Source organism: Pseudopodoces humilis, chromosome 8, assembly GCF_049639895.1.
Source record: "Pseudopodoces humilis isolate 2021_Gansu_Grassland_sample_001 chromosome 8, ASM4963989v1, whole genome shotgun sequence".
Classification (NCBI taxonomy): domain Eukaryota; kingdom Metazoa; phylum Chordata; class Aves; order Passeriformes; family Paridae; genus Pseudopodoces; species Pseudopodoces humilis.
The window spans coordinates 18,903,059-19,112,500 of NC_142207.1; the positions used below are offsets into that span (position 1 = coordinate 18,903,059).

General features: G+C 38.6%; 6 protein-coding genes across 14 annotated transcripts in view; 3 read left to right on the top strand and 3 right to left on the bottom strand.

Moving 5' to 3' along the window:
- Positions 1-256: 256 nt before the first annotated feature.
- On the top strand, positions 257-100,074 carry CERS6 (ceramide synthase 6). 3 transcript variants are annotated; one of them, XM_088059045.1, is made up of 11 exons: positions 257-552; positions 32,426-32,531; positions 34,746-34,876; positions 50,814-50,871; positions 64,951-65,001; positions 67,551-67,643; positions 73,891-74,019; positions 76,901-77,007; positions 90,820-90,976; positions 91,976-91,999; positions 94,262-100,074. In XM_088059045.1, the coding sequence occupies exons 1-11, from the start codon at positions 383-385 to the stop codon at positions 94,421-94,423; spliced, it is 1,188 nt and encodes a 395-aa protein (XP_087915171.1). In that variant the 5' UTR covers positions 257-382; the 3' UTR covers positions 94,424-100,074. The 3 variants fall into 3 exon arrangements, with proteins under 3 accessions (XP_087915171.1, XP_005519825.1, XP_087915172.1); XM_005519768.3 differs by lacking the exon at positions 91,976-91,999; XM_088059046.1 differs by lacking the exon at positions 94,262-100,074 and having other exon boundaries at positions 91,905-91,984.
- Positions 100,075-105,353: 5,279 nt separating this feature from the next.
- Positions 105,354-109,339, bottom strand: SPC25 (SPC25 component of NDC80 kinetochore complex). 3 transcript variants are annotated; one of them, XM_005519769.3, is made up of 7 exons: positions 109,286-109,339; positions 108,747-108,916; positions 108,593-108,658; positions 107,702-107,848; positions 107,452-107,556; positions 107,057-107,155; positions 105,354-106,112 (listed from the first exon to the last, which is right to left on the bottom strand). In XM_005519769.3, the coding sequence occupies exons 2-7, from the start codon at positions 108,898-108,900 to the stop codon at positions 105,979-105,981; spliced, it is 705 nt and encodes a 234-aa protein (XP_005519826.1). In that variant the 5' UTR covers positions 108,901-108,916; positions 109,286-109,339; the 3' UTR covers positions 105,354-105,978. The 3 variants fall into 3 exon arrangements, with proteins under 3 accessions (XP_005519826.1, XP_087915039.1, XP_087915040.1); XM_088058913.1 differs by lacking the exon at positions 109,286-109,339 and adding an exon at positions 109,242-109,261; XM_088058914.1 differs by lacking the exon at positions 107,452-107,556.
- A 6,899-nt stretch (positions 109,340-116,238) lies between these two features.
- Positions 116,239-123,794, top strand: G6PC2 (glucose-6-phosphatase catalytic subunit 2). Its single transcript, XM_014249272.2, has 5 exons — positions 116,239-116,456; positions 116,788-116,897; positions 119,955-120,066; positions 120,878-120,993; positions 122,185-123,794. Exons 1-5 carry the CDS (start codon positions 116,239-116,241, stop codon positions 122,694-122,696), a joined length of 1,068 nt encoding a protein of 355 aa, XP_014104747.1. The 3' UTR covers positions 122,697-123,794.
- A 2,712-nt stretch (positions 123,795-126,506) lies between these two features.
- Positions 126,507-176,479, bottom strand: ABCB11 (ATP binding cassette subfamily B member 11). Of its 4 annotated transcripts, none has more exons than XM_088058627.1 (29): positions 176,429-176,479; positions 161,428-161,545; positions 159,861-159,882; positions 158,621-158,668; positions 158,462-158,510; positions 156,430-156,671; positions 153,450-153,537; positions 152,428-152,561; positions 151,621-151,792; positions 149,728-149,852; positions 148,849-149,023; positions 146,392-146,505; positions 144,345-144,455; positions 143,262-143,387; positions 142,268-142,471; positions 140,993-141,163; positions 140,427-140,628; positions 139,630-139,708; positions 138,531-138,666; positions 136,801-136,959; positions 135,741-135,845; positions 135,478-135,639; positions 133,528-133,731; positions 131,441-131,682; positions 131,176-131,332; positions 130,225-130,422; positions 129,246-129,452; positions 128,402-128,548; positions 126,507-127,859 (listed from the first exon to the last, which is right to left on the bottom strand). In XM_088058627.1, the coding sequence occupies exons 2-29, from the start codon at positions 161,501-161,503 to the stop codon at positions 127,659-127,661; spliced, it is 4,056 nt and encodes a 1,351-aa protein (XP_087914753.1). In that variant the 5' UTR covers positions 161,504-161,545; positions 176,429-176,479; the 3' UTR covers positions 126,507-127,658. The 4 variants fall into 4 exon arrangements, with proteins under 4 accessions (XP_087914753.1, XP_087914754.1, XP_014104945.2 ...); XM_088058628.1 differs by lacking the exon at positions 176,429-176,479 and adding an exon at positions 163,610-163,719 and having other exon boundaries at positions 161,428-161,530; XM_014249470.2 differs by lacking the exon at positions 176,429-176,479 and adding an exon at positions 163,610-163,719 and having other exon boundaries at positions 139,630-139,705.
- On the top strand, positions 171,027-179,850 carry DHRS9 (dehydrogenase/reductase 9). Its single transcript, XM_088058630.1, has 5 exons — positions 171,027-171,140; positions 175,192-175,522; positions 177,062-177,320; positions 178,556-178,719; positions 179,551-179,850. Exons 1-5 carry the CDS (start codon positions 171,093-171,095, stop codon positions 179,799-179,801), a joined length of 1,053 nt encoding a protein of 350 aa, XP_087914756.1. The 5' UTR covers positions 171,027-171,092; the 3' UTR covers positions 179,802-179,850.
- A 2,100-nt stretch (positions 179,851-181,950) lies between these two features.
- The window catches only part of LRP2 (LDL receptor related protein 2), a 115,649-nt gene continuing 88,157 nt past the window's right edge, over positions 181,951-209,442 (bottom strand). Inside the window, exons 56-79 of one of the 2 annotated variants that reach the window (XM_088058931.1) lie at positions 208,423-208,668; positions 207,614-207,742; positions 207,337-207,456; positions 206,625-206,741; positions 206,237-206,353; positions 204,704-204,841; positions 203,906-204,028; positions 202,837-202,965; positions 200,554-200,685; positions 199,057-199,188; positions 197,322-197,465; positions 196,379-196,544; positions 194,299-194,427; positions 193,422-193,642; positions 192,813-192,989; positions 192,188-192,307; positions 190,221-190,311; positions 189,600-189,667; positions 189,318-189,438; positions 186,681-186,810; positions 184,622-184,741; positions 184,419-184,526; positions 183,917-183,988; positions 181,951-183,460 (exon numbers count right to left, since the gene is read on the bottom strand). In XM_088058931.1, coding sequence (XP_087915057.1) covers positions 183,299-183,460; positions 183,917-183,988; positions 184,419-184,526; positions 184,622-184,741; positions 186,681-186,810; positions 189,318-189,438; positions 189,600-189,667; positions 190,221-190,311; positions 192,188-192,307; positions 192,813-192,989; positions 193,422-193,642; positions 194,299-194,427; positions 196,379-196,544; positions 197,322-197,465; positions 199,057-199,188; positions 200,554-200,685; positions 202,837-202,965; positions 203,906-204,028; positions 204,704-204,841; positions 206,237-206,353; positions 206,625-206,741; positions 207,337-207,456; positions 207,614-207,742; positions 208,423-208,668 — 3,212 coding nt within the window. In that variant the 3' untranslated portion in view covers positions 181,951-183,298. Of the gene's footprint in view, positions 183,461-183,916; positions 183,989-184,418; positions 184,527-184,621; positions 184,742-186,680; positions 186,811-189,317; positions 189,439-189,599; positions 189,668-190,220; positions 190,312-192,187; positions 192,308-192,812; positions 192,993-193,421; positions 193,643-194,298; positions 194,428-196,378; positions 196,545-197,321; positions 197,466-199,056; positions 199,189-200,553; positions 200,686-202,836; positions 202,966-203,905; positions 204,029-204,703; positions 204,842-206,236; positions 206,354-206,624; positions 206,742-207,336; positions 207,457-207,613; positions 207,743-208,422; positions 208,669-209,442 lie in introns of both variants that reach the window. The other variant, XM_014249186.2, reaches the window with a different exon arrangement.

Consider the following 209,442-nt stretch of genomic DNA (forward strand, 5'->3'; position numbering starts at 1 on the left):
GCACTGCCGCCGGCAGCCTCGGCCGCGGGCAGAGCCCCTGGGACGGGGTCCCTCTTGCTCGGGCCGTGTCACTTCGGTTTCGGGCCGCGGTGCAGTCTTTCGGCACGGGAAAGGGGCGGGGGAAGGCGACTCCGGACCGCCCGGCGGGGCCCCGAGCAGCGGCGGGCGCGGGCGGGAGCCAATGGGTGCCGGCGCCGCCGTGTGACAGGCGGGGCGGCCGCTGCCCCCGCCGGGCGGGGGACCTGCACGGCGGCGCTCGGCAGCATCATCCGCGGCTGCGGGGCTGACACACGCCTCCATCCTCCTCTCTCCCGGCAGCCGCTCACACGCGCCTCGCCGCGGGCGGAGCGGAGCGAGGGGCGCCGCGGCAGACAAAGCAAAGATGGCAGGGATCCTCGCCTGGTTCTGGAACGAGCGGTTCTGGCTGCCGCACAACGTCACCTGGGCGGACCTGCAGAGCACGGAGGAAGCCGCCTTCCCGCAGGCGGAGGACCTCTACCTCGCCTTCCCCCTGGCCTTCTGCATCTTCATGATCCGGCTGCTCTTCGAAAGGTAACGCCGAGCCCCTCACACCGCCCCGGACTTGGCTGGGCGGGCCCAAGGGCAGCGGAGGAGCCTCATCAGCCCAGCGTCTTCCCCTGCCGCTGCTTCTCTGCCGGCCTTACCGGGCCCTTGCGTTATCCCTGCCCCCTCGGTCGGTCACGTAGCGAGCCCGATGCAGGAAGGTGGAGGGCTTCGAGAGGCAGCCGGCGCGGCGTTCCCGCTGCCTGCAGCGCGGCCCGGCGCGGGCGCTAGGAGGCGAGGTCTGCCCGGGAATGGGCGCAGCCCTCCCGCCACCTGCGCCGGCCGCGGCGGGCGGGGGAGAAGGGCCCTCCGGCACCTGTGCCCTTCGGGGCCCTTGCCCGCGACCCACGGGCTGCGGAGGGGTCCTGTCCGCCCCCCTCGCAGAAGCTCCGCAAAGAAGAGCAGTGACGACGGGCCGCGGCGGGAAGTGGTCCCGGCAGGAGAGTTTGTCCGTGCCCCCGCCGCAGGGCCGCTCTCCGCAGCGGTCGGGAGCGACGGCGGGGAGCTGGGGGCCGGCGGCGGCTGTCAGCCTGGGGCCGCAGGTGGGAAGGGAAGTTCTTGGCGAGGGCAGCCCGGGGCAGCGGGGCTGAGCAGAGTTGCGCGTTGCCAATGCAGATGGTATCAGTGAGCGGTCCGTGCCGGGTATCGGGACGCTCCAGGGGCTGTCAGGATGGGGAAACTCAGTGATGAAACGCGCCAGACACTGGTCATCTCTGAACCAAACTCACCGTTCTTCGAGGCTGCTGAACTCATAAATTACGTTTCACAAATACATAAGTACGTATACGTGTACTTAAACACAAGGCATCAGATTAGCCATCGGTCAGCAGTGACTATTTTCTGTGAGTGTTTCCTTGCGGGTGCTGAGCAGGGCCGCCTGTCACGGGGAAGCAGCTGAAGCCAAGTGGGTGCTCACTTGCGCACGCTGCTGCGCCGCCTGACAAAGGTGGTGTTCCCTCAACAGCACAGAACAAAAGAACGATTCCTTATGCCAACACCTACGTGTTTTCAGTGTTGTCTTCTTAGTTATGCTGTTAGGGTAGTCAAGGAAGATAAAGGAAGACTGGTAGTTACTACATGCCAGAGAAGGGCTGTAAAGATTCTTTAAAAATGATAAAACAGATAATCTGCCAGGTACCACTTCAAATTTACTAAGCATTCCCTCTCCCTGGCTAGAACTTGGTTGCATTGCTAGCTTGTTTGACAGGACCATATTTGTTTTGAAAAATAAGCTGTCACGGTCTGTTATCTTCTGTGTTGCTTCATAGATTTACTGAACAAGACAGCAAAAGTTGTCATCTGCCTGAAAATCTGAGGCTGTGAAAAGTTAATTGAAACAATTGAGTTAAGTACTGCAGTATAGTTACAACTGGAGTAATGAGTACAATTACAAGTATTTAGATGTCTGATAATTGATTTTTTTTTTCAATCTGTATGATGTGTACTTATAATTGTTGAAAGTGAGTGCATGATATTGCATCTCTTGTCATCTGAACTGCAATATGCATCACAATAGGACTGTGCTGTGATGGAGGAACAGTTAGAGAGATAGTTTCAGCCTCAAGTTTAACTCACATTTCTGCTACTCCTGATGTGGCTGTTGTTAGTATTGTAGAAGCTACTCTGATTATATAGTAGTTTGTATCTACTTACTCTGGTTATTTTCCTTCATTCATTTAAAGTAATGTTTAATTTTGCAATGCATTATGTTTTTAATTGTTAGTTATACATACAGATGAGAAAACCAGTATTTTTAAAATTCTCTTTTATTCATTAGACTGATTTTGAAGTTTATATCTAGAAATGTGTTCTGCTAACCTGATTGTAGGTGAGAGACCTCCAAAGATGTTTTATTAACAATTACTTAGACGAGTATTTTTTCCTTTTAAAATTAAAATCAGTTTCAAAACTGCTGTGAGACTAGGATCAGGCTGTTTTGTGTGGGATTAACCCGCACAGCATGGCACAACAGTGATTTTTCGTGTAGATCATTTTATTAAAGCAGGCTGAGCAAAAGCAACTGGACCTGTTTCCAGTGATGAAAGCAGGAGGATTGTATATGACTTTGAGTAGGGGAATGATCAAGCTTTATTATTGCTTATTGTTAATTGTTTTTTTCAGATTTCTGTGCTTTGGTTGTTGGGAGCTACAGAAATCCTTCATGCACATCATCATCCTGCAACATGCTCTTGCAGACGTTTAGCAGTTGCAATGGTAGCAGCTGAAGAAAAAATAAAAATAGATTCTGTAACACATTTTAAAAACCTTCAGGTTTATTTTAGATCTATGACTGTACTGTAATATTTGTAACATCAGTGTATTCTCTATTTTGTTTTGCAAGGTACCCTAACTCTAGTACAGGTGCTCTCATAATTCTGTACACTGGCAGGTAAGCAGACACAAGGTGTTAAGAATCTGATTATGTGTTTTATATCATTATTTTCAGACTGCTTCATAGCAGCTGACTGCTAGGCTGCTGGAGTAGTATGGTTTATTCCTCTGCTTCATAGGAAGGGTTCCTGACTTCATGAATCTTCACAATAGTAAGAAATACAGTTTGGGGGAGTTGGACATTATGTGTCTTTGATTACAAAGTTCTTGACATATTTGGGGGCTACAACTTGCAATGCTGAAAGTTGATATATATGTTTATATTCTATATACATATGTTTTTGTGTGTACGTATTTGCAGGTGGAATTGAAATGATAGAACTTGGAAATTTTGTTCTTTGCGTATTATTTACAGAGTTAATCGTATGGGGATTTTTTTTGTTGTTGCTTTTTGTTACTGGTCTGGTGAATCACCTAACCAAACCAAGAAAATAATCTAGACACTTCTTAATTTTTTTTTCTCCTTTGAAATGAATTACTTTTTATTGATTTCCTTGTCTTGCTATCCCTGACCAGCCCTCTTGAATGAAAGGAAAAGGTAGATTAGAACATTAATTGGATGTTTAGTCATCTCAGCAAGTGGATCTGATGATAATGAGTGCTCCTGAAATGAGCTTTGGTCTGAGGTATAATCTCATAGCCATGATATTTAGTATACCCCCTGTACTGTACAATGCCTTCAGGTGATGTAAGTGCTCAACAATAAGTCTGTCTCCCTAGACCCTTTCCAGTTCCAGTGTGAGACAGATTAAAGCTGAATTGAAACTGGTTTTACTAATACCAGGGTGTTGTAGTTTTGATTGGCCTAGAAAAGATAAAGAAACAACTGTTATTCTGGGCAAATACAATTTTCTTCTTTTTTTATGGGATAACATGGCTCTTCTCCCTCTGTGCTATACCTCACAGCACAGAAGCAGCATCCTTTCCTAAACTCCTAAGCATGTCTTCTGTGAGGAGCGTGTGCTTTTACAAAAACAGTATTCACTCAGCAATCAGTGTGCTTGTTGGACATGAAGACATGTTTGTTTTAGAGACTTCTTTCAAGAAAGAAGTTGACTGAGTCCTCCAAAAGGATTCCTGACTAAACAGATTTCTGATGTGGTCCAGCAATCTTCTGAGTCAAGTAGTCTGATTTTACTGCTTCCTTTACACTTGGCTCATCTACTGAAGTTACTCGTGTTTAATCTTTGCACTGTAGTTACACTGTATTTTATTTCCCTCATCTTGTAAGCAGCAGTTTGGGCTCAGATCTAATGAAATCACTCCATGAATCAGCAAACTAAGATTATACTGCTTTTATTGTAATCTGGCCTTGGTGGGGAGCAGTTCTCAAAGGTGGTGCTGATATTCTGCAGTTGATGGAATGGCTCATAAGGTCAGAGATAGCTTGATTATATATAGCAACAGCCCTCCAGCTGCACTGACTTGAACTGCCAGCCACATCATTTAGTATTGCCCCGATCAAGATACTCTAGACATTGAGCATATGGAAATTCATGACTTTTATATGAAACTTTGCTTTTGCAATGATTATTCAGTCTCAAAGGTAACCTCAGCTGATTTTCATTTAGTATGACACAGCAGAAGTCCTAGTGGATCTGGGTGACATGATACAATGACTTTATGGGCATGTATATATATTTTTTGCTAACTCTAAAAATTCATTTGGGTGTCAGTACATACAGTCTTACAAGTGTTTTTGGTGTGTAAACACAAATTTAATTTTTGTACTCCCTAGGACATCTAGTATCAGTGTTTTTTTAAACAAAAAAGAGGCTAGACAGGATACCAATATTGGAAGAGTGTACAAACTTGCTATACTTCCAGCAGCCCAAAACCTCATCTGGAGAGGTTGGGTTAACCACTGATTGTTATTTCTGTCGAAACCTTTTTCTATAAATATATAAATATTCTGTAATATTTATAGATTTTTTGCTTACTTCCCTGTGTGTTAGGCAAAATCTGATCATTCAGGTGTAATTCATTTGTATCTAAGTGGATGCATGTGTTCTGACAATAACTTTCTCAGTTCTTTATTTATTTTTTTTATAATTTATTTTTTTCATAAGATGACATATAGGGCCTTTTTTTTTCTTGATTGCTATTTACTAAAGGCTTAATTCTGTTGAAATTGAATAGGACATTGAAATTGCTAATTTGTATAAAAAGACAGGCACTGAAAAGAAAATAACTAAAAAACCTGTTTCTTTTCAACTTTAAACCAGTTTCATTTAAAAAAGTAACAACAGAGCCTTAGCAGTAAATAGCTTTAAAATACATTTATATCTTGCTGACTGTTCTATCCTTTTCTGTATATTTCTTTAAGTTACTTATTTTCTGTCATTTATCTTTATATAACCAGATTTTGTTCCCTAGGGTTGCAGGGTTGAGCTTCAGCCACTGACACTTGCAGACTAACACTTCCCAACAAAATGATTGTTTTACCTGGAGAGCTGTTGTCTATCTTGGCCTGTCTGTCTTAGCAGCTCAGACCAGTGCAGTGTACCCTCACCCACGCTGGTCCTGCCAGTGCTGGCTGATGCATATGTCTCTTGTGTCGTGCATCACACATAGGCTTAGAGTGTTCCTTTAAAAGAAGGTGGAGTGGATAAAATGCACACTATTTGCATGTCCTTCATATAGGGCCATCTACACATGTGCATTAGTGTTGATCTTAAAATTAGGAGTTAAATGGGAAATGCATGCTGAGCTCCAGAAGAGAATGCCATTAAAAGTGATTCCTAAAGTATCCATGTGAGAGAAGTATGACAGCTAAACCACAGCTCTGCCACTGGAAAGGTTTCAGTGACAGGTCACTAGTGGGTGCTGGGAGCCTATTACTGAGGCAGAGCCACTGTTAGCGGGGTTTTTTCTGAGTGCAGGTTCCAGTTACTGGTAGCAACTCCAGTTTGGTTCCTGCCTGCATTGTAACCATGCAATTGGATCCAAATTACCTGTGTCTCTTTCTGCTGCTCCTACTTCTGCCTCTCTCACTGATTAACAGGTGTTTGCCAAGGATTTGTTCTTGGAAAAAGAAGAGCTTCTGGTATGCTGTTCCTTTCTACACATCTGCAGACCAGATAAGACCAGGTCTTATTAGTCCAGGCAAAATATTTAGTAAATTAACATTTGGGATAACCTGTTCCCTTAAATCTATCTCTATTCCTGTCAACAGGGTTGAGGCCTGAGCTGAACAGTGTTTATTTGACCGTATTTTTGCGGGGGGAGGTTTGTTCTTTTTTCTCAAGTTGTTAAATATCCCATGCTTGCAGTAGGTTGACAGTTTATTAGCATTTGGTGTTTCTGTGCCTGTCTCAATATGGTCTTGGAATTTTGAGAAGTTAAAATTACAGCGTAAAACTAGATAGCTTTTATAAGTGATGAAACCTTATATAATATCCAGTAGAATGCTTAAGACTGTAGTTGATGCCTTATGGAAAATCAGATGCATATTATGTGTATCAACAATCCCTTGGAGGTGTTGATCTAACACCTGGATTGCTTTGTCTCCCACCAGAGTGACTTCACTCACTGGGCACTTAGAGATTTTGGGGGACATCCAGGTCAAGGGAAAGGAATGGTCTCTGATCATGAAACATGTGGGTCTCTGATCATTTGAAACAGGAGGAATAACTAATGCCTTTCTTTAAGGTGAGCAGAGTTTCTGACAATCAGATGGGCTGAGAACTTCTGTGCTCTGGGAGGAAGTGTTTATAGCACACAGTCCTTACAGAAGACTAACTCTACACTATATGGCATCCATCAGTTTCTGGAGATGCCTTTCTGGTTATTTTGAAGTAGTCAAGTTGCAGCTAGGGTGAGAGAACTGGAGTATTTAGCACGGTCAGTTGTAATTTTAGAGATGATTTTCAGGTGGACCTGTAACACAAAGTTGTGTCTTCTGCACAAAAACCAGAGCAAACTATTTTTTTTTGCCCTATGTAGTTAATACTTCTCTTAATAGCAAATTCTGCTGTTGTTAAGCTTTAATATTTCTGAGCAATTGTAAAGCCTCATGTACATTACTGATGTAGCACAATCAAATTTTAACTCTCAAGATAATTGTACAATTACTAAGTAAATTTAAGAATTGTGAAGGAGTGTAACATCCAGTTAACCATGTTATGTATATCGGCTATTTATTCAGGTTATGTTTTGCACAGGGAGGAATGAAATGCTAAGGGTCTCCAGACTACCTTGTATTAATGAAGTATCTTTCAGGTTCACTAACCTAAAATTTGTTTTAATATTATAAATGATGTGCATTAAAGTTTGGTCTGAAGTGATGAAAAACTTTCTTTGCGCTCACAGGCCACACTAGGATAGGTAAAGCAGAATACCTAAATCACTTGCATTTTTTCTCAGTGCAAGTGCAGAAGAATCTTCCTTTTAATAATATCTTCACTGTATTGATTTCTCCTGTATGCATGAGGGCAATAACCTATATATAGTACTATATTACAAAAAATAAATCTAGCTGACATAGTGCACACTGGGGCACAAACAGAGGTTAGAGCTTGGAATGCGTTCATTGGCATAAAATCTTACATTCTGGCGGCTACGTATTTATGCTTGCAGTAGTGTTTATCATTTGCAAAAGCTAGCAGCTGCATTTTTATCAGTAGTGAAACAACAACATGGTGTCATCGAAATCTACTCACTACCCATTTGCCATCCTCTGACATAAACTTAGTATTTTTTAGTTCCACAAGCAGAAAGAGAAAAAGGCTTAATAGAAATGATGCTGAAATCCTCACCTCAGCATTGGGATCTCTTCATTCCTGTTCCACCTCTGTTCCTGACTGAATTCAGTTCTATATGACATTGAGAAAGTTCAGATACCTGAACTTTCACTGGTACTGTTGTTTATTATATCTGTGGGTCTCCTGTCTTTTCAGTGAGAAGAGAGTGGAAGCAAAGACTGCTCTCAGTTTACAATTTCCTATGTTGTTTGACAGAACTTTAAACTATGAAAACTGCTTTTGTACCAATACTGTATTCCTTGAAATGGTACAAACAAGCTAAACTGCCTAGGCTAATGAGAGATTCTTTCCTGCAGTGGCAGGGAATTGCTTGTTTGGAAATAAGACTGTCCTCTATAGCTCAAAGTAAAGAGCTTACTCGAAAGCAGTTCCTGATCACAGAAGGTATATGAAAGGAAGATTAGAGTGGTGCATTGTAATATCCCTTGCGCTTGCTTTTCCTTATGTCTATTGTGACTGCGTGATGTATGTACTGCTGAGAAGCAGTTGCCTCCAAACTTGGAGATAGACTGGTGTGCTTTTATTAAGGGGACTGCTTGAACAAGGTATATTCCTTAAGATGCACAGAAAACAGCCTTGATATGGCAACTGCTGAAACTGCTGGGCAGTGTAAATGTGGAATGCTAGCCTAAACCAGTGGGCATTACAGTATGACAAAGCAGACAAAATTAAATCTAGATGAAATGAAAGTGAGCTTAGAAATTTTGGGGTGGTGGGTGAGCTCAGGTAGCGCTTCTCAACCAAGAGGAGATCTGTGCAGCTGTGGAGCTGAAGGGCTCCAGCCTCTCATCCATCAGTTGACTATCAGGGCTGCAGCTCTCCTGAGCTCTGCTATACCAGATGAGACCAGTTCTTTGTCAAGACCAGAATCCCTCTTGCAACTGGTAAGACCAATTGTTTCTGTTGAAAACAAAGTTCTAGGAAATGAGTGGGTCATGAATATGTGCTTGTTGGCAAGCTTTTCTGCATTTGTCCATTAGCTTTTCTCAAACTTCATGCTTCAGTACTTGTGGTTGTCCGAAGCATGCTGCTGGATGAGATGATCAGGTCCAGTTGGGTATAATTAATTCCTGTTATAGGCATCATGTTGGAAAGAAACTGTTGAGAAAAAGAAAAGTAGGTGGTTAGACAACAAGCAGAAACATGTTGTGTATATATTGAAGCAGCAATTGAGTGGTAATTTAGTGGTTGATTCTTATCTGTCAAGTTTTCCCACACAGTAGTATGAAAGAAGGGTGAGAACTGATATGATAAGAGAATAGCCTGAAAATATGAACTTTTCCAGTATTACAACACTTGTAATAAATTAACAGTGATTGCATTGTTATGATGATGACAAACTGAACCATAGATGGAGTCCTGGGAGTGCTGGTGGACAAAGATTCTTCTTAGAGGTGTACGGTGAAAGGACAAGAGACAACAAGCATTTGATATGCAGGAAATTCTGTCTAAACAAGCTTCTCCTTGGGATGGTAGAGAAACACTGCGACAGGTTACCCAGAGGCTGTGGAGTCTCAAGTTGCGGATGTACTTGAAAAACTTGGGCATAGTCCTGGACTGATTGACCATCCAGCGGACTTCATGATCTCCAGACATCTCTTCCAACCTTGGCAATTGTGTGAAATCATAAACCTCACTGAATGGCATTAATCCAGGGCTCCAGGGTGCTCCTGAGATTTATGTTTGGATGAAGTTTGTAAACTGTATTGGAAAACTGAACAGGAGAGGATTAAGTTGAAGTTCATTGGAAGGCTGCAGAAGAAAATTTGGGCAGAGCATGTAACATTTGATTGAATGGACATCTGGATTTTCCATTTTCTGTAGGATGGATCTTTTGATTTTATTGTAGCCTGGTGTGTGAGCAGATGGGATGTAAATTGAGGAATAGAGCTGGATCTCCTCTGCCTAAGACAGGAATTGCCTTGTGGGTACCCAGAATGAAGTCTGAGTTGCTTTGAAATAAACACATTCTCTTCTCATCTAGGATCAATGCTTTGAGTCTCCTACAACATTGAATTTGATTATAACAGGCCATTTTGAGGATAATTTTAGTTTTTTTCCGCTTAAGTTGTTTCTTCTCAACACTGCAATATCCTTAAGATAATATTGGGTTTGAAAAAATTAATGGAAAGAGGTGCTTAGACAACAAAAAGCAGGTATCACATACCTTACTGGAAAGGCTTTTATTCCATTTGTGTTCAGGACAATAAGAGTAAATCAGACTTAGGGGAAAAAAAGAGAGAAGACAGTCTTTAGTTTCACATTCACTAATTCTTTATGTTGGTAATAAAATGCATAGTTAAAAATATCTTTGTATATGTGTGTGACAGAGAGTAATTTATATACCACAGTGGCATCATATCACTCTGATGCAATGTGCTTTTTTCTATTTTTTAAAAAATATCATTACATCAAAAAATAGTGCTAAGAAGTAAAATATTGACTGCTCTAGAAAATGAGATATTTCAAAATGTCACTTTTTGGGGTTATAATGAAACAGTTTGATTTTTGACACAAGGAATATCTCTTTTGTCCTAATTAGAGGTAGTCATGTGTGCTAATCTGGAATTGTTACTTTCTAGAGCATTTAAAGGAAACATGAAAAATACTTGGTTTTCTTCCAGTTTGGAATGAAATGGAAAGTTAGAAATGTCAAAATTTCATCAGGAACAGATGTCCTGACTTTCAGCCAACACTGATAAATGGGTTTGGTTACAAGACAAGGATGTAGAGATAAAAATGAGATCTCTATAGCATTGCCAGGCTCCAGAATCACACATTCTTCACCAGACTTAAGCAGTTTGTATCATGCATGATACATAGAAAGTTTCATTGTGTTTTTCTGTTTGTTTGTTTGTTTTGGGTTTTATTGGAGGAAAAAAATTACCTCTTAACAGGTTGATTTTCTTGAAAATAGGCTGATGGTTTGTTAGAGTCATGGCAAGAGTCTGAATCTCTAGCCTGACATTTACCTTCAGCTGTCAAGTTGAAAAGTGTGCTATCAGAAATAGAATACTACTTCATCTTGCTTACTCTTCCATCGAGAGCTGACTCCAAGGTTTGAAGAGAACCCATCTGCTTGTATCCATCACATAAGTATCCCTTGTGTTTTGCCTAGTTTCCCAACAGGAATAATTCAGGTGTAACACCAGAGTGGTTTAGAGCTTTATATACTAATAACAAATCTCTTCAGTGAGTTGCCTCAAAGGAAAGAAAACTTCAAATTTACCTTGAAGCATCTGCTTTTACACTTATTTTTAAGGGTTCTCTAGGGTTTCAAGCTAATTCTACCAAGAATCTTTGTTCGGTGAAAAAACAATGTGGTGGTCATCCTCATCTCAAAACATGTTTATCAGGAACAAACCATAACTTTCTTCACATTTTCTTTCTGTACTCTTGTATCTATACCAGGAAATGTTTTTTAAAATGGTTTTAAAATAACCCTAGTGCATTGACTAAGAAAATGACATCTGCTAAATAATCTGCTATCCTCTTCCATCTCTCAGACTAGAGCACAGCACACTGAGAAGCTATATACAGAGAGGAGGTATCTGTCAGAGCAAGGATGTTGTCAGCTATGTGGTCCATAAAGTGATTCTTTGATTTCAGTCCTCCATATCCAGTGTTTTCTGCACAATATGCAAAGGACCTCTGCTTCCCTTGAATACCTGTGGCGGACTTGAGACCTTGACCACAATAGGAAGGATTTTTATGGAATTTGTTTGAATTTTTTGTTTACTTTTGGTGGTGGGTTTCTGTCATGGGGAAGGCTTGTTGGAATGAAGAGCCAAGGCAGTAGTATCCAACATCTTACCTTTGCTTCCTGTTCACATGTAGAAATTTCAAATAAAAAGTGAGATTAGCTAATCTTCTTCTATTAAAACAGTCCTCGGAATCCAGATATTAGCACTTGCATCTTGTCTTCTTTTTCATACTTGTGTTAATTTCACCTGGGGCTCCTTTGAATCTCTTGCAAAGCTTTAGGCCTGCCTGGTACACATGGACTAGTAAATCCTAAGTCATACATTTAAAAAGAATGGTCAGGGGTTTTCATGCTCCCATCCCAGTGTCTTCATAGAGTTTCCTGTGAAACATCCTAGACTTCATACATCAGGCTGGTTGTCTTCCAACATTAGCATTTGTTTTCCTACATGAATTTTAACGTAAAAAGAACATTAATTTTATGAAACTGTATTACAGGCATAAAGAGTTTCGTCAGAGTCTTACCAAATTACTTGCATACAGTAAGGTCTGCAGGAGGTATAAATTACAATTTCTTTGAGGGTGCTTGAACTGATTTGAGGATCTGTACTACACTTAAATATAATTTATTTACTCAGATGTCCTGAGTCTGATCTTCTGCCAATATAAATTAGAAATCAACTTTTGCTGAGTTTTGGTGTTTTATCAGCATATAACTTCTGTGGAAGACCAGAAGTTTTATGACATTATGCATGGTCATGTGTAGCCAAGGAGTTTTAGTGATACAGTAATCTAATGTAGTAATTAGGTTGCTGTTTTAGTAATTAGGAAGCAGAAACAATTCTAGCTGTATACCTATATATACACATGTGTGTATATATAAATATATTTTAAAAGAATTTTTTTTGCATTGCATTTTTCTTTCCTTGACTAAGTGCCACATTTTCCCCCCTCTGTCATTTTTTCAGGACTGGTAGTATGTGTGCAGCCAAAAAGTACCAATTTTGTCTGAAAATCCTCACACATAGAAGGTTACTTAACATTTGATGTCAAATAGAATGACTTGCTCTTTCTGCACAGAGTAAGAAGTGTCTCCTGCGTGCTGTAGGGTGATGGAGCAGTGAAAGGGACCACATGCTAGCCTGAGCTTCCCTCAGTCCCTTAACAAGAACGTCTCTAATAGTGACTGAAGACTGAGCCTGAGCCTGCTGGTAGGCACCTTGTGGACGGCTTTCCTGTGTCCTGCCTCAGTTCTGCCCTTGCACAAAGCTGCTTTATGGAGGAAAAGAAGGTCTGATACATCTGTGCAGTGGCTGGAACTCCTCTCCACATGTAGGGTGGCCTGGAAGCAGTATTAAGCTGTTGCCCAAGCAGGCAGTGTGCTGCAACTGCATTGCTGTCAGTCCATGTGACAGGTAGCTGAATGTGAACCCAGGCATTCTATGTAAACTGTAGTCACTGCCAGAGTAACAGTATAAGCAGCTATTAAGGGCTCTCAGTACAAGCAAACAGAAAAAGAAAAGTGTGATCCTTATGATGATGATGTTTGTTCCACATGGTATGATTCTGTGATTTAGAGAGTACAACAGGGTGTGTGTACATGTTGATATTAAAATAGATTGTAATGATGTCTTCCATGACTGTCTCAACAAGTCTGCCACTCTGCTTCACAACAAGGCTTTTTTTGCCTTGCCTGGTAGTGCTGCAGGTATTTGTTTACACTGAATGACATAAAGAGGTCTCTTAATGAGTACACTTGCATAATAAACAGCACTTTCATTGGATCCACCCTGTATTTTCTTCCAGCTTCCATTCACCAGGCTTTCTTCAATTGAAGGCTTGGCAAATGTTCCCTCTCAGCTTTGCCTACAGAAGAGCAGTTACCAACCATAAATCACAGGAATGGGCCTTGCATCCTCCTGGCCTTCCATACTTCTGGCCTGTTGGAGAGTAATGAAAAGTATAATGGTCTGGTTTTGCTGGTGACATTGAAAGAGTGAGGCTCCTGATCTCAGGAGGTCTAAATTTGAATATTACAGTCAAGTAGGGGACTAAAACTCAGTGTGCTTGCGTTATCTGCTGATTATTTTGAGTAATTTATTATGGGGCCTGAGATTCTTTTTTTATGTTATGAGCGTAACTACAGTAACTTCTTACTGCTTCTAAAAAGTTTTCATATTTTTTAGTGAGGACTATCACAGATAGCAAGAAGTTTTTGGAACTTAATGCAGAGTGAGCAATCTTGCTGAACTCCTAAGCTTCTTTCCCCCTTGGACAGTATACTCTAGTCTTATAGGTGCAGTTGCTTCTGTCCTCACAGAATTTCACAATGTGTCTGGGATATGTGAGGATAAATCAGAAGCAGGAAGATGGAAGATTTCACCTTCACACTGCAGTTTTATGGGATAATTTTCTCCTCCTCTCTTAAATAAGACTTACAGTGATTGCCAATGGCTCTCAACTGGATGAAGCATCCGCTTCTAAAGGAGCACCATTAATCAGTCCCATTCCTGGCTTGACAAGGGCAGATCTGGAAGAAGATGAAATTAACTACAAAACATGCAGGGCTTGTGGGAATCCTTACCAGAAATCTGTTTTGGAGAACTCAAATATTGAAAAAAGGCACTTGCAGTTCTAAGCTCTAACAGCCACTGAAGACTTAACTTTTTTTACTTCTTAACACTTTCTTGAATATTGTCTTGCCTGGAAACTTTATAGCTTATTACTTAAAAGAAACTCTTTATGGTGGCAAAATGCAAGCTGTGAGACTATCTTAATTTTAATGGTATCACCTTGCTTTACTGCCCATTTACAGTGTGCTAAGAAGAGTCATACACATTTTTCTTTCCCATTTCTTACCTCAGAAATTGTATTGAAAGCATAGTAATAACAATAGTGATAGCAGAGTTGATTATTTGCCTGTTTTGAAAGGGTGTTTTCCGATGAAGGTCTATAAAGTGAACTTAATGCACATGAACAGTTGAGAAAGGTCTGAACAATAATATGATGTCTGCTTCACTGCCTGTGTCTAGTAAGGCTGTGTAAAAGTGAAAAACCAGCAGAAGGAAATGCAGATGCTGTTCTACATTAAGCATGGGATTATGCTTGTTATGAGGACCTGTGAGTAGAGGAGAGCTGTTGTGGCAGTGTTCTCTATACCAAAGGGATGTGTCCTCTTTATTTGGCTAAAAAGAAATAAATTTTGGAGCTCATTAAAAATATGGATTTTAATAATGATTTTGGACACCTGGATGGTATCTAGGACACAAAATAAAAAGTACTTAAAAAGTTATTCTCTTGCAATTGTTGTAATTTTAATGAAGGACTTTTTACTCTTAGGCTTTATTTTTGACAATAGCACACTAGTGGAGTGTGCTTCAGCTCTCAGTTTGTAGTTACGGGTTTAGATCTTTGCTGTGCAGCTGGATTATTTATTGTGTAAACAAAATAATGATAAAATGTAACTTCTTTTGGTCCTACTGCAGAGCAAGCTGAGTGAATTTGGCATTCCAAAGCCTGCCTCTTAACAGCGTTAAAAGAATGAGTAATAAAAGTAGAAGTTGGAATACTTCTGTGCCATCAATAAATATTTGCATCTCAGATGACAGATCACGACAAGTCAACCCCCTCATGAGTGTGAGTAATGTAGATAATTTTTGTGGAGATGCAGTGCAGCAGCCACATGACTTGTGGTGTGACAATCTGCTGCTCTTCAATATCTTGACACTTCTGCTGCTTACTTGGAATTTAAAGTTTAGAGAACTAATTACCAAACTCTTCCTGTACTTGCTAGGTAAAAATCGTTAATGGAGAGGTTGAGAACCAGAAGTGGGAATGGGGCAGAGAAGTAGAATTGTAGAATTCCTACAGTGAAGGAGTACACAGGTGTATTTTGGAGTGGGAGAGGGGAGTGGGACTAGAAGATACATTGTATGTGGGGAAAACATGACTGTGATGTAAGTCTGTTCACTTGGGTGGAATGTGGTGTAACCAGGCGCACCCGTTTGTTTGTGTCACCAGAAACAATGTGTTTGCAACTATTCCCTTCAGATATACTTCTAAATTCAAATGAATATGAGAACACTTATATTCTAGGCAAGGAAGAGGCTTGATGTATGTATGTCTTGTCTTTCTCAAGTTTTCATAAAAGTGACCTGAAAATTCTTCAAAAGATTTCAAATTTTGCCTTTTTTTTTTTTTTTTTTTTTTGGCAGTAAGAAACCCACAGTGTTTGTATCATTGCAGTCCTGTCCTATGTGGAAGGGTGTAGCATGCTCAGGTACCACCCCCACCTTCTTGCAGAATCTTTAATGAAGACAGATGACAACTAAGAGATGCCAGCCGTGTAATGTGACCCAAAATTTCTATTTATATCTTCTGATACCATCTAGAAATCTGTTATTTGGGAAGGACAGCACCCTTTCTTCTCTTTCCAAATTAAGTCAATAACATCCTTCCAGGTTTGGTTGGAAAGTGAAGGTTCTATTATTTCTGGAAGATCTTAGTGATAGATTGGATCATTTTCATTCACCAGAACCCTGGATGTTCAGTGAGACCAGGAACTGGTCTGAAAGGCAACTGAAAGGAAATAAAGGAGACTTATGTTAAGTGTCATTGGGGAAAGTGATTTGTATCTGTAGAGGTTAAAAACAATATTAAAATGAGCCAATTTCTGATTGGGGAGCTGAGAGTTCCAAGAACAGAGGAGTTAGAGCTGAGGTGACAAACCTCAGTATCACCAAGAACAATGGGAGACCTTGAGCATGGAGCAAGTTGGTGAAATTTGAGTCTGTTGGGCCTTTTGCAAGAAAGATATTGGTATTTGCAATGAATTGTCTAAAGTGGACTTTTCTTTGCCCATTGCAACTGCCTGACAAACTCTGCTGTTGGCAAAGGATTCTGGGATTTCATCAGGACCGATAAAAGGATTCTTGATTTTAAGATCAAGAACATTTCCAATCGGCCAGGCAAGGCATCCTTCATGTTCTTAAGTTATCACAGTACAAAATCTGCTTAAATCATCTTGGAAACCTAATAGTGTGCTACTCTTACAACCTGATTAGCACTAAAAGTTGCTTTTATGACATTAAGGATAATGCCAAATAATTGCTCTTGTTTTATGGTGTGCTGTAAGGGAGGATGTGTGTCTGTGTGTGTGAGAAAAATGGTAATGTTCTCTAGTAACCCAGAACAATTATGTTTGCCTGGATCATCTAGAAGCACAAGATGTTTTGAGCAATTAATTTATAGAGTGAGCAGATGTTCATTATGGCAAGAAACCCAATAAAGGACAAGAGCTATTCTCTGAAACATAGACTCATAGATATTTTCCCAATAACTGAGGCTTAAGGAAAAAAATCTGCAAATTCTGTTTCCTTACTGAGAAAAACTGATTTCATAAAGGAGATCTTCTGTTGTCATTAGACTGTCAGTCATAAGATACATTAATGATCTAACAGAAGGTATTTAAACAATTGAAAAAATCACTTTCTTTACTTGAAACAGTTTGAATGTTCTTGAGAGCTACTGTTAAATTGTATAAAACATTAGTTTGAGTAGCTTTTTAATAAATTAAGGAAAAAATAATTTCCAGCTTAATATTTGTAATTTCAGCCATTATTTTAGAAGTAAAAACAAACTTGGCATCATATAGGAAGCAAACCTAGCTGACAGTGTTGGTCTGCTAGACATCGTTGAAGAATAGCACCAGTTTCTGATTGATTTGCGGAACAAAAAGCCCTACTAATGCAAATGAAGTTTCTCAAGTTATTGTACAATTTATCTATTGAACAGGATAGTGAAAAAAACACCTTTCTGAATCTCAGACAGTGTTTCTCATTGTGGGGCAGTATTTAAAATGAAAGACGAAGGAAGTATCATTTAGATAAATGCATATATACTGTCTCACCACTCTTCAAAGGATTAACACAAAATGAGCTTTGCATTTTTGTAGAAGCAGATCTGGTTTAGACCATCATGCACAAGCAGAGCTCAAGAAGAAATACTGAGTATTAGTACAGGCTTCAAAGCTAAGTAAGCTAAATGTTGCTACCTGACAATGTAATGGTTCCAGAATGTTTGTAGTTTGGCAATTCTATTATAAAAGCTTGTTTTTTCCTACCTTACTTTGTCAGCTCCTTGTATCTACCTCAAGAATTCCATAACTGCCATTTCTTTGCTTACCTTCTGATCCAGTGTACATTCTACAGAGGGTTCAAATTCCTAATATCTTTCTGGGTTCAGGTCCCCCTCTAAATGTGTCACTGTCAAAAAACCTAATGAAACAAGCATGAACAAATCAGCCCAAAAGTTTTCTTCAGGATAGTTTTCTTCCATGGTTGTTTATCTAAAGCACTGAAGCAATAATTGTTTATGGCTTGCTGAATTAAGAGTGAAAAATTATTCAAGACAATGAAAGTTCAGCTGTAACTGCTATAGATAAGATACTACACAGAAGCAAAGGCTAAATGGGGCTGGTTAAATGAGTTATGTGTATGTAGCATAGCCTACCTTCAAAGGAATTTAGCCAAGGCCAGGAATGATAAAAGTAAAAAATAAATAAATAAATGAAAAAAATCAAAGACAAAGGCTCCCTGTGCACATGCTAGAATTTAGGATGCAGTCTGTGTAGTCTGCTACTCAGCTGTATACTGTGATCCAAATGGCTTTTCTGGGTGGTCTGTGATAGTCCTGGGTTTGCTGGTGAGAGAAAAAGGCTTTAGCAGCACAATAAAAACTCTGCATAGCACCTGTGTGGAGAGTGAAATTCATAATTTCATTCATGATTTCCATTGATTTGAACTAAAATGGCTCAAGACTGGTTGTGAATTTTGCCAGCAGGATCTGCACGTCACATTCCACAGTGGTCATTCATTTCCATCAAAGAAAATGAACGAGGCATTCCTGTCTAACAGCAGCACCCTCCCTCTGCCCCTAGCACTCGCTTTCCCACCACTGGAGTCCCTTGGCTGCTGTCCCAGCCCTCCTCACACGGAAGGCAGTAAGAGCAGCAGCAGCAGCACATAAGGCTGCTGTTACCACATTGGTTAGAGGAGATGCTTGCCAGTAAGAGTTGGGACCGGTCCACCCCAGCCTTCAGCTGTCAGTCAACGTCCTGTGACCCTGTGGCATTCAACCGTATGGAGGCTGTGGTATGTGGCTTGCCAAACCAGTTGGTTGGCCATCGCTGCAGTAAGTCAGGAAGTTGATTTGTTCACTTTCTTGCAAGAACTTGTCAGGTAGCATATTGCATGTAGTGGAAATAGGGTTCAAGAGTGATTTGTTCTAGTATTTGCCTGATACAAAATGGCATCTTTTTTTTTTTTATGATAATGAAATAGAATCCCTTCTGTCTCTGCAAGAGGAGAGAAATTAATAAAAATGAGTAAGCGGCAATTGGACTGACTTGGTCCCTACATTTTGTGAAGATTAAAAAACCCACTTAATGCCTTTGTGACAGTGAGTGTATGAATTCCAGTGTATGAGTCCTTTTTTACAGACAAGAATTGCTTAAACATAGAGAGGGTGATGAGTAGACATAAACCTAGTATTATAGTTTCTCTTTGAAATTTAGTGTCGAAATGGAGATATTTATGAGATTTCTAAAACTGTTCACCATGAAGCTGTAAAAAATACACAAGCAAGATGTCATTAAAAGCAGCAGATGCTATTATGGTTTTGCTGCAAGCATAGAAAAAGTGAAAGCACAGCAATTCCTCTATTTTTGTCTCTTTCTAGCCTATATTTGTCTGTCTCTTGCCCCTTTCCTTCTACATCTATTTTCATCATTTCCTACATCTATGCATCATTTGTTTGATTGCTAATGGACCCTAGTAGCATTGAGTACATGTGCTCTAGGATTAGCATTTGTGAATAGGAAAGACTATAATGATTTAATTTTTCCCCCTTCCAACTGTAGATGCACAGATAACCCCCCTGATATTTACCAAGTAGAAGCAATTTGAGACCTGCATGACAGGTCTGTTAATTGATTCCTTCAATAACTGTTGAAATCTAAAGGGGAGGAGGGCTGGGGAGGACTGGCAGTGAGGTTGACTAGCAGATTTGACCTAGTTTTTTTCAATCTGCATGGCTGTGCAGACAGACTCAATTGTAAATCTGCTGCTTTAGAAGAGCTTTTATTTTTTTTCCCTGTGTGAACAGCTGCATTAGTTTTGAATGTTCAAATTTTGTGTGTTAAAATGTAAAATTTTGTTATCGTTGTCATGAAATGTGCATGTGTGGTGAGGAAGTAAGGGAAGGCAACTACTTCTGAAGGTGAATTGCTGTGATGTTTGCTGCTTTCTGCCCTGCTGCTCCATCTTCTCCCGCATGACGTTACATGCTTGCTCCTGCCTGCAGTATTACTGCATATGTGAAATACGCTCACTCTGTACTTTGCATAGGAGTTATATGGTACACAAAGCTAAAGGAGGTTGAAAAACTTTTGTTTTAAAGTTTTTGATAGCATCGCTAATAATTTGGCCTTCTTCTATCTATTTATACCACTTGACCTGGACTTTTCTTGGTTTGCTTGTTTGTTTATTTTTCTTCCCTTATTTAGCAGTGAAGCACCAGGGATTAATACTCAGTTCTGCAGCAGCATGGGGATTCATGACAGGCTTTGACCAGAGTTTTTATCCTCCAGATGCTCTGAATAAACATTACAACAGACATTTGAGGGGGATATTCAGTTGCTGAATAGGTTTACGTAAAGTGTTTTTCTTCCTTTCGATCACAGATTCCTTCTAGAGGGCTTGGTTAATTGAACACATGGCTCTGGTGTTGACCAGCTAGAGATTTCTTTCTTGTTCTGCGTTTCTTAATAACTGGCTTGGTTCTTGAGCCACTTGCATCTGCTACAGGAAAACCATAACAAAAACCTTGAAAACCCGGAAGCTAACTTCTGTTCTTGAAGCTGTTGTGAGATACAGCTGAAACTGTATCAGGAGATTGCATAAACCCATCCCTGCTGTTTACAGCCTGGTTTCCTATCTCTCTGCCCTGAGGCTCTCTTTCTTTGTGCTGTAGGCAATGCCCTGGAATATGGCTCTTCGCTGCTTTGCAGTTTCTCACTGTTTGCTTGTGATCTCTGCTCCCTTACTGCACTGGCTGTGGCTATAGTGTTGGATTGTTTGGACAGGCCCTTAAAAAGGGCAAGAGTTTGCAGCTCTCAGTTGGTAAGGAGGGGACTGCAGTGATGGGGAAAGAGCAAAGCAAAGGTGGTGCTCCCAAAAAAGGGAGGTTCTGTAGGCTTCATGGGAACTCCTCCCTTAGCCAGACTGTATATGTCTGTCAACAATATTGCCCTGCATTAGGCTTGGAAATGGGTACATGCTGCTGTGACCTTGGTGTAACACTATTCATCAGCCCTCCTCCCCCCTTTTGTTTGCAAGTGCTTTTCTCTGAAGCTGGAAGGATATCCCTATACGTAGCAGCTGATCTTGCAATGGAATAATTTTATCACTGTTTCCCATTCTAAAGGAAAATTTGGAATTATGCCATAATCCTGGGTATATTCTGAAGACTTTTGCTTTTCTTTGTGTGCCTGGCTGTAGCTGGTGGAGCCAGCAGTCATGCTTTTTGGGAGCCAGGTTGTGTCAGTAACATTTCTCTAGGGGATGGTGGCTGATATGGATGTCAAGAAAGTGACTTCCAGCCCAGGAGCTGAAAGGAGGTGCCTGCTCACTGGAGCTTCGCTGAGTGTCTTTCTTTGGCATTGCATCTGCTGGACTGACATTCCCAGTCCCGTTCTGAGCTATGGTCTTGGGTTGAGGTACTTGGTTGTATATCTTGGATGTAGACATCATGTCTGATTCGTTCTCAAGGGAAGACAGAGTTTGGTCTGTAATTCTCTGTGAAGTTGGTAATTACCATGTGCTCAGTGCTTGCAGAGCCTTGCTGCAGTTCAGGCACTGTGCAGATGTGCATGCGGAGTGCTTTGGAGTGTATGTAACAGGGAAGTGTGAAGGTCTTGGCAGCACACTGGCCAAGTGCATATGGTGGCCTATACATTTATAATATCTGCATCTGCCTGGGTAAATAGACTGTTATGGGCAGGCCTTCAAAATGAGTCTTGCAGTAATTCCTGCCTTGGTATTTCTCCTCCCTATTCCATCTCCTCCTTTCTTTGTCCTCTTGCCAAGTGTACAGCACTCCAAAGTTCAAGTGCAGCAATATTACACATGGCTAATCTCTAACTCAGCTGGGTGAGAGACTGGCTGTCACTTCCATTTGAGTTGTCAGATGAACAACCTAGATAACATTCTGGATAGACTTTGTGCTTTTTTGGCCGAGCTGCCTCATAATTGTCCATGTGCATCAGAATGTTCAGTTTACTGCAATAGCCAGAGCAGTGGGAAGAACTCTGGAGATCTGTGGAAGAGCTGATCCCAAAGACAGCAGTGTGTTCGTGTCTTGTGTTCTGCTGGGAGGGTTTTGGAGGTTGGACAAGCTTTGTCTGTGCCTTCAGAAGCATGTTCACTGCTGCTTTGCTCAAACTGCACCCAGACATTGCTGTCAGAGCTTGTTAGAAGGGAATTTTTTTTTCCTTTTTAGTTATACTCTTAAACAAGAATTATTTGATGACTAACCCTAGAAATTATGTTTCTTGCCATTAAAAAAATACAACTAACAATCTACAATTGTGTAAAAATCTTCTATTATGATATAACTCATATGGGTTCTCAGTTTTGGTTTTCATTCCAAGCAACATGCACTGTGGTGTGTTTAAAAACAAATAAATAAACAAGACGGCCCTAATGATCCAAAAGAGATGAAAAGGCTTATGACACCCTAAACAGGAATACAAAGAGTAATAAATACTTGCCACTTGAAGCTTTTGAGTAACTATTATCTTACACGTAGTTTGTGTCCAGCCAGGGCAGATAGGTGCTCTGTCTAGTTTTCAGCATGGGGCACCTTTCTTCTCCTTTTTTCCAAACTCTTAATAGTAAAATGCCGCCTTTTCTGTTGCTGTCTTAGCACCACTTATTTGTGGCACCTAATAGCAACCACTGGGGGACAACGTTGTAGTGTCAGGTCAGGCTTCCTCAAGAACCCATCTGGCCAATTTTATTTTTTTTTCATTCAACTTCTGCTGGTAGAGGTGAGCGTTTATGTTGCAATACTATTAGGGAACCATGTTTTAGTCAGGATCCTGTAGTCAGGTGTCATTTGAAATTATAGTGTGCAAAGCTGCTGACAAAATTCTTGTAATGAGCTAAAAGAAAATATGATTGCAACAGTTTCTTGTGTGTTTTGATGTATAAAATATACTTGCTTATGGATCCAAAGTAAATAATGCACTAATACCGAAGATATGAGATTACTTCTTTTCATTCATTTGACACATGCTGTAACGTGTTCAGATGCTTTGAAAACCAGTCGGCCAGCATTGTTGTCACACGGTGAGCTCCTCTGATGACTGGTAGCTGTTCAGCTTATCAGTGCATCCCATGGCATGGCTCCCTTCCCTGGCTGAGGTTTCTGGCTGCAGCTGCCCAGGGAGTCGTTTCCAAAGTGTCATTTGGATGATCTGCTAACAAATCCTATTATTTGTTAATAGGATTTGCTCTTGCACTGTTTTGTCCGGTCACTAATTGTTTTATCATGCATTAGGAGTACAATGAGATGCTGTCAGCTGTGTTTTGAGCTTTTTGCATGCAAGACTCATTGTTTGTCTGTGATGGCAAGTTTTGCTTTGGGACAGCCTTAGTGTGGAAGGCAGAAAACATAAGGCTCTGCATTTCAAACTGCAGTGTAGTATTTCCTGTGCTCTGGTGGGCATTAGTTTCCCCAGCTCCCCAAGTTAGGGTCAGAGGGTCAGTAAACTCATTTGGAGGGCTGGGTGTACTGCACTTCTATATACAGAGCTGCAGCTGCCTTCCAAAGCCTTCCAGATTGCTTCCCTGCCTTTCTGAAAAAGTGTCCTGCTGAGCTGGCAATCAAACAAGAAAGTTTTAAGAATATTTGGTGATAGAATAAAAACGTGAAAATGTACCGGAGAACTTGGAAGCTAGTGAGGCCTAGTTGCTTTTTGTCTTTGTTGAATGTTTTGATCACTCCATGTGGTATTGAATGATCATACAATGCAGGAAGAAACTACTTCTTGAAAGAGGTCCATCTGAGCTGGTTTTTGAGATTTTCCAAGCACTACAAGAGTGTGTACCTATCAAGAGGCCAGTGGATGGCATGCCTTCGCTGTTCCCTTACTGTAGACGTGGGGAATGTTCACGATTTTTTAATTTTTTTTTGCTCACATGTTAAAGATGTGACCAGAGTAAAAGATAAAGTAATGCTGCAGGGCCTGGAGGATTAGAACAGTGTCATTGTATTAGGGTAACCTACTGCAATTTAACAATTAATTTGTCCGTCTTTCATTTCTTTCTGCGCTGTCTTCCTGCCCTTTTCCCTGTCCAGCGTCAAATTCCGTTTAGACCATGTGTCTTTTCCTATGTAGATGTTTTAATGTTGGTTCTTTTCTTTGGTTGTCCCACACTTGCTGAAATGAAGTGACATAACAGCTCTGTATTTTGGAAGGTGGCAGAGGGTAGTACGAAATCTATAGTGTCAGGAGTGACAAAGGATGCTTTGGGATTGACTGATCATTTTTATCCAGTGCAAGAAATAAAAGAGCAAAACAAAAACTTGCCAGCAGTGAGTTCAAAATGAAGTGGGATGGTTATCTTCACAGAGTCTGAATTTACACTGGGGAGCTCTGCCACAGACTGTGGAAAGTTTTCACAGGCTCAGTGAGCTACTAGTGCAGCCTGGGGAGGAAGGGTCAGCTCTTTGGGGACTGCTATGTGCAAAGATGCCTTTTTTGGTCTAAAAAGTCCCTAAGCCACAACTTTCTAGAAGTTGGGAGAATATTTTTGTCTTCACTGACCTTTAGCAATGGGCTACAATTTTGGAGACTGAATTTTACCACTGACCCTGACTCGTGTGTCCTGATTTTAGTGCAAAAAGGGTGAGAGTGATACCTTCAGAATTGTATCGCCCATACCTTCTACAGCCTTGGTGATGCTGGTGGAGGGCAGCATGTGTGAGAGGTGGGAGGACTGGAGTCTATCTCCCCTTCCGTCCCTTCTCCCTCTCCCTGATCTATGCTTGGAAAGTTACAGAGTGACTAAACTTTATTTTTAGAGATTACAAAGAAAGAAAGAATTAGACAGCTGGCTGCAAAAATATTTATTTGTGACCTTTGTCTACATATGTGCAGTGCTTGTTGCTATTCTGGAGCATGTAGTTCCCTCTGGCTTCAGTCTTAGAGTTTAAGAAGAAAACTGAAATACTAATAACTTTATGCATATGTATTACAAAAAATTGCCTCCATATTTGGAAAACAGGACTACTTCTGTTTGTAAAGTGCTGGCCTTATTTGTTTCCCATTTTTGTAGTAACATTGACTGGAAAAGCAGTTGGAGCACTGGTAGTAGAGGCTGGGCTGGGGTGGTCCCATACTGGTGGCCAAACACCCCCTGCATAAGTCAGACCCATTATGAACTAACCCGGAGAAAGGTTTAAATAGATTTTCCATCTCTGTGGGGCGCAAAGGTTTAGCAGGGTGTGTGAGCAGGATCTGGAATTGGGTCAGTGATCAGTGGGGTCTGGCCTGCAGCTTGTCATGGGAGCTAGCATGTTTGCAAAGGTAGTTCAAGCCAAATGGTTGTGGTTTTTGTTATTGGATCAAAATCTCCAGAAAACTGGAGTATTTTTAACTTTGCATCGTGAGGAAATGTGTCCTTTAGATGTGTATGTTCAGTCAAGAAGGCAGGACAATATAAATGAGAAATCCACTGCAAAGATGAAATAGTTTTACAGTAATTGAAAGAAAGACATGGGTCAGTCATATCAGTTGTGTTTCTTAAGAATAACTGTTAGGACAAAGCATTTCCTAATACTGCTGTTGAGTGATAAGTATAATTTGTTTTATTTGCTTAAAAATTCTGTGGGTTTGCTCTGTACTAACCAGTAAGTCTGAAAGCTGAAATACAGATACCAGATCTGTTTTTTTACACAACTACCTTTTACCTTAGCTTTTGTTTTTTTGGAAACACATGTAGAATGCACCATATAGTGTTTAGTTTGTATAATTTAATGTGAGGTATTGGGATGATGATGCCAGTGTGGGAATAACAGCCAATGGATCTCTTTGAGAGGAGAAAAGAGAAGAGAAGGAAAAGCATTGAACATCTCAGATGAAAGGCAGGTACATATGTGTGCTTTTCTGAAAAAAAGTAATTTCAGCAGGGTTTGGAATAGGTCCCCCTGGAAGGGTTGGCTCTGTGCTGTCCTTTGCACTGCCCTCTGAGACAGTGATTGGGATGCTCTGTGTGAGAAGGCTCTTGCTGACATACAGAGTTGTGTGCTTGGCTTTTTGCTTGGGCAGACAGATTCCTTTGAAAAGGTTTCATTGTGGGAATTCTGGCCCATTTCTCAGCACATCCCAAAAATTTCAGTGAAGTTAACTTTCCTGTGTACATACATTTTGGATGAGATTTTCTCCATTAAGACCTCTGCCTGTGCTTCGGACATTGTATCATATTGGACTTTCTGTAACATAAGTTGTTGTGAAACATAAAGCCAAAACCGCTTCTGGGATAGGTATACTGAAGGGACAATCCTCTATATCTACTGGATTTGTTCTAGGACTATTAAGATTTTTCTGGGGTTTGTGGGGGGTTTTGTTAATTTTATTTTAATTATTGTTAATACACGTAACTTCTGAGTTAAGTAGGTCAGCTATACCAAAATAACAAAATGGATTCAGCAATTGTTTTTGAGTGTTGTGGCAGTAAATGGGTTGAGCATCTGCTCAGAAACAAGCCTCTTCTGCGTTTATCCAGTCTTAGAGAAAATTTAGATTGTTTCTGTTTAAAACCAGCAAGCAATGTCCAACAAGTTAGACAATTGTAATCATAAATCCCTGGAATAATCTGTGTTTAGTGAGCATAAAGTAGATGAGCTGGGAAAATTTGCTTTGCATCACTCTTTCAAAAAAGGAGCCAGATTCCTCAAAACAGATTTGTGTACATCTTTATCACAGAGACTAATTTTTTTCTGGTTTAACTGTCTTCCCTGATATCTGTAAGTATACTGATAGGAAATCATGAGATTTTATGGACATGTTTGATTGGCAAGGAATAGTTTGTTTTTTTGGGTTTTTTGGAGCTCACAGCTGGCTAGTGTTAGCAACATGAGCAGCCTTTTATGCAAGCACCACTTGAACTATGCCAGTGTCTGAGAGTTTTTACCTGTTTCACATATACTGTATGTATGTAATCAGAGCAGACCACTTAACTAGAGTTTGTTATTGCAGTGTGGTTGCGATGGGAAGGGACCTCTGGAGATCCTCTAGTTATTCTTGGGATGACTCAGATGTGCTGCACACCTTAACATTCGCCACAGTTTTTTTCTAATTATTCTACGTAGATGCATCCTCAGCACAGGACAAGGAGACTCAACCCTTATTGTGCATTGATAGGTAATTAACTCAAATGTTTTTGTCGACATGAAAGGCTAAAAACCCCTGCATATTCTTAGGGTAAATGGGGACTTCATAGCCAAGGTCCTGCCTGTTTGGTTCATGATATTTTTTATCTGTTAGTAGAGGTCATGTAGGAGCAGTCTCCAGAGTGATTTTGTGTGGATCCTTTGTGCCATGCTGAGTTATCTTCTCAGAAAATAGATTGTTAGGGGATGGATGGTATGTAATAACAGGCCATTAGTTGTGTCTGTTGGTCCATAATGTGACCTACTTTTGATAAAAAGGAATGACAAAAGGGACTGTGTTTTAATTTATTTAATAATTCAACAACAATTATATATTAATATATCATGTATAATAATAAATATTAATTAATAATGTAATAATATTTAATAAATTATTTAAGCTGTGACTAGCCAAGATTTTTTAGGAAAGTGTGAAATAAGCACTGGCATAGCTTTTCTCACTTGCACTAATGAAAATTTCTGAGTGGTCTTCTGTATTGAAATTGGCCACAAAGTAAAGCTGCTTAAGTCAGGGAAAAAATGTTCTGTGCTTAAAATACTGCAAGGAGAAAAAAAAAAAAGGTTTACTAATTTGTGGGATGAAATGTGCCTAAATAAAAAAAATTAAAAACAAACAAAAAACACATTAAAAAAACAACAACAAAAAACCACAAAAAAACCGCACCCCTAAACTTACTTTGTCAGTTATTGCTGGATTTGGACCCTGGTAAGATGCTTGCAGATCCTTCCCTCTGATGCTGGCTTTATTTTAGATATGCCAATTTTAAGTGCAGAAGTGTAAAACACCCTTTTTTCTCTATCAACCACCCTTGTTTTGATTTTGGTTCTGTTGAATGGGTAATCTTATCCTTTTGCAAAAATAATTGGTTAATGTGTATCACTTACGTGGTCAATTATTTTACCACGAGTATTTCTTAAATTGATGGTTTAGAAGAAGCCATTATTTTCTTTCCCTGCATTAAAAGGAGTGTGAGTTATATGAATCTACTGTTCATTAGTGCTGTTAGCTTAATTTTTGTTTGGTTGATTGGCTTTTCTGGGGTTTTTGGCCCTCTTTGGAAAGCCTTGTTAATTCTTGCAGACCTTTAAGGCTGTTTAAAAATTCCCAAAGCTGTTTACCTGCTGTGGGCTCTGTGGTGGTTTAAATATCTTCAGAGCTGCTGAGAAACTCAGACATGAATTTGATAAAAGGCTGCTACTCTGGTCAGCTCGGAAATGGCAGGTGACCTGCTGGTGTGAAAACATTGCATTCACATCCTGTCAGAGGGCCCTACAAGCACATTCCCAGTGCCCCAGATGACTAAAGATTTATATATCTGTGTCTGGCCAGATTCAGGGCAAAGATTACATGTTACAAGTAAGGCTGTTTGTTTTATAGTAAGAAAAATTAAAAAATAAATTTTACTTTTCTTCCTATCCTTCATGTGATACTTAAAAAATCTAATTTATTTAACACAGACTTTGCAATTGCAAATGCACATCGTCCTCCCAGAATTGTGAGGAGTAACATTTCGAATTAATTCTTGCAGGTTTTGTTTTCCCCAGCATTGGTGGTCAGGTGGGATGGTTGCTCCCTCATGAAGTAATTGCGCCTGCTTGAGGAAACCCAAAACGGTACTTGATTAAATTGACACACTTGTGGTGAGACTGCCGTTTCTCTTTATAGCCTGGGATCATTGGGTTTTCAACCCCTTTCTAGAGAAAAGCTGATCTCTTAAGTTTGGGCGAATGAACAAATGAGTGAGTGGAGAAGGACAGGCTGGAAATCGCTGGGCAGCGCCTGCCCGGGGCCGCTGGGGCTGCTCAGGGCCCTGCAGAGGCTCAGTGCCTTCCGCGCCCGTGCTCTGCACTCACCCAGCTGCGGCTTCTGCCTTGGCTTGGGCTGGTTCTTACACGGCGCTTCCAACTGTGAAGGAGGAACCTGCCTTTAAAAACGTTTTTGAATTCTGATTTTCATTCCGTTGTTTATTTTAGACTTTCCTTTCTAGATCCAGAATAGATGGAATAGAATTGCTATATTCAGCAAAATGTGTTTGTCCTTTAATTTCTGCGTAATTCAGCTTTCAGTTCCTCTGTACTGAAATCCATTAAAGAAGAGATACCAGTGTGGTGTTTGTTCAGATTTCCATGTTTTAAAGAGAAAAGCTGGCAATATACTCAATTCCATTCTCTTTACTCTTTCACAATAGTTACTCCCTCTTAATTGCAATACCTTATGCAATAAATAGTCCCATGGGTTTCACTAAGACAGTTTAGGGAATTGAATACCACAGTGTTAGCAGAAATGGAAAAAATGAACAGTGCTTTTAAGAAGTGCAGCATTTGGCAAAACACTCATAGTTTGTACATGTATCAAACATTATTTATTTATTTTTTTTACTTACAAATCAAATTATTACAGAAGAGTAAAATATTAATGGTGCTTTTTATGACACCTGTGAAGTTTGGGACCCTAATAAATGAACTACTTTAAACTACTTTGAACTCTACGATTGTAGTCTCGAAAAACAACTTTTATACTCTAAAGTATAGCTTGATTTGGTTAATTTTTGTATGAAAAAAAAAAAAATCATATTTTACAAGTTCCACCAAAAATAATCACATGGACAAAGCTTGGCTTATGCATACTTGAATTAGTGGTCAAATCTGTTCAGTATTGCAGGTGTATAAAATGTTTCAGTTAAAATTGTTTTCTCTTGAGTGTCCTTGCAGGACTTTCATGGGTTTTTTGTAGCTTTCCCTGTCCCTTCATCACTGACATAGCTGATCAAGATAATCCTGTGTTTTCCAGCTGTGTACTGTGGACAGGCTCTCCTTTAAGTCATGTGCCCATTCCTCCCATGCATGTGAAAAACATAAGCAACAAAGGCAGAAAAGCTCATGTTTGTGTTTAGAAAATGTGTTTTGTTTTAGGTAATGGGTATAACACATATATTATGATTTAAAGGTTAAAAAAAACCCCACTGGGTCTGTGATTTGTCCTGGATTTACCTAGGCTATTCATTAATATGACATGTAATTTCAAGAATGTCATTTAAGCAAACCCAGCTGGTTTGCTTAGATTTAAATGAAGATCAGCTCATCGTGAAACTTGTTGGAATTACTTCTTGTTGAATTTTTTTCTAACTGGGACTTTTTATCTGCTTTTTTCCTTTTAAATTATCATGTTTAGGGAACTGTCTTTCTACTGGAGTTATATCATGGCTCTCACATTCCTTCGCTCAGGAGGAGAAAAGCAAGGCAGAAGTTGAAAGATGTATTTTATTAAAAGAACAGCAAACAAAACATCAAAAACACAAAGCAAACAAAACCCCCCGCCCAACCAAACAAAAGTACCCCATACCCTCCAAATAAGCAAAAAACTCCCAAATCCTGTCTTATTTTCAGAGGAGACTTAACAAGTGCACAGAAAATCCATATGAAACAATTTTTATTTTTGTGTTTTTTTAATGACTCTTTCTTATCTTGCTGTTAATGGTGGAGGCTGAGCTTGGATTCCTCTGTGAATGCGTAAAGCTGCTGCAGTTGTCTTACTTATTTTATTTGTTTTTACTCTCCTGCCCCTCTACTTTTAAATGTTTCCTTTTATGGCTTTGTAAAATTAGCTTTAACACTGATTGACATTGCCTTTATTGTTTTTTTAAGGATTGACGTGTCTGGCTCTATGGCTTACTCTTCAGGAAATTGTTTTTATTGTCTTTAGTAATGAAGACTTGATTTTCTGTCTGTTTTTCAGCTTTCTGATACAAAACATAGATGCTAAATTCTGAGCCCTTTTGTTATGTGATGATGAAGTGTTTTAGAATTAAGAATAGAGAATAGAATAGAATTTAGAAACAAAGTAAGCTTCTGAAATCAAATTCCATTGGCTTCTTCAGCTATCTTACTGGTTATCAGCTCACAGCAATGGCCAGCACTGATTTGGTTATTGTCTGTATTCAACTTTAGAATACATTTCTCATTTCTTTTATCAGCTTTAACTAACATACAAGTTTCCAATGTGTCTTGATTAAATTGTGTTTACATCTAACATGTGCGGAGCTTACATGCTTCTCTTTCATGAACAGAAAGCTGGATTGCCTTCTTGATCTTAGTAGTAAAACTGGATTCATCAAAGCTCTTAACTCTGAAGCAGGAAATTTACATCTGATGCAATGTCTTTAATTTGGTTGATGCTGTAGAGCTAGCATGATGGTTGTAATCTGAAATAATTTAGATTTGAAAAGTTTTACATAGTATAACTGTTTTTTTCTTCTGTAACACACTAGTAAGAAATAGTAAGATCACTAATGCATTGTGTGTGCTTTTGAATATTTGTCTTCCCACTCTCAGTCACCAACTTTATTTCAGGCTGTATAATTGCCTTTCATATGGAAATAGTGTCAATATATCAAGAATTTTCCTCCAGGAAAACAGGATGATCTGGCCATCCCATCTTTCTTTACCAAACGCTATTGCTGTAACCACTGTAACATTGCCTAGGAATTAATTCCCCTTAATCAGCTGTGCTGTCTTAAACATGGCAGAAACAGCAGTTGTAGCTCCTAACAGTGCTTAAAATGGGGCTTGTGTGTGGGTAAGAATTCTTGGATTTTTTATAACTTGTGGTCATTCAGCTGGATGAATCTGAAACTGCTTAAGTACCAAGTGTTGTTTTGGTCCATGTTGGTAAATGAAGTTTTGGGAAACAGAAGCCTTTTAAGTGAAGTAATGTGTTATATTGTTCAAATGTGGCAGAAGTTCATAGTGTTCAGATATGAATGTGATTCCTATACAGTTTTTAGCTTGGAATGGGAATTCCAGATTTAGACTCATAGTTACAAATAATTTAATTTTTTGCGAGTAGAGTGGCGGTCTTTGAGTATATGTAATATAAACTATGCAATTCAACTCTTAAGATTTCTCAGAGAACTTAGGGATTGGTGTTACGATTTTGGACAGCCTCATACTTTAGCAGAAGAGTATTGCTTGTGTCTCTGTACCATGCAAATTTTATGCTTTTAGAAAATAGTATTGGCTGGGCAGCTTAAGTGCTTGCTGCCTTTCATGATTCTGAAATTCCATTGTGCTAAAGGAGTCCTGAGGCAGTAGCTGCTTTGGAAACTGATTTTTAAAAAGGCTTTGTTTGGAGGATAATATTATATGTTCCCCATGTCTACAAGCTGCCCTGCTCTTTTCATGAGTTGGTGCTTCTCTAGGAGGCATTCCTCTCACGCTTTTGTTCCAATCTCTTTCTTCACAACATGAAAGAAAATCCTCTGTTTCATGTGTTACACAGAGTTCCTTTCATCCTTCAAAGCGCTGTTCCTTACTTTGCTATGTAATTGCCTATATGAGCTTGCTTTTGAGCTGTAAAACTGAGTACTGTTTCTGCTGGCAGGGTTATAATGCTTGCCCGTTTACCACATGCCATTGATTGATGACAGTAATGAAGTAAGTAACTGAAGGATTTCACCTGTTTTCTTCTCTCATTTTTCTGTTTCTCACAGGTTCATTGCTAAACCATGTGCCTTAGGCCTCAAAGTCCAAGCCAATGGACCACAGAAAGCTCAACCTAATGCTATCCTGGAAAAGGTTTTCACAGCTATTACAAAGGTAGTGTGTCTACCTAAAATATTTATCTTATGAAGTAGGATGTGGCACTGTAAACTATGTCTGAACAAAGCAAAGCTAACAGATAAATGCAGTGCTGCATTTTTACACCTGAAATCAGAAATCAAATATTGGGGATATCATTAATATGCCAGCTGGAGAGGTTGTGTATCCTTTGGTGATGTTTCCTTTAAGCTTTCAATCAAAAAAAATTGTCACAGAAATACTTTGTAGATGCCATATGGCCACCTACTTTTTTTTTTTGCTAACTGTTTTTGCTTCTTATCTATTTTGTATCAATTTGTGCAAAATAGTCGGGGTTTTGAGAAAAAAAAAAGGGCTCATTGCAAGCCAGTAATACTGATACTGAATTTTCCATGAAAGTTCTAAGCTACTCCTTCTAAGGGAAGACCTATCTTGCTGGTGTCCCAGCTACAGGAGAAAAACATAGAAAAGTGGGAGAAACTGACTAAATAATGTTTTGTTTACAGTTTGCATATCTTTTTTGTACAAGATTTTCCCCTACAACTTACATATCTGCCTCTACATCTCTCACCATATGACATCTTGACTTAACCTGTTTGTTGTTCTGCCCATGCTTTTCAAGCATCCCAAATTCTTCTGCAGGAGCTTTCCAATCCCACCTTGGCTCCAGGCTGTAGCTGGGCACCATTGTAAACTTCAGAGAGTATTTAAGTCAAAAAGGGCAAAATTTGGTTCAGTGTCACAGGCAGTGAAATATGGTATGGATCTGTCTTGCTTGTGTGTCCTACACTATCCAGAGATCACCATGGCACTTGCTATGACTTTTGTTCTGTTTTCAGGGAGGGAATTGCATGTGCCTTGTTTCTGAAAGCTGCAGGATATACTCTCACACAGACTCAGCTGAAGGAAGAATGGTTAGGTTTTGTTTGTTGTGGGGTTGTTTGTTTGTTTTTAATATTTCCTTGTAGAATCTGTGAATGTGAAGAGCTCCAAACGAAAGTATCTGCTTTCATGCAAGAATCTGGTTACTGCTCTCAGAGAAACTGTCTCAGTTTAGCTACCTGCCGTTTTTGAATCTTGTACAGAAGTTCACTCTAGTTAAACTCCAAAGAGCTGCATCAAACATTTCATTTTTCTAAGGTTACAGAAATCGCTTTTCTTAATCTTCCATTGAAAAACTAGTAGATGCCTTGGTTGACTTAAGATGAATTGCAAATACGTCAACCTTCTCTTGTCTCATCCTTTCATTTCCCTCTCCTTCCTGTGTTTTCTTGGAGGCTGATGGACACAACTTCAGCCCAAAAGTAGTTCTGCTGGTTTATGTCTTGCAACAATTAAAAATTTAAAGCTCTTTGTTGTAAGAGCTCTTGTACTTCATTCAATATATATATCTGGCTTGCAGAAATAAAGCTAAAGTTCCAGAAAACAGATTGTCCATTTTTCTGTTTATTTAAAAAACTGTGTGATCAGGAGAAATATATAAGAAGTACATATGCTTTACTGAACATGTAGAATTGCTGTATGACTGGAGAATTGTCCTGTACTGCTCTTCAAATTAAGGGCAGACTCATTTTCTTTTGCCTTACCTCTGCACAGGTTTGCAGCCACGGTAATGGTATGAGACTTCTACATTTCCTGCTTTGGAGAATATTTGTGTGTATTTAGTTTTATAGAAAATGATTCTCCCTGTTGTCAAGGTGATTTTCCTTTTGAAGTTGTCACTTCGTTTAACGACCTCATTTTTAACATTATCATGCACAAATATGGGATTTATCTTCTTAATTGTGTAAGTCAGACCATCTTTCCTAGTGCAACAGTTGGTAGGATAAAGATCCTGATGTAGTATTAGTGGAACAGGAACAGGTATTAGTGTGTGGCAGGCAGTGGGGTGCTTTTAAGAGCCACTGCTCCAGAAATGCAAGGCATTTTATGGCTGCTGAACTTCACTTCCAAGTTTTCAAGCAAGCTTCAATACCATTGTCCCTTTAAAGTTTTTTATTAGTAATGGACCTGCATGTCGTATTACAGTGTCTGTCCTTCTAGATTAATAATTGTCATTGTAAATATATTCTGGAAGGAATCTGTCAGTAGAGATTTCTGTGAACATTTTTCTGTGTGTCCATGTGTCAGACAGCCTTGGTAAGAAGACAAGAGTAAATTACAGCAGCTCTGAATTTAAAGTGTTAATGCAGTTGGGCAAGAAAATCATATTTGTACTTCTCTGTTTTGTAGCATCCAGATGAGAAAAGGCTGGAAGGCCTCTCCAAGCAGCTGGACTGGGATGTACGCAGCATTCAACGTTGGTTTCGACAAAGACGCAACCAGGAAAAACCCAGCACCCTTAGGAAGTTCTGTGAGAGCATGTAAGGATGCATGTTCTCTTCTTGAGTCTTGTTGAGCCTATGTTCTCAAAAATTTTCCCCTTTGTTTTTCACAAGTACTTTTGTAGAGAATTAGAAAATTATACTAATTGGTAGTATATAATTAATGATAAAAATAATCTTCATTCTCTTGAAGGAGTCAGATTGTACTTTTCAGGTACTTTTAGTGGTCAAAAGCTCTCAGAAATAATGTCATTGTGATTCTATACTATTGGGCCACCAGCCTGATCCTTTAAAACAAGTCACCCGGTGTTAGTGTGCTGACCTTACAGCACTACATTTAGCTATACAATCTGATGGCGATCTGAGATGGAGTAAAGATGAAAGGCAGTTGGGTTGTTAAATAAAAAGAAGACAAAAGATAAATTGTCTAGAAATGGTTGGCCCTTTACTAAATAGAAGAATTTAAGTGTCAGAATGCTTAAGTATTTTCTTTGGTATTTACAGCTAAAATCCTTGTTCCTTAATGTTAAATAAATCAAGGCATGATGAGATTATGGATAGATCTAGTCATTTTCTTGCCAGCAGCTGCTGGCCTTAGAGTTATTCATTTTTGAGATCAGTGAAGAACAGCCTTTTTTTCTGCAAGGGTTGTAGTTATTAACTTGTCAGCTGTGGCGTCTTGGGAAAAATTATTGCTGTATTTGCCTTAGAGCTGGCATATTTGGGTGGTATATTTTGCTTCCTCTGTAACTCAGCTGAAAGATCTTGCTGTCTTTGCACTGGTGCCAGCGCATTTGGGTGAACTTAATAGGTAGAAAAACTGAAGCATGCCATGAAATACTGGCATGGATAGGATAATAATGGGTGCTGAATTGCTCCTTTGTGGCATAAATTATCAAAATATGATGCAAATGACAGCTATGAATACAGACTGGAAAGTAAGGTTAAGCTATAGTGAAGTGCTGACAGAATATAGTGCCAGCTTTGTTTAGAGAGAGCCATTGGCATTTCTGCAATATGTGTACTTAACAGTAATGATAAAACTTATCCAGAAAGAAGCAAGATGGCATAAGTAATAGGTGGATACTTAAGGTTCTGTCTGTTCATGGTTTGCAAGAAGTGCATTGGGAGCTGCCTCTCCATTTCTACATGTGTGCAGTGCTGTGGGAATGAGGTGTTGCTTTGCCCTGGGAGCATTTCCAGTGAATGTGTACCACCAGCTTGACACATCTTGGACAAAGTTGTTGGCTTGTAGTCAGACTACCCCTGGGAACACAGAGTTACCCTTTTATCCCTTCAGTATGGGTGTTAAAGTTTGTTTAGTTAAATGTGTCCATCAGAACACTAACTTCAGAAACTTTTGACCAAAGAAATCCTTTGGTATGAGGTCTGTAACCTTTTCATAGCTATTGAGCTAATGGGGTGGCTTTTCAGATATAGTGACTGTGTGTGGCAAATGCTTTGAAGCTCTAAACTGCTTAAAGTATGTGTTCCCACAACAGTTATGGGAAGGACTTGAGTCTTCAGTAATTTGGGTGCCAGTGGAGAGTTTAGACAGAACGAAATGTGCCCTAAAATAAGCAAGAACAGAGCAAACAAAATGACAGTGATCTCTGCCTACACCTTCATACTGCTGAGCTGCTGTTGTGCCTCCAGAGAAGGCTTTAGTTTTGCTGGCAACAGCACTGATTGACTGTGTCTGGGGAAGAAAAGTTAAAGAACCCACAGCAAATATGGATCTATTTAAAAAGAACTCCAACTCTTTTTACATGGAGACGATTCAATTTACTGCTAGACAAAGTGTTCTTGAGCCCAGAGTGGCTTTTCCATGATGAAAGGGAAAAGGAGCTGTGCCAGAAGGGCTCTAGGCCATTTTTGACTGCCTTATCTTTCTTGCAAATGAATAGCGTGGGCACTATCTAAGGTAGAGTAGCTTCAGTGTGACAAAAACTGAGAGTGAAATTTAATGATAAACACACTTGCCCAAGATGAATGACGCCAAAGATCCAGCCCCAAACACACTCTGCCAGTAACTTCATTATTGGATTCTTATTGTCACAGATTTCTCACTTTCTCTAACCTTTCCCTTCTTTTCAAGCAATTACAATTATTTGTAATGCAATATTTATTTTTTTTTTAACTTTGTAATTTGTTGGTCATAATCAGAGTGCAGAGAAACCCCAAAACCTACACTACTTCTTGAGGGGGGAGGGGGGATGTTTGTTTTGTTTTTTTTTGGTTTGGTTTGGTTTTTTTGTTTTGTGGTTGGTTTTTTATTTTTGTTTTGTGGGGTTTGTTTGTTTGTTTGTTTGTTTTTTGGTTTTTTGGTTTTTTTCCAAATGGAATAACTCCTTTGCTGGCAGTCTTTGTAAAATATTCAGGCTATGGACAGATGATGGTTATGTGAAGAAAATGGTAGTAATAAAATCTTCTGCTTATAGATCCTGTTTGTGTCACAGCATTATAGTGAAAATAAATTACTTTTTCAGGAACCTTAATCAGTATTCATGCCATAGAGTTCTGTCTGTCAATCTGAAAGAGGGTGTAATTTGATTATTAGAACCATAGGGACCCTAATGGTGAGACTTGAGTGGTATTATGTACCTGCTTAAGCTTTCAGATGTTATGGTGTAAGTATTTATATGAAATAGATAATGTCACTAGGTGGTGATTAATGTATGTAATCACCAGGTGGTGATTAATGATCCAGTCAGAAAGTAATAAATGCAGCACTGTGTATTATTTTACTAGCAAGTCAGTCGTTGTATCCCAAGGACTTGGTGATTCTGGCATGAAACCTGGAGTTAAAGTCACAGTTTGTAGTGGGTAGGAAAGGTATCCACCTAGTATAACCTCAGACTGCAAAGCTCAGGCCTTCAGCCTACTATATTAGCTGCTGGGGATAGTCTGTCCGTAGCTTTTCTTTCTATTTTGTAAATTTGTGCTCCCTTCTTCAGCTTGAAAGATCCAAGATGCATAATAAAGGAGGAAACAAAGTGGTCAACTGAGTGTGCAAAATGGACTTTTCTACTTCCATGTATTTCTGTTGGGTTTTTATTATTCTTTTCTCTTTGTCCCCATGGCACAGCCTGACAGCAAGAATATTACTTTGCTTACTGCCAGACAGAATACAGGATCCAATAATGCCTTTGTCAGTGTTTGATGCGTCAGAAAGCCTATGCAGTGGCGATTCCCAAACCAATTCCAGTGTCTTCCCAGTTCCAGTGTGTTGTTTCTGCTCATACTACCATTGTGTAGGTGTATCTGATTTTCTCAAAGACCTAGTAGTGTAGAAAGAGACAGCTTTCTGTCCTCTCCCCTTGTCCAGAGCAAAGGGGAAGAACCTGTGATGCCATAAGTTATTAGCCTGGGATTTTGGAATGTCATCAGGCCAACAACTTGTCTGTCCTACAGCTATGTATACTTAAGCAAGCTGTTTATTGGAGGCATTTATATGGTTTCTAAGGAGTGGCTGGAAGAAACATATGGCCAAGAGATGTTTTGAGTTTATGCAACATTCTGCATGTGAAAACATGAAAATGTGCAGACTGAAGAGCCAAAGATCTAGTTTTTCCCCTTCTTTATTCTCTAGAAGCTTGGATACTAAAGTGTCTGTAAGTAGTGTGTCTTTTAGTTTTGATGTAGGGGAGAGAAGAGCCTCTGTCTTGTATCCTAGCTAGACATTCCTTTTCCTAAGGAATTGAAATTTTGTTTATGCGTGTTTCTTTGGAGGAAGATTTTATCCATCTATGACTGTATATATGTGTGTGTGTGCACATGTATGTGTATAGATATAGAGAAATACAGATTGGGGTTTTTTTCACTTGTTGTACACATTTATGTGAAAATTTTATGGGCTGTTAGCAACTTTTTGGGCATACTGCTTTTCTCAACTAGCAAAGTTGTACTGGAAAAATAACTGTGCAAGGGAAAGAAATGAAGACACCTGTTTGGTTGTTGAAATTCTGAACTGTCCTGATACAAATCTTAACAAAAAGAATTCATCAGTCTGGGCTTTGTTTTGAACAGTAAAGTGCTAGAAAATAGGCTTTTGGCTCTCAATTTTTAACAGCATTAGGCTCTCCTAAACCAGCTTCTAAGACACTTCTGATCTGAGTGAAAATATGGTAGATGGTACTTTGGGTCTATTTAATTCTGATTTGTCAGCTGCTCCAGTGGTACATGGAATGAGGGACTAACCAGTATTTCATGACCAGAGAAGAGAAGGGGGGATTAGTCTGTGAAGTCACACTACATGCTCTGCAACAGGTGTGGTAGTTACTCTTCAGTGGCCACAGAATTTCACTATCTCCCTTGTTTTCCGTTGCTGTTTTCTATGGAACAGGAATTGCTGTTACCTGGGCAATCAGATATTTGGTATTGTGTTGATAAGTGGATTGTGACAAGTAGGGAGTAGGGGCTCAGGTGTTGGCAGAGTCAGATTTGTGAGGCAGCTTGTGTATGGAGCTCATAGGTGTTCAATGAAATATGAAGGGAGTTGGAGTCTGTGAAATTGTTCCAGAACAGGGAAGATGTGACTTTGCTGAGTGCAAGAGGTGTTTATTATAGCTTTAGGTGGTAGGGGAGTTGAGAAAGGAGACTCTTAATTGCTGGCAAGTGGTAACTGAAGTGCAGAGTAACAAAGATGATCTGGTAGTTGTTATCTATAGTAAGCATGTAAAATACTGCAGTTTTACAGTGGTACTGTAAGAGTTGCATTTAGACTCTGGAGATGACACATTCAAGGACCTATTACTCTTTTAAGAGAATTGCGTCTAGTAACATCACTGAAGAGTGATGTGCTTAAATGCAAGGCCTCTATAGAAGGTAAAAGTGAATGAGGTATTTCTACTGAGACTCATGTCAGGGAAACTAGAGCTGTGCTAAAGGGCCTGGAGTCATGTTTGACTATGTAAAAACCAAGACAGAAATCCTAATCTGTTTTACATCGGGGTGAAATATTACTCCATAAGAGTAGCACTCCATAGTTCTGCATGTTACTGATTCCTTTGTCTACTACTCTCTAAGCCATATATGAAGTCAGTGCAGAAAAGTATTGATGGAGCCTTTTATTTTGTGTAAATGCATATTTTTTTATGATGTCATTCAGCAGTGGTTCACTGATGGCCTCCTGCTCCAAGGGAAAGAGGGTAAGACTGTACTGGTTGCCTTGAGTTACATAATATGTAGTGATTTGGAGCTTGAGTCCCTGGACACACAATAAAGTCATTGGCTGGCAAGTTGTCGTAATGTTAAAGTTGTGAGAACACAGTGCAGCCACTGACAGCAATTTTAATTATTTTAAATTTTAATTCTTCTCTAACACTTGTTCTCTGATAGATCAATAGTTAACACCTTCCATGTACCTCCTCTCCAGCACATGGTTTCCCCAGAACTCACACTTCCAAAGGCAGACTCTGGGCAACCAAGCCCAGCTGCTACAGCCTGGTTTGCTGTGGGTTTATGCTTTCAGCTTTGCCTCTTGGAACATCTGTATTAGGCATACTTGCACAGGCTGGCTCAAGCTGTAGTTCAGCAGCACTGTCTACCACTGTAGGTCCAATAAGCAGTAAAGGTCGCCTCCCTGAGCTCTGCATCCTTGCCCTCTGATTTTGCCTGCCAGACAGCTGGCTGTACAGCTGTTTTATAGGGTGAAACACCATACACTCTGGGGATAAATGTTATCCTGCATGCACACATAGGTTGCTCATCACTCAGATTTCCCTGTTGTGGGTCATAAGCTTGCTGGAGTTCTGTTTCTTGTGGTAGGAGGAGTGTGTATGCAGTCAAGTAACAGAAGGGAAACCAGGGAAGCATGGGCAGTTCTTGTATCCATGGTGAAAGCTCAGCTTTTGATGTGACGGAGGAGAGAAGCAGGGGAAGCAGCTTCAGCCACCTGGACCCTCCTGATGTGAGAGAGTGGGAAGACATGGTGTGCTGGAGAAGAGCATGTGGTCCTCTGAGTGGATCTCTTCCTTCTGCCAGCTGTAATACAAGGGCTTAGGTTAACACAGGCTGAGTGAATGAATGTTTTTCTACTGAAGAGATGCAGCTGTGGCTCTGTTTATACCCTTTATCTCATTATTCCTGTCATTTTAAAATTTGGAATAGTAAAATACTGGGTCTACTCTTGTTGCTCTCCTGTCCTGCTACATTAAAAAGCTGAATCATCTGGAGAAGGAGAAGGTGGAAGCAGACTTCTCAGAACTCCATAGTATGCTGCTCAAAAGGCTCCAGTTAGCTCAGGGCTCATCTGAAACAGACCCAGCACTGGGCAAGGTTGGCAGTTTCCCTCATGATTCCTCTCCTACTGTGTCTGCCATACCCACATACGAATCTGGTCTGTGATCACCATTCTGTCTTTTTAAGCTGGGCCTCAGGACTTCTCACTACCCAAACATGGTATTGGGAAATTACAATATTGGTTAAGTGTCAGGAGTTGTCTGCCCTCTTTCCCTGCTATTCTGCTGGAGCAGACAGGCAAATATGTCTGTGCCATGTCCTCATAATATGCTCACTGTATTTTTAGACTTTGGTGCTTTAAGCACTTACTATTTTGCATCTTATGAAATTCCCTCTTCCCTCAAATTGGATTACTTAAAACTCTGAATTCCCTGCCCTTACTGCCTTCTGTGACACGGTTTTTAACACAATTAATACATTTAAATTAACTCATGTGCTCATCCTGCTAAGACACAATCACTTAACATTATCATTCTTCATTAAGCAAGGTTATAATTAACTAGGTTTCCATTCTCTCATGGGTTGTATGCGCTCACAATTATCTTACATTATGGAAATTAAATAATTCTTCCTTAAGTTCTAGTTAATGTGAACACAAACCCAAAATTGCAATCACAGTATCACAAATTAAGATAACTAAGGGAAAACTGAAAAGACGTCAGGAGCTACTGCTTTCTTGTGTTCTATGCACCTTAAATTGTGTAGTTCTTCAGCCTCAGCCTTAAATGAAGTTGGCAAACACTGGAGACAAGTGGCTTGAGATACTGAAGAGTTAAGTGGAAGCAAGATGTTGTTTTATACAGAGCAATGAATGAATTTTATTTTATACACTGCAAATCCTTACTCCTCTCTTCTTCCTTGTACTTATGTTGTTACACAGTTTTGTCTCATATTTGATTGCCTTCCATTTTATAGATACATAGACTATGCCTCTTCACAGAGTTAAGAGAATTAGCTTCCACATTGTTTAGCATTTTTCACTTGCATATAACTAGGCATGTAACTACACTGTTTCCTGTGTTAGTAAATTGTCAGCCAGTGCAAAGGGGCTTGCAGTGGCCTGTAGCTGAATATATGTAGTGGTAGTGATCTCTGTGAGAACATGTACACGATGCTGATGGAGATGAGAAACTTGCTAGTTCATGTAATGCTTTTTGGGATGATGCTGTGGTAGGTAATGTAGCTACAGGCATATGATAACCCAGTGTTTGATACAGCTTCTGTCTTCTACTTTGGTGTCTCAGCATATACCTGCTGTGACAGCTCACAGAGCCCAGGCTACAATGGGGACCTTTCTGGTAACTTCATCTCTATGCTTTTGTTTTGCATTTTATGTAAATCCACAAACTCATTACATTTTACTGCTACTATCAGTGTGACAGGCTCTTCTGCTTGTATTGACTGCTGACCAGGATTTGGTCATACAGGCACGTTTATTTTTCACTTCCCTGAAGTTCAAGAAACTAGCAGGTTAAAAAAATGGGTATGTTAGAGTTAAATTTTTCAGTAATCTTTTCAGAGGATTCAAGTAATACATCAGCTCATGTAGTTCTGGTTACTGGGAGGTTAAATCTTCTAAGATCAGGCCCTGAAACAGCCTGAAATTGACTATCGGACAGGAAGTATTCAGTATAAGGTGATGTAGAAAGTGTGCGTTGAAATTCTTAATGCTATCCCTTATAGTTATTTAAATACTTTAAGACTAACAAATATAGTTTAGTTAAATGGTGCTACTTGGTAAATTTGGGTTTCTGTCTTCTTTAGTTTCATTGCTGCTGCTCTGATAAAAGCACTTTTGCAGGAAAAATAGTACAAAAATTTCCTGTCCCTGTTTCTTTGTACAGTGCTTGGAATACTGAGGGATAATAAATCTTTAAAAATGAAAAATGGACCCAAAAAAGCCTTCACTGTAATAAGCAACTTGTAGAGGTTTTTCTAAAGTTTTCAGCAATCCAACAAGCAATGAATGGGAGACACGGAAAGGGAAGGAACATAAATGACACAGTAAATATACTTCTTCTGCATGTAAAAGGGCAAACAAAATTGACAATTGAATACACTGTTAAAAACGTTGCTTATCCTCATATTTTAGCTATGATAGCCCTGCAACTCCCACTTAGAAGTTGGGGAAGTTTATCTTGTGAAATGGAAGTACAGAATGTGAAGAGGCAGCAGACCTTCCCCAGCAGACTGATCTCTACCCATGCAATCAGAGGGTGAGTGGTTGCCGTGCACAGATTTGATATGTGATGCATGGATGGAAGCACAGCTGGGTGGCTTCCTCAGGGAAATGGAGATACAGTACTGACACCTAGCCTACCTCCTCAAAGATAATACTGCTAAGGGTTCAGTATCTGCTTTAGCAAGCTAAAAACCACTCTGGGGCACACATAATGCTACAGGAAAGTAACACTCAGCATGGGAACAAAAGAAAACAGGTGATGCATGTTGGTCTAAGAAGGCAGTTACCTGTCACAAAGATACCTTTTGCATACAAATATGTTGGCTGTCATGGCTAGGAAAACATCACTAGGTGAAATTCAAATGCAGTCTGGAAGATTCAAGATTTCATTCCTCTAGAACTGTAAAAGAGTGGGACAATGATGGGCTGTTGTGTCTGAAAACAGATGACTTGTGAGATAGTGAGAACGGAGAGTAAAGTCCCTGTTACAAAGGTTTTTGAGTTGATTTCTCTCTCCAAGACACATCAGCTGTTTGCATTGAACATCACTGATGAGAAAACAGGTCTGCTGATCAGACCACAAGGAACAGTGCATGGCAGCTACATCTGTTTTTGATGTGTGTGCTTCCCATGAACTTTCCAGATAGTATCTCTTTGTATGGCAGGATTTGGCAATGATCATAGATCTCTGAGGTCTTATCTCCTTTATTTTATGTAGCCCTCAAAGTACTCAGAAGAGAACAGTTGCATAACCATTAAACAGAAACTATGTAACCTAGAATGAGTTACCAAAACACCTTTTGTATTATGCATGTTTTCTGGCCTAATTATATAAACACACTTTATTATTTATAAAACTGCATCACTTCAAAATTTAGTACTGTATTTCCTTTCCCCTTTTCTGCACTACTAAATTCTGCTCTTAGGACTTCCAGAGCTACATTTTGAGCATACAGATTTAGGACAGGACTGGTCTCAAATGGAACTGTAATACTAAATATTAAATAACTGATTCAAACTGCAACCAAGAGGAAAATCAGACAACAGTCAAATCTTAATCCAGAAGATTGAAGGGGAAAGCAATACAGTGTTCTCAATTTATCATACTTGCTATTTTGCACATCTTAGTGAGTTGTGCATAACTGTCTTCTTCCTCATATAACATCTGCTTAATCACAGTGCACGAACTATTTACCATTTGCATGGTCCAGAGTGACTCAACGGCAATGCCATGCCAGAAGAGGCAAGAATGTTTTATTCATTCATTTATTTTCCTATGTATTATTTTTAATTAACATTTTTTACATCTGCTTGCACCTGCATTTGTGGAAATGCACAAAATTATAATCACAGAAATCTGGGAGAAGGAAATTGGAACAGTGGAGCTACTTCCATCAACCATACAGTCATACTTGCAGCTTTGAATGAGACTAGGTACCAGGATTGAATATAAGTAAAGATTTAGTGGAGTGTACTGTTTGAGCTGCTATTTATTGGATGGATTAAGCATTATTTTTCAGTGCTCTGTCTTGTATTTTTACATGATTTATTGCCTAAAAATAGTACCTTTAGGGGAATCTTTTGTTGGTTTAGGGGAGAAGGCTTGCTGTTTTGGTTTTAACTTAAAGTATAATAGGTCCGTTGACAATGTCACAAATATTAAGAAGTTGATTCAGAAGTTTAGAGTCCATTGTTTTTTTAGGATCATCCTCTAAATATTTGTCTTTAGAGGTAATCATCTAGAAAGAATGTATACCTCTGGCTATGTCAGAAGCAACATTAATTTGATTAAGTCCTCTTGAGTGAATCAGAAAATTGAAGGCTGTCATACTGTATTTGGTTGAGAAGAAAAACACAATTTGAAGATAAAACATAGGCTGCTTTAAGTCACAGTGAGCATGTCTGGAACTTAATGATGCTTCCTATTTAAAAGAAATAAACCTTGAATACTGTTTAAACTCAGCCTCAGAAATGTTTCTTTGGACTTTCTCACAGTGCATATACTTTTCACAGCCAAAGGAAATCATTGCAGCAAAAAGTAGTTTTCAGTCCCAACTAATGATTCCATCTAAATGTTTGTGCAGTTCATTGAGACTGTGGGGATTAAAATAGGAGAGCAAGCTATGTCATGGTAGTTCAAGTCTTCTCCAGAACCAAGACCTGCAACTGTGTAGTTTGCATGAGGCTCAGTTTGACTTTCAGCCCAAAGTCTGAGCCCAGAGGTCTGTCAGCCACTGCCAGAAGTTGAGCAGTGAATGATGGAGAACAGCAAATCTGACACTTCACTGAAGTCTGTTTTCATGGGAAAACTTTAGGCATCTGCAGTTTCTCTGGAAGTAGTTTTCAGAGCCAGAGAGACAGTTTCTTCAGGCAATGTGGTGAGCCTATGACTAGTTGCTAAATATGATGAGTTTTTTTTAATGTTAACTGATTTGAACTGTGGCGTTCTTACACTGCTCTTTCTGGCCCTGACTGTAGCAAACCAATAGCAAAGGCATCTCTGTAAATAACACTTAATATTCTGGAAGCATAATGACTTTTATGTTTTTAACATTCTGCATTTACTGTGTTTGATGTTTTGTTGTCAGCAATTGGGTAGCTTTGGATCCTTGCACACCATTGCTGAGCAGCAGCACTGGTTTGGCATCAGAGCCATAAGCACTGTGCACTGTGAGGTGGGTGCTGCAAAGTTCTGCTGGAGTGCCAGTGTTCACAGCCTGGCCATTCAGTCTTCCCGCAAAAGAAGTGGAAAAAAGGGAAAATTGCAGGAGCAGAGAGGCCTTGTGCCTCCTCACCCTTGTCATAGGTAGAAGTGTCCATTTTTCCTAGGAGGGCACCCATGCTGAGCTCACTCAGCTGGCCAGCAGGTCTGTGGGGAGGATGGCATCTTCCTGACAGAGCATGAACCCCATGTGGTGAGTTCTGCAAAAAGTATGGAGTAGGGGGTGCTTTGCTTGAGCACTGCTTGATAAATTGTTTTGGGTTTTTTTTTGTTAGCTGAAGTTTAATTTCACATTTCAGAGCAAAAATTCAGAGGAAAATTTGAAAGACAAAATTTCGCTAGTGTGATGAAGGGAACCTGACAAGACACATGCATGAAAAACACTTGCTCAAGTGGGCACTTAAATAGTTTTTGCTGAATTGAGCATACTGTGAGGTATATCAGGTTAGTTGGTGGAGGCTCTCCAACTTTTCCATCTTTTTAGATGATGTGTCATGCTGAAGCATCTTTAAAATTTCATTAGCAACTCAAAGTTAAAAAGGGTTGAGAGGTTAAGAAACTGACTGTGCTCTGGATTGGGAATGCATTCAAATTCAGAACAAGAGCAGTCAGATCTGCTGCTTTGAGGGACTCTACAGCATTCTTTTTAAGACTACATTAGAAAATAATTTATTTTTCTGTTACAGAAGAGTCACTTTTTAGATTGACTTTTTTGCTGCAGTGTGTCACATCAGCACTGGCCTGCTAAGCAACAGCACAACCTGAAGAATTTGCCAGAAGGTCCATATGTAAACCATTTGATCTCATTCAGAGTTTGAGCAGACCAGATGCAAGCCTGATTCAGTTTGGAAGTCTTTTAGTGGAGGACTAAAGTGAACCCCATAAACCTTATTGTGAGCAGACAGATCAGGTCATTCAGAGCACTTGTGCCTTGAGTGTTTTTGTCCAGGTTTGCTGGATTTAAACTAAATTAAGTCCTTAAAGCAGCAAACTTTGTGTGTACATGGGTAATTCAGATTTTTGTCTCTATGCAGCTGACCAAAGGAATGTTTGAAGTCTGAGGGACAGAGTAAATTCTCGCAAAACAGAGAAACTTCAGTTGTTTTCATCTTTCAGTTAAGCGTGAATTGATGTGGCAGTTGCCCACGATGGAGTGCCTCACCTTGTGGCCTTCTTTGAATGTCTTTAATAGGGCAGAGAATATAGCTGGGGGAAAAGGGGAAGAAGAGCTATTCTAGTATATATGCATATATATATATAGGTATAAGCATTTTCCTAGTCTCTTGGACTCTGCTACTGCTGCTTTAGAAGTTGCTTTGCCTGTTGAAGACCAGCTGTGACCAAACAACAGTACCCAGTGATATGTGGACACTCAGCAGGAGCTGCTGATGCTTAAGGAGGACCTTAAGCAGCATATTAGAAAGGATACTAGGACGTTTTATACCACTGGCTAGGCATCTTCCCTTTCCTGGGGTCTATTACTGTTCAGATTGTGCTTAGGCTAGGGGAACATTAGATTTGGGATTATTACCTAGGACAAATTCAGGACAGCACTTCATCAACTCCTGTTCACTTTGTGAATTCAGTTGGAATAAGACTCAATAACCTTACACTAAAGAGAGATGTCCTTCTCTTCTATGATGTCCTGTGCAGACAGAAGGAGTGTTTTTCCCAAGTTCCCAAAGTGCAGTGATGTTTTGGACGCTGGACCATGCCGTGAATAGGTGTGATTACTGCTCATAACTTCTTCCCTTTATTTGCATTTCCTCATCAGTGGTCTTCAGTGAGACCCAAATAGAGGCATAAAGAAGTATGTACTGTAGATTGAAATCCATCATTCATATTAGAGTACTTGTTGTAAGAGAACTGATTTGAGAATTCATCTTTGGAGGAATCTTGCTTGGACATATCTGCACTGTATGAAAGGTATTTCTCACATACATTCTGTCCTTGTCTGTACGATTTTGAGTGAATAATGCAGCTTTATAACTTTGTTCCTCAACCTTTTCTCCCTGGACTTAATCCCAAATTACTGAGTATGCATTTATCTATTTTACCTTGGCGTATGGATGTTTTACTGTTAAGTGCAGCAAGAAACCATCTACAAGTACTGGTAAAAGAATCTGGGTAACTCCTTGGACTTTCTTGTATGAGATTGTGATTCCATTTTGGGTATTAAGATGGGAAAATTGCCCTTTAAAGTCTGAAGAAAAAGCAGCTAGCTGCCAGCTACAGAGCAATAAAAGTCCTTTGTTGATTTGCTGCCACCGGAGTTAGCTTGTTAATAATGATAAACATGTCAGGGGCCAATGGCAGCTTTGCTTACTTTGGAATTTTTATTTATTGGAGTTTGACCAAGCCAGAAGTTTGTAGAATAGCTTTCATGCTTGTTGTTCAGTAGGAATGAGCTTTTTTTTTTTTCAATATTTTTTTTCTTTAGGAAGTTAGCACTTTGACCAGCTTGGTCTATCACTCAATTCTTAGCCTGGCTTCATCTTCTGGTGCTAAATCCAAGTCCAGTTGTTTAACAAATTAGGGAAGAACATATCATATCCTTGTGTGCATCTATCACCTTTGTAGCAGTTGAATGGTTGAAGCAAGTTGACTGTTTTCTGTAGGCCCAAATAATAATAATAAGAGCACCCAGTCGCTCTTGGCTCTGAGGGTTTTCTGAAGCTCTAGAAACTCTCCTCCAGGGCAATCCATGGCTTTAGTACAAATCTATAGCAGTGTCAGTGCTTTGGGAGATGGGTAGAGAGTTAGATGAGAATATCGGTGTTTCTTAATTTGCCTGTTTTGAGAAAGGGTCTTATTATTTTTTGAGGGGTGATAACTGCAGGAAGTTCTGCATAGTTTTCCAAATGTCCATGCAGACTGAAAAATCCCTGATACCCACCAGCTAAAACTCAGCTATTAACATACTTCAGATACGTCAGACTGCCTTTGAACTCCTCTGTGGAATATTGCATCTCCCAACAGCAAGCTAGAAAAGCCCTTAAGCACGTTATGAATTTTTCTTGGAGAAATGTGGAAGGTGATAAAACTTTTTGCAAGGAATTTATCATAGCTGCTCACACTTAGGAGTGAAAGAAGCGCACTGAAAGTGCTCATCAGTGAATAGGTTAGACAGGGTTTTCCTCCTCATATTTATATTTTCAGTGACAGCCTTCAAATTTTTACTAGATGATATATATAACCTTGAAACTAAATGTCAAGTTTACTGGCTGTAGACTGGCCTAACCAGAAACTTCCCACCCAAATAAATCCTTCCTTCATAATACTATCCTTCCTGTTTCTTTCACGTGCATGATCTGAAGGTTTCTGCTAGCACAACTAACATTTTGTCTCCAAGTACTCTGTTTTCACAGTGTCTTGGAAGTGCCAGCATGAAAACAGTGTGCCATGTTACTACAGTGATCAAACCCTTGAAGGGTTTGCTCTTTCTATCATATGGGTTTAATAAATTAATTTCTGCCATGCTGTGGGGACCACAGTGTAAAACAGTTTCTGTTCAACTGAAGTATCACACTTTAAATCTCATTGATGTTCTTACACTCTCCTCAAATTGTCAGAGGGTTATTTATGTATGACACGTCTATCTTTCTTAATACTTGTAAAAGTAACTTTGAAGGGAAAGGTTTGGATTCACAAACAAATTTCATTGTTTTACATAGGAACATTTTCAGTTTTGTAACCGTTCCAGTAATGTTTGAAAGTGCTCCAGTGCCAATTAACTGGAAGCTAATAGTTTTGCCAGTGGAGAGAAAGTTTTAAGTGCTATGAAATATGTCATTGAAGATGATTCATGTTGCAGCATTGCTTCACACTAAGGTAGCTAAATCTCATCCTGCTATAAACGTTATGAGTATTACTTCTCTGGTTTTTATGTTAAGCATGTGTGTGTAGTCGGTCCAACCCTTGGGGGAAAAAAAAACCAACAGGAATTCCTCAAAGAATTTATACTGCACAAGGTTATGATTTTATTTCCTTAGACTTCCAGTAGCTCTTTCATAAGTGAGTAATGGGTCCAAAAGATAGGAAATTACTGTATCTGTCTTCTTTTCTTGAAGACTGGAGAAAGACAGAGGAGAGGATGATTTTGTATTAAGTCTCGTGGTGGTTTCCTTTATTTTCCATGGCATCCTGTTCTTAGCTTCTAGTTTGCCTCTATCTGAAAAGAAAAACCAGAAGCTCAGCAATTACTTTGAGTGCATTTGGGAAAATGTAGATCATTTTTATCAAAGGATGCAGGGGAAGTGGATGTAAATTATGGATATATATCTGTATCCAGCACATCTATCTGATGCAAATGCACTCCCTAAAACCAAGCATGAAGTGCTGGAATCTGTCAAGTGAATTTCCAGCTGATGGTGAATGACACTTTTCGTTACTAAAGGGTCTATTTGACACACAGTACTCCCACATCACCTGTTGAAGTCTAATAGAATTTCTTTTTGTCTTTTTCCTGGTGTCTAATAAGAGATGAACTTCACTGCAACAGATGGGTAAATTGTCCTGTCTCCTCCACTGTCCTGCTAGTTTTTATTAAACTTTTTAAAACTTAATTATGTTTGAAAATACGTGAGGATTTTTTCTCCTGTTTAGATAAAATTAGCAAGTATTTTCAGAGAGCTAATGAGAGGCCAGGAAAAGCAGATAAATGAGCACAATGCTTAATAACAAAAGTAGAAAACCAGACTAACTTTTGCTTCAACTTCTGGTAATGTAACCAGGGTGTGGTGGTTTGGTGGTGAAATAAGAAATCATGTGTTGAACTGTAAAATATGTAAACCTGGTATCCTAGAGTTAATCTCTTGTACCTTTTGCAGGTGGAGATTTACATTTTACCTTTATATATTTACCTATGGAGTACGGTTCCTGAAAAAGGTAGGCGCTTATATTATTATGCTTTCATAACAAATCACACACTTGAAGTTTTGTGTAGGTATAATATAGAGCACAGGCATAAAGTTTAATGTTCATGAGGAGTGAAAATTAAAATTTAATTTGCATTCATAAAATGCTTTGCTACTAGCATTGGTAAGGAACATAAATTCTTAATCAATATTTAATGGGGTTTTAAAAGAAAATGGCGTAGCAACATGCCTAGTTCACTTGATCATGTTTCATTATAGGCATTAAGCTGGCAGTAAGGCGTACCAAAGTATTAATCCAAATTTTACCATCATCCTTGCTTAAATGCCTCTGACGAAGGTTACATTTTTACTGACAAACAAAATGGATTAGTTTTTAGAAAAAAAAAGAAACAAACCTTTTTTGCCTATTCTTTGTCTAATGTACTGTGGGAGGAAGTTTCTGCGGAGTTTCCCATCAGTGCTATGTTTCAGGTGATTTAAAAAGAGAAGAGTATTGAAAGCACTCTGACATAGTTCTGTTAACCCTGCAGTAGAGAATAATATGGATTTATGGTGCAACCTGTTTTACAGTGTGTCTAGTTCTCAGAGCTTCTTGAAAGTCAGGCCGTATTTCTGTAATTCTAGGACGTGAAATTAGGGGAACATGTGCACTCAGTGTGTTCACATGATCTTTGTTTTGGTCAAAAATTTGACACAAGAAAATGTATCCTGAATGTCTCTAGTACTTTTTAAGTAAAAGAGGTTGTACTAATCTTTTTTATGTCTGTGGTTCTTGAGGCTATTGCAGGTGCAAGACAACTTGTTGAGAGCAGGAATAATGATATGCCTGTGTAGGGAGGGCACATCAGAGCTGTTCACAGCTATTTAGCTATAGTCAGTCCCAGGGGAAGTGTGGGCCAGAGCAGCATGCAATTGCATTCTCCCTCTGCCTCCTTGAGCACTTACATTTTATGTGTACTTCATCCATTAACATGCGGTATGGTGGCTTGATCCCGTAGCACTGTGTGTTTCAGAGCATGCCCTGCCGTGTGATGGCTAATGCACTGAGGGGATGAAATAGGTCATCATAATCAGGATTTGAAATTACCTGTGTCATTTCTGATACTTTATGAGAAGAGAGAATCAGTGTAATTGTAGGTTAAGAGTTCAAGTTGTCCACCTTCTACCTCAAATAATATTTTCTGGAGCAGATTCGGTAATGAGTGTTCTGTGTGAGGAAATGGACCAAGGTACCAACTTTGAAAGAGAAGATGAAGTTTTCTTTGTTACTAGCTGCCAGCTCCAGTCTTCACTGTTTTCTAGAGCAGTTTTAAATTATTTGTGACTGCAGAGTGGGTGGGTGGCCCACAAAATCATTTAATGTGAAGCATTCACCTTCCCACCTAATCCTCATTGCCTCCATTCTTAGTAAAATGGCAAATGCTAGATGTGACCATCCCATCTTAGTTTTCAGACTTCTGAATGAGATTTTTTTGCACTGAAGGACTGAAGCCAGCATTCACTACAGCATTATTTGTTTTTTATAAATCACTAATATTTGAAGCATAAAAGATAAGTAACCAATTATATTTCCACCTTGAACATGTATATGCAAATTCTTCCCTTTCTGAGTGAAACTGAGATTTTTTAGCTTTACCATTTGTTTTATTTGCATGTCTACAAAAACACTTCTTTGCAGAGCACCACACCAGTAGTGACACCAACAAGACATTAAGTTCCAGTGGCATTAAACTGACTGCTTTGCTTATCATTAACATAGAATGAGATAGTGTTTTTGTTTTTCTCGGTAATATTTGTAGTTAAATAAATGGTGGCTTTGCTCATTAAGAGTTAATGGTCTGGCTGTGCTCCAATTAAATAGAAAAAATATCATTATCTTTGGTGGTAAAGAAACAGTGCAACAAGTTCAGGACTGGCATGTTTCTTGCTTACTCATCCTTGGTGCTAAGCAGTGCCTGTACAATGCTGTAAAATGAAAAATCTTTAGAAGCATATGGAAGTAAAGCTTCCAGGTGACATATATAGACTTTTCACATTTAATTTCCTTCCTTTAATTGCCCGTGAGAATTACAAACTCACAGAAAAGGATGAATTTTCTGTGAGTCTTCTGAAGTCTGTACTGAGACTTGGAAACCTGAAGTTGCATGTAGGTATTCTACTGGGAAAAGAATCATCTGCTTGGATAAACAAATCTTGCTATTTTTCAGATTTAGTGCTGAAGTAACACAGATGATACAAGTATGCTGTGGCTATATTTAAAAAATGCTGGGTGCAACAAGCTTCTGTATGTATGCAGCTGATTGAATGTCCTTCCTAATGAGTCATCCCCTACTGAAGAACTGAGAACTGTCTGGTGGGTAGTTACAATTTCTAGTGGTACATGTGGCTTGCAAAAGAACATGCTGAAGTGTAAATTTGACTCCAAAAGCCTACTCAAGGGACATAAATGTATGGAAGGCCAATAGAAAATACCAGGGTAGTATGAAGGGAAAAAAGCCCTGACAGGTAGAGCTGCACTTCTGTTATGAAAGTTCCTCTTTCTTGAAACTGTAGAATGTTTCAAATGAAGAAATTAAGGTGCTTATCCTCATGCGTGCACTAACCACTGAGCCAGCGAGTTTCTGAGTGACAGCAGGAGATGTTCTGTTAGTGGCCCACAGTTTCTGTGTGCACGTAGAGAGAAACTGGCTTCATGCTTTTTTGTGAGAGAGAATGTTGCATTCTGCTGCTTAGCTGAGTTGGCTTATTCTTTGCCTCTTTTTGGAATAAAATAGCAGCAGCAATACATGCACCTGTTACAGCCCAGAGAGAGTAGTGTAGGTTTGTAAATGCCATTTCAGATTGCTTGTACTCCAGAATTTTAGAGCCTAAAGTCAGACCACCTTAATTTGAAATACAAAAAATGAACTTGTCAATAAAGTGGTGGCTGGTTATTGACATTGTTTCTGTATTACAGTTCACCAATTATTGAGACTGTTAACTTTAGACAGAGAAACTGTTATGCACAGCCACTTCATAAAATTAAATTGCTGAATTCAAAATATTCAGTGCTCTAGACAGTTTTCAGTCTTTGTAGCAATAGGACAGACTTGATTTTGTCATAAATGTTCCTCAGCTATTGGAAAGCTATTTGTAGAACACATTGCAGGTTACATCATTTGGAGCTGAAAAAATTACCGCCATCAGAATAGTCAGTATTTCAGTTATTGTTTCCATCTTCTCCTGCCATACCTGCTGCATCTACTTTTTCATTAAACTAATGCTGCTGGATATTTTGTGGAACAGAACAATAGAAAAAATGCAGCATCTTGGAAAAATTTGTATTGCTGTTTGGATTATGTCTGATCGTCTGATTCGCAGAATAATACTCCTTAAAGCTGGCTAATTTTTTTCTGGTTTTAATGCTGAGATACCAAAGCATGAGTTAGGAAAATATCTACCACCTTGGTTTCAGTCAGAACTGACTCTAGAAAACAACACCATGGCAAAAGCTGGGAAGCAGCTTCAGAGCCCTTGGTGTTCTCCTTTACTCTTGAATCAATTGAAGCAAGCATTCTGTTGGGCACTTTTTCTGCTCTAGTCTGCATCTGTTGTGATGTTTTCTTCCCACATTCTTCCTGAAAGGTTTTTATATTATCTGTTACTGAAGCCTTGTAATTCCTTTTGTTCAGAGAGCTTATTTGCCCAATGCTGGATAAATATTCCCATTTAAATGAAGAATGCCAGAGGCCACTGTGAAGCCCTTTTAACACTATGCTGATATTTGATATTTTACTGTGCTATTAACAGAGGGATAATGTGATACATAAGCCACTAAGGGAGGAAATGAAGCCCGCCTTTGGCAGATTGTGCTTGCTTTAAAATTGATTTGGATTCTCCGGGGAGTTTTATTACCTTTTTTATTTTTTACTCGCAAAAACAAATGCTGAGTTTCTGTACGTGATAAAAATTTTTAAGTTAAAATAATTTTGGATATTAAAATCAAATTATAATATTTTTCCTTTCTGTGAAAGCAGGGCTGAACATTAGGTGATAAATAAAACAATTTCTAATTCACTGAGTGAACAAAAAAGAATACCCATATTCCAGGGTCTTTTGAAGAATGCTATTGTGAGAAAAGGGAAATGCCATGTTACATTTTTAAATAAGCATCATGAGTGGAAAAGGTTTCCAGGAAGACCAGAGTTAGATGCCATCTCATGGAAAAGGAATTTGTTTCAGATATATCTTCAAAAGGGCATAAACATTGTTAAGGGCATTTAGGAGAGATTAATAGAGTGTTTTGGATGCTTGAGATGTAGATCATGAGTCATGCTGTGAGAAAGATCAAAGCCACTGGAGAAACTTAGTTTTAAATGACCACAGCACCTCTGTGTACATCAACAAGGAAAATTAATGCATTTTGGACAATGAGGCTTTGTAAGAGAAGGCGAGTCAGCATAGGAAGTAATTCACTGTGTAAGCTGTTGGAAGTTAAGATAATAACTGGATCAGGCAAAAGAGGACAAAGCTGAGCAAGCTGGCAGAATTTATTTGTAGCTGAAAGGAAGCTGAAGGTTTTTGAAAGAAAAAGCAAAATGAGAATATCAATGGTATCCAATTCAGTAATAGGACACTGATGGCAACAGGACTTTCAAATGTAGACAATGGTGACAAATTTTACATAATCATGGGAAGGAAAAGCAACTTACTAAATTAAAAAATACATCTAGAATTGAATTTCACTTTATCTGTTTTGAATCCAGCTGGGGGTATTTAATAACATCAGGGTAGTAAGTAAATGCTATGTAATTTGGCTGTTAATGCTATGTAAATTTGGCAAGTTAAGCTGGTACTGAGCCATATACAGCATCTCTGCTGTGTGTGCATTACGCTGTCGTTCAGGGCAGTGAAGGAGGGAGGGAGGAGCTGCCACACCTCATGTTCCCCTGTGGATTGGTTGCTAATTTTGCCTCCAGCACAGTATTCATTTTCTTGGCAGCTCAGCTTTCTGAAACACTGAAATTTTTTCAGGGTCACATCATAAAAATGGCAGAGCTAGAGGAAATACTTCACAAAGTGTTATATTTGGGCAATTTTATGATAAAAATAGTTTTAATTCATCTATAAACTCAGGTGGCTTATTCATACCTGTAGCAAAGCATTAGCTCAGCACTCTATTGCCATGAGCTTTTCATGTTTTTCTATTCAAATTAATGAAGCGGTCCTATTTTTCACAGCTAATTAAACCTGAGCAAAGACTACATGTTTGGATATAAAACCAGGTTATTACTAAAGTAACTAGTGCTTTGCATTGGCCATGTTCAGTTGAACTCACTACTGAGGGAATGAATTGGAGGAGGATAACTATATTCTCAGTTAAATTAGTAAAACCTGTAGAACAATATGTATTTTTATACCATAAATAATTCAAGTCATTAAACTGCTTCATTTTAAGTAGTAGAGGAAAAAATCTTGGCAATATATAAATACGTTATCGATGATCTCTTGGGGTTTTTCCTGTTATATTCGTTTCTAAGGTTACCCTGTCAAACCTCTCAGAGCTTTCTCATTTCTTCTGCCTACTGATGCTTTTGGCCACTGGCTGTTAAACAATGCCAGGTTAGCATGGGGAAGTACTGCTGTAAATTTAAATCTAATTCAGAATTTTGCTTCTATTTTTTAACTGCTGTTACTCACAGGTAACTTAAGGAGTTTCAACAGGGATTTTTGTCCTGTCCCCAAGAATTGTAGGCTCAAGAAGGTGAGGAAGAGAGATTTTTTTTCTCTTGCCCAGTTACTTTAGGTTTTTTGCTGTGGCACAAATTTATTGTTTATGGTTTTATACTAGAACTTAGTACAAATTTGCAATTTATGAAACAAAATCATATGCAGTTTATGATAGTTCCCCAGTTCTCATCCCTACCAGCCAGCCTTATTGCTAGTTGTTTTAATAGATCAATTGCAGAAAACTGCAAGTTATGTCAGAATAGATTCACCAGCAGATGACAAATGGAAGCAACAGAAGACTTGTGTCTGCACTTCCTCAGCAGGAGGGGAAAGTGAAAAACAGAGGGAACTTGAATGTAACATTTTATGTAGGTTTAGACATTTTGGGAAATGATTTTGGCTGTCTTCGACTGCTTTAGAGAAGGAAATGTTATTATGGTCACTGACTCAGAACTGAGCAGGAAAAAATTCCTTGCAAACTGTGTTTTTATATTCAAATTAACATTTCCTCCTTCTGTCTTTCTGTTGGAGGAAAATGCAGTATGAGAGAGGTTCTCTCACTGGGATTTTTTCATTTAGTACTTGTGGCATTATTACATACACCAAGAAGTGTGATTCTTGGGGTGTTCTCTGCAGGGCCAGGAGTTGGACTTGATGATCCTTGATGGGTTCCTTCCAACTCAACATTTTCTTTGATTCTGTCAGTTATAATGGCATCTGCAGCCCCATGGGTGAATTGCCCTGATGCAGTATATATGCACCTGAAAAAAATGCAGTGGTTGCAGCAGTGGAAGGGAAAGAAGCTACTTCAGTCTCTCCTTACTCGTTGTTGCTTAGGGTTATGCTTCCTTCTAGGTGTTCTCAGTGACCAAAGTGCTTAGAAATGGGTTCCTGCCTAGTGACCACACACTGGTGTGGCTTTCGGCCTGCCTGTTCCAGCAACCTGTCTGGAGGAGTTCTGCTCTCTCAGTCATCAGGTGGGACTTGGTGGCGTCTGTGCTGAGAAGTACAACCCTTCTGCTGGGGTTTTAGTGGCAGTACTCGAGAGTGGGGAGTTCACTAATGAAAGGTCTTCTTTGCCACCTGCCCATAATGACACCAGGTGATTCAAACATATTCTTGCCTCTCTAGGGGTAACTATTTGCCCTGAGAAAACCTGTATTTTCTATTAAGAATTCTGCAGTTGCAGTAACTTTCTGATTTTCAGACTGTTGGGGATGATTTTGAGATCTTGCTACGATGTGCCTATATGGAAATACAGCAAAACACATCAATCGGGGGTTTTCTTTGGCTTTTCTCTATACAGTGTTTTTCCAGTAGGCAGTGTAGGGTTCATAAATACCACAATCTTAACATCTGGGTTTTGGCATGAAATTTTATCTTGGTGCTTACCTCAGTATAGAGTTGCTCTCATTATTAAAAATTGACTCTGTCCCCCTTTGTGGACTGTATGCAGTGGTGGAGTGGCTGTATGTCAGTGAAGCAAACCACGGTGAATCCTGCAAAGGAAAGCAGCTGCCTAAGGATTTAAAAAATGCAGCATCAGGAGTACAGTGAATCTGGCAAACACCACCAACATATGGTATTGGAAGGCAGTGGCTGGCAGAATCAGACACATGCACTGTTCCGGCAGAGCAGCCACAGATTGGACCATAATTATAGAAAGTAGATATGTAATGATGAGTTTAATTATTAACCACTTTCCTGTATGCCTTTGAGTAACCATAGTATCAGAGCACTGGAAACCCTGGAACTTCATCCTGCTGCATCCTGTAGCAGTAATCTGAAATCATGCTACTCTGCAATGATCAATAAGGGTTGAAGTGACCTATTTTATTTTTTTTAACGATTTGCTCTTGGGATTTTTCCTGGTCTCTTAAAGGTATCATTTTATGCAGGTCTCCTTCCTACCAAGGTAAGGTTATCTAAGTGTAAACTTCAGTAGTCTCTCTTAACAAATTAATTCCAGGCATGCAGTTATATGTTGTCTTTTTAAATAAAGTAAATCCATAAATATCCTCTTAGATGCAAATGCTAGGCTAATTCATGTGGTCTGGCATTGTGATCAAAAATAGAAGGCAGCTGTAAAGCTAATGGGTGTACAGCTGCTTTGCTCCATCAAAGGGATATCAGGCATCTGGAGCGCTTGGGTGAATGTGTCCACTACATTTGATGCAAAATTCTTACAGTGTAGATTGAGAAACTACAAAATACATTGAATAGTTCTCCTGGGAACTTTAGTCTAGCTCCTGTAATATTTATGTAGACCTCCAGCTGCTCTAAAATGTTCTAGCACCACTGGCCACTCAGCTTGCTCATGACCAAACAGTCCTTGAAACTGTTGCTATTGCACATGAAGGCAAAAGTTTATACCAGTTTGTTTACTACAAAGCAACTAGCAGAGCAAGTGTCAGAGGAAGAAGGTACACAAGAGAGCAAATATTTTGATGTGTGGGCTTCATAAGGGGACTGGTAGCTGTCTGGGAGAGGAGGAGGAGGAGGAGATGCTACAGTCACCAATTTCTCCAGTGTTTTCCTCAGTTCTGTTCAGTGCATTGCCTTAAATCAATATTAGGACCCTTCCAGATTCTGTTTACCGGTTCCTTTAGCCAGCTTCGTTTTCCACATAAGCTGTAAGTTGAAAGTAAACTTTTATCAACACAAGACATAAGCTCCAGATCTCTCTAAATAGTGTTTTTAAAGAGAAAAGTGAATGTGTATGTGGAGTTTACTCTGCCTTTCCAAATATCACTTTATGTAAATACATCACAACTTGAATTTGTATTTTTTTCTAAAACCTTTTTTTGGGCACACATATATTTACATTTGAATGTCAAGTGCATCTTCCAGTGATTATTATTAATCTTGGCTTTTATAAGTTCTTCCATATTTGATGGTTTCCCATTAGCAGTAGTATAATTTTTAATTGTATTTGGAAGTTAACAATGCAGATTTGAGAGGAAAGATTGAGCACTCTTCATTGCAGAAACATTTTTTCCCCTAAAACCATTTTTCTTACAGACACAAAGCACTAAACTCTAGAGAAAAAAAACCCCAGCTCTGCAGAAACTTAAAACAGCTTGCTTAGTCACAATATATGAGAAGAGAACCTCAGGAGGTTCATTGACAATGTGTCATATTGTCTTCACTTCTGTAGCTAGCTATGCCAGGAAATGCCAATGACTACTTGGATATGTGAAGGATTTATGAAAATTCTATTCCTGGTGTTAGAAGCAACTGCATCCTAAACCAAATTAGCAGTCACTGGAAGGAGGAACATGCACAAATTGATGCAAAATAGTAGCCATGGATTTTGTTGTTTTGCTCAGTTGTCCTTGTTCCCAGCATGGTAAAGTCACCCCAGGACATTTGTCAGAACTGGGTGATTTTGTGGATGGAGAGAAGCATACATAATTTTGATGTGTAGGTGACTTGCAATGGTGCTTGCAATGTGTCAGTTTATTGCACAGTTCAGCCTGTGTTCTTGGCATCGTTGGCTGCTAAGGTTGTGCCCTCAGAGCCTGCTGTGCATGGCCAGTAGAGACTGGAAACTGTCTGATGTGTTTTTTAAATTAGTGAAACTTCAGTATGAGAAATTCTTTAGTAGCAAAACTAAAACAATGGTAGCACGGATGTTACTATATTCCAGGCAGTTTTTCAGAGGGTAGTAGGAAAAAGCAAATGTTTTTAGAAAATCAGAGTTTCCAAGACTGGAATCATAAGTCTGAAGTCCTTGGAGGCCAGGCAGACTTAGTGGACAATGACAGGAACTTTGAAAAGCTGAGTCAGAAAGTTCTGGTTGTTGCTTTATGAATTTTCTGAAAATCAATAATAATGAGGAAGAATTTAATTGTTTTTCTGCTAGAGAGAAAGAAGCTGCAAAATATTGTGGAAAAGAAAAAGGTCACTTTCTGTAACTTTTAAAATGGTGGCTTGTTTTACAACAATTAATACCAAGGAGTTTTTCTGTAGTTAAGAGGAAAAATAATGTATTTGTTTGTACATTATATGCAGAAGCAAACATTTTCATGGAAATACATGCTCCTTAAGAGTGAAAGGCTGCAGTAGTCTACAGTTATGCTGATCTTCACTGAGCCAAGTGAGAAGATGGGGAAGGAGGCCCAGGATCATTGCGGAATTTGTATCTGAGAGACTAAGTTAATGAAAATCTCTTGGGTTTGCCATAATTTTGATAGTAGAATATAGAGCCCCTGGCAGAGGAAATTAAGGAAGGATGCTTTTTGTGTTGCCTGGTAATCTAACTTTCTTTCTAATGTCAGCAGGCATCCAGCATACCATGTCAAGAGGATGCAGGCATTGCAGGAAAAAAAAATAAATTGAGCAATGCAATTTACCTCTAAGAAAGTGCTTATTCAACCAAGTGATGTGCAAGAGAAATGTTTATTAATACACTGAAAAAGAAAAAAAATTGCTATAATCCCTAGCCATAACTGGAGAAAAGTGAGCATTGAGATACTATTTAATTCAAGCAAGTAGAAATGCACAAAACCAACCAATAAAACAAAACCTCACCAAAAAAACTACTACCCAATACTTCAAAAACCTGTTAATTATGAATAATTCTCCTTCTGCTAATGTTATGGAAGGTGCTGTTGACTAAAAGGCTATCAGTTTCAGTTCCTGGATAATAAAAAATGCCTGAAAAGTGCTAAAATGTTACTGTATTTTGCAGTGAACAGAAAGCTGGGGTGCTCTCCTCCTCTGCTGTTGCAGTTGCACTCCTGAGTAGATGAGGTGTGAAGCTCAGGATACACCAAGGGGTCTGTCCATGTGAGCAGGAGCTGCTGTTCTGCCTGCACTGGGAGAAGGCAGCTGCTGTTGAGGAAAAGGCTATGGCTGTGTCATGCACTGTACACGTGTATCAGACAGTCAGTGTTTGCTCCTGGGGCAAGAGCAAATTGCACACAGTGTTTTTGGGGCTAAGTGAATGGTAATGAAGAGGAAATCTTCCAGCCTTACTTTGTACCACTTGTTTCTGTGAAGAGCAAGGACCTGCTGTAACTTGATGAATGTAGGTACAAATGCTGAATGAGACATCTTTGGCATCTTTGCCTGTATCAGCCCCAAAAAAATGACATCAGTAGAGCTGTGCAAGAAGTATATATTATCTTGACTGTAATTAATAGGGCTAATTTCCATTCCACTTAATATTGCTTGTAACTGTCAGAGACAAATGATACAAAATTGTATTCAAACACATTAACCAAGCCAGATAAAAATCTTGGCAGTGTAGTGAACATGTACACAGTGAATGCTCTGTATTGTGCTGGTTTTGTTCTGCAGGTTCAAAAGCTGCCTAATTTCAAAAGCAACTTTAAATCTCTTTTTTTAGACAAAGGAGATCTTATTTTGGTTTGAAGTGTGTTTTTAACATAAACTTGCTCTAGTGAAATGTGGAGATTTTGTCATGATGTTCCTGAATTTTTACATGCTGGATTCTGGTAAAAACAGCAGTCAGATTTCTTTATTTGATGGAAAACTCGGAAGATTTTTCTTACCTAAGAATTTTGGAAGAACCTCTTTAGGAAGCTACACCATGGTCATGAATAAATCAGGTGCATAACAACTTTCTGTGATACTTAAAAATGTGAAGGTTTTTATTGTACTGCTTCCCCCCCCCCATTTACTATCAAAACTGACCTTCCACATACTAGATACTAGCAGCATTTTGAGCAAGACCTGGAGATTTTCACTTCTTAGTGCTTTCTGGAAGCCAGGAGCCTAATTAGATGATTCCTCTAGAAATAAGTGAATGAGGCAATGGACACAAAACATCCCAAGGCTTCTGGCTAAGCATGTAAACATCAGAGATAATTTTGGAAGGGGTTTTTTTTGTTTTCTATTTATTTTTTTTACAAAATCCTCAGTTATTCCCTTGTCTCAAGAGAAGTTTTATTTCTGATAGAATTCTTTAAAATTACTCTATTTAATCACAGAGTTGGAGAGAGATTTGATGGCATTTTTAACATATATTCCTGTAAGGGAATTATGGTGCTTTTTTCCTTAATTCTGTAATCTCAACAGATTGAACAGCTGTTTACATCCTCTGCCACTGATATTGCATTCATTTGGCACTGCACCTAAGTGTGGTAAAGCTTCAGTTTTCATGTGAACTCTTTTATGTTCTGTAAGACAGGATGTTAGCATTGTAGGGCTGGTACTCTGTGTCTCGCATATTTGGTACTGGAGGTTTTAATATTCTGTTTCCAGCTTAAGGGGGGAGGGCCTTTTTGTTATCACGATCTTTGCATTTCCTCTCTTTTCCAATCCCCTTGTGTACCTCTCTTCCTTAGACATATACCAAGAATAAGGAGTAAAATGAAAACTGGGTATTCAGCAGGCAGCAAAAACAGAAGGCATGCTTTTATGTTCATCAAAAATGGATCTGTTGTGGAGCCAAGTCACTGACCTTTTCATCCGTCATGGGGCTTTCTGGCAGAGCTGTGCTCTGCTTCATGGTGAACTTGCCTGTTGTGAGGAAGTTTGCAGATGTGTCCTATGAGCATACTCAGGCCTCACTTGAGCCCTGGAATGTCGATCTTAGGTCCCTTATGATTTATCCGCCTTTCACTAATGAGTCTAGGTTTCACACTGCAGACTGTGTGAACTTCTTTAATTAAGATTGTTGCTTCCTACTGAAGCCTCTACAGAGTATTCCACAGTTGTGAGGTTCACAGAGGAGTAAATAAGATGGTTCTTGGTCCAGCTATGACCGTGTTTTACATGTAGATATTGATTGCTTTTTTGTGGAGGTCAGAGAGGAAGGCTGTGCTTAAACCAAGCTCTTCCTCGACCTCTTCACATAACCAAAGTGGCCTGCTGCTAAAGCTGTAAAGAGCAACTCAGAGATGCCAAGGCAAGTCAAGGGGATAGGAGACTGGGGAGGAAAGAAGGGTAAGAAGGTGGTGTAGGACCCCTGCTATTTTAAGTGCTCTTGCCCACGGAGGATCCATTAGGTTTCCAAACAGCTACTCAGAAGCATTTTTTCTGAGATGGCAGCATGGCTTTCTGAGTCCTGTGTGGCTCAGAAGGGGCATATGTTCTGCTGCATTGGTCTTTGAGGCTTAATGCATACATTACATTATTTGTCAGTAATGATACCCTTCAGGGCTTTTTGATAGGCTCATCAAGTGAGGCCCATTTTATTTAGCAATCAGCATTTTAATGGCACATAAACCTCTGTATGTGTAGCTTCTGCAGCAAGCATCTCTATGAAGAAATGTTAAGATGTCATAATATTTGAAAGAGAAAAATACGCATTTTTTGGCTAGGACCTGTAATTTAGGCAGCAAAATAATTGGGTAGGAAGCATCTCTTATCTTTTGTTGAATATGATATGAAAGACAGTTACAGCTTTTCAAACCTGGCTAAAACGATGAATTATCCTAGAATATTTGTGTGGATCTAATTTAGGCAGCTGTCAGACAGAAATATTTTAGATTCTTTATATTGTCTGGTGGTGTGGCTGTTTCCAAAGACTTTTTTATTGCATGAAATGAGGGGAACTCATTTAATTTACTTGTATAGCACAATAAATACTGTGGAGATGTTTGAACCAATTAATTGGTTCCATAAAGAGGTTATTTCTAATGGTGGAAAGGATAAGCTTGGATGGACTTTAATCATTCTTACAGCATCCTTGAGAGGTCTATCGGAAGCTCTAGGAGGTGTTACTTCAAATGTTGGTATACCTTTCAGGTTGCTCTAGGAATTACTCTTTGCCATTTCAGGAGCACTGAGGGTATGGGTGTGAAAATTTTATTTTTTCTGCTTTTTCATTAAAGGGCATATTCAAAAATCCTTCCTACCTAGCCTGATTCTCAGCCTGGGGCTTTAACATTCTGCCTAGCGCCCGTTTTCTTGCTTTGAAGCTCACTCATTGTATTTTGGATGAGTTTGGTGTTGTGGTCTGCCTGCACTGAGCTGCTCCACCTGATGGTGAAAACAAGACCATGACTTCTCTCAGGCTGTGAGGATTTATTTGAAAAACTGTGATCTCGAGGAAGCATTTAATGCTGTGTGTGCTGTGTACTGCCTTAATCCAGGAGACTTGCTAATGATGATCTGTCTCCGTTATGCTCAAATGTACAGCAGATAAGTCTATGTAAAGATGAAGGATGGATCCTGTAAGGAAGACTGCCTATATATAATGACACATGCAAGGAATCTTCTTTAAAGTATTCATGCTGTGAAACTATGTGAAGTCTCTTTGTTCTATTCAGTTTTCAGAGCCTACATCAGAAAATGCAAATTCTAAGTTGTTCTTATATTTTTGTCCATAGTTAGTATTAAATATATACACTTAACATAGCACAAAGTGGTTTGTACAGACCTTTGTTTTGCTTTTTCTTTCTTTCAGACACCCTGGCTCTGGAACACCAGGCAGTGCTGGAGCGGGTATCCATATCAGGTAAAAGAGTGCTGTCTAAAAACAAGCATGACACTTCTGCAGAGCTCTGTTTTTATTATGGTGGAGCTTTGTGACAGTATGTTTGTGTGAATTGGCTACTCAGCATTTCAGAGCATTGCTAAATTCTTCCCATCTTGCTTGAGTTCAAGATGGGAAAGATGAACATAGCTGTCACACCTGAATTCCACATGTTAAATACCAAAAGCTCCAGAGAAGAGTTTGCAGTTTAAGGAATTTAACCTGTGTAGGGTATATTTTCCTTTTTTTTCCCTTTTCTTTTTCTTTTTTTTTTTTCTTCCCTAAAGTGCAGGGAAGAGGAAAAAAAACAATTGCCTGACTAGAAAGTGTGAAGAAGAGTACTGTCCAAAGGACACAGGAATCAACAGCCCTTGACAGACTGAACAGAACTGTGTTTGGATGTTACTGTTCTTGAAGGTCTTGTCTCTGTTGGAAATAGTTCAGTGGAGACAGTTCAGCAGAAATCTTGATCCAAGAAAGGTTGAAGGAATTTGGTCATGTAGCATCAGAAGAAATAATGACTTGAATTCCACCCAGAGACTGGAGGGTGAACTGAACAACATTAGGGAAGCAGCAGCAGAAATTGAATGGGGGAAGTGCTGAAACTTAATCCCTCAGAAACTGTAGGTACAATTGTTTCTTAGATTGATATAGTTACAGTCACAGGTGCCTCTCAGCCCCATTTCCTACTTTCTTTGTGTTATTACATGCAGTAAGAGGTTGACTGAAAACAAAAGACCACAAAGCATACTGATTGAAGAATATACATTTACCAGACTTACCAGAAGAACACGGTCATTTAGAACATTGGATACAACTTTTAGACTATGGGAGCTACAATTACTATATCTAATATCATTCTTGTAGTGGTGAGGGTCCAACATAAAACAAATTGTCAAAGTTATTATGAAAATCATTGTCTTGAAGATAAAAATGTCTACTGTGTGCTAATCAGGGCTAAGTACTGGGTTTTCAATTTGTTCTGTTGTTTTTTTTCCATAACTATATAAAATTTCTAGTATTTTGTTTGCTACAACTCCTTTGTAAATTACTCAATGCATTGAAATGCATTGCAGAAACCCAGCTGGACTTTACTGTAGATACAGTCAAATGGATCATTTGGGTGACAACACAGCCGTACGCACTACTGAGGTTAAGTCAATGGAGAACTGGAGCTTAACATTTGAACTAAGTTAAACACACTATTGATCCAAGAAAGAATCTGTGACATCTTTAGAATTGCCCTACACTATCACTATGTATGGCTTTAGAAATACTAATGCTGTTGTTCATAAAGCAGCTGACAATCTTCATTTTTTTAGTAAAAATTTTCCCCAGTGAGTTCCCTTGCAATAACGGGTATAATAGTTGCAGTTCATTGCAAGCTCTTATTTTCTTTCCCTTTTTTAATTACATGTAATTAAAAATCTGTTGGCAATCTCTCTAACCCAGAAAAAGGTTATATTGGCCAAAGAAATGGCTTTAAAGGATGAATTTTGAGTTACATTTTTCATAAAGCCTAAGCATATGTCTGTATTAAACACCCATAGAGCATTTCCTGGGAGTCCAAGGACTGGCTTTCAGATGCAGAGAACTTCTTTGTGAAAAGGAATGGGAATAAAAGGTGCAGCCAAAATACCTCTTGCCAATGGAAACAGCTCATACCCTGCTTGGGTACATAGTTGTGGCAGTGCAAACTGCTCTAGAGATGATTTGTCTAATCCCTTGGTAGATGCCCTCAGGAGCTTCTCCTTTGCCAGTGTCCCTGTCTATCACTGCCATGGAAGATGTGACTATTGTGGAGCATAAAGGCACATTTGCATGGAAATTAGAGCAGCTCCTTGGACTGGCTCTCTTAGGCTGAGGGTCAAAGAGTATGTGTGTCACCAGCTACCTTCTTTGAAATTACCCCGGGTTGGTTTTGGTTGCACATTATTATTTTTATTTCTTTTACTTTGAAACAACTCTGTAACCATGTTGTATATCAGACAAGATGCTTGAATAAATTTATTTTCTTCTTTCCAAACGTTAATATGTCCCCAGAAAATAGTTAAACTATTCAAAAGTAGGTATTTGTATTATAAAGAGCCCTGCTCAAAGCCCACATTTTCATCATGAGCAGATGAGATTATATGCTAGCATTACTTTTTTTTCTAGTCTACTCTAACATTGTTCTTTGCTATGCTTTAAACCCCCATTACTGATATCCAGCAAGATGTTTCAAGTAAGATTTCAAAATGGATTTAGGATTACTCAGAATCTAGTTTTCTGTGGGTTCCAAATGGACAATATCATCATTTTTGGTATTACAGTATTGTCAGGGCTAAAACTTTAGAAGAGAGTGTGTTGGGGAGCTTTATTTTTCCAAAGCCATCAAAGTTTGAAAGAGGCAACCATCATCATTTTTTTCACATAGGGTAAAAAGTATGTATGTATAATTCAATAATCCCTGTGATTAAGCGTGTCTCCTATAGACCACTGCTGCCTATAATGTCAGACTCTGTTAACCTTTTCTCATCTCCATCTTTCAGCCACTGATGCCTGACCTTCATTACTACTACATAGTCGAATTATCATTCTACTGGTCCTTAATGTTTTCTCAATTCATTGATGTCAAAAGAAAGGTAAGAACAATGAGACTAAAAACACTGAAAGCTTTAAGCTTTAACATATCGTTCTTTACTTGAGGAATACCTGTATTACCTGTGCAGTGAACTGGAAATACAGTTCTTTCTAGTGTTCAACTCTTGCAGATATTAGTCACTGAGAAACTGTGATTGTCTTACTCAGTTCCTTGTTACTATAATGTGAGGTTTTTCTGCACATGGAAAGAAGGGCCTGGAGAAGATACTGAAGTGCAAATGGCAGAAGCCAAAATAACCTGTTTTCATGCAGTGACTTGAATGGAATTGAACAGGTAGTATCTGGTAGATGTACTGTTTCTTCTAAGAGTTAAAAAATGAAATACCAAGAAAAGGGCAAGACTGCCTCATAAATTCACAGTATCACTTTGTGAGATAAGATCTATGAGGGCTTTCAGTTTTTTCTACAAAAGGACAGCAAAAACATTTAATATTAAAAAGTGATATTATATTTATTTTTTACCCTTACAGTCATGTAGTTGAGCATTGCAATTAGAAGGTTGTTAATGACAAAAAACAAGACTGTCCAAATAGAAATCTTCTTCCAGAATTAGGTGCAACCTGTTCCATATTCCAAGTTCTGTCCTCTGAGGAGAATCCTAGTCCATAGCAGAACAAGCAGCACAGCAGTCACTCTGTAATAACAGTCTGTTGAGCTATTCTTGCAGGGGGTTTAATGTTTCAAAATTAATTTTTTTAAACATTTGAAAGGATTTTATGATATCCTTATGTGCTTTTTTCAGCTGTCATTTAAATAAATGATTGTAGGCTATGGAAATGCTAATGGAAAAATTCCTGTTTATTAGAATTTTAGCAGGAGTATACCTCTGAAAAGAGTAAATGAAGGATGCAGTATGACCTGAATAAACTTATCTGTCATTTAGGACCAAAGAGTATTCCTGGGAGTCCTATGCTTGAGCTACCTATATAGAAATGCACTCCTCTATTATTTGGATTTCCAGATGATTCTAGAAGTAGAAATCTCAAGAAAGCATCCACAAAATTTAAATCCATATTGGAGGACAAATTGTAAATAAAACAACCAGTTTATGATGAATGCATATAAATCCTTTGCTTTCATTGTCTGTAGATGTTAAACATTCTGTGAATCATGAGCCTGAAATTAGTATAACTTCCCTGTTTCACAAACCAAGACAGAGAGAAACAATGCTCAAGGGAGCTGTATGATAGAGGAGATGAATTTAAATCAAGATTAATATTGGCTAATATATTCAGCTGCAGGGGCCAAGACTGTTTCTTAGTTATATATAAATGAGTTGTTATCAGAAAAACTTTAGGACAATCTGCTGTGGAAATAGGATGGGATGTGGAGGTGGGAAGTGGATCGCCAACTCACTAACAGCCAAGTAACACCCCAGCCACAGCTTTGCCATGCTTGAACCTAGAGCACCAGATACAAGTAGTGTCCCAAGCACCTGCTGTATCTGAGAGCGTTCAGTGTCCAGCAGAGAGCAGGAGCACAATATCTGCAGTGCAATGATTGCAAGTCAAAAGCCTTGCATTATCAGCACCATGCAGGGAACAGTGGAGATGCCGTATTTATAAATAACCTATTAGGTCACTCACTGGTTTGGACTGTGTACACAGCTCTTTTTAGAGTGTAAGCAAAATTGAAAATGAGGAAGATCAGACTGGAGAAATGCAGCTGTGCCCTGGTGTCACACAATAAAATTGTTCAGAGTGCAAGCTACCAAGGAAACCCACTGAGTTGAAAAACGTTAGTACTAGAGACTTAATAGTTGACAAAAAGGAGTACAGGCTTGACAGAGACACCGGTTCTTGCAACACTACTGTAGTTTTCTTTTAAAAGAAGGCTTAGTTTAAAAGAAGGTGGCAACCTTGTAATGCACCCAATATGCAATGTATGGAATGTTTAACAGGAAGCAGGAAATTTGCCAGCTAGTATTGGATGCTATTGTAATATTTCACAATTGGCGTGTATGAAGAAGATAAACTGTTCTCAACCTGAGTAAGTTATTGATGTTTTTGTGCTACAGTGAAAGGAATATTTTTATCTAAATCTTGGTTATTGTTTTAGATACTTTAAATTCAGCAGCTGTGGCTGTGTTGCATTCTGGGATAGTCCGAAGTGCCCAGGCAGTCTTGTGCACTGCAGGAATTCAGACAAGTGATTTTTTCCAAGTGCTTTTTTTCATGTTTGTCTGAAGGACATGGGTTTGTCTGAGAGGTGCAGTGTGTCCTTGCTGGAAGCAGCAGCCCTCAGCACTGGCCTAACTCCAGCACTGGTCTTTTACTTACTGTAGATCAAGAGAAATGTACCTGCTGTTTTCCATCACCATTTTATTCTTCCCTGATAGCAAACTGATGACTTCAAAGATAAATTCCAGGGGTTTCTTGACTTTCAAATACTTGTTTGTCTTTATTTAGGTGTTACAAATTCCACCTGATTGTCTTTGCCTGACTGGAGGCGTGAGCAAACTAGGCTGTTGCACAAGCCTATTATTTGCATTAAGTTAGTGAACTGTGTGTATCAACTTCTACAGTTTTATTAATGGCATGCTTTTAGCTTCATAAATATCTACTATGTTGCTGTAATGATATTCTTCCTTAAGGGTGTTCATTTTCAAAGATTGAAACCTAGTATGAATTGGTGTTTTATCATATTTTTCCAGCTTCCCATGCTCCTGTTTTGTAAAACACTGGGAAAAAGATATGGAAGTTGGTTAGGTTCACAAGCACCTGATGAAACTTAAAAGCAGTGAGGCTTATTTACATGATTTCTGGATATCTGATGTATTGTTTAATAGAAAAATATTTGACAGGTGCATTTAAAGGAACGTATAAAATTTCTACTCAGTGTTTTAACAGGCTTGTAGAAGGTCTAAGAGACCTTTCTGTATATTCACACCTTTTATTTCCAAGCATTTGGCAATTCCTAGAGCTTCCATGTTTTACTTTTTTTTATTTTAAATGACAGTTCACTCATTCCAAGAATAAAATTATCTGTAGCTTCTAATTTTCTTGAATACCAAATTTTGATTCTAGAAAATTTACACTATATTTTGCTAAATTTGGATACTAGATTTCTTTCTTCAAATAGACTTTTCTTGGTAAAGAAAGACACTCAGAATTGATTTCTTTTGTTTCAGTGGAAGCAGTTTGGATTGCATATGTTTTGCAGACTTTTCCCTTTCCTTGCTGATCTGTAATACCAGCCATGAAGATGATATTTTGCCCTTCAGTGGCACTAATGTTCTATTGCCCCTTGGCAGTTCAGTCAGTGAGTGTGACACGTTAAACAAATGTGAGTGGCAGAGGCATTAATTAAATCCTGGGGGCTTGTCTACAGCTTGAGACCCATGGGGTTTCTCTGCTGTCTGCTCTATGTTCTTCCCACTGATGGTGTCTAGAACAGGTTCTTTCTCCTATTCTTAGCCACAGATTTTCTTAACATAGGCACATGACATCTTCCAGCAGTTACAGCTGGAGGCTATGGATCTTCTGTAAATAAATACATCTTCCACAAACATACCTATGATTTGAAATACATTAACTAAAAAAAAAAAACCCACCAAAATTAAAAAGCCTATTCTTGTACAGCTGCTCTTCCACTATATATGGGTGAAAGTACTGGAAGTACTGAGTAAGCTGGGAACACAGGTACCACTTGGTATCTATGTGTTGATTACCCTTGTGTATAACTAAAATCCAACAGGTGACATCTTCAGAGAATAGTGTTAATTAATGACTTAAAGAAATGTCACAAACAGGAAAGAAATATTCCCAATAACGAAGCAGTCTTATTTATAAAATTGCTACTTTTTTCCAATAGTTTTCCATAGGTCAGTCCAGCACTTCTGTTTCAGAGGTGGTAGAGTCAAGTAACTGTCCCTTTTAAGAAACATCATTACAGAAGGAGTTCCCCAGACAGCATTTCTTTAAGACTCATGCAAAAATGCAGAATTCTGCTGCCTGAGAACATTAGGATTGCTTAGGAATAATCCATATTGTCAGGAATGCCTTGAAGAATATCCAAGAGGGACTAGAAATCCAGTGTTTGTAGAACATGAATGTGTCAGCTGTGAAAATAGAGGAGATTTTCTACTTGACTTTTTGCCCCATTAGGACTGCCTATGTGCTAACATAAATGCATTTGGAAGGAAAATTTAGAACAGTGCCATAGTATATGCAGATGAAGGAGGTGAAGAGCTAGGCTGCAGTATGGCCATTGTGGCTTACTTCTAATCCCATGGAATAAGGTAGGTGCTTTGCTGGTTTTGTTATAGTGAAATGGTGAAATGGTCACCATGTGTGGGTTTGTAGTTACTGAAATGAGTGAGATGCCGTACCCTTGTTTTCCCTTAGGACTCAGAAAGGGAGACAGCCTTTAATTGTCTTTTTATTCGGTCTGCTTGAAAAAAATGGATTTAAAGCCATGGATTTAAAGCTTGATATGACTGGTGAATGTATTTTATTGTGTTCCATGCTTCTGGGGGCCAGATAATCTGGTTGAGAAATGTTGAGTGCGTACTAAACTGTCTTATGAGTCTCTGCATTTAGTCTTTTTAACTTTTCTCCCCCTCCCTGCCCTCCTACCCTTCTTCAGTTCTATGTTGGAGGTACTGGCAGTGCCTACTGAAGAGTAGGAAACAGGATCTTGTAGCACCTGATAGCATTAAACAGAAGTGGTAGGCTGAGGCCAGGTCATGTCCCTCTTCAGTTAGTTGGAGTGCTCAAGCTGCAGGTTTTTCCATGGACTCCAGGTGTCCATTGCAGGGAAGGCACATGCTGGTACTGAGAGGCAAAGGCACTGCACGTCCTTAAAAACAGCAGTGCCTGCTACATTCCCAGAGAGCTGTGGGAACACTGTGCAGTTATACATCTCAGTACTGAAGAGACAGTGCAGTGAGGGGCTGGATGCAGTGATGCTTTTCTAGAGCTGCTCCTGTGTTAGTTGGACCTCATGGCACTCTCCATAGGGCCCTCCTGCCCGATACAGGTACCTTCAGTTCCTTTGCAAACCAGGCACTGGCCCTCTAAAGATACAGTTTTGGTTTCTCTGTTGTGGGTCACTTAGCTGAAGACTAGCTCAGCAGGACTGGCCCACAAAAGCTATCAGAAAGCCAAATTCCACCCCCCAATACTTGGTGAGCGGGCTGCCTGAAGGAGCTGCTCCTTTTGACTGCCTGGATCACTCTCCTTTCTGACAGCACTGTGCGTGAGCCACTAGATCCTCTGGGAGTTGTGGTACAAACTTTGCATCTGGTGCATAGAGAAACTTCCCAGTTAGATATTGCCTGTGATCTTTTCTTAAGGTTTTTTATATTGCTTTCTCAAAACTGTACAAGTAGTTCAGCAAATTCTAACAAGACTTTTTTACTGACTCGGTGCCTTGCTGAGAAGAGTTTCATCTCTGCAGGTCCTGTTCTCTCATTAATCAGTCTGGGAGCCTACTTCAGGCAGGCAGGTTATTCCCTCTGCTTTATCTGCCCTGTGACAAATACCTGGGAATGTGATGTTACTTCTGGGAGCTTCAGGGCTCCCAGATTTTTCAATAGTAACAGTTACTTTCTGGCCAAATAACTCAAAGTTACTGATCTGGAGACCAGCTAACCTGCATCATTTGGGAGGCAGGGGGTTAGAACCAATTAGGAAGAGATGAACCAGCTCATTTAAAGACTTTTCTGGCCCTGTTACAGTGTGAAGACAAAGCACCTTGATTTAAAACAAACAAATAAAAGCCCAGATCTGGGATTCTGTCAGTTTTTCTTGGCAGGTGCCTGTTGTCCTAGTGCAATGGAAATGTGTTTAGTCTTCCCTTGTAGCTATATTCTTTCTTCTGAATGGTGCATTATTTAGCACTTGGTTATGCATATTGTTATAATCATATGTTACTTGGTGCATAAAAAGTGTGGTGGAATTTGATTTGCATGTACATATGCCTTTTCAAAGTAACTTCAAGTGTAAATGTTTATTAGGTTAAATTACTATGAACTGAGAATTGTGGTCATTGCCTAACTTTCAATAAGGTTTTTTGCATTTGTTTAACATACAATGATTATTTTATTCAATTTGAATGATATACAGAGCAGGGTATATAATGCACTTATATACTAGATCTTTTTATAGCTTAAATATAATGCTGGATTTAAGAAACACCCATCCAGTTTTGTATATGAGTACAGAATATCAGTGTTTGCTTCATTTTTTTTTTTTTTGTGTCTTTTCCTTGCTTCTGCTGTTCTAGGATTTTGGAATCATGTTTACACATCACATTGTAACTGTCACCCTGATTACCTTCTCATATGTAACCAATTTGACACGAGTGGGAACCTTGATCTTATGTCTTCATGATGCAGCTGATATTGTCCTAGAGGTGAGATAATTCATATTTCATCCTTTCAGTAGGTAGAATATTTTTGCTATGCAGAACAAATATTTCCTCAGCCAGTTTAAGATAGTAATAGTGATTAATATAGTGTATTTACTTGCATAAATATCTTGCGCTTGTAGCAGCATGTGTTTCTGATTTCAGACTGGTTTATCCCTTGATATACTGCTTTCACAAAGCAGAGACTGGTAATGCATTGTATGCCAGGGAGGGTTACATGCAGATTTTAAATACAACATGGTAAAATCAAAATCTAAAGTTTCAAAATCTGGAAAGTGGTGAAAGTGGATCACCTGGTTCTTAACCTCTGTGACATGGCATGTGGAGCAATAACTGTCTCCAAAAGAATCAAGGTGTCACAGTGTTTCTGCTCTGCTTTGCTGGGCAGAAGGTGTTTTGACAATTTAATGGCTTTTTTGGGTGTGGCCGGTGATCTGACCTCTGATTTTCCAGGTTCCAATGCTTCTGGATCCCAGTACCAACATTAAGCAGTTGTATTTGGAGCAGAAGGGATGATTTAAGTTCTTTTAAGTTAAGTTGGTCTGTAACTTCTATAGTGGTAACTTAGACATGGCATCATTCATTATCTGCATCAATTACTAGACAGCTCTGGGTCATGCTAGAATTTGGCTGTCTCTGAACTCTCCTCCAAAGTTAATAACTATTTTGTCTGAAATTATTTTTTATTCAAGTACCCATAAGGATACCTGTTTTGGAAGAATATAGACTCACTGTGTGAGTCCTATTGCAAAATCAAGATCCTGCCACTCTGATTCAGTAGTGCTGTGAATATGGTTTTATTTTTTAATCTTTTTTACTAGAAGGCATGTGACTACCTGAGATAGAAGGCAAAAGAGAATGTGGATTTTTTCATGATAAAAGTAATCACATATTTGAAAGCTGATTTTTCTGCTTTAGTAATGTGTATAGGTAGCTGTGACTATAATAGTCTTTCTAGTAAATTCTTTCAGTCTGGTTTGATTGGAAATTCTGCTAGGGCAATGGGTCACAACACTGGTGCCATATGAGAGGAGATGGACTCTTGCACACTGCTGACATTCCAGAGGGGAATGTCAGTGCAGAGGAAGAAAACTATCAAACTGCAAAAGAAGTTGGTGAAATATCTTGTCATGATGGGTCAGTTGTGCACCTGACCTGTGCTACTTATTACATATTTGTAAAAATGAAAAGCTATTTCTGGAGGCCACTAGATGCTTACCATCTATCATTTCATAATGAAACACATCCATAGAAAGCTGGAACGCACCCTTTTTTATTATTCTCATTGCAAAATATAGTGTGCATTGCTGGGAATACTGGAGGTGAGATTTTTTTTCCGCAGGTCTAAAGATTTTTGGAATTATGGAAGAAACATAGTAAGATTTTCAAGAATATATAATGTTGTGTTATTCAGTTGTAGTCATGGAAATACATCCAGAAATCCTGAACTGAATTTTCCATCATGTGAAAAGCAGGAAAGTTAGTAATGCTTCTGCTTTGTATGTTGGTACCAAAGTGTTCTCTTTTCCTTCAGACTAGGCTGTGAGTACAAACTGCTAGGAAATTTATTTGTGTCCTCTGGAAAATAGGGCTGGTTCAGAAGGGTTGTGTTTTCTTCACAGTGCTGGTGGCTTTCCTCGTGTTCTAGGAGCTTCCTAACTTGGTTTCTTTAATGAGGAATATTCTTCTTGTTCAGATTTTTAGTAGGTACATTGCAGAAATTGGGTAACATCCAAAAGTGCATATGTTTGGTTTTGGCACCCAGATTATCTGTTTCTCTGTTTTGAATTCTGCATTCAGAATCGTATTCTGTATGCATAGTTGTGGCAATTTTGCTCCCTCTTAGTGCTCTGGAAAGCCTGCACAAGTATCTTCTGGGATATTGGGAGCTGGATGTGGGTCCCCTCAGAAAGGAGCTTTGAAAGGGTTCCCAGTGAATTTAGTGGAATCTCTGGATACATTTGACAGAAAGCAAGAAGAAAGACTGTCCCTATCTCAAAGCAGATGTTATTTTAAAATAATTAACTGCTTGCACACATTAACACTATGGAAGCAGCGCAGACATCTTAAAACAAGCTTCCCTCCCTAGATACCGTTTTCTTCAGAGAGAAAAGGGTAGAGAAACTTCTGGGAAAATCAGTGTTTTAATGAGCAGTTTCAGAGAAGAGTAATGAATTAGTAAGTCCTTCACAGAATTGGAAGACTGCATGAAGACAAGTGAGAAAAGCATGTAAATATAAGCATAAGGCAGCAAGTTAGAAAGCAGAAGCTGAAAAGAGAGCCTTGGAAAAAGACTTGAAGGGGGGGGGTGTAATCATTGAAGGGGAAATTACTCTGTATAGGCAGAAAAGGAAGAAGAGATGCTTTAGAAAAGCATAGTGTATGGGATGTACTGAAGGAATTGAGACAAAGTTTATATATAGCAGCTACCAGAAGGTCAGAGAGCATGGGGCACGTGGAAGGTAGATGGATGCTGAAAATGCCAGTGGAGCATATCAAAAAGGTGAAAGCTAATCAGGTAAAGAAGTTGGGGACAAAGACACCATAAGCACATTGGGGTTCAGTAAAAGGTTGAGAAGAGTTCTGCGAATCTGAAATTGTAGAATCTCAAAAATGCAATTGAGTGGGAAATAAAGAAATTAAATACATATTCTAGTTTTATGCAATCTGGTTTGGTTTCTTTTCCAAAGAAGATATTTTCCAGCTGCTTGGTGGAGAGGAGTTCCAAGATCACTGTGAGATGGCCCAGTGAAAATGTTAGCAATTTCATAAAAATTTGGTTTCTTCTTTTTCTTACAGCTTATATACAGTAAAAGAGAATTCAGTTGTCTTCATGGAAGTAAAGAGACATCTTTTTCTTTTACAGGCTGCCAAAATGGCAAACTATTGCAAGTGTCAAAAACTGAGTGACCTCCTGTTCCTTACATTTGCCATTGTCTTCATTGTCAGTAGGCTTGGCATATATCCCTTATGGTGAGTAAGGACATTGTTTTCCTCAAATGCTAGGCATGAAACACGCTTGAAATAACTATGTTATAATTGAACATGATTCATTGCCATTACTCTGTTTCCCAAAGCACCAGGGAGAGTTCCAGACATAACCAGGTCCTGAAATAGCCTATTTGCTAGAGTGCCATTGTGTTTACTGTGTGCTAGATGAGAAACATCTGGGGCTTCTGCTGGTGTTAAGGTAGAAATGAATTCTAGACAGCATAACTTCAGACTAGCAGGTGGCTGGCTATGTTGGCAAGAAATGAGAGGAAAAGCTTTCAGTGCACACTTCATGAACACTTTCAGCTTAAAGAAAAACACGGTGGATTAAGTAAAGTCTGACCTGCAGAAATTGGCATAAGGTTGTTATTGCCATGCAGATTGCAATACCTCAGGCTACTCCTTTTCCACCTCTCCTTTGAATTGGAGCTCCTGGGGCAGCTGTGTAACACATATGTCTAGAAGGTAGTTACACAGGTCTTACTGTAATCTCACATCTGCCCAGACAGTCAGCTGTTTGCATTGCACACACTGGCTTGTAGATACACATGATGTAGATATGCATGCATGCAGACTGAACATAGATGTTTGATTCTTTAGCTAGGATCTTCTACACACAGAGGGCAGATTGCTAGTTAGGAAACACATGGTTGTACTTCATTGTAAAAATGCATTAAAGTTTTTCTGCAACCTGTGCACTCTATATGAGGAGGACTGAGAGAAGATGTTGGCCGTGGCTCTTTTCTATTCTTGACCCTTTCTTTCTTGTTAACAGAACTAGCACAGATATCTGTATTTCTAGGAAAGTAAGAGAGGTCTTCCGTTGCATCAGGAGATAACAATGACAATTTTGTTCTTGGGAAACACCAAGAATGCCAGAAATTGTACCCTTTGCAGAGTTTGTTTAGATTACCACTGAGCTCCTTATTCAGCTATGCAGAGGATTTACAGATGCCAGTGTCAACCTCCCTACTACTTTGAAAAGTTTCCTTTTCAAAGCTCTAATGATATCTCTTTGAGGTTTTGTTAATGCAAACGGGGTAAGACTGAGATGCTCTTAGGGAGCTGTGTCATCAGCTCTGCTTAACCCTACAATGTACAAGTCTCTTTTAGCATTTGATGTCTCCAAAGATATTGTGATAATGCCTGGTCCCTACTGTGCTGTGAGTTGGTAAGCAAACATGACAAAACATGAAAATGGATAGACACGCAAACTGCATGTTTGGAAACACTTGTTATTTTCTTCAAGGAGCAATTTTTTCTTTCTTAAACAGTTTTTCTTCCCTTCCTCAGTCCTTCCTTGAAGCCAACTGGGCCATACATGGAATTTCTGTAAATTAAGTAAGATAGTGTCTCTACTTCCATGATCTCAGGTATTCCTGCTCATAGGATTTCACCTGTCCCTTGCTTTCTGTTTTATATTGAGGAATGGAGGGAGGAATAAATTTCACCAGTGCATTTCTGCCACTGGAGACTGCAGTACCTGACTGTGCTTAAAGGAAGGCTCAGTCAGATGAAGACTGGATGGGTTTGCAAAGGGGAAGTCATACTTGGCCAACCTGATAAGCTTCCATGATGGAATTACTGGCTTGTAATTACATGATTACTGGATGATGAGGCAGAGTGCAGCCTCAGGAAGTTTGCTCATGTTCCAACCTATGAGGAATGGCTGATACACCACAGGGTTGTGCTGCCATCCAAAGGGAAGGACCCTCTACAGGCTGGAGAGACAGCCAACAGGAACCTCAGAAGTTCAGCAAAGGCAGTGCAGAGCCCTGCACCTCTGTTTTCTGGGGGCTGACCACCAGGACAGCAGCCTTGCACCAGAGGAACTGGGGGTTCCAGTGGACACCAAGGTGAGCATGAGCCAGCACTGTGCCCTTGTGGTAACGAAGGCTGGTGGTACCCTGGGCTGCATGAGGAGGGGTGTGGGCAGCAGGCTGAGAAAGGTGACCCTTCCTTTCTACCAGCCCTGGTGAGGCCACCTGTAGAGCACTGTGTCAGTTCTGGCCTCCCCAGTGTCACAGAGGCATAAAGCTACTGGAGACAGTCCAGCAAAGTCACCAAGATTGATGAGGGGACAGGAGCATCTCTCGCATGAGGAAAGGCGAGACAGGTAGGATGGTTTAGCACAGAAAAGAGAAAGCTCAAAACAGGTATTAGCAATATAGAAATGCATGAATGGAGAGTGTAAAGAAGACTGAACCATGGATTGTCCATGTACAGGAATGCAGCAGCTGACAGTGTGCTGTGTACTCCATGTCACAACCAGAGTGGTTATCCTGGTGATCCCTCTGCCTTGTCATGGTTTAACCCCAGCTGCCAACAAAGCCCCAGGAAGCTGCTTGCTCCCTTCCCACCACTGAGATAGGGAAGAGAATCGGGAGTGTGTAAGTGAGAGAACTTAGGAGCTGAGATAAAAACAGCTGAGATAAAAATAGGTTAAGGCAAGAACTGTGCATACAAGCAAAGCCAAACAAGGCTTTCATCAAGTACTTCCTGTGGGCTGGCAGGTGTTCAGCCATCTCCAGGACATCAGGGCTATGTGTAATGGTGACCTGGGAAATGCAAACACTAAGACTCTAAACGTGATCTCCTTCCCCCAGGTTTGTATGCTGAGCATGACACCATGTGGTGTGGAGTATGCCCTGGGGGCAGCTGTGCCAGCTGTAATCCCTTCTAACTCCTTGTGCACTTCCATTCTCCTCACTGAGAGTTGTGTGAGCAGCAGAAAATGCTTTTGTTCTATGTGAGCATTGCTCAGCAATAACAGAAACATCCTGGAAGTACCAACACTGTTTCCAGCAGAAATTCAGAATATAGCCCTTTACTACCAGCCATGAAGAAAACTCTGTGTCAGCCCAAACCAGTGTCACCCTTAGTCAATGAAAAATGTATTTATTTTTTTGAATATGCAAATAGTTTAGTGTGGTATATATGATCTTTGATTTTTTTAAGACTGTTTTATTTCCAGACCAAAGCCTTGACATATGTATTCCTAATGGCTACCCTTAGATACAGCCAGAGGCAGTTTCATTGTTCACAGCTGTTCTGTAGGCAATGCTTATGGGAGTCAGAGTTAGCAGGGATGAACCATGGGATACATGAGCTTGTGTCTCCCAAATCCTTTTCCTCTATGAAACAGCAATTCTAAATCTTCAGCCCTATTAGTTTGCATGTCAGCAAAGATGACTCACTGGAGTGGCAGCAGGCCAGGAAGTATAGTTTTGCTCTCCTTTGCTGAAATTTCAAAATAGCAGAATTTGGTGCCTGATTAATATTACATAAATATGCAACTTTTTCTAGCATAAAAGCTGAGAGGTATAAAACCAGTGTGAATGTAATGTAAAAGCAAGACTGTAATTTATAAGAGTACTTCCCCCATCCAGGAAGGTGAATACCCAAGACAGGCTTCCAGTGACGTCACTTCCGAAGCACTGGTGTGCTGTTGTGCTGCCGCTTTGCATAAGTGCCATTTAATTTTGCATAAAGGTGCTAATAAAGAATTCAGAATGTATCAAATGCTGTTGTTTGAAGGGTGTTTAACAGCAGGGCTAAGACAAAAGAAACTGGCAATTAGGTATATATTTAGCAGTCTTTCTGCAGGCATCTGGAGTTCATTTAAGCAATAACTCAAAAACCCCAGGATACTTTCTGCCTCCTGCTGCTAAGTGAATGTAGGAGTAAAGCTGCTATTTTCACTGACAAGACATTTTGCTTGTGAAATTCTCCCACTTGCACATAATCACTGTTCCAGCAAATTGCAACACAGAACACAACTCTACATGACTCAGAGGAAACATGATGCCTTCTCAGGTGATACAGGATTGTAGGGAGAATGAAAGCAATCTCAAACAAAATAATTATATAAAGTATGCAAGCCTTTGGCTAGTCTAATCAGGCTGGGTAAAGCAGTTACTTCAAGCTCTCAGGGAAGCTGGGCTTATATTTATTTACCAGGTTAAGGCACCAAGCCAGTAAAATTTAGGCTCTTTCAAATTGCTCTGATTAGTTACTAGCATGCAGTTTTCCTGAGTTTTTCACTCCTTTTGATTACTTTTATAATGAGTTATATTGTCTGGGAACAATGATAGGTACAAAACTGTGTTTCAGTGACAAGTACTGCTCAAAGGCGAGGACACAAGTGGACAGCCTTGGCACTCGTGACCTGTGAGGTCTCAGCACGCGCATATTACATACATGCACTGAGAAATGTGAAATAGTGCCTTAACGGTGCAGATTTAAATGAAAGCCTGATTTAAGCAGATTATAAGGAGCAGAGGTCATGTTCTGCATATGCTGTCCCCCAGGTTCTCATCTAGGCAAATCCGGTGTAATTCAGGTTGTCTGTATTATGCCCTTCTGTTCTTCATCTCTTTGTACACTGTCAGTGTCCAGAGTATTGCATTACATGAAAAGCTGTGAAGATGGACTGCCAACTACTTTGATTAGTTGTTACAGTCTTGTTTGATGTCAGTAGGTACATCTTAGCTGGATATTCTGTTTGTGAGTCTGTTTGGAAATATTCTGGGAAAAAAATTGGAAAAGATAATGTTAAAAGTCAAAGTTGTTTCAGGTGTATGTCTCCTTATCAACTGCAGTGTATGGCTCATTTCTGCTAAATGAGATTTTGGTGCCAATGTACTTTATAGAGGTATGGGTCAGCCAAGCCTCAGAAAAACAACTTTGTTCCTTGCTGTTCTTTCATTTCTAAAGCTTGTTCATGACTGTGCATACAGTCTGGCTTATGGCTGATATCTGTTTGCCTTTGTGTGGCAATGAGTATCTGCATGAACCAGACAAGCCTGGCATGATTCTTCATGAGTTACATTTAACTGCAGTTCACCATGGTGAGCCTAATGAACCATTGTTACTTATTACCAGACTTGCAGTCATCTCTGCATGACTGGCAGAATAGCTCCTCCTGAGTTCCACCATTGGCTGAACACTAGCATGGGGCATAGCCCTGTCCTTAATGCACACGCCGTGTTTCCAAATAGTGATATGGTATTGTAAGTTGGCACTACTCCCTTTCATTTATCCTGGAGTCTGCTTCTCTCTGAGCAAATAGAGCAGTGCAGAACCCCCATAAGAAGCAGCTGCTACAAAGATTTGCTGGCCCTCTTTTTCCTAGTTTTGTTCTTTAGCTGATATTGACTGAGTTGAATTGTTGTATTTCATGCTGGTTTTCTTTCCTGTCACATTTTCTCCTGATCGGCCCTTGGACTACATATGTTGTATGGGAAGACAGCATGTGGACCACAGCAGAGTCACCCTGCTTCATTCCTCTGAACATACTGGTAAAATAGAAAGCTCCAACCTACCCTTAAAAGCATCCTACAGTGCCAAAGCAATATGTAGGCAGTAGTTAAAGCAGGAGTCCTGGTCAGTTATTTCACATAGTAAGAATTCAGGTAGCCAGATGAATCCCAGCTGCTCAGACCTTGTCTGCACTCTGGATGAACACAGGTATTTTGCAGTGGTTTTAGTTACTCTTGTTGGATTGTAAATCTTTCTAGCCTAGCTAGTATAATGAAATAACTTTTTTATTAAGATAGTATCTTCTTACACTTTCTCAAACACATTTTGCTCAGAATATTGTCTAAACCAGAGCACAATCATAAGTTGCTTGTGGATAGCAGATACTGAAAGAATAAATTATGATTTTGATACTTAATTCCTGATGCTATTCATACTTTCATTGCGTGGATGCTGTAGAACTTGCAAAAATTATCTGCTGTGCTTACATATCAGTCTGTAGTTTCAGCAGGCAACTTATAAGCAATCAGTTTATCAAGAGCAATTAAAAACAAGGTTTTGGAAAACTAACAGTAGTATATTCAGAAACTCATAGGCTTCAATTTATGGATTAAAAAGAAGGTTTAACTAACTAAGTCTCTGTAAATTTACTCACAACTCCTGTCTTAGCTCTTTAGCAGAGCATATATAATGTTGTCATCCCATCTGCTTCTGACAAAACATTATCAGATGTTATCCTTTCTAATGCCTAGTTATTTTATTTCCTCGATTTTTTTACAGAATTTGTGAACTCAGGCGTCTGGAGTTTTACAAGAAGCAAGGATGAAATCTTTGGAGTACCAGGTTAATAGTGATCCAGCTATTTACAGGGAAGCTATAAGAAAGGGAAAGGTTAGAGGTGTCATTCACCATTATGGGCTTGCAATGTAAATAACAAAAAGTGGCATTTGCTCAGTGTTGCTGTTTTTAAAATTTTCATGTGATCACAGTAGGAAAAAATTACATGAAAAAATATTTCATCAGACTTTCAAAACTATTCTTATCCTCATTTTTAGTTTCTACAGACTACAGTTTCTACAGTACTCTGTGGCTATAGTAATGCTTTCTGTTGTCAAGGATAGCCTATTCAGTTGGTGTTCTTATTTCTCCTTTTATTAAGAAAAAAGTGCTGTCTAAAACCAGTGCTCCAACTGGAAACAGGACAGATACCTGTGCAGTGGCACTTCTCATGCTCAGAATTATTCTGCCAAGTGTAAATGTGTCAGGGCAAGGGAAGCAGCATGGGTGTTTTTCTTGGGGCCAGACATCTAAGCCACTTTTAAATTGGCTCAGGTAGGTAGTTTGAACTTGGGCAAACATTCTGCCTCTTCTCAGCACCTTTTCTCTTAGAGGTATCTTTAGCACCAGGGTTTGCTGTTACTGGCAGATATTTTGTGGCACTACAGAGTCAATACAAAAGCAGAACAATGCTACTGCAAGCTTCTGAAGTATGTGGGATGTAAAAATCATAGCTCTGCAAAAGCAGGAGAGTAAGTTAACTTACCAGCTTGAAATAGTAATTGACTTTTGAACACCATGATCAACAGCCATGATGGAGCTGGCATCTTGTTTGTGTTCAGCTAGGAGGAGGTCATTGTGGCTGAACACCCTGGGAGAAACACAGCCCCCATGTAAATGAGCACGTTCTGTGGGTTTCCTCGGTGTTGCACAATGGCACAGTTTGACCCATAGTAGCTCTGAAGATATAAATAATTATAAAGAAAATTGGATTAAACTGAAAACTGTTTAGGGATGATTTCACAGACATTGTTATGGCATATAGTTAACACAACTGCACTTATTTTTTGTCATCAGAAATGGGCATGAGGATGGCTTTTTTATACTCTGATACTCTGTTTTGCAAAGATTGGAAACTATAGTTTACAACAAATGCTTTTCCTCTTTGGAGAATAACTTGCACTCCAGGAAAATGGATCTTGATATGTGTTTTCTGTTCCTCATGTGAAAGTTTTATATGTACCTGAAGATTTTCAGACTTTGAAGTGTCATTCTTAGTGTAACATAGTTCTTCAGTACTTGTGAGTTATTATAATGGGCCTTTACACAAGCATTTTGCCATAACACATTACTGATACAACATCTTGCTGAGTATAATTACATTCCGCTAGAAAATTTGATTTCTCTCCATATCCTGATATCTATGAAGGACTCTTCGGAGGTTTTAGTTTGGATTGTGAAAGTGTCTATGACCTTGTATCTGTGTTTTTCTGTCCACAAGAGTGTAAATGCTGCTATTCATACCAGTGGCTGCAAAATCAGCTAATGAGCGGTAACTGCTGATGAGAAGGAATTGAGTGAAAAGCACAGCTGAAACCAGGACAGTGACAGTTTGATCAGGTCTCTTCTACAGTACATCAAACATGAATAATTTCCTGCCTGTTCCATCATTTTAGTTAAGTAATTTGAAATCCAATTGATCTGCACACAGGGCTTAAAATAATAGTTTCAGTGGCAGGGCTGTAATTTCTGCAGACATGTTATTCCTGATTAGTATTAGGATAGGAGCCACCCATCTCCACAGCAGCTGAACATCTATTAGTACCATGTCAGGAAATCCTCTGATGTGGGGTGGCTGCGGGTGAGCAGAATGCCATGTGGTGGTGACCTCGCTGATAAAATTGAAGTGTGTGGATTTAAGGTTGCTCTGCATACTGACTCAGTAGTTTATATTCTTTCTGTCACTGCATTTTGCAGAGATCTGTTATCAGCTCTCTAAAAGAAGGAGAGTAATAACCACCACCAACCAAACAATCTGATGAATCACTCTGAAGTGCTGTTGAAAGATCATCTCTCTCTTTTTCTCTCAGTCTTTCCTTCCCTGCTTCATTGCTTCTGTGTGGGTGACTGGTTCATCTGACTCTTCTCTGTTCACAGTGGGTCTCTGCTACTCATCTTGTATTTGCCATGCACTGATACTCTGGAGGGCTGAAAATGTAAGAGACAGCAGGATCTGAAAAGGGAAACAAGCTTGTTCTCCCACTCAGCAAGAACTAAGAAGCAGAACAGTGATATAGACACAGCAGCTGGCCAAGCTGAAACTCAGATGAAAAACTTGGCAGTATAGCCCTTATGTACTGGATTTGCTATAATTAAATATTTAGCTGCACTGCAGCTTGAGGACTCCAGTACGTGGAGTGCTATAAACCGAAGTTTCCTCAATTTTATGACTGCTTTGTGTATGATTCCATACACTTCTCAGGTAAAAAGCTGTTTAACTCATTTGAAATCTTACGCAGAAACAACTGTGTGTAAGGCCTGTTGTGTAGCACAATTAAAAGTAACTAGGACAGCCTGGGATATGAATTCCTATTAGATTTCAATGAAGGTCTAAATCGCAGAGATGAATCTTGACCACTGATGAAATGTATATGATTTATCATCCTGTGGCTGATCAACTTGTGCATACATGTGTTCTCACGCTCCACTGTTCTTTATTTACCTGTGAATCTCAGTGATATTTTTTTTCTACCTGTCAGTTTTATGGCATCTGTTAAGGAAGTAGTCCACAGTGTTTTATAAACAAACTAATAATTCTCACATCTTTATGTGGCCAACAGGGTGTGCCAATACTTTGTGTCCATCTTTACCAAAAAATGAACAGTGTAAAGAAATTTGAAAATTTCTTAGATCACGTAAGTTAATATAAGAGCTAAATCCACAATTTAGAGCTCCCGACTCTTTGTTCTCTGGTCATAGTCACTTTTTACCACATATAATGAAGAATAAGCTACTATGTTTTGGGGGCAGAAGTAAGTGCAATTATTTGTTTTTTTTAGGGAAAAAATACAAAAAAGGCAGAAACATTGAAGTATTGCTGGTAGGAATACTGTTGAGTTACTGTACTAAATGGGATAATTAATCTAACTACATAATTGCATAAATGTAATTACCTGTTCTCTTGGTAATGTGTGCAGTATTGAAAGGTGTTCCAATACAGGTGTTATGGTGCAATATAGAACACTGTTGTTTAATATACATTTAGTAGAAATAAATACATTTATTCTGATTTTTCTAGACAAGCTGGGCTTGTCTAAAATTGTATTGGGCTGTCTTTGGTCATATTTGAGACTTCTGTCTATTGTGCTGTGTTAACAAAGTGACTTTAATTCAGCATGTTGCAGCAGAATATGTTGGTCACTGGACAGTGCTGCAGAAGGGAAGGCAACTTGCAGTAGCACTAATTTCAGCTGCGCAGTTTCTGCTCCCATTGGATGTGATAATAGTGCCCATCATCCTGCTATGCATCATTCTGCAGAGTTTATCACTAATTTCTTGCTTGTCTGGAAGAATACCTATTCCTTCCATGGGATCCTCCTTTTCATCTCTTTTTGTTCCTCTCACGATCCTTTCAGAAGCAAACACAGCACATTTTTGTCAGTTCTCAAACAATATAGATAAAGATTTTACTCTTCCACCCATCCCTTTCTTTCTTTATCTCACTTCAGATTTTCATCCTCGGTGCAAGACAAGGGATCAACTTGCCAAGAATTAGTAGCTGATAACCAGGAGCCTGGATTTGGGCCCACTAAGTGGTGGGAAAGGGAGTGTAATGTTAATGACTCAGTGTGGACTTGTTACCTCTAGTGTCCCAGGTGCTGCTTCCCTGGATAGAGTTAGAGACTAGAGCAAAAACCTGTGTTACTGTTGATGTGTTGCAGGTGATTGTTTAGGAGTTGATGAAAACATACTCATTTTATTCCGAGTGTTAAATTAGAGTGGTAGTACAGTAAGTACAGGATTACCTCTCCCAGTGGCTCAGATATTGTGGCAGTGTTCCTGAAAAAAATGCCACAGATTTCTATAAGAGCAGACTGGATCTTAAGTGGTGAATTGATTTTTATTTGCTTTCATCAGCCATACTGCTTAATTCAAGATGCTAAACTGAGTGCTTCACACAGCCAGATGCACAACCCTCCTTGGGATGCATTTAACAAGGGAAGAATACTTTCCATGAAATTGTGTTGTGTTCTCCAGCTATCAAAATCTTCCAGGGGCTCAGGAAAAAAAACTGCCAGAAATTATTTTCAAAAGCAGAAGCTGACATTTAGTTTCAAATTGCAAAGATGTGAGAAATGCTGACAAAAGTTTTCAGAAAGGTAGAGCATTTGCAGCTTAAAGTAATTTTTCACTGTGAGGTCAAGTCCAGCTGCTTCAAGTCAGATACCCAAGAATCAAAGTTTCCATCATTCATTATGAAAAGCCGGGATTTAACCACTGTAGAGCTTTGAAAAATCCAAGCAAGTGTGTTTACAGATTTGAGTGCTTTTCTGAGTATTTGAATTTAAGATTTATTTGCATATACATCTTTTAGACACTTTCTTCTCCATGTAATCCATTTTCATGCTGCTATTTACAGTCCCTATTATTTGTAGAGTTGATTAAAATGCTTCAATTGAATACTTGCAGCAGTGAAATTGATGGAAAGTGGTCTAACCTGTCTTCCCTCCCCTTCTTCCTCAGTCTCTACAAGTAGAATTTCTCCATGTATTCTGACTCATAACCTTACGAATTTTCTCCCCACTTCAGACTTTTAAAATTAAATACTTCTTTTATTTTGAGAGTTTATTTGCTTGTCTCCATTTTTTCTTTAGTTTTCTGTATTTTTCACTCAGTTTCTGCTCTGTAGGTGCTTAGACCTAGTCTTAGCTTCATGTGAACACCTAGCTTGCACATCAGACCACTGAAGCCTCTTAGCATTGGTGAACAACTGAGATCCTTTCTACAACTTTAATGGGGAATTACAGTCCTGTCCTTAGTTGGCCAGACATAAACAGATTTGAAAGAAGTCTGCTTTTTCATTGAGGCTTATTTCCCTATCTAAAACACAATATATGAGTCATTTACATGTGCAACTGTTTTTGGTACCAGAAGCACTCATTTTGGCCTTGCTTCCTTCTTGACTTCTGCAAGAGTGGACTAGCTCACTCTAATGCTGCTTTCTTTTACTTGATTTCTGTGGATGTCCCCAGAGACGAATTTGGTCCAGTTAATAAAAATAGAAACAAAAAAGTGCAGAAGCTTCACTTACAATTCTATGGCATTTAAAATTTTAGACATAAAGACAGTTGAGTTTCAACAATGATAACTTTATATAGAGGAGTTGTTGATTTCAGGTTTGAATTTGATATTATGGTTAGAACTGCAGTAAGCACTGGTGAAGTAGAACAGTGCTGGCTCCACCTCTGTTTTGATATAATGAGCGTGTCCCCTTGAACTGTAAAGTGGGGTGTTGCTGTGACAAATAGAGCTACCACTGGCAGAACAAATTGCACAAAGCTGAGACTGAAGAGTTCTACCTGACAGAAGCAATAATATGACAGGGTTTTTGTAAGCTGGAAGACATTTTCTGGTGTTCATGTTAGCCTTCAGGAACACATAATCACAGAATGATTGTATGAAGGTGCTTTATTAAAAAGCTCTGGGTGTCAGGGGTGCACATACCCAAATCTGACCCGACGTGTTTTTGAGTTGAACATGTTTTTATATGTATAATTATGTAACTTTCATATTAGTTAATAAACTTATATTGTTCTGTTGTATGCATTGATTTTACCCAAACATGGATTTCTCATGATCCCCCCCAAACCCCTAACATAGTTTCTCATGATTCTTTAAACAATAATTATATCTAATCACATCTAACAATTATATCATTTATCATATACTGACTACACAGGTACAGTTTCACATGATCTTAGCAAGCACAAGGCCTAACATTTCCCAGGGCCTACTTTTAACACTTTTCCCAGGGCTTGCCAAGCCTAACTTTCTTTCTAACTACCCGAATTTTGTATGATTTTAAAATCTTTTACTATCATTCACACCATAAACAGAGGACAGTGTTAAAACACAGCTCTATAGGATGGTTATAAAATATCAACTTCTGCAGTGTAGAAAGGCAAAAATAAAAAGGTAGAAGTATTGTGAAATACTCCTGCAGTGTTAAGGCCAGTGTATTAGAAATCACGGGTTGATTTTTGACCAATGGTGTTACACAGATCAATCATTAGCAGTAAACGTTGTATTCTGGATTTGTTGTCTGTACAACAAATTTCATGTTAGTACTACTTGAACCGGTTTTATGTTGCTGGAAAGGATTGTGGCAAATGTGGTTGTTCATTAAAAAGCTGAGACCAGTATCAGTAACTTCTCCGCTGAGCTGTGCTGCTCTGGAGCCCAGGCAGGGTCCGGTGCCATCCCCTTCCCGGCTGGTGGCCCTGCTGGCCGGGCTGAACGCGCCATCTAGTGTCTAGCGGGGATGGGTTATTTAAAACAAGGAGAAAAGAATAGAACGCAAGCAGTTTTTAATGAATTCCTGCATCAGAAAAGAAAATGGATGAAGGTTAACAAATCCTTATATTGCCTTCCCCCCCCCCCCCCGCCCTCCCCCCTTGCCAATTAACAGTCATTCCTAGATCATTATCTGTTTTTAAAAATGACATTGTTTCTATTGTCTGTTCTCTCTGCTCTCAGGCTGTTTGCTAAGATAGATTGAACTCACCTGCTGTGGAAGAGTATTTGGGCAGAAAGTTAGTGCTGTATTCACAAAGCTTCAGAAGTCATTATAACATCAGTTTATTGCCTGCATCTGAAATGCTGATTCTCAAAAATTTGGTTCAAATGTCTAGAACTGCCTGAATTTCTTAGAACTGTAAGAGTGATTTGGGTTGCGAGGGATCTTTAAATGTCATTTAGCCCAACCTCCCTACAATGAGCAGGGACATCATCTAGATCGGATTGCTCAGAGCCCTGTCCAACCTGACCTTGAATGTCTGCAGGGATGGGGAGTCTACAGCCTCTCTGAGTTCCAGTACCACTCTCATTGTGAAAATCCTGTTCTTTAGATCTAGTATGAATCTACCCTCTTTTAGCTTAAAACCATTAGCCGTTGTTTTATCTCATCAGGTCCTACTAAAAAAAGTTTATCCCAATGCTTTTATAAGACTCCTTTAAGTATCAAAAGGCTGCAATAAGGTCTCCCATCCCTCACGGCCCCATTGTCCACCTGTCCTGTATGTAACTGCTAAGCCTCACTCTTGGTTGTGCACAAGTGGTATGCAAATTGGATTTTGTGCAAAAAGTGGCTAATATGGGGGCACCAAACTCCTACTGGTGGCAGTTGAGATGGAATAACTGTATTTCAAAAATGTGGAATACACTAGTTTTTGTTACCAATCAGGGAAGGAGTTATTTGAGTCAACCAACATCTGCTAGCTGTACAGATGAAGAGAAGAAATGCAAACTGAGGATCTTTGTTTTCTGTATGCAATATTTACAAATCAAGTTAAATATTGAAAGCAATATTTTGATGTTGTTTCTCTCTGGAGAAACAGTCCAAGTCACTGTTACTTTGAAAACCAACTGTCCGTGTGGATCCCATCTAATCAAGTACTAGTTGTTTTGATTTTAAAATAACTTCTTTGAGATTGTTTGCTTAAGGAAAATGTTATTATTTTTCTGTCCCTTTTTTTCTAGGATATTAAATACAACATTGTTTGAACTGTATGAAGCTCTAGGCAATTTTCCTGCCTTGTGGGTCTTCAATGTGCTGCTTATGGTCCTTCAAATTCTGCACTGTTTTTGGTCTTACCTAATCATAAAGGCAGCCTACAAAGCTCTTTCAAAGGGCAAGGTAAGACAACACGGTTCTGTTTCATTATTTTAAGTTTTTCATTATCAGTAAAGGTCACTTTTTGTTTGGGTTTGTTTGGTTTTTTTTCCTAATCCATAACATGCTACTGAAGACACATCTTGTTTCAGATAAACTCTTCTTTCCTTTCCTGGAAACTTTTCCCCACTCCTAATGATTGTCAGATAAGTTAATAATACTCTGTATAGTGATTGTCTTCATATGTGCTTCCACACTTTATTTTTACAACATGGTACACTGAATTAAACTACATTAGGGAAATCAGATTAAAGAAACCCAACAAGTAAACTGCTTTCTTGGGGCTGCCAGTTCTGTTTTTCGTCTTTATAGTAGTTGTTAGCAAAATGTCTATTTCACAGCTGGAAGTGATAGAAATAATAATACAAAATGAAATTCTGCTGCGTTTGCTAGTGGCAAAGTTACAGATCACAGCCTCTTCTGGGTTTTGGTATTAATGAGGTACTGCAAAGAGTTATGTATTTTCTTTCTAGTATTCCCAGAGCAAGACTGTTTGGGGTAGAATTTAGTGTCTTGCTGCCAGTTGTACATTTGACAGGAAGATGTCAGTCCCAGAAATACGAGCCCCATTACAGATGCTGTGCAGACACAGGGCTTATGTGCAGATGGTAGAACTAATCCTTACAGATCATGTAAAGTCAGGACACTTTGCCCTTAAAGAGCAGAGCTCGTTGATGTGATTGACCCCAAAGTGAATGGGATTGTTCTCCTGAAAATTGCTTTCTATGAATGTACTGGAGAGCTAAGCCATGTACTGGCAGAGCCCAGGATCTGCCACTCAGTCTGTGAAAGACAGTGCATTCACAAGCTGCATTTTGCCTGGAAGCCACACTTTAGTCTCCTCTGCTTTAAGCAATTATTAACCTCAGCTGTCCTGTCTGAATTATAGCAGTGACTTCAAAGACTGCTTCCTACTCTCTCTTACTCTGATTGTTTATCCTTTCCCTTGTGCTGTACTGGAAGGCTGGGAAGTGGAACCCCTTGCACGTAAGTTCCTTTGAATTTACTATGCAAAAGATTTATTCTGACACACTGGTGGTTTGGGTTGGTTTGATTCTTTTAATTTGTAGTTTCTGCTTGGTATTTATCCACTGTTTGTATTTATATATTTAAGTAAAGACTATCTTTAAAGGCTGTTTTTACTTCTTGACTATGCACCACCTAAAACCATTCAATTCCACTTCTATCTGTAGTATCTGGGTACTATTATGCTGCACCTTTCATAGATAGATAGATAGATAGATGGATGTGTATACATATATAAATATCTGCAGGATAAGAATCTGCTCTGTCAGCATTCAGTACACATACTTGAGACTGCCAATCCTTCACCTTGTAGTTCTAACAATTGCACAGGAGAAAATTGAGATTTTACAGTGTTAAAGCAGAGTTAGACACTTGCAGTAGCACAGTGACTGGGTTAGAGATGGATATGTATGACATATATACAGAGGATTCATCTTCTTCAGATCTTAACTTCCTCACTTGCAATTCTTCCTATTTCTGCAATAAAAATAAGGACTATTTTCACAACACATTATAGATAACTTACAAATAAGTATTGCAAGATGTGTTGTATTCATATCACATTTTAAGTGCAAAGACTCTGCTTTATTGCTGCATTTTAAAAATACAGAGAGTAGATTCCATGTTTAGCAGAATTGGCTGCAGCATAGAATCTTACTTTGATTTTTGGCTTTGGGGCAGGACCTTAGCAGAAGAATTGGCAATTAAGAGAATTCAAGTTGATGCAGAATTGTTCAGTCATCTGGTCTGCCTTCACATAGATCACAGGTGCTCAGTACTGTGTGCTGAGACCATTCTCTTCTGTCTGATAAGGGTACAATTCTAAGTGTATTTCTGTACCCCCACCAGCAGCACTATATAAGTCCCTGTATATGAAAGATGCTGAAGTAACCTATTAATTGAAGCTCTGTAAAGTATGGAACCAAATTTCTGACCTCAGCTGAATTCCAGTTTCACAGGTGTCAGAATTGTGGGCTTGTTAGACAGTGACATTAAAAACTTTACTTATTGGGAGCTATATGGGAACTGTTTTCTTTTTTTGCTGGTTCCAAGCAAAATAGTGTCACTTAGGTACTGTGATATTGCAAGGGCAACACTGGGAGCCACAAAGGCAAATGGCTCTTTCTGGGATGAGAGTGGAATTGTCATGAAGACTTTCCAGAGGAGAGGAGCATTACTGTAAGCAAAAAATTACACACAGTGGCCCTGTTCTTCAAGTGTTTTTAGTTCTTCAGGAAGAAGAATTCACCATGTGTTTTTCCCCCTTTTATGTCCATTTGCTGTAGTAAAGTCGGCTGTAATTGCCCGATTGTGGCAACCAGCACAGCATGGATCAATCATGAAGAAATTGGGACGCAGTTATACAAACAAGAGTAGAAGCAGGCATGAAAATGGCATCCTTAGAGCTGCATGCAGGTTAAACTTCAGACCTCTTTCTGTTGATGCTATTTTTTTGTACTGCATCTGGTGGACTCTTGCTAGATTTGGAGATTTTCAAGATTTTTCAAAGAAGTCAACTGAAATTTAGCAGGAAATCCCTAGCAACTAAGGTCCCTCTGTTTCTGAAATACCTTTTCAGTGACATAATGTGGCACCCAGTTGAACTGTGACTCCTGTGTTAGGGACTGAACCAGACTATGTCCACATTTTGCAAGTGGCATTCTCACTACATATCTGAAGTCAGGGACTGGAGTTACCTGGTGTGGTGAGTTTTATTTCAAGCAGTACTCGTGTGTCCTCCTTTGAGCACACAGCACAGTTACCTGGAGCCATGTGATCTCCAGTGAGTTGGCAGATAAGAGGCAGGAGGTTGGGTTGAACATTTTGCATTACCAGGTCAAAGAGCAGCATTCCAAAAGAAGGACAGGAAATAAAGTTGTAATTAGTAGGAGGGCAGAGGGACAGAGCCTAGGTTGAATCTGGGAGCTTGGATTCTTGTTTACTTCAGTCTGTACAAAACCCTTTGCCTTGAGCACTTGGCCATACTACCTTTAGCGCACCAGTGCTGAGTTCTCACCCTGCCTTTGGATGTGCAATATGTATGTGCAGACGTCTGTATTTGAAGTGAGTGCAGGAAGGCAAAGGCAGAGAAGTGTGCCAGAGCTGAGATTGCCTTCAAAGCTCAAATTAAAAAAAGTGTGAATTCTCTGTTTCTCTTGAACCAAAAAGCTGAGTTGTTTCCTTACAGTCACCTACTGTCTTCTTCTTTTCCACATTCTACAGGTAGCAAAGGATGCCCGAAGTGATGTTGAGTCAAGCTCAGATGAGGATGAAGCAGCACCTCGCTCAAAAGCCCTGCACAGCACTGTCACCACGAATGGGACCAGTGGTGCCAATGGGACAAATGGGTATCTTACTGGTGCCACTTCCTCAGAGGAGCATTAATCCTTTGGTTCAATCATGAGACACAAACAGAATGAACTGTTTGCTACTGGAAGTAAATTATAAATTGTGAATGCAGTTTATTCATGTATTTCAGCATCAGAAAAAATTAGGAGTGTCAAAGCATTCTGATAGCGCACTGCCATATTTCCTGTTTGTGAATGAAGACAGCACACCATTCTGTATACGTAGGCATGCTGTATGTGTATGTAACTGACACAATGGGAGCAGTATTTTCACTTGTACTGTCTGAAATATTATTTATTTTTTATTCTTTTGGGAACTTCTGGACAAAAGGGAATATCCATTCTCAAACTTCATGTCTTGGTTTCTCAGTAATGGAGAGCATCATGCTCAGATCTCTTCTGTCCATCCCTGTTGCTTTTGCTGAATCTGCTATAAGTAATAGTTGCTTGATTTGTTACTTACAGTAAGATAGAACATAGCTTTATAGATTTTAGATCTGCTTCAAATATTTTTGCTATCTTTGTGTTTTAAAGTACTGGTTTTGAAATTGCCTATCAAATCACAGTTACTGTTCCTCCAACATAATTTGGGAAAAAAATGTGGTAATTGTGGGATATTATTTTAGCGTAATTTAAAATTCAATTTGGTGGTTAATTGCATTAGAAATAGACTTGATTTGTTGTGCAAATACCAAAAAGCATTGTTGTCAGCACTTGGGATCAATTCATTCTTACCTTTTCTTTTGGACTTTCAATTTTTGACCTCTACAGATTTTAGCTTTTTGCAGAGATTCCTTGTAAAAAGGTGTTTCTTCAAATGCACCATTCTGAATCCAGACTGAACTCCTGAAATTGTTTTTGCATGTTCACCTGATTGAGAGCAGGGGTGTAATGGAAAAAACAGCAGATGAAAAGTTAATTGCTTCCTCGGACACAGCTTAGTCTAGGTATTGTTCTCAAGATTATTGCCACTTCCTTGGCAGGGTGAAGAGAGAGAAGGCAGAATGTCATACTTTACTAGAATTAGTTTATTTTACATGTGTGAGAACTTGAGCAAAATTCACGCAAGCTTTGAATGCTGAGCAGTATTTCTTCACCCCTACAAATAAAATTAGGGGGCACCTGTAAAATAATATTGCATTCCTTTTTCATCAAAGATTTACAAATAGTGTCCCAAAGAAAACAAAATAATGCCCTAGGTAAATACCTTTTAAATATTATATACATACTTCTTCTGGTCTCTAGATCAAACTTTGATGGAGGATGCCAAGGATCATACAGCTCTTGAAGAACACTTCTGTGATTTGTGACAGCAATGCCAAAAGTAGGCAGTGTTCTTGGGTAACAGACTCTATGCAACCTACTGTTCAACAGTATTGTGTGTGTGCAGACAGAACCAATGTGCTTATAGACCAAAGACTTACACACTCACACACACACACACACACACACAAAAGTTTAAAAAATAAAGGAAGGAAAAAAAATCTTAAACATGTCTTCTGTATACAAAGGGATTGGAGTGCTGTGTTCAGCTAGAAACCTGAGCCATGAGGTCATTTCTGATTCCTTCCACCTATGCAAATAGTAAAATACAGATAGTTTCTGATGCCATAAAACATGTTTAAAGACTATTTTATACAGACTTCATTGAAGAAAGTGTGATGTCACTTCTTTCTTTTGAAAACTGAGATTTGTCCTATTCTACTGGTAACTCTTAAAAACTTCTAAAACTTATTATCCATAGAAACTCCTGTGTCTTAGGAAAAAGGATGTGTTCTAAAAGCAAATTCAGAATGGCATGAATGGAAATAGTATCTCAGCTTAGTAAAGAATAAAGTTAAGAAAACACAGAAATTGTAAATCACAAAAGATCTCAGTTCTGATACCCACAGAGCATCTTTTGAAAAAGCCAGATAATCTTGTAATCCAGCAGCCGCATAGTTAATATATCCATGAGTATATCTGAGGGAGCAAGAGAGCCTTATTTAAATTTCCTTCTCCCCAGAAAGTTTCTGTCTCTAATTTTTTTATCTGTCTCCTGTGCATTTGATTTCATACAGTTACCTGCAGGGTAGGTTATACATGTGAAAATATGCTGATTACAATAGAAAGTATCCTATCCATGGTGTTTGCAGCTGTATAGTAATTACTGTAAAGATGATACCAAGATTTTAAAATAAAACCATCCTGGGATATATTAAATTAAGATTATAACTGTGAAATCTGACCTGCTAAAATGTTAGTGGAGAATACCAGTTTAGACACACCTTTTTCATAGTGTTGATTACTACCTCCACTGAACCATTTCCATTTTGTAAAGATGGTTACAGAAATGGGATTCTGGCAAAATATTTTGTCTTACATGAGAACAGAATGTTGCTCTGAACTGTCAGCATGCACAGCACAGACCACATGCTGCAATGTTGGTGATACCAGGGCATAGAGAAGTCCCCAACAGCAATCCCTGTGCCAGAGGCCTTTAGTCCCTGTTGGTCCTCTTCAGCAATGCTCTGTAATGTTCATTCAGATGTAGGGTCAAGACTACAACCCTTGAGATGATTTACCATCACTGCATATGCTGTTAGGGTATCATAGAATCACAGAACGTTAAGGGTTGGAAGGGACCTTGAAGAACACCTAGTCCCACCCCCTCTGCCATGAGAAGGAACACTTCACACTAGACCAGCTTGCTCAAGACTTTATCCAACCTGGCCTTGAGCCCTTCCAGGGTTGGGGCATCCACAGCTTCCCTGGGCAAGTTGTTCAGTATCTCACCACCCCTGAAATAAAGAATTTCTTTCTAATAACTAATCTAAACCTTTCTTCTCTTTGCTGCAATCCTCTTATTAGCTTCATGGTCCTTCTCTGGACATGTTCCAACAGTTCCATGTCCTTCTTATGTTTGGGACACCAGACCTGGCTGCAGTACGCTGGATGGAGTCTCACGAGAGCAGGGGGACAGAATCCCCTCCCCTGCCCTGCTGCCCACACTCCTGTGGATGCAGCCCAGGATACATTTGGCTTTCTGGGCTGTGAGTGCACACTGATGGCTCACATTGAGTTTTTTGTCAACCATCGCCCCCAAGTCTCTCCACAGGGTTGCTGTCAATCACTTCTGTGCCCAGCCTGTAGGAGTGCCTGGGATTGCCACAGCCCAGAAGTAGCACTTTGCACTTGGCTTGCTTGAACATCATGGGGTTTCCATTGGCCCCCTTCTCAAGCCTGTCAAGGTGCTTCGATGCCCGCTGTTAAATGGTGTATCTGGGATTTAAATTCTTCTTTTGAAATTTAAATTCAGTTGCATCTCTGATATGCTAAAGTGTGTACACAGTTACCTTGGTTCTGCTAACACCCAGTGACATACTTACCCCTATAATCCTGGCTTTTTGGAGTCTGTTCTTAGCAGTCTAGGATAAACTTCATACAGATGTGTCTGGAAAGTGAGGTAAAAGATTCAAATGACACATTTGGGGAAATAGGGTAAGAGGAAGCCTTAAGCCAAACTTCACCAACCTTTGCTAAACAAGGACCAATCTTTCAAGCTAGAGGTTTATAATAAAAATTACTAATTCACACTTTTTTCTGTCTCTAGCAGGAAGGACCAAGTAATTTAGTGATCAGACATGGCAGCGTGCTTTGATTCATCATTTTAACTAATGGGTGCAAAAACTTTGGCTCCATCTTCCACTCTGCAGAGAAAATGCCATGCAATTGTTTCCTTTTTCATTTGATTTTTTTTATTTTTTGATGAAGAGCTTTGCAAGGTGCATTTGCAAGGAGGCCATCAAGTATTTAGAGGTTAATTGAACATATTTTAGAAGATTGACTGAAATTATTCGCATGGTTCATGGTAAATGTGAGACCTTTAAAGGTTTTGTGTATTCACACCTTTTGTAGAATTGTCATTTAGTAATTCTAGATATGAGAGTTTGTACTCTATAACCTCTCTGTCTTTGAGTTCTATGCTCCTTGTTTATAGTACAGTACATGACACAGTGATTGAGATGTTGAAGTAGAAAAATGAGGAAATTAGAGTTTATTAGTAAATAGTAAGAATTTGTCTTCTTTCCTAGACAGCCCAGATAATAGTAAAATAAGATTCAGGTTATCCTTTGTTTACTGTTTTCCATATTGGATTATTTTGTATTAAAAAAAAATACATGGTGGGTTGGTGGTTTTGTTTGGTTGTTTTTCATAAAGAACAACATTGCAGAAAATGGTAAAAATACCTGATCAAACAACAAGGGTGGACATTGGAGTCTTTTGGGTCTTGGTCAATGTTAAGTAGTGCTAGTTTTAAAATACCAAAGTGCCCCATGCTGTTTTCTTGTTGCCCTTTTGTAGTTTTTTCTATCTGTTATTTATTTAGTGATTCCAGCAGAATTGGTACAGGTGTCATAGCTTCATATTTCCTGCCTCAGCCTGTGACCATTCTGTGACCATGTGATTGCCAATGCCAAATGCTTTTTCTGAGACCCAAGTACATGCACTAAAGCTTTGCTTACAGTGAAGTGATTCTTGTCTTAAATCTGTATCTGATTCAGGTGAAAATCACTTTCTGGTTCTGAACAGGACATGAGGGCGAAAGCTGTGACCCTGCAGCATGTCACTGATGATCAATGCTGGTTGAGACACTGTGTTTTACACAGAGTGCTCTAGTAGGAAGCCTAATGCTCATTTCATTCATTTTCTCATTACCACAGCCTTCTGTATCTCAGAGAAATATGGGCTAGCATTGGTTTTATACAGCTGATGCTTTGGTATTTTTTTAATCTCTTTGCTACAACTCATTTTTGTATGTCTCCTATTGTCTACTTCCTGTGACATTTGTGGGAGAGGAGTATTCAATACTTTTTACCCTTCCTGTAATGTAAACCCTCTTAGGCCTAACTTCAGTGTTCTGCAAACTACAGTTGCCTTTAAACCATGAAGTAAAACCAGTTTGTATTGATTGTTTTGACTGATTTTGATTTGGAACAGAGACCTAATGGGAACTTAAGTAAGACAATGTTATTAATTTTTCTCTTTTCTTTTAAAAAGCTCTAGTGGAGATTTGGAAAGGTGGTGTACATGTATAGCCTTTAAACTGTAAAGATTTCTGATTGTAGTTGCAATGAAAACACAGTGTTTGAGTGTGTCTCTACAGAATTCTCAATCTTTTAAATTGTTTTCAATTAAAAAATGAGGAAATACCATGAAAGGGATGTTTTGGAGTCATGTCAATGGTCACACATGTCAGACATAAGATACTGTTTTACATGGCTGAAAATGGGTGCACCAAAACATTTTATGGCTTCTGAGATTCAGATTTTTGCTGTTCTGGGGTTTAACTTTACACAAGCTGTCATACCATACTGTTCATGTTGACTGCTGCAAGTCAGGGTGAGGTAGATGACACATTCTCACCTGTGTTTTCATGACAATCCTGTGCTTGAGCAACTCTTTCAGAAATGTGGCAATGTATAGGAACTCCACTGTTCTGGATACAGTTATGCACTAGCTACAAGTCTTTTCATGTATAGCTATTGTGTGGAACTTCGGGAGTTATTTTGTCTTTTATTTGGCTGGGTTTGGGGTTTTTTCTAATACAGAGAATAATTATTCCTCATAAAATCTGGAACCAACCAGTATTGTGGGCTATTTTAATTTGGAGACACTTTCATAATAAACATAAGTATTAGAAATGTAGTTTTTGTTTCCTTATTTTTATTATGAGATGCAGACAATTTTTTCCTTTGTTTTAGCTCAAAGATTCTTAATCACACTGTCAACTCCAGCACTTTTTTGACACATCCAAGTATGTCTTTGCTGTGTTCATCACTGCAGTATTTTATGTTATTTCTTGTATGAAGCTGTTTGCAACAGGAAGTGTTGGAAGGACAAGTTCTCTATACAAATCAAAATTTTTTCATTGCAAAAAAAAAGGGATATTTTTCCTAGAATTTGAACATAAAAATTTTGCATGGTAGTAACTCCTGAATGTCCAGCTGGGCTCACTTTGGGAAAGCTATCTCTTCTCAGTCTAGGTGAGCAGAGTTTCTTAGAAATATACATTCAGATGTTTTCTTTTTGGCAAAACTCAAAGCACCACCTACTAACCTCTTGTGGAAGTGAGGGAAAAGAGCCACTCTTGTACAGTGGAAATTTCTCCTAAGGAAAATCTGAAGCCCACCAAAGCTCAACACTTAGTAAAGGTGATCCCTAGTGTACTACAGTCACAAGCAGGCTGTGGACTAACAATCCCAAGTCAGAATTGTGGACTAAACTTAGAGAAAGCTGGAGCCTAAAATGACAGGTAATTGTTGCAGAGTTGCAGTTGACAGCATTGAGAATTGCAGGCCAGAAGAGGATTTTCCTCTTTCCTTTCGAAATACGCCTTATCAGATGGCTTATCTACCTTTGCAATAAGTGTAGGAAAATACAGGCCAGTAAGTCATGCTGACACAATTCTAAAAAAATACAATTACCAATTTGCTGCATTGTCTTTCCATTATGAGGTTGTGTCATACATGGAGATAGACAAGCAAATTTCTCTCATTAGCTTTGCATGGGACATTAAGTGTTAGTTGTTTGCCTGTTTTTAACCTATAATAATCAATGTATTATGCTGTAACTTAGCTAGTAAACCACCCACGAGGTCACCTATCACTTTGACTTATTCCTCACTTAGCCAAAAGGTTAATGTATGCAGCCTTCTCTTAAAAGCTTGGATTCCTTTGTTAATTGCAGTTGCCATCAGTATGAAGTGTAGCATGCTTCTAAATCAAAATAATGATACATAGCTGGTGTTCTAACAGACCTATTTCTCTACTCAACCAGTTATTCCAGCTGAGGCTGTGGTGTAGAAGATAATAGATAATGAAGAATTGAGCCCAGGATCCAGTAGCCAGTGCAAAGTAATCCACTGAGGCAAGTCAAAGAGCGTGTTTCCATGTAGAGTTATCCATCAGTCATAAAACGGGTGAGTAGTAATTAGCATTGTTCAACTTTTTAGTCTGTTCAACAGACTAAAAAGGAAGAAAATCACACTGATGCTAATTGTATCTTATTTCAATTAATCATTTCAGTGCATGACTATTTATATATATATATTTTAAAAAGTCATGTGAAAAACCGCCACACACGACTGAGACACTATTTTTAGCTTCTGTTGGTCTCCCCAACAACTTTCGAATGTGTTGCTCAATTAGTCCAAATTTGAAAAGGAGATTGTGTTGCAGTTATCCCTGTCCTTATAATGTACTTAAAGTCAGAAGTCAGGTAGAGAGGAGAGATCAATGCAGTGGACGAAGGGTAAACAGTGTTATGAGTAAGGTGTAGTGATTGGCTCATGAAAATGAGGAGGAGTTATTAAGTATGGTGGGAAGAAGTTCTGTTAAGGTTTACAGTTCTTTTGACGTGTACTTTCGTGGTTCCGATTAGGTTTTGAACCCTTTTCTGTTCTCCCCTCCATCCTTCCCTTTCCCTTCTGTGGTTTCTGGCTGACAGGGCTGTCAGGGCAATGGGGGGCGAGTGCTCGCCCCTTGCGGAGGCACTGCGTGCTGGGAGGCCGGGCAGGGTAACACCGCCCCGCCGCTCCGCACCACGCCTGTACCTCGGAGCCTTTCCACCAGGGAAAGGCAGGGACTGACAGACCTTGGGAGGAGCCAAATCTACAGATAAGGATGAAGCCACGGACTGTGGGAGGTGCCGGGAGGACATATAAGGCCTGCTCGTGAATATTAATGAGGCTATGCAACATTGAGTGTATAAAGAAGGTGAGCAGAAAGAGTCTCGCTGTGCTCACAGCGCTGTCCCTCCCTTTGCTTTGTAATTTTAACGGGTTCTAATTAACTTTTATTTACTCATTCCCGCCCGGGCTCTGAGTTGAGTTGCAGCAGGCTGCAACTGGTGTCCTACAGCTTCAGCAGCAGCAAAGCAGGGGCCAAACTGGCATAACTCAGGAGTGGTTCTATGGCTCTGATCCTTAGACTGTAAAAAAGAGCTGAGATTGCAGTGAAGAGAATGGCACTATTTAAGGACAAACCCACAGATCTGTAGGAAATCAGGCTTCAGTGCCTCTGCTTCTGCTGCAACAACTTATCTGTGTGTATGGCTGTCAGAGTGATTAGGGATAATATGGATAAAATGAGTGGTGTCACTGTCCGGCAGTCAGAACCATTCCTCCCAACCCTTCAGGCATACAATCCTGTTTTAGCAGTAATGCCTCATGTAACTGAATTTCAACTATTGCTTTCAAAAAGATAAGACTAATACCAGAATCATTTAGTATAGCTTATTCACACGGTTAAAATACATACTCTTACTCTGCCTGTGGGACTGATTTATGTGTGCATATGTTTGTTACATCAAGTTCCACAGGGCTTTTAAAAAGTTCTAAATCACAAGGTCACAGCAATGTTATGGTATTACAATGACAAAACTAATTTAGACAATTTCAAGGTACTGCATAAATTCAGTTTATTGACTCATTAGAGAAGACAGTATGACACAAGCACAACATAACTTCTGTGTCTTTTTTGATTTTCACAAGTGTAGCCAGTACCTGTTTGTTTGCTTTTCAAAATACATCTAACAACATCCAAGAGTAACCACCTCTACTCTTGTTTGAATAGGTGTGTAAAAAAATTCAACATCCTTCCCCCAGATTTTTACAACATGAGATAAATTTGATGAGGTGCTGAGCACCAGTATATCAGCAGTTTGCTGTATGGTCAGCATTAGTTCACGAACCCTTCCATTTCAGACTTGACCCTTGGTAGCTAAGTATGGGTCAGCACTTTGAAAGTGAAAGCAATGTTCAGCACTGGGCAAACTGATTTATGAAAAAAACACTAAAAAAGTCTTTACTGACTTTCATTAAAATCTATGTCTGCCTTAAGATCCTAATAAATGGACCACCAGCATTAGCTGATTGTGTGTCACAGCCTCTAAGCTGCATATTGCTTTTGTGCTCAAGAGCTTTCCCATCTGCTCTTTGGGACATTTCAGTTTGTATGTGTACTAATCAGCACACTGGGTTCCCAGTAACTGTATCTGTTAGGTCATTCTATTCTGTTATCTTAGTTGTCTTTACTATTATTTGATATCACTGTATTGTGTAGCTTCATAACAAATAGAAAATTCCAAATTATCACAGATCCAGGTGTGTGGCATTCTATAGGCAATTAGTGCAGATTTAAAGCAAAGGTTTTAAAATGACAAGACAGATCTACTAGAATCAGCCTGTTTCATGGAACTCACAGGCCAGTTTTACTTTAGAATAAGTAAAGAAGCAAAACTATTGTATACACTTTCCTAGTTTTAACCCACTTTTGGAATGCTTGGCTGTTTTAGTAGAGTAAGATCTCTGATTTGCTCTGGCATATATAAGCAGGTACATTATTCTAGCTCCAAAAGGAGTTCTAAAGATTTATATTACAACAAGTATTTCAAACTTCTTGCTTTAGGCATATACACAGGACATTTACAACCAGACACATCATATTCTCTAGCAAATAATTTCTAAGAATGTATATTCCAAAAAGTAGTTGTCACATATTTTATGTTCTGTGCATGGCAATCTTGACAAATTCATTTTGTCACCACTCATTCATGGGATTAACAAGAAAAGAAAACGGCATTAAGTTTGAACATCTGTCTTTATTACTCAAGGCATTTAAATTTCTTTCTCCTGTGAAGATGATCAAATAATGTACGTTACAGAGGGTGCCTGAGCAATACGTACGCTCAACAATTAAACAGCTCCATTTTAAATCATGGAAATGAGGTGGTTGTGTTCTCCCTGCCTTTTTGCTTTTGTGCAGCCGCTGTAAACTATTTAGTTGAGCATGCTGAAGTTTACTTTCAGAGCAGCTCAGAGGTGCTTGGCACGGACAGGTGAAGTAGGGCAAGGGTATGCTTCAAAATGAGTAGTCATTCTGGATATGAGAGCAATGCCATTAGTGAGAAGCCAGATGGGACAGGCTTTCCCACATGGAAGGTAAGGGCTTCTGTACAAGGAAGAGATGCCAACAGCAGCCATTATGCCTCAGAGAGATGACACAAGTGGGATGTGCAGAGCTGCCCCAATACATTTTTTGAAACTCCTGGCTAGTCTACTGACATCCATAAAAATGCCCACAGAATTCTTTTAGTGGTAGAAGCAATTAGTTGAAAGAAATACCCACAGCTTAAATATTCCTGTTAATTGAAAAGGAAGCAAATCCACTATAATGAAAAATGACTCTTGAAGTCAGGCTCCCATCTCTTGCTTCTTTGTCCCATTGCCAGTCACAGAATTTTCAGATATGGACAAAGTAAAAACTGAGGATTTGTTTGATTTGATATGTCATTATAACAGTGCTTAGTAATTCTCTGCTGTCATTCTGTTCTAAAATTGCAGTGTAATCAGTTAGCACCGTTACCCTTCTTATTGGGTTTGTGTATAACTGGCTGTAACACAAGAAAAAAAATAATAGGGCACACCACGGAAAATGATGCACTACTTAGCAAACAGCAAATTATGATCTGTAGGGAAGAAGAAATAGAAGATTTTATCTTTTACTCTTTTTTTGTTAAATTGCACTCCTAGAAGCTGAGGGTGTAGTCTGTGGTGCATCCATCAAGCTATATGGTAAGTTTAGAGAAACAAAATTATTTAAAATACAGTTCACATCTGATTGGGAAATATTCCCAACCGTACTATCTGATCAGATTAGATAAGATCTGAGCACCAGATTTAAACATGCCTAAATTACTAGGTCTTACATATTAGTTTTTTATTCGCTAGGATTTCTAGGACTGAACTTAGTCAAGACTTTCCTTGAACTGTGGTATTTTATCAAATGAAGCATTTTCTTTCTTGTTGCAACAGTCCTTTTAAATATGCTGTAAAAATAAAAACACTTTACAAGACAGAAAAATATTTTAAATCAAAGCTGAGCACTATGATAGTCTTCTTGGTAAGATGCAAAATACACACATGATTTATTTGTCACCACTGTATTTCATACTTTAATACATTATAGTTCAAGCTTTGCTATGTCAAAAGATTTCCAATGACAAAGTTTAACAGACCAGAAGAAAAACAACCATTTAGATGCATGAATAGAAATGCTAATACTGTAGAGTACAAGTTAGGATAAAAATCAAGACAATGACCTATGACACAACTAACTGAAAGCAAACTTTTTTCAATGAGTTTCAGGCCTATTTCAACCACACACAGATTTCACAGAAATCTGAAATACACATCAATGCTTTTGGAAAATATACACAAACTACAGAAGGTACTTTATTTTGATTATCTCCCTGGGGTAGCTAAATACAAATCATTAGATCATTATCATTATTATTAGATCATTATCATGCATTATCATAATGCATGGAATGGATAAAAATTTACAAGTCCAGAGATATTCAGTTAAGGCAGTAGTTGGTGATACTGTTGTTTGAAGAATCATCCAAAGTGTGTGTAGATAACAGTAAACTAAAATAATGCTTTCATTATCTTTATTTAGAAATTAAGAGTCAGACACAGATAAATACACCATTTCAGCAACAGGAAGGAAAGAAGACTGCTCTACAGCCAGAAAGAGGTACAGACTAGTTTCACGCAGACTGTTTATATGATAAAGCAGTGAAAGCTTTTCTGATGTTGGCAACAAATGCAGAAAAATTGTTAGTTTCTCTCAGTTTGAGCTGTAACTCTGCAATGCAGTCCAGAGGAGGAGTACAGGAAGTCACTAAAATGACACAAATTTGCAAAAGATTAGACTACGATTAAAAAAATAAATCGATATCAGTGTTTTTCTGCACCTATGAAATACTAATGTAGCTTGTTACCTTTTTTATGTTTTAGGTTCCACCTGTGTTATTTTTGAGTAGTCTCATTTTCTTTCAGTAAAGAGAAAGCCTCAAAGAACATAACAGAATTTTTGATTTACTGACCTCCCACTCAGTGCTGTGATCCTAACTGAGCTGTTACAGAAACTCCCTGTTCCTAGCGTGCTCAAAAACTGAAACACATTCCTAAACCATTTTGTTGCTCTGCAGGTAAGCAGATTGTAAACTGATGTAGCCCAGCATGTGATAGACTTTTAACTTCAACAGTTTAAAATCTGAATTAGTAAAACCAGAAATCTCTTCAGTTCGTACCTAGGGGCACGGCAGAACTCTGGTAGTATCTTGTCTAGAAGCTATCCAGCACTCAAATTCCATAACTGAAGTAAGATCTATATAGCCAAACCAGCTTTGAGATCCAAAAGGCTGTGCCCTTACAGAAAGGGAATGCTGGATGTCAAGTTTTATTCTTTCACCTATGTCACCTTTTTTCTGCCTACTAGGCTTCTGGAACAAGTCGAAATATACCTGTCAGCATACACACCCACTGTAGTAGAAACAAACTACTAAAGGAAGCATTCTCATCTCTGTATATCCTTTTCCTGCTTTGCTTGATACAAAGTAAACAGCATCTCCACAAATGGAGGGCAGTGAAAATGAGCAGTTGTATTTTCACATAAGTTAACAAGACCAACATAATTAAAGAAGCAATGTTACCATTGCAAGATTTTTATTCAGAAATTGGAAGACTAAAGATTACAGCTAAATTGCGCTTTACTCCTCTCCTTTCTGCAAACAGAGGTGTCAGATTCAATCCTCTTTATTTAAGTATTCAAAATTCACATACCTTCATAGTCCCCTTGTTCATTTATGGAAAGGGTACACACGTATGGCTTGTTAGGATCTTTGTGGTCAATGTGTCTGAATATAAACTGTAATTGCTCATCTAAAATAAACACAAGCAGAATTAATTAATACCATTAATTTCTGCTGCAGGGTCACAATGATGACTAAAACTCACAATACAAAGTTAGGTTCAATTAATATTCTTAGAACACGGACAAATTACGCTACCCTAGTCTCTTTGCAAGACAAATGCATTTTAGCATATTTTGCCATTTGAGAGACAACTGTAGTAGCTGGGCTAAGCCAACTGATCAGGTGTGTAAACCATGTGCTCTTCACTGCACAATCCAATATGAACCACATTGTATCAGTACACAGGAAACTACAGAAACTTACCGTGAATTCTACGCATCTCCAATCCAAGATGCTCTTTAAACAATGTTTTAATCTTGTTCACTTGTTCTGCTTTCTCCTTGGCAGCTTTATTTTTAGAAGATTTTACTAGAATTTTAAAATCCATTGTAAGTATCAAAGGCAAAATAAGGATATTAAAAAACATTTAGAACAGCAGAAAACCAATGAAGAGCAAATGCTGAAAACAACCCCTCCTTCAATTAAGAAAATTTAATTATTATCCTTTTCTTACTTTCCATTTTCTTCATCAACTCTTCTTTAAGTTCTTGGATGCTGTCATTCAAGTTTTTCTGCTGCTCTTCTTCTTGATTTAGCTTCGATTCTATTTCTGTCAACTGCTCTCCCTTTTCTGCTAAGTATTTCCTCTGCTGGAGAATCTCTGAAAGGATAAAAGAAAATATGAACATATGCAGTAGATTAAATATGTCCCTGCCATTTAAAATTTAAATAGTTTGAAATGATTTATCTGAATAAAACACAGTGGAATGCATTGTACCTTAGCTGCAGAGAGACATCTGCTCAGCTATACCAAGAACATCAAATGAAAGCTTAAAGTGAAAATTATTCCTAAGAGAAGCTACAAAGTATGAAGCTGCTCTGATCCTTTAATCAGATGAAGTTTGTTTCTAGTGCCAGCACTGTATACACCTTCAGAGCATGAAGATGGTGGCTGCTGCCAACAGATGACAGAAAGCCAAGAATGCAAACACTGAGAGTTGCAGTAATTTTTGCCTGATAGTCTGAAGTTTACAAAATTCAGACAAGTTAACCCTAGACTGATGAGCTGACAGTATTCTCTAATACAGAAAAGGCATAAATAGCCTCACAATATTTAGCTTTACAAAGCAATTTACTTTTCCTACTGCAGTCAGAAAATTCTGACACTCTATTGTTATAAATACTTACACTCTATGCAGAAAACTTTTATTTTTGCATCATCAAGGATGATTTTCAACAAATAGCTTTTGACTTGAAATCTACATTGTAACCAACCGATTATGTTTGGGTTTTATTCTGTATTCATTCTGATGTTATTACTTACCTTTTTAAATGTGAAGTTAAACATACTATTCAGCTGTATTAAATTAATTTTATAAAGGTTGGACACAATAAGTAACTGTACCATTGTTATACTCCTGAATTTTGTCAATCATCAGGTCCTCTTCTTTCAGCTTCTTGGACCATTTCTCTGTAAGGGAAAGTTGCTTCAGTTATCTGAAGAAGTTTGATGATAACTTGCACACAACAGAGTTAACAGGAGCATAGAGCCGTTTTACCTGAAAGAGCTTCTATAGTCTCCTTGCACAAATCTCTCAGCGCTGAAGTCTGATTGTTCTGTTCAGCTCCATAACTGATTTTAAACTGGATCCAAAACTCTTTAATATCGTTTTCAAAGAGCGTTAATTCATCTTCCGCCGCTGCATTACCCATAGCTCTGTACCAACACCTGTAAGAGGACAGATGTAGCGTCAGGCACGGGAGGCAATGGCAGCAGGTGGAACTCACAGGACAAACGCTCAGGGCTGTTTTTACCGCGCCGCGATGCCGTTCAAACCTCTTCGCGCAAATTGTTTTTGTTGCTATAACTGGCTCAGTGGGAGCTGCGTTTCCCTGGCAACTCTCCCAGCACCCGGCTACTGAGCCAGGGGAGGCCCCGCGGCCGCCGCCGGGCCGCCGGGACCCCGCCGGGACCCCGCCGCCCCCTCCCCTCAACCTCCCCTCAACCTCCCCTCCACTCCCCCTCAACCTCCCCCCCCCCCCCGGCCCCTCACCTCCCGCCCGCCCGGGAGCCGCCCCGCGCTAGGCCCGCACCCACCGCGCCCGGTCCGCGCCGCTTCCCGCCACAAACGGCCGCTCCCGCCCGCCCCGCAGCAAGAGCGCCGCTGATTGGCTGCGCCCGGCCCCGGGCCCCCGAGCGGTTGCTATGGTAACGAACGCGAGGCGTGGCCGCCGTGAGGGGCGCGGCCGCCATGGTGGGCGGGCCGGGCGGGGCCGCCGTGAGGGGGCGGGAGGAGGGAGATGGGAGGGTGGAGGCCCGCCCCTTGCCCTAGGGGATTGCTTGGTGGCAGCTTTTGCTGGGGGATGTCGGCAGGGCCGAGGAAGTGGAACGGTGTGCTCCGTGCTGAACAAACAGCCCGGCTCACTTAGGCTCCTCTGAAGCCACAGCTTGTTTCCAGTGTCTGGTTTACTCACGGAACACACGGGCGGTCACCGGTCTTAAATTTTGTGAGTTTCCGAATTGCCTTTTAATTCGCCTAAATTCTGTCAAGAATGTGCATGAAGCTCGTTCTGACAGGAGACTGCCCTGCAGGGGCAATTGCAGTCCTTTTTAGTGTGAACAAAACCACCATGCAGTAGCCCTGCTTGTACCCAGTCAAACATTTGACATAAATCTGTGTCATAGTGAATTTCCCCTTTATGACAGTGCGACTGGTTTTTCTCCAATTATTTATATTCCCTTTTAGCTCTTGGTAGGCCCTAGTTTGTGATCCAAGGTAGCAGACTTCAGTTTATTGTGAAAGCTACTTTTAATAATTTTATTACCGTAGCTAATGAATTAATTGTACTTTATGTCAGTGCTATTTCGATAATCCCAGAAAAATGTATATTTAGCATGGCTCTGAGGTTTGCTGTTTAGAAGTACTATAATCTATCTTCCACCTGTGGGATGCACAGTAAAGTCTGAACTGGGATCACCAGCTATTAGTTCCATTACTCTGGTACAAACTTCTTGTGTAAACACTTCTACCCCACTGTATTCCTGTCTTGTTTGACTTGGACACACTGTTCTCCAGATTTCACCGCTTTGTCAGCATTGTTCCTAAAGCTTATGTTTCTTACCTGCTTAACACTTATATGGACTGAAGTTGTGCTGGTCCAAGGATGATTACTGAACCATGTGTGAATTTGGGCACTATGGACCTATACCTTATGGCTTCTTTTATTTAGGAACATTTCTTGCTTGGCCAAGTGCATGCTGTTAGTATAAAGTTTCAGTGTTGCCTCTGACATCATTAGCCTTTATTATTTGAGCTCAAAACTTTCCGAATACACAATTTTCCTGGGCCCTGCAGTTTAGTAGTTACAAGTTAAACTAAGCTAAACAAGTCCTGTTTTCTAATCTGTTATCTTTTTGGTGGGTTCTAGAGCTGGTCTCTTCTGAATCCTTTCATTAACACAGATAATGAGTTCACCCCACAGTAGCTGGCACCAGCTCAAAACTGTTAGGTATCTTTTCCTTATCAGTGAAGTTTTTCTAGATTTCATTAGTCCTATTGCTTTGTTTCACAGTTCCACCCACCAAAGACTAAATATAGCCTGTGACATTTACTGGCAGAATCCATACCTTAATTGCTCTCTTTTCCGATTGATTTAGAGGTTTTGAGAGACATGAACTGTACTATAACCTATCTTCAACCTTTCCCACTACAGTCCACCATCAGTTTACCAAGTGTGTATTTCAGGGAAGCACGGTGATTTTGACAAGTCCTAGTTTTCAATGCAAACTGATGGGTTTTGCCGGCTACAAACAGGAATGTGGCCTCATGGCCCAAACTAGTGCAGGTCAGATGCTTCTTCAGTCCTCTGCTGGGTCTGATTCAAAGCTCCATAGACAGAAATGCTGGCAGCCACCCTGCTTTAACCCAGACAATTGTTCTGAAATGGTTTTTCTCTAAATGTCTGTCCTAGTAAGCCACAGAGTAGCCAGGGATGGAAAAAAGTTGCAACAATTATTTACCCTGTTTTTAACACTATGAGTTTGGCTGGAGACAACTAACTGCAATATACCCCTTTTCTGTGTTTTCCAGCTCTTCACAGGTGTCCTTTTATCAACAGGTTACTTGGTTAAACTCGAGGTTCTAAGGAGCACAGCAGCAGCCACAGGGTGACAGTTGCCTGCAGTGTCAGACTGAAGGGCAGAATGTTGCCAACAAAAATCTGCTGCTTTATTTTATTGGTAACAGAAAGTCCATCCTGGGCTGTTCCATCCTGGGTTAAGAGGCAGCTGAAAAGTCTAGCTTGGGTTGGAGAACTACTGCAGCTTAGGAGGACATTCTAAAGGAACACAAAATTGACAAGCTGGTGCTAATAAACAGGCTCAGCTACTTCTTACAGCAGGTTTCTGACTCCCCGGACTATGGTTGACATAGGGTTTTAAGAATTTAGAACAGGCTACTTTCAGGGATTAGAGAATGACAGTAAGACAGGAATCTTATTGGAAAGGGAGTTGAAAAACTGTGTTGGAGATTGTTGCCCTAGTGGGTTCAGTTCCATTTCTGCCTGTGTTTCATGGAACTTGAAAGAATTTTATCCTCCCTAGGTTGCTCCTAGTTCCTAAAAGGTAGCCCTTCATACTTAAAATAAGTAAAATTCCTTAGATGTGACTTTTTTGTAGACATGCCAGAATTATATTCCATGCATTGTTTGTGTAATATATACTGTTGCACTTATAAAAACAATGTAATGCAATTGTAATTTGTAATTTATATTACTAATTTACATTAGAATTGTAAACAAGTATTAAGGTCTGGCAGGTCTGTTTATTGTTAGAGTGCACAGATTAGTTTTGTTAGCTTTGTGTGCTTGCATAGTTAACTTTATAGCAAAGAGTAATGACTATACTAATTAGGGAGGATCTGATTAAGGTGGCAGAATGAAGAGAAGGAGACTGGGTCATGTTAACTATTGCTAAACCTCTATTGGTCAGTCCAACCCTAAAAAAGCCTGGGTCCAATGCGGAATGCTTAAGGGCATAGGATTAGAAAGAAAGTAAAAAATGAGAGAAGGACAGTGTGCAAGCTTCTTGAAATATTCTTCTTTTCCTAATTCAAAAATTAAGGTTTATCTTCTCAGTGTTTCCACTTGGAAAACATTCACACCTGAGAAAATACCTGTCAGCTGTTATATATACTATCTGCTAGTGAACTTAGTAAATTGCTTGTTAATCCTTGTAGTTGGTCCAGTGTCAATGGAAATACTGGTTTGGAAATTAATTTTATTGTTCAATTAACTAAGCATAATGTACCAGAAAGTTAGGGCCTGTGCACAGGCCTCCATTAACAGTGTTTCAAAAAATGTTTGCTTTGATGGCTTTTCCCTCCCTTGCAAACATTTACTTAACAGCATCTGACTGTTATGTAATATTTGCTCTAATATGTAAGTGCAAGGTAGCTGTAAACATTTTATCCTCCCTTCAGTGGATCATCAGCATGACTCTTGTTTTTACATATTATGTGTGTTTATATATATACACACACACACACATATATAAATCTCTGGTTTTGTGTGTCTTAGAAAACATAATAAATCAAAAAAAATATGAATAAATTAAAAAAAATATATGAACAGATAGCATTTGAAAGGCTTTTGCTTTGAACTAAAAACTAATGTATGTGAAGGCCAAACCTCGGATCTCCAATATCAAAATAAGAGAAAGCTTCAATTTAAAAACTTAATTGTCTATACTTCCTGACCATTTTGTATAGATCATTAGGTTTCCCTGCAATTCTCTATACTAAAATACAGCAAATAGTTTTATTTCATTTGTTATCTCAACTGACTTTGAAGCACTAGGGGGATTACAGAATCTTTTTGCAGTGCTTTACATAGAGGAGCAAGGGAAGGTCTATTGAGGAAATGTTTCTCCTTTGTCAAACAAATTATTAAATATAGTATTTCAAGACATGTTTTACCATCTTTGCTGGTTATTACAACTTGCAAAGTCTTTAGTGTCTCCGACTTTTATTGGTTGTGAAATATGACAGGCAGGACAAGAGATTACTAGTATGTCAGTTATCCATTTCCTCTTGGATGGAGCAGGATCATGAGTGATTCCAGGCACAGTGAGAACTGCCTCTCCCACAGAAACATGCTTACCTGTTTCAAAACTTACTCAGTGTCTGTTTTGTAGGTTGTGGATTTCTTGAGGATTTTAAACATCCTTTAAAAACATGATTCCTCTGGTATCTCTAAGGTGCAGATGTAGGAACTTCTGAAACACTCAGAAAGAACGTAGGAGAAAATGAAAATATTTTCTTTTGCTGTTAGCTGTTAGTCTTTATTATGTCTAAGGTGCTTGTCTTTCTATTTAAGCATAAGAAATCAGCAGCAAAATCCTGAAAATGAATATCAGGAGGTCTTCAGCATTTATACTAAAAGAGGTTACTGAAACATTGCCAAGACATATCTTCAAACATTAGATTTGCAAAGTTTCTGGAGAGCTAAAGTGTGCCTGAGGTGTTCTGTCTGAAGAAGAGTTCACCCTGAGCAGATGTATCACTGTTCTAGTGCATAGATACTATGGGTGAGTGGGTTTGAACTTGTAAATAAAGCAAATAGGTAAAAAGTTATTGTAATAACTTCTGCATATATAACTGTAATAGCTTCTGCACATCCTGTGGATATCTTTGACTAACAGTGGCACCATTAAAGAGGGACTGTAAAATGATCTATTTTATTACTTGGTATACTCTCCTGAGGACATTAAATTGTATCTTGATGGGAACCTATGTACTGCAAAATATTTTTTCCTAATAGAACAATAGTTATTTAGACTTAAGCTCATTATAGTTGTCGCTCTTTTAACCAAGTACTAGAAGTGTCTGTTACTCAGCTGCCAACTGACTTGGAGTTTGCACTCATGTTTGAAGCTAACTGTTCTTGCTAAACTAGATTGAAAAACAGAGGAAGACCTCAGATACTCCACATTTTTGCATACTAAACCCAGACATGTCTAGAAGAGTGATTTTTTACTATTATAGTAAGTCTTACTTATCTTTAAAGGCAAGATGCTTTTGCAGCAAAAAAAATTTAACAAAAGAACATATTTTTTAGCAATAAGGTAAAAAGAGTTATTAGATAGAGATTTCTAAACAAGTATAGTCTTGGGGAAGTACTGGGAGAGAGAAAATTAATTCCATCCATTCATTTCTGTGACAGTTGCCTTGATGGACACTGAAAAGCAGTAAGGTATACAACTTGGCAAGAAACAAACCTCCTCAAATATTTTCAGCTGAAAAACAAGGAAATATTTTTATTGAAAGGTCCTGAAATTTTGAGTTTGGAAGGGTTTCCCCTGAAATCAGATAGTACTAGCTGAAGTGAATAATTTGGTCAGTACATAGAAAAATATTGTAGTTATTCAGAAGCAGTGCATAGAAACTTTTAACTTTAAGGCTGCCTATATGGCTTAATGCAATTGGTAGCAATAAACATAGAGGATTTAAATCTGCTAAAAAGTTTCTGAAACCAGATTATTAATAGTTAAAGTAAATGGGAGCACTTAAAGTAAATGTGAGATTGTGTCAGGAAATCTTCTTCTACGTCCATTAATTGTCATGCCTTTTTTTTTTAATCTACTTAATGTTTCCATTTGACTTCCCTCATCACACTTCATGAAGCCCTCTTAAGCCATTAAACCCCTCTTAGCAAAAACTGTTAAGTAGTTCATATCTTTGTATCCACAGCTTGTGCAGTTTAGCTTGAAGTGCATGGAAATTAGGGAAGTGTGCGGTACATATATATAGAGCTGGTTTTGTCTTCTGACTCACACTGTTTCAGATACACAGATAATAATTTGATAGAAGAGATGAATACATCAGAATATTAGAGCCTGATAAAGAGCTAGAAGTTTCCCTCTGATAGTATCAGAAGTTGGTATCATCAGGCCTTTAGTATCCATTTAATCTCTTGTAGAAAAAGTTCTTTTCATGAAGCCACCTCAAATGAACATAATATTCTATGCTACAGTTATGAGTACTAATATTGATAAATCTGATATGCTAATATATTGTCTGCTGTAATCTTTTAAACTCCTGCTGTGTGGCAGAATCTGTTTGTTCTTGGCTGTTTGCTTTGGAGAACCACTGTGTTTCACTTGGGAATAGTCCAGGGAAATACTCCTGATTATCTGTTCCCAGCCTTGCTCTGGTTTGTAAAGGAGGTCTCATTTCTGTCAGGCTGGGCAGCAAGAAGCAGGGGCTGCAGCTCCTTCTGGCAGAGGGGGCGTAGGACTGGTGTCATGTAAGCAATGCCCAAGAATGGCAGTACCAAAAGATGACTCAGAGACTGAGCATCATCTGCATTGGGCCCTTGATTAACGGGCCTCCTGTAGGAAGGAAACAATTGTTTTTCAGTATTTTAAGAATATTGTTGCTTTAAAAATAAATCTAGAGCTCAACAGCATGGTTGATGTATGGATACTAGTTGCATTTTCCCTGACTGAAAAAAAATGTGTTGCGCAAGTGTAAGTTGCAACCAAGTTCTACTTCAAAGTGAAATGTACAGCTTCAGTGACAGCTCTGCAAAGATAAGTAATTTGTGTATTCTTTCTGTCCTTTATACAGGCAACAGTTAATGAAGTACACACATTACTAATGTCCATCCTGCAGAGAAATGAACTGTGAAAAAATTTAAGCAAACATGTTCCAACTGTTCATACAAAGGATTGCACGAATCACACATTGTGCTTCCATAAAAGTTTCCCCACAATTTGCTGCTGCTCAGCATGTACTTCACTTAGCTTCCTACAATTAAAATTTGCAAACAAAAAAGCTTTCCAGTGCTAACAAACTCATATGCTTTCCTGGAGATCTGGAGCCACGTGTTTTGGGAATGGCTGGGTACACCACGCCAATATAATATAAAGGCAACGTCAATCACCTTCTCTCACTTTTTAATAGCTCCCCTCCATGATTCTCATTCTCTGTCACTAGAAATTTAAGATTAAAAGAACTTTACTGTATTTCAAGTACAGTTTAATCCATTAAGATGGATCTCCTTCACAGCAATGGAGTGCTTATCATTCAGCATTTACAGAGGGACTACAGGGCTTACCAGGATTTCCTTAATTTCATGTCACACGTTGGTGATCCCCGGAATATATTTTCAATTTATTTTCCTCTTTGGTTTCAGCTCAACCAGGTGGTTGGTACTAAAATGATATGGGTGGCAGTCATTGGTGATTGGTTCAACCTCATATTTAAATGGTAAGAAGTTGAATTTGTTTTAAAATTTGGTATTTTTAATAATAGTAATTATATGTTCCTGAAGTTTAGAAAACTTTCTGTGAATAATGTACTAGTAGATTTTTCCTGATAACCATCAAATAGGAATTCACAATGAAGATATTTAAGATATGTTTGAAATAGCATTGTAATAAGATGAGAAGAACCTGCAGAACTATTATAGAATAGCTTTGGAAATACAGCTCTTCATATTCTTTGTAAGATTATTTATCATGCTTTGCTGAGACCTTCTAATGTAAAAATATTTTTATTGAATTTCCGCTTCATTTTATTTTATTTTATTTTTTATCAGGATTTTATTTGGTCATCGCCCTTACTGGTGGGTGCAAGAAACAATGATTTATCCTAATCAGTCAAGCCCGTGCCTTGAACAGTTTCCTATAACATGTGAAACTGGACCAGGTAAGAAATGTTGGAGATTACCTTGGTACTTTTTATAGGGATAGCGGCTTCAAAGGGGAGAGAACAGCACTTTGGAAGGTCTTATATGATACACAAATCTCAGAGCTCATGTATAAAATAGCACAAAAAAAATAAGTAGAGGAAAAGGAAGAAATACTATAGGTAGGTATTTGCTGTATGACAGAATATTTCCTTCATTGCCTTTAAAAGATGCAAGGGAGGGGGACTTGCTTTAAAAATAACTATTACTGTAATGAACTGGCATATAGGAAAGAAATTTTCATAAAACTCGTGAAGTACATTGTTTAATGTGCTCCAAGACAGAGCCCAGGCTGTTGAGTTTGAGGGCTTGTTTGGTGTTGCAAGAAATATTCAAACCCAAAAAGCTAAGTAGGTGGTTCAGTGTAAATAACAATAGTCTCAGCAATCGATTATATAATGTATGACAAGTGGAAAAGAACCAGAACCAGAGAGTGACACTGAATGTGTGCATGGGAGTATGTGTAAAAACATATGGGGAAAAAATATTTTTTAAATATACCTTTTCAATATATTTTTATTTTTTACGTCTCATTATCTTCTCTGTAGAAATCAAATGCAACACTGATGAAACTAAATGAACTTGTGCGGCCCTAATATGTGCAATATGATGAACTGGCTTTGAGCTAACTGAATTTAGTTTAATTTGTTGTGCAAGAAGATACTGACTGTGGAAATTGTGTGTTTTTCCTCTTGTTGATACCACTGAAAGCTCTTAAGCAGTTTGCATAGCTGTATTTTGTTGACAATATCCTGCATTACATGCCATTGTAATTATGAACAAGAAGCTTAAGCCCTTGTGTAATGCCTGGTCTTTGTGACATTCTGTGACATTCTTTATCTGCATTCTGTTTCAAGTTTATTCATTTGGGACCTAACAAAAAGTATTAAAGTCCTTCAGATCTTATCAAAAGCCTTCAGAGCTGAGCCCATTCAGTTCTGTGTAGATCTGAGCCCTGGCGCAGGAGACAGTCAGTGTGTTTCATTTTGATTCATTGAACCAGGAGGTGTTTCTTCTTGTTACTGTCTTTCTGAAAGGTCATTCCTATTTCTGTCAAGTGGGTACAACTGTCATATTGATTCCTTCTTTGTACTTACAGTGACCACATTTTTTCCCACCTCCAGACTTAGGCTGGACCATTAAGACTGTCACTGACCTGTTTATCATTAGCAAGAGGAGGTGCAGTCAGCACAGCTGTTACATGCACACAATCACTGTGTGAGCTTACATGGTACTTCACACACTTTTTAAATAGCAACTTATATTAAAAAATTAGAGAAGCATCCACAGACATGAGAAAAACAGATCCAAATACTGCTAGGATAGCCTGAACCCCAAACTCCATGTCTCAGCAAAAGGGAAAGTTGAGGGAACTGTTCATATGACTACATGGCAAACAGTTTAGGACCTGAATTTGGTTTGTACTTCTGGAATTAACTGAACTAAAACCCTGCAGCCATTTTTTTCTGGTATTTATAAAACTTTAAGAACCTAAACCTTAAGGTGGAATTTATGCTATTTAGAGTAGGTTATTTGCAGATGAGCTATGAAATATTATTCCTAGATGACAACAAAGACAAATTTTCCCACTGTTGACATACATTACTATTTCCTCATCAGTGACATTTGTTCCGTTGTGAGGTTCAGGAGTGAACATCTGTTAGAAAATTAACAAAAGAGCTGGTAGAGTGACTCTAAATGTACTGCCAAGCAGAATAGTAAAAATGAATGCAGGGAGTCAGAAGTCATTGTGCTTGTCCCACCTAGACATTTCTGCTTTGCTACTTCACTGAAATATTCTTTTACTCTACACAGTACTAGATAGTGCTGCTTCATAACACATTCTTAAGCCAAAATTATTTCTTCTGACAGTGAAATAACCCTGTCCCTTCTCTTTTGTCTCCACAGAAAGCCAAGATGTAAAGGTCCCAGACTTACAGATTCCAATGGTCTAATTTTCTCTTTCTCTGTTTTGATTTGTTGAATGTGAATCTGGTGAACACGAGAAAGGAAATGACAGACTAATTTTAGGAATCACTTCCCTTGCATCATGTCAGCATGTCATGTCAGTTTTTTGGTGCTTTTCGCTGTTGTAGGATCTTCTGTGTGGCTTCATATTGCTTCCAGTAAAATTTAAATTTTACTTTTTTAAATTAAAACAAATTATACATATATTATTATAACCTGGACTAAAAAGAAATCACTGTTGTTCTCTTTATTAGAGAGTGTTCCCTGTTATAGACTACTGTGTGCTGTACCTGTGGGTACAGCAATTAGAGCATCATTTCATCTGCCAGTTTCATTGACAATATACTTTTAATCTGGCTGATTTTGTACAGCACCTTAAAATTTATAAAATTAATCAAAGTGAAGCAAAGAGACACAGATTTTCCATTCTTCAGGTATGTTTCTAAAATTATTACAAAACTACCCAAAATATTAATTACCTGGATTGTAATATTGCTAGTGAGACACAGCTCACAGTCGTTAACACCATGGTAACTTGCAGAAAGCAGATAAAGGGCAGCTTGGAAGGCTTATCTAAAGTTATACCGGTACTTTAGTTTAGAATGTTACAAAGAGCTAAATTTCTCTTGCTCCCATTAATTATGGGAAAGCTCATAAAAATTTTTCTCATGTTATGCTCATACATAACTTCTACATTCCGCACTGCATCTCTAAGACAGCCCTAGATGCTTTTTTAAGTTTTTAAATCCAAGTAATGGGAAAGTACTATGTTTTCTTATCAAGATTCTAACTCACACCAATATAAAATGATTAAGCTGTTACCTTTTGGATATCAGACAAGTATTATGGATTCCCTATAGAGGAACCTTCTGAAAATTTCATATGGCAAAAATTAACTTTTGAGAAGTAGTTCACATTCTTTCAGTCTTTGTTATCCATTTCCCTTCTAAATTATTAGGTGCCTGAGTAACTACCAGTAAACATTTTCTGTATGACAGCTGTCACAGTCTTCATTCTTGAGTTGAGTATTTCCTTTTTGTTTTTACTAGGAAGCCCATCTGGACATGCCATGGGATCATCCTGCGTCTGGTATGTAATGGTCACAGCAGCACTTAGGTACACAGTTAGATGGAAAGATAAATCAGCTGTTACCCTTCACAGGTCAGTGTCTTTCCATGAGTCCAACTCATTATATTCAGGTATTTCTTTATATACATGCTATGTTTTTAATGGACCTAATTTAAATAAATATTCACAGTTTGGTCTATTTTGTTAAAAAAAGCCCAACCTTTTATTATGATCCATTTCAGCTGAATAAAAAGTATATTAAGAGGATTTATCTGTTTGTATAGGCTGGTATTTATCAATTTACAGACATTGCATACAATATCTCTGAATCAGTCCTAAATCTTCAGTGCTGGAAATTTTTAATTCTATAATTGCCACTATGTATTGGATTTTTTTGGTTAGTACATAAATTTACTGCTTTGATGGTCATCCTTCGCCCATTTTAAAGCAAGTGTACATAATGTTGATGAAATTCACTGTAATGTGTTGCTCAGCTCTGTGGGAAAGTCCTGCATTTGCTTTGATGGCTGTTCTCTCTAAGGCTAACAAGGTTGTTTTCACATTGTCAATTTTGTCATGAAATAATTGAGCTTTTGCATATAGATATGACTTCATGATGAGAAATATGTTTAAGGCATTAGTCCTAATTTAATCTGCCATTGATGACTTTCATCACTTAAACCACAGAGGTGTCTTGGACCTGCAACTTCTGAGGTCTGTTCCTGTAACCGCTCTTGATAATGTTTTAGTACTGACTTCTAGTTTTTAATCATCTGATTCTAAACTGCTCCACTTATTAAACCTCTCCTGGTAAAAGCATGAACCTTACATGATGGGGCTTGGGGTAAATAAGTAGATGAAATATCTTGTCTTAATTTTTAAGCATCTTCCTTTTCCCTCTTAGACTAACATGGTCATTCCTCTGGAGTATTTTTTGGATTATCCAGATCAGTGTGTGCGTCTCAAGAGTATTCATAGCAACACATTTCCCTCATCAAGTTGTTCTTGGAGTATTTGCTGGTAATGCTGCTATTTTTTCTTTTTTCTTTTTAACCTATATGCAAACATTTTTTAAAAAATTAGGGAAGACAAGAGATTTTTAGTAGTTGGACTCGTCTTGCAGCCCTAGTGGTGCCCTCTACTCTCTGGAAAATCAGGGATTCGATGATAGTCCAAAGGTAAAATTTTTGAGGTACAACGTACCTGCTGGTTGTGCAATTAACAATGGAGTGAGCCCTTGTCCACCTGCCAGTTGATGCTGACTGTAATGTGTCCACGCTGCCTCAGACTAACTCTGACTGCTTTGTACTGGCTGCATCTGATCTTTAACTGTGCTGCCTCTGTGGAAGATATCAGAAAGGAAGTTGCTCCTACATGGCTCTGACCTTTCCCCTCAGGAGGAAGTTATTTGGGTCACTTCAAATAATGTCCAGGTGCAAAATAGTATTTTTGAAATGTGGACAAACACAGAGACCTAGGGCAAAATAGAAAAAAAAAGGTAAATAGCAAGACAAACTCTGTGGGTGATTTAAGATGCTAAAGTACATTTTTCAGAGTCATTAAGCATATTATAAATTGGTATTCAAGAAGTCCAAACTATGAGGAGTATCTCTGGTATCTATCTGATTTTAAAGAGGGTGCACTGAGCAGGGGCTTCCTGCTCATGTTCTCTTTCATGGATGCAGGGCAGCCTGGGTAGCCCTGGCTAACAGCTTTCCCTCTTCACAGCCAGGATAAAATGAGTACAAGAGAAGATAAATGTGTTCTGTGTCTTTTCCTTCAACACTCAAAGCCTGTGTGGGAACTGGTGTTGAATTCTGCATTGCTGGAGCCAGTCTTTGAGTGAGGGACTCTTTTGGAAAAGGAATGTTCCAGTTTACATCTAATATTTGATAGGTTGTCATCTGGGAGATGCAGTCAGGCCTTAAGGTATGCCTCATATCAAAACCATGTAGTGCCTGGTATTTAATTATTTTTTTCCAAAGTGGCAGTTTTGAGTGGGAGGAAAGGTTTTGTAATGTACTGCAAAAGTGATAAATTGTGTGTGTATATGTGTATGTATAAATATATGTATATACACACACATAGGTATTTATTACTTAGATATATTCTTCTGTCTTCAAAAGTCAAATTCTACAGGGACACTGTAGAGAATGCTTCTTCAAAGTACAAGTGTGCTGTTCCCTGTAACACTGAGTTTCTAATCCGCAGGCATTCTTGTGGCAGAAGCATTTGAGCATACCCCTGCCATTCAGACAGCAAGCTTGAGAATGTACATCAAGACAAACTTGTTTCTTTTCATCTTTGCCCTTGGTTTTTATCTATCTCTGAAGCTTCTTGATATTGACTTGCTATGGTCTGTTCCAAAAGCTAAGAAGTGGTGTGCAAACCCAGACTGGATAAACATTGACACAACTCCATTTGCTGGACTGGTGAGGAACTTAGGTGCACTCTTTGGTTTAGGTCTTGGAATTAATTCTGAAATGTTCATCACGAGCTGCAAAGGTAAAAATAGCCGCAAGTTAAGTTTCCGCATATTGTGTATAGCTGCTTCTTTAGCTACACTGCAGCTGTATAATTTTGTTAAGATACCTACTCATACTGAGTATTTGTTCTACATTCTCTCTTTTTTTAAGAGCGCAGCTATGCCTCTGACTGTAGTTGCCTTGGTTCCGTACTGTGTCCACTCATTAATGAGGACAACTGAAAAGAAACTTAATTAGGTTAAGTTTCAAAATGGTTAGCAATGTGGGGATGGATGTGAACTGTTCAAGAACCCTCTGCAAAGGCAGTTTTGCTAATTCATTTAAACCAAGGGGATGCCACTGCATCCTGGAAAGGAGCTAGTACATCCGAAATCACTACACTCAAGAATGACTTTGACTTTGGCTCAGAAATATTAGTTGCTGATTTTATTCCTAGAAATATTGCAAGTGCACTGCAGTATGGTTAGAAATGGCCCAATACTCTGGGTCATAATTAAGTTTTAAAGTGTAATCAGCCATCTTTATTTAGCTATATGGTGGTCTTTTAGTTCTGTCCATCTCTAGCTAGATAATGCTTCAAGCGCCAGTTGTACATGGTGATACTCGATATTTTGGTTTTTTTATATATACTGTGTGTTAAACTGCTACATAATGGTGTGACAGTATCACACCACCTACAACTGTAGGCTGTATCCAGGCACTGTGGAAAAGGCCAGCATAGTTATAAACAAGGCTTTAGATTTAATTTATTGAGCTTCCTGAGCAAACCAGCTTCTGATTAAGTCAGATGAGGAAAAAAAAAGTTTATTTCCATTGGACTCTGTAGAATATATTTTTGCATTACTGAGCAGTTTTTGTCACTTCAACCTCTTGAAAGTGGTCACATGAATCATGAATGATACAGATTACAGCTTCAATAGGGAAAATACGTAAATATGGTGTAGAAAATCTTTAGGTTCTGTACATCTACAAAGAGCAACAAATGAAAAAAGTTGTCAATAATGAAATTATCTCAGTATATGACCTCAAGAATACTGTTCATGCTCCTGTATTGCAAAGGTAATTCTCTGCTAATTCTCTCAGATCAACAGTCACAAGCCTGAATCACTGTTAGTAGTTGTGTAAATCATGAAAATATGGTTGCTAACTCTCACTTCAAGTTTATATTCTTGTCAGCTTTGTTTAACTAAGCACACAAGTAACTAGTGTTGAATATATGTTTGCTATGTAAAATGAATGTTCTAAATAGGCAAAGGGGGGTACTTTCTATTTTATTTTCATTATTTGACATCTATTATTGTATGTTCTCTTTCAGTGCATAATCTTTAAGCAATATTTTCCTGATACCATCACATAATACTCAGTATATAAGTGCTATATAAAGAGCCTTAGTATGCAAGGGTATAGTATGGGTACTGAGGGCTGCATATGTATGATCTGAAAGCAATAAGGCTTAGAAGATGTAAACATGATACCGCTTCTAGACTTCCAACTAGGTAGGAGATAATTGAAAGAATCTTATTTAATTGGGTAAACAAAGTGAATAGTTTGGTGTTTGCCTTTGGGAACGAACAAGATAAAAATTACAGAAGCAAATCTGAAACAGGCATCCTTAATTAAAAGCCTAGTAAGACTAATGTGACTTTAGAAAATTAGTCATCTGCTTTTAACAGTCTGAGGCGTATTCTGCTTCGTGCATCTCCTGATACCTTCTTTAATGTTTCTCTGAACTTTTTTCCCACAGCAGCTGACCTAAAACCACTCTTTTCTATAATTGTGACTCCATAAGCAAAGTTAATGGGACTAGAAACAAACAATGAAGAACAAAGACAACTATGACAAAGATTTCAGCTGTGTTGAAGTTGCTCTGTGCTTTGTTATTCCCTACCTGTGAGATGCCCTACAGAGGCATCACAGAACAGTAGCAGGTTGATTGAGTTGTTGTTCTGTTCCTGGCTCCTCCTAGCCAGCAGTAGGAGATTCTTCATGCACAGCTGTCCAAAGTTCTCACAGAAGCATTTGGATTTAGTGGCAATTTTAAACTGGGAGTTATGGGTAGAGATCACATTTCTAGGCCTCTAATCACATGAGAGTCTCTGTTTCCCAGCACTGACAATGAATCTTGGTGCTTCTGTTGCAGACACAACCATAAATGTAGAATAACAAATGGCATTCTGCAGTACCCTAAGCTCTGTACAGACATGTAGGAAGATGTGGGCTCTCACTCACATTCTTGGAGTGTCCTGTTAATTCATTCTGTAATTTCAGTGCTTCAGGGAAAAGGACACAGAACATCTTCCTGTCTGAAGCACTTCTTAATTTTTCTTCAATTATTAAAACATTACTAAATCAAAGAATGGTGGGAAACCTGAATAAATTTAGTGTAATTTTACTAGTAACTTCAGAAATTAACTGACTGATAATGCAATGGCTATAAGACACTTTCTGACCATCTGTGTTATGGTATGGAGACTTGTATAACTGCTTGTATAACTTGTATAACTGCCCTCCAAAGAGGGCTCCCAAATCTTCAAACAGAGTTAGCCTTTTTCAGAATGGTGGGATAGGAAAGTGTCAAGATATAATCTAGATATTTTGATAGAATTAGAATTGAAAATCAGGAGCCAGGCATGTAGTTGTTGCAGTGAAATAAACCAGCATGTCCCTTACTCAGGCTTCAGTGAATTTATTGCAGTTGAATATTACAGTTCAGACCTTATTTAAATAGTGTGACCTTAGTAAAAGCTCAAACTGTTAAACATTTAGGCTGTAATTTCACCAGGCCTTTGCAGCCGCTTAAATTGTTAATATTTGGAACAGATACAGCACATCCACACTTGCAGGACAAGCTAACAACTCAGCTTAGTTTGGGCCACAAACCTTTTGAATTAAGGTTTTCCTGTGTAATAAAGAGGTTGGAAAGTGTATGACTGATCCCCTTGCTCCCACTAGTAGGATCCCAGGAGAAACCTTTTATTTTTGACTTAGAGATGCCCAAATAATTATTGACATAGAGATGTCCATAATAGCATTGGAATAATGCTATTCCAAAAGTACTTCCACCTCTCTGCAGAAAAATTCTCATGAGCCAGGAGTTATATGAAGTGAAGCTGTCCCTTGCTCCTCTTACAAACTAGCTGACAAGTTGTCATTACATTCAGTTCACAACTCTCTTGCTACTATACAGCTTTTCTTTTTATGATCCCCATTCCCTGTTTAGCCTTTCTGGTGGAAGGACTCTTGGTCCAGACACACTGTTCCTACCCAGAGGAGTCTAGTTGGAGCAGAAGCTGTATTTGCAGAGCTGCTATCATCTCTGGTGCTATCCCAAAACAGTATCATGGTTATATCTGCCCAGAGGAATAGGGTGTTGGAAAATGCAGCTGCCATGTACCATGCAGAGAAGCATACAGCAGGAGACACAAAATGACACCATCTACTGTCAAGACTAGTAACTCAGGTCTGGCTTGAAAGATGTAAGCAAATGACTTTGGAATGGTTCAGGGATATTGTCACCAAGCCCCAGAACTGGGACATTTTACCGGTGAGGCAGCTGCAGCTGCAGGACCAGTCCAGTCTTTCTGCACTGAGCATTCCATCAAGGCTTGCTGCTCATGCCCAGACACACCATGTAGTGCCATCCAGGTACCAGAGGTTTTTGTAATCAATTGGTTGTCAACAGCATATAGGAGCAAAGTGGCAGGAGGTGGATCCAAGAATGTGCAACTATTATGTACACAGTGAGTGCATTCTGTTGCACTAGCACCCTTCCCAGCATTTAGCTCTTGGTGTTTCCCAGCTGCCTGAAAAGAGGATGATGTTACATTGAAGAGCAGCAGCACTACCACTGAGCTTGGGCTGCGGACCTGTGCTCCTGCAGGGAGACAGCAGCCTCCTGTGCAGGCAGGGGCTGGTGTCCTTGAGTTGGCCTTCTCAGAAGCTTCATCCTGAACAGCAAACCTTCTCACAGACATGATACTTGCTGGCTGCTGTGAGATACTCATGTGTTTAGCTGAAAGGTAAGAGAAGAAATGGTAGAGCACAAGAGCCAGTAAAAAAATACAATTTATTGGTTTAATTTAGGTCACAAAGGTGTCTTTCTATCTGCTTTTCTCCAAGATCCAAGTAACCAAAGGAAACAGTCCTGTTATGCTGCAGACAATAACCAATAACATATTTCAGTGAAACTTGTGGTAGATCTTATAATAAACTGTGACAGATACAAGCTTCTTCCAAAAGAAGCTCCTTCCTGACCTTAGTCATTTCTGAATATATTGTTGCTCTGTTTATCAACTGTATTTAATACAAAGAGCTAATTATGCCTATTTCTTCTACCTTCACTCATGATTGTCTTACCTTCTGAAAAAAAGAATATATCCATCACCATTTCAATAGAAGTGGTTTAAATAACTGATGATTAACCATAGAATTTTACATTAATTTAACCAAGGCATTTATTCCTATTCAAAAATCCTTTTGATGGCTGATTAGAGTAATGAATGTTAGCTGGAGAATGGTGGGCTAGGAAATGGTCCTCACCAGCTTCTGTTCCTTACCTTGGTTACTTTCCTTACTTCTGTGGAGCTGCCTTCTTTGTAAGTACTGACTGGTTTGTTGAAGGGGCACAGCTGTGTCAGTGCTGCAGGTGCACACAAGGGAAGCCAAGCCCCCCACAACAGCACTGCTGATATCTGTGATACAATGGGTGAAGAGTGGGGCTTCTGCATGCACAGGAAGGGCCTCTGCTGTAATTGTCTGCAGACCAAACCTTAGGACAGCTTTGATCCCTTCAGATGTACAGCATCCTTTGAGGGGTTGTTTTCACTCATTCAGCTTACCTAGAGAGAGGGCAGTTTCCAGAACACCAGAGTCTTCCTTGATTGCTAGTTGAGGCATGACAGGACTGTCCAGTCTGACTGCAGGTAGCAGCAACTCCCCAGATCACCAGAAAAGATCTTTCCCAGTTTTTTTTCTCTTATGATTGGGCTACGCTACTTCCTGACTGCATCAGCCTGTGCTTAGTGCCTTGCACATGCAGGACAAGCGTGCTTTATGCAGACAGCTACATACATTCAGGATTCCACAGATCTCACTGTACTGTAGAGCACTTGCTCTGTAGCACAATGGATCACCAACATACACATACCTACCACAAAGCATTTGCTTACAGAAATCTTTCAAATTTAGAATCATAGTAATTCAGCTAATTGGGGCTCCAGTAGTAACAAGCTTCCAGTAGGCTCCTTCCATGGCCATCAGTTCATCATGAGTGCCCCTTTCAATGACGAGTCCTTGTGACATCACAGCGATGATGTCAGCGTTCTGGATGGTGGACAAGCGGTGGGCGATGACGATGCAGGTGCGCCCTTCTCTAGCTTTATCCAGTGCCGTCTGCACAGTCTAAAGGCAGCAGAAAAAGTGTCAGACTAAAAATGTGCAAATTGAACAGGGCTCAGAGCTGGAGGAACCCAATTACTTCAGATTAATTAACCATGTTGTGCACTACTTGTAAAAGGGACAGTGAGACTAAATCAGGGGTTCTGATACTGATGTGCTTAGCTGGCTCATGACCTCTGTTTACCAGCAGTACAAACAAGGGACAGCTAAATGCAGACTGAGGTAGAAATTAAGGAAGACCTTTACTCTGCTGACATGCTAAATGTCAACTGAATGCTTTGAAATCAGGCAATTCAGACATTTCTGAAAAAGTGCTGCTTCTCATAGGTGGTTTAAGAGCACTTGGGGCTGGCTGCTTTTTCTTACAGCTGTGCCTCCTGCACTTCTTGGAAAGATCATGAAAGGTGAAAGTGCTGAATTCATGATGTGGAATAACATACAATCATGTAGTGGAGTACATTAGCATATCTATAAAACAGAAAAGGTATTGTATGTTTTAGGCCATTGTGTTAACTTTCCCTTATTGATTATCACTGCGCATTTACCTTTTCACTCTCCGTGTCTAAGGCAGATGTAGCTTCATCCAGTAATAAAATTTTAGGGTCTCGTATGATGGCCCTTGCTATGGCAATGCGTTGTTTTTGTCCACGAGACAGCTGGGATCCCTGAGCCCCAACATTAGTTTCATATTTCTGAAAAATATAAAAAAGGAGTATTTTATTCAGGTGTAAGTTAATATACCAGTACACAGCCTAAAGGAAGAGCAGGAGAGAGGCAAGAAACCCAACCACTGCTGACTACTTGAAGAACCTGGGAAGGCAGAAACAATGTTCAGCAGTAAACATGTTTGGGGTGATGTTTCCAAGCTGTGCTTTGTCTGCACATGGCCCTGAGGCCCAGGCAGATGGAAGGACAATGTGATAGCAAGATGTTGGCTAATTTGTCTGAGGCAAATGAATTCTCCCTGCCCTACATTTGTGAGTAGAGGCTAAAAGTGATTTAAGGGATTTCTAGGGAAGTGCTTTGTTTGGGTGCCTAAATTGTATGCATACCTTATACGTTCTTTTCACATTTATATTATTTCAGTGCATTTAAATACTTAAGTGTACATAAGCAGCCAGCTTCAAATATTTTTGTCCAAGTATCATATCCTACTCACAAGGCAAATCTCTCACAGCTGGAAACAGGATTTATGTATTTGCCTACTGTGTAAGAATTCAGCAGGGACTCAGACTCTAAGGAACACAACAAATGGTCACAGCACCCTCTTCTCTACTGTCACAGCTGTAAAAGGACATAAAAGGTGCATGTGTGTAGAAACTTTAACTGGTTTTGGAGCAGCTCCTGCTGCAATGAACACTGAGCAGCCAAGGCCTCACGGGTACTTACGTTAGGCAGAGACATGACAAAATCATGCAGCTGAGCCTTCTGGGCTGCTTCTATGACTTTTTCCATCGTCATCTCTTTTGTGTTGCTGCCATATTTGATATTATCAGCAATGCTGCAGTCAAATAGCACAGGCTCCTGTGACACTATTCCGATTTTTGATCTAAGAAACTGCACATTTACGTTCTTAGAGTCATGTCCATCTATTAACTACAAGGGAAATGGGAGAAAAGTTGAAACATCATTACAAAACAACAGTTTGCAACACCCAAATAGTTTCCAGCAAAACTAAATTATTTAACCATATCATTAAAACACAAACACAACTGATTAAAAGTGATAGGTTGAATTGCTTATGTCTGACTCCTTTGTGCATGATGTGTATTTTGTACTATGGCTTTGATCCATACCACAAAATACACTAGACAATTTGCACAATGTAAGTCCTGGTGAACTGTTTACTTGCTTAAGATTAGACACATGCTTTATTGCCTCCTAACAGAGTGATCACAACACAGATTTTTCCCAGAGAAAGAGAAATCAGTTTAGATGGGTAAGTATTTATGTTAAGAAAACATAGAAAACCTTTTTAAGCTATCAGTAATTGAATAGCTGGAAGTTAAATGTAGACAAGTCCCAGGCTCTTTGTTGTTCCATTCAGACTTGTTTTTGCTTGTGTTCTTGAAATGTACAGCACACATGTGTATGTTTCGTAAAGAAGCTACCAAGGCAAATGCCTATGGCCTCCATAATTTATGAGACTGCTCCTGAGGCATGTAGTTCTCTGATCTTGTCTGAGTATGTCTGATATAATACTTGGGAACTGTCAAAATAGTCACATCTGTCCTTTTGAGAAGGAGATGAAGCCTCAAACTGCACATATATGAGCCACTACTGCTAGACTGCACAGTAGTACACAAGCAGAAGGTGCTTGGAGCATTTCTGAAAACCAGAGCACAGAAACCACATTTTGTTTGCTTACCACACTTCCTTTCTCAGGGTCATAGAAACGCTCCAGAAGTTGGACGCTGGTGCTCTTGCCACAGCCACTTCTTCCAACAAATGCCAAAGTTTGTCCAGGCTTAACAGATATAGAGAGTCCTTTCAGGACCTGAATATCAGGCCGAGAAGGGTATGTGAATTTACAGTTAAGAAATTCAATGCTTCCCTTGAAATCATCCTGGTGAATAGAAAAAGGAGAAAGATGTTACAGTGAGCTCGAGCTCAACCCTGAATTGTAAAGTGCAAGACAACTCTTCTTGCATCTTTTGCTTAAAATATGACATTTGTACTTCAGAAATTATCTCAGGAAAAGGGAAGAAGACATTACTGGAGTAGCTGTCCTAGAGGTGAATCTATTAGTCATAACACTATTTCTCTGCTTATGCTTCCCTGCATGGCAATGGTCAGAGGCATAAATTAGAAATGGCATTGCTTTGCAAATGGACACATTTTTCATTTTAATATAGACATTGTGTATAAAATAAATAATTTCTATTTTCTGTGTCTGACTTTTCAATCACCAGAAACTGAGAATTTTCATTTTGTCTGACTCAACAATTCTTTGCCTCCTCATGAGCACCCCCCACTAGTTTGACATGAATGGAAAAACATCCATTATAAAACAGCAATAGTCAGGTTTGTAGTGAACTATAAAGCAGGAAATAAGAGCTTGCTGTTCTGTGAGTCATCCGAATCTGTTCCATTCCAATTTACAGGAGATTTACACTGACAAATTCCTGATGGCTGACTTTATCTTACTCTTTCTGTCTAGTACAGACCTTGCTTCCAAAAGAGCAAAGACAAATAAAAATTTTACAGTCAGCATAACCTCCTTGTTACATTGATCCTCACTGACTCCTAAATCATTAGTGCAACATTCACGCCTGTAGTTAGCTGACTGACATCGCAAATGACCCATCTCCACTCTTACCCATTTTTCCCCTTTTTCACTGTAAACACTGATTTTAGGAAGCCGATCAACCAGTTGAAAAAAGCGTGCAGCAGATGTTTTGGCTTTGGCATAATTTGGGGTATAGGAAGATGCTTTCCCCAAAGCAGTTCCACTGGTGACAATAGCAGAGATCACCCTGTGGGGAAGGTGGACACAGTCATTCTTGGGAAGCCATCAGGAAACTGAACACCCCACTGAGTCCAGAACTTTTAGAGGCTGTTTGTGGCTCTGAACAGGCTCTCACCTGAACACAAAGCTGTAATGGAGTCCTTCAGTGTCAACGAGAAATCCCCCATATCGGTAAGAGACGGAGTTGGCGATGAACACAATGCTCTGGGCAAAGCCAAAGCAGATTCCGTACACGTGTGCTTTTTTGACTGCAGCTCTGTAGGGCATATCTAGGTGCTTCTCAAAATTGTTGATAAACATTTTCTCTTTTCCTATCCCAGCTACTGTTCTGATGTTAGAGAGAGCTTCACTGGCAATCTGAAGGAGAAAAAAAAAAAAAAAAGGGGTAAAAGCCCCTAATTTTTACTTGGAAAAGTAGAGTGTGGTCTCACAAGTGCATGATTCTTTCACAAACTCAGGACACTGATGCAATATATAAATTCATTCAGACATGATACAGACTGACCCAAACATCAGACAGCCTAAAGAGAACCTCTACTACAAGTAATTACCTATTGATTTCCTCAAGAACAATGCTCTGCCTGCTCCACTGGACCTGCTACTGTAAGCATTCTTAGGGAATCAGACTTGTGACTTATTTCACATAATGTGAATAAATGTGACACTCACAAAAGATTGTTTTAGGAACTCCCTTGGTTGCATGGATTTATTAATTAAATATGTTTATTTCAACTGTTTTGTGTTACTTTTAGCAATAGTCAGAAAACGAGTTAAAAGAGAAGGCTTCTCCAACTTCAGTTTCATAAATTGAACCCACTTGAATTTACTAACTTTCCTCACCTGCTCACCCTCCCTCCCTCTCTGATGTCTAAAAGGCTGATGAGATGCAACATACAACTCTTCAGTGACACAATTTCCAAGATTTTTACTGTGTACACAGGCAAAGAGTAAGCAAGTGCTTGCCTATGCACATAGAAAAATGCAACACAGGAAATTATGAGATAATCCTTACAGAAAATTGTGTGGAACTTCTATTAATTGTGGGCTTCATATTGTAATTTATTGCCAATCAAAATTTGGGTTTATGTCTGTACAAAAAAATTGTATCACAATTTCATCTACAGTAGTAAATTGACAGCTTGTTTGGTCCTAATTTCACCCTTTTAATATCAAGTGATTTTATTAAGAAATTGTTTTAAAATTCTGTAGTTTGCTTGGACTTTGATAGTAGATTCATAATGTAACAGATTCCTTTGGGAAGCAAGTGTGGTATTATAGCTTATGAATGTTTTCAGCATGTTGGAAAAGATCTGAATGTAGACAATCAGAAATTAAATTTCAGGGTTTTTTTTTCTCCTGGCCAAAATTGAGTCAATGTCTTACAATATCATTCATTGTGAAGGAGCAGATAATAGGTACTGTGAATTGGATTGTGCAGACTTTTTCCATGTTTAGCATGGCTGATGAGCAATCACTTCGGAAGAACATGGTGCTTTTAGCATTTGGATGCAGTGCTGGCAAACAAATTAGAAAATAGCACCAGACACAATCAATCATCACCAAAACTGCTGAAGCATTGAGTGTCTTCTTCGTCACAGCCTCTAGGTTGTTCTACTGAGTAAGGGCTGTTGCCTTGATTCATTAGTGAATTTTCTCTTGTCAAGTATTTTGATTTAAAACTTTTGTAAATATTTAACCATTCTGGTTGTGGGTAATTGGTCAGGTCCTAATTCTTAAGACGGGAAGGGCTAAGAGATTAATTCTTAAGCTGGTACACCCCACCAAAGGAACTACTGTCCTCTCTAAAATCCACATACTGATTTGTGGTTCAGTGCCAGATTCTCAGCTGGAAGCATTTCTAGGTGAACAAGTATCACTGCTTTCTGAGGGCAGCTTAAGCACAAGGCATCAGCAAACGAGTGTTTAAATAAAACCCAACAAAGGTGAACCGGACTGCTGAGAGATTTGTGTCTACCACTTCAGTCCAATAACTTCTGCAAGGTCAGTCACATTCCATGCAGCAAGTGCATTTGCAGTTAGGGAGTTCCCAGTGTTGTTTCAATGGTTTAACAACCTGAAATATTGCAGCTTATTCACAAAACATTGCCAGTTTCATGACATTTGAATTACTGATAGTCCCTTAGGAATGTTTTTTCATCTACCCGTGACTGCAAATATAAATAAGTCTTTAAACAGCATTACCCGTCCAGTAGCTTCCAGTGCTTTCTTGTCCTGTGAGGCAAATCCTGTCAGCATTTTAGCCTGCACAGCTCCAGATAAAGCCAAAAATGGCAAGAAACACATTATTACCAAACTCAGTTTCCAGCTGAAGTAGAAGGAAATAATCATGGCCACCCCAATATTAGTAAAGGAATTGACAATCATTCCTATCTGCGATCCAGTTGCCTTTGAAGAAAAGAAACAAGCATGGTTGAGTTGTACTTCAAAAACAAAACAGATCTTCCTATAAAACTCTAGAAAACTGTAAATGAAAATAACATAAGGCACTAACAGGTACTGACTGCACTAAAATTTAGCCAGTCTGCATATACTGTTTCAAATTAATTGGATCAAGAGAAGAACTGCAAATGTTCAGTATTGTGAGACTGATTGTGAGAAAGATAATTCAACTATTGAAATCTGTTGCCTTGGTTCCCTGGAGAATCACTCATCTGAATATATTGTTTAGCCTCTACATTTATCCATGTAGACATAAATAATCAACAGGACCATTTTATAACTTAACTATTAACAACAAAGCCTCAGCTGTGCTAAAATCAGTAAGCAACATCACTGAAAAGGGATGAAACTAAGTTGTATTTCAGCCTATCCCTTTATTAAGGAAAAAAATTAAATACAGCTTTGACATCATTGAATGCATTTGTCTGCTCCTTATGTACTTCCACAATGCTAGTCTTTCTAATAGACTTGATTTATTTACTCAAATGTAATTGTCTTTCATAGCAGTAAACAGCACCCTAAATAGGAGCCTATATTGCTATGTATTAGAATAAGAATGTACATTTGATATCCTTGATGATTTTCAGTCAAACTCGTTTGCAGGGTATGAGCTTGGCAGCACAAAATGCTCATGATCTCTTCCCTGACCTGCAGCAAGGTCTGTGTCAGGCAGTGAAAGGTGCAGGGCACTGCTGCTCAGGTAGCTCTGGTCTCCCTCACCCCCTGCAAGCTCTGGTTTGGATGACTGTGCCTTGCTGCTGTGCTTTGAACAAAGATGTCCCGTAGGAGGCTATTAAATGGTTCAGTCAGAGGTTTACAAGTTTATTTATTTAAATTAAAAGATACCCTGTAAGTGCCTGTGAGGTTTGCAGCAGGTTTCTCTGATTCTAGATTTTGCTGCTGACAGGGGTTTTGGAAACCTTCTCTAAAACCCCTGTTAATAGTTTTTTAAAAGTAATATACAATCTTCAGTCAAGCTGAAACATGACAATTTTTGCAACAAAATAGATATGTACATCTCCTTCCTTGTTTCTAGAAAACTGCTTGCATTGCAGCCCACCAAAATGGCATCTGACTCACTTCTACTAAAGAATCAGTTCAGATAGGGAACGTATATAGCTGAGCATGATTTAACCCTCAGCTTAAGGAGCACAATGCATGTGGTTAGTGTCTCACTTTCCTGAGCACTGAAACTGCCTGCAGGATTCCCAGCTGGAGCACCAGCCAGCACTGCAGATTGGTTTTTCAAGTGGGTTGTCAGTTTAGATCAAAATTGCCACAACATGCACAATACCATGTTGAAAACTGGAAAACATGGTTATTAATGACTGTCACTGACATAGTATTTTGACATGTTTTTGAAATAAACACTTTAACATTGTGGCAAAAAGCTCCAGAGGAAAATAAAAAAAGAAAATCAAACTTCTGCGCTGGGTGTTCCTTCCCATTCCATTGTTGGTTGGTATTTAATTTATTTTTGAGTTCTTGTTTGTACTTTTAGGATATTCCATATACTACTGTTGGTTCCACAGTGTCAGTCTGTGATGAATAGAAATAGCTTAATTTGCTTACCAAGAACTGATCTACACTGATCTGGCTGGTTGCATGGTAGCTAATTTCTATGACAACATGCCAAAATAGGCCTTCAATTAGTGCTTATACTAAAATGATTCATAAGGGGCCAGGTCTTACCCCTTGGACCTGTGAGGCATCTGTTGCAAGTCTGGTAGTCAAAGCACCGGGGCTGTTCTTCCGGTCATCAAACCAACCAATGTCTTGCCCGAGCATAGCCTGGAAACCAATTTTCCTTAACCGTCTTGTAAGCAGCTCACCAGACTTGGCAAAGGTGTATCCCTGGGGTACATGAGAATAAATAAAGACTGTGCAGAAAGAAGCATCCACCGAGAAAGGGTGCAAACCCACAAATATGTATTGCTACATTGGACAGCAATTACCTGTAGAAACTGTGTGAAAAATGAAACAACTCCAACTAAGACAAAGAGCACACAGACACCATTGATCTGGTTTTTTTGGTTTTCTTCATCAAGAATGGAGAAGGTCTTTGAAAAAAAATAAATAGAAATGTCAGTTTTGCTGTGTGATGTTTGTTCTTGACTCCCAATTGCCAAGTGCAGAAACCCATCCTGCAACCAAAGCCAGAACACAGAGTTCTCCCTCACCCCCTGCAAAGTGAGGTGTACTCACTTTCCTGGGAACCACTTAGAGCAGCACTAAATATCTTCAGCAGCCCTCCAGTTTCACAGCAACTTGACAAGCATTTCCCCAGAAAGCTTTTACACAAAAGGGGAAGCATCCTTCCTCTATCACCACAAGCTTTTGAAGAAACAAACACTCATGGCTGAACTTGACAAGTTTCAAGAGAGGTGATGGGTTTTGATAATACTGTATCTTTTAGTGAATGTTAAGGTTTAAAGCATATTCCTACTTCCTGCTTCCAAACCTAGTGATGCAAGCCTACTCTTTGCTGGTGACTATGAACCCAGGTATAATTATCTACCTCTTCCCGCGTTCTGCAGGGGGTAGGCAGCAAAAAGTTGCCTGAAATACATAAACACAAAAGTGAAGTATTGTTTAGATCTGATCCAAAGCTTTCTCAAAGGCTTGCCAAGTCTGTGCAATAAAATTCTGCAGAGAATGACCTTTGCATGTGCTCTCTCCACTGTACCTGCTTGTGAGGTATATTTTGCCTCATCTAAAATAAACTGCATGCAAGTATAGGAACCCTTTCCCAACAGTTCCTGGAGAATGATCAAAAGAGATAATGAAGAACACATGACAAGTGCTGATAAGCTTACCCCTTCAAAGAGCTCTAATGATAGTTTGATGACAGTGATAGAAATGTCTCTACTCAGTAATTGTTTATAGGCAAGAAGGTTAACCCCATTTACTTGATGAGATCTAAAGATTTGCCAAAACATGTCAAGTTGTGCATCATATAGGCACTCTCCTCTGTTTCAGAGCTAAAATACACTTTAAAATGTTATCATAACATACCCCAAGAATCTGACTGAATAACAAAGCATAGAGTGGATTGACGGCTCCATTCACAGCAGCTGCCAGAGATCCAAGCACCAGGTATGGCCATTCAGAGGCATTGTATTTCAAAATTCTGGTAAATGATACAGGCTTGGCATCTTCCTCCACAACAGATTCCTAAAATATAGTTGGATTTCTGAAGTAAATGCATTCCATCAGTGATGCTGTCCCTTTAATAATGACATAAAATAGCCTAGTTTCTTAAACTGGTGGCCCAAACAGCTGCTCTAGCTTTAGACAGGAGGGGCAGAGAGGTTACTGTCTGGAGCTCTTTTGTGGCCCTAATAAGTCAGGTTTACTTAACAAAAAGGTTAAATAAACAACAACCTTTACCATCCCTGGGGAGAAAGAGAGACATTCATACATTTTGCAGCTCTAATTGTTCCATATGCAGAGGTTGTTTACAACCAGTTTAACATTTTCTGCCACTGAAACCCAGGCTATTCCCTTTTTCCCTTTCAGCTGTCTCCAGACAAGGTGTGATGAAATACCCAGTGCCAAAACCTAAATTCCCTCCTTACAAGCAGCTTTTTCTGTCACTCATTCAATCTCTTAAATATTATTTTTAAGTATTGTGAGTGACCCCATTGATCAGACTGCATCAAATTAACAGACATGTGATATAATTAAAATGAGGGATTTCAGAGTGATAGCTGGATTCGGGCTTTTTACATGGTAATTATGCCTCCCTTCTGTGAGACATCCTCAGACTATATGCTGAATTCCCATAATTATGCCCAGTAAGGGCAGAATACTCATCATCAAATTATAACTTATCCTGCAGTTTGATTTGTGCAGAATTTTTGCAACACTTAATGTGCTCAGCCCTGCTCCTCTCCCCCAATTCATATGACTAGAAACAGCCAGACAAAAGAGACACTGTGAAGACCTATCTTTTGGAAATATTCAGGGAGGAGTGGGTGGAAACATCTTGTATTTTCTCTTTTTTTCTGAGCTGGTGCCAGAGTGACAGCACTCAAGCCCTCTATTTATCCACAGAATAAGCTTGGCAGTAGCAAGAAGGGTAACTTCTATCTGCTACTCTCTGCACCGAACAACTGCCACCATGCAAATTGATGCAGGGAGCTTCATAGGTACTTTGGAAAGCCACTGTGCATATTCCTACATATTCTGTGTCATTTTAAGGCATGCTGGCCTTTATTTTCTATGCCAGTTGATTGCATGAGGACACTGACAGCGAAAGGATTCTGGGTTAGGTTGCAGTGAGGGTGTCTCTCTGCTCAAGTCTCCAGATGATTTTTAGAGGAAAGTGAATTTATTCTTTACTGAACAAGAAGCAGTGCCATTTGTATCACTGAGTGCCCATTAATTACATTTCACAGACTGAGCAGTTTGCTTTTCGTCACTTAATTCAGCTTTTATGAATGTATGTTTCTCAACTAAATCTACAACATATACCACTTTACCAACAGGTGGAGAGCAAATAGCAAAATTTTCTGCTATAAATTTTATATGGACCAATAATCAAAACAGCCATCAAAATGCAGCCTAGGGTTTACACAGAGATAAGAATTGAAGCTGTGGCTTTGTTTAAGGAGAGAAAAGGATCAAGCCAAGATGTACCTGCCAAGAACTCCTAAGCTACAAGCACATAGCTACCAGGTGATCATTAATGAGTAATATAACCTACTCAGTTGAAAATTTCATAACAAACTATAGGACCTGACCTCTTTTGCTTTTCCATCATCTTCTCCATGAGAAGGCATAAGATAGGTAGACTCTGCAGGATCTCCTCCAATAGACAGTGGAGGGTCAGGGACCACATTAGAGAGCTGGGATCTTGAGCGCTGCCGAAGTGAAGCTCTGCAAGGAGAAGAGAAATGGCCTGTTCTTCACAGCTTAATAAAAACAATAATTGCTTGCAAAGCAGGTACAGTTTTCATATCAACTAAATCAGAATGCATTGAAGCAATTCATAGGAATCCCACAGGCTTTTTCTTTCTTGAATAAGTTCTCTTAACATCTTGGGAAGAAAATATCTCACCAACTGGGACAAAAAATTTTCAAAATCATATTCTAATCACACCACTCAGACATTGTCTTAGATGGATCATGTACTCTGTATTTGTTAAGTAAAGCCCTGGTGTGTCCTACTACATTTGCACAAGTTATTAAGACACTGAGTCAAATCACAGTTACCACTACCAGTAATTCAGTCCAGCAAAACAGGATGCTGAAACAAACCACATCTCTCTCTGACAAAACATAACTCTGTAATGTAGGAGATGTATTCATTTGCACATGCCTGACATGGGTTTGCCTGGAAGAAAAAATAACTGTCTAGCTACAAGAGGGTTGTCTAGCTACAAGTCTGGCTGTAAAATGCTTTCACTTTCATCAAGTAGAAGCCGTAATAAAAATGTCTTTGTAGATTACATTGATTTCTCAATTGCACAGCAAGTAGTTTTTCAAATTACTGGACTGAAAGTGCATTAGATATTACAACTAAGGCTGTATGTTAGTAATAGCAAAACTAGAACATTAACAGAGTAGATCAAAATTGGAGAGAAGGTGCCATAGATAGAAAGGACCAAAATTAAGAGCCTTGCTCCATGGACTTCAATCAGTAACATAATTACTCAAGCTATTTCTTTCCAAGAGAACTATAACTCAGTAAAATGCTTGCAGCCTTTCCACCCTCTTTTACACAGCACCCCCAGAAAAGTGATTTATTAGCACTGTTGGGATTTTGGAATAGCGGGATGATGTAGAAACATTGAAAATTGTCTGGAAACATTGAGATTTTCAACCATTTTTAAGACTCACCGCAAACTGGCCTGATAGCTTCCCCTGCTGAATGACTGGACATTCTCAAGATTTGGCTCTACCACATTATTCTCTGCTGCTGCAAAATACAGTATATAGAGCTCTGCAGTTAGTTCTAAAATTGAATACAACCTAAGTACACTGTGGCTCTGCAAAGTGCATAGTCTCTACATTATAAATGGAATACTTTGTAGAAGGCAAGGGGTGTAATATAACCTTGCTACTCAACCTACATGTTTTACAAGTTTTATATTTATATTTGACATGAAGAAGTTAACTGAATATTAGCCCAAAGACCATCTCACTTTGGATGTGACTGCTAAAGCCTTTTAACCTATTTTAACCCTGCAATTGTTCTATTATTTCAAGATAGTCAAATCCAATATATGCTTCACAAAAATATAACAGATCATTCTATTAGACCTTAATTTCCAGAAGCTTTGATTCAAATCTGCCTCTAGCAAAACTAATAGTATGATTTCAGCATAATCTGTAATGTGCCTGAATTCCAAATGCAGCAGAACTGGACTTTTGGCATTCAGTGAAGCTATAAGATGATGGATATTGCAGGTCCGAACTAATGTTTCAGGGCAGATTTATATTAGGAAGATCTTTCAATGCATATGCAGCAAAACCACTTTTGGCAAGGGCGATCAATGTATTACTTCTATGAATTATAAAATTCAGCCTTAAAAGCAGAAGAAAAAAAGCAGCCACTAGCCCTTATTAAAACAAAACAAAAAATCTGTATTCTGTGGTATTTTACATGATTTTATGAAAGAAAACAAAATGCTTACTTTCTGTTTCTTCTTTGTTAGGTGCTTTGTCTCCTTTGCTTTGTAAGGTCACCAACATGAAATAAACCCCTTTCCTCTGCAAGAGTTCCTCGTGAGTGCCTCTCTCTACGGCCCTGCCATGCTCAAACCCGATGATGACATCAGCGGCTTTGATGGTTGACAGGCGGTGAGCGATGGAGATCGCGGTGCGGCCGTGGCGAGCCTGAAGGAGACAACAACAGCTCCACTCCCAGCACAGCACACTGAAATGCTGGCAATGAGCTGTGCAATCTAAAGGCTCATCAAATTAACTGGAGTCCTTCTAGTGGGTTCAGCTCACTTTGACTTAAGCTCCATCCACAGAGAAACATCTGTTTCTGGGCAAAGGGAGCTATAGGTTTCTGCTGGTGTCCCAATGTAAGAAAAATTTCCTCAGTCCATAATGCTAAGGTTCTACTTATACTTGTGAAACAGTTATTAGGAAACACTTCTCACTGATTTGTTGCAATTCAGTAGCACCCTCTTCAGAGCACATTACAAATAATTTCTGCGCTTTCAAGTCTGATTTTTGCTATACTATAGCAAACCTTATGAAGTGCTTCTTGGACAATTGCTTCGCTTTCATTATCCAGTGCTGACGTAGCCATATCCAGGAGCAGGATTTTGGGGTTTCTCACCAAAGCTCGAGCAATAGCTATCCTCTGTTTTTGACCTCCACTCATTTGGCTTCCACCCTCTCCAACATGAGTGTCAAATTTCTGTGTGAAGGAAAAAAGTGAAAATTAAACAGAACAGAAAAAGGCCTGCTAAGGTTCTGTTGAAGGTATTGGTAAAATGTCTCAGATTTGTCCTTGAAGTAGACTTTAAACAAAAACATTGTTAATGCAGCAGATTCAAAGAGCAGCAGGTGAAATAACTTTCTTCATAATGTACAAGATCATTTTGCCTGAACCAGGTTTTCAACTCCACACCAAAAGTATGCATTGATTAAAAAGGTGAGATGTTCTGGTTCAGCTCGAAACAGCTGTATCAGCAAAAGCTGAAATAGAGAGAAATCACCCACCCACTCTCCATCAGATGACTCACAAGCAAACTTTTCCCAGAGCTGGCCTTGTCTGCTGATGACCTGTGACTCCATGAGCACTGTGTCTGTGATTCATGGATACCATACTCTTGGTGGCATTGGCTTCAGGTAGGGAATTAAATAAACACATAAAGCCTGGCATATTGAGAGACAGGATAATTATATTCTCTTAGAGCTAAATCTTTTTTATTCCTCCATTTCCATGAAATAAATAGGGGGCTTTAAACAGCCTTTCAGTGAATAGTATCCTGGAAGCCTGGAAATGCATCAATGGAGGATAAAGACAATGCAGTAATATTAGTTAATGGTACTTGAATCATGCCAATAACATTCACTGTTGTAACATGTCATTTTCAGAAGCTATTTGGCAAAATAACATTCTAGAGAAGGAGAGAGCTCAATACTATCCAATTTGGGCTTTGTAAGGAGGAATGATTGAAGCCCTGTCATCATTAGGGAAGAAACTGGAGAAAAAGGAACCTCCAGCTGGTGTACAGAGCTCATACAAGGAGGTGAGGTTGTGAGCATCAGCACAGACAGGTGAAGTAAGGGTTGTACTTTGGGGTGGGGGGGAAAAGTGGTGCGGGTATTTGCTTTTGTAACTTGGTGGCATACAAGTAGTAAGACTTAAATAACTGTAGTCAAAGGAGAGGTTGTTGCCTCCTATCTGTGTTAATCTTCTGCCCTTCCAATTGCTGCAGGCTAGGAGGGACAAAAGGACAAAAAGAGTCTTTTTTCTTATCAAATTCTGCCAAACACTTTCTAAGGCAGAGCATACCTGTGGTAAGTCCATGATGAAATTGTAAGCATTGGCCTGTTTGGCTGCTTTGATTATGTCTTCCATGGTAGCCTCATCCCGCCCATAGCGAATGTTCTCTGCAATCGTGGTGGCAAAGAGCACTGGCTCTTGTTCAACTATGCCAATCTGAGAGCGGAGCCACTGGATATTCAGGGAACGAATGTCATGGCCATCCAGGGTAATCTACAATTAGAACATGGACACAAAATTAAGAAACAAATCTGGGACGTTATCCTCTCCACTTCTGAGACAGAGAAAGACACAGTGGAAATGAATGGCCTGTGATGCTGTGTTTCCACGACCAGCATAAAAATCAGCTTTCAGATATAGGTGGCAAAGCAGTGGCAGTAGAATTGGCTCTTAGAGTTGTGCCCTTTGATTTAATTTCCCATTTCTGCTTGACATCAGAACTAAAACCAGGTGAAAAGTAATCATGAAAGTGATGATTATGTTATTTACAGTAATTTGTTTCTTTTCTTTTTCTATATTCAAATACAGGTCAACATGTATATGATTATGAGTTCCTATTTGACATAGGAACACATAAATGGAATGAGATTTTGAATAGATATAATTCATATTCTTAGCCAAGCCATTAATAAGTGGTAATTTCATATAATTAAGTGATTTTCAGGTTAATGTTTAATCGTTCAATACTGTGTTTTCCAGAAAACATTTGTCACTCCTGAATTATCATTTCTATAGGTATCATTTTTATACAGATTTAGCACTGAATTTTTATGTTCTCCTAACAGTTTGCTCTTTCACATAGTTGTTTTTATAAGACTATTAAGCAGTTTTATAAAAAAAATGAACAGGAAGACATTTCACTCATTTAAAAAATAATTGCGAAAAAAAAGAAGAAAGAAATGGAAAGGAAGTTAGTAGTGTTCCTTCCCACCTTGGAGAAGAAACCATGCCATTCTTTCAGTTTCTGGGGCCAGAGAAACACATTCTCTGCTGGGACACTTACCATACCATCAGTGGGGTCATAGAACCGCTGGATGAGCTGTGTTGTTGTACTTTTTCCAGCTCCACTAGCTCCAACAAAAGCTGTTGTCTCTCCTGCTTTAATCACCATATTAAGGTTATCCAAAATCTGGATAGAAAAAAAAAAAAAGAAAGAAACAGAATCTATTTGGTTTAATTGTCTCACAGTCATACAACCAAGAGAGTATATTCTGTACCTTAAAGATTCAAAGCAATTTTACAAAATTCAGAGAAGTATTATGAAGAGTATAAAGCAAGTCACATATACAGTTTGAAGACTGTAAATGCAGAGCACTCATTTCTACAGGCGGGCAAATTTTGACCTTTCATTGTTCCTGTTGTTCATCATTAAGAACTAGTCAAGTTAATGACATTAGAGGACTTAGTAAATTATATTCCCTTTAAAGAACACTGTGTATTGTGAATGTATGTTAAAGCATAAATATTAAGAATGTAGCCATGAAATTCTGTAGAAAAATCTGATACATGTGTAATAGCACTTACATGCTTGTCCAATAAGTATGCTTATATGTCCACTAAGTATGCTCATATGCTTTTCCAAGGAGAATTTGCCAATTCAAACACAGGAGTAAAGAAAGAGTGGGATATACAGCCTACACTCCTGTCCCTTTCCTAGCATTTTAATGAGACACATGGTGCATCCCCAGGGTAATGGAAGAGTTTTATAAAATCTCCTTGCACCATTCAATTTACATCTTTATTTTCTATCTTGAACATATTGATACAAGGGCATCATTGATTTTAAGAGAAGCTGTACACAGGTGAATTTGCCTGAAGTTACTTGGAGTTTATGTTCAGCAGGAACATATATTCAATATTCAGAAGGAATATTTGGATGTGGCAATGGATATGTCAGAATGGTAAAATAAGCCAAACGGTAAGCAGAAGAACACCTTAATGAAAGAATTATTCAGTCTACTTTTAAACAAAGAGTCTGGGCTTCTGGAAAACAATCTCTACTGAAAATCTAGAAATTGCTGGAGGAACCAAGATATTTTGCTTGTTTACAATAATTGTGTTCAAAGGATGGGTGATGAATAATTACCTTTACGTCTGGTCTAGATGGATAATTGAATGTTACATTATGAAATTCAATTTCACCTCGTACTTTATCCAGCTTGTAGCCATCTTCTGACATGCAGTCAATGGTGGGTTTCTAGGATGAAATTTATTGGGTTATTTATTTGCTGTTAAACAGTCAACAGTGGTGCAGTAGATAAATATTCCCAATACGATACAAAGCCAGGGCACTTCTGTTCAAACAGCACTCGGCTGCATGGAGCCAGCTGCAGGCTCTACCTAGGGATAGTGGCAAGGGACACGGAATTGAGGGCCAGAGAGATGGGAGAGTTGTCACTGGTGGGTAGCACAGACTAGAAGAATGCATCCTCTTCTCATTGTCAGCTTACTGCAAATACCACAGCCAGCCACTCAGCTAGTTTTGGCTGGAACTGAGTAGCTGACTGAATGAGGCATTTTGACAAAGCTAATTTAGCCAGCTCCCCAAGGATAAAATGGCACTACCTCACTCAAAAACATTCTCTCACAGCACTGAGCAACCAATTCATTGCTGAAAATCTTCAGGCCTTGCCACTGGGCAATTAAAACATCCATCCTTGTGAACCCAGTCCTAAGAGCTGAAATACTGAAGTTTTCTTAAGAAGTGCTTTGGGTCTCTCATACTTTTGGCCAGGTCTGGTATTGTAGACTGCTAGACATGAACAGAGAACTAAGAGAAATTTGAGGAATCAAAAAGATATAAAATTTTCTAAGGATAGCTTTCTGAAGCATGGAATATACACAGTAAATTAAACCTATAGCAACGAATATTTGATAACCAAAATGTGAATTTTTTTTATATAGCCTAACAGATTGAAAGGAAAGTTAAAATGAGAAATGTGTATGTTCTAAGATGTTAAGAACAGCTACAAGATTGGTTCCTCTTTAGGAATATAACTTACTTAAATTCAGACATTAATCTTTGAAGAAGTTTCACTGATCCTGCAAATAGAAACCTCAACATGCCTAGGTTTAGTGCCAGAGCAGAGCTGTGCTTGTACTGTCTAATCACAAATCTACAAATGTGGCAAGCAGATGGATCTAATTTTGTCTATACAGATTAAATCTAATGTTGGTTTGCTTTTTTTACCCCAAGGTTATGTGACTTAGCCTTATCTTGAATATTGTGATTAATCCTTACTGTTGCAGCTCTTTATGATTTAAATTTTTTTTTCTCAGAAAAACACATCTCTAATTCATCTCCATTTTCAGTTCATTTTAGAGCTTTAGCTTATGAAGTATATATGTTTTATCATTATTACAGAAGTTTGAAGGGTTACTAAAAACTCTGTTAGCATTACCATAGCCTTATGTGCTCTGTAGAAGACAAGCAGCATTTTAAAGTGCTTTCAGCTGCACACAGCTTTCAGCACAATAAAGCTTGTCAGCGAACAGAGATAATATATACTTTAAGAAATCAACAGTACTTTTCCACTAAATTTATAAAGCTACAGAAAGGAATCAGTAAATTTCAGCGGTGTCTCAGGGTCTCTCATACAAGCTTATTTCAAGTACCTGTTTAGATAATATTGTGATTAACATTTATGACAGCTGCATGACCACTGTCTGTGCTTATTTGGTCCTGTCTTTGCTCAGGATAGCTCTGGGACAGGTGGCGGAGGCCACCTTCACCACCAGTGCCAATGGAGCCACTCCTTTTGATGCCATCTGGAGGCTGGGAGCTATGGGACGGTTGCTGCAAGTTTGGTTGTAGGGTGGCTACTACTGCCTGTCAGTACACTTTCCATGGGCCAGCTCTGATAAGTAGTTGCATGTAAAGAGAAATGGGAACAAGGAACAGCCATAGCTGAGGTAAAGCTTCAGGGCTCAGAACAAGGCCACTTAAGAAATCTGTTCAATGCGTTCTTTGAGCCCATGTGCATCCCACTAGACTTTTCTATTGCACAGTCAGTTTTTCTTTAATCAGACTCTTTTTTCCTCGTTTACACGAGTAGATAAAACTAGTATCACTTGGGGCTTATTTAATTATTTTTGCACTACAAATTAACACAGCTTAGAAATGCATTACTTACTTTATCTATTGTCTCAAAAATGTTTGTTGCAGCCCCACGACCAGTGGCAAAGGCTTCGAGACAGGGAGATGCCTGGCCAAGATTTAATGCTCCTATTAAAACACCAAAGAAAACCTGGAGAAGTGGAAAAATAAGTTACAAAATATGACATCACCTTTTTATTATAGCTTACAGCTTAGACAGGTATACCAAACTACAGTAGCTTAATGACTTCTCATGCATCTGCTGAACTGCAGTGATTCACTATATGAGCATTATTAGCTGACAAGAAAGCAAACAAATGCATTTCAGAAGGTGTTTTCATTGTCTTTCACAGCTCTGCTTGAGGCTGGAAGTAAATAAACATATGTTTGACTAAAAAAGTATGCAGCTAGGTATTTACTGAGATGCCCCTGATGTATTTTTAAGCCATCTCAGTTTGACTAGGTGCCTTTTCCTTGAAACAAGGTTGGGAACAGAACATTGGTGAAGTAGATTATTTTAGGGATGCCTTCTACCAGTAAGCAAAAATACAAAGAAGCTTAAAACACTCTATTACAACCTACAACAAGTAGCACACTGCATTGTATTTTAAGTATCGGTTATTCTTAGTGCTACCATACTGGGGTGTGCTTTTGAGCACTTTTTGACAGGTTTTTTCCTAGAATTTACTTAGTTTTACTTCTCCTTAGTTTTTCAGTTACAATAGAGGTATTTTGGCAGAACACATTATGAGGGCTGGATAATATCTTTGGTGTAGGCTTTTGGTCCATTTTGTGACTTTGTTGTGGGTGCTAGTTTGAACATTCACCCTGAGGAGACATGGAATGTTATGTCTGCTATGTGACCATTTGCTCTAGCTTGGCCTGAAAATTCTGCTAAGAAGCAATCAAGGACCCAGCTAAGCTTTTGGATACAACACAAACAGAACTCAGGATAAATGGGGCAAAGTGTATAAGGAAACACTACTATTGAGAAAGAAATAACAGTATACAGGATTCAGTTCTCCTTCGCAGTATAATGATGTTCACTGGGAATATCCCTGTAGTTGAAGTGGAGGAATCTACTGAACACATACTGTGCACTGCAAATGTCTACACTGGGATCTAGAGATCATTACATACATTTACACTCAGCTTTACTACTAAGCAATTTTCTTGCAGGAATGAGTCTCAAAGCAGGGGGTTTCTATGCCTGTCAGAGTCCATCATGAACATGAAGGAGCATGTTCTGTACACCTGGCAGAAGAGGAAGGGAAGGCAATACTTGCTACATCTCAATGCACTATGACTGGTGCATGACTTTTTGAGAGAGCAGGAAAAGCGTATTTCAATGTTTTTAATCTAGAAATCCCCCTTGCTGCACCCTGTCAAACTAAGAGTGTATGGTAGAAAATATGAAGTAGAAGAAAGATGACTGGAAGCTGTGAGGAAGAGGAGCATAAGGGAGATTCTCTCCATTGACAGCTACAGTTTTTCAGCTACAGGGTAGCTCCCCACTGTTTGCCATTTGTCATTTGGAAGCACTGGACTATAGTTACCATGAGCAAGGCAAGGAAATTGCTCACTTTGTTTTTCATAGCACTACTTCATATCAACTACCAGTATTGAGAGCAGGTGCAAATTATTTCCTCCTTGAACAGAATGACTCAAGTTTACAATGTTCTCAGGTTATTTTGCCAAGCTCCATTTAGCAGAAAGCTCTGCACTGCATGCTGCAGGTGGTTGGGGACTCTCATGGTGTGCAACAGGCAGAGAAGGAGAAAAAGTAGATGTCTCATCAGAATACCTAGAATTTACTAAGGTTCAGGAAAAGTTGTTCTGTGTTTGGACTGGATTCTGCCATTGGGGCAGTCCTAGCTTAAGCAACTAACCAAAATACCTGAAGATGTTGGCTTTGTTGCACTGAGGCCAGCAGTGTCTAAAGCATCTACTGTGCAGAAGTGAACGCATGAGTGCCATGCAGGTTAGTGTAGCTTTTGTACACACTGCAGGATCTACAGCTAGGTGTGTTTTTATCTGCATACATGTTTACATGGCCTTTGTAAAACAAAACAACAGAAAATGGTTTCTTCAAAGGAACATGAAGTGTTTAATGAGAGATTAGATATGACAAGACCTTGATTTGGTATCTCTTTACCACAGTGTTTTTCATCATAAAATTCTTCAGAAAACACAACATCCCAGAAGCCCTATGCTGACCCACAAAATGGCAAAGCTAGTTTCAGGCCTCTGATAATTGTGTAGTGGGCTGTCAAACAAAAGCATTATTCTGATCACTATAAGTAATATTCAAAATATTTAAAATAAACATGGATTTTTTTTCTTATCCAGTTGTGTCATACGTATAGTGGGTAATGATCTTTAAAAGACATACATACTGTTTGTTACCATTGAGGCACCATATACCAGAACAGATATGTGTTCCAGAATTATTAAAGAACAGTCCAGAAAAGTTGCATCAAACTAGAATGAGTACCTGCAGAAGAGTGCCAGGTGAATATTCGTCTTCTTCAAGGACAAGTTTAGAGCCATACCAAAAGGCTAATGCATAACTTAGAAAAATTATAAACCACATGTAACCAGTGAATAATCCCATTATTACTCCTTTTCGAATTCCCCAGTGCTGAGCAAACACCAAATTCTTATCGTATCTGTAGAAAGAGAAAAAAGTAAGAGGGAATTAGATCAATTTGACAGAAACTTCAGAATGAGCAAAGACCAAATGAGGCACCTGTGGTGACTTAGCAGAACACATAGAGTTGATACAGAATCACTCTGAAGTGAGAGATCACTGCTGAAACCAGCAATGCTCCCAGATCATGAAATCCCTGTATGTTCTAATGTAATAAGCACAAGAAAAGCCACACTCACAGAAGATACCTCATCATGGGGTTTGGAGTTTTAGCAGATTAACAGGATTTGAGAATTTGGCCAACACTCCAGAGGACATTCTACAGCCATGTTATGTTTTCATAGAATTTAAGAGAAATTTGCAGAAAAACCATGTCCTGATGAGTCTAAATCTCCTACTTAGTTTGAAAGTACTCAAAGTTTTCAGTTGTGCTTCAAAAGTGATATATCAGACAGCATTTAGGGAAAAAAATGACAGTGTTCCTACAAGCATGAATTGAAGATAGTATTACTGATGCTTTATTTCACTGATAGACTGAATTATAAAACTAGTTCTGAATACATTACTTGAAACCTACATTTCTGAAACATACATGCATGTAAGTTTCAAAGCTAATAGATAGTCATAGTTGTAGGATATAGAGATTAATGACTGTTAATCTGATGTGCATTACATTGCTTCAGTCAAAAGAAATCAGAGACCTTAGAGTTTGTTCAAACGAACCTTTCAACTTCTTTCTTCTCCCCACCAAAAGCAGCTACTGTTCTGATGGATGAGAGCACTTCATCAGCCACAGCTCCAGCTTTTGCATAAGCCTTTAATTCTCGTCCTGTTAGTTTTGCCACAGCCTACAAAAGCATAAGCAGTGCTGGTTACACCTGAACTGCAGGTAAAGAAAAGGACAGTGATAAGCAATGCCAGCTCACTTTGTGCTGGCTGCTCTGCACTGGGTCACCTCCTGCACATCAAGCAGGTTTTTATTAGGCATTATGCTGCACACTCAAAGACTTAGGTTTTCTAGTGCCAGGGCATAAACCTTTGTAGCATATGTTTTGCAACAGCTCTCTGCTCCAAGCAGCTAGAAAGAGCAGCTGACAGCTCCTGCTTTCCCTGCCTCCTTCGCTCCCTCTCTCTGCTCTAACTACACTGAAGCAGATTGCAGACTGAGGGTTCGTGCGCAGTTGGGAGGAAGGGGGAGCTTAAGCACCAGGAGCAGTCCTTTAACCACCATGGCAATATCCAGCCTCAGGAAGAAGAGGTAACTGTAGTGGTGGGGGAGGATAAAAACAGATTACCCACCACTATGCTTTGTTTTGTGGGCTGATAGCAAACAGGTCACTGTTTGCACAGCAACCAAGAGCTCACTGGTTGCCAAAAGCTTACTTAGACTAAAAAAAAATGCTCAAATTAATGGATGAAAATTAATCATTTAGAGTTCTACACAGAGATACCACATTGACTTAGGAATGAGGTATCATCAGAAAGTGTAATGTGTCATTCTTTACTTTCTCTTTCAAAATACCCTACCCCATGCATCTATTAGTCCCTTCCTTTTGAAGACAGGAAGCCAGGCCAGATTGACCTCGGGTCTATTTTCTTCATGATGTAAAACACAGAGTTGGTCTGGAAAGGCTCATAATGAGGAAAAACTTAACAGTAGGTATGTGACTGGAAGGAGATGGGTAGAGAGAAATAAGAATGGAAAGGGAGAAAATTACAAACATAAAGAGGAATAAGGTTAGAAAGAAATCACAAATGAAGGAAAAACATTTTGGGTTTTATTTCACTGCCTGCCAAGCTTCTGCTCTCCCACTTCACATGAGTCATTTTGCATGTCAGCTACTTGCAGCCAGCACAAGGTGCTAAATGAGAGCTGGAAGACAAGAAATTAGTCACAGTTACATCAGACATTTGATAGCAAAATGATAGAAAGCTGCTCCTGATGTGAAAGAAATGAGATTGCCAGAGGGCTGATCCCAACAAGAATGAAGAGAATGAGTAGGAATTACCCAACACTGCTGAGTGTGGGAGAGGAGGTGAGAGGGCAGAGGATCCCACAGTTTCCCTTTTTGCTGTCCTTCCTCTGTACAGTGACAGGAAGTTTGTAGGAAGTGAATGGAGAAGCAGAACAGGAACAACTGGGAGAAGGTGCAACTGCTTCTGGGAGCAGGGAAAGTTTGAGGTAAGTTTGAGTAGTTGTTTTCAACCATTTTGTGTCTCTGAAACTTACCACCCATAAATGTCACTAAGTTACAAAGAAAAACCAAGTCCTGTATCTTGTACCCATCTAAAGCAGGTGTGTAGTAATAGAGAAGGTAAAGGCCAGCTTCTGATCTCAATTTTAATACACATCCACAGGACCCACAAGAAGATATGCTTATACTCCCCTCTTAGAAGCAGGATTTATTATTGGGAATCAGAAAAAATAAAGTGAGAGCAAAGCCCACTAACACACCCCTCCCTCCATCTTTCTCCCCTCCCTCAGTATTACTGGGACCATAATCTGTCTCTCTTGACTTTAAAGGGGTGTAATCAACTTCACCAGTCCTCACGGATTTCTGGCCTGATCTTTTCTGTTCATTATTGCTCAACATGAACCTTTCATAGTTCACTTACCAAGCCATAGAGAGCTGCTCCAACCCCAAGCAGAGGGCTGACTGCAATGATAACCAAGGTCAATTTCCAGCCACTGACAAATCCCAGTAGGAATCCACACACAAAGGTGGTTATGCGCTGGATGAAGACTGCTACTTGATCAGCAATAGCCTCATTGATTTTGTTAACATCACTGGAAAACAATAACAACAGCAACAAAAAATCAACAGACGAGCGGTGAGCATAACTTCTGTTTGTGTTGCAGATCTTGGCCATGTTTGGGTTAGTTGCTTTTCACTGGAGAGGGCCCATCCTCATCCCTATTCTTTACCATCACCCCATTCAAAGACCCAGGAATACAGTGAGAAAACCTGATGCCTTTGGAATGAAGAAGGCTTTTAGGCATGAATATTGCAGAGAAGACACTGTCCTTTCCCAGGAAGTGTTGTTCTGGCAGCAGACTCATTCACTAGCTGGCTTTTACTACCATGTGCACTGGCAGCCAAATTATAGATCACTCTGAAAGGACTGGGCACAAAAGGAGAAGAGAGGAAAGGACAAACTGAAAAAAACCCCACCCAAAAACCCCATCCAACCCACACACACATTTGCTGTCAGACAAGGCATGAAAGGGAGATAATTGTGGTTCAAAATTATGGTACTTAGTTCAAAGATGGGGGAGCCAATTGGTCTGGCTGATGTTCCCACCAACATAGCTATATTTCTACTAAAAGGTGTTTGTCACATGCCTGATTCTTGGCACTCTGCAATGTTTGGAAGAAATTTCAAAATGTTTTCTGTAGCATATGGGTTTCTTAGATTACTTACTCAGAAATTCGGGTGTTCAGTTCTCCTACAGATGTACAGTCAAACCAGCCTATATCCATTCGCATTATTTTCCTGAAATAAGCTTTCCTGATTTTCTGTATTTGACGAGCTGCAGACATAACCCAAAAGCAGATCTGGGAAAAGCAAAAAACAGTTTATAATTGCAGTAAAAAGTATTTCTACTCCCAACAAATCAGAAAAAGCAATTTGGCTAGAATGAGAAAGGCTATTGATAAAATTACTATGTGGGTAAAATACATTCTGGCTATAAACATGATAGCTGTTTTGATCTTTAAATAATCCAACAATTTTATATAGCTTCTGGATCAAGCATTTGTCTCAGTTCTGATAGGATGGATGGAGAAGCAAGTTAAATTACTTATTGCTGTTACATGAGTGCCATATGGACAATTTTTTTTTCTATCTACGGCTGTAAATAATACACGGATGGCAGCCATCCTACCTCAGCAAAATTCTTGGATGGTTTTCAGGAAGGAGATTGACAAGTGATTTTGTGATTATAAAAAGCTTCAAAAGTCATGGGCCCTTTAGCAGACTATGCAGGAATCATCCAAGCTTTTGACTCACTTCAGTCATAACAACTGAACAATTACTATAGAATACGTAGGGTACAATTCTTCTCCAACATTAGTTTTACACTACTATTACTTTGTAATATCTCTGTAACAGAAACAGGGCTCAACACAGTTGAGATGCCTACTGGGAATCTGTATGCCCTCCAGCTGTTATTTTTGGAGGCCATGTGAATTCCATAGCAGCCATACTTGAGAAAGTATTGCTTATGGTGTGGGTAAAATTCATCCTTTTACAAAGGTATGCATGCACAAATCTGAGGAGCTCTCAGATTGCAAGAGATAACGTATTTCAGTGACAGAATGAGAACTGAAAGCATCTGTTCTGCTCAAATAAGTAGCTAAGCAGTTAAAACCAACATAATAATTATAAACTTAATTATTTAGTGACTTAAACTTTGAAATCAAAATAGAAAACAAAATACTGACTTGGAGGTATCCTAACACAAGTATGGCACAACCAATTCCTGCATAGTATCCTGCAAACTTGGTCATTTCATGTTCAATGTCCAGCAGCCTGAAAAAAGAAAAAGGGATTAAAATAAAAAAAAGTGAGTAAAACTGTTTTTTCACAAATTTCTAATGTGATGTTTCCTCAAGTTAGATTCAGACCAGATGGAAGTCAAGTTGTTTTGCTAACAGAGGCATTGTCTCCCAATACTGAGGCTATTGTTAATGGCTGGTTTCCTTGTTCTGCCTGTTGCACAGGAGCCGGGAGCTGGCAGGTACCAAAAGAAGCTCCACCATCCTGGAGCACCCCTGTAGTCTCCAGGAAACGTCCCCAGACTGCCTGCTCCAAAACAGCACAGGTGAGAGGGTGTTTCAGAGAAGAGCTGCCTAACAAGTTTTCATTAGATGTTGAATGTGTTTGCTTTGTGCCATTATAGCAAATAATAACATTCAGATTTCAAGTGAATTTCATAGGGAGAAGCGAGGGTTGCTAAAGTCAAATCAAGTATTACTTTGTCCCATAAGCATGCTAATCTGAAATGATAATTTGTTTTGTTACACAAGCAGGAGTGCTAAATTACTCCTAATATCAGTGAAGGGCACTGAATTGCTGCATTTGCATTTGATCTACTTTGAAATAGGTTGTTAGGTTATGACTTTAGACAACTTTTTTAAAAACATCCATCAGAACAGTAAATTTTATTTAATTTACCCAAAATTTTGTACCCTGAAATTTTAAGCCAAAAGGGAACACTATGCACCTGTCTTGATCTCTGACAAAAATCAGTCATGGAAACAATTTGGGTGCCTGACACAGATATCCAGTACAATTTTACATGATAATTAAGATCATGGAGCAAATCCTCCTAGAAACTGTGCCAAGGCACATGATAAATGAGGTGACTGGTGACAGCCAATATGACTTCACTAAGGGCAACTCATGCCGGCCAAATTTGGTGGCCTTCTATGACAGGGTTACAGCATTGATGGATGAGGGAAGAATGCCACATCATCTAACTGGATTTGTGCAAAGCATTTGATACTATCCTGCATGACATCCTTGTCTCTAAATTGGAGAGACATGGCGGATGGACCACTCAGTGGATAAGGAATTGGCTGGATGGTTGCACTCAAAGAGTTGCAGTCAAGGGCTTAATGTCCAAGTGGAGATCAGTGACAAATGATGTTTTTCAAGGGTTGGTATGGGGACCAGTGCTGTTTCACATCTCTGTCAGTGTCATGGACAGTGGGTCTGAGTGCACCCTCAGCAGGTCTGCTGAGGACACCAAGCTGTGTGGTGCAGTTGACACGCTGGAGAGTAAGGATGCCATCCAGAGGGACTTCGACAGGCTTGAGAGGTGGGACTGTGTGAACCTCATGAAATCCAACAAGGCCAAGTGGAAAGTCCTGCACCTGAGACAGGGCAATCCCAAGCACAAACACAGGCTGGGTGAAGAATGGATTGTTAACAGCCCTGGGGAGACAACTGGGGGATGTTGGTGGACAAAGTTTGATGTGACTTAGCAATGTGTGCTCTCAGCCTAGAAAGCCAACCATGTCCTGGGCTGCATCCAGAGCAGTGTGGCCAGCAGATTGAGGGAGGGGACTTTGCCTCTCTGCTCTGGTGACACCTGGAGAGCTGCATCCAGCTCTGCAGACCTCAACATAAAGGAGGACATGGACCTGCTGGAACAAATCCAGAGGAAGGCCATGAAGATGATGAGAGGGCTGGAGCAGGCTGAGAGAGTTGGGCTTGTTCAGCCTGGAGAAAGCTGTGGGGAGACCTTAGAGCACATTCCAGTACACTAAGGGAGTCTACAAGAAAGCAGGAGAGAGACCTTTTACAAGAGCATGGAGGGGAAATGGCTTTTAAACTGTAAAAGAGCAGCTTTAGGTTAGAAAGCAATTCTTCACTGTGAGGATAGTGAGACACTAAACCCAGACAAGCTGTTTCTTCATCCATGGAACTGTTCAAGGCCAGTTTGAATGAGGCTTAGAGCAAACATGTCTAGTGGAAAGTGTCCCTGTCCATAGCAAGGGGATTGAAACTAGATTAACCTTAAAATCCCTTCTAACTCAAATTATTCTATGGTTCTATGAATGTGTCCTGCCTGGTGCGTAGTTGCTGCTTCAGAAGTACAGAGGTCAGTAGTAAATCCTGTATTCCATCTGCCAGCCCATCTCCTAAGGCTGGCTTGGACAGCCTGGAGCAAAATTTGGCCCCAATTACCTGCATCTAAGAATGTGAATAGCTTCCTGTGTGCTCTGAATTTCAGAGACCTTTAGACAAATAACTTTTAATTCCAATTAAGTATGTAATGAAATGTCACTCAGAGATTGGAAAACTCTTGTAATGATGCACCAAAAAATGATTCTTAGGAAAGGTTACAAGTTCAAATTTGGCCTTAACAGATATGTGTATCTGAATGAATTATCTATACTCCATTTATTATATTTAATAGAAAGAAACAGTCTTATGGGGCAGTTCTTTTGATCTGCCTCAGACATTCCCCATAAGCCAAGATGAATTGCCTTCTGGAAATGCTCATTTCTCTCAGTGACAAAAGTTTAGCTAACGTGCTCAGAAGTCAGCAGGAACCTACAGGTACTAAGACCTGACCAGAATGACCAGAAGTCATTACTACCGACAGTGTAATCAGAGAAAATAGATTAATGAACTCAGATATGTAACATATATATCTGTTATCAGAACAATCATAATCAAAGAATATTCTTGATGACAACTATAACTGAAAGATCAAGATCCAGGCTGACCTTCTGTCCCTCCAGATAATATAGCCAGCTCAGAAACAGGACTTTGTAACAAGAACCATGCCTCTTTTCCACCTTATGAACAGAAAATGTAAGATTTAGAGGCTGAACAGGACCTTCAATAGTAATGCATTCTCTGACAAGCTATGATAACAATGGGAAAGAAACAAATACATCCATTACTTACCCACATCTTATTGTGGCATTCTTTTCATTCTGATAAATAGTACCATTAATCCATGCTATGGTGTTATTTACACATGTCTTGTTTGGGTCTTTAAGCTCTTGCATTTCAATGTCATATTCGATAAATGTGTCTGCCATTGCACCAAACACAAGCAACACTGCTGGTTGGGCTACTCCGTGAACAACAGCACACAAACTACCAGCAACCATCATTAAAATCTCCATAGATGATGAAAATCGAAACTAAAGAGGGAAGAAAAAAACATGGTCTCTGCTGAGAGGCAGTCTTCATACTGGTTATGTAATGAGAAATCATTAATTAGGTGGTCAGATAAAAAAACATATCTTCAATATAGAAAGAAGACAAATCTCTCTATCCAATCTAATCTAATTACATCTGTGTGTACAGCCTCATAAATTATTACAAGCTTCCTTTTAACATGTGAATGAATGTATTATCATGTAACATTAATAGCTCAATATCATTCCACGTTGTCATTATACCAGAAAATAGGTAAGACATTAAGAATAGTAACTATAATTAATATATATAGTCTGCTTTGCAGATTTCTGGTGGGGACAGAAAGAGAGCAAATGGAGGGAAAAGCCTTAGGGCATTATCTAGAGCCTCTGAATAGTGTTAGCCAATTTCTCAAAAGTCTGAGGTGCTGTGGTAGAAAACCAACTAAATATCTCAGAGCAGGTTCTCATAGTTAAAATTCTAGAATGAGTTGGCTCAGCCAGACAGCTGTGGATTGGCTCTAATCTGAGAGAAATGTATAGAAAAGAGTTTTCACACAGCAAAGATACAGTGATTTAAGTTGCCTTTGTCATGATTGTATGAAGTCTGATTCTCAGGGTGAAGTCAGGAGCAAATATATAAACGGTCCATATAGAATATCGGTATCAAATGCTATACATTTTAAAATAGGAGTGTCAAGAGGAATCACAGCCTGCTGAAGAACCTGTCTATAAGGTTTATAAGGTGCTATAATGTGTCTTAGAGAAGGAAGGGTGGGAATTTACAGCATATATGGAAAGGGACATTAGGGAAAAGACAATATAAAGGAAAAACCAGTTAACACAAAAGAGAAATAACAAAAGAAGAAGAAAACAAAAAAAAGTCAGAAGGAAAGATGTAACTCTACCACTGTTTTACAAACCTTGCTATAAGCCTAGGAATTCCCTTGATTAAAAAAAAAAGCACACAGAAAATGCACAGATATATGATATCTGATCTCTCAGCACATCTGAAGCAAACATACCTGTTTGCAAACATATTGTTTTTACCAACTGCACTTTAGGAGATAAATATCTATGCAAAAGAAGCTGCAGCATTCAAACCTCTCTGCTTGCCCTCTATGGGGATAAACTGTTCTCTCTACCTAACCAGGAGCTGAAGTACTTAGCCAGGTACATTTCAAGGGATGTTACTGCACTAGCCTGCTACTACAGTCAGGACCATACTAGTTTGGATACATTACAGACTAACTGCCTGGACTATGTGCAAAACAGAATTAATAAGACCTCTTAGCTGCATACTGCTGGGTTGGATACCCCTTGACTACATTTATTTTAAAATTCAGATGGACCCAATGGAACTACATCAAGGGCTAGATGTAACTTATACCATATGGCATCGTGCATCCACAAGTTTCCCTTGCAACCAAATCTTCTAAAACCCGTGGGACAATTATGAAGGAGTAAAATTATCTGCCAAATATCACACAGCAAATTTTTGGCAGAAATAAGAATGAGCCAATGTCACCTAGATCCCTGCTATGCATCTTACCTCATTTCCTGTAGCTTAAATATAGAGTGTTTAAAAGACAATTTTGACACCAAACTGACAAGATGACAAGGGGTTCTGTTGAATTCCCACTGAAATTTATTGGTAGGATTTCAAGTCAAAAGATTTAACTCTTAAAAGTTTGGCTTAGTCACAGCTGTACCTCAAAACAACCTTATTGCTTATTGTCACTTATTCTGCAATACAATACACATCAAATATTTATAGACATTGCTTTCATTACCAGCTGAAAGAAGCCAACACGAACACTATTTTCTTTCTTCTTTGATGACCTTCAGCAACAGAAAACACAAAATTATAAACTTGTATTTTATTTTGTTTTATAAACTTGTATAATTATTTTGTTTTATATGCAAAGTATAAAGAATTGAACTTAACTTACTTTTCACTTTTCTTCTCTATAAATGGTTCTTCATATGCATAGAAGTTTCTGGCAAAAAGGTAAAGATTTTACATTATTACTTTTACTCTCCTGGTTACTTCTCTGAAATTACATTTCATTTGAGACATTTTACCCAGGATTTTAATAGACGAACTGTTCTTTTCAGATTTCTTTGGAACCAGTGATTTGATGGTTCTTTGAAATATTAGATGGAGACTATAATGGAGGTTACGTTAAAATTCTCTAAAGGTTTATACTTTGTCCCATAAGCAGATCCTCCACACACACTTCCTATAATGTGGATTGTGGGTTATTTGAGGTCAGCTAAAGAAAAACCTAGTGCCCAAATTGTTGGTTCCTGTTCCCATAGCAAGGAATGTACATTCAGTGATGAATGAGTAGGGATATTCTATTTGTGGTAGGTTGCTTTGGTTTTTTTTTTAATGAAGCAAATTATTCAAGCTATATTTGTCACAAACTGTTTTCAGAAACTAGATTCTAGAAAGCCTAAAGGAAGCTTTCCTTCATGTATGTATAGATCACATGCTTGTTACATGTGAAAGTCCAACAGAACTTGGGTTTCAAGATGGAAAGACACAGTAGACTTTTAATACTGGGCTGGTACTCTCTTAGGCAACCTGACAATGGGAAAAATTAAGAGATACTTTGGTTTCCCTGTTCCAGAGGTAGCTCCCAGACTGGGTACATGTGTGAAAAAGAGCTGGCTTGAATTATAGCATATTGTCCAGCCTGCTACAGAGTTGTCCAAAGGTCTAGGAAGGAGGAGACTCTTAATTCCAATCAGATCTCTGATAATAGCTGGAGGTCTAATTCTCTAAATCATACCAACTTTTAACTATCCAGAATTCTACATTTAAATCTTAATATCTGAGATAATTATTTTTGTTTTAAAATCTCAAGGTTAAGTTTCAAGAGAAATTAATCAAGTTTGATTAAAATTCCTAAAAAAGTGATTTCTCAAACTACAAACACCGAAGAAAGACATATTTGAATATCGAAAACATTTTCAGAAAGAAGATCATATTGCTGGCATTTATATTTTTAAAAGTTTCTAAGAGTTCTTTGGTCTACCTGTTTCAGTTGTATCAAATAAGGTAGTTCAACCACTAGAGAACAGCTATTTTTTTAAAAGAAATATTCCATCAATTTAATCTGATGACATTAACTTCTTTGAATATTCCTAGAAATACTGATTGTTCCAATCATGTGCATGACTTACTCTGATTTCTTGAAGCTGTTACCTGTGAGGGAAAATAAATGCACAGTCTAGTTAATGATTATTGTTAAAGTACACAACCTTCTGTACACATATGAAACATAAACTCTAGAACTCCAGGGACCTGATCATTCCTGAGTTATAAACATCCTATTCCCGCTAATACATAAAGCCAGAATGTGGTTCACACTAAGAGCATTATTCAGGACATTTGCCAAAACTTATTTTCATTGCCAGATGTTTGCTAATATTCAACTAGTTGTCTTGGACACTGGCTCCTTAAGGATACTAAGCTAATGCTCACTCCATTCATGCTCCCTGAAAGGAGGGGTGCTACCTCCTCATTCTTGCCTTCACAACCTGGAGACTGCAAATCTTGTGGAAGATGAGCAGTTGTGGTCTTGGAGGGTCGGATGAACTTGTCACACTGTTGTCTACTCTTGAGACATTGACAAAGCAACCATATCTTAGAGAAATGGAATCATATTATAAGATATAATTAAGTTGTAGGACAATTCCTTAGTCCCCAGAAAAGGTCTGGATTTAGCTCCCTTTCAAAAGATGTTGTGAAAGACATCATAAAGCACAGCTTGTGCTATCAGGGGCCCCAAAGAAGTGTCATCAGAAGGTCTGATGTAGAAAATATTTTCTGTACATCCCTTGAGATAAAAATTATTAAGAGTTAATTTTATACCTACATCACAATTTGGATAACCTAAATATTCACTTTGCTCAATTACAATGCATTTGCCAGTTCAACATAAAGTTCAGAACCATGGTTTGCATTTCAAGCACTGCCTTCCTTTCTTTGCATCTAGAGATTTATCACTGAGCATACACAGGGCTGTTTCAGGGAGCAGACACAGAGGAAGCTTGCATCACAATTCACAGAGGGTACAAAGAAGTACACTGCAACCACAAATTTTGCCTCTGTCATTTTTCTAGCCAGGGGAAGAAGGCTTTTCCATTATCTCCAGGGTTTTGCATTTCTCCAAAACACGTTAGATGGAAACAGTTTGAGTTTGGGACTGAGGGAAGAGCTGATGCATTTCCTTTCTGGGGTTAATAAGATAACTTTATTTAACAATTAGTCAACAATTACTCTAGTGTTGTATTTTGCTCTTTGTTGCTTGGGAATGGTAAAAAAATATTATTTCAGTAAGGGCACATGTATCCCAAGAGTCCCAGACATTTCCCAGGAAAGTTCTAATTTGTAAAACTGTTATTACAAAGGATCATTTGGTGTTAAAAATTTCTTCAATAGAAGCCTTTTACTTGTACAACAAAGTACTGAGTGTAAAAGCCTATATAGATACCTTGAACTTGTTCATTTACCTGTAAAGATTGTCCATGAGTAGGGATTATTACATTTTTTACAGAAAAGTTGTTTCGGGGGCAGAATACCTATGAGAGCAGGTACCATATAACTATTAATAAACCATATAAATTAATAACTATTTATTCCACAGACTATTTGCTTTGTATTCTGTAGATTACTTGCTTCACTTAGGCCACCCACCACCTATTTTACATACTGTATAAGGAGGTGACTGAAGAATAAACTTCTTACCTTTGCCATCCGAGTCAAAAGCATAATTATCCTCTCCTACTCTCTTGATGCTACGCAGAACTACTGGGTCAGACATGATGATTATTTATTTCAATCAAAAGTCCTGAAAAGAGATTGGCTGTTGGGATGGGGAGAAGAAGAGTATCATCATACATTTGTCTGTGAACATAACATTATGTTAAACTCCCCCTTTGCCCTCATGATCCCAGGACAATACCACTTATTACAGCACAAATTTGGACCAATTTCAGGGGCTCAGTGAAACTACAGAATAGAAAAACACCTCAGAGAGTGCCCAACTCACCCCTGAGCACAAGGCCTCTGAGGCTGCGGTGCCTCCTGCCTCGAGTGGAGGCTGCCCCGCGGGCCTTGGCAGCTCCCGGCAAACAGCCCTGTCCCCAGGGATGGCTCTCCTGAAGTGAACTACTGCCTCTGGGAGGGTAGGCTGGAGGCTGAGACATTAACAGGACAGATCCTGCCTCAGTTACAAGGGAGCAGCAGGACCTGCACCTGCCTTGTGCTGTCCCAACTCACAATGGCTGGAAGGACCATGACAGGGGACAGAGGGGGCTCAAGAAGGGAGAACGATGGGAGTCCCAGGGCCACATTGACATTTGCATCATCACCACCAGCTGCACTCCCACAGCTCTTGGCTACCAGAGCTGCTCCTCTGGACAGTTTTATTCCTATAGTCACACTGACGTGCTGAACAGATATCATACACGAAAACAAGTAACAAGACAAAGTTAATACATTTTTGTTAAAGAAGCGCTTTTGTGAGGAAAAATCTACCAGGGACGCCTGGCATCCAAGATGCACCCAGGGGAAAATGCTGCAGAAGTCATCCCAAAATACACCCCTTCACAACCAATGTAGTCTCAGCCACATCTTTGTTTAACGTAATTTATCCCAAGCCATAGTTACTACACCTTTTTCCAGTCTTTAAGTATCAGCATTTGCATGATTATACGTTTGTACAAAACACTCACAATCTCTCATTTTAAGCATATTAAGCATTTAGATAGCATAGTTCAATTGTCCTTATTTCAACAAACGCTTATCAATTTTGTAACTGATAATTATAATTGTAACTTTTTTTTAAGCCTGGATGCTAATACAGTTTTAAGTAACAGGAAAAGTGGAAAAACCCCAATGATCAGTAGACTTGAATAAGAATTCTAGTTGCAAAGATTTGATAGAGATAAATGTTCTCAAATAATGTAACTTTTCCAGTAAAATTATGACTGTCCCACATTTCTGAAATGAAAGATTTTTTCCTATTTCTTTCTAAAGCTCACCACGTTAAATACTGTCCTGTTCCATAGGCATCATTCATTAGCTTATTTAAACAGATTAGTATAGCAGATTAACATGCTGTATTACATTAATAAAAACCTTCCTCAGGGTCTGAATGTTTAATGGGGATCACTTAGAACATCTTGAAAAATACTATTGCTGATGTCTGCATTGAAAATCAAGATAATAGAAATCAGAGAAAATAGAAGGCAATAGATCATCCCATCTACCCATGTGTGTTCAAAATACAACCTAGTAGCAGAGAATAACTCAAACTGCACTCAAATGAAATAGCATCTCACTCTAGCCAGTTACAGTGCAGTTGCTGTTTTTTTGAGAAACAAAAATCTTTGAGGAACTCAAAATCCAGATTTAAATAAGTAATACTTGAAAAATGCTAGCAAAGTAACACATCCTGTAAATGAAGTAACATTAGGATCTGATCCAAAGCCCTCTGAAATCTGTTTCATATCACCTCTTAATTCAGATCAGATCTTTATTTAACATAAAGGGGAGTGGAGGGGTGGAGAGCAAAAAAAAAATTTTAATTGACCCAGAAAGCACAATCCTTCATGTTTCTCTAAAGTTAGGTTCCTCACATATTAGTGACAGCATTTATGAAATGAAGAAGAAAGACATTTGCTTCAAAATAGAACTTAAATGTTTTGTTCTTCAAACAATCCTACTAAAAAAAAAATTAATAACTAAAAAAAACCCTAAAAAAACCACCACCACCACCACAACAACAACAGCACAACACTAACTGTGCACAGGAAATGCAGCATTTAGCTTAAATTGTCACAAAGGAAAATATACAAATACCTTTCAGTTCAGGAAGTGTCATCAGTTAACTCTGAATAATAAACAGGACAAATTTGTTACTCACCCGTGGCTGTGAAAAATCATAGGATCATAAACAAATTGCAAGGATTCTGTTCAATTAGTCAGTGAAGCACTCAAGCATTTTCCAGCATATTTTCATTGTTTTAACCCATTTGTCAGAACTGAATCTTTCAATTGGGCATTGGCTATTTGCACCTGGGTCAACGACCATGCAGTCACAATGTTTTCAGTTCATTGACATCAAATGGAGTGTTTAAATTTGACAAATGCAATCTCACAACGAAGTCAGGGAACTTGGAAAACAATTATACATGAGGAGACCAGACAGTTCTCTGGAAAAGAACTCACAGCTGAATGCACAGGAAGAATTATAGCATTATTTTATCAGCAACTTTATTTCCCAGACAATAATTGTGTATGCTCTTGTGCCCAGCGTACATAGCAACATCTGCTGAATAGTATGATAACTGGTTCAGAGATTAAGCTAAATTCAGATTAAAAACTTGCTCAAAAGCTTTGTTTTCTAACTAAGATTGCCCCTCTCCACATGGCTTCTAACTTTTTCCAATTTTTCCTTTGAAATGAAGATTTTACAGCCTGGAAGCTCCTGAGTAGTAGTGAATCCTCATTGGATACAAGCCCTCCACTGATTTTTCAATAGGGGACACTGATGAGGACAGTGCTGTGACCTCAGACAATATCACCACATAGCTTAGAGGGAAATGGCAAACATTTATGGGTTTAGCTCTTCTCTGAAATCAGTTCTCACTATAGAGGGCCCTGACTGATAGGACAAGATACAAGGTCTTACTCACAATGACTGTCAGCTATCTTCAAGTCTTCTGTCTCAAACTTCCCATGATAAAGCCTCATGCCCAAAAGTGTGTCACAATTAAATGCAGATAAGCCAAAAACCAATTTTCCTTGGTTAGCATCATTTCAAGTGTCCCTCGTCTTAAATCAGGGTACCAAAAGAAAGCTATAACTTGCCTTTAGAGTTCCCCTTACTTTCATCTTTGTACTATTTAGATGAAAAAATTGTGATAGCATGTGCAGCAAAATAACAAAAATATTTTCAAAAACTGGGAGAAATAAAGAAGCAAAAAAAAAGTTTTTTTAAATACTGATTTACTAATATACATTATAGCTGTTTGTATGGTGTGTTAAAACACAATTCTACCTCCTTCTCTAGAGGCACTATTCTGAGAGTGTCTCTGACCCTGGGTCCCTGGGTTGCTGCCATGGCCCTGCACAAGCCTTAGCAAACACACAGGGTAGCTCTCTGGCTTGGCTTAAACCCCAGGACAGGTAAGTGTGGGCAGGCAGGAGGGGCAGGAAAACAAGGACCCCTCTGTGCCAAGGAGGGTAGGTCTCTACACAGCCTCCAGAAGCAAGCCTGGCCCTGGCTCTGATGAGTAACAGCCAAGGACTACCCAGACTGCAAGACAGCCGCAGGCAAATGAAGGCTTTAGCAAAGGAATATGGCAACTCCAAGCAGAGTAGGAGATATTATAAAGAAAATGGTAATTTTAATTTAAATCTAATTTATTATAATTAAATATTTAATTTATTAATTTTAAATTTAATTTTAATTAATTAAATAAGGTTTTCAAGAGAAGGAAAGCCAGCCTGTGTACTGGGTCTGTTCTGCATGCATGCATATACCAAGAGAAAAATTTCCTTGACCTAAAGGAACTCTGAAATACTATACAAGGAAGGCAGTTGCCTAATCACTTCGTACTTTCTTCACTAGTGATGCTGCAGAGGAAGTAAAGCAATAAAAGCTAGCATCTCTCTATTGCAACTTTTGCAACATACTGGGTAGCTTCCAGCAGCATAAGAAGCTGCATTTCACCAGCATACATATTTATGTGAAGCACCATGAGCAGCCATAGGGCTTACAGTAAAAATGGAGATATTTTGAACCTGTCATGTCAGAGCAGAAAGCAGATGTATGAGAGGAAAATAAAAGCAGTGATCCTGTTCCTATTATTATGCTTTAAAACATGTCAAGTGACTGCAACTTCCTTTTAAATCAAGCTTAGCCAGGAGAGAATTTGACCATAGTAAGTGCAACTTATTTTATCTTGCCCTGCAAGAGAGGGATTGTCCATAAGCAATATCTAAAAAGTTCTGTATTCCTTTAAACCTGTTTAAGTATTTTTTGGTTGATTACATTAGGCATCCCCTGTTTTCTGGGCTAAGAGTGCTCATAGAGAAGTATAACTAAAATATTCTCTAAGCAGAATTTCATTCATCATCAATAATTACGTGTAAATTCACTACTTGATCAGTTGGAGTATAATCCCAGATATGCAGGCTCTTCCCAAATGTATTTTGCAGTATTGATGCTTTCATGCAGCCTAAGCTTCAGTTCAGCAGGTGAAGTGCTCCAACCTGCACCCTCCTTCCTGTGCTCAGTGACCTCAGGCAAACTCCCACAGCTTAATGGTGCAAATTTATTGGTTCAGAGGCAAAGAGGCAGTACTTGCTCCTTCTTTCCTGAGAGTTTGGCACTGACAACCAAAGGTTTTAGTAAAATAAAGCATTTTTCTGGGTAGCATTACTTCAGTATCCACAGTAATGGGAAAGGTTCTGGGCCCTGCTTGCTTTCCTTGACTTTTTGTTGCCTGTTGGCCTCAGTCTCGCTCTTATATTACAAATTCTCATTTCTACTCAAATAAAAAAAAAAGGCAGGAAAGTTTTCCTCAAAATATCATTCCACATTCACAGGTTATTTTACTTGACATTTGACAAGTGTGGGCTTGTTACCTTTCATGAAAGAAGATCTCACTAGAGGGATGTTTTATACATCTAGTTGGTGGTAGATAAATATTTAGGAATGTGCTCAAAAAGTCGGGGTTATCAATACATCATTGTCAGAACAGAAATCCAATTCCTGGAATCCTCATTGGAACTGTTTGCACTCACATGCTTATCTGAGTTTTGGCACAAGTGCTCAGCACATCCCATGCTTACCCAGCTAGGGAACAAATTAAATAAATTCCACTTAACAATTGTGGGTTTGTTTTAAAATTTGAATATGTGTAATAAATGACTTCTAAGTTATCGCTCATTCTATCAAAAGCAAAAGTTACATATGCACTCTACTGAACAAATCTGAATGTAACTGTTTCGGAATACTGCTTGCAAGACCTCTGAACACCGGAAAAATCCCGTATGTCTGACCCAACGAGTTGTGAAAGACAAGATGCTGCTGCCATTCCCGGTGCTAATTGATTTCAGCAGAAGCAGTACTGCACTAGGCCCAAGATCCTACTGGATGGATTCTACTAAATTTGAGTCATAAATTTGGTCTATTATGATGTGCCATAGTACCAATTATACTTATTGCTAAATTCCAATCTCCATTTGACGTTTGTTCTCTTCATAAAATTGCTTATAACTTGACAAATTGCTTTTACTTGAACTATGTTTGTTTTCAGGCCAAAAGTGATTTTTTTTTCCTCTTGAAAAACTGAAAGTAAAGTCAGACCAGCAAAAGTATTTATTCATTGAACTCTAAGAGCTGATGCAAGCTGGTTTACATTTTTATATTTTCCCCCTCCCCCCAATTTCTGAGGGCTCAGAAATGTTTTCCAAATCAATCCAAATCAATTCCAAACTGAGATGTCTTCACAACATGAAAAGTGCGCCTCTCACAGCCACCCATCCAGAAAAAATACATACCATGAGTTATTGCACTGTAATAATTTCTGTCTTTCTTCTCTGAAGTGTTTTCTTTTAATTATCACAATCGTTGCAAATATCTAGAGAACACAGCAAACTAATTCTGGGGATTACCATGGTGGCTTCTTGTAGCACAGACAAGGAGAAATTTGTGTGTCTAAAAACATATAGTGCCATTTTAGATACCAGAACACTTACATAGGACTGATAGATACCAGATGGGTCCAGAAGAAACCCTACCATCAGCCTGAGGTCTTCCCTAAAGAAGGGATTTTCTAAGATATGTAAATTGGCTCTGCATACTTGCATTTAGGCAGCCAGCCAGTCTTTCAGAAAAGTCAGATAACAAATGATATACTGCATTGAGAACTAGGATCTGAAATACACTGACAGCTACTGTGCCTGCACATTCTCACTCTGGGAAGAAGGTAAGATAGCTCACCCCTCTTTCATTTATGGATAACAAGCTGAAAGTTCACAATCACGAATAAACCTTGCAGCATTTGTGGGCTGAGTGCCATATAAAGACAGAAATAGAATTGTTAAAACAGAAAAAAAATCCTATAGTATAAATAATAATAATGTCTAAAGCAATTAAATAACTAGGCTGCCTTCAGGAAAGATATGAAAGCTATTGGAGTAAAGATTTGTTGTGTTCAACCCAGACTGTTCAAAACAGCATTATGCACTCCAGCAAAGATTACAAAAGAGAACGAGGTTATTTGGAGCAAGCTTCTACCTGATATTAAAACACAATATGGAAAGGAGTACTTTAAAAAAGGTGAGGCAATTTCCAGACATTTTTGTGAAAAGAAGCAGTAGATTTCTCACTGAGAAAGCCTTGCAAAGTAGCATTGTATCTCCTCACCATTCTGACTTTTTGGAAATACTGTGATATGAAAAGCTAATCTTAAATTCATCTGCACCACAATATGACTATCCACACATATTCGGTCTAGAAAGATTAATTCAAATCTCAGTTAAAGATTAATTATTCATGGTGGCATGTAGTTTTGAGTGAACCCCCAAGGAGTAAAACTTTTATCTGCTGATGTAATCAATGTTCTCAATGTTTTTTTTCTGTCATTATTGTTTGTTTATTTATTTAGAAATCAAATATAAATCAAGTCCCTTTCTTCTGCTAGCCCCAGTGGTGAAGCAGCCATTCAGGACCTGTCAAACAGACACTTGCTAAGCCTGTTGGAGCACAGCTGTTTGTCTTTCTATCCTTGGACTTTCTTGTTTCATGCACAGGTGTTCTAGAAGCTAAAGCTTTTTACCTTTTCTCCGCCAAAATTATTCAATCAAAAAGTTTGATTAGGGAAACAAAGAAACTGTGAAATGACACCATCTACTCAGATCTTTATCTTTAGAAATTAACATTTGATTGGTTGAATTCAATCCTTGTCAGACCATATGTGAGACACTATCACTGTAAATGTTAGCATTTGTAAGGAAATATAAACAGGATTAGAGGCAGGGTACACTAGCTGTAAATACATTATTTAAACTACAAGTGCAGGAAAAAAATATCAGTTGCCTAATGTATTACTTCTCACTGTATGGAGGACCAGATTCTGCTGACATTTACTCTCCTGGGACCAGATGCCTCATTTTCTCAAATGCCAGCAAAAGAAGCCAGTGACTTCTGGAAAGAAGCAAACCACGGTGTGCTGTGCTATGAGTAGCAAAACCTGACCCTTTCACAAGGCTGTATTGAGGCAGGTGAAAACATATTTAGACATATGTTTTTAAGGAATAGAAAGGGACATCTCATGGGGGAAAACCCATAACGTCTACAAGGTCAGAACGTCCTGGGGGATTGCATCCACAGAATCTGGATTTGGTTTGCTTGTAAGAGTAAGCACAATGTGTACTTCAACACCTTTGCCTGTCCATCAGGAGTAACTCTAGCTTCTTGCTTTTCCCTGGAGAACCAAATTTCCTTCTTCAATGTTATGGTTCAAGCATGGCAATTTTTCCTTTCTAAGAGTCAGGGATTTCATTACAAAATACACCTAAGGAATCAACAGGAAATCACAGTCAAGGTCTGCTTTCTGCAGACAAAAGCCTATCTCATGCCAAGCTAACAGTAAACTGAATAGAGTTCAGTAAAATGAATAGAGTTCAGATTTTGCTCATGTGATTTCTTTTTTAGTAAGGTCTCCCACATGCTGTGTTCTGAAAGAGTTGGAGGATACTCTGTGAAGAAGGGAACTTATTAGGATGTTGCAACATTAGGAAATTCCCCATTTTAATGTTTTCTGATATTCTAAGCAGGTTCTATTCAGATTTCTGAAAATACTTTCTGCAGTTCAAAAGCAGTGTGCTGAGGGTAAAAAACAGCGACAGAGGAAGAGAAACTCCTTTTATGTTTTTCTCTCCTACATTTGCATGGCAAAGGATTGCTACCCTCAATACCTGGACCCCTGACCTGACACTGATTGAGCAGCGTTTCCCTGTGATAGGCTTTGCATGCTGGTGGAGTGTTGTTCTGTGGTCATTGCAACCACACTGTAAGGCTTTTCATTAGAATCAGGCCAGACAGGGCTATGCAGGCACTTCTGCCAGGCTTGTCCTGGAGAGGAAATCCCACCACCTGTTGAACCCCACAACCCCAGCAAGATGCATGCACCTCCTGACTGCCCCAAGAGTGCTGAAGTACAGTAAAAACCAACACAGTAGCTTGCGGCACTCAAGAGTGGCAAAAGAAGCAAGAATTTCCAGGCCCAAGCCAAAGGGAGCAGGGAGAGAAACTGGGGGAGAGGAGCTGCCCATCATGCAGTGGATGAACTAACAACTCTGCAGCTCTTGTCAGGGACCAGCCAGACCATGTGTCATCAGCCAGACTGAGACAGGCTGCCATTGCCATCATCCACTCAATTGTATGGACAAGATAATTTCCAGCTCCACCCTACCACTTTACTTGGTTTCCTCAATTTTAATTTCCTGCTCATTCAGTTAGTTTCAAATCAATTTTCACAAAAAATCTTGTTCATTCATTTTGCTGTTGAGAATGGTCTTTGCCCAAGCCTCCTCGCTTACTGCTGCACCTGGCACTGCACAGCACTGTGAGTGAAGAGATATGTGAAGGGAAAAGAAATTCTGCTGCCACGTTTGTGCAGTAGTACTCAGAGCTGGATCAAAAGTGCCCACCAGACTCTGGGCCAAAGATTAGGCAAACAAGACACCCAACAATCACATGTTAGCATCTGTGCCCATTCAAACTTTAGAGATTCTGTTTGTATAATTTGTAGTATTTGAGCATTTATTTGAGAAACACTGAAATTGGTTTGCTCCTAGTATCAAAAAACTGCCCTAGACTAATAAAAATAATTTCATCCCTGACAGTTTTCATACATAAAGAGATATCTTAAAAGATTAAGTCACATCAACAATAACTCATTCACATGCAAGAGAAAAGTGGGAAGTCTGAAGCAAGCCCTATTAAATCAACAGAAGGACTCCTGCTGATTTCAAGACAAAGCACAGATCAGTCCTTTCAGATCAGTAGATTAGTTCTCCTTAATGAGCCTTGACAGGCCCCCAGGCTCTTTAAATCACTATATATAGCTTGCAATGCTTATACGACATAGGTGGGTGAGGGAGGCACAGAGCACAGCCAGAAGATTAATACCAAGTACATCCCCTAAAATAGACAGATCACAGTACAAGTCATTAGCAATAGCAGGAAGAGGGGCCCTGCTGATGTGCATCAATCAGGAAAGTACCAGACACAGATTATGAGATTATTTCTTTTTTAACCAACATGCATGTCTTGGTGCACAAGTTTGTTTCTATGTTCTGACACTGGAAATAACTGGTGAAGGCATCTCATGAGCACCTGGAGGTATAGGCTGAACTTACAGATGTCTCCCCAGAATGTGAGTAGAATTTGTGTCTATTATTATAGTGAGTAGTACCTATCATATGCATTCGCAGGATATCTAAGAGAGCTAAGCATTTGTTTTCTAGTGCACAGATAAGAGAACATGCATTCCCTTCCTTTCTAGAGTAATTTTAACAATTGTTGCTTATCTTAACACCTACAGGGTCTGAATAAAATTCTAACTAAGAAATGTTCCTCCCAACATATGGAATCTTTCCCTACTTCAATTTTCAAATACTGGGTCAGTGACCTAAGATTTTAAATGGTTTGGTTTTCCTGGGGCTTTTATGATGCTGTGGTAAAAATATGAAGTGCAAGCCATACAAAGAAGATACAATCATGCCGAAAACACACTGTACTAGACTACACTCATCTCCCTACAAAATTATGTGTAAGAGAGTTTGGAGGTGTATTTCTTTTCAGATGACATATTAATAAAGATCTTAAATTATCCATTGACCACCAAACCAAATTATCACACTGATATATTTACACAGCATACAAAAACACACTCCTTTTCCATGAAACAGAAGTGCAAAGCTCTGCATGTGCAGGAATAGCTCACCTAAGACTAAGAGATCTAATGTTCCATGACTGCCTATTTGTTCAAATAATTAACTGAAAACGAGAAGTTTGTAGCTATGGAAGGGTGACTCTGGAGAGCTGTTAGATGATCTTTCAGTGCACTGCCTGATATGTCTAACCTTCCACTTAGTGTTATGTGCTCATTCTGAAGAACCACAGTGCCAAATTTTCCATTGGCAATTCTTCCTCAGGATGGCTGGCAGGTCACTCTGCCTACTGCAGAGCACTGACTTCTGGAGTTTCGCACAGTGGGGGGTGAAGGGCCCCAAAGCATACACAGGCCACAGATTTCACCCCAGCCTGAAATTCTTTGGTATAAGCAAACTTGCTGGGAGTAAATCATTAACACCCTCCTTTGATATGGGGTCTATGTGCTTCAGTTTCCTTTAGTGCAGAGAAGTAGAGGGATGCTGTACTTCACTCAGTCTTCTAGGGATGTTAGAGGGCTCTCAATGCAGTCATGCTGCTTTTCTCTAAAATCAATTGCTTTTATAATGACACACGTGTAGGCATGAGAAGCCAAGCTCTATCACACAAGTTCTCAATTTGCCAGGCAAATATCAAAGTTTGATGGAAAATAGAATTTGCCTTTAGCTATTTACTGGCTACATTATTAATCCAAATTCAATATTTATGAAGATACATCAATACTCTTGAAATATTGTGCTGATATTTTCTCTGGAAATGAACTGTTTGCCACTCCATGTAGCTGTTTTAAAATTGATATGATCTTGGAAGCCAGGTGGCTGTTTTTTGGCTGTTGTAGAACTTCACAATTATCAAACGAGATATTTTGGATAACACTGTACATTCACAGAATTAGAGCATTTTCTCAAAAGAAAACTTTAGCTGAGACTGTTTCTCTTGGTCCTGACCCCAGGCTCCTTCCAGCAATAATGACATTATCTAGCAGAATACATAGTGGCAGAAGGCTCCAGCAGAGCAAAACCTACCATGATGCTCAGGTCATTGTGTTACTGGAGAAGGAGCACTAGCACATGGCAAGAGCTAGGCAGTTAGAAATTACAGACTTAGTAACACTGGTCCAGGGCTGACAAGTAAAAGAAGAGCAATGGGGACTCTACAGTGCTCTCTCAGCTGTCTCCCCTAGAGCCTTTTGTCTTACTGTGCCAATAGAGCCCCTAGAGCTTCTGTGCCAATTGTTGCTATATAAACACACTGGCCAACACTGACCAGAGCAATCCCAGGTGTTTTACTTACAGAATCCAGGTTGGTGTCCTGGCCAGGACTTATCTGTAGAACCCAGTTTCAAATTTAACTTGCTTTCCAGAAGTGCAAGTTCACTGCCCACTGCCTCCTCCCTACAGCATAGCCAAGAAAGAAAGATGTGATTTACAGGTCCTGTTTTCAATTAGGTTAATTGTTTGCCTAAAACTCTAATTTAATTTTGTATTGGAAAAAGGGAAATTTGAGTCCTAAAGTTATGTATATATATCACTGCACTAGCTTGCTGGCATTTAGTGGCATGGTGTTACCAGAGCCTGCTTGATAGCAACTCCTCATGCTTTTTGTGCCTAGCTCTACTCCAAATTCTAAATGGGTAGTTAAGGGAAATGTCACTACCTGGTTCATCACTGCAAATGGACCGGAAGAATCTATGATCAGCTGCTGCAACATTCTCAGACTTTGTTTCACATCACAGAAACCTTCATTAGCCTGAGTGCTTTCACATAGTTGTAGTGACACTTCGTCAGAGCACTCTCTGAGTCCTCTCAGAAAATAAATGTCACCAACACAGAGCAAAATTACAAAGATGATTTCAAAGTGCACACATTCAGGAATGCTGCAATGCTTGTCAAATTTAACAGGGACATTCACAACAAGAAAGCCAAGTGTCTAAGCAAGGTACCTGAGCTAGAGAGCTGATTACATCAACCTCAAAACAGTGAGATGGGCCACTAAAACAAGTAGTGCAAACATCCCAAAAATTCAGTGAAAGCTCTCCTGTAAACTGCAGTGGAAGGAGAAGAAAACTCTTACATGTATATATTTGCTTAATGTTTTAAAATCAGAGACCATTAGTCAATAGCTCAGAAGTTCATATTGATGCCTACTGAGGCACTCAATTAAAGATCATTAAGTAGTAAAGAATGTTGTCACTTGTTATACTTTATTATCTTTGTAAGTGATTAATTATTTAATGAGAGTTCAACATTCATTCACTGTCAGATTCTGAGATTTCTTCACATCTACTTGGTGAGCTGACAGCAAAATTTAGGATCAGAATAAATGCAAATCAGTCCATGAACTCAGTAGGAGCAAGAACAACATCTGCCCTAGCAAACAGGCCTAATACATTGAGTTGCCTTTAATATTCATGTCTTGAGATAGAAATAATGTTACACAGAAATCAGCCTTTAAAAGTGTCAATTTTAAAGGTGAGGTGTCTACTTATCCACACATATGAAGGTACCTAGAACCTAGGTGACTGCTTAGAACTGCAAAAAAGTTTCTCTTAACAGGATGCCTGTAATATACTTATTGGATGTCCCATAAATATTTTCTTTAATGAATTAATTTGGTTTAGTTCCTGTAAAAACCAAAATAAAAATAGAAAACTAGTAATCAATTAACATGAGTTTAGATGCAAAAACTGTATTCTACATTTATCAAAAAATTTTGTAATAAGTAAACAGTATCCTCCCCAACAGAGTTAGGGAAAATTTGGGGAAACCTTGAGTTTCCTCTGTGCCTTTTTTTTTCCCCCCTTAAGGCAACATCTCCATGCATTTCCACATTTCTTTATACAAACACACTTCCTATATGGTATGTTCTCCTGTGCTGTGTATCACTGCTAAACAGGCAACAAGTGACAGAAGACTCAGGCACTGCCCCAAAGGCTACCTTGTCTGAAGGGCAGAGAGCAAATCACCCACTGTCATGCAACATAAGTCACATAAATTAGTCATCAGATCCACCACTGCAACTTACACCTCTCTTGCGTGGTTCTTGGGGTCACTCTGCTTCTGTGTTACAGATTAGAAAAGCAGCCTGGGTAGCATCATACAAGTGGTCAAAGAGAAACATCCTTTTTTCCCAGGGGAATTTCTCTCTCTGGTATCACCATAAACAATGACCAATGTCCACAAAAAAAGAACTTTCAGAACTGATAAGGTCATTCCTTTCAGTCTGAAATGTCCTTAAAGGACAGCTGACTAGAAAGTCTAGTCAGCAAAGCTTGTAAACAGTGGAAAATCTATTGAAAAAAAAAAATACAGAAGGTTTTGTCAAGGTGCACATTATTCATGGCTTCTGATTGCATTGTGCTAAAGCTCCTGTTCCTGCTCTCCCCTAACATGCAGTGGTCCAGAAGTGCTGCAACTAGAAACAAAGCCATTTACAGGAGTTGTGTTTCAGGAGGGCTGGCAGAGCACATTTGCTTCATTGCACTTCTATATCATTAACTTATTAACTATTTACTATTAACTATTTGCTTGTAGCTCTCACTTTCAGACTTGCTGCACATAGCAATTTTGGCTTCCATACTTTCTCTTATCATTTACTGGATCATCAGAGACAAATACAGAGTGAGGAACCTGAATGGAAAGCATGTCTTCATAACAGGCTGTGACACTGGACTTGGAAACTCACTGGCTAAATGGCTTGACAAAAGGGGATTTTGTGTCATTGCTGCATGTGCTACAGAAAAAGGAAGCCAAGAGCTACTGTCCTGCTCTTCACTCTCACTGAAGACAGTGAATCTGAACTTAGCAGACTCCAACAGCATTGCAAGGGCTGTGGTGTTTGTGAATGAACAGACAGCTGGCAAGGGTAAGTGACAAGGCAGCTTCTCAGAAAAATGATTGAATATGGCCAAATCTGGTCTAGCTAAAAGTTCTATTGCCTCTCTACTCACTGCAGAGGCATTTTTCTCTTGCTGATGAAGCACATTCACTCCTTATTTCTCAGTTCAAATATATTCTCTGTAGCAATGCTGCCCATTGTTTTCACCAACAGGGTGCCTAAAAGTCTACTTGCTTGGTCTGCTAAAACCAGATCATTCCTAGGGGTGTTTTCCAAACTCTTTGTGGTGTAGTTGAAGAATGTCAGTGGAAGGAAGGTACTAACTGGTACCAGAAAATTTTCTTGACAAATTCAGCCCACTCAATTAAAAATGGTTCATTCAGGGCCTCTACAACCCTCCTCTAGTAAACAGAAGAGTATATTTTTGCATGCCTGGGTAAGTCTGACATTTGTATTGTACTAAACAATTGCACTGACTGCAACAGCTAAATACTTGCAATTTCAGCCAGTTTTCCTGGAGATGTTACATAGGTAGCTCTTACTACCCCTATCACACACCTCAGCACTCCAGTAAAAGGGGAAGAATTTACTCTTGGATACCTATGAGACTTCAGTGATGGGCTTGGCAAAGGGTGCTGAAAGATCTGCATGGTAAATATATTCAAATGTGGCAATACACATTTATCAGCACTCATAGCTCAGACTAAAGTCTACCCAAGGGCACCACAGCACTCTCACTACCAGTAGTAACACACAGTTATACCAGCTACTCAATAGGCTTATTAATAAATTAAGTACCTAAACCAGCAAAACATGTATCTTCTACCACAGGACTTTCTCCTCAAAGCTTGTAAAAGGCTTTTGGCCTTATTATCATGAATATTCTTGAATGCAGACACTGAGAGCAAGTTTAACAACATTTTTAGCACTTACCCCCTCTAGCAGGCTCTTGCTCCCAACTTGTAGAAAGCCACACATTCTCAGCCAGGATAGCCACTGCAAATGCTTTCACCTCAGGGTGTGAGGCTCTTTATGGAGGCTGAGTGCTGGACTTTCGGCCTCTCCCCTCAGGCACAGGCTGTCCTCAGCAAACTTGGAAACGTCACTATTTATCTAAAGTTCCTCGAGTAATTTATAAAGGTAGTAAAGCAGTATTATCAATACACAGGGCTAAGCTAGTATCTTCAGAAGCATTGACTAATTCTGCACATTTGGTTCAGGCCTTTAGACCCCAACCAGAAAAATCAGTCTCTCCACTTCTACGTAGACTATTTGATTTTCCCAAGAATACAAGTGTATTAGGAGACTGCAAACTTGAGTGGATCTGGATAATAAAGCCCAGCATGGTGGCTCACATCTCCAAATAAACTAGTTTTCCTTTAACAGTTTACCCATGTTCTTCAGCAAATTTTATGAGGTGAACAAAGTAACTCATCCAAGCAAACCCCAGATAACTGTATTCATCTCACTGATGTCTTTGCAGACTGTGTGCTTGGTTCCCAATGCACACATGATACTCCAGGGCAAGATATTGCCCTGAAATAAACAGTTGTGCATTCCTCCTAGGGCTTTTTGGCTTGGTGAGCTATGCTGAAGGAACAGCACCTGCTGGACCCACCGACTGGCTGAGGATTGAAGATTTCCATTCAGTCCTGAATGTTAGTCTGCTGGGATTGATTGAAATCACACTCAAGCTTCTGCCACTTCTGAAAAAAGCTGAGGGAAGAGTTGTCAATCTCATTAATGCCAAAGGCTTCGTGGCTTTAGTAGGGGGTGGCTACAGTCTGTCCAGATGGGGCATGGAAGCTTTCTCTGACACCTTACGGTGAGTAGCCAGACACACATGCAAGAATCCAAGAACAGATTCCAGATGTGCTGAGGAAGGGTGACTGTATATTTGCCCATTTTGATTCCTCTCTGGAAACCTTGCCTAAAGGGGAAAAGGAAAATAAGAGGACTGGTCACTTTTTTAAGATTTCAGTCTCCAGTACTATGGACAAACCCAGCAAGGAACTGCACTTTTAAAATTTTCATATCCTAGACAAGTTGTTAGTGTGCAGATTTCAGGCACACTGTGAATCCAGTGCATACATTAAAGTAAATCAACAATTTAGCCTGGTCAGACATCCAGTTTCTTGGGCAAGTTATAATTGCCTGTATATTTTGCTCTAATTCTTCACAACAATCTGAGCTGGACAACTCAGACAGCAACCATGCTACCAAAAGTAATTGTAATTTCAGAAAATTGAGCTGAGCACCCTCTGCTGAAACAAGTTGTACTGTAGTACTTCTAGAAAGCTAAGGCCTGGCCTTAGTCAAGTCTTCATGAGCCAGAATGACTAGGAAAGCTGGTTTCAAACCATTATGAGTACTTACTTAAAGAAAGCATATACCCCAAAGAAGTAGAAACTAATGGCTAATGTACATGTGGTCCATTCCTTTACACACTGTATAACATGGCTGCCTGGGTCTCTTGAGCTGCCCATTTTTTTATTGCATTTTTACCCCAAAGCAGTAGCACTACAACTCAAAATTACATAGAGGAAACCACACTACGAGGAAACCCACTAACCTTTATTGCATTAACATTTAATCATTTAACCACAGCCATTTAACCATGGGATAGCGAATAAAATTCTAATCCAATTGAAATTTTTTTTCACTTTTAGTTTTTCTCAGACACTTTAATAATCTGCTGTTGCTGTGAACTAAAATGATTCAACAGTATATGAAATTGTCAAAAGTTTCAGTATGATAATACATGGCTAAGATACACTTGGCTGTTACAACCTTTGCGTGAGTCCAACATAAACCACGCAGAGTTATGAATCTACTTGACACTGCTTTCTTTTCCCTCAGTTGTCTGCTCTGCTTTTACAGGACAACTACACTGCTATCTATGAAGCTAATTTGAACATTTCAAAATAATTCTGATATATGAAGATAAGAATCAAAGACACAAATATTCATGTGACAGATTTTCAACTCACTTATGATTCATAGCTGTGCTATTATTGGGTGGTCAGGGAGATGATTGTGTTTTGGTTTTTTTTCTTCTAGGATAGAAATGCAGCATTTTGGAGTGAAAGTAAGCATTGTTGAGCATGGTTTCTTTAAGGCAGAAGAAGTTAATTCAGATATTATTGAGAAATACCTCTTCAAACTTTGGAACAGACTGACTCCTGAGATCAGGGACTCCTACGGAGAAAAATACTTAGTTGAATGTAAGTAGAAAAAATACTGTATGAAATGTCAGGGGGGATATTATCAACATATATAAATATCTGAACTGAGGCTGTAAAGACAACAGATCCAAGCCCTTTTTAGTGTTGTCCAGGGATAGGATTCAAGGCAATGGGCACAGGCTGAAACACAGGATGTTTCCTGCTGAACATCTCAGTGTGAGGGTGACTGAGGACTAGCACAGGTTGCCCAGGGCAGTTGTGGAGTCCCCATCTTTGGAGATATTCAAAACCATCTGGACATGTCCTGGGCAACCTGGTCTAGGTGACCCAGTTTCAGTAGTGGGGCTTGGTGCCAGGGGTCCCTTTCAACCTCAACCTATCTGTGATTCTGTGAACATTTACTAGATATTTTTAATGCTCATTAAGGACCCATTACTGACTGTTCTTCACTGTGTGTATGTTAGATGAGGCCTGAGATACTAGTTCATACATGAGACTGGCGGGATATGAGGTCATACTACCTTTCTTAGTCCCTCAATACTTAAAAGCAGGATGCCCAGTGGGAATGAGCTGCTATGACCATATGTGTTTATTGCTTAGTGGTATCTGAAAAGTTAGAGCAGTGTGAAACAGGACATACTGTATGGAACATCTGCCTTCACAGTATGGGCTAGGAAGGTTTTGGCTTATTGGACTTCTGGGTGTTTTGCAGCCTTTATTGTCTCTGCTTTGCTGTAGCTATACTGCTCTCAGCACTCAAGACAGTAGTTTAAAGCAAGCTTGAAGCTGTAGCCAAACCTTTGGCTATAAAGAACACTCTCGCAGAGATGCTGCATATAAATGCTTTCAGGTTTATTTTTTTGTTTACAGATATAAAAGCCCAAAGATCATCAGTGAAAAGACTGTGTGACTATGATATTTCTAATGTCATAAAATGCATGGAACATGCCCTGATAGCAAGGTACCCCAGGACACGATACAGAGCTGGATGGGATGCAAAGTTCTTCTGGCTGTTTCTCTCCTATGCCCCAAGCTGTTTGTCAGACATGTTGTTGCGTATTACATTTCCAGCCCCAGCAGTGAGCGGGAGACCAGTTCATGGAGTGCTAATTAATGTCTAGTATTAAAACAGTGTCAGCTGTGCAGAAATAAATATTTATCCTATTAAAACTAGATGTCCTCTTCTTTACCAGTTACTAGACTGTTAAAATTCTTTTCAGAAGACACTTTCTCCATCCCTCATCCCATCTTACCTGAAATTCTGGGTTCACAGGTAGGCTTGAATCCAGCCATGTTTTTGAAGGCTGTTGCTCAGAAATTATATCTCTATAGGATCTGCATTCATAAAATTTTCAGCTACAAAGCTAGTTAATACTATTCACTCAAGACATGAAGTCAAATAATAACAAAGTCCAGCTAGTGCAGAATATTCCAGAAATTACAATTATAGTATCTGACCACTTGATTATTCAGTTCTGCAGAAAAAAAACACAAGCAATTTTACAGAAATGCAATTCTAGGGAAAATCAAAACTCTACTGCTCTATGCAAGCAGATTGAAATGCATATTTTAACTTTCTTCCTAATATTAGTATGGTTTATGGGGAAAATACAAAACCAATATGTGTTCATATTTCTTTTATCCTCAGTGTGTTTTGCAAGTTTAAAGTATTATTATTTTACTTATCAAAAGAAGTCATCAGTGTAGGCTATAGCAAATTCTTTCAGTTGTACAGAATGTGTTCAAAATGACAGAACATTAATAGAGGCTACTGTGCCTTTTATACACTATTTCTATCTCTTAAGCTGTTGGCCAGAGGCTCACAAATTGGTGCTCCTAGAGATATTAAAATTGAAGGGGTAAAGGTTTTATTTGCTAAAGTCCTGTGCTGGTGATTAATCATTAATGTGCAATTCAATTAAGCTTAAAAAAATACCATGTGCAGGTCAGAACTCCAAACATAAGAAAAGGAGTTTCATCACTGTGTGAGAGGGCATGTGTGTGTATTTGCAATATGCAAAAAAAGGACAGTATGTAAAAAGTGTTACTAACCTTTAAGTATCTCATTGAAGTTCTATTCTCTAACAAATGGCTTAAAGAATAAATTTATTTTACTTAATTTCACAATAAATACCTGCAGACAGAGAAATCTTTCTATCTGGCCTAGCAGCTTTAAAAAGAATGCACATAAAAAAATAATGGTATAATTTGTCAGCCCTAGAGTTGCAGATTACAGACAGTTGTAATCTCTAAAAATCAGCTTTCTTTGAAACAGAGTCCAAAATTTAAGAATTCAAGCAGGGACTGTTCTGGTAAAAGAAAAAGAATACAAGTGAAAGATGAAGTTATGAGTATAATCTAAAACTTTTGTTGCACGAAGTACCAAACCTTCAATTTTACAAATCAGAAGGGTACACTGATGAAGGATACATAATTAGAAGGGTACTCAGTAGCTATGCTACTGAGAGGACGAGTCCCAGTTGAAGCTTAGGAATCCTTCAGCATAGATACACTAAACAACCAAACCTACATACTATATATAACTACAGAGTAACCCAGGGACTGTTTTCTTCCATATCTGAAAAGTTAAAATTATTGCAGGGGAAAAAAATGTATTTCTGATATATGGCTGACATATTAGCAGTTTTCACCAACATTAGTTTTAAATCTTTGAGTTGACAAAGACTATTTTCAAAATTGACACTACTTTTTCCTGTGGTATGCAACTGCAGGCAAGTCTTTTGGAAGGGTCAGCCCTGCCTTCTCCCTTTAAAAAACCTTGTGAATCCTTTCCTTAAGAACAGTGCCTTGCATCTCCAAGAAATTCTCACAGATGTGTCTGCTGTGTTGCAGACTCTAAAGAATTTTCTACATTAATGCACTCAGAAAAAATGCTTTTAAAAACACATAATGTGCTTAAAGAAAAAAGTAGTATCAAATTCTGACATCAAATATGAAAGTTAATTGAAATAAGGTTTTAATCACTTATGTCCATACTATCTTGATTATCAGTCTCTCAATAGTAAGTTTCCTGTTTCAAGGGCCAGTTTATTGAATATGTGTAATAGGGCAGCTTTCACACTTACAGAGATACAATGTCAGCATCTAGACAACATCTTACATGAAGAACTTTAGACAGTTGTGAGAAGCAGTAAGCACTATTCTTATTCAGCTTTATCTAAAGCATTAATGCTTTCACCCCGAAGAGCACTGAAGTCTCCACAACTGAAAAAAGTACATAAAGCTTCAACACAAATTATGAAATAAGAATGTGATAAAATAATGTTTATTAGACTTATTCAGCAGCATCATTTTACAGTTGTCTTTTCTAATCAAAGTATGTTACAATTTAATTACAAGCATTCTAACCAGAAATAGTATATATATATTGAAAATTTAGAGATAAAACAATCAAATAGCAAAAGTCTCAACAATTGTGACTTCAGGAATCTTTTATATGAGTAGGAACTAGCTAGGAATGCTGAAGAACATGGTCCTGTAATTGGAATTTTCTCAAATGGTTCATGCTGTGGAAACTATCTTGGCTATTAATAGAAGAGCTAAAAAGATCAACAGTATATTCTGATGGAAGGTTATAGGAACAACCAGTTAACAACAAAGACTGCATTAGTAGAAATTGTTTCCCTTTCTATTAATATCCACCTCAGAAAATAAATAGTCAATAAAATTAAATTTTCACATTAAAAAAAACCTGAAGGATTTCTGAAATGAGCCATTATCTTTCATATTTTGCTGTTCGGAAATAAGCTGTTATAGAAACCTAGCTACTTCATAGTACAAATTAGTTTCAGAGACTCCAGCCAAGAACAGAGGTATTCCATTGATGAGCAAGAGAAAAGCTCATTAAGGAGTTGTGGCACTAAAATCTAAATATATCCAGTCTTCCAAGGAACACTATTAATGGAATTGAGTTAATTGGGACCTAGATGAAAAGTGTGTGTTTTATAGACCAAGAGAAAAATTTCTCAGGCAATTAAAATACTGTAAGTACAGCATTTTGAACAGGTAACTATTCAGCATAATAATGATGCATTGACTCATCTTTTGTTTGACACAAGAGAAAGGGATACCCATTTTTATATACAGTACTATATAAAATAGGTGGCAAAGATGCCCTGAGCACCAGTAGAAGTTTTAAAAGGTGCTGTTATAAAAGATACACCCTAAAGACACTGTAAATCAGTAATGTTCCTACGGCCTTGCCTTGTTTGGTTCTTTTTTTTTTTTTTTAGTTTTAAGCATTTATATAATTAATTTAGCCCTAAATATATGATCAATTCTATACAAATTTCTACTAGCAACATCACTGAACAAGATAATCTTAAAAAAATTTACAAATGTACAATATATTTATAACATTACTTTCAGACATCTTCAGTGCAAAGATATACATATAGTACATCACAATAATTGTTCAAAAAAATAGAAATTGGCATTTGTCAAAAAAACAAGGCATAGTTTCAACATACATCTCCAGCCACTGGCCAAGAGATGTATATATTTTTATCAAGCATTTGAATGTGAACCTTACTCTTCTGTTTATAAAAAATATATGTGCAAATGAATGTGTCTAATTTTCCCTAAATGAGTTACCTAGTTATACCACAGAGTCCTCTTTAACAAGATTGGCGGTGTCTTTAAATGTATCCTCTGTTGCTGTGTAAGATAGTGGTTGGTCTCTCTTCAGAATAATCTTGGGAGGCAGTGAAGGAGAATGGGTAGGGACATTTTCTGTGTCCTGTTGCTGCTCCTTTTCCATCTGAAACAATAATCATAAAATCAAATCTTACATTCTAATGCACCATACATCCAACATTAACTTTCAGAAACAGTAAATAATTATTCCTAAAGTCAAACTTCATGGTGTAAATTATTTCTGCAAAACACCACCTGTAAAAAAATGAAATACTCATTTCACCTCAGTACATCTGGGTAAAAACAATACTATTCTTATTCTATTCACTGGAACTTCTACTTTAATTTTTAATGTCAGGAGCTGCTGTGCTGCCTGAGCTGAGTCTGCTCAACACCTCATTGTTGTTGTGCATGATATTTGCTAACCTCTTACAACCACTTCAGTCCTTAACCTGGACTGGAATTTCTGTGCTGTTCCACATAGCAGCAGAACCTACTTATAATCTTTATCCTATGAAAGCAAGAAAAAAGTCCAGCAGTACATTAGCTGAAAAACAGAATTATACAATAGAAACAATACCTCCGCATATATTGGGTTTTCAAAATTAGTGTTTTGTTTCTTTTTTCTCTTGAAGAAACTCCACTTTGATTCCTGAAATATAAAAATTATTAGAACTTCATACATTTTTCTCAAAACTTCTCTGGAAACTTGCATTACATTGTTGGATTTCACTTGAATTGACTGCTACCTCAGTAACTTCAGATGGATGTTCTTACATCAATATGTTGTAATTCTAAGCATGGAACACAAATTTATTTTTCTGCTAGATGACCAAGTTATTTCACCTGAAGAAGTATTCACAAAATGTTGCTAGGCAACAAAAATTACTAAATTACTCCATGGAAGCCTATCATTCCAGACAAATAAATCAAAGAGGAAAAAACTGTCTTGAAAACAACACAAAGGAAATTACTGAGGGACATGGAACCACTAAGTTGACCACAGCTTCCCTAACAATTCCATTTTTCTAATCTGGAGCACAAAACAAACAAGGTAGCCTTAGACTATTTTTATTTCCTACCAGAGGTGCATCTGTACTCTGAGGGGTTTCCTTTGGGCTAGTAGATATCACAGAGGAATACACAGGATTTTCAAAATTTTCATTTTCCTCACTACCAGCTGCTGCTACCTGTAGGAGAAGAAAGAGAATCAACATTCTTCAAAGATGAAAAGGTGGTCATAAGGGAAAACGAAAGGTGAAAGTCAAGCCAAAATTTATCTTACAAGTGTTGGTCGAGTAACTGTAACTGCACCAGCTGTGCTGGCTCCAGCATCTCTGGTTGTATACATTGGATTTTCAAACGTGATTGGTTGTTTCCCCGACTCCACTGCAAAGTTTTCATTCTAGGGAGGAAAAAACCCAACAACTGCAGTGGAATAAACACCTCCATACTCCTAGGAATTAATGTGTAGTCAAACTCTTCATCTTGGGGAACAATACATGTTTACTTTCACATAGGCAGACAAAATCTAGTGTCTGTTGAAATCAATTACATCAATTACATCAATCATCAACATCAATTTACTTTTACTCCCTGACTTAGCAGCCTGGACTACTGATTGTTCCAATATTACCCCATTTCCTAGATGGACAAAAACACACACACACTTCAATATTTGACTCAAAGTATTATACTATGAGGAAAGACAACTTTCACAAATTGTACCTTCAATAGAAAAATCAAAGGAAGAATATAATCTTAATAAATACTTTAATTTAGAGACTTCAAAATTATGTACAAATTAATGAGCAATAGCTGATACGTAAAAGAATGTGATTCATTTTGTCTCAGCAAGGAGATTACTGTATTTTTGAGACAAAGCAGTGTGTCCCCTTAGTTATGTCAGAGAAGTTACATCAGGTAGGAGGATAATGAAACAAAATCCCACCCAGACTCGCCTGTCCTGCTCTTTGACACAGCCTCATGACAGAACTAGCAAGGAATAGCATAAGTACAGCAGCTAGCTCCTTAAATCTGCCTCATTTTCACAAACCGCTGCTTCATACCACATGTATTCATGCTTTTTGCTATCAGAATATGGCTTTTTATAACACAGTAAACTCTTGTCAGCTCCCTTAAACTAGATTGACTAAGGACAGTCCCACTGAAAAGTATTCAACATCTACTCATGCACATATGATGTTAAAATTTTAGGAGGTACATCCCACAGCTCTTCACTGCTGTACACCAAAGCCGTTGAATTCTTTCCCAGTGACATAACAATTTTTTGTTTACATTTTGAATACATAGGGAGAACTGACACTACATAAGTAGAGATACTTTGGATCCAGACCTGTTACTGGCAATGTATAAACGGCATTGCTTGAACTTCAGTATGTCAGTACTGGGCCAAAAAATACCAAGTATGGTCAAGTTCTTTGTGCGTGAAAAAGATTTGGGGTAATGTACAAGCCTAAAGCTATTTTTCCAGTGTTTACCAAAATGTTCATGTGGATGTTTTGTTGCACAAGCTGCCTAATTTTAACAAAGACTGTGTTTCTTCATCTAGGCAACGTTCATATATTTATACTAGGAGCTAATCTTCTTTAGCTGTTTCATTTCATATCTATTCAGCATCAGTTTAGAGAGTTTCCACCTTATACTTGTCAGCAACTGCTCACTATTCAAACATATCCATTATCTCTTTCCTACAAGTAAAAATCATTAATACATTATGCTTCTTGTGGCAAATGAGAATAACACGGGGATCTGCTATTTCTCAGATGTGCATAACAAAACGTGGATGAAGTACAGTTACACTTTATGATGTCCCCATAGCTGTTAAACATGATTTGTTTAAACTTCATAAATTAAGAAATTGTCAGATCGATACTGTATTGCACAAAATCGTGAATCCTGTGGTTAGGCTTGAGTTTTACCTCTGAATGCTCTAACATACCATCTGGTTTTGAAAACTACATATTTTAAACTGTTCTATAGAATACAAGACTCCTAAAAAATTCCCTGTTACAATGCTGTCATTTGTCTACTCATTCCCTTTATATTCCATGAATGTGATGAAAGACAAAAGGCAGTAATTCTTAATTTCTGCTATATAAATCTTGGGAAAATACACATTATTTTAAAGAACATCCTATATTTGTCTTTGCCTTCAAATTACGGAAACCTATTTCAGGAAACTATCCATCATTTTTCACTTCTTTTTCTAGAACACATTTATCATTTCACTATCATTTTATAGAAAAAGGTCTCCCTTCTTTAAGCAACTAATTACATCAAAAGAAAACAATTTAAAAAATTATTTGACAACTAAACCTTACCATTTGCATTGCCCTGTCTATAGCAGAATCTCCCCCAAAGCCAGGGACACCTATGTCCATAGTCACATCTGCTCCAGATCGGAAAGTAACTCCATTGCCATTTTCATTAGATTTTACAAGACTGCTTAAACTATAAAAAAAAACAAAAACAAACAAACAAAAATAAAAATAAAGTAGAAGAGATTATACAGAGCGTTTATAATACAGGTTTTTTCACTTGTTCTTCTAAGCATAATTGTCACTTTGAATTTTGTCAAGCTAATATTAGAAATTGTATTTCTTTATTTGTTTAACTAGTTTTTTAACTTAAGTTAGCCCACTCAGAATCATCTCAAATACCTTTGCTTGCTCATGCAGACATCAAATGATGTCAATGAAATACGATTTCCCAAAATTTACCTACATTTTGACCACTCTTACTTCAGTGACAATTTAAAGACAAATTCAGTTATTCAAATAAATTGAAACTGATTTTTAAAACACGCATCTGAAATTTGACAATATAATCCCACCAACACCTATACTGAAGATTTATGCATGCAAATCATGAAGATACCTACAAGACACTGTTTTCATACTTGTGAATATTCAATCTATATATAGAATTATGACAACCACAAGTGCACACTAGATATTCATGAACAATATTGGAAATGGTTGGAAAGCACTCTGTCAGGCTAAAAAATAACAGGATTGAAAGACAGAAACCAGTAACCAAATACAGGACATTCCCACACAGAAGTCTGAGTATGTAACATCCCCAAGGCATCTAACAACAAATCTGCTCCACAGCTAACCTTTGGTTTAATTTTTTCAAATCTGCCTAACTTGAAGGAAGGCAAAGTACTAGAATAATCTTTCCAGTTCTATGTCTTCACTGGATCTGGCTTGTGCTAAACTTCTTTCCTACAGCTGATGCATTGTGTACACGTCACCAGCTGGTCCTGTAGGCATCAACAGCTTCCATTTTAAAAAGGTAGATCTTAGCTAGGATTCCTATACATGGACAGGTCTTGCAATACAGGCAACAGCTAAGCTATAGCTTGAGCTAACTCTGCTGTAAAGGTACAGGTTCAGAGTTTAAAGAGGGATTGAGCAATGGCAGCACTAAGACATATTCATGGCAGAAATAAATGCAAATCAAGCCTCACAGATACAAAACTGACATCTCCTTTTCACACAGTCTCGTAACTTATGTGGGAAGCATAGTTGAATAGTAAAGATCAAGTCAATATATTAAAATTTCAGCTTGTTCACTATCTGATAATGCAGAAAGTTTCCATTCAAGAAGCAGGAAACAGGGAATTTCAGTGAGTAGCTTGGTGATCTCTTAAAAAACCTCTTTGTTCTTCAGAATTTACCTGCACAAAAATGTTGCCCCAATTTAACTGCATCAACTCATGAATAAATTGGATTAGAATCAGAGATTCATAGAATGGCTAGGGCTGGAAGAGCCATTGGCAGGGACCCATTCCACTAGACCAGGTTGCTCAGAGCTCCTTCCAACCCAGTCTTGAACAATGCCAGGGGTGGGGCATTCACAACTTCTCTGGGAAACCTGTTCTAGTTCCTCACCACTCTCACCAAAATTATTTCTTAATATCTAATCTAAACGTACTCTCAGTTTGAATCCATTCCTTCCATTGTACTGTCACTATGTGCCTTTCTAAAAAGTCTTTCCCATTTTCCTTGTAGACTCCCTTCATCTACAAGAAAATCACCCTTACATCACCTCCAAACCTTCTCTTTTCCAGGCTGAACAAACCCAATTCTCTCAGCCTATCTATGTAAGAGACTTGCTCCATCCCTCAAATAATTTTGGTGATCTTCATCTGGGCTCACTCAGTACCACTAGAGTTCAGTGTAATCCTCCAGTGAGGAAGCAGTTTTAGCTTCATCCACATTATTGATTACAGTGATTTAATTAGATTGATTTAAGAGCTATAATTCTATATGGCAAATTGGTGCAAGGACTATGAGGATGTGCCTTTATGCATTTTAAACCACATAATTTGCTTAAAGCTAAAAAAATTCAAAGCATCATATTCTGACATATTTTTTAAAATAAATTAATTTCAAATAATTTCAAATATATTTACTTCATTTTCCTTTGATTTAAAACATCAGATATTTTTGATGACATTTCACAAAGCTGGTTTTCACTTGACAGTATGACTGTCAGCAGTGTAGGCATTGGAAACAGAAGTTCACTACACATATGCCATATTTTTAAGCAGATGAATATAGCATTGCAGATGAGTACAGCCTTTCAGTGTTAAAAGGTCTCTTCAAATCATCTCAGGTCAAAGTTTTATAAAAAATTAGAACATTTAACTATGAACTTTTTGAAATGAATATACAGCTTCAGATATGGTAAACAATCTTCTATATTGGCCATTACTTAAAGGCTAATTTAGAATGTCAGAGTTTTACAGTCATGCTTTGTTATACAATAGTGATCAGCTATGGTATTGCCTGGAATGAAAAATTCACTGGAGTTGCTGCAACACTGCATTTCCCATATTCCACCAGAATGGGAACACAGCATAGAAAAAATTGATTTTTCAGAAATATTTAGAAACAAATATACATTTCTAGCTCACAGACATTCCTGCTCTGAAAGCCTTCAAAACATACCTTGGTAGTTTGGGAAGCGCTGGTAAAAGGGAGCCTGTTCGTCTGTAGTTAAAAAAGCCTCCAATTGCTAACACTCCAATTATTATGATTAGTATGACTGTCAGCAACACTGCTACTGCTGCTGTCAAAGACAGAAGAACAAGAAAACATTCAAGCAAGCACAGTTCAGTGCAAAAAAAAAGAGCCCAGAGAATTAGAAGCCTGACCCTGAACAGGTATCATGGTAAGGTATTACACATTCTTTTGCCCAAATGTCAAGTGCAATATATTCTTGAAGCTTACTTGTTCCAGGAGGGACTCCTTTTGACAATCCTATTTCACAATAATTCCCAGTGTATCCATAAGAACATCTGTAAACATAAAAAGGACAGCTGACTCAACGGCTTTTATTAAGTTTGGGATCTCAGCTTCATGATTGTATTTTGAAATGTTTATCTAGAACCCAGAAATTTTAGCTCCATGCTCAGTAATTATATATTGCACTGACTTTATGTAAATATAGTATGTCTCCTATATTCAGAGAACTAAAAGTGAAAATAAGTGCTGAGTCAGAAGGTCTGGTTTCAGTGGAGCATCGGTGGCACCTGCTGGCAGTTCCAAGCTACATTTATTGAGAGTTACATTTCCGTTGTTACAATTTTGGGATATAGCATTTTATTAGAATCTTCAGAGATTTGCCTTTTTGGGTTTTTTTGGGGGCTTTTCCCCCGAACTTATGCATTCACATTACTTATTTGTTATTATTTTTATGCATGTGTTTTTCCATAGTTGTTATAAAAATGCTACTGCAGATGTATGACACCTACTGAAGTGTTTCCAACAGATTTCAAAGAATATAATTGTTTCATGAGACTAAACCAGCACAGCCTGAACCAGGACTACCCTAACAACATACAGACTTACTTGCATTTGGGAAGACTGCTTTCATCTATATAGCATGTTCCACCGTTCATGCACCTGCAAGCTGGTGGCATTGTGGGAGGGGATTCAATAGCTGCAAAATTCAGAAGCCATGTGTGCATTATCAAGACATACTCAACAAACTAAATAATACCAATAAAGCATTTTCTTTGTCTCTATAGATCTTGCATATGCAAACTTACAGGCTGCTTTTCAAAATTTTTGGGTTTGATAGCACATGTGCTTGTTGCTATTGTGTTCTATTTTTTTCTGCCAAATCAGCTTAAGTTTATTGAAGCAAAACCTCTTCTCGGAACATAACAACTTAGTAGAGTGTAGGCCTAGTCAGCTCAAGAGCTGTGTGTCTGCTCACTTCCTTTTTTTCATGCAATGCAGCCTAGCACCACCCTTCAAACCTCTGCATTCAGAAAGCAGCAATGCTTTCTCTCTTCTGTCCAGATTTTTCCATTCTACCTGCAGGAAGTTGCACAGAGAAGGCCAAACTTCTGCATTTACTTATAAAGAATGTAATTACTTATGAGGAAAAACAATGGATGGAGATGCACATAGAGGAAGAGCATTATTCCAATGCTGAATCAAGTGAGGAAAAATAATCATACTAGTCTTCAATAAGAGCTCAGGATATACTGTCAGAAAAGTGTACTTAACATAGGAAAAGCCCTGAATCTGAGCCATTTTTATAGGCTATAGGTTGAGGATGGACATAGATCATAGTATTTTGTCACAAAATTGGTATTAGCCAGAGGAAGGAAGTGTGTTGCTACAATGTTTCTTACAGGTAAAAGACCCTTCAAGTAAATGGGGTACAAAAACAGGAAAGGCAGAGGTTTTTCAGGCTGTTTCTCAGTAGCTGTAATAGGGCCAAATAAACTAAATGTATGTACAAAAGCTATGTTTGGTCTGCAAGCAGTTTTCCCAACTGCACAAGCAATTTTCTTAATTCCCAAACATTTTATGTAAAGCAGTTTGAGCAAAGAATATCAAATTCAGTGTCCCCAGAGCAATAAGCAGCAATTAGCAAATGCAATCAACACTGTCATTGATCCCTAATTTAAACACATATTGCATCCATTCACTCACTATTACATATCACTATAACCTCTTTCTGCAGCTCACACCACATGGCAATAGGAAAAATCACTAATAATTATTAAGAAAATGTAATTTAGAGGTAAGGCAGTGTAAAAGTGATGACATTTTCTCTTTCAGTACAAAAAGAAGTCAGAGAAGATTAACCAAAGGAAAGATGCCAAACATAATGTTACAAATCATAATACATTAAAGATATGTTCCAAGGACAAGTACAAGGACATCTGGCTACCACCCACACCACTGTAAGCTAAGAATGCAGACTCTCAGCTAGAGAGAAATAGAAATCCTGTAGTGGTATTTTCATTGCTCTCAGTAAAGGTACTGAAGCACTATCAGGGTTTTGCTACAATGCAACAACCAAGCATGAAATTCTAGTGCCTATAAGGCTTTCCAGAGTATAATTATCCAGAAGTTATCTCTGTCCACACTCTTGACTTCTGTAAGCTTTTAAGTTTCTATGATACTGATTAAGTAAGAGCTTTTACAGAATTGTAAACAAAATTGTTAACAATAATTTGTCAGAAATTCTTAGTTCTGAAATCAAAGCATTCTTAAAAAAAATATTTTGGAATTTCAAAACAAAAATCAGAAAGTGTGACCAGTTTTGTAGCTGGGTCTGCTCTTGTTGGATTGACAGACCTATGGCCATTTTACAAATGATATGCAAAGACATTAAAGAAAATGCACAAGATGACCACAAATCAGTGATGGCTGAGAATAAAAGCTAGATGTTCTGACTTACCAATATCTATTACATCAGTTAGTCTATCCCTCCATACTTCTAATTCAGTAATGCATTTGTATTCCTAAAGAAAAGCTTTTACTGCTTTCATTTCCAGTTTGACAAATTATTCTACCTGCATCACATTCCGTGCTGCTGCCTTCTAGGAACTGAGTCCCTTGGGGACATGAGCAGGTGTATCCTCCTGGTCTCAGCAAGCAGAGGTGGCTGCAGACATCTTTACAAGGATTAGGCACTGAAAAAGTGATAAAGCAATAAAGATTTGAAGAAGCAATGCAGCATATCCCTGAGGTAAGGCAGGGCAATTCCATAGTCAGTTATGTCAACACGTTTATACCAACACCTTCTCTCTGCCTTTTCTTACACACGTTCTTAAGGGATAGATAATGGCTGCTGAGAGCCCATTTAGCACCAGGAACAAACTACTCCAAGTATTAAATGATCAGCACTTTGCCAGGATAAATACATTTTATGACTGTCCTCATGAGGGAGAGGGAAAGAGAAATGACAGGGTCATAACTTAGAGACTCAAAAGACCAGTGTGTGGTGTTCCACTGTTGATTTCATTTTGGGTGTGCAGAAAACACCTGTCAGCCTCTATTAATTTTTAGGTTTTCAGAAACTAATATTATCATTTACTAATGGACAGGTTATCAAAAGATTACTAAGCTCTTTGCAGACATCAATACCAACTTCAATTTCATGGCAAGAAATGTCTCACTGGGATCCTGATTACCCACCTGATTGATTGTATCTGTGTTGGTGATAGATGCGCACTTGGGTAAGCCACGGATTTACAGTCAGCACTTTCACTTTTTCTCCACTTCCAAACTTATCCTTCCTCCAGACTTCTCCCCGTTCTTTAGCTATCCAATATAAATGGCCTTCAAAGACATCGAGGCTGTATGGACTGCCTACTTCTCAAAGAAACCAAATAAGAGACTGTCAGCAAGCAAATCCCCAGTAAAACAGACAGAAATGCTGTCCTTCAGCTTAAATACATTATTTATTGCTTCCATTTTAAGATGTATGCAGTCGTATATTTATATCCTCATGTGCCTGACCTCTTCATGTCTCAGTGCTCACACTGATTAATACTGATTAATAGTATACATTAAAAAGCAAGAATCCAGTTTTCCACATTGTCTCCTATTTGGGTCACAAACTCCACTCAGGGAGTCCAGTTACCAGGTACCACTGAGCCTGGTGCACCACTGATCACTGTATAATGGAGAAAATACTACCAAGAGTTAACGTTTTAAAAGCTCCCAAATGTAGCCCCACTTGTGAAGCCCAAGTGCTTGTTAGCACACATCTTGGTTACTATTAATTGCATAGTATATTCTTACCTCCATGTAGTACAATGGTTCTGTCTGTCCCATCAGGTCTCATGGATTCAATTATATTTTCTTTAGAATCACTCCAATAGATCCTATCATTGTTCAAATAATCAATAGAAAGACCAGTTGGCCAGCCAAGGTCTTCAGAGACCAGTGTCTGTCTTTGTTGTCCATCCATCCAGGCACATTCAATCTTTGGCTGCCTTCCCCAGTCAGTCCAATACATAAGCCTGAAAGGATAGAATTAGAAATGGATACGGTTCAGAATTTAGTCTTTGGAACTTCGGAGTTTCATGGAAAAGGTCAGTAATGGGAAAAAAAAGCTGTTCAGCAACCTATGCTATGCAGCTGTGACTGGGAAGGTTACAGAGAGTTCACTGAACAATATATACCAAAAGAACATTCAGCAATAACAATAAAGCTGTAACATCCATGTCACTTCAGGGAGCTATGTTGCTGTACTCCAACTGAGAGAAGCACATATCACGATATCTCATGATTTACCGTTTAATCCAAGTTACAGCAAGCCCAGCTGTTGAAAGTACTAGTGCATTTACATTGCTTTTCCCCATGGAGAAGGCTATGACTGTCCTGCTTGGAGCTAGTGAAGAGCAATTCCCATCTATTTCTCTGTTTCTGTAGTAACAGAGAAATTTGGTGGGCACATAATAATGTAGAAAAGAGATTTTTATTTGAACTATCTGGCCATGTCTTCAACACAGGCATCCATGTTAAATCTAATACTAAAATGCTTTCCCATTCTCACAAACTTCACAGTGTCAGTAAAGCAAAGTTCCTGAGAACATTCCCTTAGTCTTTGCTGAAAAATTTACCACTGTGGGCTTTTTTAGTTTTGAATAGCATTGGAAATAATTATGGTACTCACCCACGTTTTGGATTGACAGCAATAGCTGCTGGTTGATCCAGATGGGAAAAAATAAGCCATTTTCTATACCGTCCATCTAATTTTGCCACCTCTATGCGATTAGTCCCTGCATCAGTCCAGTAAAGATGTCTGAATTACATAAAACACAAAACATTCCAAAAGTAAATAGTTTACACTTGGAAGAGGAATAAAGTAAATTAAGAAGAAACACTCTATCAAACTCAAACAAAATTAATATAACAAACCTGCATTGATTACTGAACTTGTATAGAATATACAGACCCTAAATATAGGTAAAAGTTTAGCAAATGTGGTCTGTTGGCTCACTCATTATTTTCCTCTGAAATCTACCTCTGGGTCCCTGTCAAATAATCTTCATTGAAGGGATACTGAAAACTTTCATTAGTACTTTTAAGCAGCAGAAGTGGCTAATAAGCATCTTTAAAGACTCCATTTTCCAGGAGACAATGAGGTTCATTACAAGTAAAAATTAATTTACCATGTAATTTATGCAGCAGCTCTGGAGATATCCAGCTTATTAGTTCACAGCTCCTCTCTAGACTTTTGTCTAATGAGAGAGATACTAATGAATAAATTGTTCCTGCATCAGTTGAAAATGTATTTTTTTAGTTCTAACAAACAGGGCACTCAGTCTACTCTTCCTTAAATTTTGTTTATCTTTATCATCATGCCTTTATAATTTTTTTGACCTTAGATAATAAACAGACTCATTATTTTGCACCCACTAACCACACGGTGCCTTCTGCTTAAATAAATTACCTCCTAGCTGGCCTGGAAACATGAAAAAATACTGTAATTTCTATTTAGCAGATGAGCAGCAAGACAAAGTGTCTCAAAGCTTATAATTTTATCTGTAACATTTTTTATAATTATATATGCATATAATTAAATGTGGTTTTTTTAAAATACATTTCAACATTATTCTGAAATCAGTGCAGTGCTATGTTTGAAGTGCTGAAGTTTCTCATCAAGATGAAGCTGAAGCCTCACCAGGATGCTTATGATATGTATCCTGGATGCTTGCTCTCATGACCATATAAATTCGTGAACAGAATTCAGACATTCCCTTTTGCCTTTGGAGACATTTTTTTCTAGGTGCCTCCAGTTTATGAAGCAAACAATGAAGTAACCTGAGGACTAGCCCAGGCCCTAATATATCTATACCTAAGAAAAGATACAATTTTTAACTTTTTCTCATCATTTTGTATCCAAAATCTGGCAATAGCATTCAGAAGGTTGACTAATATTTCTAACTTCTGTCCATTCAGCCTCAAACAGCATCCTGACTACATTTCAAAGTGTCCATCTACAAACATCACGTTCCTCTCAGCATTATACCACATGAACTACATCTATCCCTGTCTACCACGTCCTTTAACAGTTATATTGCAAGATGAAATGACACGGTAAACATCAAACTCCCAAGAGTCAGGCCCAACTTTGTTCCAGCTCTTCTCCAAGGTAGTATACATAAGGAGTGATCTCATGATTTCTATGATTAAGTTTAAAAATTACCATGCTTCAGGCTAAAAAAATTCACAGTCACTAAAAGGGAGAAAAACTTCATGAAATATGATTACAAAAACTTAACCATTTTGTGAGAAAATACATCTATTCATCAAATTTTAGAGCTACTTCTGTTTTGGGATTGCTCATATAGCACAGGGTTGGTAAGGAATGAGCAAAGATACAAGATAAAATTCCATCGTGGATTGGGGAGCTTTCCTCCCAACAGCAAAGAAAGGTTGTTCCCTGGAGCGTACCTAAGTCATTGAAGAAGAATCCATCTGACACGAAGGCTCGTGTATTATATCACTTTACTGATGCACAACCTTTCTGCCAATTGCAAAGAATATGTGATGCCATCAACCACATGCGCATCTATTAACCTGCTGTCTGGGCAAGAACAGCTTACTACATTGTTCTGAACTACTGTCAGACTAGACACATTCAGAGACAATTCATAAGGAAGAAAAAAGTGGATTTTGCACAGCCTGATCAAATTCACAAACTGACACATTAAAGATACAGCATTTTTCCAGCTTTTCAGTGTACTTACCTTCCAACCCAGTCAACAGCTAGCCCATCAGGATTAACTATGTATTTGAGATTCAAGTCAACTTCCTTTGTTGGATTGTTCCTACTGCTGTCAAAAGTGGGGAGATAAGCACGTTTGATGGCTCCAAACTCAGAACCCTGTCCCAGAATGCTGAAGTACACAATACCTTAAAAAAAAAATGTGAGAAATGTCTATTTAATTACATATTTGTTGAAATTCTAATTTTTCTGAGGCTCTTGTGTGAAGTTACCAGCCCCATTTATTTTTGAATAAGGTAAGAGTTGTCTGTTCTGAGAGTTGTCTGTGTTAGTGTATAAATTCTAAAGCCATCTATCACATGCAACAAGATACACATCTAAAGTCATCTTGAGCTTATCAAGAAATAAATATTATATTTTTCAAGAGCAGAGGATCTTAGCTCTGAAACCTTTACACATGATTTTGAGAATATTTAGGCTCTCATAACCTTAAGGAGCAAGCATGGCCCAGGACAGTGGCCCCGTTGAAAAAGCAAAAAAAAGGGAACCTGAGCAAGAAGCAAAAATATAAGTTAACGCAGGGATCTATTGGCCATTCCTCCTAAGTTTAAGGATTAATTCTTGCAACACTTGAGTCAGGTTTGGGAACTGCAGAGGCAGAAGGAAAATAAGTATTTATCTAATAAAAATCTTCTACTGCAGCATAATCCTAAAGAGCCACAATTATACAGATAAACACACTAAAATGAAAGGAAAACCAGATCAAAATCTAGCTAAACGAAATTAAAACATTAAAAGAAAGTACACTGATGCTGAAGAATGACTAGAGGGGAAGGGCACATTCAACTGAGACCTGGCCAGTTGATCTAATTTGATTTTGCTTTCCAGTGTAAATTAAGCACCCATGCTACAAAAATGCATCTTTTTTAATCAACCATTGCATGGTTGAGTGTTAGCATACTCACTCAGGCCTATCCCTTCAGGGTCCCAGTCATAATCCAGAGCTTGGATGCGTTCCTGGTTATCAATATAGTCAGAGTACTGTTCTGATGAGATGTTGTACCTTCGAATCCGCACATTATCTGGCAGCAGTAACAATGGAGGATTACCTGGGAAACAACAGTGAATTTATTTTCATTTATTTCTCATTTTAGAAAAAACAGATGAAAGTGACTTCTAATTAAAACTAAAAGGGTTTTTCACAAGTTGTATCTGTACAAGAAGCAGAGGGAATTCTGGGCCACTTCTAAAGCTTCAGAGCTATTCAAACTTCATGGCTTTGCAAAATTTACAAAAACTAAAATGCTTACCACTGAGGATAGTATTATCCCTTTCACCATAGATCTTGTGCAGACATAATTCCTTAAAAATTATTAAACATTTCATTGTTGGCATATCACCACATCTCAAAAACAGAATGCCAGTACACACTGGGTGGCTCCACTTTCCCTCACAAAATACAGCTATTAATTTTAAAAGTACAAATAAATTGCCAGTCCCTTTAGCCCTGACATGTCAAAATTCTACCTTAAAGTTTTTAAATTCTAATATCTCTATATTGATGAATGTTCTCCCAATCACAGTTTAATTTTGGGTTAGCCTAACAACATCCCATCTGGCCCTCATTTATAAGGGCTGTGATATTATACTAAAAAAGCAGGGCAGAGTTCTGGGTATACATGGAAATAGAACTTAGGTACAACAAATTTCAGCGTTACCAGCTACAATTATATTATCTTCTATCACTTAGCCTTCAACACTTTGTGTGTCTGGATGTTTCCTGAACAAAGCCTGTGAGAAAGGGTATCAAAGAATTGGATTTCAACATGGGCACAAACAGGCAGCCAGGCAGAAACTGAAGTGTAAATGTACTTTTGCATTTCCAGCCTAACGCTCAGCAGCAAATATTTGCTGAACTATGCCCCTGGACAGGTAACTTGTAGACCTTATTTTCTTGTATAATTTTTCATATTACAAATAATTTTTAGGTTTCAAAACCTCCAGTAGCATGTAGGTTAGGTTACAGGCTTTCTGTTCTGAAGATTTTAATATTTGGCTTGGCACACCATATTTCTATCATTTATCTCTTAAAACTGTTAAAGTGTAACTATTTTTCTAGATACAGTACTGGTTTTGGTTTTTATTTAATGCTGCTCTATCATCACTTTTTTGTCTGTCACTATTGTTTTCTGAGTCAACTCTGCCTATTCAGGACTGCCACACATGGTAGCCACTGCACTGAGGTATGATAAAAAGCCAATGACTGATCTGAAACATTGGCCAAAGTCCTTCTGTTTGTGCGCAGCAGTCCATGCACAATGAATGGCAACCTGCCATCGAACTGCCTTTGATTTATGCCAGTTTAATGCAACTTCTTTCTGATGCATTATTTCGTTGATAAAATCTAAACTTCAAGAATAGGCAACATTAATTTTCATTCTGATAACCACCAGAAAACTGGTTTTTGTTTGCAGAAAATTTCAGGAGAAATGTATACAATGTTTACAATTGGAAGCAGAGATGAGCACTTTCATTCCTGATATGGAATAGGTGGAATACACAGATAGTATTATCTTACAGAATAAGGTTTGGTTTATCATTATGCCCTTCTTATAAAAGACAGTTTAACTTATTCATTAAGTTGCTCTATTGCACTTGCTCTTTACAGGTGGCAATCAATCTCCCTATTGGTTAACATACCATCAGCTGCACACTGTTTCCCTTGTTGATCACCCACAGATCTGAAGCCATCTGCACAGAAACATTCATAGCTTCCTTTGGAATTCTTGCAGTCTTGGGTGCACGTTCCAAAGATCTCACACTCATTAATATCTAGACACAAGAAGAGAAAAGATTCCTAAAACTTGATTTCTTTCTTGTTTAGTCTTTAGGAGTCTCAGGGGTGACCTCATTGCTCTCTACAATACCCTGAAGGAAGGCTGTAGTGAGGTGGGGGCCAGTCTCTTTTACGCTGCCTGCAGTGAGAGAAGCTGAGGAAATGGCCTTAAGATGAGACGGTAAATTCAGATTAGATACTAGAAAAAACTTTCACTGTTAGAGTGGTAGGTATCAGAGTAGGTTGTCCAGGGAGGTGGTGGAGTCACCATCCCTGGAGGTGTTTCAGAGTATCTGCATCTGGTGCCGGGTGATGGTTTAGTGGTTTAGGGGGTTACAGTGGTCGTGCTGGGTTGGTGGTTGGACTTCTTAGAGGCCTCTTCCAACCTTGACGATTCTATGCCAAACATCTTTACTTCATGAAGTGGTAGGTTTGTGCCTTCCCCACATACTCTAAAAGAACAGTGACCTAATTAGTGATCCTTAAAATCAGCATCTGTTATCAAACAGAGCTCCTCATCACTCATTTGCTGTTTACCATGTCTTGACTACAGATTGTCAATAACTACCTTGCTGTAATCCTACTTAACAGATTTGTTTTCCGAGATGCACTTTTGATCATGTATTTTTGTGTTAAATCAATAAAGCAAGACAAAAGATGAGGCAAGACTAAAATGAGATGCAAGAGCAAAACTTTCTTGAAGTGTGAAGCCAAGACACATGGTCCTCAGAAACTATATCAGCAGGGAAAGGGAGGGGTGGCTTTAGATCACGTTCAATAAAATCATACAAATTGTCCACAAGAGCTGGGAGAAACAAGCAGAAGGATTTTCATCAAAACATACTGAAACACCAGCTGGAAAGGTACTATGTTGCATGACCACAAACCATGGCCTTTGAGTGGACTCCTCATTACATTTTATCTGCATAAAACCCAGGGCAAAAATATGGCACAACACACCTTTACTGTAGGTCTGTTTGGGAACAGAACAGAAGGAGAGTATAACCTGCAGCAAGCTTGTTTTCAATAAGGAAAAGAAAACACATCAAATTTTTATCTCTCAGATTGCAAAGATATGACAAAACATATTGTACTGTATACATATACGTACTGTAAAGCAAAAATATATCTACAGCTACCAAAAGCTTAAAAGAAGTCTTAAATGAGGAGCCAATTTTTTGTTGAATGAGGCATACATTTTAGAAAACATGATTCAGCAGAGGAACTCTTTAGGACACACCTATCTGATAAATATATAAAAATCGTATTAGAATGTGAAAATGAGTGGTCACATTAGAATGCTGAAGAGACAGGTGAATGAACACTTATCAGCAAAAAGATATTTATAAGATTAAAAATACCTTCACAGGAGTTACGGTTAGTTTCACTGGCCTTGTACCCTGGCCTGCAGGAACAGATAAAGCCTCCTTCATTCAGATTGGTACAGTTATGTTCACAGATATTTTCTGCACAAGTTCGCTCTGCTCCAGGATCTGAAAAAAAAAAAAAAAAAGCAAATTATACAATTATAAGTAAAGAATGAAGTAATAAGGGGAAGGAATAATAATATTGTTCATTATTACAATTGAAAATAGTTTCCAGATAGATCAAGTTTGTTTCCTTTCCTTTTTTTCTAACTAAAATTAGAAGACAATGGTAACAACTGGTTAAGAGAACTGTCAACTAAAAAGTAGTGAAGAGGGTCAGGAAGAGAGCCATAATCATTAAAGCCCCCTTTCCTTAACAGAAATTACATTCTACATTACCAGCAGTCTGCAGAAACTGCAGAATTTAAGGATTTGACTCTAACTCCTACCATTGCCAATATAGCTCTTTCATATCCAGTGCTTTCTTATTAGCTGAACAAGAAATATTGTCAGTTGATATCATGCATAACACAGGCCCTACATTATTAACATCTGGAAGATGTCAGAGAGAAGATGGCACATAGTTCATGCCAAACCTAATCTAAAGCCTACTGCAGTCAGTACAGGTCATTGCACTGCCCTTTAAAACATTCCTATAATGGAAAAGCTAAGTCAGATATAATAGTCAGTCTGTAACAGATGATGAAAATTACACACTTCTGAAAGTACATCTAGAATTCTATTGATTCATATGTACTCTATATATGCATAAAATACTTGAGTACAAATGTAAATTTGTTATATAAGCAGAAAAGATAAATAGTATGTTTACTGGAAGATCATGAGGCAAAGATACAGATGTATGGCAAAAACCTTACATTAAGCTGATTATCTCATTTTTACATGCACATTCCAGTGCTGATTAACTTAAGTTTAAACAGCTCAATTTCATATACGTGGAGAGGCATAAATTGTACACAAATATTCTACTTTCATTATAGCAGGTATTTGATGTTAGGAAAGCTCCAAAGGTTACCATCTGATCTGTATTCATGTTTATCCCCAAAGAGCAGAATGCAGGCAACAGAAGGTGTCTGTTTCACACTTTCATAGCCTTTTTATTTTCATCAAGTCATTGCATTAGGCTGTATTACCTAAAGACCATTGTGATGGTAACTGAAGCAAAGAAATCAGCTGCTTCAAAATGGACTACACTCTAGGCTTCCAAGTTACTTGTGTTTTGGAAATCTGCTGGATTGCAAATCACCAATGTAGCATTTGGCACATTTTCACATGATGCCATCACAGACTGACAAATTGAAATTACAAGTGCATGCTCATATAACCACTCTGCAGCTGTCTACACATTTATAAAATGTATGTATGTATGTCTACACTATACATAAAAAGTTGAGGTTTTGTTTGTTGTTTTTTTTGAGATTCCATGGAATACCTCTTGTCTCAAAGTTCAGGTCAAAGGTTTTACATTCAAAAGGATACTAGTAAATATGTAATAGATAGTTAATAAAAGATGTACAGAGGATCTGAAAGGGCCAATAGGCAAAGGACTAGTGGTCCTTAAAGATTCTGAGGTCATGTCCATAAAAAGAAAAATAGAAATATCTCAATATACTTATATTTTTAACTGGGCTAGGGTAACATGCACCAGTTCAGAGTCTGGCCACTAATCTATTGCAATTATGGTTGAAATAGATGGTTGTTCTTGTGTTCTTGACTCTGTAACACAACCCATTTCAAAACAAGATCAAAACCAAGATCAAATCTTTTTTTTTCAATAATGCATAAATACTCTAAGCCTAAAAAAGACTTTGTTCAGAGCACATTTCATGGAATCACTCAAGTTGGAAAAGATCTTTAAGATCTTAAGATCATCAGGTTGTACTATAAACCAAACACTGTCAAGACCCACTAAGCCTTGTCTCTAAGTAGCACATCTATATGTTTTTGGAAGACATGTACAAAAGAATGAAAACAGAAGAGAATTAAAACAAAATAAACTAAGCATAATAAACAAAATAATAAAAATAAACAAAATAAACTAAAATAATGAAAGAATGAAAACAGTAAATATTGTCCTCACTAACTGAATAATCCTAGAGAAGGCTTATTAAAAACAGTCAGGAAATTTACACAGGCTAATTAAAAAACAATACTTCTTAGTATGCTATTCAATAAAAAACATTCATTGCTTTCAGTTTCAGAAAATTCTATTTCAACAGCATTGCAATTTTGTATTTTATTGATATTATAACTTACTGCAGCCCATTTCATCAAAATGGTCTCCACAGTCATCGTAATTGTCACAGACATAATGTAGGGGAATGCAATTTCCATTACTGCACTTGAATTCTTCAGTTTTACAAGGTCTTGGTGTTGGCTCTCTACCTACAATCAAGAAAAGAAATATTCCTCTGTCACAGTTTAAACTACAAAGTACCAACAAACACTATTCCCCATTGCTAACGGGGAAGCTGATGCCATCTGGTAAAACAGTGACAAGACTATTTTGGAAGTCTGTATAAAAACCATAACCAGGATGTAACATCCTGATTTCTAGTAACATCTCCATGAACTGAAAGAAGTCCTGCTATTTTATAAAAGGGACAGAAGGAAAATCCTTAGTGTTAATAGTTGACTAAACTTTTTTTAATAGTGCAAACTTATTAATATTCTTCAATTATATACTTCCTCCATCTACTGCAGACTTCTAAAAATCATGGAGATTTTAGTAAACTATTTACTTTTAGAATATTGTACAATAAAACCAGGAAATAATATGATTAAACTTGAAAATGTATTGCACAGTCAGCAAGAAATACGTAAGATATCTGAGGGCAAAAACCTATTGAATATTAACAGACCTTCTGCAGGGTCTGAGCCTAAATACTAAGATTGTTAATATGTGTTTAACAGTGCCACAACTTCAAGAAGTATCTATTTCTTTATTTTAAAAGTTGCAACTGGCCATTGCATCGCATCCCATCCTATCCCATCCCATCCCAAATTTACTATACATCCCAACTCTTTATTCTTCCTCCTTTTAAGTGGAGTTCATAATAAGAGGAACAAATGTAGCAGGTGCTCATAGGAAAATACAATATTGTTTTGAAAATCATGCTCTTTTACTTTTCAGACAAATGTTTGCCGATTTCTGCTACATGTACAGAGAGCTATGAATACATATTACTAATAACCATAGCTCAAATTATTTCATAGTGAGGTCTTGATTTCATTATTATTGTTAACCTTGATATCCCTTTGGAATTACTTAATATTAAGCACATCAGAATTACTGAATTTGATACTCAATTTTGTGTAAACATACAGTGTTCCTCTTTCTCGTCACTGCCATCTCCACAGTCATCCTCCTGGTTGCACAGCTCATGACTGTATATACAGCGATTGTTTTCACACCGGAAACGGAATGGAGATTCACAAGCAATATCCACTGAAAGCACAGAGGTCAATCAGTCACACTTGATACTTCAGGCCATTGGGTCACAAATTATTCATATCGCTTTTCTCTTGGAACATTCATGTTTTGTATATTTCAAAAGGTGAGTAGGAATTCAGACAAAAAATATTTTCTGCACATTTTGGTGATTAGAAGACAAATTCTCTAACTACATATTACACTGAGGTTTCTAGGTTTGTTTGTGAAGTAAATTAACTGGAAATCCAACATGGTATTTAAGTGCATAACTGACAAAACCAGTTTAAATAGCACCTCCAACACCTAAATATTAAATCTCAAGTCAAGACTTAGCAGCCATATTTACAAAGACGTCCCAACAACACTAATAAGTTTGAAAGTTCAGCACTTGTGACAATATACATCATCTGAATAAATCTTTCATTTCAAACTGATATTCTTATTTTTGATAATCAATTTGAAAATGTGAAATAGTGACCTTATCTCTCTGATATGCTTCTCCCTACTTTTATAACCACATATACAAACATCTACAAAGCAGTGAGAAATTTTGTCAGAGAACAAAGTGAATTTGCATTAAAAAAAAATTCTTAGCACTCATCCCAAATAATTATAATTTATTTTCTAATTTATCTATTATGTGTAGAAATTAAGCATATTGTTTATTTTAATATAATTCCTCTCTCTTACAGCAAAGGTGAAGTTCTTCATCAGAGTCATCTCCACAATCATTATCCCCATCACATTTCCAGTATGGCTGAATACAGACATGGTTTTTGCATTCAAACAGCATGGGTGGACAGTATGTACCATTAGGATACCGTGTTGCTGAAAAAAGGAAAATTATTATATTTGCATTTACAATAAAAACATTATGTTTTCATGAAAAATATTCAGTCCAACCCTGTATTATTTTTAAAAACACTTATCTCCATAATAAGAGATACTATATAAAGTGCTTCAAAGATGTGCAGCAACAACAGGCTGCAATGACTGAGGACTTCTTCACAGCTATAAGTAATTAATTCAGGTTTAAATGAATAGTGAAACAACTCTACGTTAGACAAGCTTTTGAAAAGAAACTAATTAATTTAACAAATGGTAGTTATATTTGTTATTGACAAATCTGTTCAATAAAAAAGATAATTAACCTCACTAGCACCAAACATGAATGATTGAAGAAGCACATAAGATACATAATTCCAAAAGGACTCATGTTGATATAGCAAAAAAACGCCACTCATATTCTGTAAAAGCTGTGAAAGGAACTGAACTAAATCAAAGAAAAAACAAAAATATTATTCTACCAACTTATATAAATAAACCATACCCTTGACCTTTCAGTGGTTTCTCATACGCTTTATCCTACATTTAAGAGCAGTCAAATATTTTATACTCAGGCTCTGAAAGACAACTGCTGTGATGTACCAGGATGTAGTTACCATCAGAAAAATAAAGGTAGTACTGTGCAGATGCTCTTCTTACTTAATGCACAGGTATTAAAATTAAGTACATGGAAAGATGTACAGAACTTCCCCGATACCAACATGAAGAGAAAGGAATTCTCCCAAGCACTGAAGCCTACAATCATGGAAACATGTAAGTCAGAACCAACACCTCAGTAGGTTCCACCCAAAAAGCTGATGTCAGTCAATGCAGATACAACATAGAGGGAATATTTTCCTTCCAACTGGGAACAATACTTTCTGGGTAAACAGCTGCAGTTGTAGATCCAGGCAAGCTACAGATATTTTTTTCACAGTAGCTCAATATACCAAAGGAAAACAGCAATGGAAAAGTATATTATTTCCTAGGGTTCACTGATACTTTAGGACACTTTACAGTGATTCAAGTATTATAAAAAAAATCTCATTACAAAATCTTATTAGAATTTGCTACAATTGAAATAGTTTGGATCTTGCAGTGTTCATGGGAGAGTGAAAAATTTTAATTCAATCACACGTGTATCTTCTCCTGGACTTGGTAATCACATTCATTTCCTACCATTAAGAATGTGTTTACAGTCAGTGTAAGAGATGGCAACCCATTACTATATTAAAAAGCTGATTCAAAATATTGTGCTTATCCTGAATCTTTACTAACACCACTGAGCATTGCAGAATTCTGTATCTCTAAGGAGTCATCTCACTTAAAAATAGGGAAAAATGCAAATCTTTCTGAAAGTGAGCACAATGAGCACCAATTGCAAAGCTTATAACTCACGACAAGTTGCTTCATCAGAGAAATCAAGGCAGTCTGCATTTCCATCACATTTGAAGCGCTCTGCGACACAGTGTCCACTGTCACACTGGAAATAACCTGGGTGGCAGGTTCTCAGCTCTGAAAAAATTCAGAAGTTAGTGTTGAAATGTCTTCTTGTTCAAAGACAGATAGACTTCTTACATTTTGAGAACAATCTTCTGAAAACAACTGGAAAATCCCAGACTACTGAAACTGTGGTATTCCCTACTTTTGGTGGAGTGAGTAAAGTGACAGGGTGAACATTACTTCTTTCAATATGCTTCCCATAAAAGATCATTTTGCAGAATAATTTATCACATTAGAAACAAAGGTGTGAACATGTAAGAGGTAGCATTCAGATAATACACACCACAGTCACGTTCATCCGAATTGTCTTCACAGTCATCATCATGGTCACAGATCCACCGGGAAGGAATGCAGCGCAGATTGTCACAACGGTATTCACTTTCTGTGCACTCACGAGGACCTTCATTTAAAATCAATGTACAAATATGAAAACTTTCCCAGATGTAGATTTAAACATCCACACCTGCCTCATTGAACCAGACAAAAGTAATGTGGGCAGATAATGAGATAAAATCTTTAAAACTAAATGATGTTAAAACAACATTCCCCCCAAGTACTCTTTAAATATGATAGATATTCTAAGTCCCTCTTGACATAGAAAAAAGGAAAATCATTGCAGACTTTGTTTCAACACAGAATTATCCAGGAGCTTTTAATTCAAAGCAGAAAAAAAAAAAAAATCCACTATCATTGCTTAAGAAACTATGTAATACTACATTTGCACACAGGACAAAATTCAAATTCAAAATTCATGTCACTTCTTAGTGGAAAACAGGAAATGTGTTATTATGATCACTGGATTTATCAGTGTTTTTATGTAACCAGAATGTTTCCTTGTGATATCAGTGTGGTATTTCAGCAAATAAAAGACAGACTACCATATAAACAAAAAGAATGGTTGCAATTGAGAGCTGTCTCCCTTGTTCTCATAAGAAATAGAAGAATATTTAAGTCAAAAGTGGGACTACATAATTACAAACAAAAGAAGAACTCACTGCAGTTGTGCTCATCAGAGTTATCTCCGCAGTCATCATCTCCGTCACACTTCCAGCGCAGCGGGATACATCGATGATTGTCGCAACGGAAATCTCCAAAAGGACTGCAAGTCATCTCCTCTGCAGTGCAGACAGTTCACCAACAAAACAGCACACATTAGCACAGTCTTTGCCCAGGTACATTGTTACTGAAGGCTTTCAGAAAATCTGGGTGTTTGCAAATTGGAGAAATATTTTAGGCACAAAGTTACATTGAAATGACCCTCTCCAAACTTACCACAGCCTTGTTCATCACTGTTGTCTCTACAGTCATCGTTCCCATTGCACACTGCCCACAATGGTACACAACGGTAGTTGGTTCTACAGCTGAATTGTGTGTGATTGTCACATCGATAAGCAGATCCCACTGAAAGAGGCAGTTGTCAAAATTAATTGTTACTTAGCCATTAACTGCTCTCCTTGCTTTTCTGCCTCTCCTAACCTTTTATAACTTACAGTCAATGATTTTGACTAAAAAGAGATTTCTGCTATTTTCAGTATTGTAAAGTACAAAGCATTAAATGTATCTGATTTTACTATCTTTCCCATTCTATGCTGCTTGTGCTATTCTATTCTGCATATGCTACAAACCTATCACAGGATCAAATCACACTTCTTGTGTTTTTCCCTAAATTATTCAGAGCTGGTGACACTAGCAATAGCCCCAAATGTGGGAGCCAGAGGAGACAGCTTGTCCTCAAATGGCAAAACTTGGTCACAAGTTTTTGAAGATGCCCATTGATTCAGAGAGACATTCAAGCACATATAGGAAAATCCTAGCGTCAAGAAAGTCAGAGTGAGATCCTGATAATCAGTTTCTCATAAACTAGCAAGCATAAATAAGCTTTCTCCCCTTCAAGAACAGGTAAATAGTAAATTATCACATAATCTCTATGTTTTCTAACACTCTTTACTACACGAATGCAATTAGCTTGCAGGAAATATTCCTTTCCAATAAACTTTCAGTCTCAGGAAAATTAAGTTATGTGGTTCACTCTGCTTTTAGTGCATTTTAATGTAGGCATTTTACTACAGCTCTGTGCTTACTGCATTCGTGGAATGGCTCATCAGAGTTATCACCACAATCATCATCCACATCACACTTCCAGGACTGTGGGATGCAACGGCCATTGTCACATTTAAATTGGCCTGGGGGACAGGTTCTACTGGCACAGTGAGCACTATCTTCATCCGAGTTGTCACCACAGTCATCCTCTCTATCACACTGCCAGGCTTCCGGGATACATCGCTTGTTGGCACATTGCCACTGATGAGTTTCACACTGGTGATTAGCTGAAAGAATACAGATCAGCTGTTAGGATACTGAAACTTACAGAAATGATCTCCTGCGGTTATGTCAACTGAGCCCTTATGTTTACATCAACAGTTAAAAACAAAGCCAGAAAGAAAATGTCACATATACTTGCCCAGTTAAAGCAGTTAAGGTACACATTTCTAACATCACACGTCACATTTTCCCCAGGTATCTTCAGACAAGCTCACTAAGGCTCTGCAGTTTTCTAGGAGCAAGATATATACTACCTTCTCCTAAAGCAGAGGGAAGTAAACCCAGCATTCCACAGGATTGAGGCAGGGTTTCCCACTCACTTCACAGAGGACCTAGGTGGCATTTTGGCTCTGGCCATGCTATCAGCTTAGATGTGTATTGCCTGATGAGCCTGTTTCTCTATGAATTAACATGACAGAAAACATAGTAGAAGACCATGCTAATATCAGCTGCACAACCTACAGAAAAATCACCTCTATTTTAAAGGGCAAAGCACTGAAAGCTGGTATCAGCAGTGCTGGCAAACTTGGGTAGCTCTGAAAACAGGAGTGAACACTTATCTCTACTTGAAGAATTTCTTGCCGTACTCCACTCTACTACTTTCTTTTACATACACTGTATGTATCTACCAAACTGTTCAAGAGAAAATAGTGTATTATAATTCCCATTCATGTTCTAGACCAAAGGATTCTGTTCCCATGCACAAGATAATGAGTAAAAGGAATTACATAGACCTAAACTGACATTTATTGTATCCAGTATGTTATGCTGTACCCAGC

Coding starts and splice junctions, on each gene's coding strand:
- CERS6 (XM_088059045.1), top strand. CDS start 383: ATGGCAGGGATCCTCGCCTGGTTCTGGAACGAGCGGTTCTGGCTGCCG. Junction 553..32,425: donor ATCCGGCTGCTCTTCGAAAG/GTAACGCCGAGC, acceptor TGTTTCTCACAG/GTTCATTGCTAAACCATGTG. Junction 50,872..64,950: donor GAGTACGGTTCCTGAAAAAG/GTAGGCGCTTAT, acceptor TCTTTCTTTCAG/ACACCCTGGCTCTGGAACAC.
- SPC25 (XM_005519769.3), bottom strand. CDS start 108,900: ATGGGTAATGCAGCGGCGGAAGATGAATTAACGCTCTTTGAAAACGAT. Junction 107,849..108,592: donor AATTCAGGAGTATAACAATG/GTACAGTTACTT, acceptor TTATCCTTTCAG/AGATTCTCCAGCAGAGGAAA. Junction 107,557..107,701: donor GTTGATGAAGAAAATGGAAA/GTAAGAAAAGGA, acceptor TTAAAATTCTAG/TAAAATCTTCTAAAAATAAA.
- G6PC2 (XM_014249272.2), top strand. CDS start 116,239: ATGGATCTCCTTCACAGCAATGGAGTGCTTATCATTCAGCATTTACAG. Junction 116,457..116,787: donor TTCAACCTCATATTTAAATG/GTAAGAAGTTGA, acceptor ATTTTTTATCAG/GATTTTATTTGGTCATCGCC. Junction 120,994..122,184: donor TGTTCTTGGAGTATTTGCTG/GTAATGCTGCTA, acceptor TCTAATCCGCAG/GCATTCTTGTGGCAGAAGCA.
- ABCB11 (XM_088058627.1), bottom strand. CDS start 161,503: ATGTCTGACCCAGTAGTTCTGCGTAGCATCAAGAGAGTAGGAGAGGAT. Junction 136,960..138,530: donor ATGATGGAAAAGCAAAAGAG/GTCAGGTCCTAT, acceptor ACTATATTTTAG/GAATCTGTTGTGGAGGAAGA. Junction 131,683..133,527: donor CACTGGAAGCTACTGGACGG/GTAATGCTGTTT, acceptor TTTCTCCTTCAG/ATTGCCAGTGAAGCTCTCTC.
- DHRS9 (XM_088058630.1), top strand. CDS start 171,093: ATGAGCACCTGGAGGTATAGGCTGAACTTACAGATGTCTCCCCAGAAT. Junction 171,141..175,191: donor TACAGATGTCTCCCCAGAAT/GTGAGTAGAATT, acceptor ATTTGCTTGTAG/CTCTCACTTTCAGACTTGCT. Junction 178,720..179,550: donor AGAAAAATACTTAGTTGAAT/GTAAGTAGAAAA, acceptor TTTTGTTTACAG/ATATAAAAGCCCAAAGATCA.